The sequence below is a fragment of the Candoia aspera genome, chromosome 15, assembly GCF_035149785.1.
Source record: "Candoia aspera isolate rCanAsp1 chromosome 15, rCanAsp1.hap2, whole genome shotgun sequence".
Taxonomy (NCBI): Eukaryota; Metazoa; Chordata; class Lepidosauria; order Squamata; family Boidae; genus Candoia; species Candoia aspera.
The window spans coordinates 7,962,449-8,206,241 of record NC_086167.1 but is presented as its reverse complement, the minus strand read 5'-3'; the positions used below and the strand labels follow the sequence as shown (position 1 = coordinate 8,206,241).

The following is a 243,793-nucleotide window of genomic DNA, read 5'->3' as shown; positions in this document are numbered from 1 at the left end:
CTGACATTTGGTAATAATTTTATTGAAATTTTAAAAAAATAAACATTGTAAAAACGAATACAAACTAAACTAGAAGCAAAAAGAGTCCCCCTTTGGGGGAGATAGGTGGTGACAGAAATTTGAAATATAAATAAAAAGAAAAAAGAAAGCTCCGAAAGTGCAGAAAAAGGAGAAGAAAAATAAAAAAGCAGAAAAGAAAAAAAAGTAGAACAGTAGGAAAAAAGTAGAAAAGAAAAATTAAGAAGTAGAAAAGATAAAAAGAAAAAAAGTAGAAAAACAGAAAAAAATAGAAAAGTAGAAAAAAGTAGAAAAGAAAAAGAAAGTAGAAAAGTAGAAAAAAGTAGAAAAGAAAAAAACTAGAAAAGAAGAAAACTAGAGAAGAAAAAGAAAAAAAACAGGAAAGAAAAAGAAAGAAGTAGCAAAGAAAAAAACAAAAGAAAAAAGTAGCAAAGAAAAAGGAAAAAGGAGAAAAGAAAAAGGCAAGAATAGAAGAAGGAAGAAGCAACAAAGACAATAATAAAGAGGAATGAATGAAATCCAAGCTTCGCGCACGGCCCCTCCGCAGCTGTCGGCAAAGGCGGCGCGGCCGCGGAAAGCCCGCGGAGGAGAAGCGGCGCCCGCCGCGCGGTCCGCTCCGACGAGGTCTCTGCCCCGCTGGCCCCTCCTTCTGCTCCGGCTGCCCCGCCCGCTCCTGCTCCGCAGCGCCCCCTCCGGCGGCTCGGGCGACCGCGCCTGCGCCAAGCTGTGGGGGCGTCCGCGCCGCTCCTCTCCTCCCCCCCGCCTTTGCGTCCAGCCGGGAGGACCGTCCCACGTGGGCCGGGCCGGGCCAATGGCGAGGCGCGCAGCTCCTGGCGGCCGCCATTGCTGTCAGAGCCCAGAGCCAGCCAGCCTCCGTGTATGTGTGTGTATGAGTGCGAGGCGGCGCTGAGGGGAGCCCGCAGGGAGAAGGAGCGGCGGCGGCGGCGGCGGCGGCGAGAGGTCGCGCTCGATCCGTAGCCGGGCGGCGAGGAAGGGAACGACGCCGCCGCCGCCTCCTCCTTCTCCGCCTCCGCCGCCAGCGGGAGAGAAGGAGGAGCGGCTGCCCGCCTGCCTCCGCCCGCCCTGAGGGGACCCACCCGGCGGCGGCGGCGGCGGCGGCTCCCCTGAAGTGCGCCGCTTGTCGTCGCCGCCCGCCTCGTTTCCCGCCCCCCATCATTTCCTTGGCCCGACGCGGGCGGGCGGAAGCGGCAGCCCCGCCCGCGCCGAGTGGCGGTAGCGCGGCCCCCTCGCCGCCGCCGCCGCCCTTTCTCTCCGGCTCGGCTCCCGGGGAGGCAGCGGGGGACCTCGCGGAGGGAGGCAGGCAGGCAGGCAGGGCGGGCGGGCGGCCCGGGCCTCCGCCTCCGCCGGGCCCGCCCCCCTCGGCGCCCGTGCGGCTCCCCCGCTCCGCCCGGCCAGACATGCCCCGCTCTGGAGGCCGGGCTCGCCGAGGAGGACCATGACTGCGGCGGCGAACGGGGCGAGCCTGGAGGACTGTCACTCCAACCTCTTCTCCCTGGTGAGTGGGGCGGGGGCGGGGGCGGGCCGGGGGCGCCTCCCGGGGCCGGGGGAGGCCGCCGCCGCCGCCTTCCGGCGGGCAGCAACTTTCTGGGGCTTTAAAGGCCGGGTCTTGGCACCCTCCCCCGGCGTCCGCTGGCCCCACCCCTCGCCCGCCGGCTGCGCCCCGCGGGGACTGGCGCGGCGGGCGGAGCTGTGCCTGCGCGCCCGGCCGGGCAGCCGCGCCGGGTCGCTGCGGGCTGGGCAGGGGTCGCCCCCGGGCGCCTCTGGCCGGCGGCGGGGGCGGGGAGGCCGGTCCTGCTGGGCGGGCGGGGGGCCAAGGAGGACGACCCCACCCCCTCCCGGGTGCCCCCGCTCTTGCTGGAGCCCGCGGAGCCCCGAGGTGGAGGTGGACAACTTTCCCCATCTCTTGCAGTGTTGGGGGGGCGCGTTAGGGGTGTGCCTTGGCCCCCCTAGGGAGACCCGGCCGTTGGGGGTCCCCGGTGTGCTGCTGGGGGAGGAAGAGGGTGTTTCAGGGGTCTCCGAAGAGGACCACGGGTGGAAGGGGAGGCTGGGAAAGGGAAGGGAGGTGGTGGGGTTGGGGTGGGCTGGGGGCAAGGCGGCACTGGGAGGCCGGCTTGCAGGAGGACCTCCCCGGGTTGGCGGGGCTGGCCCTGTGCTCTTGGGTGAGGATGGAGTCCCAAGCTTCAGGGGGCCCCCAACTCTTTCCCGAGGAGAAGACCGGAGGAGAAGAACAAAGGGATAGGGTAGAAGAGTGACAGGATCCCCCGGTGCAAGGGGCCCAAATCTGGGGAAGAAAAAAAAAAAACTTGCTCGTCTGCATACTGCCAAAGAGGCTTTCATGACTGGGATCCTTTCCTTATCTTGGCTTGATGGTCCTAGAGATTGCTGCTGGGGCTTTAAAGGCATGCCTTGCAAAGGAAAGGTCTCTCTGCCCCCCTCCCTTCTGTGTGTGTGTGTGTGGAGAGGTGGTAGATATAAGGTGTGTTAGTGGCTGGGCTGTAGCTTTCCAATTGTGCCTATTGGTTGAGTGTGGTGGGTGTTTTTCATACAGTATTTTTAAGAGGACTGGGAGAAGGTCATGATGTTTAAACTAGCTTGCCTGCTAATCTTTTGGCTGTGTCTGTAATGATTGATGGGCTGCAGTGGTTTGTGTGTAGATCATGCGCTCAATTGGGAAAGCACACTGAGCTACAAACAAAGCAGGAGAAATGGAGTGAATTTGGCCAAGATCAATACTTAACTTCAGTGTGGGTTAGGCTTTGTGTATTCGGTAGGAAAATCTGACAGAGGTGTAATGTATTTGAAGCTATATAGATGGTACTTTGCTCTAAAAATGGGGTGTGTTGAATTAAGTCCAACAGAGTTTAAGACACCTGCGTAAATTGGGTGTCTCAGGGATGAAATATGATTTATCTCTATAATCAGTGCCAATATGTCACTGTAAAAGCTTGATTCCAGGCACACCGTTCAGAAAGCCTTTCTACTAGGTTAAACAAGAGGCTGTTTTGTAATAAGTTGAGAATGATAGTTTAGTATCTGTCAACATATGTTGACTTGTTTGATGTTTAGAATATTAATATTTTATGTAAGAATGCTCAGTGAACCATGAAAGTGTTTTGACTTCAAGTGGCTCTGTCTTGAGGCACACTGATGTATAATTTGTATTTTAATTCCAATCTTGCAACATGACTATACAAAAGACTAACGTTAGGACTGCTGTAATACTCTCGGAATTGAGTTTAGCCTCTTGCTAAAGAAAGAACCATACATCCCAGTCAATAAGTCAGTTTGAATTACTCAGAAGTAAATCCATTATGTTCAGTGGGCTGTACTCCTAAGCGAGGCTGAATAGAATTGCAACTTAACCTCTCTTTTTGTTTTGTTCCACCCATATTACATAAATCAATCTCTGTTCCTTAACCTTGGTGATTTTTTAAATTTATTGCACAGATATTGAGCATATGGAAACAAAGAACAATCGTGCTGCAGTTGCTACTTCCCAGTGCATTAGTTGTTTTTATACAACTAAGCATATGGTTTCTGCCACCATAGGGAAAACACACTAATGGACTCTTCACTGCAGCAGAAAACATCAAAACTTGTATATCTTCTAATATTAATTGTATGACATCAGTGTGCAAGTGACTGCTTTCATAGTAGGAATTAATTGTTTGTAATAATTCATTTCAAGATGTCACTAAAGCATTGACAAATATGAACCTCTTAATTAAAAACAAATATAGTGGAAATATATGATACGTGGTACTAACTTTTCCCCCCACAAAAATGACACCAGCAAACTTAGTTTTAAGCTAAACTGTTAAAAAAAGTTAAAAGGTGCTCTAGACAGTGTAGTAACAAGCACTCTGTCGCTAAACAAAATTGGAAATATTACAGGTTTGAGACAGGAAACGTACTTTTTGCTTGAAAAGCCTTTACATAGATGAGATGGGGATTCTCTTTTGGGCTTGGCGGTGGGTCCTCCAATCAGGCTCTGTTGAAATATGAGAGTTAAACAGTGACGTTAATAGGTAAAAAAATCCTGTGTTTTGTCGTTTTGTCAAGACAATGAATATTTTGAATATTTTTGTTTCTAAGAAAGTGAACAGAATCCCCTAAGCAATAATTGCACCTTATTCTTGTTGTTATGTTTGGAATGTGGTGATCTGTGCATAGAGAATGGGTTTGCACAAAAGATACAGGGTTGTGGAAACCCTTCCACTTAAGGATGTGTTGGGATTTTCAAAATACTTATGTGATCAGCATGCTTTTACCTTTATTTCTATATTTCAGGATTCATGTCATGATCAGTAGGGATTCATTGGATGAAGCGAACCCTCATTTTCCCATTGCCTCAGCTGATTGCTGTTGCTGTTTTTATTTTGAAAACACTAGTCTTTTGGGATAATGTTGTGGTGTGGTTGTATAGCAAATAGAGTACAGATAGGTTTATGTTTTATTCTTGCTAATTGAATAATGGGGAGCAAAACCAACCATGTCTTGTGACAGCTGAATAGGCTGACACATTTATTGTGGCATACTTTGATGAAATGTATGGTAGTATGTTTATATTATGCCATGGCTGAGAGAGTAGTAACTATTAGATCAAATAGAAGTAAAACATAGAAGTTGTAGAGAGTGTTACTTACCATAGACAGGGTACAGTCTCACACTGATAAGCTGAGTAATATGTTACTGGAGCACACATTAATGCCTTTGTTATGTTCTGTATAGCATCATCTGCTTCTGTTTTCTTGTCCAGGAACATCTGCAGTCCTAATTACTAGGCAACTTATAGTTCAATGATGGATGATTTTTAACTGTTCTAATTCCATGCATTCTTATAACCATGCTTGCTGTATTTGGGAGGGAGAAACTGTTCTATTACCTTGAATTTCAGCTTTATAACTGTTGCATGATTTTAAGCAGAAATCACTCAGTGTTAAAGCTTGACCATTTACCTTGGGCTGTAACTATGGAACTCAGTGCTGCAGTTTTCACCTTTACATGCCAGATGAGAAAGGCCTGTCATTCATTCTGATATGCTTGAGATGTAATGGAACTGAAGATGTTTATTAAATAAAAGACATTTTACACTTCTGTAAAATGTTTTGGTTTGGTGCTTTAGCTGCAGTACCGATTTTTTTTAATAGTGCCTGACATTTGTGCTCTGGAGTTCTGTCCAAATGTTTTAGATGTTTTTACATTTATATAAATTATATCCCTTCTGTGTTTCTTATTAATGTAGTGTATTGGTTTTGCTGTTTTTAATCTTTTAAGCAGTTTTGCCATCTGTCTGCAGACTCCGAGATGGATTAGAAATGATTTCTTCCTAATGAAATAATTAGAAAAATAAAAAGAAAACCTTCATCTAGGCATTAACCTTGATATTTAGGCTGTTTCTTCTGTTATCTTGAGCTTATATGCTTCAGTTGCTAATGCCAGGCCAAAGAAATATGAATGTACAGGCAAAATGCAGTAAAGAAAGAAGCTTTACTGCCCAAACTTTGGAAGAGGTAGAGTGAATTGGGGAGGTATATAGTGAAGGGTGATAGAAAGCTTTGCAGGTCAGGCCTCCCTAAAAATAAGGGAAGGTTACATTCTCTCCTCTTCCTTCGTTTTTCTAATTTTTGATCCCTTCCTTAATTCCAAACATGGCTCCTGTCAGAAATTAGTTGCAGGCCAAGTTCAGAGATGTGAATAATTGACAGGGTCTTTAACATAAATGCTGTTTTTTTAACCACTGCCAGTTCCTGAGTAGACAGAACTGAAATTAGATGGTGCATCGGTCTGATTTAATGAAACGGCTTCTTACATAGCAACTCCTGCTGAAAGAATTAGGCTTTGCCTTTGGTAATACTGAAATCTATCCAGGGTTTGTCCACCCTCACCCCACCCCCCCAAGCTGCTGAGAAGGAGGAGGAGAACACTTACGCCCTTCTCCCCGTGACTGATTGGGACAGAAGCATATGATTGCTTCGAGTCTTCAGTTGGATGATGAGGTGAAATGCCAATTTGTAAGTCATCTCCCCTATTGAACTTGAAATGCATGTGGACTGTTTAACTAAGTTTACATTTAGCATGGTTGTTGACTTATGAGAAGAAATACCATACAAAAGTCTTGCATGAATAACTTGATTATGCCAGTGCAAGCTTAAAACATGCAGTAGGATTTCTTAGCTTGGTTGGCAAGACTATTTCATATGAGCCTCCTTCTATGAAATTGTAGTTGTGTTTCAGGTCATTCCTTTTTTAAGAGTAGAACTGGCTATCTAGTAGCTGTCAGTGGTGAATTCTCTTGTAGATTTGCCCAGGGGGATGTGGAGATCACAGCAGATATTTTTCTCTGTGGCATAAAATCTTGGACCGACAGGTAAGGAGGTATTCCAAAATGGTCCTCTTCTGGAGGGGAATTGAATTGGGGTTGATTCTCAATTGCTAGATCACTTCCTATGTATCTGTTAATTTAAATCTAATATACTTTGTGCTACTATGATCTTGGTGTTAGCCAGTAGTTTTATGGAAACTGTTTCTGAGTGATTTTCAATAAAACAGACATTGTATAGAATCTTAGTTGAAGGAGGCCATATGAGCCATCAAATCTAGTGACTGCTTATTGCTGGAATCCAAATGAAAAGGTCCAGGACTGATGGCTATCCAGCTTTGCTTGAACAGATCCATTGAAGGGGAGCTCCACTGGTAATTAGTACCACTGTCAAAAGGCAGTCCTGATTAGGAAATTCTCCTCAGGTTTCAGCTAGAATCTGCCTTCCTGTGACTTAAAGGCATTGCTCTGAATTCTGACGTCCATCCAGGTATTTCAGAAGTGGTCATCTTAAAGTCTAAGGATAACCAGTTTCTTCAGTTTTACTAAGATTTGGTTTCCAATCTCCTGATCATCTTGACTGTCCTTGCAGTTTTTTCAGTGCCATTGATTTTTTTTTTTTAAGCCTGGTGATCACAACTGAACACAGTACTTGAGATGAGGTCTTATTCACCAGTTGACAATATAGTGGAACAAGTACTTCCCGTAATTCGGAAACAGTATTTCTGAGGATAGAGCCTAAAACCTTTTTTTTTCTTTTAGCAGCTATGACAGGCTGCTGACTCATATTCAACTACAGTTCCAAGATCCCTTTCACATATTCTATTACTAAGCTAAATATTTCATTTATTTTCCTAACTGAATATCATGGATTTTCTTTATTTAATTTCATTCTGTTATTTTCAGCCTACTTCTCTGATTTGTCAAGATCATCTTCTAGAGTACTAGCTGTTCCACTCAGTTTTTTTGTCATCTAGGACTCTAATAAGCATTTCCTTTTCATAAACTCTTCATCTTAATGAAAACGTTGAATATCAGGCTGAGGCTCAAACCCTGTGCACTGTCCCTCTCTCCAATTTGATGAAGAACCATAGGTGAACCCTTTTTGAGCATGATTTTCAAGCCAGCTGTGAACCACCTAACAAAAATACCCACCAACCCATGATCTAAAAATTTACTAATGCTTTGCTGAAATGAGTTATATTAAATGCACAGCATTCCCCGAGTCTACTAAGAAAATTTCTCTATCAGAAATGAAATTAGCTTACTCTGACATGATGTTTTATTGGGAAATCCACCTTGACTTCTGTTAATCAGTGCATTGTTTTCAAGATGGTTTTTCTCCTCTTGAAAGATAGGTAAATTTGGCCTCCTCCAGTCACTTTCTTAGAATGTTACTCATTATTGGTCATGACTCATTTCCTGTAGATACTAACGCTTACTGTTCTGTTTCATTCTAACTTCATTCAGAAGTCAAGGAGCATTAATTCATGCTTTTAAAACTTGAAGTAGGCAAAGAAAAACAAACTTCTTATCTGCATCTCTCACCTTGTCTTGTTCTTCTGTCGCTTCTGACAGTATTAAATTCTTTCGCACACATGAATAAGAAATTCTGAGCTAGCGGGGTTGTAAGCCCGTGATACTATCAGCAAGAGCAAGCATGTTTCTAGTGTCAAATGTGTGTGGTTCCTGCATTCTTGATCTGTGCTGACCTTTGAAAACATACTTTCTTACAACATTAGTAAGCTGAATAAACAAGAACAGTCATTCTCTAAAACGAATGGCTTTGGACAAATGTTTCAATTTCCAGATTTTTTTTTTTTAAAGAACGCATGATGGAAGAGAGGAGGTTCACTGGGTGTTCATTTTTATGACTTCCTTGGACCGAAGTGCTGTTTTTCAGGGATTTCATAACTGGTGTCTGAAACCACCTCTGGATAGATTTGCTAGTTTTTAACACTTTTCTGTTTTTATAGCAGCAGACAAATGCCATTGCCTCTCTTTTGCTTGAACGTATTCTATGTTATGGATTAACTTGAGAGATATAGAACACTACGGATCTTTGGTGTTTTTCACAGTAATGTCTGTGTTACAAAAGGAGACCAAATGGTGGTGGAAGGTGCTTGCTTTAAAATATTGGCTCTACTGTATTCTTCTTGTACATATGCATCTCAGTAAGCAATTGTATAGGCTTGATTTTTGTCAGGTTCCTCTTCATTTCTCTATCAGTCACAAAGCTCACTTTTTAAAAGTACCCCAAGGTGGAAATAAATGTTTATTGGTATTGCCGTGGGTGCATTGGAGGTGTTTGCTCACCGATAAAATTTAGAAATCGAGTAATTATTTCCCCGGAAAGCTCTCTTTGAACAAAACTTTGGGGTTGGATTCACACACTGCACTGATAGTTGTAATGTGGTTTCATAACTAAGTGTTTTCACTTAGCGCTTGGTATGAATCCTGGGTTGTGATTTTTATAAGCAAGAAGTTTAGCAGGGTATAAGAATTGGGTTAGCAGGATATAAGAATTCAGCCCTTAAATAAGTATATTTGCTACAAGATACTGTATATACTGTAATGCCCATGTGGAGGAAAATTTCAAAATGAAAAGTCTGGACATACTGCTTTGCTCTAGTGACCAAAACAGCCTTTCTCAACCTTTTGATCCTGGAGGAATCCTTGAAATATTTTTCAGGCCTCGGGGAACCCCTGCCCATTCAGGCTCAAATTGTCATGAGCACTGATGGTGAGCAGGAGGGGGCCCCTATCCAGGGGGGAAAATGCATGCGTAGTAGTGAGGAGTTGAGCAGCCATTCAAAGAGAGACAGAACAGACCCGCCTTGACTTTTGGGGTTTATCTGTCTGGGTTTTCCCACGCTTCGTCAGTTTGTTAGGATTTTCTGTCTAACGTAGCAGTAATAAAACACTACAGACCTATTCCTCATCTCAGCGTGATTCCTGGCTGTTAGGACACAAACATAGGCCAGAAGTTACAAAATTATTATATTTGTTTTATGTGTAGGCCTGTCTAAATGCATTCACAGTGTTTGTAAACTAAAAATCAAGAATGAAACTTAACTCAACTGTGAAGTTGCCCGAATTTGAAATAATTTTTTATCTTCCAGGGAACCCCTAGTGACATCTCACGGAACCCTAGGGTGCCATGGAACCCTGGTGGAGAAACCCTGGCCCCAAAAATCCTTGTTTGTTTGACCAGCCCTTTGTTTGCAGAATGTGTGAACTCTTCTGCTAAGTCTGTTTCTTTGGAATTGAAACCACAGTCTTCATTAATGTGTCTAAACAAAGGGAGACCACAATCTTAACCACTTAAAATGAGGAAGTGGTTCCTACTGCATGCAGTAGGACTTAAATCTTGAGCAAACACAAACAGAATTTTCCATTACAATATTGACGATTCAAATACTGTTTTTAAGCACATTGTAGTACTGATAGTACTACCTCTAAAAAAAATGAGCGCTTGCTTATTTTTCTTCCTTTCCTTCAGCTCAGCCATGATGTCACTCAGTGGGTTTTCTGCTTAGGCAGCATTGTCCCTCAGGAAAGAGTGTACACATTTCATTTTAGGATCAGAACTATAAATTGGGGGGGGGGTGTCTCAGGGGGCTTAAAAAATCTTATTTGCTGATAGCACATCTGATAGATTTCTCATTTTAGTGCAATTCCCCTAGGATGCAGCTCTTCAACGGCCGTGGTCCCTTTTTCTTCGTTCTTTTAAACCCAAGCTTCTTGATGTCCTTCACCTATTCTCCCTTTGTGGTGGCAGCAGCATTGTAGAGAATTTGTTGAGAAGAAGGCATTGACTAGAAAACAAAGTAGCATGTAAAATGTATTTTTTGTGTGTGTGTTAACCTCATTTAATATGGCAGATATTCTTAAATGATACACCAGTTTGGATTTGTTCTTGGCTGAAAACAGGGTTCTAGTAAGATGCTAGACAACTTTGGAGCTCGGTCATTAACTCTACTCTTTCAAAATCAGTTTCTCAGTACCGTTGTGCTGTAGTGTTCGTGGGGTTTTCAAAGCAAGTAGCTGGATTCTGGCTGCTTGAACAAATACTGTTTACTTAAAGGCTTTATTGGAAATATATGTATAATTCCAGGCACCTTTCCTCTGGCTTGGCGTCTTCCTGATACTTGGATGTAAAATCTCCCAGCTGGTATGGTCAGCGTATCTGGAGGGCGCCGATTTAGTAAGGCAACTAATAGATTTTATAGATTTAATATCAAAGTACGTAACAGCCCAGTACTCACCTGGTGCTTCATGGAAAATTCTCTAGCAGCAGCGCCTGTTAGGGTGGTTTATTTTCCCATTTTGTGATTTAACAGCACAGCTAAACTCTTTCCTTGTTTACATTTTTGTCCTTTGTGTATTAGGTTGCGTCCTAATGAGTATCATTTGTGTTTTATTTAGGTCTGTATTTTTATGTAAGTTTGTACTATTTCTTGATGACTGCATCTGTACAGTTCTCTTGGCAATGTTATGGAAGCGTTTGCCGTTGTCTTTTTCTGGGTGATTTTTGAGTTCCCCGTTTATCCAGCTGCCCTAGAATACTCATCCAAGTGCAAACCAGAGGTGATTCAGCTTAGCAACCAAGATCAGCCCTTGGTCATCTGCATGCTGCCACTTGCATGATAAATCCATTGCTGGCATTCAAGAGAAATGTTGGGAACCAATACAAGTAGTCCTCATTTAGTCACCACAATTGGGACCAGCAACTTGGTTGTTAAGTGAAGCAGTTGCTAAGTGAAACAGCGACTGTGTTTACAATCTTACTTCTGCTTTCCTTTGCTTTACAGACCTGCAAAGGTTGTAAATATGAGGATTGGTTGCAAAGTTACTTTTTCATCACCATCGTAACTGCGAATGGTCACTGGATGAGGCAGTCACTAAAACGAGAACTCTCCGTGGTGTTATTTTTTTCTTATGTTGTAATATAACCAGCTGCCTTGCTCTTTGCAAATATCAAAGAATTGCAGGAAAGTGGTGATGTAGAATTCTCGGGAGACCTCAGCCACTTGCGGCCCTTCCCTGTGCAAGCCAGGGTGCAGAAGTGGGAGGAAACCTTATATGAAAAGCTGCTTTGATGACAGAGTTAATTGTGCATTAGGCTTGCTAATTTCATGCCAAACTTGAAAATCTAGGCATAATTTGAAATGGTTGTACATTTTCTGCTGAAATTGTTCAGTGTTTTTTTTGACTGAGATAGCTTTTGATTGTATAGGAAGGGTAGACAATGTACCCACCCTTTGATGCTGATCCTCCTGCCCTGAATTTTGGATTCTTTTAATGAGTTGTTTTTAAGGAACTGGACATCTTGCAGAACAAAGTGGAAACATATAGCACCTCTTTGTTTAGAAGAATGTCCCTGAGATTGAAATGAAAATAACAGGGAGCAATAAATATCTGGTTTGTAGTAGTGTACAGAACATTCAGCAATCTGGGTTTGTACCATGAAGGCATGAAGGACCCGCAGTTGCCCAGAGGTTCAGCTTGGCTGTCTCAAGGCCCCTTGGAGGTTTTCAATGCAGGTGTTTCTATACACAGGAGACAAGTTTGGGAGGGCAGATGCTCAGTGGACTTCAGGGCCGCAAAGCAGCTGTGCCTGTGTTGCCCTGCAGATCAAGAATAGTCATAAGTGAAGTGTCTTGTCAAAACCTCAGTGATTGGCCTGGCCCTTGACAGCCATTTTGTGAATAAGCAGTCCTCCCCGGCAGCCATTTTGTGAGAGCACTCACAATATGCTTTCTGATTTCCAAATATGACCACTGGCTTAAAATGGTTGCCCTTATTACAAAAAAAAATATTTTAGGGTAGTCTGTATAGCAAATGTTTGGAAAGCTGTGAGCACAGCCAACATAGCTGTGATCAACAAATTGACTAACGTTTTAAGTAAGCTAATACTTTATAACATATGGTGACCATTTATGTTATAGCACAGAACAGATTCATCCACATGTTTAAACAGCAGGCTCTTTATATTGGGACACCTGGGAAGTTGGAAAAGATTGGTTTGTTATGATGAGCGCTGCAATTCTTACTAGGTTTTTAGTTGAAAGGAAAATAAATAATTTTCCTTAGGCCTGACTCTTTTGGAGATATCAGTTGCATCCTCAGTCTCTAGCTATGGTAGTATTTACATCAAGGTCTGTCTGTCTTAAAATGTTTCCAGACAGGAAGAAAGAAATTACAATCAAGCCATAACATTTTTAATATCACATGCTGTCTTTGCATCCCAAATAGGAGTTCTGTGTCCCCTTCAGATTCTAGATGTATGGAATTTCAGTAGGTCCAACTGGACCTATAGGACTGATTGGTCTTCATTACATGGCTCTGGGTTGCTTTTCATGATCAGGACTTATTGCATGCATGTTAGTTTACCAGGATGATGGGAGAAGGAAAGATTGGCTTTCTGAGGACCTTCTTATTCAGAGCTCCACATAAGTATAAAAGGCAATCTGAGGATTGCTTTGATTTGGAGCTTGATTCAAGTGTTGAACACTGAAACGGTCTCTTCTAGTTTATAATGATTTTAAATACATTCCCCAACATAGTGTTCTTCAGATGTTTTAGATTACAAGCTCCATAAACCCCAGCTAGCAAAACTAATGTTCAAATATTGAAAGAATGTTGGTCTGGAGGCCACAGAGCTGTCAAGATAGAACTGACTAGAATTAGACTTCAAGAATTCATGGAAAAAGACTTTTGGAAAAGAACACCTTAATTAGGAGACTTGCTTTTTTCTGGATGATTTATTTTTATTGGGTCTATTTGTCATTTAATTCAAGAAATGGCTTATTCTAGGTTGGGCTCATTTAATGATATGCCACAACCCAGGAATTCTTTTTTTTAAGATGAGTTTTTATTAGGTTTACCTCTTGATATAAAGAAATCATACTTATTTATGATTTCAGTTCTTTAAATCTGCATATGAATAAAACAGTTCTGAAGAAGAAATTCATTCTTCTGTAATTTTAAACAATACATTTTTTTCACTGCAGCAAACGTTTTAGAAAAGGCATTTCTTCCTGTTGAAGAAGACTCTCTCTTAAACTGGTGCCTCCTGTGAATGGTTAAATCGGTTGCTTGATTAATTCGGAGAACACTTTTAATCAATTAAAATGCTTTAAATCAATTCATCTAACTAATGAATGGGGCTGATCTGGCTGATGTAGGTTCCCCATTTAAGTTGAAATGGATGGGAAGAACAGCTTTTTTAGCCTTTGTGGGGCTAGCACGTGTTACAAAAGGAAGTATTTGTACATATGTTTCGTTTTGTTTTCAGTGACATCTTCAGATCCACTCAGAAGGATCAAATAGCAAGGTCAGATTCTGGATGACCTTTGTGGTGAACCATTTTCTTCTGCTATGAATTCTGTTTCCCAGTTTCCCTCAAGTGGAGCTTGACTCCTCTAGATTTCTTGGAAACAATGCGAAGTATTTTGCCATTCCCACTTATGGATTTGTTGTTGTTGTTGTTGTTTTTTCTTAAATTCCCAGTCTGGTCTGTGGTCCTGAGATATCCTGGTTGTTTCCCATCCAATAACAACCTAATTTCAAACTGGCTTAGCGTTTATGTGATCAGGCAAGGCTGGTTAGATATTGCCACTTTTGGGGACTTCCACTCTGATGCTGCAATAATATTTTACATACTTTGAAAACAGGTAATATTTTCATTTGGCCAAGTAACTTGATCATGAGTGTATTAACACTGAACACATTGACAGGTTTTGTGTCCCGTTTCTAGTATTGAAGAGATATTTTTCCCCACTGCAAAGGGCAGGAGAGAAAAACTCCTTTTCACACTTGTATTTTGCCTTGGAATCATTGGTAATTTCAGGGATTTTTGTCTCCTGACACTCTCAATTGCTCATTCTTGTCTAGCTTTCTCCTTTCTCATACCTGTAGAATTTGTCCTAGTGACCCAGATGGTCATAAGTCTGAAAACTTCTCTGTCTCTGTTTATTCATGCTGGGGGAAAAAAAAATACTGGTTGTAGGAGGACAACTGTGGTTTTGTGGCAAATGCATCTAGGGATTCCTGGGCAAGACCATGATTTGTAGTGTGTGCAACCGTTGGGCTTTGTGAACACGTATTTTAGTTACTTACCGCTGACAGCCCATGTCAGGGAACACTTTCTAAGATCCTTAGAAAGATTGAATTCAGAGATGCTCAGTAGAAGATGGTTTGGCTTTACATACAAGGTTCTCAAGCACTGTTGTAACCTGGATCCGTGAAACTTGCATACGTTATTCAAATCAGAAGAAAGCAATTGGCAAACTACTATTTACCTTATATACTTGCGGATAAGCTGGGAATTTTAGGGGCCAGAATACAGCCCCAAAATTGGGTTCAGCTTATCTACAGATGGGCTTATCCACAAGTTTATTCAGTAATACCTTTTAAAAGTACCCATATATCATGTATATACTTGCGGATAAGCAGGCCCTTGAATTTTAACCAAAATACCATGAAAAACGCACCATCCGCAGATGAGCCAATTCTGAAAATAAAAACATACAAAGATTTTGAGAGTTGGCTTATCCACGGTTGGCAATTGAATGGGCTTATCTGCAAGCATGTACGGTAGTTGTTGCCAGTCGAACCTGCAATAATATATATTATATTATTTCAGCATTCATACTGTTTAACTTAAAAGTATTTCCTGATAAAAAGAGTATCTATTTGCTTTTTCCTCATGCTTTGTTTAATTCAGAATGTCTATTTATTTCTCCCCAGGAAATGCTTCTAAAGGTGCTTGTGCAAATATATATTGAAGTTCAGAGAGATCAAATTGTAAGGCTGTTTCAGAATTTGAACAGCTGAAGACTTCCTTACAGAATTCTCTGGGGGTTTTTTGGAGTTAATTTGAAAATGGCCTAATTGGTGAAAATTAAGTGGCTTCTGATGTTAGAATGGCAACTTCTTGGAATATAATAGCTTTTCCCAGTCAGATGGTGTTTTTCTTGCTCTATTTTACTGGAGGAATCAGTGTTTAGAACGTTATATTTAGTGGATTTTATGCCCTTTGATATACCATCTGTCTTGTGGACAAGTGCCAGTATTGCTGCTAAAAGATTAAGGCTGGGTGGATTATATATCTCTCTGCTGCTGTGATTATGGTATAGCTTGCAGTTAAGCACTGGCGGCTGTTTGGTCATGTTACAAATTACGATGACTGGTCTTTGCTAAGTTACAGAGAAAAATAAAAGTAAAGGCTGTACTTTAGTGGATCTGGTTGTAGCTTGCCTTTATTTTATTTTATTTATCAAATTTATCACCGCCCATCTCCCCCACAAGGAGGGACTCTGGGAATTTCACAATAGAAAAGACTTAACCATAATATAATATACAATAATATACAACAGTATCCCAGAGCCGTGAATATTTGTTTTAAAAAACAAGAACGTAAGAATTCGTTAACAATTGCAATCTTAGTTTTTTAGTTTTGAGTTACGAAACTTGCAGTCTTTCAGATCTAGTCAATAAGAAGTAAAAAAAAAAAAAAAGTAAGTCTAGAGCAGTGTTTCTCAACCTTGGCAGCTTGAAGATGTGTGGACTTCATCTTCAGTTCTGAGAGTTGAAGTCCACACAGCTTCAGGCTGCCGAGGTTGAGAAACCCTGCTGTAGAGGATTCTCCAGTCACAAATTGCATAGGAATGCATGTAATCTCACCCATAAGTCTACTTTGCATTTATGGTGCCAAAACCATATATCTATGCTGAGTTGGCAGCACTAGTTCCTAGTATTCTATGCAAATGAATATGAATTGATGAGACTATATCCAGATCTGTTTTCTGGTGCAGTGTTTCGCCTGTAGTTTCTTCAGTTTTATACAAGCATTTGTTCTAGCTAAGTAATAGGTATTTGTTTTGGTCAGTCTGTGGAGATAAAGAGGTCTTGTAGAATGTTTTGCAAAGTTTATTTCCAGGAGAGCTGATGCAATTGATAGATATCTTAAATTGCTATGTAACACATAAAGCATTTGGCAGGAGAGCTTGGAGCACATAATTTATAGATGACATGATAGAGACAGATGCTTGTTCCAGAAAGTCATCTAATTGTACATTTCTTAAAATGCATAATTAAAAACTGAAATGAGAGAGCGGATCTGCTCTTAATGTCTGTAGCTGCTGTCTTGCAGTAGATAGTTGATTCTACTGCATTTTGGTAGCATGTATTAATGTGTTTTCAGTTAAAAGGAGAAAAACCAAGATGGGTGGTCTCATCCATGCTGATAAAGGTTGCTTGGAAACAAAGACAGCTTTTTCCCACTAGATGCCTTTTTTTGCTTTTGTTGTAATCTTTTTGCCTGGTTTAGATTTGCTGAAATAGCTATTACAGGTTTTGATTTTCACTTGAGATAAGTAATTATTGGTTTCTACAGATTTCTGCAATTGAAACTATAGATCATTTTGTCCTGAACAATCGTCCTAAGGAAATTATTTCCACTGTATGTTGTATAAATGAAGCCAATGAATTCAACTTTGGGCATTCATGTGATAGCTCTGTTAAAAAGTAACTAGGAAATGAATTAATTGGTTGCTGCAGAGTGGTTGTAAAATGGTTGATTATTTTCATAGGAAGCTATTAAATGGATGGCAGAAAAATTTCCACTGCTATATTTGGGGAAAATGTTCCACTTTCTTATTAAAAAAAAAGAGTGGATTGTTTCTAAAGACATATAATTAGCTGTATAATAGTTGGATATCAGTATCAATTAGAGTGGGCTTTTATAATGTACATTTTGGGGCAACTACTGTCCCTAGGAATTTTTATATTATACCTTGAATGCATGTGTAGCCTCTATTTATTTGCCAGGAGAGAAGATTAAAAGCAAACATGCATAATTCAAGCATGCTAAATTAGACCCAGTTGTATTAAGCCATTGGAAAAAAAAATCTAATTCAAAGTTCTTTGGAAGACATGCATCACTTGGATGGGGAGCTCCAGTTTCTTGCTTGAGGATTTTTGACTTTCTTTTAAGGGTGATTTTTCTGTAGAGCCCTGTTTCAGTATGACTTGGAGAGACAGAGGCCAGTTTAGCAATCTTTTCCGTGGAAATAGTGAGAGGGATGTTTGTAATATGGCTATATTTGGATTTGAAGTTTCTGTTCAACGTAAGTATGATCTGAATGACATTAACCAGAATGCAGAGATTGGGAAAGTGGGGTGGGGTGAGGGCATAGCTTAAAAGCTATACTCACGGACTGAGATACAACCTTAGCCATCTAGATTTTGTCACATATTATATTTTTGTCTATTTATATTTATATATATTTATATTTATTGTTTTTATAAGGACATTGAATTTTAAATTTTGTTTTGTTGTAAACTGCCCAGAGTCCCTTCTTTGTGGGGGGAGATGGGCAGTGATAAAATTCGATAAATAAATAAATAAATAAAAATAAATAAATAAAAATAAGCAGTATATGTATATTACATCTTGATTTTCAGAGCAACTGGAGGAACGATATAGGATGCTATGAAACTACTCATGTCAAATAAATAGATATGTAATGTTTTGACAGAGTGAATGTAGGTACATTTCTATGAGATTTGGACTTCTGAGACTTTACAAAGACTAGATATTTGCCATGTATTTATTAGGTATCTTATAGGGCATAAGCTTTACCGGGCAGCTCAGAAAATAAGTAGAAATAGCCTAGCTTGGCTCAAGTAACATGTTAAATTCTGAAATCCAGCCTAATCAAATACAAGTGCTTTGTTTATGTAACATGCTTTGCCAAAATAAATAAACCATATAACGGTTTAATATGACGGTCTGCTATGCACATGCTGAACTACAAAGGGTCCCACTCTATTTTAGCTTAGTCTGATGTGTTGTGCAAGCACAGCCAATAAGGTGGCACATGATTAAAATTATTGTTAATCAGAAACTGGTGCCCTTATTTAAAGGGAGCAGTCAGGTTTGGATATTCCCCGTTGGACTGATTTGCAATGGATGCCGCAGTGACTTTTTAGATTCATGCTCACGTTTAGAAAACATTATTTATTATTGAGCTTTTTTTGTTTTTCTGCCAAGAATTATTGAAGATGCAGGGAAAGATTTTGAGATACTGTGCTCGGGACCTCAGAATGAAAACATAGTGGTGTCAAAACAGGAAATAGGAAGAGAGGTATTGGGGAAGAAATGCTTCATCTAGGGGAATGTTCAGCGCAAGCAATTTGTGATGATGGTGTTGCAGGCGTTGTGCTTCCTTTTGGCTGATCTCCCCAGTGAGCATTTGAGTGGCAAACCACATGAGGGTCCCTTTCTCTCTCCTTATAGAAGGATTGGTGTACATGGTCTCTGTTGGTCTAGGCCAGTGTTTCTAGGCTGGCAGGGAATTCTGGGAGTCGAAGTCCACCCAGCTTAAAGTTGACAGGGTTGAGAAACCCTGGCTTGGGCAGTGTTAATTCCAGTTGCCCCTGAGGCCAACAGTTTTACCAGGGGGGGTGAGGCAGGAAAAAAAAGCAGGTAAGCATTTGGAGAGTTGAGCTATGCACTATGAACGGAAGGATATAGCACTACGGTTTATAGGACTGGTAACAACCACATATTCTGAAGAGACCTAAATTTAGGGCACGTATTGATGGATACCCCAGCTTGATTGATCCACAGTTTGTGGGTAAGCTTGCCCACAGTGTGTTTCTGATAGCTTCTTCCCCACCCTTGCTTTAAATGCGTAGCCTGCTCCCTTATTGTCTCCAAAGCAATTGGTTAATAGTGTAGGTGATTGTTCATTACCCCGAAATGCGTTTTGCAGGGCTTTGAGAGGTAGTGATGTGTTTTTTGGAGGCCTTATTTTAATGTTATTCCTTATGTCCATTTTCTATTTTCACTTAAAAGGGCAGGAAACCTGTTAGGTATTCAGCATACTTGTATTTGTAGAACCGGCACACTTCAACTTAAGAATGGAAAGTAATCGCCTCTTTCGTTTCTTTTCACGTTGTTGGGTTGGCATTTGGTCTAATATTTTTTTGTGGTCTCTGCAGATTGGAAGAATGATCATTGGGGATTTTCTTTGACTTTTGGCTTCTCTGCTGTCTTAACTCTAGCCTTAAATCTGCCTCTGGTGGAAAGTATATGATTGAGGGTGGTCATAAATTAAGAGAATGGCTGCTTTCAGAATTGTGTTTGTGAGTGTGTGTGTGTGTGTGTAGACATGCACGTTGACTTTGCTTCATTAGAGAATAAAGGCAGTAGATGCACCATATAATTTCACCTGATAAATTACCTTTCGTTTTCATTTCGTTTGCTCATAGAGACTCTCATGAATTCCTGTCAATAAGCAAAATACAAGGCAAGAGCTCTAAATATTTATTGGCTTCTTAAAAGAGAGGACTGTTTCCCCCCCCCCCCAAATTTGCTAAATTAGTTTTGAGATGTGGATTGATTATTCAAGCAATTGATTAAGTAGGTTCCACTGGTTAAAATTTGTGATACTGCCCTTCTGTGATATGAACAGGCTATGCACTGTGTTTGTAGCAGCTGTTCATGGAGATTATTATAATTTAAGAAAGTGGCAGAGATCAATATGAAGTGAAGCATATTTTTTTATTTTTATTATTTATTTAATCAGCGCATTAGCTGCCTCAGCCCCTCAAGCAACTCTAGGTGATTCTTCATAAAGGAAAGTGCAGTAGTTGCCAGGAAAATATTTTTTTTTTCTTCTTCCTTTTTTTCTTTTTCCTTCCTGTTTTGAACGCTAAAGATGTTGACCGCCAGTTAAGGAGTCCATGTTGTATGCATATTTGGTTTGCAACAGTTAGTAACGCTTGGGGTTTTGACTTACACAGAATCTCAGTTTTCAGCACTAACAGGTTTAGATATACTGAATTAAACTGAATTTGCTTGGTATCCTGGCTTAGAAATACTATATTTTGAAGGCTTATTTTTTAACAGAAGTACAGTACTTCTCTACCTCCAGGGGTATATTAGGATTTAAAAAAAAACAGTATGAGAATATACTCACCTTAGTTTCTGCTTATTCATGGGGTGGTGTTTTACTCTCTCGTATGGCATAAATATTGATAATTCTCTTCCATCTTTTCCATGGGGCATGGAAGTATAGAGTTTAACATAGTTTGTTCTTTAAGTTCTTTATTTATTTATTTGGCTCATAGCCTCTTCATTTAAATAGGGCAGCTGACCATCAGGTGAACATATTAGGGGCACAGCCCTTTCCGAGTTAAACCATTTTCATTTGGAGGATGGTTTTTGCAGTTTGGAAGCTTAAGGTATTAGAATCAGGAAATAATCCTGCAAATCAGCTAGCAGTAAAACTGCGACTTCAATAACGTGGTGCTGTTTTGTTTCACACAGGCGGAACTGACAGGCATCAAGTGGCGTAGGTATAACTTTGAAGGTCACGGAGATTGTGGACCGATTATCTCAGCCCCTGCTCAAGATGACCCAATTCTCCTGAGTTTCATCCGATGTCTACAGGCCAACCTGTTGTGTGTCTGGCGCCGTGATGTCAAACCGAATTGTAAGGAGCTGTGGATATTCTGGTGGGGAGATGAACCAAATCTAATAGATGTAATTCACCATGAGCTACACAGTAAGTATTTTTTTTCCCTTCTCAACCTAGCTTCAGTGCTAATTCCGCCGTGAAAGCTTCTCTTCAAGGTAGCCTTCATTGCTTATATACACAGAGCTGTATAAAAAGGACATGTATTCTACTCTTTGAATGATGCCCCAGACCAGAAAAAAAAAAATCAAATTGTATGTGAGAATTTTTGTGGTCGGAACGTGAGTCCCTTTGAGTAAAATCCAAATGTGTACATTGAACTAAAGTAGATCAGCGAAGATTATAAAGGCTTGGTGACCCATATAATCCTCCACGTAGGCACTTAATTGCCAATTATAAATCTTTTTTGTTTTTGGAATTATGGGAGCAAAATGTGGATACATTTGTACCTTGGCACGAGTGTCCAAATCCCCAGTCTGTCGCAACGGGCCAAAGGTTTGTCCTCCTTTTGGTGTTTGTGCACCCCCAAGTACTGTCTGAGTTTTGTGTTGAACCAGGCCAATATTTGTAACCTAGAGCTAATTGATGAAAGTAGAGTTAGTGGGAGGCCTTCATCTCCTTTTGTAATCTCCCAAAGCCGTTTTCCCCCAAGATAGTTCAGTGGCTGTGTCTTTGGAAATGTCGCTTAGTTTTATTACATTATCCTAAAATTACTGGAGACTTTATTTCATTCAGGTACTTCTTCAGCACGGGTGGATTGCTTATGTTACAATGGACACTAAAAAAAAAATGGTATTTGCAGTTTGGCAGCAAGCTGATACCGTGCTGGTGGCTGCCTGGCTGCTTAGGTGAGGAACATCTGGAAAACACATGTCACTGCTGGTTTAAAAAAAAAAAAAAGTTAGAGACACCATAGTAAGTTTTCTTACTTTCAGGAGACCTTGTATAAATAAGTCATCTTATGGACAGAAGTGCTTACTCTGCAGGAGCGCAGCCAACATGACAGTGTTCAATCACAGCTCATTGCCATTCACAAAATCTGTTACTACGGATCCTTCTGCTACCTTGAAAACTCATGAAATATTATTCCATCGCACAGATTCAACCCAGGGATGGAGAATATGTGTGCAAAGGGGCACAGAGGCACCACTGTGGCCCCTTTGCACCATTCCTGGCCCTCAATAAATCCAGACAGTAAGAAAGACAGATGTGGAGAGGTGGCATTGCATAAAGCAAAGCATCAGCCTTCAGCATTAGGTTTTGTTTTTGAATGTGTCTTCCGTTTTTCTGAAGGTAAAAGGCTAGCTACAGGTCAGTGCGTTTTTGGAGGTGTGTGTGTTGTTCAGATCAAACCTTAGCACTATAAATGTTTATTTATTTATTTTTCAAATTTTTACCACCGTCAATCTCCCCCAGGAAGAGGGACTCTGGGCGGTTTACAATAAAACTAACATTAAAACCACGAGCATACAAAAATACAAATACGAATTACCAAATATAAACAGAAGATAAAAATAAATATAAAATCCTAGTGGCGATAAGATCTAATTCAGTGAGGAGAGCTCTAAGGTGCCAGCCACCCCCAGGAAAAACTACTCCCCTTCCCACCCCAGGCGAGGCGGCAGAGCCAAGTCTTCAGGTTCTTCCAGAAGGCCAGGAGCGAAGGGGCCTGCTTCACCTCTGGGGGCAGAATGTTCCAGAGGGTGGGAGCCACTGCAGAGAAGGCCTACTTCCTGGACGCTGCCAAACGAAATTCTTTTACCAACGGGGACCGTAGCATGCCCTCTCTGCATGATCGGGTTGGATGGGTCGATGTCATGGGGAAGAGGCGGTCCCTCAGGTAACCTGGTCCCACACCATGTACGGCTTTAAAGGTGACCAATACCTTGAATTGGACCCAGAAGCAAACTGGCACCCAGTGCGGCTCGTGCAGCACTGGTGTTACGTGTGCCCTTCTAGGGGCACCAAAAACAGCCCACGCAGCTGCATTCTGGACCAGCTGAAGCTTCTGGATACTCTTCAAGGGTAACGCCACATAGAGCTCATTGCAATAGTTGATATGGGAGATGTTAATGTTAAATGTTAATCTTGTTCACCATTACCTTGTGTTATGAGCTGTCTTCCCATTGTACTAAGGAGCTCAGTTTGCTAGCTAAGGCTATAAGAGAGCCAGTTTGGTCTAGTGGTTAAGGTGCTGGCCTAGAAACCAGGAGTCTGTGAGTTCTAGTCCCTCCTTAGGCATGAAAGCTGGCTGGGTGACCTTGGGCCAGTCACTCTTTCTCAGCCCAACTCACCTCCCAGGGCTGCTGTTGTGGGGAAAATAGGAGGAGGAAGGAGTATTAGGAATGTTCCCCGCCTTGAGTTATTTATTAAAAAAAAATAAGGCGGGATAAAAATTAAATAAATAAATAAAATTGCATCCAAAACATTTCTGAAGGGGAGATCCAGTCTTGAAGTATGTTGGGCTTATACCAGATTTTGTAAGACACTAGGTGATGGAAGTTTGGGCCTGGATGGATGCACCCTTCTGTTAAGCTTCGCAGATTTTGATAGCTGGGTAACGGTTTCTGCCGTTTCTTCAAATAAGATACCAATGCCCCTGTTGGTTCTGTAGGTTTTTGAATGGTCTGTGGAGACACAAAACCTGTTTATGAACTCAAGCAAGGCTTCCATCGAACATCTTCACAGCACCTAGCTAAAGAAGGTTCTAAACCTTGCTCTGAACAGATGCAGAATTTCTGTCCTAGAAGCCAAACACAACAATGGAGGCTTTCTAGTTGTGTCACCCCAGTTAAAGAACTCTCTTTGCAGCTTTTCAAGAGTGCCCCCTTCTTTCAATATCAGATGAAAACTCTTATTATAAAAGTAATGCCGCATTTGTATAATCCTGGCTTATAGTGACCTTTTTTGTTTGGCTTTTTGAAATTATTGGTGATTATAGTTTTTGATTGCCTTTTGTAAAGCTGCTTTGTTTGCTGATGAGCAGGATAAAAATACATATTTGATAAAATAAATTAAAACAAGTGAGCAGTTTAATCTGCAATGTGAATGGCCTGGGTAGACCATCTGTGGCCTTCCAGATGTTGAAATACAGCTCTCCATCTCCCTCCTCACTGGAAATTCTGCTGACTGGATTATAGTTCATACATAATGAGTAACAAGTTCCTCTCTTCCCCCTTGGTGCTTGGTCCAACAGTGAAAAAGTAGTGACTCTCAAATCCTACTAAGGTTGGCATTGCATGCCGTCATGCACAATGCTTTTCACTGTGTATAGGTTGCAGTTATAGAAGCCAAACCCTTGTGTCTGTTTTTCTTGAACTCCTCTCTGTGACATTCCCATGTTGTCATCTTTTGGTCTTTATAAAATGAATGTCTTCATGAATACCAGATTGTTTTCTTGGCAAAGAACCTGGGAAATCTCTGAATAGGGATGATTTCCATGTGCCTCTTGGCCTATTTGATGCAGGTAGCAATGCATTCATTTATAATGAAAAGGATGGCTCTGAAGTGCTGCATCAAGAGTTCCACGGATGTTAATTTTTTATGAGGCACCTGTTTCGAGTGGCAGCACGGGCGTCATTCCTATTTACCCAGCTAAGCTTTTATAATATGTTTTTCTCTTTATGTGATGTAGCCTATTTATTTTTCAACTGCAGTTAGGGGCTTAAGAGTGAATACTTATTGGAAGGAAGGAAACCTTATTGGAAGGGAAATACAGCTTACTATTTTGCCTCCCTGCTATAAAGCGGTGTCTCTGGCTTCTGTGTGATGCATTAAGCAACCGCGTTGTGGTAACGTGCTGCTCGCTGACATTAATTGTAAATTGGAAAGCACGCAATACCTGGGAGCTGAATTTGTCATTTTGTGTCTGTATGAATATTTCTGCATGACATTTATTGGAATGTAATGCATTTTGAAGAAATAATTACAACACTTGTTGGTAGAAATGTATATAAGGTAACAAGCACTGCCCTGCTAAAGATGACTTCTGAGAAAAAGAAGTTTACAGAAAGAGATTTAATACTGGGAAGATTTGTTTTTTTGAAAGGGAGGGGAAGTAGGCGTCAGTAGAAAGAAAGTTGACTTCTTATTAAGCTTTCTGGTATAAATATCGAACACACTCACAGTCCAGTTCTTCGTTCTTTGCTTTTGAACCAAAGATACAAGGAAAGCCCTCTAGTCTAGGAGATATCAAACTAAAGGCAACTTTCCTGGGGAAGACCAACTTTGCTCAGTGCAGGGTCCTTTCATGTGGCAGTCCTTGAAAATCTCTCCCCCCAAGTGGCTTGTGTCCAGATCTTTGCATGATAGAAGAACGGTAGGTTGACCCAAACAAATACTGATTCTGTGTAGATTTTTCAGGTTATATTTACTTTTCCCAATTGTTCAGTGCATTTTAATTTAAATTTTTGATTGTGGGGGGCAGTTTACTTAAAAGTACTTCAGATGGTTTGAACGTTTATAATCAAGCACATACCAAGTTTATGTTAGAAGTTCTTTTTATTGGACCGTTTTTGTATGTATTAAACTATGACCGCACCATTGTAGCATATGCTTCCATTTACTGTTAAAATTTTATGGGGAAAATGAAGATTCTTATGGTTACCATTATTAATTAATAATCCATTTTATATTGCTTCTGGTGCTGTTATATATACATCTCAGGAACAGGAGGTACTTAATGACTTGGAATGCTATTGAAAATAAGGGTATAAATCCCTAAGAAAACAAATCACATTGTATTGTACTATCAGTGTGTATTGAACGTGGTGGAGTACAAGAAGGAGGACCTTGCTCCAAGGAGTTTACAACCTAAAATTTGATACAGGGTGTAGTAGAGGGAGTTTAGGGTGAGTCTAGAGGCAGAGGCAAACAACAGAAGAATATACAGTTGTTGTTGTTTCTTTTTACATCTGATTTTACTTACTTGCAAACTGTTTTATGAAGAGAATGAATGCTGCTGAGCATAATCCCTTTTACTACTCATGTGGCTAAATATAAGCTAGGCACGCATATAACATAGTTTTATGTAGCTATCGTACAATTAAATTAGCAAACTTTCACTAGCTGCTTGCTTGTACCTTCAGTCATCTATCTAGATAGTTAACATCTGTATCTTTCCTTGACACAAAAAGCAATATAAAGCTGTCTTTAGATTATTATAATATATTTAGATTATTATAATAGAACTCTAGCTTATGAGTGCTAATAGGGAGCTCTGTATTTATAGGTTGAAGCAGGCTTGCTTTCAGCTCTGGTTGTTACTGTGTGAAAACATAAATATTGATTACTGGTTACGTTGGGTGTGTTGAGTTCATATCTGTATTGTGAAAATATATTCTGAAGTGTTTTCCATTATCGCCAGATTTCTGTGAGTGGGTTTATTTTCACTGAGAAGGAACATGGCTCTCTAGATATATGAACCTTTGATAATGACTTCACAGGCTGAAAATTTCAGAGTATTTATGTTGTGATCGGTTCAGTTTTATTGTTGATATCCCAAAATGTTGTTCATGCACTAACAATACTTCTGCATATCAATTATATTTTGGTCTCCTTATACTCTGACATCTGGCTGACATCTTAGAAGCAGAATAAGCTACTATTTGGCAAAAACTAAAGCCTTTGTGTAGTGTGTGGGGCACTTCCTGGATATCTTATTTCTTTGCCATCTGTAGCAGAGTTCCTGTATATTCTGTGTATTTATATTTAACTTCCTTCCTTCCTCAGGAAATGAGAACATAGAATTCAGAAAGATTTTTTTTTAAACGTTTGGGCACTTTTTGCAGCTGATCAAGAGACACTTAATATTTAAAATGCACCATAGGGTGATTTAATTTAATTTCATTTTTTTTTTTAAATGGTAAATTTAGACAATATGTTGATGTATTTGGGCAGTTGTGAGACAGGAAATGGAATTATCTAGTCTTTTGGGGGCCCGTTTCAAACCATACTTCTGTAACTGTCACTTCTGTTGATCAAAATAGATTAGCCTTAATCAAGGCAATTTAAATCAGAAAGAACAAGTGCTGATTTACATAAAGTGCCCTAACTTCCTAACTGATATCTTTCCTGATCAGGCATGCCTTCTTGCATGGTTGTTATAACAATTAAATATGAATTTATGAAGGCACTTTATTGCATACATTTTCCTTGTGACATTTTCATTGGTCACAGCCAAATGGCAGTGTTACCTAACTCTGCATTTGGATTTGTACTGCCAGATCATTTTATTATTCTTACAGAGGGCTGCACTCCAGGACCTTAGGCAAGGCTTTGTCCACTCCTGCTCCATGCAATCTTTTAAAACTGGAAATGGCGGGATTGAACTTGAGAGCTTTGAACTGCGCCAAAAGTCTTGCTGGCAAGGAAGCAGGCCTGGAGTATAATTTCAAACCTCTGGGGTGTGCAACTCACAAGTCTTTTGCTTGACAGATTATTCCCTTAGGAGAATAACTGTGGAACTGAAGATTTCTGCTGGCCACTGATCATAGGCTCAAGAAGCTAAGCAAATTCCCTGACTTCCCTTCATCTTTCCAGACCCTGGTTATTATCTTGTGCCTTTGCATCCTGAATGGCTGGTTCTTCCCCTTTCCATCAGGTTCAGTATTGAAAATAAGGGTGTAAATCCCTTAGAAAATAAATCACATTGCGATTCGTGGAGTTATAAAATGCGCTTTTGGTTTTTTTTAATCCTATATTGAGGCTTGAAGAAAAGAACCTGTAGGGAATGCTCCTTTGTGCTGTTTTCTTCTGCATTTCTTTGGTGACTCTACTGTAGAGGACCAGGGAAGTGTGCTGAAGGGGTAGAATGCATTGTCATGTTTTTTCCCATGCAGGGAAAAGTGCTGATGTATTTCATTGAGAAAACAAAAATTGTAAAAAGAAAACAAAGTGTACATTCTATGGTAATTACTTAAATGATACTTGTATTTTTGAGATGAGGGTTTTTTGGGGGGGTAGTTTCTAATTATATACTTCAGAGAACAACAAACCTTTGTCAGATTCAGCAACAAATAAACATGAATTATGGGGAATTGTTTCAATATCGTAGCTTCAATCTTGAGATCTAAATGCTTGAAAGGAATTGAGAGAACTATTAAATGTGGTTGGAATTAGTTGGAGGGTTGAGACTCAGCTGAAGTCCAACTTCTGAAAGTAAATAAAATCAATGCTTTACCACAGGCAAGTTACTGAACCATGTAATTAGTTTTTTTTCCATGAAAATAAGACATTATACCAAGGGAGCAGCAGAGCAGTATTTATTCTAGTTATGTGAAAATTAAACAATCATTAAAAGAGTGTTTTTTTAAATTGCCTGAGGGGGAACTCTAATCAGGAGGTTGTCCCTCCCCCTGCTTTTTTTTTTTTCTTTTTGCTATTTATTGTGGAGATTAGAGCAATATCTTCTATAGGTAGATGTGTTTTGATTTTTTTCTGGTAAAATGAAGTTGCATGACTGTAAAAGAAATCTGTGTTAGCTTCTGTTACGGGATTCATTGTTAATGTCTGTCTGGTGAACAGGGATTTTATACAAATTTGCAAAGGATAGCCATGTGCAGACAAAGAATGTTACAAGACCTTAAATTTATTAGCCTTGTAAGGTGACACAAGGCACGTTGTTTATCCTTTTTAAAAGCACATCTAGCTAATCTTACAAATAGATGAGCTGTTAACTTGGAATGTGCACTTTCCTGTTACAACCAATAATTATTACTCTTGGACAGATTTGTCCAAGAGTCAAGTCTCCAGGAAACAACTTGTCATAAGTCTCGAATGTGGTGTTATGCATGGTCTTTTCCACACTGTGCAACTGTGAAATGTTAATGTTTTTGTCCCTGAGCAGTGGTAATATTATTTCTGTCTTGGGAATTTTGCCATAGATTCTTATTTCTTTGGGCATCAGAGATCAGAGCATAACTCTTTTTTACACGAATGATAATCAGTCCAGTTTTGATATGTATTCTCTTTTTGTTTGTTTTTAATTTGTCTGTATGCCACCCAGAACTGCTGTGAGTTGGGCGGCCGTACAAGTTGAATGAATGAATGAATGAATGAATGAATGAATGAATGAATGAAGGCTTGCGCAGTGCAGGATGGGTTACATTGACCTGCTGTCTGTGTAATTCGGATCATGACATTGAAAAGCAGTCTGCAATCATGCAGAATGCAAAGACTTTTCCAGAGGGAAAGCTTTTGAAATTTTAAAATGGGCCAATTAAAAAGCAGTCCAGACCAGTTTAGGGAGCTATTTCAAGCAAAATTTTAGTATGCGCGGTAGAATCACGGGTAAATTTGTTCTTGAAATGAGGCAATCTGTTTCTGTGATCACACCCTGTGACAATTTTTAGGAGAAATATTTGTTTGTAGAAGGCTGTCATGTTGTATGACAGCCTTTTAATTCCATGAAATATTTCTCCAGGCTACTTCCCAATTTACTATTTCAGATTGGAAAGCTTTACATACTGTTTGTCTGCTTTTGAAGAAATTATTGCTTTTGAAGAATTAACCTAATTATGCTTGTATATATGTGAAGGGGGGGGGGATATTTTTGCTGAGTAAGCAAAGGTAAACCCTCTTCTGAAACTATTGATTTGATGGGGCACTCCTATAACACAGACTTGTAAACTTGGAAAGTTGTTTTACCCAACTTTTTTTGATGGACTATATGGACTATCCAGAATAGGTAACATATGCATATATTCATGATAGATGCATTTTGAAATGCATTTTGTGCCAGAATAAACTTCATTAAGAAACGAAAAAGAGAAGGAGGTAGTCAAGTATGAAGGTAGTCAAGTATGGAGTTTATATAACTGAACCATAAAGGAATATGTTTGACTTGGCTTAGTGATTTAAATGAATCCAGGTACTGTGGTTTGTAAACCTTGACGTAACAGTTTAGCACTCTAAACAAACTCAGCCACTTGTGGCTTATTTAATAAAGTATTACTAAACCAGCCGTATGTTGAATTCAGCCACAGAGAGGCCAGGTTATGCTGGCCATGTATTGTCCTTCCACTTTCTCTCTAAGCTTACAGATAGTGCAGCTTGACTTTGACCTTGACTCTTACACAACTATATGCCAAACAAATAGTTTTCAGTTCAAGATACTGATCTGCCACAGAACGTTTCTTTATTTGTATGGTTTACTTCTTGTTTTTGTTGGCAGATTGCTAGGAAACCATTTGGCCCAGGAGAGATCAGAAAAGTCACACACCAGGCATTTCTATAAAAATAATTTTATTTACAGAAAACAAACATATTTACAGGCTCTCAGTGAGAGCTGCTTAACTCTCTACATGCCTACACAGAAGGGAAACTGAAACTAAAACAAGTTCAGGCAAGTTCTTCTCCCCACGTGCAAAAATTAACATCCGAAAAGAGGACAATTAAATTCACCCTCTTCACTGGCCAAAATGATTAGTTACCATAGTAACCTTAATCTGTAGTAGAAAACATATTAACAGTTTTTTCATTTTTTCCGTATGTTTGCATTAAAAACATGTATGTTTTTATCTGTATCAACAGGCTAAGAGGTATATTATTACTTTCTGTATAAGGCATTTCTTTAGTAGCATGTTTTCAGTTAAATTTGCTTTGTTTTATTGTCTGTTCATTTAACTTATTTGTGTATCCACTCATTATTAAGAAACTTGTTGGATTTCAAAGTGTAACTTGAGAGTGAACATGGAAACCAATGCCACTTAATAAAACCCAAGATTCTTAATATAATTGAAGTGTATTAGGTTAGTTCATGATTACATAATTTCCCATGCTGAGCTCTTCCTAATCTGTTTTCATGTGAGTAATTAATTGCAAAGCAATCTTCTTTTTACGAAGTAATTGAGGGAGGGGTATCTGTATCCCCCAAAGTCCAGTAAATTGAACAGCATATCATCATAGCATATTTCACGTTACTTCTGTCACTACACAAATGATGTAAATTACAGTGAATTTGGTCAGCTGCATGCTAAGTCCTTTGTTTCAAATTCTGGAAGACCAAGGTTTCACTCTGTCTCCACAGTACCTTAGAGCAAACCACTCTAGCTTGCTTTAAAAACTGCACAGAGCAGAAAATTTGTACGGTTTAACCACATAAACCAACATGACTTGGCTTTTCAGTTGTAATTCTTTTATGTGTAGAATGCAAATACATTTTAATGTTTTCCCAAAATCACTGTATATATTAAATAAACTGTTAGAGAAAATGGAAGACGTGTTTTAGCTTTGTAAAAAGGTGATCAAAGATTTCTCCTGGGAATATATGGGTAGAGAATTAGAACTTTTTAAGGGTTGAGTTTATAATAGAAGATCATTCATATACATATACACACTGTGTCTGTGTGTGTGTATGCATGTATATGTATCTGTGTGCCATGTTAATATAAATATGCCAAAGAACTATGTAAAGTATTACAAGAGGTCTTGCAATATTTTAGGTCTTGACACCTAATGACGTCTTTTTCTTGGAAGGACCAGAGTCCCAAGTACTGTATTCTGAAAACTTTCTGCAGTTTTCGTTGTGATTTGTTGTTGGACCTATGGGGAATGCTGCTTGGCAGTCACAAGGCAAGAATTTCCACAGAACTAGCTGTATGGGCTGTTCAGAATTACCAGAGAGTTTTGATGTGTTGCATATTTAGAAAACCCCCCCCCCCACAGATTTACTACTGAACTTAAAAAATTATGTTAGGAATTTAGTATCAGTTTCATTTGTAATTAAATATGATTCTTTTAAATACATTGTTTTTGCATTATGTAAGAAAAACTGTTATTTCATTTAATCACTATATATACCATCTCCTGTGTCATACACATTGTGTAATTAAAATAAAAATAGCATCAGTCATAGTAATAGAAACATATCAACATGATTTAATGCTTTTAAATATCTAAAGGGGAAATCACCAAAAATTGCCCATTGTAGGTCTCAGTTAAATACCACAGACATTAGGAAAGGGAGATGGGTCTTCAATAGATACCCAAAACAACAGAATGTTGATGCTTTCTCTGTGCAAGACGGGAGCACATTCCATACAATATGCATAGGTCTCCCTCTACCAGGTAACATTTTGTGATTTATATGCTGTTAGCAAGACTTCCTCATATACTTTTGCCATCAAGACTAACTTAGTGGCCCTTAGCTGCTAATAATTTTAAAGGTGTTTTTGGAATAGCCAGAAAAGATTGGAGATCTTGTCGGCATTCTGACATACGACTGGATTATATAGCTGGGCTGGTGGAAGTTGTCTAGGATATATACTGGAAGAAATAAAGATTAGTCCTGGGGACACTTCAGAATCCACGCTACAGCAGCTCAAGATGTCAAGGACTGTCGTCACGGACACGGACTTTTCTGGTTTATTATGGGTAGTCCTGGAGTTATGACCATTCGTTCAGCGACCGTTCAGAGTTTTGGGGGCACTGAACGAATGGTAGTTATGCACAGTCCCTGAAGTTATGGCCATTGTGGCACACACACCCCCCCCGGTCACAAGATCAAAATTTGGGTGCTTGGCAGCTTGCCCGGACTTAGGATCACAGGGTTGCTTCAACTCCCCCCTGCCTGCCTATCTCTCCTCCCATCTCCGCCCCTGCCACCCTGCGCTCTCTGTCGCTGCCACCCCTGCTGGCCTTGCCACCCTATGCTTGCTGGCCTGGCTGCCCCCAGCTGACCTTCGCCATTGTCGTCTTGCTGCTGCTGACAAGGTGTGCCCTGCCTGGCCCTTCGCAAGGCAGCTGCCGGCCGCATGAGGCCTTCTTCCCAAGGCCGTGCTTGGCCCGTGTCCAAATTGTGCACGTGATTTGGACAAGAGGCGGGCGTGGCCTTGGAAAGAAGGCCTGGTAAAGCGAGATGGGGGCAGAGTTGGTGGGGGGAGATAGGCAGGTGGGGGGAATTGAAGAGGAGGCAGTCCCTTGCCTTGCCAAGGCTCAGGTCAGGGAGGGACCAAGCTGGGAGTGGCTTGGATTGGGGTGGGTCCTTGGCTAATAACTGGTGGGATTCTGTTAACAATGGCAACCAGGACTGCCGGGATTGCTGTTGCTAATTGGTGTGGTCACGTGACATCACGCTTTATGACCGCATCTCTTAGCAATGGAAATTCTGATTGCAATTGCCATTGTAATTTGAGGACTACCCTTAGTGGCTCAGCATATTTGATTGGTGTTACTGCTCACTGCTCCCTCTTCTGGATTTCTCATCCCGAGAAAGACGGGCCAATGCCAATAATATCTTGTTACCCTTATGCAAAGATGAGTACTACTTTTTGCACATTGTTCTGGGAGCTTTTCCTAAAAAATGGACGTGCAAGCATTTTACTAAAACTGTATTGAAATGGGTAGTAGGTGGGACATTTTCTCTTTATTTATGGACTTGTCCTCTGAAATCCATATTTGCATAAGTGTTCGTAGTTTCTGTGATTCATTGTGATGGAAATGGCCACTTCAGACACTGGTTCCGTTCCATTGTTCAGTGCAGGAATCCTAATTAAAACGTTATCAGTAAATGGCTGTCCAGTGCCCAGCCTTCTCTTGACCGCAGAGAGTGAAGGGGAGGGCTTCCCGTCCCTTAGCAGCTGCTCCACGGTGGTAGGACTACTTTTATAATTGTGAAATTCTTCTTAACATGAACTTGTAATTAGCCTTTCTCTAACATAATTGCCATCTTTTTACCTTCTGCTCCCTGAGATGATAGGGAACAGGTCTTGATGTTCTTCTTGTCAGTGACACCTGCTCAGGTTCAGCCAGACCATCAGCAGATTCTTTCAGTCTCCTAGGATGCCATCATTCTCTCCCTAGAGCTTTGAATGTATTCAAACTTAATAGGTACTCCCTGACTATATTTCTGTTACGTGTAAGAAATGGTGCTCTTTCAACCAGCTTTTCAGAAAGTCCCAGCGGAATGCATATCCTGTTCTCGAGGAAGACTAAACAGAATTGGAGTTGAGTAGTTCTGCTTATCTGTTAGTATGGGATTGTATTTATTTATTTATTTTCTATCCCGCCTTTATTATTATTATAAATAACTCAAGGCTGCGAACATACCAAATTCTCCTTCCTCCTCCTGTTTTCCCCATAACAACCACCCTGTGAGGTGAGCTGGGCTGAGAGAGAGGGACTTGCCCAAGGTCACCCAGCCGGCTTTCCTGCCTAAAGCGGGACTAGAACTCACAGCCTTCTGGTTTCTAGCTCGTTGTCTTTAAGCACTAGACCAAACTGACTCGGCTGTATTATCTGTTCTGAGAGACAGTTTGATGTAGTGGTTAAGGCACCAGGCCAGAAATCGGGAGACTAAAAGTTCTAGTCCTGCCTTAGGCATGAAGCCAGCTGGGTGACCTTGGGCCAGTCACTTTCTCTCAGCCCTGGGAAGGAGGCAATGGCAAATCACTTCTGAAAAACCTTGCCAAGAAAACGGCAGGGACTTGTCCAGGCAGTCTCCAAAAACTGGACACGATTGAATGGATTAAAAAAAAAATCTGTCTAGGATTGGATTGCATGGCTAGGCAGTCTGTTCTAGTATTGGATCTAGTATGGCTAGGCAGAAGCCGAACTTCAACTTTCAGGGATCCCAGGTTATTTTTCAGGCTGAGTTGATCAAGGCTGGTGTTTTCACCTCTCTCGTTCCCCTCCTCACCTCAGCAACTCCCCATCTGGCATATTTTACCTGCTCATCCACCCCAAGCTTCCTGGGGTTTCCCGTCCTGTCTCTCCTCAACCGACACCATCAATACCTCAAATCTGTGCATCTCACTGGCGTACCCCCCCCCACCTGCCCCTTCCCAGCGCCTTCTCTTCTCATAGCTGCCGCTGAGCTTTTTCCCACTTCTGCCTGGAACAACTGTTCTGATGTGTATCTGGACCAAAAGGGCCTGTTTTGGTTCTGTATCTAGACCCGATACAAACGCTTAAGTGTAGGCACAAGCCACCCCGAAACAGCTTTTTCATGCATGGGACAGTTTGTACACAAACCATTTTGTGGCGGGGTCCAGGAGGCGGGCCTTCTCTGCAGTGGCGCCCGCCCTGTGGAACATTCTACCCCCCGAAGTGAGGCAGGCCCCTTCCGACCTTCTGGAGGGGCTTGAAGACCTGGTTTTGCCGCCTCGCCTGGGATGGGAAGGGCAATAGCTCTTCCTGGGGGTGGCTGGTGATGTAGAGTTCTCCCTACCAAATGGAAATCTTCCCACTTGGATTCTATATTTATATTTTTATTATTTTAATATTGGTGATTTTATGATGTTAGGTTTTAAGGTGAATTTTATTGTAAACAGCCCAGAGTCCCCCTTTTAGGGGGAGATGGGCGGTGATAGAAATGTGAATAATAAATAAATAAATTTTGCATATCCTTATACAGTTATCCTTTTGACATTTTCTCTGAACAGTTGGTAACTGCTTCTTTCCCCCCTAATCTACACGAGCGTGTTTGAAGAAGACTTTTTTGTTCTTGGCATCCTTTGCTAATTTCAGGTCAGTCTGAGTTTTAGCTATCCCAGTCCTCTGTCTAAAATTTGAGAGAACTGTATCTTCTTTCGTAATCTTTCCCTTTTTCTTTCTCGTCTGTGTGTGTTTTTAATCAGATTTTCTCTACTTTGACCCTTTACATCCTCTTCCCCCTTCCCCCTCTTCTTTGGAATGTTTATTTTGTAATTGTACTTTTAGCTTATCCTTTTCCAAATACATTCCCTGTCTTGGGCTGTTATTCCCACAGAGTCCTGCTGTGGAATCCTACTTATCATTGCTCTGTGTTTATTAAAATCCACTATTTGGGGGCCCAAGGTGTACATTGAAGTATGTTCAGCTTTAGATCATGGTCACTTCCTCCTAAGTTCCAACTACTTTCACTTCCAATTGTTTCTTTTTAGTTAGGATCAAGTTAAATTAAGAATAGCTGATTTCACTGGGGCTTCTTCCAGCCTTTAAAGGAGGACATTGTTAGTAAGATCAGGAATTTCCTGCAAGGGTCATGTTTGGCAGAATTTGTTTCTCAATAAATACTGAGGTAGTTAATGTAATTTTAAAAACTCTGCCAAATCTGCTAAAATAAACAAATCTCAAACTCTTACGGAAATAGCTACAGAGGGGTTTGGACACCCACCTAAAGATAGTTCATTCCACTTCTTCACCCTGTCATAGAAAAGGGCTTCTTTTTCCTGTCTAATTTTTTATTTTTATTTTTGTTTTTGCTTGTTTTTGTTTTTCAGTGTTTGCTTTTTTGGAACATGAAACAAGGTTTTATCATGTTGCAAATGGCACCTTAACTGCATGTTTCAGGCTGTAAAATATTTATTATGCCAAAATTAGCAACTTAGACAAAGCTAAGACAAATACTCAGAGGCTGCTAAAACAATAGTTGGATATGCTTTCATCTTTTTAAAAGACAACTAGGAATTTTATCCCAGCTGAACATTCCAAGCTGTTTTTAAAGGCATCCCCGTGTATGTAAGGTAGGAGTGGGGAACTTGCAGCTCAAGATGTTGCTGAACATCATGATCCATCTGTCCTGAGCAGCATTGCCAGTGACAATAAATTCTGGGAATTGTAGTTAGATCAGGAAGGCCACAAGTTTCTCAACCCTGAAGGTTTTTAAGTAAACTTCAGTCTAACTTGTTAAGCTGAAGATTCTTTTCCCCTCCATCCATTACTCTCTCTTGGAAGTCCTACTAATGTCACCTCTAACTTCTTGTATAACTTGTTAATGCTCATCCACTTCATGATAGCCTCTGAAGACTGGTTTAGAACAAATCATCAGTTGCCAGGGTAATGAAATGAACAGCGCCAAGTACCTTCGGCATATTGAGGATGCTCAACTGTAAACTTCAAGATAATTCTGCTTAGTGATTTTATCTGAAATTAAACTACTTCCATTACTACGCAGAGCCTGACGGAACTCCACAAACTAGTTCTGTGGTGCTAAGCTAGCAATCCTTATAGTCTTATGATACGATTTTTTTTTAATCTGAACTTGTTCCCAAGTCTGTGAGTCAAGTTACAGTGAAGGAGAAATGTTCTAGAACCACAAAGATTTCTGATCTCTTGCAAAATCATCACCACCACCACCACCATCGAGAAAAGTTGCCAAAGTTGGGATAACCCATTTCTCCTATCATGGAACCATTGTCTTGAGTAGTGTCAGCACACTTGTTATAAACAGTGTCTTCTACTTCTAACAAGTCTTTTCCTCTACCACATACAGTACTAGTTGACTTTTAAACAATTATATTCCCCAAACTGCTAAAGGAGGGAATGTCAGCCCTTCACGGTAGACCAGATTAGGGAAACAGTGCCAGAATCTTGCAAGTCTGAATGCACCTTCTCCTCTCTCACTTTATCTTCCTCTGCTGGAGATGTTTACTCATTATTACATTCTTGGACTGGGTGCCGGCCCCTTTTATCTGTTTCCTTGGTAGCAGTTCTTCCATCTGTCCTTCAAGGCCATTCCTGCTGCCCTCTCCAGGGGGATATTCTGAATGTAAAGACCACTAGTCCCATATTTTTTTCACTAATTGCAGCTACTGGATTCAGGCATCACATCCAGCTATTATTTAAATGGGCCATGGTGATGCATAAACCTCACTTTCAGAGTTGGCATTCTATTTAAAAACCAAATGTTGTTCATTTATTTGTATGTGTGTTTCTTTATTTGTATCTTTCCTCCAGAATTTCAAGCTGATATACCTAGAGCCACCTCCTTCTGTTTCTCCCCCTAGCAACATCTCTGTCAAGTAGGGCGGGCTGAGAGAGAGTGACTGGTCCCACATCACCCAGTATGTTTCTGTGGCTGAGAGTGGATTTCAAGTAGTTACTCCACGCCTAGTCCAACATCTTAACTGCTGTACCACACTTGTTGAACTATAGTTAAGCAAACTGTGGCTTAGTGAAACGTGCGGACATTTTTTCTTCAAGCTGAAGTGCCTCTTGACGCACGGAGTTATATGAGGATCAGTTGGTTACAGGAGTTAAAGATTTGACAGAAAGACAGATTTTTCTTGGTAGAACTGCTAGCAACTACAACGAAAATTAAGAGCTAACGGTAACTTTTACTTGCTCACCCTTCTTTGAATGACTGATTTCTTTGAAAAGTTCTTAGGGTAAGAAACTCTAAATTCCCCCCTTCGCCCCCCTTGAAAGGATGCTCTGAGCTTTTGAAGCTGCAATTCTGTATGCTCTTGCTTGGGAATTTAAGCTGTTAATACTTTGTGGGATGAACTTACAGTGAGAGTCTGGCTGTTAGTTATTAAAAGCAAATATCTTGGAAAGGAGACAATTGCTTACCGGGCAGAAATTTCTTATTAAAAACAATTGTTGCTTAGGTGGATATTATTAGTCAAAGGTCCCTTTTCAAAAAGACAGTGTGGGCAATTTTCCTGAGCTGTACACATGAAACAGAGCAAAATCAGGGCTGGGAGAAAGTGAGTTTTGCTTTAGGCACAAAACCAGCTGGGCGACTTTGGGCCAGTCCATCTCTCTCAGCCCCAGGAAGAAGGCAAGGGCAAATCCCTTAAAAAAAAAGTTGCCAAGAAAACTGTAGGGAATTGTTCGGGGGACAAGATTGATTTGAAGGTTAACAACAGCAGCACTTAAATAAGCCCCAACAATACCTCCCATGTGGTATTGTGGGGCGTATTTAAAAATGCCAAATGCTTAATAGGGCAATACCAGATGAAGCAATAAGGTGGAACAAGAAACCGGCTTGGCACTTTTTGCTTGGCATTGTGTTCAAGGTGGACTCTGGCTTGGGGGTGGGCCAGACTGCAGACAAAGGGGATAATTTGCCATCTCCTTTCCTGTCACCTTTAATCCAGGCTTTTGGCACACTTGGGGCCTTTGAATTGCTGCACATTTAATGAAGCTTTAATGCAAATATTTCAGCTGCTGCATCAACAGTTCTGGAAAAGTGATGAGAACAGAGATAACCCAGTTGTCTTGTAAAATGCGTTAAAATCTAGAGCCATATTGCAAACAAGTGCCATTGCCCTGAACTAACTGGGGACTGCTAATTTTGGAAACAAGCTTCACTGCATTGAGCGAGGCTCACACCCAAAATACATGTTTGTCGAGCTGCAATTAGAACTAGTGATTTGGGTCCTGTCTGCTTCTCTTCAACCCCATGGAAAAAGTAATGGTCATTGAGAAGCATAGGGAATTTGAAACACAGGGAGATCTGTTGCCAAAGGTGCCCTCCAGTTGTATACTTCAGGAGAGGGGCTAGGGTAGTAGTAGTATAACTTTATTGATTAGTCAATTGACCATATCAAAAGAGAGGGGCTACAGCTGCAACCAGAGTATTTCTCTGTGTTTGATGGCTGTTCTTTAAACTTTATTATTTTTTTAATCCATTCAGTTGTGAGGAGGGAAGCGGGAATTTCCAGTTATCAAATCCCAATTTAGTTAGTGGTTACCTATCCCACTTTTTAAAAATATGTTCAGTCATGTCTGATTCTCGGAGACTGCTTGGACAAGTCCCTGCAGTTTTCTTGGCAAGGTTTTTCAGAAATGGTTTGCTATTGCCTCCTTCCTAGGGCTGAGAGAGAGTGACTGGCCCAAGGTCACCCAGCTGGCTTTGTGCCCAAAGCGGGACTAGAACTCCTGGTCTCCTGGTTTCTAGCCTGGTACCTTAACCACAACACCAAACTGGCTCTCTAAATTTTGGTTAGAAAGTGATTTTTCTAATGTTTTCTTTTATACCTTCTGTTGCTAGTTGTTCTGATGAACCTTTCAGTTTTTATCAATTCTTTAAGGTTGTTTCATTTTCTTAAGTAGAACATGACCAAAACCTGAAGATCTTTTTTTAAAATTAAAATTTCAAACGTCTAGCTCTTTATAATCCCTCAGAATGGAGGGTTAATTTCCCCCTAGTGTTCAAGAGCTTCTGAAATGTGAAATGCCACATGGTACAATCTGCAAAAAACAGTCCTTTTAGATAAGATGAGTAGAGCACCTTTTTATTCTCTAAATGGATTTAACCTTTAAAAAACTGCCTTAGATGTATGTGTAGAAAAGAGAGACACAGTAGAATAGAAATATACTGAACTATAAATATGAGTATCTACACAAATCTGTTAAAATACCAAACAGCTTCTCCTCACATGAAGCAATGATATGTAGACATTTGGGTTGGCTCCATGTAACTCTGATTAACTGTGTCTTTGGAATGGTCTGTAATTTATGTGTATCCCTGTCTATTTTACTTGTGAGTTTAAATCTTAAATTCCTATACTGAAATTTTACTTGGCAACATTAGATAGAGCTGTTATTTTTAGACTTGTAGCTGCAGATTGGTAGATTCTTTTTTATACAGCTCAGTTTTGGCAGCGTGTGTGTGTCTACACAATGCAATAAGTCGGCTTATACAACAGCTCAACTACTGAAAGGAGTGTGCATTTGGATGTATAAAGATGTATCACAGGTAATATCTAATTAGCTGAGGAGTGATTATAATGGCCTGAAATCAGTGTTTGCGTATGTATCAGTGCAGTAAATGCCCACTGATTTGGCACAGTTTACATCTTCTTACATGTGTTACCAGGATGCAAACCTGATCAGAAACTGCATTCGCAGTGTAACAAGGAGCAGATGATGATTATCCTCCTGCGTGATTCATATCTGTGACATCTCATACGATCTCTCTCATATCTCATATCTTGGGGTATGGGATGTATTTGGTAATAAACAAGAGTAGTACAACCCCCTACACTTAGTCATTTTGTAAGTTTCCATTTTCTTAAAAATGTACACGATGAAAGAATTCTTGGGCTGTTCAATTCCCCCTTAATAACAATTCAGTGTTTTCTTTAAAGCAATGAAAAAGAGCAAAGTTGCCTTCCTGTTCCTATACCACTCTTTTACAGAGGTAACCTTTCTCATGTGGTGTATGTACATACATACATACATACATACATACATGCACTTCTTCTTTTTTTGCTTAATTATTTATTTTGACTCCAACGCTGCCTGACTCCAGACAGACTCTGGGTGCCCCCCCCCTCTGAAATACAAATGCAGTAAAATAAATATAATAAATAAAATGGCAAATCCAGACCACTAACATCAAAATTTATGGACATATGACAAACACATTTGACACGGAGTTCCACCCAACCCACCTCAAGGCATGGGAGAACCACCAGATCTTTAAAGCTTTCTCGAATGCCATTAGAGCCATCTGGATCTTAGGGAGGACCTCATTCCAGAGGGCAGAGGCTACAACAGGGTAGCTGTGCTTCCTGGGTCCTTAAAGATGACACTGATTGAGGGGACTTGGAGTATGCCCTTATACTGGATCATAGATAGCAAGGAGCTCAGTTTATTCTTGCTGCTTTTACAAAGTCCAGGGTTTTTTTTTTTAATGTATTCCCTGATTCATTACAAAACAAAATGCAAAATGTGCATACATGCAGAAAGGAAAATATCCAATATTTAAAATTAAAATAGAAAAATAAACGAAGGTACAATTATATGCAATATCATGGAGTGATGCCAAATGCATATTATGCTTCTCTTTGCTACAAAAAAGAGAAATTTTAGCAATTATAATACATACAGTTTTGTTGATGGCCACAAAGAGAAGGGTCAGATGCCACTTCTGTTAACCCTGTTTCTGCATGCCACAGTTGAATTCAGGGCTGTTCTACCCCTCCTGCTTACCCTTCCCACTAACTGAGTTAGGGTGTTCATCTGGCACTTTTGGAATATCATGAGCCATTTCCTGTTCTGGAAAGTATCCTTTTGGAAATGGATGACCCACAGTTAGCTTTGGGGGGAAAACTAGAACGTCCAGGAACAGGTTGGAAAGATAGCAACTAAGCTGTGAAAGTGGAATTCATAGCCCTTGTAAGTGTTGCTGGACTGATTGAACATTCTTGCCTGAAGCTCAGTATAGCAGCTGGATTCAGTATGATTGGCTCGCCATCTAGACATTTTATAGTTGTAACTCTTGAGGACTCACATACATAGTGGGCATCTGTCTAGACATAACTAAGATGTACCAGATCATTCCCTGGCGTTTTGAAGTTGATGTAGATGTTGAAAATGGAATGTTTTGTCAGTGTAGTTTCTAGATCTCGTTGGGTTTGGCAGCGCTATGGAACTGAAGCATAACCCTCTTCAAAGGGTATTCGTATCCGATTGTTGAGTGTGGATATGTGATTCTTGCGTGTTCTTCATGTGTGTTCTGTATGTGACTTAGATTCAGTATTCCTCAGGCCTACCTCTTCCTCTTCAGTGGAGCCCTGTGATTATGTGAATCAAGCCTGGTTTTTGCTGGAGTCGGCAGTTATAAACAGAGAGGCACTTTTTATAATTTCCCACAGCGCTGACATTTTTTTCTTGAAAAGTTGTGGGTTTTTAATTTGACTGGAATCTGGTTGAATTTTTCATTCATACTTGGGTTCCTATTAATATAGTTTATAGTAGCTATCTAAGGTATTTCTCACACTCTTTGTTTCTTTACAAAAGCAAATACTGTACGTAGTTGAATGTGTCAATTTTCATCTAGTAAAGAAAGGACAAACATCCCCGCCGTTTTAAATTGTCTTACATTGGTGGCCTCCTAGGTTCAGGTGAGCCTCCATTTTAAGCCACTCTTGTCTCAGAGTTAGAATAACAAATTGGATATGAAATGACATCTAGAAGAAGAGGGCTAAAGACATTTCAGCTTCATTCTGAAATTTGGTGGTTCTGTGGTAAGAGGTGCTTCACACATGATGAGTGCGGTGATTTTCCAACTCTTGTGTTGTGGTAGCAACTGTGTTCATGCTACATAGCAAGCCAGGCTTATGTTTACCTACACATGTGCTCAGGAGCTCTTCTCCATGTGCAGTGCTATCATTTCTTTTGATGTTGCCATCTCATCTGGAGCATAATGGTTCTTCTGCCTTGATCAAGATTAATGGCAGTGAGTAGTTGATGAATCCTCTTTACTTCTTTGCCCACTCACAGCCACTTCTTGGCAACAGTTTTCAGATGTTGAGATGGCTCAGCTCGCACTTGCTCGGCACCTTACTTAAAACGTCCCATGTACTTTTCAGCACAGTGAACTCTGTGGAGCCATAACGGCTGACATTCTCTCTCTTGTTTTTCCATGGGGCCGGGTCTAACTAGGTATGTATAAATAAATAGTTTTGAACAGGGACCACATGACTAAGAGCTGCAGCAGTAGAAGGCAGTAGCTTTTTTTGTGGCTTCATAATATGCTTGACAATTTGTGTAAAAGGGCTTTTAAATTGGAAGAAATGGTGTCTCTCAGATTATTGCAGGCATGAGAAACTCAATAGAATCTAGTGAATGGGTGAGAAATGTGACCCTTTGGTTGGTGCTGGGTTGCCCTGCAGAGGTTCCATTATAGATAGAACAGGCTCTCTTCTTGCTGTGTTCAAGAGGCATTTCACTGATTTCTGTCAAGAAGAAAAGCTTTCCTAAAGGAATGCTCTTAAAGCCTTGTAGATTATTAAGATCTGTTAAAGCCAGTTGTGGTTTTTCTGTGGAATTGGCAAAGGGACCTTACCAGTTCACTTGGCTTTGAATTAAATGGCACAGCCAGGGCAGTAACAGATACCGGATTTTATCTGGCCCATCACAATTTCTATACTCCTAGTAGATGTTTCCCCCCTTTCGGTGCTGTACTCTGATATACGTGCAGGTATTTCCTGATATTTCAAAAGTGGCAAATGTTGAGGGAGACAGAGATCTCCATATTTTTGTAGTATAGGGATCTCTTTGAGTGACTTCTTAGTTTGTTAATTAAAAGACCATGTAGATATATCGTTTAAATGTCTTTATACTTCTAAATAAATATTCATTTATATATATATATATATATAAATCAGTATTCCCAAATTGACTCAGTTAATCAGATTTACATGGAGCCAACCCAAATGTCTACATATCATTGCTTCATTTGAGGAGAAGCTGTTTGGTGTTTTAACAGATTTGTGTAGATACTCATATTTATAGTTCAGTATATTTCTATTCTACTGTGTCTCTCTCTTCTACAGATACAGCTTTACTTTTGGAAGTTTTGGCTAGAGATAGAATATTTAGAGACAGCAGTGAACAGCTTATAATGTTGAATATTTATCTAGAAGAAAAGTCTGGGTAGAGCTCAGAGTTCCATGTTATAAGAGCAAAGGCTGGTTGGTGTCCCTTGTCAGAAGCCTCCTATTACGTAGATCTTGTCCTGTCTCAGACCACACACCCACAAACACGCAGAGAGGTGGTTGCAAACTTCACTGAAGTGTGTGTTTGTGAAGCAAATAAACAAGCGGCAAGGAAATGTGAGGGGAGATGCACACGCGCGCACACAGTAGAGAAATCGAGTCCCCAAAAGTCCAGCAAGCTTGCCTTCAGAGAGTTCCAAATCCAAAGCAGCCGGCCCAAGAGTGGTCAAGCAAAGTCCAAGTGTCCCAACGCTGTAGAAGGGTCGTCAGCTGGTCCAGTTTAGAGTCAAAGTCACGAGGTTTCAAGTCGGGAGTCAAGGCACACAGAGTTTGGGTTGTTGCCAATGGAGAGCTTTGAGTTGGTTGCTCTTCTTAAATAGAAGCAACCCTGGTGTTGCTCATTTGGAAGGGTGAGCTTCCTTTCTTGCCAGGAGCCTTGCAGAGCGCCTCTCCTCTCCTCTCCACATCGCAAGCCCTTGCACTGGGAGGGGGTGGCAGCTCAGACTCCTCATCTTCAGAGTTGTGTTGTGTTTCCTGGTTTGTCCAGCAACTCTAGAGCTGTCTGCTTGTTGACAGTCTCCTTGTCAGAGTCCAAGCTGGCCATGACAGACCTGTACAAACAACTGGCAGTGATTGTGAATTAGTGTCAGACCCAACTGACTCAAAGTGTTTGTAGTAGTGTGACACTATGACTGCTGCTTTAGAGTCTTAATGAAAAGTACACTATCTTTTGAAACAAGTGTGCCACTGTAGATCCTAATCCTGTTTTCAGAATGAATTTAGTGTACAGCTCAATCTTTTAAAATTTCTGTAGAGATGAAGAACAGAAATTCCTTCCTCTCTTTCAAAACTAGCTGTATAATTAGTTTTGCATTGCTGTACAGTGATGATATTTGGCAAACAAAAGGTAAAACTTAAGTCAGTACTGGCCAGCTGCCATTAAAATGACTGTAAGGTGTTTATTGTGTAATATTGTAAGTATTAGAACAATAATAATGCAGTTTGTCTTCTAAGATATTGGTCTTAAGTTAGTGGATCAGACCTAGTGTATATACAAGTGGATTTTGTATAATGGACTGGGTCCCGTATCTAAAGATGTTTCAAATGAGATATTCCAGAAGACACCCATGTTCCCTTTTAGAAACTTTTCAGAGTATAAGCCACTAAGCAGGGTCTCTCTTCTTTGTGGCTGTAGATTTGGATGTTTTCCATACCACTCTAAGTAGTCTATTTCTACCATGTTTTGATCTTTTTCCTTCCATCTTACAGAAGTTTAGTCATCTGCTTAACATGTAGGAGGGAATGCACAAGATCTATACCCTCTAGAAAACATTTAAGCCAAAGCACTGCTCTTAACTGGTTTATTAGGTTTTTTTTTAATTAAGTCTCATGCTTTTCCTTCAAGAATTTCAAAGCAATGTATCCAGACAGCATTATGGTTGAGTGGCCATTTGAATTTGGTTTTGCCAAGTCTTAGTCTGACATCCTAGCTGTTGGATGAAACAGGGTTCATTTGTGTGCAGATACTAAGGAAGCCATTGATATAAGAGTCTTGTTGCATTTGTGGAATATTTGGCAATATTTACCTGTGCTTAGGTAAAGGTAAAGGTTTCCCTTGACATTGAGTCCAGTCGTGTCCAACTCTAGGGGGCGGTGCTCATCTCCGTTTCAAAGCTGAACAGCCGGCGTTTGTCTGTAGACACTTCCTCCGTGGTCATGTGGCCGGCATGACTAAACGGAACGCCGTTACCTGCCCGCTGAAGCGGTGCCTATTAGTCTTCTCACATTGGCATGTTTTTGAACTGTTAGATTGGCAGGAGCTGGGACTAGCAACAGGAGCTCACCCCGCCAACCGGATTCGAACCGCCGACCTTCCGATCGGCAAGCTCAGCAGCTCAGCGGTTTAACCCGCAGCGCCACCGCGTCCCCCTTCTTACCTGTGCTTAGGTAATGATTATTAATTGATTATATAGATGAAATAGAATCCCAGCCTTGTGAATGTGGGAATATTAATACGAAGTGCCACCATGGTTAGGTCAGACTACCAGTTCCCAGCTCAATTTAACAGTTTAACATAGATTATGCTACACCAACCTTTCTCAACCTTTTGACCCTGGAGGAACCCTTGAAATGTTTTTCAGGCCTGGGGGAGCCCCTGCACATTCAGGCTCAAAGAGAGGCCAGAAGTTACAAAAGTATTCTATTTGTTTCATGGGTAGGCCTGTCTAGATGCATGAACAGTGTTCGTAAACCAAAAATAAAGACTGAAACTTACCTCTTTCATGTGAAGTTGCCTGAATTTGAAATAATTTTTTAAATAAATTGTCATCTCCCAGGGAACCACTAGTGACCTCTTGTGGAATCCTGGGGTGCCACGGAACCCTGGTTGAGAAACCCCGTGCTACACGGAATATCTCATTCTGTTCTGTAAAATTTACATTGATGATCTGTTTCCAGTATTCACCTATAAAAACTCGAATACGTTGGGGTATTTGAACTATCAGCTGAAGCCTTATAGTTGCTAATGTTGTAGCTCTACCAAAGGCTCTACCTTAAGAACTGCTAAGATGTTACAGCATTCTCATTCTCATTTATTTTCAAGGATTCCCTCTTCCACTCCACACCAAGAACAAAGTTTATGTAACTCCATCATCGTTAACAAAAAATAGTTTGGAATTCCTTCATTTCAAAATGCATTTCCATTTAGAAATCTACTAATATAGATAGATAAGGGACGCGGTGGCGCTGCGGGTTAAACCGCTGAGCTGTCGATCGGAAGGTCGGCGGTTCGAAACCGCGCGGCGGGGTGAGCTCCCGTTGCTCGTCCCAGCTTCTGCACACCAAGCAGTTCGAAAACATGCAAATGTGAGTAGATTAATTGGTACCGCTTCGGCGGGAAGGTAACGGCGTTCCGTGAGTCATGCTGGCCACATGACCCGGAAGTGTCCTATGGACAACGCCGGCTCCAAGGCTTTGAAACGGAGATGAGCACCGCCCCCTAGAGTTGGACACGACTGGACTTTACGTCAAGGGAAACCTTTACCTTTACTAATATAGATAGATACTTTATTGATTTAGTCTTTTGACCATATCAAGAGTAAGAGAAAAAAGAAAATAAAAAACCATTATAAAAATACAAGTAAATGCAGACAAAACTGTAGACGTTTCTCGGCCTTTTGACTAAGATCAAGTATGGTACTAATATATAAAATAAAATACTAAAGATATAATACTGAATGTATAAAGAACTTTAGGAATATCTTAAATGAGTAATCAGGAGAATGTAGAGGAGAAGCGTCTTATGTGAATTTTTCATCTCTTATAGCAGCTTTACAGCTGTATTGGACTGTAACATTAGTTGAGATTTCAAGAATAACTCATAAGGAAGATTTACTGAGTGCACATTTAAGAAGAAGCGATTCAAGATCTGTAAGGCTTTTTCCTTGCTTTTACAAATGTTTTGAGTCTGAATGGCTGTGGGGAATATCAGGAATATATTTATACTTTCATCACAAGTTGAAATTGATATCTAAATACTTATAAGGTGTATATATAGAACAACATATTTTATTTGGTTGAGAAACCATGGCTCATACATGACTGCAAATCAGAGGATGATTTCTAAAAATGTTATGTTTACATCCGAGCAAAGTGTAAACTTTTCTTTTCCACTGCAATGGATTTCAGGCAAGGCATTATTCTAATGCTCCCTTTCCTTTTCATATTCATAAAACTGAAGTAGCTTCAGAACAATTATTTTCAGGTTGAGAACTGCTGCTCTAGAAAAAGGTTTCTCAACCAGGGTTCCGTGGCACCCCAGGGTTCCACGAGAGGTCACTAGAGGTTCCCTGGGGGATCACGATTTATTTAAAAAACTATTTCAAATTCAGTCAACTTCACATTAAAGAGGTAAATTTCCTTCTTTATTCTTAGTTCATGTCTATAGACAGGCCTACCCATGAAACAAATAGAATAATTTTGTAACTTCTGGCCTCTATTTGAGCCTGAATGGGCAGGGGTTCCCTGAGGCCTGAAGAATATTTCAAGGGTTCCTCTAGGGTCAAAAAGTTGAGAAAGGCTGCTCTAGAATACTTTTGAAGGGTATCTGGGTACCATTCAGAGATGTCTGGAGGTTCGTGTGCTTCTGGAGTCTCAGACTATGTGTTTCTGTGCTAAAGAATCCTAAACAGAAATTAGTTTTGTTCACAGATAGCAAGCCTTCTATTTAAAAACAAAACAAAAACACATTTTTGAGGCTAAGGAAATTGTATTGAATAAAACCTTGGCTCTTTATATGTAACAGTGATAATCCATTGACCTCAAGGGACTAATTTAGCATGCTTACCTTTTTCTAGAATTGTGTCCGCTGGTTTCAGTGGACTTTATCCCACAGTTGTTGCAGCAACTGGATAGGATTTTCTTCCTTGTTTCCTTTTTTTTAAAGCCTCGGGACAATTAACTCTTTTTTCCTTTAGATAGCTAGAAGTTGAAGCGAAAGGTCAAGTCTATTTCTCTGCATTCTGTAACCCCAAAACAGTTTAAAACAAGACACTGTGCAAAATTAAAACATTAATAATTAAATCAGCAAGCTTGATATTTCAATGTGATTTTTATAGCAGGTGAAAGAAAGAAGGGTTTGGTGACTAGTGGCAAGATGTCCCTAGTTAAACTGGTAGAATATTTACTAAATAAGAGTGTGTTTGCTGAGTGTTAACATGTTGCGGAAGTATGCCATCAGCATGAATGAAAAAAAAAAAGATAAAATATTGCTTAAAGACAACATTTAAATTATTTTACAATGCCTATGTAAGTCTTGCTGTTTGCTGCTGTTTTCATATTAGATAATCTTAATATAATCTTGAGTGCCATGCCTGCTTTGCATGGAGGAGGTCCCCATTTCATTTCTGATATGTCCAGGTAGGGCATTACCGGGAAATGCAGATATTGCTGAGCTGCATGGACTCATGGACTGAATCAGTAACTTCCTGTATTCCTGTTTATAAGCCTAACTTAGCATAACTTTCTACAGTGATAGAATATTGGTTTAGCTACTGTTCTTTTTTGTGGGAAATAATACTCATTTTGGATTTGTTTTCAGCATTCCGCTCTTCAAATAAAAAGCAGTTATGCTTTCATCGGGAATAATGATTTGTCAGATGAGTCCCTCCCTTCCCTTTCAGCTTGTAACACATTATAAACCAGCTTCAGAAGATGTGGAGCTCTCTAGAGCTTTAGATGTAGGAAGAGGCTGGAGATTGGGGCTTTCCTGTAAATGAAAGGCTGTATCAAGGATCTTCAGATGTGAGCTCCAGAACTGCTTTTCGAAGATACTACAGTGGTCTCCTACATAAATAACTTTAAAGAAAGTAAATCCTTAGCAAATATGCCTACTAGCTACTACACATCTGATATTGGCACAAGGAAAGGATGGGATTTTAGAGGATTGTACTCTATTTAGGCCTAGATATAAAACTACATCTCTTCTTGGACTCACAGATCCTGCTTGGAGAGCAGATGGAACCTTTTTTCCAGAAAGGCTGTTACACAGCTCCATCTTGTTTGCCGGTTGAGGCCACTTCTGGAAAAGTAGGCTCACTAACACCTCACTAATACCTTTGTCACCTCATGGCTAGAGTACTGCAATTTGATCTATATGAAGATCAAATTTGAAGAGCATCTGGTATCTTCAGCTGGTCCAGAAGTCAGTATCTTGAGTAATAATGGGGTCCACTTGGTTTGCCCATGTGGCACCCATACTTCAGGAGCTGCATTGGTTGCCATTAGGCTTTGAGGTGCAATCCAAGGTACTGATTGTTACCCTTCATGTCCTTTAGGCTTAGCATCTGGATATCTGTGAGTCTGCCTTCTCTAGATAGTATCTTCCTGTCTGGTAAGAGCTAGGATGGAGAGCTGGCTTTGGACCCTGACTCTGAGGAAATGTTGACAGTAGGGACCCTGAGGGTGAGGCCTTCTCCTGCTCAGTCTCTTTCCTCCCAAAGTGGATACCCTCTGAGTTAAGGGTACACCTCTGAGTTAAGGATATCCACTTCCTTGTTAATACTTAGAAGGGCCATATATCCATTAAAACTTAGCTCTTCTGAAGGACTGGGGGGAATAGCAAGAATAGTTGAACGGCTCCTGAAATTGTAGCACCAAGGAACATTGGGGAATTAGGATGTCAGTAATGATAGTTTTGTTTTGTTTTTATCTTAATTGGTTTTGCTGAATGTCAGCTCTAGTTGTGTTTTAATCCAGTTACTGGATTGTAGAATGTACATCACTCAGAGTTGTGTTGATTAGAGTGGCATATAAATCCTATAATATGTACATAAGTGCTTAAATAAGTTTTAAAAAGACCTTGGTTGGTAGCAAAAGTAGAAATTAACCTTTCTGAGTAAAAACCTGTGCTGTCTAAACTGGATTGATGCCCTGTTTTGAAATTTCTCACCAATCAAAATATTTTTAAACCCATAGAAGATTTACATCTAGAGAGTTAAAATTCTCTGAACACTTGCAACAAAAGTGTATTCTTCTTCTAAGCATGTGCCATTAAGTAAAGATATGTACAATAGGGCACAGGAAGGGAAAGATTTAAACAATCTGGAACAATATGACAGCTCAGAGAATCTGGGGGAAAAATGTGTGTGTGTGTTTGTGTTTACACACACAGATAAGCCCTGCAAATCTTTTATCTATGTTTGATGTGAAAATACCTTTTACTAAGGGTGGGAAACTTCTGAGTGGCACATTATACACCTAATTGTAATATGATGTAGGAAGATGGTCAGGAAGAAGGAAATGCAAATTAAGCCACAATTCTGCATGATTGCCTTGATAAAACCAGTTGGGTTTGCAAGCATGGGAGGTCCTCTTGTTTCCAAGATGAATCCAGGTGGCTCCAGAGGTGTAATCCCTAGATGAAAGCTGTTACAAGGCCTGGACTATTCCCTTTTGGCTTTGTCCTGCCACATTGCTTTGGGTTTGTCTGCGTACAAACAAGAGGTTCGGCATGACTGACGATTGATGATGGTGAACTGCCTATTATCTCTTTGACAGTGACCTTAAGTTCACTGTTGTTAATTAAAAAAAAAAAAAAGCCACAACCTTGGCTTCCTTCCCCACGTTCTTCAATGTCTGTCTGCATATTTCTTATTTTCATTCATTCATTCATTCATTCATTCATTCATTCATTCATTCATTCATTCTCTTCTCTATCCTTCTACTCTTGTGAGAAGTCAAGGTAGCATAGAAAAATTGGAACCAAGTGGGCAGTGATATACATGGAGTTCATTTGACTTGGAAGTTACTGCATTGACATTTCAGCATGAACAACTGGGGTCTGAATAAATGGCTGGGTTGTACAAAGCAGTTCTGGCCTTGAAGTTGGTGGAAATATAATAGTCATATCTTTATATAAAACAGAGGCTCAGTTGACCCAAGACATTAATCCTCAGGAGGTTTGTTTGGTTTGGTCTTAGTATATTATATGACACCAACCATTGTGATTTTGTAAACTGTGCAATATGACTTCATGTGTTATGTGGACTTCATGTGTCTATTGGTTTATCCAGTAAATCAGGATTAAACAAGCCATAGCTTAATGTGTTTTATTGTGGTAGATTATATTTGATTTATTTATTTATGCTCATGGATGAGAATTTCATACATCAAAAAACAAAGCTTATATTCACCAAGTCCCCCGGAAATAGTAGTGACGGCTTTGAAAGCATGGCCTCTGCCCCCCCCCCCCCAAGAAGGTTGCCAATCCTTACCTCATAGCATGGGAATAGTCTGTTTTATTAATTAATTGGTTGTCTAAACAAAATCCTCTGAAACCAGCTCTCTTCTAAATAAAAAGTAAGGTAGGTTTTATATTTTGCCAAATGTGTATTGTGGATATCCTGAGTTGCATTAATTATTTCTGCTAGTAAGTAACATGGACCAGTAGCTTAAAAGCTTCTGCATTCAACACAGTGGCTTGGCAGACAGTTTCATTTATTCAAAGAAGTTGTATACAACCAAACAAAATGTAATGCTTGGAAGTGAAAGATGCTTCCAAGTTTTAGTTGAAATATTTAGTCTGCAATTATTGAATTACATGCTTCAGTTGCTCTTGCTTTTCACATTCAGTGTATTAGTAAAATCTGCCTCATGTATTCTCTTCTGAAGAAAAGGCTAAATGTTGTCACACTGTATTTCAGTGGCAGTTAAATACATATACACTTTGGTTACCAGTAGTATGCAAAGGAGGAATGTGCTTGCAAGATGTGGCAAGAAGGAAGAACACTAGATGTGTAACGTGGGGTCTTTAGATCCTCCAGCTGCTAAGACCTAGAGATCTGTTATAGGATCCAGCAATCAGGGGACAGCAATGGTGAGAGTGGTATATGGCTTTCTGAAAAGGCATAGAAGAGGCCCACATGAAACTAAAGTGTTAACTATGGCTAGTACAAGCAGTGATTTGTTTGGTGTCTGAGTAGAATTGAAATTAAAGCATGCAGTAGTATGTATGTAGGTGAAGGTTTCCCTTGACGTGAAGTCCAGTCATGTCCGACTCTAGGGGGCGGTGCTCATCTCTGTTTCAAAGCCGAAGAGCCGGCGTTTGTCCGTAGACACTTTCTCCGTGGTCATGTGGCTGGCATGACTAAACAGAACGCCGTTACCTGCCTGCTGAAGCGGTACCTATTAATCTACTCACATTTGCATGTTTTCGAACTGCTAGGTTGGCAGGAGCTGGGACTAGCAACGGGAGCTCACCCCGTCACGCGGATTCGAACCGCCGACCTTCCAGTCGGCAAGCTCAGCAGCTCAGCAGTTTCACCCGCAGCACCACCGCGTCCCCTAGTATGTGTGTAGAATGCCCTTAAAGTGAAGCTATACATTAAGTGAAGAACCAGCAATTCCTGGATGTTCTGTTGGTTATATTCACCCCTGTAGTTAAATTGGATGGTAAGTATTGGATTTGTGGGCAAGATTTGGTATGTTTGTTCTGTAGACCAAAGAACCTCACAAAAGATTTCAGGGATTCCCCATCACACGTGATCAGTAAAAATGTAGGTATGCCTGTGTAATGTAACCAATTTGACTGTAAGCAATGGGAAGCTGTGGCCCCAGGCAAGTACAGAAAGATGAGATGCTCATTGACTGTTATCTGAGGCTAATGCGTTATGACAAGGGTTCTATGGTCATCCGGAACACAAATTTTAGCTTAGGGCAACACCAAGACTGTGGGGAAGGCAATGTCGATTCTGATTTCAATTAAATCCCTGTAAAGATTTTTACAGATAAAATGATCTGCTGGACTATTAAAGCCTTTGTTCCTAGGCACTTAGGATATTGTCTTCACAGCAAGGAAAAGGTACAACAAAGCAGGATGAACTAACATTGTTTTGCACCCAGTTAAAAAAAGAATAGTTATATCCCGATTGGTTTTAGCAGTATTATAAGAAATGACAAATTGTGGGGGGGGGGGGAAGGGGTCCATTTACGGCAGTTCTTGGTGTAAAACTTAAGGTCGTTCTGTACACGGAGGTGACTCAAAGTTAGTATTTTAGAATCATTTTAGAATTTAGAGATGTCAAAATTTGATATAAAGAAGCCATTGGAAAAGCACAGGTTTTTCAGCTATTTGGAAGCAGAAATGGGTTGGGGGGATTTGATGCTACAGCATGAGAACGTTTCAGCAAGGTCAGGCACTGAATTTTATATACATCCTCCTCACATATTGCATGCATATTTTACAATAGGCATCCACATTAGTTCAGTATGATATATGTTGTAGCATGCTGCATTTCCAAGACTGTGTTGCAACCATTGCTCCCACCTGAAGATTTTCTTAGATGATGAAAATGTGCAGAAAATGGCTGTTTGGTAAAGCATCTATGTCCCGCCCCCCCAAAATTCAAGGTTTTGAATATGTAATGCTGTAGTGTAATTCTGCACAATAAAGCCCCTACAAAGCATCATATTCACATTAATAGTCCATGGAGCCTGCTTGAATAATTGCTAAAAAATGCGTATAGCAGTAGAGGGTGTTATTCTCTAAACTGGAGCACAACTCATTGCTGATGTACCCCTTTTGAACATGCCCAGATAGTTCTGCCAGCATAACCCAAGCATGAATACTGCCAACAGTCTTGCACTTTGCATTTCCCAGCTGGCATTTATCTTTCCGCAATCCAGAGACTCTCTGTGTGCAGCTGGTACACACATTAGTGTGTTATATCCAGCTTTTTGGCTTTCCAGGATATACTTTAAGTTCATTGTTTATATTATGCTCACTTCTCTTGGGCAATTTGTAGTATACTTGGCATGACAAGAAGTCCTTGACTGGTTATTTTTTTCAGCTATCTCTCTGTTGGTAGTCTGCGGTTAATAAGGGCTAGGAAGATTCCTGTGAATAATTACAAATTTATTTCATTTTTGGGACTGAATTTTGCCTGTGGATTGTCCTTTTTAGGCAAGCCTGTTATGGGAATAGGAACTCACGGTATACCAGAGTCAGTAGTCCTTCGTAGTGTATGTTTGTTTTAATTCTTATACAAATATCTAAGAAAACTGGGAGTGTAACAAGTTGTCTTAGGATAATGGTAACATTAAATCAAACTTTGAACTGTTAAGTTTGTACTGCATAGAGAAATTTAGAACCTGGCTCTGAAAGTTAATATGGAACGGCACAAGCTGGCAGCATCACATTGATTTATGTCAACATTATTGTGCTTTTATGGTGCCATCTAGTTTCCCTGGGTGTAGAATCTGAAATGGTTTAGGAAGGACGTTGTCTGTGACCTGACTGTGCAGATTTTTAAAAATTTTAATGTAATTGTTGGAATTGCTCAGAATGATCTTGCCAGTTGCGTAGGACAGAAGATATCAGACAGAGAATCTGTGCAGAATAATAACACCAGGACATCTGTGTTTTTGTATGATCACTTCAGAGTTGGCTGATCTCCAATTTCTGTCATTCTTATTGTTGGTATGATCTGATGTATTCTTTTGTGACTAAAAGTATTTGCAGGAAAGGGGAAGGAAAATGTGTGGGGCAGTGGGGATTGAAGCAGCAGCAATTAACAGGCATTTTCTTAAAAAGCGTTATGAACAAATTTGTAGAAAAGACTTCTGCCTCACCCCCTTAACTCTCTGATCAGTTTATTGCTCAAACTTTATTTAATCTCCTGTGTTAGATGGCTGACCTAAGATCTTGAGACTCCCTTTTTTGTTCTGAAGTACAGTAAAAAATAAATAAATAAATTGGGATTATCTTCTCCAGAGGGAATCTGCCTATCCCATTTGAACCATCTGAAGAATCCACTCGATTCCTCCTCTTTGACAGATCGAGCTGTGGGGAATGCGGGAACAGACCTTCCCTAACAGCTTCTCTATCTCTGTGGAACGGTGTTTTTCAACCTAGGCAACTTTAAGACGTGTGGACTTCAACTCCCAGAATTCCCTAGCCAGCAAGGCTGGCTGGGGAATTCTGGGAGTTGAAGTCCACACGTCTTAAAGTTGCCTAGGTTGAAAAAAACAGCTGTGGAATATGCAGTCCCCTGAAATCTATATAGTCCCCACATTCCTATCTTTTGCAGACTGGGTTCTGTAAAGAGAGTATTTGAAGAGTAAGAGCTATGGCATGGATTATTTTTAATCCTGATAAGTGCTTTTATCCCTTTTTCACTATTACTGTATTTCAGTTGTAATTAATATTGCTATTTTACAAGTTTTCATTTGAACGTTAGCCACTTGGAGTCTCTGAAGTTAGGCAGGATATAAATGCTAAATATGGAATGCACTACAGGTAATCCTCGCTTAACAACCACAATTGAGGCCAGAATTTTGGTTTCTAAACAAAGCAGTCATTAAACGAATCTGACCTTAATTTTACAACCTTTTTTGCAGCAGTTGTTAAGTGAATCACCACAGGCATTAAGTGAACCATGTGGTTGTTAAGTGAATCACATGGTTCCCCATTGATTTTGCTTGCCAGAAGCCAGCCAGGAAGGTAAAAAATGGCGATCATGTGACCATGGGATGGTGCACAGTCATAAATGTGAACTGGTTGCCAAGCACCTGAATCGTGATCACATGACCATGGAGAAGCTGCAATGGTCATAATGTGAGAACTGGTTGTAGTTCAGTTTTTTCAGCACCGTCATAAGTCTGAACTGTCACTAAACGAGTGGTTGTTAATGAAGACAACCTGTATTTATAGGCCTTTTTTTCCCCAGTTGGAGATTGTGGGCAATTAGATGTATCTAGGATCTGAACACATTGTCCTGCCCTACAAAGGGGAAATGAAAAGCCACCTCGTTCATCCTTGTATATTTATAACTTATTTCAGCCCTGCTCTCCAAACGCAGTGTATCTGTTGAGTTTCTGATTCAGGTCTGGTTGCCATGGAAAATGTGAGAATTATGCCTGAGGTGCATGTAGTGTTTCCTTTTTCATTTTATTGTTCACTCTTGCAGTGTGTGCATCAGTATTTTCAACTTTCAGCTAGTCTTATTCGCATTCATTATATTTTATTTTTTTAATTCCTTATTTTGCAAATCTTTGCATATTGTAAAAGATGAATTCAGATAAGCCAATGTGAAGGTAGGATGGAAGTCTTATCAGCTGAAGCAATGCAAAGATGAGAATGTAAGAAAGGTCATGGCTTAGGATTGAACATAGGTTTTGCATGCAGAAAATTATACATTTGCACCTTGACATTTTCAAACAAGCTTCGAAATCCTGGAATGCCATTAGTAGTCATTTTGGGTACAGTGTTTAGCTAGAAAGGCTAATTGTATGAGTCAGTAAAATGTATTATTATTATTATTATTATTATTATTATTCTGTTGTGCTTTGGATCCAAAGCTGAAAAGATCCCTCAGAGCGGGCATTGGTGCCTTCTTAAAGGAGCTGTGCCTGTTCCTGGGATCACACAAACACTGTGGCAAGACCTTTGCTATGGCAAGTCATGGCAAGGCCTTTGTAGCAATTTGACCTGCAATAGATAGTCATGAATGGTAGCGCTGTGGGTCAGCCTGCTGGGGCATCTTATGCAATGTGCCCAGTTTCCAAGAACTCGGTAATCTTCGCCCATGTACTTGTAAACATATGTTCACACCCATGAGGGCTATGGAACCTCAGCTTTCACTCCCCAGACTGGATGTGAATCTTGACTGTCAACTGGATGTTATATCTCTAATGAGATAGTGGTTCACTGGTGGTCACAACCATCTGGAGTATGACTGCAGAAAGTGACTGTTGTGGTGCTCCTTGGAGATGAAAGCTGCAGCTGCTTATCTTAGAGTCACACTCCACCACAAAATATGTTGTGCTCCGGTTGGTTGAAGAGGCCCATGAATTTGAGGTGTGGACAAAGAAATTATTCCCATTATTCTGATTTCTGAAGGGTTAAAAATGTACAGAAGGTATAAATAGAACAGCAGAGAGTTTTCTTATGTAACTGAGGAGGTTTTATTATTTTGAGCAATAAAAATAGATCACATTCCAGCAAAAAATGGAAAAGGAAGCCTTAGAGTACCAAATAGGGGAGTCCTTTCTGAACCCTCCTGTATCCTCAGGCTGCGTAACGTTATACAGTGGGATGAAGGATGGAGCTGCTAAATTGCTTGCCCCGATTACAAACTGTTGTCTGTGGCTTGGATGACCAATTTTTGCTGAACTTGGCCATCCTGTTTTGAAATACCAATTTATACATTGTAAGAGAACCTCTGAAACATCCTATTTTGGATTATTAGTGTGTGCAAATCTTCTGGGGTGACTTGTTTTTAACAAATCCTAAAGCTCAGTTTGGTAAGCTCCCTCTGCTGGCTGTGTGTATCATTTAGCGACAGATACAGTACTTTTTGACCTAGCTGGTTCAGCACTTTTTTTTTTTCCTTACTCTGCAGGTGTGGCTACATACTGGGAGGTTTTAGTTACTCTGGTTTATATCTCTCTGACTGCGGGGCTAAGAAACAAACTATCCAACATATAGTGACAGAGTGCCAAAATAGAGCCTATAATGGAGATTTCGCCGATTTCCTGGCTGTGACAAATGAAGCAAAAAATTATATTTGTAATCTAGACATATGTCTATAATTTTATACTCTATATTTTACATCTTGTATTTTATTTCCTGTGTTTTTATCTTATTGAACTGTGATGCGAATGTGCCATATGATAAATAAATAAATAAATAAATAAGCATCTCTCTGACCTATCCTTATTAGCAAGAGATAGGGCAGCACAAAACTATCCAAAATAAAATAGAACAATAAGTGAATAACATTCATGTTCAGAACTGGGTACACTTAGACTTAATACGTGTCTTTATCTGGCTCCTTTAACATTAAAGGTTAGCAGGGACTTTGTTTCAAGTTTGCCTGGCCAAACATCCGTGACGAGGGATCAAGAACACTCTTCATCCCCTTGGTACTATACCTTTAAAAAAATTATGCCTGGAAATATTCCTAGAGGACAGGTTGAGCCATACAACTTCCTCTGAGGCTTCATTTGTAGTTTGGCAGTTTTCTGTTTATCTCTTTTTTCATAGCTTTTGTACAGTCATAACTATTGGATCTCCACTCCGTAGAAAGTGGACTTTGGCACCTCTAGGCTGTATTTCTGGTAGCAAGTTCCGGATCCTCTGCCTAAATCCTGAAATGGTTCCCAACTCTTCATTCCAAGAACTGTGCTTAATTTTGCTTTTCAGACCTGATGACAGCCGAAAGCAGTGTACGTTGCCGGGTTTCTGTTTTGCTGGGAAGAGCTTTTCAGAATAAAATTAGATGTTACGTCATACAATGGGTCCAGCTAGATGACAGTGTCAAGACAACTTTGGCTGAGCTCTGAGAATTAATTTGGATTGATCTTGATTAGCACTCAGAGGGAGATTACCAAGAAGTCCCAGGGGTCTGGGTTAATCTGGGAAGTCGAAAGCACATCCCAGAAGGCAGCAGTGGGAAATTGCGTTTATGATGTTACTAAGACGTGTCACCAAGAGTGAGCTCCACTTGAATGAAACTTCTATCTAACGGTACAGAGAAGATGGTTTGCCCCCTACCTTCAGTGTAGCTGCCCAGATACACCCCATAACACAGAAGGGTAGGAGATCTCAGATAATTTGAACTCTTACTTTATCTGAGATCTCTTATTGTTCAACTGCATTTATTGTTACACTGCCTAATTTAATGCTGCAATTACCAGTCAGCTGATTGCCTTTGTGAGAAGTCCTCCTCCAAATCTGCTACATCTAGATATAATATCTATCTAGAATATAATATAATATAATATAATATCCAGATGGTCTTTTTTACTTTCTTCAACACTTGTAGTAGCCTATCCCATGCATCCACCAGACATATGGCTGTCTGCAGTGTGAATGCTCTTGTGGCTTCATACGTAAAAGATCCATTTCAGGCAAAACATCTCTGCCTGGTGACTTCAAGGTAATTATTTCTTACTGCAAGCCAGAATTTGTATGTTTTGTTTTTCTCTGACAAGAGCAGTGTCTTTTAAATAAAACATTTGTCTTTTAGTTTAGTAGGCAGAAGAGAACATGTTTATCAGGTGCTTTAATGTAATTGTCCATCCATCCATCCATCCATCCCAGTTTGGTGTAGTGGTTAAGGCACCGGGCTAGAAACCAGGAGACGGTGAGTTCTAGTCCTGCCTTAGGCAGCAAGCCAGCTGGATGACTTTAGGCCAGTTGCTCGCTCTCAGCCCTAGGAAGGAGGCAATGGCAAACCACTTCCGAAATCTTGCCAAGAAAACTGCAGGGACTTGTCCAGGCAGTCCCCAGGAATCAAGACTGACTTGAAGGCATCAAAAAAAGGATCCAGATTGGTGTAGTGGTTTAAGGCACTGGGCTAGAAACTGGGAGACAGTGAGTTCTAGTCCTGCCTTAGGCACCAAGCCAGCCGGGTGACCTTGGGCCAGTCACTTTCTCTCAGCCCCAGGAAGGAGGCAATGGTGGCAAACCACTTCTGAAAACCTTGCCAAGAAAACTGCAGGGACTTCTCCAGGCAGTCTCCGAGAGTCAGACACGATTGAACGGATTTATATGTGGAATTCAAACCCTTCTGCTGGGTTACATTCCCCAGTGCGGTCATATTTTGGAGAAGCAACTATCTTGGTGATTTTGCTGTTAAAGTGTTTCGGTAGAGCACGGCCATCGTTGCTTTGTGTGGAGCGTGAATGTCTTGAGTTAGAATCAGTTGTGGAGCATGTTGAGTGCCCCCCATAGCCTGGAAGAGGGATCAAAACATAAAAATGAAAAACTTAGATAAGAAAACAAGTGCTAGCAGCTTCTGTTTCTGTCTAATAATATTCTGCATATTGACCCTTGAGAAGTAGGCATGCCTTAGTCCCAGTGAAAGTAGCTGAGTCTTGTTTAAAACTGTCCTTTTAAATGGCATGTTTTCAGTTTTATGTTCATACAGCCCTGTTTTTCAGTATTTGGAAGTGTTGAAAAAACACAAAGGAGTTGGCGATAACATGGCAATACAATCCTGAAAGCAAGTGAAAAGACCAAATGAAAGAGACATTGTTTCTCATAGACATATGAAGAGCATTTCAAAGGAAACCCAATAAGAGCTGAGCATGAAACATATCGCGATCGATCAGCAAAATGAGACGGCAGAGCTGTTTTATTTAAAGTAGAAACCAGGTGGAAAACTAATGAGGTAGTTGAAAGTCCTCTACAGATTATCGTAAGCTTCATTTAAGACTTGTTAAAAGCCAGTTTATTGGATTTTGTTTGTTTTGGGGGAATTTTGTGCCTGTGGGGCAATTACCAGTTTAATGCGTAAATGTGCTACAAACACACACATATCCACAATAAAAAAAGGCTCAGCTGCAGTAGCTTTCCAGTATAGTAGAAGTATCTTCCCTGAATCAAAGGTGACCATAGTTTCCTCTTTGGGTGTGATTTTTTAATTATGTAATGGGAAGGCCTTAGTTTTAGCACACTATTGAAAAACAGTAAATAGTAGCTCTGCTGTTACTACTCTAATGAATTGTTTTTCAATGTTCTCTCCCTCATGCTACAGAGTGCCCTTTAGTCAGGGCTAAATATGCTGGAAAATGCTTTTCATGGTGATGGTTGCAAGTACAGAGATGTGGGATGAGTGTTTCCTTTGAAGGGAAATGCTAATGAGGAAGCTGCCTTTCAGCAAGTACAACTGCTGATGACTTTTTTCTCTTTTGCCATTGCTGGAATCAGCTGTACTCACATTGACATAAAGCCCTCTTCTCAGGGACATAGGGTGCCACACATCCAGTTGAAAACTCTTTTCTTTCATTATAGCATTGTTTAAAACCAACCAAGCTTGTGTCATAGCTACGAAAGAAACACTGGTTTGCCGAGAAGTATTTACCACTTGGAGAAAATAAAAATTGGTGCCTTTCGACATAGGCTTAAAACTGAAGAAGAGCGTGAGCTGAGGGGCTGCAAACCACACAGCTGGAATTCTTTTTAAGTCACTGCGGCATCATAAGGAATTGAATTGAATAGAATATCTTTATTACAGTCTTTGACCAGCCTTTACAATAAAAGAAAATAGTTTAATCCAGCAATGCATTGTCGGGAAAAAGGAAAACAATAAAACAGTGAAACAATGGATCTAATTAAAAGTTTTGCAGAATTGTATAACTTGATAAAAATATTTGGCCACCTGGTGTGTGAGTGTGAAGTCAGCATCCCTTAAAAGGAAATAAATGTAAAATCTATCAGTATGACCCTCAAATTGGGGAGATCTGAGCACGTCTTGGGGCCTCACGAAAAGGACACCATATGAGGACATGGGCGTCACAAGGAGCATTTGTAATAGTCTCAGAGCAAATGGAGTAATGTGATCCTGATGGCCTGATGGCAAAGGTATTTCCACATCATTTGAATAGGACATGATGACACACTTCCTTAGCTAAAAGCAGCATAAGGCATTTGAGCAGTACACAGGGCCTCACTGTGCATGCTGTAGTAGCAAGTCCATTTAGTCAGAATGAGCTTCAAACACACAATTCGCAGGGTATCAGGGGTAATGCAACAATAATGGATCAATAGCCTTGCATTTGATTAGACAGTTTATGGCCTTAATGCAGAATTTCAGAATCAATGCCGCTTCGTATGTCAGTTTCTGGGACACAGTGATACTTTTGCATTTGTCACTTAAATGGACAAATCCAGCCAGAGATAAAATGTTGTTAGTTCCAGTCTGTGGTAATTGAATTTTTGATACATTTATTTTATGTAGACGTTTACCAATGAATCGGATTTTTAAATTGATTTTTTTAATGCCGAAGAAAGGGCATCATAGGGAAAAAAAACCAGCTTCATTAAAAAAAAATGTACAAAAAACCTCCATCTGTAGTTGTTTACTTCCTTATCTTATGTGCCACACTTTAGTCTAGAAGGCTTTTCAGCACAACAGAGGAAGAAATTGATTTTCAGTCATTTTAAATGACCAAACAACTAATCGTGCCCCATAACGTATGTTCCCCGGCCTTTTTGCAGCAGCCAATAGCATCACAATAGCAAGTCAGTGAGCAGGACAATAACTTTTAATTAATTCAGGTATCTGAACTATAGAAGCGGTAGGTAGGACTAGCTCTGGACTCTTTCCTTTGTGGGTACAGATATTTGTTTAAAGGTCAACTACACATCAGGTAGGAAATGCAGTGGCACTGGAGGACGGTGGTATTAATCTTGTGCCGGTGCTATTTTTATAATACAAATCCCACCTTTTCAAATCAGCTGTTAGCCATACTGAGGGATATGAAATCTCATTGGGCATTTTAGTTTTTTTGTTTTGTTTTTTTGCACGAGATATCTTCAGTGTTAAGACTGAACAGCATAACAGGTTAAAAGCAAGCAGACTTGAAAGGGGGGATTTTTAAATTAGTGTTGCAGTAACTGGTATTAATATTTTTAACCAGCCACGTCTGTCGTTGTGATCTCTGCGTGACTTCTTTCTGTACAGTTCAGAGACTGGATTATCAAAAATGAGCAGAAGCTGAGAGGGTAGCACAGCTGCCACCCTTTAAAAAAAAAATAAAATAAAGCTGCTGATCTGTCAGCCAAAGAATTTTTGCACTGGCCTGTTGATGAGCTTTTCTGTGTTTGGAGGTGTATGGTTTTTGGACGAAGCCAAGTGTGTTAGCTCAAGTAAAAGTGGGCATGTATATCCATGCGCATGGGTACATTCATGTGCAGAGGATAGTTATGACAGGATTTTGAAAGCTTTTGGTTACAGTGAAGGTGAAGAGTCAAGTCCCGGTTCCCAACGTATTTAGATTGCTTGCCATCCCTCCCGATACGTCTGATGAATCCAATTTTATGCATATAGGATTTTGATTGAGAGTGAATCCAGAATTATCCAGAGTACATGGCAGAGGTGGGCTTGGCATTGCAACATTTATTTATGCTGCTCTTTCAATGATCTTTCAGTTTTTGTACAATTGATAGCAACTGTGTGAATATCTTTAATCATAGCCCATATTACTGAAGACGGGTATGTTGAGAAGATAGATGGAACAGATACAACCATGAGTAATTAAGCGTTTTAGTCATTCTGATCTCAGGATTTAGGCAACAGAAATGAAAATTTCTTAACTCACTCTGCCTGAAGCTGTTGTCGTTGCCCAACAACCCAAGAAAAGCTGGAAAGATATTATACTAACACTTTTGCTGCTTTTCTCCTTTACAGTGGTAGAAGAGGGACTTTGGGAGAATGGGCTTTCATACGAGTGCAGAACGCTGCTTTTCAAGGCGATCCACAACCTGTTGGAAAGGTGAGTATTGTTAAGGCTCTGTTAATGCTGCTGTGGATTTCCAGTTGTAACAGTAATCTGACTTTGGCAGACAGTTCCCTTCAGGGAGAGGCGTAAAAGAGTACTCTTCAGTGAGACATGGAAAGGCAACGTGCAAGAGCATAATTTTCTTCCGATCTTTGTACAGATGAGAAAAGATGTCTGTCTCTCTTTGCTAAGACCTTAAAAAGGGGAGGAAATTTTGTAGTTCATATGAAGGGTGATGACCACTGGGGCCCAGAAGATAAGGTTTGTGAAGCTGCAATTAAGGAAGTTTACTGAAGCCACAGCATTCAACACAACAGCAAACTTTTCGTACACTTTTGCTCTATCTTTGTCCCCCCCAGCTTAAACACTAAGAAAATGGGAAGGCAGTTGAGGGAGAGACCTGGACACGATTTATTTAATTAATTTAATTCCTATAGCCGCCCATCTCAACATTGGGCGACTATAGATATAGATGGTCTTGGCAATAACAGCTGGTCATTTTGTCCAAAAGAAGCACGACACAGATGTTTGTCTAAGGCAGAGGTTTTCACTCCTTTTCATCTCACAGCACACATCTCATAGGCGGGACTTCCGAGTTGCAAAGCTGGACTCAGGAGGAGAAATGGAGGCAGTCCGCCGCTGGTGATGTCACAGGAGGCGGGGTTCTCGCTGATGCAACACACCTGTGGACCTTTTGCAGCCCACTGGTTGAAAACCATTGGTCTAAGACAGCCTGTCTCAACCTTTTGACCCCAGAGGAACCCTTGAAATATTTTTCAGGCCTCGGGGAACCCTTGCACATTCAGGCTCAAAGATAGGCCAGACATCAGAAAATTATTATATTCGTTTCATGGGTTGGCCTGTATAGATGCATTAACAGTGTTCCTAAACTATTTTTAAACTATTTATATATTTATAAATAGTTTAAAATATTTAAACTATTTTAAATAAAGAGTGAAACTTACCTCTTTAATGTGAAATTGCCTTAATTTGAAATAATCTTTTAAATAAATCGTGATCCCCCAGGGAACCCCTAGTGACCTCTCGCAGAATCCTAAGGTGCCACGGAACCCTGGTTGAGAAACCCTGGTCTAAGGAGTTGATATTAAAGCTAGCAGACTCCTTTTAACTCAGTTGAAACTTGCTTCAGTTCCAAAGTATTAATTTTTTTTAAAATACCTTTTTCTATAACATTAAATACCTAGAAATTCAATTCTACCCATGAACTCTTAAGTTTATGCTGATGACAAATTTCGCAGTGAATAACCAATGTGATTGAAAAATAGATAATATTTATTTTGGTCACTGACCAGATAAAACAGAATGTAACATAAGATGATGATATGCCTCATTATTTATCCCAGAAAAAATATATTATCCATTCAAGTAAACTTCAATAAATCTGTGGCATTTCTATGGGTCTCTGACAAGTTCATTGTTTCTTTTCTTCCTGTTTAAATATGGTCCTGCATTTTAGGTTTAGCTGGTGAGCCCTTTTTAATCACAAAAATCTACGGTCTCAAACTTCACAATTATTTTACTTGCCCCCAACCCTCGACATCTTTAGTAATCACCTGGATTTTAAGAGGGATGCGTCTTAATGTAGTTTGTTCACTTGGAGGGCATTCCTACCTGATTTAGCACTATACTACTTATATTTGGATATTCTCAAAAGAACATACGAGAAGAAGTGGTATAAAAGGACCAGGGTGAATATTTTAGGATTTATTGCTTCTGCCCTTTTAGTTGGTTATTTTGTTCTTCTACCCATTACTTTTATTTCTGTCCTACTAACAAAAGGTATCTGATGGGAGTCAGTTTAATCAGTTTTCCCTGCTTAAAAATAAGCCCATTAAGAACTTTCTCTTCAAATTCCGGTAGCCAAGAAAATGCTACAGTATTATTATGGGTCTGGAAATCCAGTAGAATTAGCAATCTGGAATTCCTCTTGAAGTTCTTCAAAGCTAAGGCTTGATTCCTCATGTTATTTTGATTAAACTTTTCCATTGTTTGAGACAAACATTCATTTCTGGCCAGGGCCCATAGTTTTGATTGCTTGCTTAATGAACCATTTTCTGCTTTGGCTATTATCTCAAAACTTGCTAAAGTTTTCTGGCTGGTATTTTTAAACAAACTATAGATTTCATAAGGCATTAGTAGAATATACCCCAAGTTACTAATTTTAAAGATGCGCTTCCTTCTGTTTTCTGTCTAACCAAAATATTTGAAAGCTAAGAAATGCCTCATCTTTATCGGCACATAATTTTCCTAGTATGACACACTCTGAAATTTTCAACATACTATTTCTATTTCTGTATTTAAATTAGTTTTATGCCTTATAGATAAGAACTCTTTGCAGTTGGCCTGTTTGAGTAGTAGTTTCAGTTATGAAATGAGAGTTTTCATATTAGTGAAATGGACTGGGATTTTTTTTTTTAAAAAAATAAAAATCCTGAATTACAAATAGGAAACTTGAGTTAAATTAGTATTTCCTCATCACAGTTTTGGTAATAGGTTTAAACTGTTGTTTAATCAGTCTGTTCTTTTGACTCCCAACTGCCTTCACATTGACTGGTTCTAGTAATAATAATCCAGTATTTTGCTGAAACCAAATTGAACAGCAAGGTTGTTAGTCTGTTCATTAACTAGGAACTCTTACTGTTCAGAGCTGCTGCTCTGTTGCCAGGTGTGAAAACATAATACTGATTTTAAACATCTTTACTACTGTTTTTGACTAGATGAAATCAAATAGTAAGTAGTAGTCTTTATTGCAGTCATTAACCAGCACAAGGCAAATAGTAAGTGAACAAGGCTACCTGTTGAGCCTGGTAGTTAACCTTGGGATTCCTGATCTCAGTTCGATCTTTTGATTAGAGCGTAATCACTATCGTGCACTGGAATTAAAAAACAAATAATTGCCAGTTGTTGCTGCATTTGTGTTGCAATACAAGGGATGCTGTAAACCTAGGTTACTATGGATTTAGGGACCATCCAGTGGATAAATATAGAAACATCTTAGTTTGAGTAACTCTCAAGATGCACAAACGGCTCTTTTTGAATTGCTGAACTACTTCTCAAAATAAAAATAGTATTTTAGCACTTGTTGAAGCTCCATTTCCCCACCCCAGAAATCAATCAAGTCGCTATTTCATGGCTGTTGAACATGATTAGATCTGATTGTGCTGCGTAGCTTGGGTGGAGAGTATAATAATTTTTTCTGCAGGTTCTCGAGTCTGTTGATCTTTCTCATTTATGCTAAGTGGTTCCATTTTGACTACATAGAAACAGACAATTGGATAATGGGTTAACTGTTAATATGCATATAATGACACATTGTTGAGACTGATTTATGTTAACTCTGGTGATAATGGTTAGTGAACGGGTCTCGTTTATTGAAGTTTTACATAATGTTGTTAAGTTATAATTAATTAAAATTAAAACATTATATTGGTTAAAAATAAGTTTAGTACCAGTATAAATATCAAACCAGTTGCTCAAAATATATCTTTTTAGTCAACGAGTTGCTTCTTTAAAAATACCATGGTTTGAAAATATTTCACTAGTCAATTATTATTTTTTTTGAGACTGGATACATGCTTAAACATTAATCCAGTAAAAGGTAACATGATAATTATTTATTTTTCAATTAGGATTTATAGCCAACTATGTCTCAGCTTTGATGCAATGAGAATTAGTGTGTTGATAAGTGATAGAGGGGACAAATTTTTAAAATAGAGACATGGACAGACAATGATGTGAGACAAATAAGAGACCAAGACTAATATCATAAGGGCAGAAAGGCAGAGCTGGATGTGAAGAGGTGAAGCTGATGCAGTGAAGATGATGCCATTATTTTCTATAGTTAAATTACTATTTTTATTTTTCCTTTCTTTAGGTGCCTAATGGACAAAAACTTTGTAAGGATTGGGAAATGGTTCATCCGGCCATATGAAAAAGATGAAAAGCCTATTAACAAAAGGTAAGGATCCGTAGTGTTTAAAAATACATTGCCAATGCGGAGAGGCATGCTGCTGATGCTTAAACTATGCCATTCTCCATTTATAGTTCACTTCCCCCACCATGTGCATGTAATACATCCTGACACTTAATAACTCATCTGTTGAGATTGCGATAGTGAGCTCAGCCTTTGCATTAACTCTCTTCCCCCCCTCCCCCCCACTTGCAGCAGTTGAGTAGACTTGGAATTGGACGACAACCAGGGTTTGTTGGCAATTCCCACTGAAGCATGTGATGTTTCCATAAGCCCATAACAAGATCTTTTAAAGATTGTGGGTAAGAGAGATTGCCTGCCCGCCTCTTCCCAAGGGTATGGATTAAGCCCATGGAAGAAGTAACTGCACTACTGTGCAAATTATTGTGGTGGCATAAAAATGGTATCAGCCTTGTACTGGTAAACTGTGAAGCGGTTATATTTAAATGAGAGCTGATTTGTGGTTTTCTGTGGAATGGGTTAATTTTTACTGGTGAGAGCAGCTTTAACCAAGTAAACTAATCAAATTTATCTGCCCTTGTAGAAAATATTAGCATATTTATTGGCACCCGCCTTGCTAGCCAAGATCAGAATTTGGATTCATGTCTAGGGCCAAGGCCAACTCAGGACCAAGTTGACCCAATAGTTTATTTCTGTTTTGCTTGGAAATCAGTTGCAGATCAATTGAGATATTAGTTTTCCATGTCCCACTTCTGCCAGCTTAGGTAGGCTCACTCACAATGCTGTGTCTGGTCCTCCCCCATCCCATGACATCTTGAAGCCAGAACTGGAGAAAATGGAGTCAATTTTATAAAGTAGTGGAAAATATTGTGGTTTCTTTTAAAATGTTTTAAAGCTTATAAGAAAGCCAGGGACATTTTTAGAAAATCATTGATTGCCACAACTGATTATAATAGATTTATAGAACACTTTTGTGTAAAGCGATATCTGTCCAAAGCTATTTTTAGGCGCCGAAGTACATTTTGACAGAGGTAAAGTGATCTCTAAGTACAATTTATTTCTGTTGATCTAGTTTCTTCCTGTTGTAATTCCTATCATGCCACCTCAGAAACAGACTCATCCTTGCTAAATAATAAAGCCAATCAGTACAGAAAGCCAGCATGGTGGGATGTTAATTGGCTCTTTCATTGTGAACTATGAGTGATGTAGGCTTATAGTATTATCATGAACCAAGACCAGAAGTCTTATTCAAAACATGCTTGCTTCAAAACCAAAAATCAATCAAAAACAGCAAAATTGTTCAGTTTTCTGGCAGAGGATTGTGCTGTTTGAGATCCCAGCTGTGAGAAGAAGCTTCAGTATGTTTTGCTTTCAGAGATTTGTTTGTGTTTGTAACGTATTCATGGGTGGCTGTTGAGACGGTTGCGTCTTCATTGCCCTCCTAGCCCAGCTATAAATTGAGCTCAAGACAACATACGGATGATGGTTGTCAGGAGGCATGGTTGTGAAGCCTAAACATTCAAAAGAACCAAGTGTAACACCTCATTAAATAACATTCATATGTGTTTTAACATTTCTTGATTTTATGGATTTGATCAAAATACATAGGCTGAAAACAAGATGCTTAATGATTTATATGCAATCATCATATTAACTCAAGCCTCTTCAGGGTGGGTTTTTTTTTTTGGCCTGTCTCATGCAGAGCCATTGTAGGTATCTTGAGATGGATTTTTCTGTTTCCCCGAACATGTGAAGTGTTTGAACACTGGTGATTATAATGGGAGGTCTGGTTTCAAGCTGCCTGATCCAACTAGGCAAGTTCTAGGAATGTTTAAGCTGTTTTCCTCATTAGACTCTTGAAGCTGACAGAGTATGTAAAGGATAGCCAAAGTACCCCTGATGTGCTGTTAATTAGATTTGTCAGGAATCTCCGTTGTTTAGCCTGCCACATAGTGTTGTCACTTACTATATCTATAATTAATTGTCTTAAGGGCATCAGTAAATACCAGAGGCTTCTTTTTAGTTTCTGAATGGCTATTCTAATATAGTTGGCCCCCTGCTTGACAACCTGAATCATACATCTGGAAAAATAACTTTGTTTTCAGGATAAGCTTTACTTTAAAAAAACAAATAAAAATAACAGTTAAATCATTTGAGCTTCCTTCTAGCACAGTTCTCAGAAAAGGAGAAATAAAGAAAAAGAAAAGGATGCTAATCCTTTAGTTTTCTTTGTTATTATTAGAATTGGAGAAATCATCTTGCCACTTCTTAATCCTTCGGGGATAGAAAGTCAGTTTTTAAAAAATTAAGTAATATGTTCAGTTAAATGCTTCTTGGCATAGTTAAATTCAGATGCTGCTTTGCATAGTTAAATGCAGATGAATTTTCCACGGTGTTTGCTGCCTTAAATCAAAATTAGATTTGTAAATGTGTGAGCATCGTGCTTGGTCCTTGCCTTTCCTTCCTTACAATAATTCTAAATGTGCTACGTAACACTGAACAATAATTAGCCGATGTACAACCTTTATAACGGGTTGCTTCTAAACAGCTTTTATATACTCTTCCAGACATGCAACAGGTAAACCATACTTTAAAGCCTCTCTGTTTACTAGTCAGTTTTCTAAGCACAGATTCATTCGTTTACATTTCCGCTTCACAGTGTGGTGAAGGATGGATAGTAGCTTTCGTTATGCCTTGCCGATTGAAATGTCTCTCTCTAAACCATAGTTAGCAAAAGTCACAAATGGAAAAGTAGTTTTTCACTTCGGGGCAAACATACGTTATCTCAGTATGAATGGCTGAGAGGTCTTCACTGAAGAAGGGATGGGGATTAGAATGGAGAAGGGCTTTTGAAATATGAAAGCAGAGTACCGTTACATTCATGTTAGCATGCCACAGCTGGATTGCTCATTTTCTGTCTAGCCACATTGTCCTTGCTGTAATGAGGGGCGCCTCAATAACAGAATGCACTGGTTTCATGTACACTGTCCCAAGTTCAGTCCTAGGACTAGAAGAGACCCTAAATTCAATCCTTGGGGTGTTGTTGCTATTCACATAAGCACAGCTGAAATGGACTCATGGTCTCAGTTTACAATACGGATGCCAGAGTTTGAATTCTTGTTAGCAGCTATTTGTCCAGATGGCATTTAAGGCTGATCTTAGGCCTAGTTCTCCACGACTACCCAAGCCCTATGCCAGAAGTTCAGTATGTTAAAGGTAAAGGTAAAGGTTTCCCTCGACGTAAAGTCCAGTCGAGTCCGACTCTAGGGGGCGCTGCTCATCTCCGTTTCAAAGCCTTGGAGCCGGCGTTGTCATAGACACTTCCGGGTCATGTGGCCAGCATGACAACACGGAACGCCTTTACCTTCCCGCCAAAGCGGTACCTATTGATCTACTCACATTTGTATGTTTTCGAACTGCTAGGTGAGCAGGAGCTGGGACTAGCCACGGGAGCTCACCCCGCCGCGCGGTTTCGAACCGCCGACCTTCCGATCGGCAGCTCAGCGGTTTAACCCGCAGCGCCACCGCGTCCCTATTATGTATGTTAAAGAGTATGTTCAGTATGTTAAAGAGGGAAAAAAATGCAACATAGTCATTCATGTTTCCATAAACTAGCTTCTGGCCTACAGCGTTCAGTGCAGTGGTCTGCTATACTGAGCAACCAGGTCGCTGGCTTAGAGGAGCATCTGAACATATAGTAAAACTCAACTGTGTCCTGATTAACATTAAATCATGTAAGTTGTGGAAAGTGCAGATTTTTGCAAGTTAATTGCCTGATGTGAAGGAAGCATTTCTGAAGATAAGGTGAATTACAGGGTCATTTGAGTGTTTTTACTGCTCTGGCTGCTTTGATTTACACTTTCTAGAGAATAACACCACATCATGCAGAAGCGGTTGGTGCTTAGTATTAAATATTAATTGCTATGAGTTTCAGAGAGAGGGAACTTGGAATGAGCACTGTGTGTCTTATAAGCTGAAGTTAAATAAGATTGATGCTACTACAAAGAAATGTACTTTATACAAGCTAAATCAAACCAAGCTTTCTTTTCTCTTCTGTCAAAGAATCAGGAGCAGAGACTAAGTTCAACCTATCTTAATGACTCAACCCATTCAGATAAAACATTGTAAAATAAATACTTCAGTTCAGCTGATAAATGCTTGCAAACAAATAATGATTGAGCTGCTGTCCTTTATCCACATACTGGAAAGGAAATTTAATGGTAATGTGAGAGTTAAATAAATAGTAAAGTTGGGTTATATTCACTGCCATGGTTATTTTTCTTTTCCATCACTCTACCCATAAACATCCTGCATCAATCCCAAATTGTTTTGGTTGCTTCACATCCCATTGTGTCCCACTGTTGAGATAAATAAGCCAATGATTTTGTGTTAGCTGAGATATTTGAACCCTCTTTCAAGGTCACAAGAACCAATGCAATACAAAGGCATCTCTAAAGCACGGATGGCATGGCCAAATGGGAGAAATGATTGTAGATGGTAGTTCTTCCTAAATTGATGAAAGTCACCCCTGGCCATTTCAAAACAAAAATACCTTCATCTGGCACTAAGATTCCAAGACCAGACCAGTTACATTCAAGAATTTTTGAAGGAGCTTGTGGTAGTCATTGTGGAGTACCTTTCTGAGATCTTTGAGAAATTATGGAAGACAAGTATAATAATAATACCAGAGAACTGGAGAAGAGCAAGTGTTGTTCACATTTTTAAGGAAGAGGACATGGCTATCCACAGGTTAGTCAGCTTCATAATGATACTGGATAAAACTCTGGAACAGATGATTAAGCAGCCGGTTTGTGCACATTTAGAAATGAGAAGAATGCATTGCTTTGAAAGCCAACATGGGTTTATCAAAAATAAGTCAAACAAAAATTGATGTCCTTTTTTTTATTTGAGTGATCAACTTGGTTGACCATAGGAATTTAATGGAGATAGTCTACACTGACTTCAGCAAAACATTCAACGAAGTCTCTCATGAAATTCTAGTAGAGCAGTTGGTAATAATTGGCTGGACTATGCTATCATTAGATGGAAACAGAGCTGATTAAAAAATTGGACTCAGCAAATATGAAGCCATGACAAGGTGAGAGGAAGTATTGAGCAGTGTACTGCAGGACTCCATTCTAACACCTAAGTAAACAACTCATTTAATTCTTTTTGATAATGCGTTTGTCTTGATTTGGCTACTGTTGTTCTGTTTTCCGAACAAAGTTATCTAGATCTACCCAACAATAGGACTACATCATTGCACCCCACCTCCTCTGCCACAGAATAATAAATTCCTTATGTAAGACATTGTTTTAAGAGACTGTTTTAACTTGTGTCTTATAATCTATTTGCAATATACAATGACCTAAGCTAGGAGCCTATCATTCATTCATTCATTCATTCATTCATTCATTCATTCATTCATTCATTCATTCATTCATTCAGTTTGTCCCCGCCCATCTCCTCCCATCGGGGGACTCTGGGCGGTTTACAATAATCGATTCAAACAACAACCGTACACTAAAATAAAATATACAAGTATAAAATTATTCTAATGAATATAAATATGAACATAAATATTATGTTGGGACAAGTGTAGACCTTGTACAAAACAAAATGGCAGGCTTTGTTCTGTGGTTCCAGACAGAACCAGATATGGTTCTAGGAATTACAGGATACAGTCATAGATGCCTAGTAATAACGTTGTGATAGAAAATAATTCACAGAACATGAATAGCCTTTCGAGATGTGAATTATGTCTACATATTAGAAAATCTGAAAGAAAACAAACTGCATTAGTTCTTTCCAACGTAATAGTTTATGAGCTTGCCATATAGGATAGCAAACAGACTGCATATGTTTCCAGTGGTCATGACTACAATAGTCACTGGATGGGGTCTGACTAAGCTTATATTGGCAAAGTCCTCAGTGAAGTGCACGAACTGGGGAAGCATACAGGTAAAGTGGACAGTGTTGTTCTGAAAAGTGTTTGTTGTAAATACGATCCTCTTCCTGAAATGGCCAGTCAGCTTTAAACAGAATAATGGCTTGTTAGTCCATTCTTCAGATGTGTGTCTGTATTGACTAATATACTTTCTTCTATACCAAGCATGAAGCTACGAGAAACTGCTTTCTTTCCCTTGGCAAATGTTTCCTCTCCCTGAAAGCCTCCGAGAAAGATGACTGGGAAGACAGTGAAATCGCTTTGCTTAGTGCTTTCGATAAAGCTTTCAAAAATACCTGCTTAGATGTTTTAGATATAGAATTGTGGAGTGGATCTTTGTTCAAAGGGTATGTATAATACGACTGCTACTTTTCTGGGAAGGAAGACCCAGTGGCAAATTGACTTACTTTTAAATTATGCTAGCATGTAGCTTTGTGAACTTTGCACCCATGGGGATATTATCAGGATTTGATGCCAGTTTCCAAAAGCATTTAAATGATCCGCTCTTTAATATTTTATTTAAAAAAGCCATACATCTTTATATTTCATTGTGAATCCCTAATATAGATGGAAGAATGAACTCTGAAAGCGATCCATAAAAATATGTACAGGAATAAATGTGTGCGTGTGTGTATGTGTGTATGTATATGTGTATGTATGTATGTGTGTGTGTGTGTGTGTATATAAAAATGTATAAAATTTGTCTGTATTTTATTCGACTTGGCCACCACCTGATGCCAGTCGACTCTGGGTGGCTCACACCATAAAAACACACACCGCAATATGCAGTCCAGATAGAATAAACAATGAACAAGATGGTGAAGCTGGCCAACAGCAACACCCATACCCCTTACAAGGGACTGCCGCCAGCCCAATCCTGAAACCTGAGGGAAGAACCAGGTCTTTAAGGCCCTCTGGAATGCCATGCAGGTGGGAGGCACCTGACCCTCAGGGGAACCTCATTCTAGAAGACCCCTGTTGCAACAGAGGAGGCACATTTTAGTCTAATGTAGCCCAATACAATTTCCAAAACATGTTTAGGAGATCAGAAGTATGATTAAGGTAGGCAAGTGCTCTTTTCTTATACAAATACATAATCTTTTTTTCTCTTGTTTCCATGCTTCATATAGGGATGAGACAAACCAGATTCTCTTAAACAATATTAAGATTAATATATTGATATTATTCATTAATATTCATTAATCATGTTAATGTTAATAATGTTAATGTTATGACTGTAGGGTGGTAGTAGGAGAGGATCCTCTCAAAACGTAGTCTATTGATTCCTCCCTCCCCATGCCTTTTGTAACCATTTAGAAACATTTTTGTACCATTTGCTGCCCCTGATAATCTTCACGATTTCTTGTATAGCGGTGCCAAGCTGTTGGGGTTTGTGTGCCTTCTGTGACGATGTCAAGTTATGCTTTATCTCTTTTTGATTGTTTGGTAGGATGGAAACAGGATATAAATTATGAGGATGGCAAAAATAGTGATTTATAATAAACTTGGTAGTTGCTCTGAATTTGATGGCATTACTAATGAAGCACATTTACTGTCAGGGTGATGCTAACTCTGCAGTTAATCCTAGTTTATGGAGGATTACCCAATAAGCATTTCATAGCCTATTTTCAATTGATCCATTATCGAATGAATGAATGTTTTAGAATATTCTACCAAAAAGAGTGAAATGTTTCAATTATTATGGCTTTTTCCTTCTCCTTTTCTTCCTCCCACTCTTACCGAATGGGTTCCTCCTTTGAAATTACCCCAGATTTACATATGTACCTAATGTTAGTAATAACTGTGGTTGCTTTTAAACTGAACGTCGTATTGTCACCAAGCACTTGGTGGCACTTTCTAGGTAGTCAATTCTCGTATTGTTGCTGTCCAGACTGGTTTCTGTACAATCCTCTACTTTAAACAGAAAGAACAGACAATACAAGTAATGTTGTCTCTTTCAAAGTGTTGCTGAGTTGCATCTTATGCTGGAATTCAGCATTAATATCAGAGATGGAGGAGGGGATATGAGCATTCACTCCCGTTCTGTGCCTTACTTGTCACCTCTGTAAGCAAATAAACAAAGGAAATCTGGTCTAGCCACTAGAAGCAAGAAACCTGAACTAATGTCACAATAGAAACAAGAAAGCTGAAGATGTAGTTGTCTCCCTTACTATCTCAAAATACGTAGTGAAGACTTCATAATTACATCTCCCCACCCCAAGAAACCAGAGGCTATCCAAACACTTAAACTGAAGTTGATCTTGTTCCTAGCCAAACTTAGTTTGGCACATTTGACAAACACCCATAAACTTTTTATTGTAAACACCCTTTTTACTGTAAGCCGCCCAGAGTCCCCCCGTTGGGGAGAGATGGGCAGTGAATAAATTTGTTAGATAGATAGATAGATAGATAGATAGATAGATAGATAGATAGATAGAATTTCCCCATCCTTTCTCAAAACGCACTATTCTGCAAAGCTGCTGACCCAATTCATTTGTTCCCTAAGCTTAGTCTATAAGTAACCTTAAGCATGTATGACTGAAACAGTTGGTTCCCTGTTTATACATATGGTAGTGTCCCTGTGAATATGGTAGTGTCCCTTGAATTTTAGAGTGAAAAATTCCTTCTGGGTCAACGATTTTGTTTTGTGAGATTTCTATTCTGGGTGCGCAAGTTGGTGTATGTAGCATTTCTTCCTCCCACTTTCCCCCCACAATAATAAGACTATGAAATAGGATGGGCTGAGAACCCAAGTGATCTAGTGAGTGTTTGTGGTGTAGGGTAAACTTAAATCCAGCATCTGAATCACTGCACCATAATTAGCTCTCATAATTGTAGTAATATTGTGAAACCCAGATTTAATGGACCTTCATTTAGCAGACTTTGGATGCGACAAAATCAGGGTTTGGATTCCACCCCCACCCCCAATACTAGACATGCCTATTGTATCTGAAGTGTTCTGGATAAGGCACTTAAAATAAAAACAAATGCAAACCCAGCCCTCCAAGATTTAAATTTACATTGATTTACAACATTTGCATAATGACATGAGCCAATGATGCAGTTTCATATTTAACAGATGTTTGGAAAAACTGGATGTCCTTTCTCACTCAGTGATTGATTACGTTGCAGATTTGCTGTACTGTAGTAGTAATCATCATCAACCGCAACAAAAGATGATTCAGGGAGTGGGTGAAGGTACCTCAGTCTTTTTGTAGTCTGCTAATAGCAACCTTTGCAGGAAGAAATATCTGACATGAGAATAATTGTTTACTTTGTGTCCCAAGTATGGTTTGGCTGCCCATCCCTGTTAAGATTAATTGCACTGCATTGTAACATTCTTTTTTTTGGTAAACTTCAGTGTTTGCATAATTCAGAGTTGAGACATAACTATTTTAAATAAATACACTTTAACCCCTGACATCCTTAGTAGCAACACTTTCATTCACTTTTCCTTAGCAGTTTCTAAGACCCAACAGTAGTTGAAAAAAGGTGTCATGTTCTTTAGTTTCCTCTTCAAATACAAATACAAATGCTTCAGATAATATATGTGGAGCTGTGTGAACTTTCCTACTGTATCTCAAGAGTTTATACTGAGAGAATGTCTTTCCCAAGGTTTAAGTAGCCATTAAACTCCTCAATTTAAGTATCTCTAAATTTCTTTATAACCTAAAAAGCCCAGTGCCAGTGTGCATGTGTGTTCATTTATAAGCACATATTGTTAAAGCCATATTCTCTTGGTAAATATTTGTATACTACTATAAGCGTAGTGATTTTTTTCCTGCTCAGTTACACAGTTCTGTAATAGAATTAGAAAAGATTAACTGGTAAGGCTTGATGAAGAAGTAAATAAACCTATTCGTCAATAACAGTATAACTTAGTGGGATTTAAATGTTGGCTTTTGCAAATGGTATGGCATATTGTAAATGGTATTGGAATAGACAGCCTTGTCCTTGCATTATCTTTTGATATAAAAATTCAGAGGACTGAAAGAAACGTTGGCATATTCCTGATGCATCTTTTCAAAGAAGAATTAAACTGTGATGGAGAGGGTATTGGAAAGTAGATATGGCATTATACACACACACAAACACACAGACACACAGACACAGACACAGACACAGACACACACACACACACACACACACACAATGTCTATCCTCCTGCCCTTGAATTGAACTTCTTGATCTTAACAGCTGTCTGCTAGTGCTGCAAATGCAGCTGTGGCCTTTGGTGCAGGACACCGGCACTAGAAGTGATCTTCTGAGACACCAGCTTTATTTATGTAAGGTGGAGAAATCAGTCTGTGTCTGCCCCTGTGGTTCTTGTATATGTTTGGACATCAATCCAGTTTGCCCAATTTCCATATGAATTTGCGGTTTGAAAAAATGCCAAAATCTTGTATTCAAATGAATGCCTTAAAATTGTTTGGATCCCTTGTTACAGCTGGAAGGAGTATTGAAATTAGATATAAAGAACTGGCTTTCCTGTCAGGTTTTAAGGCCAGGATGTTTGCAGAGCCCCATACAGGCGAAGCCGGGATTGAGGATGCTGTGTGAGATGCCTCGCTTTTTGTATTTTAAAGTTATGGTGGCTATTTTTAATTGTATTTTTGTTGGTTTCATTGATCTGTATCAGCCTTTCTCAGCCTTTTGACCCTGGAGGAACCCTTGAAATATTTTTCAGGCCTCAGGGAACCTCTGTACATTCAAGTTCAAATACAGGCCAGAAGTTACAAAATTATTATATTTGTTTGATGGGTAGGCCTGTATAGATGCATGAACAGTGTTCTTAAACTTAAAATCAAGAATGAAACTTACCTCTTTAATGTGAAGTTGCCCGAATTTGAAATAATTTTTAAAATAAATTGTGATCTCCCAGGGAACCCCTAATGGCCTCTTGCGGAACCTTAGGGTGCCACGGAACCCTAAGTACAAACCCTGGTCTGTATTGTTAGCCACCCAGGGTTATTTGGTTAAGATGAGCGGCTGTATGCATTTCCATAATAAAGACGTGAAGTAAAAAATCCAGTCTTTGCATTAATCCAGGAAGTTCAGTATAAATAAATTCCTATTGGAATTCCCAAAATTAAACTCTCAAGCACTCCAATTTTCATACTTTTTTTTTAAATAAAAGAATTAACTCTCATTATTTGGAGTTATTTGTTATTTGCCTCTTAATTTTAGATAATTGAGACCTCCAGAAATAAGATTGGCTGACTGATCTGTAAACAGAAGTACTGCTAACTGAGACAGCAGACATTTTCCTGAATATTTTTTTCAAGTGAACAAGCAAACTGCTTGAAGCCTCATCAGTGCGTACGATTCTAAAGGAGTGTCTATGCCGACCGTGTGGGGAGGGGGATGTGTTTTTGGATTATGGTGACCTGGATGCCTGCCCATTCTTTGCTGTACCTACTAATGAAACAACTGCCTGGAGATGATGATGATGATGATGATGATGATGACGATGACAACAACAACAACAACAACAATGATTCTTCTAGTTCTTGGAACAAAATCTTTGAGAGAAACAAACAGTAAATAGCTGCTTGGGGCTGTTCCAACTGAAATTATAGTCTGAAATGTGAACACAAATCTAAACGAAGGCATTAATTAAATATCGGTATGTATCTGGACTAGCAGCTACTGGGTGGGTTTTTCCAAGTGTAGCAGAATGGAATGTGAGAACTGATTCATTTGTCATTCAGCCCCTATGTGATCTGCTGACACTCTCTGTATTATTTTTCCCTCCTCCCCACTCCCCCACTTCATACCAGCCTCTGCATAAATGGCATTAAAAGGGGAAATGCATGGTTTTATTGCCTTCTAGGCTTGAGGAGAAATCCCGAGACGGTTTTGCACTAAGATATTCTCCAGCTATTTTAGGAAACACCAAGGCTGAACCAGTTGGTCCTAGTGACCTGTGGGGAAATATACTTGGCGAACCGTGGGCTTTTTTTTGCAGAAGCCTGGCACTCTAAAGGATGTCCAGCGATGAGATGTGATGTGCAGCTGTCCAAAAGAAGGCATCTTCACGTTTTAAAAGCTTTGTTCCTCTTTGGCAGCATCTCATGTGCCAGGAAGTCTCTCCCAAGCACCTGCAGCTAAAGCTTTATAAAAGAGATAAGATTTTTGAAAAGGGGAGCTCCCTCTTTTATAAAGGTCTGATGTCACAACCTCTTGTCTTTGCCACTTACCAAAATGAGGTACATTTATTGTAGCTACGCATCTCTTTGCCTTTCTTTTCTGCCTCCTCCCATCACCTCTTTTCATCTCTCTCTTTCTTCTCTTCCATTTTTGGATCCCTCCTCTCCCTGCTTGAAAGAACAGAAGCAGCTAAACTGGAAATAAGGTTTGGACATTGAATTCAACCTGGATGCTGCCACAAAAATAATTTGCCCTGACAGTCTTGCTTCAGACTGAACATTTTGGGGCCCGAGAGGTAGTGGGATGTCTTTTTCCTCCCCTCCCTTAGGTCCCTTATGTCATTCTGCAGGTTCAGCCAATTTTGCCATTTAAAGGTGTTACATAGCGTAAGTCTGTAATTCGGTGTAAATCCCATTGTCCAAGTACCTGCCCGAAGTACTGTAGCTGTATTGACCTTGGCTGCAAACCTGGCCAAAACAGCTGTTTTATCCTTTTGTTATCTTACTGCTTTAATCCTATTCCATTCTGCTATCAAAATGCTCTACACATGGGCAAAACCTACCATCTGCTCCTTCCAATTATATACCATAGAGTTCTTGCTGCCTTTCCCAGTCCAACCATATCTGGATGTGATTGTGGGAAGACGGGGCCAAAATGCAGCAGGGGCTAGTTATGCATTTCCTTTGTTATCTGTTACTTTTTTGCCACACTCCCTGAACAGCTGGTATACTTCTGAACATATCTGAAAAAGCCTTTTTGTTCTTTTTGGCATCTGTGTTTTATTCTTTCTACCTCCTGTATGTGTTGTTTTGGTTTTCAAATTTTCACTAGGCTTTCTGTACAAATGCACTGGTTTGGTTCGGGGTATCCCTCCCCCCCCCTTTTTTTTTTTAAAATTATTGGAATTATTTCTGGTTGTGGTTCTAGGCCCATGCCTCCCATCCTTTTCCCACTAGCTTCTTCATTGAATCTTGGGATGAGTTTATTAAAATTTAATGAATAATTTAAAATAATTGTGTTGAATTTTAACTGGGTTTTTATTGTAAACCGCCCAGAGTCCCTCCTTTGGGGGGGAGTTGGGCTGTGATACAAATTTAATAAATAAATACATAGATAAATAAAATTTACATGTTTGAATTCCAGGATATGCATTTGAAGATATCCACCTTTAGTTTTCCTTAATATCAAGAGTTCCAGCATGAAAGGATCACTCCCACTTTCCCTGAAAGTTTTTAAAGAAGTGTCAACACAGTTTCCTTTTCCAGTCTCCTTCCATTTTAACTAGCTGTTTTTTATTGTAAAAATAGCTTGTTGATTATTACAGTCTTTTCAATGTCTCCAGGGCACTCTATAGGAAATTCTATAACATTTATTTTGTTTTATATAGATGCCCATCTCACAATTGTGACATTTTTCATATATTCTACATGCATAGCCATCAAGCTATTCCCTTTTGAGATAAAGCAATGAGCCTCGTGTGGCGCAGAGTGGCAGGCGGCAGCATTGCAACCGAAACTCTCCCCGCGACCCGAGTTCGATCCCAGCGGAAGCCGGATTCTCGGGTGGCTGGCTCAGGTCGACTCAGCCTTCCATCCTTCCGAGGTTGGCAAAATGAGCACCCAGCTTGCTGGGGAAGGTGACAACTGGGAAGGCAATGGCAAACCACCCCGCTCTAGAGTCTGCCAAGAAAATGTCGCGAAAGCGGCGTCCCCCCAAAGGGTCAGACGTGACTCGGTGCTTGCACAGGGGACCTTTCACCTTTCACAGTCTTATGCAAGGTGCAGAAAGGAAAAAAAGATTTTCTTAGCCAAAGGAATTAAAGGCAACAGATACCAAAAAGAAATATAGCTAAATCTAGTTAATGGCCACAGTATATGTCTATACATTCTGTCCTTTCAGACCATCTTTGCTTCTCCTTCATCTGCAGACCAATTCATTCCTTGTCTTTACTCCTCCTTTATTCCTTCTGATTGTAGTCTAAACTTAATAGTTTGAAGATGGATTTGGAGGTATTTAGTTTGTAGATCTCAGGATGCACTCTTCAAGTGCTGTATTTTCATTGTGTATTTGAACAGAAATTATAATGGAATGAAGATGAATATTTGAAAGAAGGCTGTGTTTGGTTGTGTTCAGCATGTGAATACATGCCTTGGATTTCAGGGCTGTCTGTAGGTCTCAGTGCAAATGTATGAAGCCATAATAATAGGTGCACATTTTCCCAAAGTTACATCTCTTACATGTTTGAGCGAGTATTGTTGTTGGAAGCAAAGACTATTCTGTTGAGAGAACTTCCTTTGGTATTACCCTTACACACACAACTGAACAATTTCCAGGATGGCTTCTAGTCCAACAAAGTTCACATTAGGATAGCAGAACAACTTCTGACATTCTGTGGCTTGTTCTGTGTGGCAAAAGGAAATATTTGTATGTTTTAGCTTTTGCAGATGTGTGCAAACAAAAATATTCTGTGCAGCTTTATTCTTACTAGTTAAACATTATTAAGTAGTTGCAGGTTTGGCAATAACACAACAATAAATTCTGCAGTGCTTTCAGTTTGAGAATGGTATTATGTTTCTTAGCGCCTCCAAAATGTGAAAAATATATCCATGCATCCATTGGATTTGCGAAGTTGTATTCTAAATGGGAAGCAAAAAAATTTTGGATGCTTTTAGGTACCTGGTGAAGACTTCTGGAGAGAGTGCAAGCTTGCACACTCTTTTAAGTCATTTGGGTTGTCCTAATAGGATCAGTCAGAATAACCTAGCTGTGGATTTTGGACTGAGGCAGATAAATACATGAACAAGATGACTGATTTTCCATCCCAAATAATTTTATCATAATGCGTAGGACTTCAACTTCACTATAAAACATTTCTTTGTTTTGTTGGGTCTGAATATATGTAACGGGCTTCATTCCTGGAAAAAGGGCAGAGAATAGGATTCTTTGAGATAGGTCCCGTCTTGTCTTCTCCTTGAAAAGCAGTCCTTCCACCCCAAAATCATAACTGAAAGACAGACAGGAAACACGTCTGACTTGTTATTTCTTCACCTGTCCCAAACTGGTGCAGTTCACAGGCATTTAGCATGCCCTGGGGCCAAATAAAAAGAGAGATCTATGGAGAAAAGCAGTTTCCCATCCTCTAACCACACCCTTCCGACCTTCCCTCCCACCACCCACCTGGTAATTTGGGCTTGGGACCCTGGTCAATTTCCCCTGTACAGCAAAGAATAGTCTACAATTTCATTTCCAAAAGGATGCATCCCTGGCTTCTTGGCTGCTGCCTATTTCTAAACTGGGGATCCCGTTCCTTAGAATTTCTGTTCTTCACATTCGAACCCCAACTCATGTGGCAGATCCTATGACATTCTGAGAGCTGAAACGCTCCGAAATGAAAATCCTTGAATGCATCAAGCATTTACACTTTTCTCGAAGGCCTTCCGTTGGTCTATTGAAGACGTCTTGCCCTTCCCTTGTGCGCCACGCACTGGGTAATGAAAAAGCTACACTTCTTTATTTGGGAAGAAGTGCCAGCACTTCAGACACAGCCTGTAAATTGTTTATAGTTGGAGACTGCAGCATCTCAGCTGTTGGTTCCTCGAGAGAGCGATACCCAAGACAAAAGGAGCCTTTGCTTTTGTTCTGGTGCACCATAAATGCCACAGTAACTTAAACATTTGACTTTTTAAACGTCAAGTTGAGCATAAGACTCTCAGTCCCACCCCCCCCCACTTGAATATAGAACTGCTGTGATTGTAGCACTCTTCATTTTCAGCCAGCAATTATTCATAGTGTGACATTGAGACATTAGCTGTTGCCATGGTAACCAGCTGTAAGTAGCAAGGATACAGGCATGATGTCAGAAGAAGAGCATTGCCTGAAACCCACTACATGTTCAGGTGTGTGTGTGTGTGTGTGTGCGTGTGCGTGTACGTGCATGCGCGCACGCGTTGTTTTAAAATAAATTATTTTAAAGCATTATTGAATGGGCATTCTTCTTGTTTATTTGCCATACCTCTTCCTGGGCTGCAGAGAGTCTATGATTCCAGGAAGCTTTCCTTACTGCTTGCTGTTTTTCAGATGTTAGTACAATTAGGGTTTTAATCATTCTGGGTTGTATTGTTTTAATTAATTAAGCAGAGAGAGCTAGATTTGAGTTTAGGTCATGGTACATCTTGGAGGGACCCGTTGGTTGCTTATGTTAAACTGATGGTCATCTTGAGATTCCCCTCTCATTAGCTTTGCATTGTCCTTCACTTCAAGGGCATGGAGATCTCAGTTTTATGCAATGAAAAGTATGTTTAGACTGCATATTCTTGCTCATGTGGGTGCCTTGGAATCTCCATTGATCAGTTAACATTGGAAAAATACTTTACACTGTTGAGTGGGCAAACCCAACAAGAACAACAAAACAATTTATAATTTGACAAGCAGTATATACCATAAATATGTGTAGAACAAGAATGGGAAGTTAAAACAATATTCCAGTCAAAGAGAATTTTTGTAGCTCAGGGTTGAACTCTGGATTCTTGGTGGCCTCTGAGCTTGGTGGTTTCCTTGCAGACGTTTCGCTACCCAACTAGGTAACATCAGTGCGGGTGAGTGTGGGGTTTGCTACCTGTTTATATATAGGGCGGGGCAAGCTACTATATATAAACAGGCAGCAAACCCCACACTCACCCACACCGATGATGTTACCTAGTTGGGTAGTGAACTGTCTGCAAGCAAACAACCAAGCTCAGAGAGCACCAAGGACTCCATAAAACAATATTATTCAATTTTCTTTGTGGTTTGGTTTCTGGTATTCCTTGTTTATGTGAAATACTAAGTTTGGTAAATAATCCTGTTAATGTACCAAAAGCTTGATTATCAGTTTGGCTTCCTGAACCATATATGGTTCACATGATATAGATGTGAATATTTGCATGATAGGATTGATTTGGCTGAGCTACGTTAAAGCAAGATGGAACATAAAGGAAAAGGAAATAGAATGAGAGCTAAGGAACTGTTTTTCACAGATTATAATACAATTATGAAAGAAAATTTGGAAGGAAAAAGAAAGAATTAAAGAATTCTAGGTTCCTTCTGGCATGTACTCTGCCCTGATGCTGCCAAATTCTTCATTTCAAGGTACTTTGATATTGCTGCTGACAATTTATTGTTAGATTGATTTCTGCAGAAGTTCACAATAGTTATATGAGGATCTCCCTTCATTTTATCCTCACAATAGTAGGAGATAATTTGGGCTGAGGGTTTGTGACTTATCAAAGCCAATGATGAGTTTCCTTGTCCTAGCCTAACACTGCAGTGGCTTGCTAAATTGGGTCGATATCAGTATTGCATCTGTTGCAAATGAATCTGTTCTGCCCAATTTCCCCATAAATCATTAAAAAACAAAGCAGAAAGTTGTACAGGTTTCTGAGATAATCTTTGTGTATGTATTTTATTAACTCAGCATAACTAAATACTTCCAATGTAGTTTTTTTAATGTAACTTCCCCTTATGTATTTTTAAATCACAGCCTTGCTCAATGTACACTCGTTCTTTATTTACTGAGGCCAACAGTGGACTCATTATTATTATTATTATATCTATACCCCATCAGAGTCTGCATTGATGGACCATGGCATTTTGCAACTGGGAAAAAAAATCTCTGCAACGTATGATCTATGATTTGGCTCTTTGAACATCCCACAGTTGCGTCCTAGCCTTAATTTAACTGAATTCTATTTTTTAAAACTGGGTGGGAGTAATGCTTTTACAAATTATCACATCAAAATCACATACTTGTCAGAGTCATTAAAATAATATTAAAATAAAATTGTTTACTGTTCACACTTAGTAAAGGTAAAGGTTTCCCTTGACGTAAAGTCCAGTCGAATCCGACTCTAGGGGGCGGTGCTCATCTCCGTTTCTAAGCCTTGGAGCCGGCGTTGTCATAGACACTTCCGGGTCATGTGGCCAGCGTGACGACTCGGAACGCCGTTACCTTCCCGCCGAAGCGGTACCTATTGATCTACTCACATTTGCATGTTTTCGAACTGCTAGGTGAGCAGGAGCTGGGATTAACAACGGGAGCTCACCCCGCCGCGCGGTTTCGAACCGCCGACCTTCCGATCGGCAGCTCAGCGGTTTAACCCGCAGCATCTGTATAAAACATAATATTTCACATAGGGTTGACTCCATCAGTGGAATCCTAGGAGTAGGAAGAGAGTTGGGACCAGTGAAAACCTTTCCCTAGTAATAACTACCTATAGCTTTGGTTGCCTTATTTTTCCTTAGATAAATTGGTATGAGCATCAACAGGAAAACAGTCTTACTGAAATGCTGCTCTTACCCGTGCCCATTTAATTACCTCACAGTGCACTTGGGATTTGAGTGAACTACCACTCTGGAGCAATACAGTAAAATGAACTCAAGCCAGTTTAGTAGAATTAAAGAGATGGGTTCCTCAGCAATTTGCTGGTTGATTTTGTTGCTATTGTTGCCTAGCAGAACAAGTAAATGAAAGGAGAGATGAAGTGGGAGACTAGATAAACCTTTCAGTGGGCATGAGTCTTCTGCAGATGCCCAAAGAATCTAACCAATGAAGTTGAGCCTGCCTCTAGAATTTGATAAAGGACCTTCAACTCATTCTTGCAGTGCTCATGTCATCTGTCACTTTAACTCAGAAGGACCAGGGTCTATCTCCTAAATGCATTGACACAAAATATACTAAAGATGACTATGTGCATGTATCGGGCAATTCTCCTCAAACTATCTTCTGTGGACAGAAAAGAGGCTGTAGCCCCCCCCCCCCCCCGAAATAGTGATTGACTAAACTTCTTAGTGCATTACTAAAATGGTACAGTGTTGTGTCAACCAATCAACTCTTTTGAAGACTATGTACACTGGATAACACGGTATTTAGTGGTTTCCTGGAAATTAGGTATGTTCACTGCCTTGAGTTATTTATAAAAATAATAAAGGTGGGATAGTAAGTAAGTAAGTAAATAATTATAAAATAAATAAACTGAACTGTTCCTTGCAGTAGATGATCCAAGCCAAGAAATGGTCTGGGGTCATATGATACAGCCAAATTGATGGAGCTAAGCAAGTTTGACTCTGGTTAGTGCTTGGATGAGAGACGAACTTGGAGCTTTGTATTTCCTCTTGAATTCTGTGGTGGAAAAAAGATGGGTTCTATACATAATAATGTAGAGTTTTGCAGTGGCAGTTTTTGAGTAATTTTCAGTTTCTGTAATAATTTGGAGACGTGCTATAAGTGATGTACATTTTCTCAGACATGTGACATTTCATATGTTTTATGACTGTATGCTGTTGGTATATTTTGTGAATCTGGATACAGTATAGGCATTCTTGTCCAGGAGCTCCACTGCATACTTTTAGATGATAAACACATAAGAATATCCTTGTTCACTAATTTCTGGAGTAGCTTTGCAACAATTTTTGAGAAAATTGCATGATGCCTTGGAGGGTCCAGAGATAGAGAAGTTGTTCCATTATGTTTATAATGTCTTGCTGCCAGGAAGGTTCAAATGATGTCATGAGACAGACATGCAACGAGATGCCCTGGGGACTTGAGGGGACCTTAAGGTTATTGCGATCCTTTGTAACTCCATTGACAATCTAAATTTCCACATCTTACTGTTTTTCTAGATAGCGTGGTTAGAAAAGTGATCAGTGGTGCATATAATTTTTTGCCCCTCTTCTGTCAACCAGTATTAGCAGACTGGGGTCATAATGCATGTAGATCTGTCTGATTAGGAATATGGCTGCATCGCACTAATTAATCCACTGCCAGCTTTTGGGGTTTAATCACAAGTGGACATAATACTTCAGTCACTTAAAGTGGCTTATGACTCCCACCAGCAAACCGAGGGACAACGATGTTGTCTGCCACAGCAGATAAAAGCACAGCATTGACCTCAAAACTATTTTATTTCTGTCTGTTGCTGAGATTTCACTGCAATGCTAACGTTCAGTATTTTCTTTCTAATAAACTGTTTTTGCTGGCGGTGATCCTGAATCAGCAGTGCCCTCTACTTTATTCCAAATCACTGAATGTTCTGTTAAAGGCTGGTCCTCTTTGAGATTTGCATGAAAATTTCAGGCACCTGGAAAATAGCAGGATTCAGTCCTTATTGCTGTTGGCATGTCTGACTGCAGATGATGATAAAGGAGTGAATAATGCAAATATGCTTTTATATTAGGTTTTGCTTTAACGGTACTGCCTAAATCATTCCTTTTTTACAAGATTTGATGACAATGAACTGCTTCTGATTTTCTGAATTCTGCGTGAGTAAACCTTCACGTGTGCTTTCCCTGAAAATACAAGCACTTCATCTTAAATTTCTGCAGGAGTGCTGTGTTATTTTCTAATAACAAATAGAAAGATCATCAGACAGCTGGCTGCTTCAAGAGATGTTGTCAGGATTGTCCTTGCCACTTATAATGTGCACAATATACAATTAAGCTTCAAAAAAATTTCTGAGTATAGGTTTTTGCCTTCGCTGTCTTCTGCTAGTTAAATTTCTTCCCTTCATCCCATGAGCGTAATTGGGATCTATTGTACCTTAGTATTGTGTGTGACCAGCTGGGCTGGAAAGCAAACAAACATTGAACCCTTAAGAGTATTTTTTTCTTTTTAAAAAAATCTCGTTTTAATGGCAAAAACACGATTACTAGATGCTCTAGTTTTGATCATTGGCCTAGAATGTTATTTGGTTCTTAATTGGATTTTTGAAAAAATCAAATCATATTTTGAAGAACACCTGCTGATATCAACATAACCTTTGGGTTTCTCCACAGAGACATTGTGCTCCCTCTTCTCCATAATATTTAACTGTAGCGTCATGGGAAAGGCTGATAAGGTTGACTCCACTCTTGTGGTTTCAATTCACATGCGTGCTATCTACTTGATGGAATCGCAATATATTATAGTATCTTCCTTCTTGCTGAAACATGTGGAAGAGACATTTCTCCCTGCTGGAGACAAAACTACTCAGTCAATAGAGCCTTGGTTGGATCTATCATAAGCAGTTACTATGTTAACCTCCTCCTTCCCAGAACATTTTTCCTCAAGAAAAGAGCCATTTCTTTCCTCGTTGGGGGACGAGAAAAAGGAGCAGCACTGTGGCAAGATTAGAATATTACAACTCTAATCTATAGTCTGTAAATGAGACTAATGCATGAATAAAAAAAAGTTTGTTTTAGTTGAAACATGTCTGATATGAGATTATCCTGGTCTCTTAAATATATGGTTGGCCGTTAGGATCCTTTCTAATCCTGAAATTAAAAAAGACAAACGGCATGCACTTCCTTTGGAAACTTAAAACGTATTAGCTGTTTAAAAAAAAAAAGACGACGACTAAAACAGCACTTTGGGAAATCACTGTTAATTGGAGGTGTTAATGTACTTGTTGATGGATGATCACAGAGATGAATTAGTTACGTTGGTGATGTGCACAAGTGACAAAGTACTGTAGCTTCTAGCACACCTATGGAATACCATCACTTTAATTCCATGCTTCCCTTTTAGTATTGGATTGCACTGATTATTCTTACGTGCTGAATGAAATTGACTGTACCATGTCTGCTATGCTTGCTCTGAAGAATGACTGTCAAGCTCATTTCATAGAGGATATATTGGCTTGAAGAAAAAATTGGGGTTGGAATCTAAGCGATTAGATTAGTTTTGAACCAGTTTGTCTCTCAGTTGTTTTGAGTATAAATTAAAAAAAAAAAAATGGAATTCAGCACAACTTCCCCAGATAATTCCAGATTATGCTGAGTATGTATGCGTGGCAGTTTTAAATATCTTAAAGTCTTGCATAGGGGTACCTCTCCGTGGTGACAGTTAAGATGTCCAACCAAGCAATAACTACCATAAACAGGGTTTTGCAAACAGCCATTAAAGTGTGGCTTGTCATGTCATTTCAGAGTTTTGCTTGTTTAATAATCATTTGCTGAACCGTGTGTCTGATTGATTTGCTATAAAGTTAGTTGCTGCATTTGGACATAATGCCAGACCACAATTAATTCTGTTCCCTTTCCTCCATTGCTGTCGGAGGGGAGGGGCAATTCAGAGGCGTTTACTTCTCTCTGTGTGATTTTTAAATCATTATTATTATATATTGCAGATAAATCTTATCTCTGTAGATGTGAAGAGCTAGAAAGGGGGGAGGGGAATCTTTCCCTACCACACTTTTTTCCTTGAGTCTCCCCCCAGCCCCCCCAAAAAAGCCTGGCTAAGAATCAGGAATGTGGAAATGTGGAAATCATGAAGGGTCATTTTATCATGCCTTGTAAAAAAGCCAGAAAATTTTGGATTCAAATACATACAATAATACAAAGAACTTTGAAGACTAATAACTGCTGTAAAGAAGATCGAAAGATATTTCTTTATATTTTGTCTTTTCTTTTTCTCTTTCTTTTTCTTCTTTTCTTCTTTTCTCATCACTTTTCTTTTACTTTCCTTTATTTTCTTTTTCCTTTAAATGTTTTTATTTTGTAAAGAAAAAAAATTCTTTAATAAAAATTAATTTTAAAAAAAGGAGTGTTGAAATGCAACTGGAGGCCATGATATTAGGGAAAGCGATTTATGGATTCTTAAATGTTTGGAATGAGCTATCTAGGATGCAAAGTTGTGATTATTACTGCTAACTAAGGGTGGGGAAACGATTGCAAATTCCTGGAAGTAGGCATGATATAAGGTGCCTTATTTCCCCCCCCCCAACATTGTGGACAACCTTTTTATTGCCTTTCTGATGATGATGATGATGATGATGATGATGGTGATGAAAGCCTGCAGGGAACAGAGGAACTACACATTTTTACTTGTTATTTATTTGAATGCTGTTCAGCTGAATTAACTGTTCTGACCTGTTAACAAAAAGAAACTTGTTAGCACAGTACAAACTATTTTTCCATCGGCTTTTGATATTAAAAAGAGGGTCTACTAACACAGTAAATAAAATGGAGCTGTCTAGAGATCACATGGAAATTGGAATAAAAAAGTGGCACATAATATTGAAGCTTTGGACTGCTAAGTAATCTGTCTGTCTACTCCCACAATTAAATAAGTAAAATAAGGAGTAAGGAAACTAACCTTGATAGAAATATGCAGGACCTGTTATCTAGGCAGAAAGGGCTGAAGCATTTTTAAGGTCCAGAACTACCAGATAACACCTAGAAGCGGATCAGAAGACACCTTCCTAACTGAACTGTAGGGAGCAGGAGAAAGCACAATACAATCAGACTTGCAAGATCCTGTTATAGCCAACCTCAGTAAAAGTATTTTTAGCCTTCCTATGGAGTTGATTTCCAGATCTGGTCTACCTAGTGGAGCTGACAGCTGTTTTGGTTCTTATCTGTTTGTTTTGCTAGCAGTTTAAGCCAATATTTTGTCAGCTCATGAAATCATGATGAATTGAAAATAGGCATTAACTTCTTCCACTTTTCTTTTTCTCAAAAAACCCTAACCTTTAAGGTTTCAAAAACTCATTTGAATGGAAAGGGGGTGGGCATTGGCTCAGAATGCTGCCAACCGTTCCATTCCATTCTAAGACCCCTCTTTTCTCCCTCCTGGTCATACAATACAGAACAGAGCAGAAGCAGTAGGCCCTGTGCTTCCCAGTGCATATTTACACCTGCATCTTGAAGGGAAAACAGAAGCACACATACTGTACACACAAAGCTGGGTAACACACTTTGTGATCCAGAAGAAAATGCAGATGGCTGCTTTGAGCATGAATGGTAAAGGGGTCAGAAAGAATCCCCAAAGCCATGCTTTCCATGCTGACCCTTCTTGGATTTTAAATCCAGATTGACCCAGTCAGGTTCTAGTTAATTGAGTCTGGCATGAGAAGAGACTGGCTCTCCCTTCACCCCATTTGTGCTGTTACTTTACCCTTCTTAGGCTCATGAGGACTGAGGAAAAGAGCCCAAGTTGTGAAGATACTTTCTCTCAGAGTTGCCTCGATATCTGACGACAGACCTCTCTGTAATGTAGATTGCTAGCTGATCTTTTCCTTTTTGCTTGTGAATGGAAACTGTACGAGTTAGAGATAAGATCAGCCAGAAGAGAATATCAAGAGACAAGCAGATTACTTCTGGCATGGTAGTTTTGGCAAGAGCACATACCAAGTGTCAAGATAATGCATTTATAACATTATCTAAACACTTTCACAATGCAAAGGAGTGTTTGGATAACACAGGATTTTATCTGAACACTCTGGATGTTACTGAACAAATGGGCTAATTAATATTCTTAGAGGAATATCTTGGGGGTTTTTTTTTTTTTTTTGGAACTTACCACTTCGGAATTTGTCAGATAGCAAGCAATTACCTCGTTCGGATAGATTTAACGTGGGTCATACCCTGGTCAGAAACGGTTGCATCAGTGTTGCTGATTGAGGGAGATGGGATTTTTTTTTCTGAACGGAGGCAGGGAAGCAGAGCAAAAAGGCACATACTTCTGTCCAGATGGTTCTAGGTTCAGCCCCCCCCCCCAAAAAAAACCAACAGCATCATCACCAACAGCAAAAATTTCCAAGTCTCTGGAGAACTTAGGCATCTAAAGTAGCATTTGACTTTGCAGGTACTCAATTCTATTTTGCTAAGGGATCTGCTTATGGTTGGAATACCATTTGCAAGTATTCTAGCCTGCGCTGTCCTCCCGTTTTCCATTGGCTCAGATGCATTGGAAGTGGGTCTGGGAACAAAGTGATCCATTCCAGACCCTATAGAAACTTGGTTTAAGAAATCCTTTTTTTAAAATAAGAACTTTATTAGAGTTCCAGAATCTGTTAAAATACAAAGTACAGAAAAGTTTGAATAAAGACCTATAAAAGGAAAAACTGAAAAGTGCAAGAATAGCAGGAAAAAATAAGGAGAAAGTGATCTTTTCCAACACAGATATAAATGCTTATTGTATAACTTGATCTCTTACTCTTAACTAAACCTAAAGTCACATTATTTCTATAGAAAAATAACAATTTAATCGTCAAAACCCAAAACCAAAACTTCATGGTTTTTTTTCCCCCCCCAGTTACAAGCAACTAGTCCAAAAGTGGTTTCCAAGTAGAAACAAATCCAGTCCCGGCATTTTCTCTTATTGCTGCTGTCAGTTTTGCCATCTGCGCCAACTCCATTAATTTCACCATCCATTTTTCCATTGTGGGAATTTGTGCATCTTTCCATCTTTGTGCATACAAAAGTCTTGCTGCTGTTATCAGATACAGGAACAAAGTCCCACATTTTCTTTCAAGTTGTCGGTCCATCAAGCCCAAAAGAAACAATTCTGGTTTCAGAAACTCAGTTTAAGAAATCCCGAATGATTAAACCTGAACATTTTTAGTCAGTTAATTAGATTTCCAGAAATCTACACAGGCATTGAATTGTAGGTAAAGGGTAAAGGTTTCCCTTGACATTGAGTCCAGTCATGTCTGACTCTAGGGGGCGGTGCTCATCTCCGTTTCAAAGCCGAAGAGCTGGCGTTTGTCCGTAGACACTTCCTCCGTGGTCATGTGTTACCTGCCCGCCGAAGCAGTACCTATTCATCGATTCACATTTGCATGTTTTCGAACTGCTAGGTTGGCAGGAGCTGGGACTAGCCACAGGAGCTCACCCCGTCACGCGGATTCGAATAACGCCCCCCCCAAATGCCCTCATTAACTGGCTTCGCCACTGTTACCAAGCAAGATTGTTATAATGTGTACTGCTTCATTAAATTCTTGAGAAATTTCTTTTATAAGAATAGGTGTTCTGAGTTAAAATGGCAGTAAGAGGAATATGGAAGAGGAATATGCATCGAATGTTGAGGAAAGCATCTTAGTGTTGTTAGTAGGACTTTGTGTCACTTTCGTGCTTCGGAAAACGGTGCTTCAGCACACATGGGGGGGACCACAAACTTAGCACCTCTCTGGATAACTTCTTGAGTTAGCCATGCCTTTTTCTTGGGTTGCATGGATGCTGTCTGACACTCCCATTCAAGCTCAGGAAAAGATCCAGCCTCAAGAATTGCAGGGAGGTGTTGCGTTACCCCCACGTGCATTCAAAAGCCCTTTTTTTGGAATCAGATCTGAGGCATGGCATTATTTTAGGACATAGCCAGTGCAGTCTGGTAGCTTGACTGAAATAAAACTGTGTGTTATTTAAGGAGAGCGTTTCCAAACTAAATTTAAAACTACGTATCTAAATGTTACAATTTTTTCAGTGATACAAACATATGGCTTCAGCTAATAAATGAAACCCGATTAGACGTTAAGGGTGGTGTGCCTGTAGGCGTTTTACGCTACAGTAATGGAAAGAAATGCAGTTATGATGAAATCCCACACAAAGAAACATTTGTTGTTCGCATGAGATTAAATTTTAAAGTACATTTGAGAAATTTACGAACACGGCTGAGGAACTAGGCGTATGTAAAAGCAGTGCTGTTTATGCAGTTGAAAAAAGCAGGTGTTTGCTGTTAAATTGGTGACAATCCCAGGGCTCCTAATGAGTACTGAAGTTTCAATGCTAGCATAGAGAGGCTGGTGTCGGAAGAGAGGAACATTTATAGAACTAAATGGAGATATCAGTGAAGGGTAAAAGAATCTGAAAAAAGCACCCAGAGTCCCCCATTGAGGGAGAGGGGCTGTAATATAAATCCAGTCAATCAGGAAGGAAGGAAGAGAAAGAAAGAAAGAAAGAAAGAAAGAAAGAAAGAAAGAAAGAAAGAAAGAAAGAAAGAAAGAATCTGCTCCCTCAACAAGACGCTTTACTCAATGCAGAGATTCGGATGACCCAGTAGCCACCAACTGTGCTTTGAGATGCCCCTATGTTCAGGACCTCTTTCCTTTGAGCGGTTGGTGATAGGCCACCATCTGTGGTTTGTTCCAATGTTGCTGGGTAATCTGAACATAGCACTGTGTCATCTGGGAACCCTTGGCTTGTTTAAGTTGTCCTTCTGGCTTGCTTCAGCCAGAAGAAGCTCTTGTCCTGCAGACACAGCAATTTCAAAAGAAAGAACTGCCTTGTGTTCTATAGCCACATTGTTTAGGGAGGGGAATGCTCTGTGGTGCTTTGATAGTTGGTAGCTAAATTGCTCATACTGAACAAAGTCATTATGAGTGCACTGAATGATTGAAATAATCCAGTGGCTTTTTCTTTAGTTTAAAATATAAAGTAGGAAGTGCCTTTTCAAGTGGCTAGTAATTGTTGGCCAGAGGTAGGGGACCTTTGTTGGGACACTCTGATCTGGAATGTAATGGAGATAGCTACCAACTTGGAATTCTTGATCATTCTTGAGAATGAACAATTGGTCACTGTTTTAGATTCTATTAAGCAGAAGATGAATTTCAGTGACATCTGATTAAGTTAATTATTTTCAGAAACCCCTTCATGTATATCTCTTTATGTTGATCAAAGCCAACTCTCATGGGTTATTGGTGTATTCAGGCGGCTATGCAAAGTGGCTGTATTCACACACTTGGCTGATTATTCAAAATTAAGAGCTATTTAATCCTCCAAATAGAAACATTTTACATGGAAATCATGGACATGAAGTGTCCTCATGTGTGTTTCCCATCTAGTTTTCTAGACTGCTCTGTACCAGTGAAAAAAAGTGTTGAGGGGAGGGGACATTTCACAAATTTAATCTTTTGAAGGCATCTAGCTTTACCTTGAATTGTTTTAGTAAGAACATTTTCATAACTAATGTTAATGAAACTGGTAACTTACTCTTTTATAAATGCATGCCTTTGAGGACAAGAGTAGAATAGGAACGGAATAGTTGATCAGGTAGCTGAAATTATTTTTCCTGAAGCTGAGATGTTTAAAAAAGCTTTTTAAATAGGACTTTTATTGTCATTCTGCTTCGAATGTGGGTCAGCGTATAGCAGAGAGGTTTCCTCGTCCTTGATTATTCCGTCTCTTCCAAATTTAAGGTAGCATAACTCTACAGTAATAGGATTTTTACAAATATAAATGGCTGTGGAAAGTGCATTCCTAACTATATGGGTTTGTACCATCTTTCCAAGCGAAGCTTTTTTAGGGCTTTCAAATAAACATAGGAAATTACTTCATTCCAAATCCGTTCAGCTAACTCATAATTGTCTGTGCTGACTGCTATCTAAGTAAACAGCTGAGTTCTTTACAAGCTCTGCTTTCTGAGATCTTTTCTGTAGAGATGCTAGAAGCCAGGATAACTCATAAGGGTTTCAGAATTATTAAACATTATAGGCATCTTATGGAAATTCTGATACAGAACACACACACTCAAACATTACCTACTCAGCCAAATTTTTTAATAACCGCTTGGTTACTTATAAAGAAAGGTTGAGGAATAATTTGCTTGTTCATCACAGAGCTGTTATTAGTCTGTACGTGATAGCAAATAAAGTGTTAGAGCAAGGCTCTGTGTTTGTGCAATGTCTTTCATCAAGACCGCTTAATGGTATATGTCCCTCTGTGCTCTATTTGTTATATTATTTCGGAGAGTGAGTTGTTGAAGAGAGATGATACTTAAAATCTGTGTCTATACTTTAATGCAAAATTTAAAAATACAACCCCCCCCCAAAAGGATGTGATTGTGAAGTATGTTTCCCTTTGAAACTGACAAAATAAAAAGGTGCAGAGGGAATCCCTTTATCTTTGATCTAGAACTCCTTCTTATTGTTGATTGCATGCATGATGGAACTGAAGTCCAGCACATATGCAGGCATACCAGATTAAGCAGGTGTGATCAAGGAGATTGTATCTTGAAAACTTCATGGAAAATAGTGAACCTATTGTTAGATGGATTACTTAATCATGAACACTGAAAATACTGGATATAATGCAATACAAACAAAGCTTTTGTAGACACACCATCCTTTACAGTCTGAGGAATGAAACTAGGACATCCCTAATAAACATTTGTTTCCCTTTCTTGTCCAAACGAAAATATTGGTTAATAACATGGGGATAAGCCATGATACAAGCCAACTTCAGCTGGGGTTTCATGTAGTTATTCTGAAACTTGCAATTCTAATTCTACTTTCCAGGTTTGAACAAAATAGGAAATGCCTTGCTGTACTTTTATTACCTGATGCAAGAATATGCAACCATTTTGGGACTAAGGGCAGCACTTGAACTTTGAATGTGGAAGCCACACTTAAAAAAAAGGCAAAAAATAAATGTGATTTAATTTAAATACTTCTAATATTTTAATTTTGTTTCCCTTCTCCCACATTGACATTTTCAGTTAATTGACAGCTTTGAAAGGGGCTAATTTGGAGGGCTGCATTCAGGCCTGAGGCTAGAAGTTAAATTTCTGCTTTATGTGTGCACACACAAATGCATCCCAGTAAGGAAGCTCACGTGAGCGCTTTTACAGAATTACAATATCTGTTTTGGGCCACAGGAGAGTTGGCTAATAAAAAGGGCTATGTGTGTGTTCTAGTTAAGTAGTATCTCTGCTTTCTTGCAAATTTTTTGAGTTGCATGCATTTCTGGAGAATAACTCTGTTCATGCTGCAAAGGCGGGAATGGACTGGCTACAGGAATGCATAGAAGGTTCTTGCGTATCTGTTTATACAGTTGTCTGAATGTGGGCAATGGAAAGGGAGCCCCTAGAGGAAGACCAGGGAAGCTTTATTGCGCATATTTGAATGACTTATAAAAGGTGTTCTACCTCTGGCGCAGCACATGTTGAAATCATCTGAATTTAACTAAAAATGCTCCCTTGCTAGATCTAAGGTTGCTTTGTATAAAACATATCTGCTATAATGCCTCTTATGTTCTGTTAACGTTCTCAATAATGTCTTTTATGTTCTCAATAATTCAATAATTATTCAGTCCTGCATAATTACTAAATAATAATAATAATAATAATAATATATTGCCTTCTTGGGTGTATGTGAATGTAGCTTGGAACTTGCAAACATTCCCAGAGGGTGTCTGTCATACGTCTATTTAAAGTAATTAACTTATCTTTCAACCTAGAAAGTCACCAGGTGGCTTACAACAGCTGTTAAAATATAATTAAGCACAAAACAGTTATTTAATAATACAATATAAAAGGAACATGGAAACCACTGAAATGGAATTGGAAGAAAGTAGAGTTGAAGATATGCAAGCTATTTCAAATGAAGATTTTTATTGCACTTAAGGGAGATCAAGCCTTTTTAGGAAGAAAATTCCAGAAATACTGGATGTGGCTTTGTGTATTCTGTGCTCCTTGATTATAAACGTACGTGCTTCCTACATTTTAGATGGTCTGTGGGTGTTATAATATCCAGTTATGACACCTCCCCACCCCTCCAGTGGGTTCATAAATCACTTCCCTGTTTGCTTTTAGTTTCATGCTATAACACTTGGAAAAAATCCTCACACCCCGAGCCGTCCTGTGTCTCCATAATACAAGTTCCTTCCTTCTTTCTTCCCCTGTGAGATCCAAGTGGATAAACAACTGGCTTGCACATCTGTTTTTCGCTACATTTTGTAAGTTCCACAGCTGCTTTCCATTACAATCCACATTTTGCATGGAGGTGATTGCCATGGTGTCAGTAAACAGATAGTGGACATGTGCCATTAAGCTGTGTATTTGCAGACATAAGCACTCTCCCCCAACCCCATGTTTAGTTGTATGCCCCAGGACATAGTATGTTCAGCTGTCACTGTAATCAATGTTTGGAATGTCTTAGTCTACTGCCATTAAGTGTGAACGACACATAGTTCATTGTAGGACATCTGTTCTGCCACCATAGGCTGTACATGGAATTCATTCTGTTGGGAAAAAACAAGCTGGTGATATCTTCAGATCTCCAATTTGTAGTGGCATGTTTTCCTGAAGGTTGGAAACTTCACCCAGGCATCACGTATGAATAGAAAGCAGCCTGATTTTCACCCTCCAAATGGCAGGAAGGTTCAGCTTCCTATACAGATGTACCGTACATTCCGTCTTAATTCCCTTACATACACATTTCCACATAATGAGTGAGAAATCTGGACTTAAAATACAGAGTATCCGGTTTTGGTTTGCATTTTGCAGAAGTACATAAAACTACAAAGGTCACTTCACATTATCCCTGATTTGGTGACTGTGATGTCTTGCACCTTAAAAACCCAGGATTTGTCACCCAGCAACAAGTTTGGGTTTTAAAATGGGCTGATAGCCTTGGCTTCGGTGGGTATAATAAACAAACGCAAGCTACTTCTGTGTAATTTGTTCTCATTTGCCCAAGTAGAGGATAATATAAGAGCTGGTTATTCATTTATTAATATAGTTTAATAAGTCAAGTATCTAGTGTTTTCCTTTGTATTTTATTTATTGACTCTGTCACCCTCTAAGTAGCAGTAATCAAAAGCCAAATTAGAAGTACTGTAGCAATTACACAGGAGTAGATCTGTGGGTTGGGGTCAGAGGCAGCTGTTTTCATCCCAACTGTATTCACATTGGTGAATTATGGGGCCAGGTTCTCCAGACAGTTGTATATAGTCTACAGTAAGGTTGGAGGTTAAAATTGTTCTTTTGGAGTCTTTTAAAGATACCTGATGGCTGAGAATTCTTGAGCAGTTCTTCTCCTCTGCCTTGCTAGGTCACTCCGAAGAAGCTCTACTTCCTTTATGGGGTGGGCTGATGAGATAGCTGCTCAGGTTTGAAGGGCGGTACGCTAAATTATCCCATTGGTTTGCGTCCTTTCCTTTCAAGTGCACTTGTAAATTGGCTCGGGAAAGGCATTGCTGTTAGCGCTGGCTTGGTGCCAGAGAGAACTGGGAGATTCACTTCAAGACCCTTGTGATTCTAGAACAGAGTTTCTCAACCTTAGCATGCTGACTGGGGAATTCTGGGAGTTGAAGTCCACAAGTCTTAAAGTTGCCAAGATTGAGAAATCCTGTTCTGGAGAAATCGGCTGAGCCCTTATTCCTGGGAAACTCCAGCCAGAAGCAGCCCCACTTTCTTCTGAGAAGGGTCCTTCTTCCCTTTAGCTAAAAAGTAAAGTGGAGGAGCCATCTGAGTGTCTTTAGGGGCAGTGAGCATAGGATACCTCTTCATTGCTTCTGTGTAAATCAAAGGAGGGCACTTCCTGGGGAATGGCTGAGAGAGGCTAGGAGTTTTGTGGCACAGCTCCCAAAAGGTAGGTGCCTGTGTAAAAGACCCGGGGTAGCAGTTCCTCCAATCAAGTGGCTTTCTGCAGGATCCTAAACTGGTTTCAGGAAAGTTAGGAAAAAAATACTGGAACTAGATTTTTCATCTTTGGTGACTGCTCTTGCTTAGAAAAATTAGTCTTGTCTGAGAAGCCGTTCTTTTCCATCTCCCCCTAACTTTTGCCAGTTGAACCCCCTTCACTTGAAGAGAATTGCATGCCATGTGACTGCTTCAGGGTACGAGCATTGCATGTACCTTGTTAGCCTGGTCTGTAGCACAGTGGGGTGGGGATGCGGCGATCATAATTCATGCTGTCAGCTCTGCTCCCCCAGGATTACACATGCAGCCCAGCTTCTGTGCTACAACGGGGTGGAATGGCGTTCTCAAAGCAACTTAGCCCTAAAATATTGGAAGAGGAATACAAAATGCCCATTCTCTTAGGTTACATTTTTGAGGAAGAACTCTCATTCTCTGGTTGAGCTGACCCCTGTCTGATTTCCACAAAACAGAAGTGAAAGGGCTTTGCCAGAGTGTTAGAAATGCCCTTATCCTAATTATGGCAAGATAAAGATGTTGCTTAAGGGACGCGGTGGCGCTGCGGGTTAAACTGCTGAGCTGTCGATCGGAAGGTCGGCGGTTCGAAACCGCGCGGCGGGGTGAGCTCCCGTTGCTCGTCCCAGCTCCTGCTCACCAAGCAGTTCGAAAACATGCAAATGTGAGTAGATTAATTGGTACCGCTTCGGCGGGAAGGTAACGGCGTTCCGTGTTGTCATGCTGGCCACATGACCCGGAAGTGTCCTATGGACAACGCCGGCTCCAAGGCTTTGAAACGGAGATGAGCACCGCCCCCTAGAGTCGGACACGACTGGACTTTACGTCAAGGGAAACCTTTACCTTTACCTAAAGATGTTGCTTACCATATTTTGCTGCTTCCTCAACTGTTCATGAGAAAGGGCTTAGATGGCTTGATTGTGGTAAGGGTGAAAACATGTTTCTGTTCTTTCTTGTGGTTCAGCGTGAGTTTTAGTTTAGTGCAGCAGATTCATTAGATGTGTGAATTGAAGTGTTTTCTGAATGTATGATGGCTTAATCAGCCTTCAGACTTTCTCCCCACCCCTCCCTCCCAGCTTGTCTGTTTTTATAATCCTCTTGTATTGCAAGGAGGACTTGATGGTTCTTCTACTACTTACACCAAAGGTGAGAATGGGCTTACACCACTTTCCAAGCACCATGTGTTGTAAATTCTGTTCAAGTGAGACCCATAGGATCTGGAGGACCCCATTCTCTGATGCGCTGATCTTGGGATCTAATGAGCTACTAACTTTTTTTTCCCTCCCTTCCTACAGTGAGCATTTGTCCTGCGCCTTCACATTCTTCCTCCATGGGGAAAGTAATGTGTGTACGAGTGTGGAGATTGCTCAGCACCAGCCAATCTACCTTATCAGTGAGGAGCACCTTCATATGGCCCAGTCCTCTCCTATGCCTTTTCAAGGTAGGGTGTATATTCTATGTATGGCATATGTTTCTCAATGTGATGTGACCTGGAACAAAACTTTTATTAAATCTTCGGAGACATTTTTTTCTTGCCAATAGCCTTGGCAGTGATGGCAACTACAGGTAGTCCTCGCTTAACAACCATTCATTTAGTGATGGTTTGGACTTACGACGGTGCTGAAAAAAACGACTTACGACAGGCCCTCACACCTGCAACTATTGCAGCATTCCCGCAGTCACATGGTTGCAATTTGGGGGCTTGGCAACTGGTTCACATTTACGACTGTCACAGCATCACGTGATCACCATTTTCGACCTGCCCTGCCAGCTTCTGGCAAACAAAAACAGTGGGGAACCGTTTGATTCACTTAACGACCACGTGGTTTGTGTAACACCCATGGTGATTTGCTTAACAATTGCCACAAAAGGTTGTAAAATTGGGTCGGATTTGCTTAATGACTGCTTCACTTAGCAACTGAAATGCCAGTCCTAATTGTGGTTGTTAAGTGAGGACTACCTGTACTTGCATTAACTCTAAACTCTCTTCTGGTGGCCTCTCCTTCTGTTTTCCCTTGGGATGAATTCCATCCAGAATTTAATACCTTGACTCAAAACTGCCCAAGATGTACAAGGCTGTCCATTCTCTGCCACTCCAAAGGGTTTGTGTCCTCTACCTCAACCACTGCTTTTCTGCATTGGAGAAAAGGGGCTTGATGGCTGCAGTCTTTTGAGAGAAGACACCACCATTTAGACCTTCATCTATAAAGCAGAAAAGATTTCTCTCTTTCTTCTGTGCGTGTGTTGTTTTGTCTTAATTTCATGGCTCATTTTATTCCCATCCCCACCCTTCAGGAAAGCAGTTAGCTTTAAAACAATTTTTCATACCAGTTTCTAATAAAAAATTTAACCTATTTTGGAATGGAGTGCACAGTTAATAGCTATAGATTAGCAGTTTTAGTCCGAACCCTGATAAACTTTATCATCAAAGACAGGATCCAACTTAAATACACCTTAAAACTGTTGATTCACCAAATCAGTGAGTTGGGCCTAAGGCTATTTATTAAGAATCCAAACATGGTTGAGCTTGTGCTGGCATTGGATTTGAAGCATTGCTAAACGCAAGTAGAAAATAGCTTTGTATAGAAAGTTCTAAAGTAAAAGGGCGCATTGGGGATTTAGCTTTGGAGTCACACCAGCTTTGTAATCTATTCCTGGCGATGGTGAGACTTATTTTGTCCTCCCTTCATTTTCTTTTCTTTTTTATGCTTTAAGCAGCTCTGCTTTATTGATTGCTTTTTTCCTGAGAATGTAGCAATGTGGCTCTTCCTCGGTTTAGGAAACCTTGATCTTATTAGCCTGGGTGTGTTTGTGCGCTTTTAAAAAAAACCATTGCAGGGGATTGAAGATTAAGATGCCCCACATTCAGAGCGTCTTCTTGGGACCTTAGCTTGCTGACAGCGCAGAGTCTCAGCTTTTAAAATCACAGTCATCTTTTTGCAGCTTGGCTCAGTGGGTCTTAAGTGCAGTTGTTCCTTCCTTGACATCTAACTTTTCTTGCCCTTTCACATTTATTCTGAATATACATTTGCTTCCTTTCCCACCTTTATATCTCCATTTCGAGTTTTAATATTGCTGCAAGGCAGATGGATTTAAATCAAGGCTATATAAATGGATACTTTTTAGGACCAATGATAAAAATAATTTAAAAAAAAGATGGGGAGAGAGGAGGTTAAACCATTTCCCTTGGTAATTAATGTATTTCCTGAAGAGCTATGCGATTTAATTGGTTGCTGTAACAATTAACCAATATTGGCTTGTAACTAAATAAAGCCCTTATGCTACCTTGGAGCATAATCCATAACGTTTGATCATGCTGTTTTATCCTTTTACATTAAATAATTAGATCTGCTTAGAGACAGATGAGGATACACATTCTGAAATAATGGATTCCTGTTTGACTGCTCACTTGCAAGACATAGTAAAGTTCATTCACTTGAAAAATATGGGCATAGTCCAGCAGAAAGGGATATTGTTTTATGCTTACCTGAGAACTAGCGTGCTTGAGTCCTTGACTGATCAGAGAGACCCAGGTTCCAGTCCAGCTTCAGCCGTGGAGATTCACTAGGTGATTTTGGGCCAGTTGCCCCCTCTCTCTCAGCCCAACTAACCTCACAGGGTTATTGTGGGGAGAAATTGAAGGGGGGAATGCCAGATATGCTGCCTGAAGCACCTCTTTGCCAGAAGCAGGAATCTGATAATTAAAGAGTTTTTTTTAATGAAACGGAAACACAGTTCTCTTTGCACAGGAATACCTGATGTGATCTATTTTTAGAACATATGATCAAAATAAATAGTGTGTCATCATTTTAATTCTCTTCCACTCAAGGAGCAGATATTTTCCTATCATGTATCCTTCTTCTTCTTCTTTTTTAAAGAAAAACCTCAATAGGTGGGCAGTAAAATTAAATATAAGTATATTTATTTCATCTTGAATCATCTTTTCCTAAGAGATGCTTATTTGACTTTTAACTTACTGTATTATTTCTTTCTTTTCATTTTTGTATATATCTAAGGGATGCTTATCCCCCCTGCTTTTTTTTGTTGTTGTTGTTGTAGTATATAGTTGCCAGTTTATTAATAAAACTGCTGTTTACAGAATAGCCAAAATCTTTAGTGTCGTGGTAGCTACTGGTGTGCCTGGTGCTGTTCAAAGTAGGATTTTTTAAAGTTATTGACAAAAAGAGAATCATAATCCAAAAGAGCAGTCACATATTATGCTTATAAAGTATATGTCAAACTCCTTCAGATGCTTCTGAAAGAACTGAATAAGTTTCTAAGAAGGAAATGAACGAACTAGAAAAGAAATGGTTTTTAGAAGAGGGTTGAAGAAACATTGAGGCATTTGTGATGTTACCTGAAAGAGAATATGCTGCTCTAAAGCAGTGTTTCTCAGCCTTGGCCACTGGAAGCCTTGGCCACTTGGGCTTGGACATGGCTGGCTGGAAATTCTGGGAGTTGAAGTCCACACCTCTTCCAGTGGCCAAGGTTGAGAAACCCTGCTCTAAAGGGTGTGAATTCTGGGAACAATGAGAGATAGTCAAGGACGGCCAATTAAGGATGGACAGAGCAAGCAACTAATTAATTTGCATGCAATTTGCTTAAAAATTAAGCTGCTGAGCTCCAAGGATAGATTGCCTGACATACTCTGTAATCTCCTTACTCCAAAATGATCCTCAGATTTCAAATCCTCAAACGCAAACCAGCTGGAAAAGCATCCAGTGGGCTGAAATAGTGACCCAAGATGGAACGAGGGAGTAAAAAAAATGTGTGTTGTTTCTTATGTGCTATCACATGTGCTCTCTTTTTAAACTTGGAGTCTTACACTGCACGCAGCGCTTTAAAGTCTGGAGAGAACATTCTTTGGCCTGACTGGAAAGATTTAGGAGCCAATTTTAAATGAAACTACAACAATATTATACATTTTGGCTAGAATAAAAAGCTGAAATAATTGGAAATTCCTCTCTTCTATGCAAATATGGAATCTCTGAAGAAGGTCCTTATCAGACCAAGGTTTGGATAATACTCCAATGCAGTTTCCTTTCCTTGAGGCTACAGCTGGATGAATGTAATGGGACTGACTTCTGAGTAAAAAATACTTACGATTGTGCCCCATGGTTTCCCATAGAAGAAGGTTGGAATGATTTTTGGGAGCTCTTGCGGATTATAGGTGCTGACCACTCCTTTTTTTTTTTTTTTAAATCAGTGTTGATCAGTCCATATGGCTTAAGTGGTACTTTAACGGGCCAAGGTTACAAGATGTCGGACCCAGCAACCAGGAAGTTAATTGAAGAATGGCAGTATTTTTATCCGATGGTGCTGAAGAAAAAGGAGAGTGTGAAAGAGGAAGAAGAACTGGGATACGATGACGATTTTCCAGTGGCAGTAGAAGTCATAGTTGGTGAGAATCGGTATTTTTCTTGAAAAGTGTCTTCCATTTGCTCAGCTCCAGTTAAAATGAACCAACATAAAAATAAGACAGAGTCCTGAAGTAGCACATGCTTTACTGTGGTTCTTCTAGTATTTTGATACATTTTTTTGTTTAAGCCGGTGTTTCTCAACCGTGGCAACTTTAAGACGTGTGGACTTCAGCTAGCCCACGCGTCTTAAAGTTGCCACGGTTGAGAAACACCGGTTGAAAATTTGGGACATTTTGTTTTGTGACATAGAACCATTTCAGACTACTTCTTTGGGCTTTCATTTCATTATAAAAGCAACCCTTCCTTCCTTCCTCCCTCTCTCCCTCCCTCCCCTCTTTCAATCTCTCTCTTTCTCTCTCTGATTAACTGATGTGCCATCCACACACACACACACACGTAATTGCAGATGCAATTAGCATGTCAAGTAGAAAGGATGTTGCTGTATCACAAATACAATATTAAAAAAAAGAAAAAAAAAACCCCAAATACCTATCTTGCTTCTGTCCTTCCTTCCTTCCTCTCTGCCTTAACAGGTGGCGTCCGAATGGTGTACCCTTCCGCCTTTGTTCTTATCTCTCAAAATGACATTCCCGTGTCTCAGAGCACTTCCACACCAGGAAGCCACGGCAGTGTGGCACAACAAGCAACCGGAAACTTGAAAGACACCAGCAGTTGTGGAATGTTACTCACCCCACCCACTTCTCCGGAGCAGACCATCATAGGTGAGCGAAAAGCTTGGTGTTTTCTCAGGAAGGGTGTTATCTGAACCGCCTGCTTTTGCTCCTGCGGTCACCTAGTCCATTCAGCTGTGGATATTGGGGTAGCTTCCTTATATCTATGCTTATAAACCAAACATCACCTTGGTTTACTTCGGGCAAAGGCTCACCATACCAGATTTTGGGATTTTCTTCTTTGTTCAGCTAGCAATTAAATTCTAGGCCTGCCAATATTCAGATGCATAATATAGTTCTGGCATTAGTTATCCTCTAGGTAGACATAATTGGTGAACATACTATTAATCATAGCAGTTGTTGCTTTTCTTCCACGCAACAGACTTGCACAAATTAGAAAGACCTGGAGGAAACTGAAAAATAAGTCACAGTGCTGACATTTAAGAACGACGAAAACAGGGGGGGAATAAACGTACATTAGGAACTATTTCCCAGTGTGGATATTGAACAGTTTCCCAGGAATAATAATAATAATAATAATAATAATAAGCAACTAATATTTTTTTTCTTAATTGGTGGAATGCCTAGCTGGCTCCCATTATTTGTGCTTTTCTGTGAAAAGCTTTTGCTCTTTGATAAATTTCTTTCAGTCCTTTAGTGAAATAGGAACAAAATGGAAGGAAATTTGTATAGTTACATAGTCTCCAGCTTGGTGCACTGTCGAGTTTTTAGCACAAAACTTACATCAGTGAGAAATTTCTGTTGCAATATATTTTTATAACATTCCTCCCTGGTATGGCATGTTCCAGTTGGCCTGGGCAACCATTTCCAGCCTCCTGGAATATTGTCCTAAGACTGTCCATTCCTGAAGGGTACTCAAGCCTTGAAAATTACTGAGTGACTGAGGGATTCTTACAATCCTAAATTCACCTTGAAGCAGCTTTCTCCAGAAAGATTTCCTGTAGAAGAAAATAGTTTCATTTAGGATCTCCGGTGGTATTTACAATATGTAATTATGGCAATCTGAATAAATATTTTATCAGATGTGACGGGCAGCTTAAATGCTTATGATCAGTAACTTAGGTTTGAAAGAATGTAAAAGTAAATAGGAAGGAACTGGTAATGGACAGGAACTTAACACTTAATCTGGGCAATTTTGTTGCCTTCTCCTGAGGTTTATGCACTGGTGGCTTAGCTACAGTGGCCAAAATAAATGTCTGCCCCATACATATGTGGCTGGATCTAATGTGAAGGTGTACTTTCAAATATTTTCTACTGCCTGAAAATTCATGCATTTGATGGCTCTTTTGAGGCACTGACACTGGGTGTACCTACTGTTCTTCCTTCTTTTCTCATCTCCCCAGTTACCTTCATTTTTTTTTTCATTTTATCTAGTTTATTTAGTTTATTTTATCTAGTTTATTCCTGCCCTGGGCAGGGGGTTGGACTAGAAGACCTCCAAGGTCCCTTCCAACCCTATGATTCTGATTCTATATGCCTCTGGCACTATCTGTGTAGACAGTGTCACATTTTTCTGTATCCAGTGGTTTGCAAATTTTAATGTTGCATTTTATGTAAGTTTGGGATGTGGATAATTAGGACACCTATCCCAACAGCAGTTAAAGCTTTACACGTCAGAACTGTTAACTCTCTGATATGTGAACAGAGAGAGCTTTTGTTAATTTCTAAAATATATTCCATTGGATTCTAGCTCTGTAGCTTTTGATCACTGCCTTATTTGCTTCAAGAAGTAATAGGCTGCTTTTAGCGATCCAGATTAAAACATTTGAACCGATGGTCTTAATTGGCAGAAGCAAAACAGGCTCGGTCCTCTAAATATAGAAGGATTCAAAATAGGATATATTAACCACTTTGAAGATCAGGAAATCAATGCTAGTGGGACCTGTTTCTTGAATCATGTACAAGACAGGCATTTGTAAAATTGACACCCAGGAATTTGAAGCATTTCCCTCCCACATCAAACATTGCATCATTGTTGAAAGCAAGTCAAGTGCGCATTCTTTGTCAGCATATTGGCTGTTACTTGCAGATCAGAAGTGTGCCTGGATCCTGCCTCTGTTGGAGAAATTCAGAGTGCTGACTGTCATACAGTCAAAAGAGCAAGAATAGAGTGTCATTACCACCATTTGAAGCCCCAGAAATAATGGCAAGAAAAACTGGCTCAGCGTGTGTTGTGATCTCAGCAGCAGACACCATTCTCAATGAATTGCTCTCCCCCAGATAGCTGTGTTTTGGCTGTTCCAGTGTTTTATTCATAAGGTTTTCTCTGGCCATGCCAGACATAAGAACAAGGAGTTCTGTAAACATGTTTGACCTTGTTGAGGATTTGTACAATTACCCCCTTTCCCAGCCCAAGCACAGGATTTCTGATATGTGGCTAAGACGCTCAGCGAACACAAAGCTCCCTCTGCTGTCTGGCTTGACGGTTCAAGTTGATGGTTCCTTTGCCCTTGGGATTGCTTTCAGACCAGAAAGCAGAGATCTGCTGCTGCTGCTGCTGCCGCTGCCAAGTGGAAGCCAAACCTCCCGCCTCTGGCGGACAAAACGGGTGGCAGACAAGGAGTGGGGGGGGGGCATGGCATCTCCCCGACCTTTTCTGCTGTTCCCTCTTAAAGCTATATTAATTTGTGAAAGAGCATTATTTATGTATTTGTATTTATTTATCATTGGATTGATAACATTGATATAACTCTGCTGTGAAATGATCGATGCAACATTGATCGTTTGAACATTGCCATGCGTAGAGGTTTTTGATTTGTTTAGCTGTCCTTCCTGGCAGTAAATGTGAATCGACACATTTGCTCTGTTCTGACATGCTGAGGTTGTCTGCACCAGATCCCAGGCTTGGTTTGTGTCTAAAACCAAATTGTGAATATATCCAAACTTTGGATCTGGGTGTTTCCTCATGCCTTATTTGATTTCCTGTTTGGCTAACTGAAAAACAGTGAAATAACTTTTTCAGAATCTGGCTGGCTAGCATCCTAGGGCTTGGGTAAATCATAATTTGCTCAGGTGGAAGAGCAACCCATGCTCTGCCTTCAAAGATGAAGGGCAGACACAATTGAATTAAAGACCAGCATGTCTGTACTGAGTATATAGGACTAAACAGTGGTTTCATATTAGATCTTGATCCCTGTTATATGATAATCATAGAAGGTCTGAAGTGCAGCCTGGATCAAAAGCCAGCCTTGGCAGCAATCGAGTCCTCCTCCTCGTATGTGAATTCAGGAGCAGTCTGACAAGCTACACATGCAACAATTAAATAATTTAGCAATAAAAAGTAGCTAATCCTATATGTAGAGAAATACTGCTGTGTTTGTGCGAAAGAAAAACATGCATATTTATTCTAAAAAGATGACTTATTTTCAACAACAAATGAACAATGTGTGTGTGTGTGTGTGAGAGAGAGAGAGAGATGTCAGCAATCCTTTAACAAATCTAGTTTCTTGAAAATATCTGCTATTTCTTGCAGGTGAAAGTGGAGGCATTCCAAGCATAATCAATCATCCAGCAGCACCAGAGGGAATGGTCACTATGCAGAGTCCAAAAAAATCAGGGAAGATTCCTCCAAAATTCCAGAACTGTATGGTCCACAGAGTTTGGAAGGAGTGTATCCTCAACAGGACACAGTCCAAGTAGGCAAATTGTGTTTTCCTGGATTCTTTTGCTAGAGGCTTCCACAACCGTCCCACTTTAATAGCCTGTCACTCTATGGACATGCATGCGTGTGAATAAATTGATGAATACTTCCCGTGTCAAAACTGAATGAATAGTTTGGAGAATTGTGTTGAAGAATTGCTGGTCCTAATCATTATGAGTTCATTGTGATCCCTACAGAAGCCCATCTGGAAGGAGAGTTAGAGATATATTTATGCACTGTTGTCTTAACCTGAGTTGCAACATCTTGAGTCACTTAAAAGGAATTCTGAGTCATAATATAGAATTTAAAAAAGGCAATTGTTACTCGTCTTCTCAGACCACTGGTCAAGTTTGCTCAGCTTATATGGGTAGTAGTTCTCTCAGAAGTTCAAGCAAGAGTCTTTCATGCCATAGTCGAAAGATGGCAGAGATGGAATCTGTGACCTTGCACATGCTTTTGTGCAAGTCAGAATATTGCCTGCTTTTAATTTATTTGAATGTCATCATTTATTAATGCTAAGTAACTTCCTGTTGTGAAGTTTCCAGCATCCTTCTGGCCTAGATAACGATCTGATCAATTCTCTTGATCTTGTGGGAGCTTCCAGGGAGGGAAGTTATTCTCCAAGATAGGCAAAACCTATGTTACCTAAGGAACTCTGTTCCATAGGTGATCTACAAGTGTGGGTGTATCGTGGCAAGCCTGTGAACTCCTTTACTGAAGCATGTTCAGAACCCCTTGGATATAAATTAGTTGAAGAACTTTTTGTCGAAATGCATTGCATAAATCTTTAAATACGTGCATTTCTGCCTGACACTCAGAATCTTGGACACAGCTTTGTGTCACCCACATGGTGGTTCCTCTTTTATCATAGCCAGGTTTTGGAATTCATTGTCCTAAGAGTTCCATATGGTTCTTCCCTGTGGCATTCACATATCCTTTGTAATTTTGCTAAATCTTGCTCTGCTGTTCATCGGTGATTTGTGTCTTGGTTATATATCAGCCACACAGACACGCACACAAATACATACATATATATGAAGTATGTTCGTTGATATTGCTAGTGGTAACTCTGAATATAGGAGTGGAAAGTATGAGCCGTAAATCTCACTTAGTAATAATATACAGGTATGCGAAAAAGCTCGGTAGCTTCTGCATATAAAAATAAACTGGGTGCCAACTGTACTACAGAGTGCAGGAAGCAAAATTCTCTTCTAGCCAGGCTCATAAAAAATACATTTTGCAAAAGTGTTGCATCCCATTCAGATAATATCTGATTTTTCTGAAATTTTCAAAGCTGATTATAAATAGCTTTACTTAGGCTGGGAAGCAATGGTCATTCATTCATTCATTCATTCATTCATTCATTCATTCATTCATTCATTCATTCATTCATTCATTCCCACCTACCTCTTGAGCCTGTACACTCATGAATTAAGGCTTCCTAGCATGCTGAAATAGTTACCTATGTTTAATTCCTACCAGAAGGAATCCAGTTCCTGCTACCAATGTGGAGGAAGATGCCCCTATCAACTGTGTTTCTTGGGATTTTGTTGATTCAGCCCAAAGAGTCCCCTGCTCTTGTTCCAGGTCAGTATAAGAGAGAATAATCTCAAGACCATTCACATGGGGAAAAAAATAGGATTATGCACGTGAGGAGATGAACCCCATAAACAGCATATTGTGTGGGTAGTTTGAACAGTTTTGCTTAGTTCCTAGGTAAAAGAAGGTGCTGGTGCTGGTGCTCCACAAAGTTTCATGTGCAACAGTGCCACTTTTTCCAAGTGTGAGGCCGTCTAGGACATTTGAACTAAAACTCCTGACTATAAGCTGCTAGGAGTTCAAAGGGTTCTGCACCAAAGTATCAGCAGGGTATCCTGTTGGGCAGAGAAGGCTGCTATGGAAGGTCTGCATCCATGTGGATCTGATCCGATCAGTCAGTCGATATATTGACCTTATTCCAATACTGACATCAATTGATTGTGATCCTGTTCCCTGTAGCAATACTGTAACCCTCCAGCCTTGGTGAAGCTTAATGGAAACTGATCCAATTTGTGAGTTGGTTTGCTCTCTAAAGACTGGCACATAACGGTAATTGATGTGTGACAAAGACCTGCTCCTCTTTTGGAGAACATGCTGTGGAGGCTGAATAGGTTCCCCTCACCCCAGTTTTTGAGTCTTCTGATACCATTTTGCTGAAACTCACTGATGGACTGTCTCATTTGGATGCTTAAGGAAGAAAGGGCAGAAATGGTTTGATAGGCTTAATACATTGACTCCCCCATCTGCTTAATATTACTTCATCAACCTGCCCATTGTTCCTGCTATAGTGGTTTAAGCACTTTTTATCTCACCTCTGCCCTGCAACCTGATCAGACTTCAAATCACTAGATAGATAAATAAGGGCAGCTTCTGGTAGGATGATTAACCTAGAGCTTTAGTAGTAGAAGAGAACAGAAATAACATCAATTTAAAAGAAAATATTGGAGCCTGCATTTTAGCCACAATGAGCTTTTCACACATGCTTTCAAATGTTTTGGCCAAGATCTTGGCCTGCTCGTGTTAGCAGTCCATAAAAGAGGCCTAATGTGCCAGATCATAACAATGTCAAGAATTAGTAGATGAGAGCCATTTGTACCCAGTTCCTAACTGGAAACTATATTGTTCCACCTTTGTTCACCTGGATGCATCCTTGAATCTCCTCGGGTGAGGATCTGTGTACATGCCTGGTTCAATGACAGCAAGTAGATAGGTTGATGTCACCACCCCTCACCCAACCTCATTCTTCCCATTTGTAGAATTATGCACAGGATGCTCCACACAGGACTTGTATCTTTCAGGAAGATCAGGTAGTCATCTCAGCATAGTTTATGTGAAAGTCATGGCTGATTCACAGTGGATAAATCATGAAGCTGGACACAACCTCATGGGAACAACCTGCTACAGCTGCAAGGCCACTTCTAAATGAGACAAGCTTCTAAACCAGACAGATGTCTCAGCATCCGAACGAACCTTTCCCCTGTATTTATTCTTCACGGCCTGCTTGGTAAATTCTCCCTGATCTTCTTTTTCAGGCACAAACTCCTCAAGCAACGCTGTGCTGTCGGTTCAAGTCGTCCACCCACGATATCCCAGCCAGGGTTTGGTGTGGGACCCTCCTCCACCCCCACCTTACCACCTCCTGCCTCTAAGCACAAAACCACAGAGAGGCAGGAGAAATCAGAGAAAGCTCAGAAGAGGTCACTGCTGCCATTTCATCATCGTCCCTCTGTCACCGAAGAGCTGTGTATGGAGCAGGACCCTTCAGGACAGAAGTTGGCCTTGGCAGGGATGGAGCCCTCTTTGGAAACTGCTAGCAGCAGGAAGTATGAGAAGCACCTTTCCCTGCCTCCCCGACAGCCAAGCAAGCAAACTAATTCGAATCCTATGGATTCTCCCCATTCCCCCATATCTCCCCTGCCTCCAACACTCAGTCCCCAGCCAAGGGGACAGGAAGCCGACAGTTTGGACCCACCATCTGATCCTGTGAATCCAGCCCTCTACAGCAGTGGATTAGAACTTCAGCCAATGGCCAGCACGGAGGATAGGACAGTCCTTGTGGGCCAGAGGTTGCCTCTGATGGCTGAAGTCAGTGAGACAGCTTTGTATTGTGGAGTTGTACACAACCAGGAGTCATCCAACAAATGGCAGGGATATTCTCTTCCTCTACGCAGCGATCTAGAATTCAGGCCTCCGGAACTCCAGTGTGAGATATATGATGTCAAGATGGACGTTGCATCTGAAAACAGTGCACTGAAAAGGTAAGCACAAGACTCCAGGTCTTGCATTGTTTGCTGCCAAGGTTGCCAACGTTGGGGGTTGTTCCAGGGGGGTGTGGGGTATTCACAGGTCCTCACACTTGAAACTCATGAAAATGCAGAATGTGGGCAGTATATATTTGTCTAAAAGCTAGGACCCCAGAACAATTACTTGAGCATTTCTGTATGTGGGACTTCCTCCATATGTGCAGTTTGGGATTAGGACTTCCCCTGTGAGTAAATGAGGGGACAGGGACAGAGCAAGACTGATTGTAGTTCTTTGGTGCATCTGTGCACATGTGCATGCACACACACACATGCATGTGATAGATTTCATTCCCAAGTGTGCATTAATACCTCTTTCTTAAGCTTTCACAAGCTTTTAAGCAGCACCCTAGCCACACTGTTTAAGAGCTACAAACACTGATGGAGTTGTGTACATTTTAAATGCAAGTAAAATCTTACAAGGTCTGTTTCTGCGTGACTGGCCTTTCTCAACCCTAACTTTTGACCCTGGAGGAGCCCTTGAAATATTTTTTTAGGCCTGGGGGAACCCCTGCACATGCAGGCTCAAAGATAGGCCAGAAGTCACAAAATCATTATCTTCATTTCAAGGGTAGGCCCGTATTTGTCCTAACAGCCAGGAAACACGCTGAGACAAGGAACGGGTCTGTAATGTTTATTGCTAGTACATAACAGGAATCCTAACAAACTGAAGAAGCGTGGGAAAACCCAGACATATAAACCCCAAAGGTTAAGGCGGTCCCGATCTGTGTCTCTTTGAATGGCTGCCCAATTCCTCAGTGCTACGCATGCGCTTGACAGTCTGGATGGGAGCCCCCTGCTCGCCATCCTTACTCATGACATCATTACAGGCATAACCGGGTTCTTAAACTGAAAATAAAGAATGACACTTCCCTCTTTAATGTGAAGTTGTCTGAATTTGAATTAATTTTTAAAATAACTCGTGACCTCCTAGGGAACCCCTAGGGACCTCTTGCGGACCCCGAGGGTGCCACGGAACCCTGGTTGAGAAACCCTGCGCATGACTGTTACAAGTATACATACCTAAAGGCTTCTTTTAAATTGTGACCCATGTTCACGCCTGCATGTGAAACAGGATGGATGCGAGAGCGGGTTCTCACACAGAGACACAACAGCACAATGGCGGATTTGATGGCTGACAAAATAAAAGGCACATAAAAAGCAGTTCTACCAAAAAGCAGGGGCTGGGCAGCTTGTTCCATAGGGCAGACAGGAGAAGGAGAATGTGATGGAATGTGTCTCTGAGGAGGGAGGGGGTGCAATGGAGGTCGCCGGAGAGGGAGGAGCGGGTGCATTCCAGGGGGAGAAACGATCTTACAGTTTGGAGGACCTTGGGCAGCTGGCCAAGAAGCTGAGACAGGGCCCGCCTTAGATTGCCTGGAGTGTTTCTCCCTAGCACCTTTTGGCTTTTACTCAGTTTGGCAAGATTCTAGGTATGGCAGAAACAGTAAAGACTAGAGCTTAATTCCTTGCTCAGCGTTGTTTCTGCGCCTCAACCCTGACAAAGGAGGTGCAAAAGGGTTGGAATATTGATTATATAAATAGGGCTTACTCTTCTAACCCTGCAGTTGCTAGAATTCTTTCCTTATGGCTTCCTTACTTTTCTTTGGTAATGAAACTGCTTAACAGAAATTCTTGAATTCTGGTGAGCTTCTCTGACCGGTTCTAGTTCTGCCAGCCAGGTCAAGCCCATCAGAGCATTTGATTATTTTAAAATACGTTTATTTATATAAATGTAGAAGGCCACCCGACTCCCAAATGACTCTGGGTGGCTTACAGATTTAAAAGCGAGGAAACTGTTGAAAAGAAAAGAACACGTGTGCCTGGACAAAACACACACTGCATTACAAAAAATCCACCAGAGGCTGAATGACCGACATAGGCTTGGGAGTGCAGCTATGTCTTCAGTGACTTGCAGAATTCCTGTAGGAGTGGAGCTGTGCAAATCTCATCATTATCCTTTATGCTTTGGAAGCGGGAGTATTCAACAATGGGAAGCATGATTTTCAAGCCATCATACAACAGTGTAAATAGTAGATGGCCATGTGGAGGTACAGTACTCCATTGGTGCTGGTTATGTGGAGCGTTGCTCATGCTCCTGTGGCGTCCATCATAGATGAGAACAGTTGTTCAAGGAGGACATGTGGTACGATCTCTATGATCACAGAAAGATCTTTACCCTAGGAACGTATGTTGAGAGGATCTATTAGAATATGTAAAGATACCAGTGAATATTCGAAGTCAGGAAAACTGGAAAAGTGTTTTGTCTCTCAGACTGGAGTAAGTAAGAGACTCCTGCTGGCTTTCAAACCATGTCATGATTTCCTCTGCATTTCTTCAGGAATACCTAATAGTGATAAGGCAGGCTGACACAAGAATGTATCATGCATTTCCCCATTCATTTTTCTTTTTGTGGAGAGTTAGAACATGCTAAATATCACGTCACATCATTATATTATTACAGTTTACTGGGGAAGAAAAAACGAAAAGCTGCAGGGCAGATTTTATACAGCACATTATCCATAATAATAACCAGCTAAGGCCTAAAATATTGATGTTAGGCTTCAAGAATACTACAAATTAGAGCTAGCGACGTGTATCCTCAAATTGTGTCAGAATAACAGCGCAGTCTCCTGCAGTTGTTCAGATACTTCTGCTAAATGGTGTTCTAAAACTTCTGTGTAAGGGAAGGGACTCCTCTTGAGTGTCACACAGAGGAAACCCTGTAGATGTTAGGCCAAAAGAAAAGCCATAAACCTGGGATTAAAGATGATTATGGGGATTCTCAAGAAAAGCTTACTGCTTTAAATCGATGTCCCTGAGGATATGAGGCTGAAACGAATAATATATTAGCAGCTGTAGAAGGTAAATTCTGTGAATCCTCTTGTCCTGTTATTGTTGAGTAGGTTTTCATAAGCTTAGGGAGGTGATCGTTTGACTTAGTAGCTGAAGAAGAGTGGTGGTGAAGTGAGATGTGTGCGTTGTTCAGAAGAGAGAGAGGGTTGGTGAGACAGGGCTATCCAATTCCACAGCAGGAAAGTAGGACTAGCTTAGTAGCTCAGAGTTTAGACTATGAATAGAAAGTAAAACCAAGGACATGGTTGTAGGACGTGGTGAGGGACCTCTGGGCCCGACGGTTTGCCTGCATGAGTTTTGAAGCCACAAAGGAGAAGAATTTGAACACTTAGGTATGGTCACAGCCACCAAAGATGTGGCTTGCAGGCCACAGTAGCTTCACCCAAAAGGTGAATGATGGGCGTTTGGGTATGAACATGTGTTTCCCCTTAGCCACTGGCAAGTAACTTGTGTGATGCCTGAGGTTGAAAAACGTTGTCCACCCATTCATAGAAGGAGAAGGATGTTTAACAGTCACCGAAATTAGATAAATATTTTGTTTTCATTCTCTATCCAACCAGAAGGGGGGTTCTGTCAGCTGTGTTAGTGCCAGAAAAGTTTATAAAATTCTAGGCAGTGCTGACTGATTTTTTAAAACATATCTTGTATGTTTCTCTTTCTTTTTTTCATCTAGGCTCTTAGCACAACCTCATAAAAGATTTAAAATCCTGGAGGAAACCCTACCTGTTCCAGCCATGAATTATCTTGACCCCTTACCTCTGATTCCTCAGTCTGGCGAATGCTTGGGAGATGCCACTGATCCATATACATTTCAGGATGGGGACATCAAATACAGCTTCACAGGCTCTAAAAAATGCAAACTTGGGACTGATAGAGAACCTCTGAAGAAGATTAAGGTACCAGTCAAAGTAGAGACATAAATCTTTGTAGAGCAGTTTATTGCTTTGTATATTCCCTCTACTTGGTTTTATTTTTGGTCAGACTCCATAGCCGAGTTCACACAACATGCTGAACATGGTTATAGAATTAACCGATTTTCTGGGCACACACATTAAGCCTGATATTTTAAGCTTAAAACATTGGGCGAATGCAACTACTGGGTCTTTAGATAACTTCGTTAAGTATGTAAATGTGTCTTAAAGGAATTTTTGGCTAGTATCCTACGCAGACTTTCTTGAAGAATGAGGTCTTTCCTATAGTATTTAGCTATAGAAATTAGAACTGCAGTATTTAGCACAGAAATGCTCTCAAACCAGCCTTATTCTCCAGCAACCCAAAAGAAAAGCCGTGCACTTGGTAAGCTTAAACTCTGGACTTAATGATTTTTTAGATCTTTTTGGTTTAAGTTTTTTTTGAGTCAAGTGCCATACTTGGGCTTTGAGTAATATGCTAGAGATGACATCATCATCATCATTTTATGGCCGCCCACTCCAACAGACTCTGTAAAAAGTTGGTAGAGCCAGGACAAAGTAGTGGGTGAGACAAGGAAAAAAGTTTGTAATATCACTTTGGGAACATTTTCTAGAGAATTTGGGAGTGTTCCATCAAATACGTGAAGTTTCACTTCCTTTGTCCCTTTGAAGATGGAAAACTCAGGGATTTCTTCTTCCTTTTTCTCAGGGATTTTTGGAGGTGAGTGGAGTTCGTTCTGAAAGATCAGCCTTAATTGCATTACAACCAGGAACCTGCATTAAAATACTGTAACGTTAAGCGAAATGTGGGACACACATGATACGGACATATGGATTTGGTAGTTTATTTATATTGGCTATGCAGTAAATTACCACTTCTGAGTTACTTTTCCATGCAGTAGAACTTGAGCTTTCCCACTTGTAAAACAACTTTGATTTTTGAGCAAGCTGCTTCCTTAGAATCTTTATTGTGCCTTGATGTCAAGCTTGAAGTCATCATCTATAGCACAAATTGGATACTGGGAAAACCACATGCTTGCTCTGTGCATATCATATATACGGGTGGCAGTAGCTATGTGATAACAAGAATTTAAACAAGAGCTTTTCCTTCCACTTTTCTTCTGGATTTTCACAGTATTTGCCTCAATAATCGTTGGTTAAATTCTTTGTGATTGCAGCCAGAAGATGGAACTGCCACTAAAGAGCTATCTTCAGGAGGCCATTCTACCACCATGCCGGATGGGAAAGATGCAATGTCCATCTTCAGTTCTGCACCTAAGACAGGTACACAGCAGATGAATTGTCATCAGGAACCATGAGTAATTAATACTTTTACAATAAGCAAACAATAGAAAGGATGGGATGGTGATAACGTCCAGTTTTTGAGTATCTTTCCCTGTGGGTTACTTTTTGCTGAGTCTCCAATTAGGTATTTTTGAGGATAAATTTTGGAACACGGAAAATGACTGTTGTGCTTTCTCACTTCTTGATGTTTTTCTTTTTCTTTTCCCAGATACTCGGCAAGATAATTCTGCTAGCCGAGCTGGTTCAGGTAGCCTAACCCAAGTAACCGACTTAGCTCCTTCTCTCCACGATTTGGATAATCTCTTTGATAATTCAGATGAAGATGAGCCTGGTGTAAGTTTGTGATGAACTGATCTTGATCTTTGGGACAGAAGTGTCCTTTTGGCCTTAGAATGAGGTTGCAGAGTATGAAGTTAGTTCTGTTTCCAATAATGAAACCAGAATTCTGATTTTTTTGAGTTGATATGGTGGGTTTTCCTTTGACAAAATCATTGCATAGGTATTCAGTGCAGCTAGTCTTCACTTAACAACCAGAACTGGGACCAGCAACTCCATTGCTAAGTGTTGTTCAGTAAAACAGCAGGTGACCATGACTGACTTACAATGTGGTCATTAAGCGAATCACCTGCGGTTGTTAAGCACGTCGTCATGTGACCACAACTTGTGACTTCCTGCTGGCTTCCCCATTGACTTTACTTGTCAGAAGCTGGCTGGGAAGGTCACAGACGGCGATCACTGTTGTAAACGCACACTGGTTGCCAAGTGCCCGAATCACAATCACATGACCATGGGGACACTATGACGGTTGTAAGTTTGAGGACCGGGCATAAATCTACTTTTTTAGCACCATCGTAAGTTTGAATGGTCACTGGATGAGGCAGTCATTAACCAAGGACTACCTATAATACAAAATGTGTTTCCAGTATTTGTTTTTGTCTGAAAAAGTAATTTTCATTCTTCGATCCAAAACAAAATCCAGGGTCATTCGCTTTAGGAAACCTAGTGTGATGGATAAAGCATTGGACTGGGTTGACTTTGGGCCAGTTGCCATCTTTTAGCCCAACCTACCTCAGAGGGTGACATTTTGCAGGGGTGGGGCGGGGGTGGGGAAACCAGAGAAAGGAATGCTGCATGTATTATTTTGAGCTCCTCAAGGAAAGGCAAGCGATAATCAAAATAATAAATAAGTGAATGAATATATAAATGAGAAAGATGAGTTGCAGCCTACAATTATTTGCTTTTAATATATACTTATGCTTTAATTGCATACCTAGGCTGTCTCCCCGCCCCTCCGATCATCAAAAATGCCACCGGTGGGAACTGAAGAGCGGCATCTAGGCAAGGATGGGAGGACAGCAGTTCCTTATCCTCCGAGTAAGTAATTCCAACATCGTTCCAGATAAAGTACGCGAGATAGCACCCCTCCTCCTTTCCCAGACTGACACCAAACCAAACCAGTTTTCCCCCTTTTGTTCGCCATCGATCGTGAAATGTTCCCTTATAAAAAGACATTGATATGTTTATTTGAAGAGCTAATATTGATTGAGATCTGGGGTGATCCAATTTTGCTTAAATGGATATTACAGTCTGTGGGCATCAGCACAATAAAACCAAGCCGCTTTATTTCAGTAATTGATCAGCTCATGTATTTACATATTCATGATAATGTGAGTTAATACAAAATAACCTCAGATCTAAGAGCTGTGAAGCAAAGTTATCTCACGCACAATTAAAAGAAATTAGAGAGGCTGCTTTATACCAATCAAGAGACAAAATGATTTTTTGAAATCCTACAATACGGCCATCATAGAAGAGCAGCATCTTTTCAGTACCAGTATCCACAAAAGCCATTTGCTTGCTAGCTGATTGGGACAGCATTATTACCGCAGATAATAGTGCCCAAGACAGAGGGAAATGCAATTGTTTTAATTTGAGATGTATTCATTTAAAACCTGTCACTTTAAAAGTAGAGGGGTGAAATTTATTGTGTGCAATAGGAGCCAGTGCTTTCTAACTGAGACTGTATTCGGTATCTTCATTAAATCTATCAAGACGGAGGGATTAAACTCACCAATTTTCAATCTGCTGCTCTTTAGCCTTCCGTTAAGAGTTGAAGGAAAGCTGAAAGACATGTGCATGAGGCTTTTAACATCCCCCTTCCCTGAGAAAGAGGGAGAATGTATGTAAGCGAAACTGTGGTACTCCTTTTTCATACTGATAGAAACCACAAGAATCTACAGCATCCTTTGAGACCAGCAGATGTATTTCCTCCTTTTAATCCTCACAGACATCATAAACCTTAGAAATATTTTATATGTATTTAAAACAGCATTTTACACAGTATCAACAGATGTCACTGCAAATTACAGGAACCTGGGCTTTGGAAAGAGAGGCAGAAACTCTGGCCGCACCGAGCTGAACTCTCATTTGATTGCAAATCATTCTTGAATGTTATCACATTAACTCTAGCTGGTAATGAGAACAAATTGAGGGGAAAAACCACGGTGTCACCAGGATGAGTCAGAAAGTTTTATGGACCCATAAAAGCAGTGCTGATTTACTCAAATGCAAAAGTATGAAATATACAGAGATTGGATTTTGACAGTTTTAGGAGATCTATCGTTTCTTAAAATATGCAAGGTTTCCTCAAGCATGAGACACATGAAAATGAATGATGACACCAGTCAGTTCTGAGGGGTTATTTAATTAAACCTTTTTTTTCCCTTCTTCCTCTTCCTTCTCGTTTTAATAACACTGCATTGCAGAAACATGTCCCTCCAAAGAACCCCCAAAGACAAACAGAGCAGCGTGGAGCCAGCTGGAAAGAGTTAGAGTGAAGTGGTCTTCTCCTTTTTGCATTTTGTTTTATTCCCGGTGCATTTGTTTGCAGGCGAGAAAGGTCGAGAGGCGAGGCAGGAAAACAGCTCTCTTCCTTTGCACAGAGTCTGTAATCTTTTTTGCAGTTTCTCTTTCTCAGGGAAATGAAGGAAAGAAGGAAATGGCAGCAAGTCTCCCCAAGTGCCAGCTGTGCAGCGATGTTTCCACATTCTTAGCATGTCATAGGCACCACCTCTCTCAGAAAGGTCCAGTGTTGACCTCATGGCTATTGATTCTGAGGCTCTGTCGGAGTTGGCAGCCTCCTTGTTACTTTGCTTAGCTACCTTGCTTGCATTCAGAAATCCATTCACATTGTGCTTTCCTTTGGGCAAATTTGCTCCCCCACCCTGGCTGTGGTCCCCAGTGTCAGCATCTTTAGGTTGTAGGGTGTCTTCGCCAGCTATGTTGTCTGGTTAATTGAGCCTCGTGGGCCTGATCTGGTGGAGGGCCACAGGTGATGTCACTGGAAGACTGGTGATTATCCGAAGCAGCAGACGCATCTGTTCCATCCATTTTTGAAGGGTGACATAAAGGCAGAAAACCTCTGAGAGGCAAACTGTTCCGATTCCCTCTTAGATCCCATCCTCCAATCTTCAAAATGATGATAGAATCAACAGTGTGGTTTGGGGCTTTTTGCAGGATGCGGTGGGAGAGGTCCAAGAGATGAAACAGGAGTCCTTCACTTATGAAGAGAACAGTTGTGCTGCAAAAAAGTTGGCTGTTTTGATGACATGTTCTTGGGGTATTGGGGCACTGTGGACGAGATGCTGAGATTTGCCTGTCCGAAATCAGTGCGCGACCTCACCATCCAGTCTAGCATTTCGGAAGTGACGACAGTGCCCTACGACATGGCTCAATAGAAGGAGGCTCTCGAAAGAAAATTCTGCCTGTATGCTTCCTATACATGAATCAGGACTAGAAGGCTGGGTAATGAAGGAAGATAATCTCTCAGCAAATTAGGGAAAGTGCAAAAGCGTAAACATCTTAAAGAAGGGAAGAAATGGAATCTTGATCTGTTCCTTCCCTTTATTTTTAATCTTGCTACGACCCCTGATTGGAACAAATATCAAATGGTCTAATTAGAAGCTGTTTTGGAAAAGGCAACATGACAGCTGACAGGTGAATCGGTCTTCCCAGGTTTTGGCTGAGAGATGCACTTAAAACATTTCTTGGCTCCTCCCACTTAAGAACACGTACCTTCCTGGGAAAATACAAGGTTTAACATCAAGTTTTGTTTTTTTTTTTTACTCTTAACTTTATTTTCCATGGCTGTAGTGTAAAGATAATGGATTGCAGTATGGTTCCTTCTGATACTTGCTGGTTCTCTTGGGAATTACTAAAGGCTACATTTTTAATTATTAAACTCCATTATCATAGAGGTAACAACAGCTTTTCTCTTTAATTGGTAATAGGAGGCTAATAGGGAATTTCACACTTTGCTTATTTAGTTTGAGGCAGTTTTGAGAAAGAAATCTCAGTTGGGCAACTTTTAAGGGGTGGAGCAAAGTTGTCTTCTAAGTCTCGGGTATAGTTTGCCAGGCATTGTTATTTTGCTACTTCCTTGAAGTAGCAAAGTGATTCCCGAAATTATTGGCTTCTGTGCAGTTGCTATATTTGGCAAACCTTGCATTACATATCCTTTTCAGTTTTGGAATTGTGCTTTCAGTCTTCGATCAAGCCATTCCTTGTTTGAAGCTGCACACTAAGCAGAATCCTGCTCACTGTGAGGGCGAACACTTAAAAAGTCTCATGGCATCATTTGGATGACACCACATCTTCTTTCATCTTCCACAGAAGGAACAGCTGCGCCTTCCCCTTAATAGCGAATAGGGAGATGTAGTTTCCTGGAGAATTTTCTAGGCAAATGAGCATGATTTGAATTAGCCTATTCGTTTCATTGTCCACAATCTGCACAAGTATATGGGCTACATTATTTGACATGGAAAAAAAATTAAGTGTAGCCTATTTTATGAAGTTTGAACATTACATTCAAAGAGACTAGAAACTCTGATATATGGAAAAATTATTGGAATGCTGGGAAGAATGTCAGGCAACAGGTAATAAAAGAATATGCCACTGCAATTCTTTGGAACCACTTGAAAAGCAAATGACAGATGCCTCTGAAATTGCCAAATTTGTTTGAAAGGGATTTTTACCCTGTGGAAAACATTGACCCCTTGAAAATTTTCCAGCCACTTATTGTTGATAGTGGACTCAGGGTGGAATTTAAACAGAGCTACTGAGAAACGAGAGAAATTCTGTGTGTAAATAGAAACTCCCTATTTCTCCCATTTGCAGAATTAAGTCAAAATAAAAAATATAGGGGTATATACAAAAGTCTAACACTTCTCTCCAGGAGCAAACTGAATTAGGAATGCTTATCTGTGGATGCAGTGCTTAATTTCATGATGATGGTGGTGGTTTTGCCAAAAGTTAAAACTTTTTTTTTTCTTCAAAATTGACCAGGCATTTTGAACAATTGCATTTTAAGCTGGCTTTGTCATCAAAGTCCTCACATTTACCATGTTAATATTGTTTGTTTTTGGTTAGGTTTTGATTTCCATTGCTCCGAAATCCATTTCTGGCTACAGATACCATTTAAGAATTCTTGCAATAAACGTATTTAGACAAGAAAAGGAATCGATTATGCTGTATTGAATATATGTGTTATATAAATTTCTCCCAAGTTTTTGCAATTACGCACCATAATTGATAGTGGAAAAGCATTCACAGATGCTCCTAACTCAGGTCAACTCAACAGCCTATGTTTCCTTTACATTATTTAAATTTTAAGAAAAAAATATTAAAGTATTGTTAACATATGGACGTATAGAGAGGCATGCAGTGAATTTTGCTCAGCAAATCTGCTTTCATGATGTTTTGCCCTTTGCTTTGTGTCTGTGTGGCTTTATAATCTTTTAATGCTAAGCTGTCTTGTCCAGCTGTTGCAGATCTGCAGAGGATGTTCCCAACACCACCCTCCTTGGAACAGCACCCTGCTTTTTCACCTGTCATGAGCTACAAAGATGGCATCAGCTCGGAGACTGTAACTGCGCTGGGGATGATGGAAAGCCCAGTGGTCAACATGGTTGCGACTCAACTCACAGAGTTTAAAATGGAGGTGGAAGATGGATTGGGCAGTCCAAAGCCAGAAGAAGTCAAGGTAATAGACTAAAGCTAATAATATTGAAGAATTAAGACAGAGGTTTGGTGGTGCAAGCTGAGATGGTTGTTCTAACCTTCCTCAACTTGCCGAGCCACCCACAAATAACATTATGTCTTAGTGCAATATGCAGACCCTGCCATAGTGTGACAAAGCTGATATATTCAGGATATGCTGTAGATAAATACATCTGGTTTTATGTACGTTGTGAATTCTTTAGTCGTTAAAATGGAAAAAAAAATACATACCTCAGTTTAGTTAATACAAATAACAGCCTCACTTACAATATCTGCAGTTACACAGTGATGAATGTTTAGTCTAGCTGCTGTATTAAATGTAGGTTAGTCCCATAATGATCTGCTTTGCTGCAGACATAACAAGGACAGGTCTTAGTGTCTTTAAGGGAGGAGACAATCTCTTTACATACAATCGATTCCTTTTCCACTGAGTGTATTTTTAGGTACAATGCAATCAACTGACAAGGAAGAACCTGGGCATTGTACCAGTATGGGAAGAAACCACCCTCCTTTTATGCTCTCTTGATTTCTCCAGCCGTTTGTTTTAGCCGTAGCCTCTGTTTTCAACAATAGTGTCACTTTCTCACATCTTTGGCTGTTGCCCAGGTTGAAGAGAAAATGTCTTCTGTCCCCTTTCCCTTTCCTTGAACTATACAATAATTATATGCACAAATGATACACATTTGCTCATGCCATCTGAAAATTCTTAACTGCTGTTGTTAAAAAGGGAGGAACAGAGGGAGATCTATTCATAAGATGAGGTCATTTACTTGTGTTTTATTATGCTTCATTAAAAAAAAAGGGAACTGGATATGGATTGGTTTTTTTAACTGCTGTCTTCTGTCTATCATCTGTTTGTCTGTCTGTCATCTATCATCCATCCATCCATGACAAACCTTGTCACTCCTTGATTTTGCAGGATTTTTCCTTTGTGCACAAAGTGTCCACCTTTCAGCCCTTTATGGGGTCTTCCATGTTCGCCCCTTTGAAGATGCTACCAAGCCAGTGCCTGCTACCACTGAAAATTCCAGAGGCCTGTGTCTATCGGCCTTCTTGGGCTATTCCTCCCAAAATTGAGCAACTTCCTTTACCGACTGCAGCTGCTTTCATCAGAGATGGTTACAAGTAAGTACAGCAGGGAAATGGTATTTTTAAACTGGGCCTCGAATCTCATTCTTGGTTGTTTCTCAAGCTAGTATTTTCCTTCTCATCTGCAAACTTTACTTTGCTGTAATGAGGTGGAGATGAGGTTATTTCACAAGGTGCAGTGAACAATAAATGCTAACATAGTCCGACATCTCTCTTGCAGTGTGAGTGTTCATGTTAAACTCCTGTTGATGTAGGGGCAGCCATATGGAGATCAATTTCTGTTTCTCTCTTGCCCAAAGGAGGGACATGAACGATTTATGTCCTGTAATCATCAGGCCCTGAAAATCCCACCTCTTCCTCACACCCCTCAAGTTTGCTACTTGCAATTACATCAGTGGGATGCAGTCATTTTTGGATGGGACTTAACTGTTAGAACACCTGTGCTGCCTACCTGTCCTCTAAATGACAAATTCCAGCTTCCCCAATGCAGCCTTTCCATTGTGGCCATGGAGTTAATGCAAGAAGTCCTCGCTTAACGACTATTCGTTTAGCTATGGTTCAGACGTACAGTGGTGCTGAAAAAAACAACTTACGACTGGTCCCCACACTTACGACCATTGCAGCATACAGCTGATCTCACAAGCTTTCTGGAACAGGTGGCTCCACAGATACTTGTTGTGAATGCTTGGTTCCCTCTTGCCCTCAACTATTGGCCAGGAATGAGGGAAGCTGTCCTATCCACTGCCTTCTCCCTCCTCTTTTCTTCTTTTTTTAAATAATACCATAGTTATATTTTTTTATAATTTCCTAGTTCCCATGAGATAGTTAACAGTGAGCAGTTAATACTAGCATTGGATAATTATTCTTTGTATTTCTCCTTTTTTTAGAGGGTTTACTTCAACATTGGTAAAGGGTTTTTTCCAACCTCTTACTACATTTTCTGACATTTTAAACATTTTCTGACATAATATCTGGCCAATTCGAAGTAATTTGCAATGCCAGTAAAACCTGTCTGTTCCAACAAGCCTTTGGGGTCTGATGGATGGAGTCAATCCCTCCCACTGGCAACCGTTTGTTTCGAAAAGTATTATTCCTGGTGCTTATTATTATTATTATTATGAACATTGTATTCTGTTTTACTCTTTATCGCTAAATGACATATGCAAGTCACTCAGAATCGGTTGCGATGGGAGTCACACATAAGCCAGGCGATGTAAAGAAATAAATTTGAAATTAGAATGAATTGGAACACAGACACAGACCCTAGCTCCTCATCTTGGGGAGCGGGTGGAGAAGCAAGAATTAAAGCTATTAAATGTCTGGAACTTTTTTACAGCACCATCTGCATAGGGCTCTTTTGCAGCCATGAATTAATTTTCAAGAAGAAGTTGCTTGTGTCTTTGAATCAGCTCTTTACATCAATCACATCCCACCTTCACAAGGTCCCTGGTGATCTCAGAGGAACAGAGGGGGAAAAAAAACCTATGACACACTTGACTGTGTCTAGGCAGCAATTTAATTCTTGTTTTTTTTTTTTAAATAATAACAATTTCCTAAAGTCTGAGCTGATTATTAATTGCTGGTATTTATTGGGATAAAAATCTTCTATTTCCTATGTAATCCAATTAAAGCAAAGTCTATTACTGCAAGCTTCTGCCAAGCAGGAGATTGCTAATCAAGGTTTCTAGGTCATCTTTTGTTGCTTCCCTAAGGTACTCACTGTGTTTTGGTTTTACCTTTCCAAATCTGTACCCTGCTTTTTGTTCCTTTCTCCCTTCCCTTTGACCAGCCCTCCGTTCTGTTAGAAATAACATGAAAATGATTCCAGAGAATCGAGGTTCATAGCGTTTCCTTCTCAAGTTGCTGGCAGAAGGGAAGTTCAAAATAAATATTTAAATTTCCAATACAGAAAGACTAAATTTGCAGGTTTCTGCTCTTTCCTCGAAGGAGCAATTGCCATAAGGAGCACATTTTAGCAATATAAGGAATTATTGTTCTTTTATTTATTCGATTTGTGTGGCCACCCATCTCATCTAAGTGAGACTGGGCAGCTCACAAGAGGTTAAGATAATTCAGTAAAAACAAATTAAAAACCAATATACAAACATAGAAAAACTACCCATAATCATTTTGGAGCTTCACATGGTAAAGAATTGCATTTCACCCTTCCCAGTGCTTTCTTTCTGAAAAATCGAAGGGCATGTTTTGATGGGGGATAATGGATGATTCTGAATTCCTTGATGGTAGGTGTTGACCCCTCTCAGCAGTTCTGGCCTAATCAGACCAGCCAGAACAAAGGATGCTTGGCCAATAAACAAGTCATAAAAACAAATCTAAGGTTACTAGCAGCATTCCTATAGGTATTAATCAGGTTAAAGTATACGAATTGGATTGTTCCCATATTGTGCCAATGCTGGAAGCAGTGGATTGACTGCTTCCATGTTGCCAAGCCGTTGTCAGTTCGGAAATAAGTACTTCAATAAATCTTGTTAGAAATATAGGTAGAAATATCGATTTTCTTTCTGTGCTTGTAGCAATATACCCAGTGTTGGGAGCCTGGCAGATCAAGACTACCTTCAAATGAACACTCCACAGATGAGCACTCCTGTGACGCTAAATAGCACTGCCCCTGCCAGCAACAGTGGCGCGGGCGTGTTGCCTTCCCCGGCCACCCCTCGCTTCTCCGTCCCAACCCCACGCACACCCAGGACTCCGCGGACTCCGAGAGGCGGGGGCACAGCCAGCGGGCAAGGATCTGTGAAATACGACAGCACAGACCAGGGGTCGCCAGCTTCCACGCCCTCGACCACCCGGCCCCTCAACTCCGTGGAGCCGGCCACTGTCCTACCGATTCTGGAAGCCCACAGCCTGTACGTCATGCTCATCCTCTCCGACTCCGTGCTGAATATTTTTAAAGATAGCAACTTTGACAGCTGCTGCATTTGCGCTTGCAACATGAATATCAAGGGTGCGGACGTTGGGCTATATATTCCAGATTCATCTAAAGAGGACCAATATCGATGCACTTGTGGATTCAGTGCAATTATGAATCGCAAGCTAGGGTACAACTCGGGCCTGTTCATCGAGGATGAGTTAGATATTTTTGGCAGGACTTCAGACATTGGCCAAGTTGCCGAAAGGAGGTTGATGATGAGTCAGACCACCTTAATTCCTCAGCTAGGAGAAGGCTCCAAAAGGGTTCAGGAGCCCCCAGTGAGTCTTCTCCTCCTCCTCCAAAATCAGCACACCCAACCTTTCACCTCACTGAGCTGCTTGGACTACATGTCTGTCACAAGCCGGCCAATGCTCTCCTACACAAACTGGAGTTACGACAGGGTTCAGGCTGAAAGCCATGATTCCTGGAATGAGTGCTTTAATGCTCTGGAGCAAGGCCGACAGTATGTGGATAACCCTACAGGTGGGAAAGTGGATGAAGCTCTGGTCCGAAGTGCTACGGTTCACTCTTGGCCTCACAGCAATGGTAAGAAGGTTTATCTGTTTCTTTTCCTTCTGCAAAATGTTTTTACATGTCTGGATGTCAAATAAGGAGTAGCTGGTTTAAACAAGTGTCTTGATGGTGTGGTCTGGGTCTATTAAAATGTGCAGAAAGGGACTAGAACAACGCATCTCTCCTCCTTCATACTTACCTTCTTCATAAACTTGCTTTGGGAACCCTACAAGGTTCTGATGTGGCTTTCAAAGTTCTTCTGGACTTGCTGGTCTCAGTCCTGTTGCATACTTCTGTCTTAAAATTTTGTAGTTCGTTCATAGTTGGTTGGATAAGAGCATCAGGGTTTCCTGGGGATGTGGTATAGAGAACCATCTTAAAGGAAACCTGGGTTACAGTTCAGATTTGGACGTTACGGCATCTTCTGAAGTGGTGGCTGTATGCCTCATGAATTTACCACCAGCCATTTGTTGCATTAACCCATTACGTTTTACGTGCTTATCTAAACAGTACCTTATATATACCATGAATGAATGAAATCATAAATAAATAACATATATATGAAAAGTTCTAGCATAGTTCTCAAACTGTGGCTTCTTGAAAAGCAGAACTGAGACTGTTAAAATATAATACAAATGAAGAGAGAGAGTGAAAGAGAAAAAACACACATACAAAAATGGTCTGCTGGGACATCTACCAATTTTCAAGCAGTCCATTAAAAATAGTTTAATAACTGCCTCTCTGGGAAATTGTATGTCCAACAGAATACTTTGTGTACACTTAAATTTAGAAAAAAGTAGAGTCATGGAGTTCCAAAGGGCTATTTAGGCCATTGTATTGAACTCCCTGCTCAATGCAGGAATCCAGATTAAATCAAAACATGATTACTGAAATCAGATCATAGGCTGGTGTGCTGAGCAACCAAAAAAAAATAAAAAATAGGAACCAAGCTATTAGGATGCAGAAATAGAGCAGGGTATTTATTTATTTATTTATTAAATTTATACACATCCATCTTACTATAAAAGTGACTCTGGGTGGTTTACAAATAAAAGTGATAAAAACCATTATAAAAACACAAAAATACAAAAAATAGAAGAAAATAAAAGAGAGAAACTAAAAGGCGGAGGGAGCATCCTCAAGCCACCAACCACCCCCAGGGCTGCCAACCACTCTTGGATCCCCAAGCTAGCTGGCGGAGCCAGGTCTTGATGCTGTTCCTGAAGGCCTGAAGCATGGGGGCCAACCTCACCTCAGGGGGCAAGGTGTTCCACAAGGCGGGGGCCATGACAGAAAAGGCTCTCCTCCTCGACCCCGCCAGTCAGAATTCTTTAGCCAATGGGGCCCATAACGTGCCCTTCCTGCCAGACCAGGTGGGACAGGTCAGTGTGATTGGGATGAGATGGTTGCTCAGGCAACCTGGGCTCATGCCATGTAGGCCTTCAGAGGTCATAACCAATGTGTTTTCTTGGCATACTGAATCTTTAGGATTTATGAAATACCTTGGCTGTTCTGAAACCACTACTGTACTAGTACATATGTTATATATTCACAGTTCATGACATGGTGTTTTTTGTGTGTGTGTGTGTGTGTTTTTCCCCAGTCCTAGACATCAGCATGCTTTCCTCCCAAGACGTGGTGCGCATGCTTCTCTCTCTCCAGCCCTTCCTACAGGATGCCATTCAGAAGAAGCGCACTGGCAGGACCTGGGAGAATATCCAGCATGTTCAAGGACCCCTCACCTGGCAGCAGTTCCATAAAATGGCAGGACGGGGAACCTATGGTATAGTTGGTTAAAGAAAAGGGGTTTATAACTATAACCAAGTTTCCCTTGCGCAGCTTAAGAGAGCAGATGCGGGTCTGAATGGGTGTGGGTTGTGAGCTGCAGTTACAGGTAGAGTCCACTTCATGCCGACGATGATCCTACAATCACACTTTATGACCCGTTTACTTGAAATGTGGTTTGGCTTGCTGGCGAGGAAGCACTGCATTTTTAGCCACCTGATTATCATGGCTTGAGTGCTTGAAAAAGGGTGAAAGGTCCTCTGTGCAAGCACCGAGTCATGTCTGACCCTTTGGGGGGACGCCTTAGAATTCAGCAATCCCATTTTGATCCGAAAAAGCAACAGAGAATTTTTCTCTAAACGTATTTGGCTGGGATCAAGAATTCAGCAAGTTAGTTGGGCTAAGAGAAGCATCAAATGTAATTATGAGAGAGTTAGATTAACAAAGAACGGTTAGCATGATTGTTCCCAATGGATTTATAATATTCTCTTTCTGTTATGTTAAAAATTACCATTTGGCAGTGATCTTTGGAGGGGTCCTGGAGACTGGACCTGAGTTTGTATAGGGGCCACAGGCAGCCCTGGGCCCTCAGGCTGTGCATTGATACTTTCAGTTGGAGATCCATTGACATGGAAGATGTCTGAATTCTCACCAAATCAAATTCTTTATTTACATTCAGAGATCAGCAAAGATCAGCAATAGATGCAACCAACGGGTAAAAGAAAGGGGAAGAGAAAGGATTGTCAAGTTATGCCTGATGTTGGTTGTTGCCTTGTTTTAACAGCTGCAACAATAAAGTTGGCTACTGTGTAGGTGGTTTTGTGGTTTGAGTCTGAGAGTAAAAGGTGGGTGTAAAAATAATCTCTCCTCCCAAAGGAACTTAATAAACTTCTCCCCATAGTTGTATGGAGTGCAGAATGACTGGAAAGGCTTGAAGACTGTGTTAAATCCTGGTGTCCTTCAAATGCTAGGGCTCCCAGTTCCCATAAGCCTCTGCCTTCGTGGCCAGTGGTAATGTACAGTTACTGTAGTCTGAAACATCTGGAGAGTTGACATAGGCCTATCCCTTCCTTTGGGGACAATCAACCTTTGTGTTTTCACAGCTGTTCATGTCCCAAGTAGTGAATGTCCCTTTCATGCTTTAGGTTCCGAAGAGTCACCGGAGCCTCTTCCAATACCCACTTTGTTGGTTGGCTACGATAAGGACTTCCTGACAATCTCCCCGTTCTCCCTGCCATTCTGGGAGAGGCTGCTCTTAGATCCCTACGGGGGTCATCGGGATGTTGCCTATATTGTGGTGTGTCCAGAAAACGAGGCCTTGCTTGACGGAGCCAAAACTTTCTTCAGGGATTTAAGCGCCGTATATGAGGTGGGTGACCGTTTCCTTGAGAGCGTTGTTCAGGTACAGAAAATTAGAGAGCTTTTCCTCCCTTACAAAACGCACAGGGATGATCTATAAGTATTCCATGTCTTTTATTTAGAAGCACTTCCTTGAGACTTTATAAGAAAAGGCACACGGCTGCTTTGTTTTTGTTTTATTTTCATTTGCATCCAACGTAATACGGAATTCCTGTGCAAGTAGTCCTTGGGTTACATCCTTTCGTCCAGGAACCGTTCAAAGTAATGATGGTGCTGAACAAATGGTACTTACGACAGGTCCTCGTAGTTCTGGCCATGGCAGCGTCCCTGTGGCCACGTGATTGTGATCCAGGTGCTCAGTGCCCATCTTGCAGTTATAACATCACAGCAAGCCATGGTCACATGATCATGGTTTTCAGCATTCCCTGTTGGCTTCCCACAAGCAAAGTCAATGGGGAAGCCAGCAGGAAGTTGGAAGTTGTGGTCATGTGAGATCCTCGCTTAATGTCCCCCCGTGGTCCTTGTTTAACAAATGGCAACCAGGACTGCCAGAATTGCCATCATAACCTGAGGACCACCTGTATAGCTAATCCAGGATGGGAGGAGTAAAGGAATACATTCTTTAAAACAACAAGCTCTCATATAAAAAATATGAGTGAATAGATTTGAGAGTGGAGGCCAAAACGCTATTAACCTGTTAACTGGGGCATTCCACTTGAGCAAATTTTCAACACATACAGGTCTGTGAAAAGCTCCACATGGATTTTATTATTTATACCAATTTGGTTACTTTCCATTCTCAGAGATGTCTATCCAAGACAACAGTTTAGCTGTCCACTGGAATGCAGTAATGCTTAAGCACTACCCCAGATGGGTAACACAGATTTGGTTGATATTTCTGCTGTTGCAAAAAGTTTGAATAGAGAGGGAAAGCTTTGCTGTTACACGCTTGCTAATTTAGTGTGGCATCCAGTGTGCATTTAGCATGCCTTGTCCCACTGAATCTTAAGGCAGGTTAAAGTATTGGCACTTAAACCTCACTGAAATAACAGGAAATGTATTTCCCAATCGAAGCAAATATTTGTAGCTCAGGGTTGAACTGTGGAGTCCTTGGTGCTCTCTGAGCCTTGTTGTTTTCTTGCAGACGTTTCATTGCCAGACTAGGCAACATCTTCAGTGCAACATCTTGACTAGGGCAACATCTTCAGTGCGCACTGAAGATGTTGCCTAGTCTGGCAATGAAACGTCTGCAAGAAAACAACAAGGCTCAGAGAGCACCAAGGACTCCACAATGTATTTCCCACTTTGTTTCTGCAGGTAAGCAATGTATTGCCTTTAATTGAAACAGAATAAAAGATAGGTTATGTTTTTATTCTGGCTGTGGTATGCAAAGATGGTTAACTGTTCTGTAGTATGTAACTCACACCTCTGAAATCATTGTTTCCTCATTGTGCTGTTAGATGTGTCGGCTTGGTCAACATAAACCAATCTGTAAAGTGTGGCATGATGGGATCATGCGAGTGGGAAAGACGGTGGCCCAGAAGCTGGCAGATGAGCTTGTGAGCGACTGGTTTAACCCACCCTGGGGCAATGAAGATTGTGACAATCATTCCAGGCTCAAACTTTATGCGCAAGTTTGTCGTCACCACCTAGGTAAGAAAGGGAAGCAGGAGGATTCATTCACTTGTTCGTTCGTTCATTCTGCTTATGTACTGCCAAAGCATTACCGGCGTGGCACTTAACTGACAAAAACATCCCTCACGGTTAAAATGCCTGTGATCAGCATAAAGAAATTAGAACAACCGCTAATTAGTTCAAGTTACAACGAGAGAAGCATGAACTATCATAATAGTGATAACGAAAGACAGAATCGTAACAAAACCCAAATACAATAATAACCGTTAAATCGGTCCAAGTCATTCATAGTACAGTAAATCCAAACTATTAGCCAGATGCTCTTTGGAAAAGTTGCATCTTCGGCAGCCTCTGGAAGGTTAGAAGGGACAAAGCAAGTCTTAATTCTAGAAGGAGGGTATTCCTGAGCAGCAGCTGAGGAACAGCACCTCCTGGCCACCATTTCTCTTAATTCGCAAACGTGGGGAGGCACTTCTTTTTTAAGAGGGCACCTGCCTGCCTGTGACACTTGTTTGCATTCTCCTTATGGATTTCCCTTTCACCAAAGTTGTGCAGGAAACATAGACGTAGTATTTTGATAGGCTTGTGACAACCCTTTTGAAGAATAGAGAGGTGGTTCTGATGGGCTGGGCCAGAGAGCTGTCTAGCCTAGTACCCCCTTTCCATCAATGGACAGTCAGAAGCTCCTGGGAAGCTTATGAGCAGCCGCAGAAACGACACCTACCCATGAAACGAATATAATAAATTTTGTAACTTGTGGCCTATATTTGAGCCTGGATGTGCAGGGGTTCCCCAGGCCTGGAAAATATTTCAAGGGTTCCTCCAGGGTCAGAAGGTTGAGAAAGGCTGGACTGTCTAGTGTATTTTGGCTTTGGTGTGGGACTTCTTTACATCATTTTGAAATCTTTGCTTCTGTTTGTCCTTTCAGCACCTTACTTAGCTACTTTGCAACTCGATAGCAGCCTGCTGCTGCCACCAAAACACCAAACTGCACCTCCACCATCATCAAACCTGGAGCAAACCGTATCTGGGAATGCAGGATCAGTTTCCTCCAACTCGGCCTGTCTTGGATCTGCAGCTCCCCCAGCTGGCACTTCTTTCACCTCCACAACTAATGGGACCACTGGTCTCCCGGTGGGCACCAGTACAGCCCCAGGGTCCGCAGTGCCCCAGCTGTCAGCCTCCTCCTCCACATCCAGTATTAGTCAGACAAGCACTACCTCCTCTTCAGGGTTCAGTGGAGGCCTACCTCAAGGTCAAAACCCAACTTCTGGGGCAATTCCCACAGAGAGACCCCAAGGAAGCACAGTCCCGGGAGGAGATGCAGAGGCAGGGCAGGTCTCATCGCAGCAATCACAGGAAGGGCAGGAAAAGTAAGTCCACCTTTCTCAGTTGGGGCGCTCTCTTAGCTTTACTTTTGTTATCTCACTCTCCTCCTACTTGACGAACGTCATACACATTGGGACTTCTTTGCCTGAGTTTCTGGTTCGGGAACTCTGGGAGTTGTGCTCCCAACCTTCTAGGCAGTGCTGCTCAACCTTGGCAATTTTAAGATATGTAGACTTCCAACTTCCAGAATCTATTTATTTATTTAATTTTGTCACCGCCCATCTCCCCCCAAAGGGGGACTCTGGGCAGTTTACAACATGGCTGGCTGGGGAATTCTGGGAGTTGAACTTCACATATCTCAAAATTGCTGAGGTTGAGAAACCTTCTAGAGGATGCCTTGGTAAGACAAGATAGTCTGAGTTTCGGAGAACTTACCTCTCGCTTGTTTCAATGTCTCCTCCTTGGTCGTTCCATATGGGAGGTCTGCAAAGGTACATCATGCCCCCATAAGTGTGAGGAAGGAGAACCACACAGCACATACTGCTTTTTTGTTTCTTCTGCCAGGCTTTACATAGAGACTTCACTCTGAATCACACTTTGCTTCCCAGGAGAACATCCCACTTCTAAGTATCTTTCCTCTTCTCAGCATTATCCCAATGGGAGAAACAGTGGCCAGGTTTTTCCTCTCTGCACTGAGGACTAGTGTTAAATTAGAGATGTATTGTAATCCTTCTGGCCACTGAATCGATGGACTTGTGATTTTATGGGCTTTGACATAACATTCATTGTTATAGAGGCTACATACCGTTCTGGTAGATTCCATATATTCCTTCCTGGAATACTTCTGTGCTCTGGGGCCTGGATAGCTCCTATAGCCAATGCAGTGAATGTAGTCATCTAAAGTGTAATGGTCCATGAGATTAGTTTCTGGTAGAGGGTTTGAACCCCATAGAAACAGAGCTGGCTGCATATGTCTGATGAGTCCCAATAAGGAAGAAATCAGCCATGTATCGCTTCCTGTTGGTCCTGTGATTGTTATAGCAAAAGTTGGTTCCTGGCACTGGTCACTGACTGTAATAAAGTTTGTTCTGTTCAAACTTGATTGCTGGATAATTCTGTTATGCAGAGAGACAGGCTTCTTAATTTCAGCAAGCATGCTTAAACTTCGTGCTGGGTAATAGCCTGTGCCCTACTTCAATCCATTCTTTAGGTTCGGGGACATGCCAAGGTAATCCTTAATACTAAGATGATACGTTCTTAATTATTTTTTTAAAACTGCAGGTCAGTTGTCTTCAGGCCGGCTCTCTCTCTGCTGTGGTCAGCCTGTCTACTTGAAGTATGCAGTATTTGGATCCAAAATGGACAAACACACTTTGGATCTGGCACAGGGACTCTCCCTGTACTTCTTAACAGCTGCTTAAAGGAGACACATTTTTTCCCAGACTCACCTGGTAAACTGTGAAGGCCCAGGGAGGTAGGCATTTGAGTTATGGAAGGAGCAGCAGGGGGTGATCTATGGTTTCACCCTCTTGGCATCTCCGTAACACCTCCTGAGCTCACACACATACTTCCCGAACCTGTGTGGGTGCTGTGTGAGCCCAGAAAAAGATGTATCCCTTTTAAGGAGACGCCAGCAGGTATACCAAGGGTGCCTACATTGGATCTTCAGGACCTTTTTGGATTCAAATCTTGCGTACTCGTACTATCAAGCACATGGGTTGTAACCTAATAGGGAAAATGCAGTGCATACTTAAACTTTCTTTTTCTAGCTCTGCAGAGAGGGAGAGGATAGGAATCCCCACAGAACCTGAGTCTGCAGACAGCCATGCCTACCCACCAGCTGTTGTCATCTATATGGTGGACCCCTTCACCTATACCGCAGAAGAGGAATCTTCTTCTGCCAGTTTCTGGCTTTTGAGCTTGATGCGCTGTTACACCGAAATGTTGGACAACCTCCCTGAAAACATGAGGAGTTCTTTCATTCTTCAGGTGAGTTTTCCTCAAAAGAGGCAGAAGGCTTTTAAATGAGCTGGAAGAAGAATGTGTGCTTGCTGCTGCTGAAGATCAGCCTGAGTCTTACGTGTTGAGTCAAGGAGTTGATCGTGTTGAGTCAAGGTCCAGGAGCAGTTTTGCCAGTTCTTCTGTATCTTACGGTCACCTCCCGATAGCTTGATTTCCAAGCCGATGGCATATTGCTCATAGAAATCAAGGTGGTAATGCAACAAACTTGCCACAGTGATTCCTGTCCTCCTCCCTCCCTACCTGGACCACCCCAATGCTCTCTATGTGGTATCTGCTTGGTACTGAAGCAAAGGGCCCATTTGTTAACCAGAACATTGCAGCGACAGCCAACCACACCCATGTTTCTGGCCCTGCACTGGTTCCCAGGTGCAGTTAAAGTGCTAATTTTGACCTGTAAAGCCCAATATACAGTAGATTGGCAATCACATACCTGCAGGATTGCCTTCTCTAATTCCAATCAACACAGCCATCCTGGGAGAAGCTGCATGTTGTACCCCTCTTCCATGATGTTTTAAAATCTTGTCTGGATCTTCTATTTTTTTTTTCTACCATGGACGTCATAATGTTATTTGCCATGGATGTTTTTATCCAGAGAACACTGCTAACCACAGAGGGTCCTGTGGTAGTCAGTGGTACTATAAGCCAAATGAATGAGCGAGTGAATGGATAAGATGCATTTATAAAGCACATTTTCTTCTTCAAGATTCGTCCTGAAAGCACAGCTTGCACACATTATTTTTTCAGCAGTGCGTTCCTTACACATCTTTATTGTGCCTTGGGAACAAAAATCACATTTCTGTAATATGGGACAAGAAATGTGCCATGCTGCTCATATAATTATGTCTTATAATAATCAACCATCACTGTTCAGAGGAAGATACTTTGCTAATTCTGTTTCCTGTGTGAATGTGGCTGTGTCTGATGAGATTAATACCTTTCTGCTTTCTGTGATGAGACAAGGAGAAAAGGGTCTCAGAAAAAGATGGTTGATTTAAATACGTGATTGGTTTACTATATCCAAGAGGTTTTAAGTTGCTGGTTGCAGTCGGTTTAAGGCTTATTCTTTGTGAAATGCAGAAAAGACTTTGAAGCAGAATTCTCAAAAGCAATTGGGAAAGTAAATTCAAGTCTGGGATATAATATTTTAGATAATAGGTATGTACCTGGAGTATAATACTTCAGAAGATAGTCAGAGCTTCTCCCTGCTGGAAGCTGGTAAAAATATTCCATATTGAAAATGAATATGACAGAAGATATCTGTGCTAAGATTTTCTCTTTGATGTCTCTTTTATCTATGTGGAGACATTTATGTTATTTTGGATTTCTGCAGAAAGGAGAAAGCCACCCTTTACAATTGGAAATGAAACAATACAGATACACACATTTCCTATCACATCTGTTGTTTATGAGAACCAGACTTAACTGTCACTTCTCTGAAAGGGACTTGCATTTTGGAGGTTGTCATAAAGGCAGCGGAGTTAGAAAAGCATCAGGCACGCTGAAGAAAATTGCTTCCAAATGACGAACAGGACTCCTTCCTTGATACCAGATTATCTCTGGATCATTGTAATGATTGCATCTCAAACAGGATTGAGTGAGTTTTCCCTAGACTGCTGCAAAATGTATGCTGTATTGCAGAAGAACAGTTTAAGAGCTGTGATACATGCCAAATGGCTATCTATAGCATTTCCTTTCCCGAGGTGATCTTATTTATTCTTACTGCCCTGAGTAGTTTCTTCATTCGGTATCTGGCCTTTTTACCTTTCTGCATTTCTGGTGGATTGTAGTCTGCAGTGTGTTCCATTTGTTGATCTTTAAGGTGTCATAAACACTCTGCTTTACTGCTGCAACTGAGTGATATAGCAAGGCCTCAGTATTTTGGACATAGGTAAAGGTAAAGGTTTCCCTTGACATTAAGTCCAGTCGGGTCCGACTCTAGAGGGTGGTGCTCATCTCCGTTTCAAAGCCGAAGAGCCGGTGTTTGTCCGTAGACACTTCCTCCGTGGTCATGTGGCCGGCATGACTAAACGGAACACCATTACCTGCCCGCCAAAGCTGTGCCTATTAATCTATTCACATTTGCATGTTTTCGAACTGCTAGGTTGGCAGGAGCTGGGACTAGCAACAGGAGCTCACCCCGCCACGCAGATTCGAACCGCCGACCTTCCGATCGGCAAGCTCAGCAGCTCAGCGGTTTAACCCGCAGCGCCACCGCGTCCCCTATTTTGGACATAGACGTCAGAAAATAGAAGTGTAGCTTATTTTTCAAATCCTGGCTCTGCTGTTTTTCCAGATTGTGCCTTGCCAATACATGCTGCAGACCATGAAGGACGAGCAGATCTTTTATATTCAGCACTTGAAATCTCTGGCATTTTCAGTCTACTGCCAGTGCAGGCGACCGCTACCCACACAGATTCACATTAAGTCTCTGACTGGTTTTGGACCAGCTGCCAGCATTGAGATGACTCTCAAGAACTCAGAGGTGAGTGGTGTAACCCAGCGCAGCCTCTATGTGCCCCCTCCCTCTACAGAAGAAGTAGCAGCGCTGCTCCGTATGGGAATCTGGGTGGTCCCAACCCTGTCAGCCTTTCACAAGGCTCCGAAGACCTGTAAAGTTAGGTGAGCTCTACTGGTGATGTGGTTTTTATGATTTGGGGTTTACTGTTTCAATCTTGAGCATCATGGGTTATATGCTGCCATTGTTGTTTTAATCTGTATAGCTGCCTAGAGTCACTATTGTGAAATGGGCAGCTGTATAAATTGATTGATTGATTGATTGATTGACTGATTGACTGATTGATTGAATCAACCAACCAACCAACCAACCAACCAGGTATGAAATCACAATCTTGGACTTAAGTTATCACAAAGCCCAAGACATAGCAAGTGACCTGCATAGCAGTAACTGGAAACATGGAGCAAGTCAAGCCAGTGGTAATCCCCAAGATTACCAAATGTCTTTTCATGTGCAAAACAAGTTAGCTCTGCTATTAGATTTGTGGAGGTCGAGAGGATGCATTGTTCACCCTTCCAGTTGTAGATCCTTGGGCTGTTGAGGGTTTTTTCGTTCTGTCTCTGTCTCTCTCTAGTCTTTCCAGATTCACCCTAGATTCTTTAGATCATTCTGGCTCAAACCTGAGCACTGTCCAACATCTGAGATCCAGTTTAGCTTCAAAAAGCTTGATGGTGGCAGGTACACGTTTATCGCCTTTAGAATGGAAAAGGTCCAGAATTGACTTGGCACTATTGTTAGCTCTGGAAGTAATGGTCTGATTTGTCCTCTCCAGCTTCCAGATACTTAAAAAATTACACCCAGGTTTACAATTATAATTACAAAAGCTGGAACACACCCAATTTCATTATTCTCAGTTTGCCATTGCTGTTTATGGCGGCTCAGTCGTCCTGGGAAGACCGTGCTTTTGGCTTTGGAGTGGTTGTTTGTAAGCCCTTTTCCTTCTTCACGATATTCCACTAAAGACCTTACACTTCTCTGAAAGTCCACCCAAATAAGCAAAACAATTGCTGCATCGTCGGCATACATCTGCTGCCCCTAAGATCAGGAGAGCGACATTCCTTTTTCATTAGAACAGTACATACTACCACTGAGTGGTATAAATATTGAACTTTGATTGTAAGCCGCCCAGAGTCCCCTTTTTGGGGGAGATGGGCAGTGATGGAAATTTGAGATATAATTAAAACAAACAAACAAACAAACAAGAGAGCTAGAAGATGACTCCATTTCACACCTTATCAGATTGCAATGTCTACAGACCGGCGGCCAGCGTGATCGCATCTAACTTGGGTGACAGTATTTTCATTCAGCATCTTTCTTAACTAGTGGAGCTGAAGGACAGCTTCCACCAGAATCTGTCCCTTGGCATAGAATGGAAGGCCAATTTTGAATCATAAAGGTCACCTATAAAGAAGGCTGCTGCCCTCGTGTGTCTGTCTGTGTGTGTGTTCCTGTTTGAAATTGTAAGGCAGGGCACTGAAAAATAAGTTTGAAATTGTACGGCAGGGCACTGTTCCATTGTGGATCTACCCTTCCTGCATCCTGCTTGCTTGAAGGCTATGAATTTCTCCTGATTCAGCCAGTCCAATAGCTTATTGCAGAGGAATCAGGCACATTTATTTATTTAATTCATTTCTATAGCCGCCCATCTCAGCAGGTGACTCTGGGCGGCTTTCAATCGTAAAAACCGTAGAACAGTTAAAACAATTAAAAATACAAATTAAATATATATGGTCGCCAAGTAAACAGCGCATAGATGTTAATATAGCCAAGAAACGGGACCCTTGACACTCTCAGGGCCCCAGGCCCAGGCACGTAACCAGGTCTTCGCGGCCTTACGGAGGGCCAACAGGATCGGGGACATCCTGATCTCGGAGGGGAGAATATTCCAGAGGGCAGGAGCTACGGCTGAAAAGACATGTCTTCTAGTCCCTGCCAACCGACATTCTTTGGCTGACAGGATCCGTAGCATGCCCCATCTACCAGGTCGAATTGGACGGGTAGAGACAACTGGGAGAAAGCGGTCCCTCAGGTAACCTGGTCCCAGGCCATGAAGGGCTTTAACATATTGTTACAACTTCAGTTCTCACCTCTGTTTGAATCATTGGACCATTACCGCATTCGGGGCCCCAGGCCCAGGCACGTAACCAGGTCTTCACGGCCTTACGGAAGGCCAACAGGATCGGGGACATCCTGATCTCGGAGGGGAGAATATTCCAGAGGGCAGGCGCTACGGCAGAGAAGGCTTGTCTCCTAGTCCTGCCAGCTGATGTTCCTTGACTGATGGGACCCGTGGCGTGCCCAGCCTGCCGGACCAATACAGCTTAGTAGGCACAATTAGCAGGCTAACTGGGCGGTACTATGAAAGTTTGTGCTGCTGTTCTTCTTAGGGGTGGGCAAGGTTGTAGAGCGGTTCCAGTCATCAGGCCTTTGAAGTATATTGTTAATGTGAGTAAAAGGGAGGCCAAATCAGGGGCTCGCCAGTCAGCATTTCCCTTTACCGGCTCAGGTGGCATTAGGCTCCACTGCCGGAGGCCTTCCCAGCAGTGACGTAATTTGTCAAATGTGGCCACGTTGATAGACCCCAATTTTATTTTAAAGCATTATTTTAAGAGCTTTTTCGAGCTGCGGTTCGCTTTTCGGATAACGTATGCCTTAGAATAAAAATCGGTTAGTCCTAAAAAGTGCTACCAGGCTGTTACTGATAGACCCAGGATACCAATTTTTCCATAGCAAATATTGTGGGTTAACCCATAATTTAACGTCTGATTAAAATATTTTATGTTGTGGTAATGGCATTTGTCTTCAGTATTGGTGAAATACTTTATTACTCTTATTAAGAAAACCCAGCTGCAATGTAGTGAATTCACTGGTGTTAATTTATGAATCCTGACTCATAGGCACACAACCCTTTGTGAGATATTTCTGTATTTTTTTTTTCTTTAATAAGAAAAGCAAGAATGCATAATGTGCCGGAGTTTCACCCTTTTTACCTTCCGTTCTTCCAGGGTTTGGATCCCATTTCATCCAAACCCAAAAAACTGGATTATGGTCTGGCCCCCATCTTGAGTTTGCAAGATAGGAGCAGCAATGGATTATAGGCTTGTTAAGGCTTAAATCCTCACGTCCTTGTTCAGGTGCAGTAAGAAACTGGTTTAACAAACCCTAGAAGAAGAGGAATTTTTAAAAGTGGAGGAAGAACATGGGCACAACGTTCATTCTGGGTCCAATGAAGAACGTGACTTGGGCTTGAGGTGCTTATACTAAATGTGTAGATCTCACAACGTTAGCAAGCTCGGTGCTGGAGGTTGAGCGAGTGGCACATCCCAAACCGGAATCAGCCCAAAGCTTTATGGATTGACTTCACTTTTTCAACTTGGGACAACCTGTCACTTCCTTCATTTGTATCTCTCTCTTTGCAATATCTTCTCGTAGCGGCCGAGTCCCATTCAGCTGTACTCCCCTCCATTCATCCTGGCACCTATCAAAGACAAGCAGACAGAGCTTGGGGAGACCTTTGGCGAAGCCAGCCAGAAGTACAATGTGCTGTTTGTTGGGTATTGTCTCTCTCATGATCAGCGTTGGCTTCTGGCCTCCTGCACTGACCTGCACGGTGACTTGTTGGAAACCTGCATCGTCAACATCGATTTGCCAAACAGGTAGGCTTAAGAAAGCAAGCCAACAAACCAGCTGCAAACTCTAGGCTCCTCCATCAACTCTGTAGCAGATGGTATGTTTTGCATTCAATTATTTTGGTGGGGTAGGGAGAATGAGCTACTGGCATTTAAATTTAAGAGCCCTCAGTAGGTTTGGGGACAGGGTTATTTCTTTTCCTCAGTTGCAAAGAGTTGAAAGAAACCGTGTGGGGCATTATAAATTGCTGGTCTTCCTTGACTTTAAGGAAGTTCAGTATGCTCACCTTGGTGTTTCATTAAGGTTCTCTTGAATTGTCTATGTGAGAAGAAATAAACCTGCAGATTTGTGTAGCTGGTTTTTATATCCCGCTATAAAAAAATGGGGGACGCGCCTTCAAAATCCCATTGAGATCTCAAAGAGAGCTGCTCTGGCCAGGTTCAGGCTTTGCTCTATACTTAAAAAAAAAAAAAGACCATTGTGTTACAGCACAGAGATGCTTCACACATTACTTACAATGGGCCCGTGGGGTCAGTCGGAATTATTATTCCGGTATTGCAGATGGGGGAGTTTAGAATAGTGGTAGAGGACCTGCGGCCTCCCTAATAACTGCTGAACGAAACATCCGCCATTCTTACTGGGTTAAAACTGTTAATTGAAAAATCACTGCGTATCTTACAGTCCAGGGGTTAAGTTCTGACACAGGGCAAAAGTCTCAGGGGAAGTGCAAGTATGCATTCTGCTCTCTTTTCCCTCCAGACCACGGAGGTGCAAAGTCTCATCACGTAAAATTGGCCTGCAGAAGCTATGGGAATGGTGTGTTGGGATCATCCAGATGACGTCACTTCCCTGGAGAGTTGTGATTGGGCGCCTTGGGCGGCTTGGCCACGGGGAGCTGAAAGGTATCTGGGCTTCAAGGCCTTTCCCAGTTTGCTAAGTCTGACACTAGGAGCTTGCGGCACTGTCAGAACTGATTGTTGATCGGTTATTTTGAATCCCAACAGCCCTTCCCCTCCACATGTTCACCTACTTAGACACATGTGGAAAGCATAAGGTATGGTTTCCTTCAAACATGGGTGTGCCATAACCCACTTTCCCCTACTTCCATTGGTTAGATAGCAGGTTGACCCATCACTATCCAGCTGCTTTTGGGCTTCCAGTAAGAATCTCCCCTTTCCCTCTTTAGCTGCAGGATCTCTACAAACGTGCCTGGTTTGCCTTCGTGGGACTCTCACTGACCTGGAACTGCCAATCTAGACTATCCTTTTAAAGCACGTTAGCGAAATAATAGAAACTGTCTTGCTCTGGAGCCAGGCTGTCTAAAAAGCAATGTTGCAATGTCATCCTGGTAATTAGAATGGAAAACCCTGCAAGGTTTGGGAGATTAGGCAGTTTCATCCTTCTACCTTCACTAATCCCTCAGAAGCAGGGAGCTGAGTTGGCTCATTTCTTTTATACGGGGTGGATGCAGTGTTTTTATATTTGAGTCTTCTTGGGCTGAAGGTTTAGAAATTAAGGTGGCTCCACACATTTCGAAGGCCTGCAGGGAATGAGAGGAAGGGCATAAATTAGAGATGTGCATAACGCTTTGGATCCAGACAGCCCCGCTTTGGTCACTTTCAGGGTGTTTCAGGGGTGAAAAAGTGCTTCAAGGCACAAAGTAGGACATAAGAATGGGTTGCTAAAATAACCGCTAAATACTCCTCTTGCTATGAAGAAAATAATTAAGGGGAAAGGCTGTTGGGTAAGTTTGAGGGTAAATGTACTCTGGCATTTCTCCCCATGTGAGCAGCGTGTTTAACAGCATGTACAAAGGAAGCATCTTATTGGCGGGTGACCCAGGAGAGTCAAATTAGAGAAAAGAGAGGAAGATGTAGAGAATAGATGCAAAGCAGAGCTGGTCAGGAAAGGTACATGAAGAGAAGCAATGGAGAAACAAGGGCTTAAACATCTGAGGACGACGGACTTGAAAACGATGCTGAAGGAAACAAGACGTGATCGCAGAACTGTACAGGGAAGGAATACGTAGTAACACAGAACACTGTCAGTCCTGGCCCTCCAGGATGTTCTTTTCCCACAAGCAGAGGGCTAACGTATTGTTCTGCTTTGGCTTCTGGTTGGGCAAAGCTTCTTTAGACGGCAGCTGCATTTCCTTCCTCTCTGTTTTCCAGACTGGAGCATCCTGCTCGGAGAGTGCTCCCTGCAGACAATCAGTAAGCAGTTGAAGGAGGTGTGTCGGATGTGTGGCATCTCCTCTGCAGATTCTCCCTCCATCCTCAGCGCCTGCCTGGTTGCCATGGAGCCACAGGGGTCATTTGTGGTGATGCCAGGTAATTATGCCCAGCTCTCTGACAATGGGCTTAGTGGGATTTAGCTGTGCCAACATCTTCCCGTTGCTGTCTCCCCACCCACGCCCCCAGTTATTTGGCTTTGCTTGACAAGGGGCACGTCCATCTAGCTAGGCGTCTGTCCAAGTAACCATGCCATTTGCTCAACGCTCTGAAAAAATAGAATGTGGGAGAGTGATAGGGAGGAGAGTATAAAAGCTTGCTCCTCATCCAGGCTTTGGAAAACAGGGACCGTCAGAGGCAGGCGAAGTTCACACATAACCGGCTTTGCTCAGGCATTTCCCTGAGTGTACAGAGAACTTCAAACTCTAGCTAGCTTCAACGTGAGTAGAGCCGTCTGCATGATCCAAACCTCTAATAAAACAGGGTCAGTTTCACAGAGATGTTTCCTTGTGTTCAAATAAGCGCATGGAGAGCTCTGCTTTGGTAGATTCTCTGGGTGAGCGCATGGATGTTAAGAAGGAAATGGAGTGAGACCAGTGTGCGCGTCCCACGTTCCGCCTGTTTTAAAACCTTCCGTGCTTGCGGACAAACGCCTGGAGAGGAATCTGCCTCTGCCTGGCCTGATCAGTTGCCTTGTATACCAACTGGACACTTTCCCCCAATATTTCTATTAGAAGTTTTAAGAGACTTAAACCCATCGTAGTTTCTCTTAAACCCATCAGAGTTTCCAGTTACAGTGACACCAGCCCACTCCAACTCTTAGTTTTGAAAATCAGTGTTGGAAAGCATTGTAATTAGAGTGGGCTCATGAAGTAGAATTGGGGACTCTAGTTGGTCTGAATCAGGAACCTAAGGAAAGAATCGGAGCATAGGAGAATCATTGAGGTCACCTTCTTGTCCACGGCAAGGCTGCTCTTGGTCATCTTAATTTCCCCTGCTCACCTCCTTGTACAAGTAGTCCTCTCTTAAAGACCACAATTGGGACTGGAATTTTGGTTGCTAAGCGAAGCAGTCCTTAAGCGAATCTGACCTGATTTTATTACCTTTTTTACAGCAGTCATTAAGCAAATCACCATGGGCGTTAAGCAAAGCACATGGACGCTTAGCAAATTATGTAGTTCCCCGTTGATTTTGCTTGCCAGAAGCTGGCCGGGAAAGTCGAAAATGGCGATCATGGGACACTGCAATGGTCATAAATGCAAACTGGTTGCCAAGTGCTGAAACTGTGATCATGTGACCGTGAGGGGAGGTGTGCCACGACAGTCATAAGCGTGAGGACCACTTGCAAGTAGCTTTTCCAGCACCGTCATAAGTCTGAACTGTCACTAAATGAATGGTTGTTAAGCAAGGACTACCTGTAGATGGTGTCTGAGTCAGTCTGCAGCCTGATAAGCCTGCTGTTCCTTTTCTCTTGCAAGATGCTGTCACCATGGGTTCCGTGTTTGGCCGCAGCACTGCCCTTAATCTGCAATCTTCTCAACTGAATACTCCACAGGATGCCTCTTGTACGCACATCCTGGTTTTTCCAACTTCTGCAACCATCCAGGTCGCTCCCGCAAATTATCCCAATGAAGATGGATTCAGCCCCAATAATGGTAAGTCAGTTGTTGCTGGGAAGGAGGCGGGCTTCCCCTTTGGCGCGCGATCAGAAAGTTTCAGCTGTAAGTCACGGGTGACCGCCGCCCACCCCCTGATTGCCTTAAACAATAAAGTCCCTTGAATGAAGAGCTTTACCGCAGAAGCTTCTTGTCGCTCCGTGAGAAACGGGCCTCCAGAAATGCTGAACTGTCCCTTTGTGATCAGCTGACCCCTTTGCTAATCTGTTCCTGGGTTTCTGGTTGAATGGGCGCTGCCTTGCTATCTTCTCGGCAGGCTTGAGAAACGGAATGGTACAAATGGTCCTTATAGAGGAGTCGAAACCTTTTTCTCTCCCTGAAATGAAATACATCAGGAAAGCAGTTCATGTTTCTTATTCTTTTTTTTCCTGTGGTTAGCATAAACCACAGATTGCTTAAATTGAGCCTGATTAGCAAGTTCCTGCAGAGCTTAGATTCCTGGCAGGGCAGCTGGCAGAGCAGGCAGGGGTGATGCAGAGCCGGCAAAAAACCCCAAGTCACCATGAAGGATTCACAGTGGAATCACAAAGCCTTCTGCAAAACACCTATGCTCCCCTGCGCATAGGGGATTTGTTATAACTACATTTAGCTTTACATACACCTGGAGAAGGTGCTGATGCTAGGGAGGGTGGGAGGCAAAAGGAAGAGGGGCCGACCAAGGGCAAGATGGATGGATGATATTCTAGAGGTGACGGACTCGTCCCTGGGGGAGCTGGGGGTGTTGACGACCGACAGGAAGCTCTGGCGTGGGCTGGTCCATGAAGTCACGAAGAGTCGGAAGCGACTAAACGAATAAACAACAAAGCTTTACATAAATTGCAGGGAATTTTACTATATATGTACTACCTTACACAATATTACTTGGTAGTATATTGCATTGGTGGATTATATTAAATTACACATGCCTTTGTATATCGTCCAATCACGATGACTCTAGGCAGCTTATACCATTACGTATATTAACACAGAAAGAAATTTTCCCTTGATTATAAACCGTAATCTCATGCCTAAAATCTGTAACCAAATTAAAATCCTACCCAAACCAAAAAAGATAGCCCATCACCACCATATATTATATTAGAGTATTGGATTATACTATATAATTGTGTAGGAGGAATTTGATATTTGGTTTACTGGGAAACAAGTTATAATATGACAGTGTCCTTTCCCCTTCCCTTCCCTTCCCTTCCCTTCCCTTCCCTCTCTTTGATCTATTGCTGGAATTCAGTGGGCCTCACAAAAGGCACTTTCCCTTAATCCATACATGCTGCTGTCCCTTCTTGGCCTCCGAATCCCCATCTAAACTTTAGGCTGACAAATATTTAACCTGTATTAACTTGGGCCTTTAGGGCTTTGCGTGCTAATTGGCTTGTGTTTTCCAAAAGGGTGTTAGATTTAATTTTCGCAACTCATTTTTCTGTGTTTAATTATTAAAAAAAAAAAAACAGTTTCTAAAGTGATTTGTTTTCTTGCTTCTGCCTTGGAGGTGATGCCAAGTGTAGCAGTTGTTAAGATTTGTAAAGCATGAGCAGATAGGGTTCCAGCTGAATAAACCTGGCGAAATCTCTGGGCGGCGGATGCCTTTGGAAGGGGATAAGAAAAGGAGGACTTTAGAAATAGCCATGAAAAAAGTAGTAAAAAATGCTGGTCTGTGACCATAATAAAGTTTTGATTCGATGCCGTCTGAAAAGTTCCTGTGTCTGCTGCAAACTGACATTGAATGTGATTTGGGCTGCAGTTGTTTGTTTGCGAAAGAACTGACACAAGCTTCCATGGTTTTTGAGTTCTCTCCTCTCCCCTAAAGGCCCTTTGGAAATGGGAGAACTCTTTATAGGCCTGCAGGCCAAAAATATTCAAGAATATTTTGGAGCGGTAGCAAGGAGCTGCATGAAATGCCGACTGTGGTGTCCGGTTCTGGTTGCGTGGTGCTTTCAGGGTTGTGCTATTCCAGTTGAGGGAGAAATAGCAGCTGCAAATGGGCTTTTTGGTTTCAAAACTCTCTTTTTAAGGGAGAGTAAAGCAGAAAGCCAGTTAAAAACCAGTAAAGTGAGAGCCAGTTTGGTGTAGTGGCTGAGGCACCAGACTAAAAACCGGGAGACTGGGAGTTCTAGTCCCGCCTTAGGAATGAAGCCAGCTGGGTGGCCCTGGGCCAGTCCCTCTCTCTCGGCCCTAGGAAGGAGGCAATGGCAAACCTCTTCTGAAATCTTGTCAAGAAAATTGCAGGGGCTTGTCCAGCAGCCTCCGAGAATCGGATGCAATTGAATGGATTAAAAAAAAAAAGGAGAAAGCATTAAGTCGTTCGGCACAGACCTGCTTTGCATCAAAGCCCATATTATGGAGTTTATGAGCTTTCTCTGTTGCACTTAATCAGATGAAGAAGCATAAGAAGCAATTCCTCCTATGTGTGGGAGATGGGTGGTGATAAAAATTTGATAGATAAATAGATAAAGTTTCCGGAAGTATCTTTTGGATAGGCGTAAGCTGCGACAGGTTATATGTACCACGGGTGATTTTCTCACACCTCCATCTCCATCAAAAAGTACACATTGCAATGGTAGTGAATATGTGGCCTTGGCCACCACTTGAAATGCCAAAAGGCACCAACTTGGCCTCTCCCCCGTCCCTGGCATCACAGTAAGTTTAAAAGATACCTAACATTGGTATCAAGTTGACCATCGTTGTTTCTGGTGGTAAAAAAAATTGTGCTCTTCCACTGGGGGGGAGTGGGGGGCCTGAGGTTTGTCTGGAGCTTGTCTAGGAAAAGACCTTGACTTTTGTGAGGTCTTCATTCCATATTCTTGCTAACAAAACTGTGTAGGAGGACAGAAATGTCAGTTATGCAGAATGAAGGCAACGCTTTGTGGCGTCTTCAAGCCAGATAAACATACCTGGATTGGCTGCGCCAAATGGTTAGGAATGAAGCCGAAGAGATATTTTGGTTTAAGCAATTCGAACCAGCACAGCTGGGCTCTGCTGGTTCTTACAGGGTTTCTCATCGTACTCAACTGGCTTTCAGTTTGTAACACTATGGAGCCTCTCCATGTAAAACTGTTCTCTTTGTTCATTTAGAAAATTCCTGTTATCTGAAATAACCACTGCTATATGTTACCTGGCTTGGAAATTGGATTCCGTTCAAAAGGAGCCCTAAATCGCAATTCCAGGGTATTTGGACACAGAGAGGTTTGGGTATAGATGTTACAACTTTGTAACACTTCGTAATATTCACCTGGGAGTAAATTAGTGATTGGCAAATGTCATCTTAGATGCTGACTTGCACCTTAGGTTCTAATTCAATTTCTAGGGATGCTTTTGAGCCCAGTCTCAGCCGCAGTCTGCACCTACTGTTTAGCACAGGGTTTCTTAACCTTGGCAGCTTTAAGCTGGATAGACTTCAACATGCTGGCTGGAGAATTGTGGGAGTTGAAGTCCACCCATCTTAAAGTTGCCAAGGTTGAGAAACACTGGTTTAGCAGAAGAAGAAACAGATCTATCTAGAACCTGGTTTTCAGAAATTTTCCTTGGATAAAATAACAATAGGTATGGATATTATGTTGTAGTTAAAGGCACCAGGCTAGAAACCAGTATGCTGTGAGTTCTAGTCCTAATTTAGGGACGAACCCAGCTGGTGACTTCGGGCCAGTCCCTCTCTTTCAGCCCTAGGATGAAGATAATGGCAAGCCACCTCTGAAAATGTTGCCAAGAAAATTGCAGGGACTTGTCCAGGTGGTCACCAAGAGTTAAGCCTGACTTAGCCACACAGACACCACAGCCAAGCTAATAATACTGATCTCTTCTTTTGCTCTTCTTTCCTCTTTGAGATGACATGTTTGACCTCCCATTCCCGGATGACATGGACAATGACATTGGCATCCTGATGACTGGGAACCTTCACTCATCCCCAAATTCTTCCCCCGTCCCTTCTCCTGGTTCTCCTGGAATCGGAGTAGGACCATCCTTTCAGCACAGCCGGGTAAGTGCTCGTCAATTCCATGCCACTCTGGCAGATAATGCTCACAAATCTTCACTATTTCCAGCTCCTGAAAAACCGCTGTTTTTCCCCCCCTTTTTTGGGGGGGCCATCTTTTGACTCAGTGATGGTGGTGGAGGTTGTAATCTCAGCCATGTAGAAGATACTTGATTGAGAAAAGCCACTTTACAAGAACTGGGGTTCCTTTGGAGGAAAAAAAATAGTTTCGACGTCATGCGCAGTGTTTCTTCTCCCCTTGTTTCCCTCACCCGCATAACCTGCAATGTAAATTGAGAAGGAAAGGGTTTGTCGATGTAAAAATCTTAGCATAATGTCAAAAGATGAGATTGAGTCCCTGTCTGGGGTTCTTATGTTTGACCGTTACAGGTAGTCCTCACTTAACAACCATTCATTTAGTGAAGGTTCGGACTTAAAATGGTGCTAAAAAAAATGGCTTACTATCGGTCCTCACACTTACGACAGTTGCAGTGTCCCTACAGTCACGTGATCACAGTTGGGGCACTTGGCAACCTGTGACGCATTTATGACCGTCACAGCATCCTGTGGTCACGTGATCACCATTTTTAACCTCCCTGGCTGGCTTCTGGCAAGCAAAGTCAATGGGGGACAGTGTGACTCGCTTAACAACCACGTTGTTTGCTTAAAGCCAGTGGTGATTCGCTTAATGACCACCACAAAAAAGGTGGTAAAATTGGGTCGGATTTGCTTAATGACTGCTTTGCTTAGCAACAAAAATTCTGGTCCCAATTGTGGTCATTAAGCGAGGACTACTTATACTCTGCCTAGAAAATGTGTGGGCAGTACATGTTAAACATGGTAGCACCAAGCATTGTCAAGACTCTCCTTCAAGAATAATGTTTTGCTCCTCCTGAAAGCATGGAGGATGACCGTAAGGTTAATGGGGAAATTGCAATAATGCTTGATAATTCATGCATATGTGAATTTCCCAGCCTTACCACCGTAAACATTTATTTATTTACTCAGATTTCTGTGCCACTCTGAAATGAGAAGCTTATAATCGGCATGCCATAATAAGGTTAAAATCATGCAAACCAAAAGGAACAGTAAATACCCACAGTATAGTCTCCCCGCGGCATCCAAAAAGTTGCCCATGCTTTTACAGGCCGTGTGGTGTGCTATCTTTTCACCCAGTGCCCTCTGGAACAGGCAGGTCTTCAAGGCACTTTGAAAACTTAGCAGGGTTGGGCAATCCTTATATTCAGGTTATCCCAAAGGATATGCTTATTTCTCAAGGTAAACTGCTGTTTTTAAAGCAAAACCTTGTAACGAATGGATGTCTTCTAATGACAATAAAGTGGGGGAAATAAATCACTTTACCCAAATACGGCTTGTCACAGCTAGTTTCTTAAACGTGGGTGATGTACGGATTTTCCTTTGGGGTAGCAAATATGAACCTTCTACAGCCCTGGTTATTACTGCAGATAAAACCAGATCTCTGGGTTCTTAGGGGGACAGAAAAATCTGGAGGGCCGAGTTTCCGATCTCTAGCATTTATATTAATCCAAGTACGGAAGGTCAGAGATGAGTGTCCACACGTTACGTTTTCTTTTCCCTGTTGAAATGTAGCTTTGTTGGCCTGCCTGTCTGTGACCGCCTACCAGCTTCCTGTTCCACGCACAGCCGCTGAAATCTTTCGAGTCAATAGATCATTGGTTATTCCTATTTAGTCCTGACCATCCTTGAGGATCGTTCTCGACCTGGCGTGGTTATTCTGCACAGCTGTAGTTTTCTGTTGCAATGAGATGAGTAATCAGGGAGTTGGTAACTCGAGGAGGCCTCTCCTAGGCAAATGCCTTTGGAGCCACCAGTTTAACCATTAACACGAGGCTGGTAATTGAGGTGTAATTTTTGTTCTTACAAAAGTAGCAGCGTGTGATCTTTTCCCCCGGGGTCAAGGCACGGCATCCCTTCATCCGTGAATTTTATAATTGATTGCTCCTATTTGCAAGCAAGTGTTGCTTCTCTGGCATGCTGTTGTATTTTTAAGCAGGCAGGCTGCCTTTGATGCTCTGCAAGCTGTCAAATGGGTCACTGCTGATTTCACGAAAAAAGCAAATCGGCTCGAGCAGAGTCCTCGTAGTTTTCCAAAGTGTTTAAACTGCTGGAGCTGTCGCTCAACTCTTGCGTGGATATTTTTTGAGACTGTGGGTACCATGATGTTGTAGGAAAGGTGAATCCTGACTTGTCCCACGTACTAAATAACTATGGTTTTAAGTTCACTCTTGGGGACAATTCCTTTTTCAGTATAACAATTACTTGTGTGGCACCTTTGCTTATTACAGCAAAAACAGGATTGTTCGTCATTGAGCCCCATACACTTCTTTCCTTGGCTGCTTTATGCTTTGTTTTTAATAATGGGGACCTTTCTTATTCGGACTTTTTAAAAAAAAAAGGGAGCTGTAACTGGAAAAATGTAGGGTAGAGGATTTTTTTTTCTTAGTTGTTTATATGAGGCACTTCTTCATTAGGAATCTGATCCCCTTGTTTAGCCACAAAAGAACACGTGGCTGGGTGGCTCCATGGGTTCAATCAAAGCTTGTGTTTCTCAGCCTTGGTGACTTTTAGATATGTGGACTTCAACTCCCAGAATTTTGCTGGGGAATTCTGGGAGTTAAAGTCCACGTATCGTAATGTTGCTAAGGTTGAGGAACACTGGTCTAAGCTTTTCTCTAGGCTGGCATTCTTCTCCAAGTGGAACCTGAAATGGGGAAACGCACAGGCAGGGTGTGACCACGGTCTCACAGTTGTTTGCAGCAGCTGTCCTGCAGGATAATTATGCCTGTGATACTGGAAGCAGTACCTAGCCACCAGGACAAGATCTGTGATACGAATTCACACTTCCCTCATAGGCAAATGAAAGGTTAGCTGTTGACTTGTTGTCTTCCCCAATGTTGTCCTGCGGGCTTCAGATAAAAGCAACAACAGTGCAGTAGGAAAGAGAGCAGAGTGACTTGCACAGCCGGTGTAACTGGTAAGGTGGTGTTTGGCCTCAGCTGTTGGTTGGCTGGATATAAGAAGCATTTGTATCATTGAACAGAGTTCGGGCTGACTGCCTTTAGATGCCGGGAGCAGTTGCCTGCCCTCGGCTATTAGACTCAACGGCCAAGAGGAGAATTTTCCACATCGTACATGGTGTCCCAAGTTGGGTGAGAATACGGTAATGAGGGACACCTTCCTCCCATTGATACCTACACGCTGCAGGCACTGGCCTGCACTGACCTCCTCACCTTGATTTTTCAGAGCCAAGGTGAGCGCCTCCTTTCCCGGGAAGCCCCCGAAGAGCTGAAGCAGCAGCCCCTCGCCCTGGGATACTTCGTTTCTACTGCCAAAACTGAGAACCTTCCTCAGTGGTTCTGGTCCTCCTGTCCACAGGCTCAGAACCAGTGTCCCCTCTTTCTAAAGGTTGGTTTTGCTGTTGCCCAGCGGGTGGCCGCATGGGGAGTCGCCCCAGTTTGGGTCACAGAAGGATGCTATTCGCTTACTCACACGATCCTGTCTTCTGCCTCCCAATAGGCATCACTGCATCATCACATCTCCGTAGCACAGACAGATGAACTCCTTCCTGCCCGGAATTCCCAGAGGGTTCCCCATCCCTTGGATTCCAAAACCACATCAGATGTCCTAAGGTAATTGATCTTCTGTACCTGTTTTGGTTGAAAGGCAAGGGTTGGTCTTTGACCAGCCTTCTGCTCTGGAACATCTGCATTCATTGGGAGTTTTATTGGCAGTTTTGGAGGGTGTATGCAAAATATAAAGGAAGGTCCTTGGGGCTTGTTTTCGTGTGTGTGTGTGTGTGTGTGATCATGATCCACTAAGCCAAGGATTCCCTTTTTTGAAAAGTTAGGATGTCTTCAAGGTTTTGTTGTTGTTGTACAATCAGATGTCTCAGTCTTGAAATTTTAAGGTGGGACGGGGTTTGGGCCAAATGGCTGGGTATTTGTCCTCCACCCATGTTTTCCTGCTGCTTCTTCCATCTTGATTCTTACCCTGACAAACAGCGTTTGAAGGAGGAAAAGATTGAATAGCTGGACTTTCTGATTAGCAGTCTTAGTTAGCTCAGTGTATTTTCAGAGAGAACAGCCTTGCTTGGTAGGATGCCACTTTATCTCCGAAAGGCTGCATGGAAAGCAGACCTCCGTTGCTGGACGTTGAGATCAGAGAAGGTCCCTCCAGGGCCTTTCTTCCAACCTGCCTTTCTTTTCTCTCTCGGTGTAGGTTTGTCCTGGAACAGTACAATGCATTGTCGTGGCTCACCTGTAATCCTGCCACCCAGGATCGTGGTTCTTGCCTCCCTGTCCACTTTGTGGTGCTCACCCAGCTCTACAATGCCATCATGAACATCCTTTAATAGCAGAGACAGGACGAGCCAACCTTCCCTTTCCACTTGAACAACATGCCACGGCCTGTTCAGGCCCAGCCTGGAGGGGCCTGAGCCGGGCTCCGTTTCCTCAAGGAGCAGGAGAATTGTCTTCAGTGTTTGGAGCCTACCAAATGGAGCCCGCCAGCATCTCTGAGAGGCGTTTCAGGCAGTGGACGTATTACAACTTTAAGGCAGTGTTAATTTGCTGGCTGAACGTTACAGAACAACGGACCACGGTGAAGACGACACGTCTCTCATTTCATTTTTCTTTCTTTCTCCTTTCTTTTCCGCGCATGGATCTCTGCCTAAGAAGAGCAACATGTTGTCGTGACCAGTCTGGGTGGCCCAAAGCTTCTTCTGTTCCTTGAAAACCATCGTATAAACTTGGCTGTGACGAAGAACCGATTCTGCTAGTTGAAAAATCATGGGATTTTTGGTGTACCTGGAACTCCGGTCAGAGTGGATTGGGACGAATGAATGTGTTTGTCACCCGTCCATGTAGATACGAATGGTCTGGAGATACGCTGAAGTTTGTTCAGTTTATTGTTTTATTTTAATTTATTTATAGGGGCTACTAAATTATAGAGGACCAGGTACAGCACGTGATCCGACTCCATCCCACCGAGAAGTGGGGTTATTTTTTGGTATACCTCTTGCTTTTTAGCCTAGAAAGGGGGGTGGGGTGGGGTGGAGCAGGGAACAGTTCAAACGAGCCAATGAGGAAGAACTCAAGAGTCAGCTTTTTTTATTGTTTTGGTGGACCCATTGAGTTAAGGAGGCCTGCAGAGAGATTTTTAAGTAAATTAGATAAACAACATGCAATGCAAACTAGCTGAGACCAGTGGAAAACTATGGAACCCATGAAAACAGCCTTCCCCCATCTGACAGCATCCAGATGTTTTGGGAACCAGCATCTCATTACCAGGAGCCATTAGCAGCATGATTGTTTGGTACATAGGCTGGGGATCATGGGAGGTGTAGTTAGCGTAGCTGGAAGGGACCAAATTGGAAAAGGCTGCTTCAGAGAGGAACCCCCCAAAAAGGGGGAAAAAAACCCAAATTGAAAGCAAAAGGGAGTTGAAGGAGGAGTTTGATCAATGTGGAAATTTTTCCTGCATGCCATTCGCATATCCACATTCAGGTACACTCAATTTTGAAACGATTATGTGTGTATTCCCCCACCCCACGGCACCCACCAGTCTTCGTAAGAAATATTTTAGAGAAATTTTTAAAAGCTACTTCGTTACGTTGATATTGAAAACGAAAACCACTGGTGGGGAAAAAAAATAGCCTGACTTAGTTAAAATGTTGTGTCAGGGTTTTGTTTTTGTTTTTAAAAGAAAAGCTTAAAGCCATTAAATTGTTTGAATGACTCCTGGGATTGGAGAAGTCTAAGGGGCATTCCCATTTCTAGTGGATACAGGCCTGGGCTGCTTCTAAGGAAAAAAGGGTCAGGGACTTGGTCATTATATACGGCCACCCTTGGAGAATCCTTTAACAGTTTTGAAGTTCTTCCGAAAGTCTGTCTTCTTCTGGTTAAAAAAAAATGAAAATTTCTATGAATTTAAATATTTTTCTTGAAATGACAATGTAATGTTTAAATCAGATTTATTATTATTGTTATTATTATTATTATTATTAATATTAAAAAAGTAATCCCATGCATGGTGGGAAAGGATTGGTCAGAAGAAGACCCTGTAAATGGATTGCTCTTATTCTCTGCTCCAGGCCACCCACCTGGAGGAGTTTTGCAATGTACAGGGGGAAAACCAGATGTATCAAAACCATTTGTATCTAATGTATACAGTGTAAAATTGATTTTAAAAATATTGCATTACTATTTTTTCTTAATCAGAAAGGAAAATTCTCAAGGCCTTTTGAAGAGCATTAAAAGATGAAGATTGTAAACTTGTATACAAAAAAAAAATCTTGGTGAGGAAAACTATGTAAAGTTATCTTTTAACACTTTGGGGTTATTTGTTCCCAAGATTCACCTGAATTTTGGATTATAGTTGGGTTGGCTTCTTTTTAACGGGCTGTTTTTTTATTAAGGGATTACTTCTCCCCCCAGAGATCCAATTCTAATGCAAAAATTAAAATAATACCCTCAGTCCACAAATATGGGGAAGGGGTAATAAGGAGTAGTTTTCATCTGATGTTGTTTTTATTTAATTTTTTTAAGTTAAGAGAAACTGGTAACATATTTATACATTTTTGTGCAAAATAAATGAATGGCAATAGATTTTAAAAAGAAAAAAAAATCTTATGTACTTCAGTGTGAAAATCTGTATATTTCCCTTTAAATATGCATTATTTTACTTGTGGGTTTTTTACTGAATTAATCTGAAATGTACAAGCCCTGGATTTCCTACAGAGTGAAGAAGTTATTTTATTTTTTTTAATTTCTAATGTTAGAAACCATGCCGAAATCAGAACGAGTACCGTTTGAGCAAAAAGGGGGCGGGGGTGGGCGCACGGGTTGTCTAGCATGCTTGTATGTATATTTCCGGACCTTTTTTTAATGTAAAGGCTGTACATTTCTTGGGAGAGTTTGATTTTTTTTTTTCCTTGAGCATTTTGCAGTGAGCCTCTTTTATATATAGCCAATTTGAAACAAACAGAACAAAACAAAACAAAACAAAAAAAAGAACTATGTGAAGTTCATTTTAAATCTTACAGTATATCGCTGGTACAATACACTAAAAAAAAAAGACTTTGATAAAAAGAAGAACCAATAATAATAAAAACCTCCATTTTAAATGTCATTCATATATACCTTGTGGATGAGAGCTATATACTTTTACACACTTTTTTAGATGAATAAATTATTGAATTACTGAAACTTGTGTGGATTTGCAGCTTAGTTGATTTTAGTGATTTTACCAGCTGCTCAGGAGCCTGTCTTGTGCAAATATACAACTGTGCTGAACAGCAAGACACGTGCAACTGATGTCTGTTTCTCAGCAATGGCCAAGTGATGCTGAAGGCACCTAATGTGTTCTCGACTCATTTGGGACCAATTCTCTGCCAGCTTCTTTCAAAACTCAGTCTCAGTTAATGTAGCATCATCAGCAGCTGCTTTATTGCTGTGTTGGTGATGGAGAGAAAACAGCTTTTGTTCTTGGTGCTTGGGACACAAGGATATATTCTAGACTTTGTGACTTACACTCAGTTTGGATTTCCCAATAGTGGGCTGGATGGCATCGACCCCTGTTCCAGGAAAGGTTCGCCCTTCTATTCCGTCGTATCAAAAAATTCCTCACGGGCATCGTGTTAACGAATGCCCTTCCAACACGTGTAGGTCCTCATCTTGGAATTCACAGAGAGTTCTAAGGGCCTTGTGAATCCTCCTGTCTGAGCCATTGTGTCAAGTGATCTTCAGGAAAAACCTGTGGTTACGCCATTTTCGGGCAAGGCATTGGAACTTGCTACCTGAATTGGCTAGGAAGGAATCGTAAAACCATGCAGACATGGGAGTTACACTGATGCAGGAAAGAGACCAATGTTGAAAGTGGATTCAAAGGCAAAACGTTTTGAAGCTCTAACAAATGCAGAGCAATTCTCAGACCTTTCCCATTTGCTGCCAAAGTGCTGTGTTCCACAAGAGTGGATTCTCCTCTTTTTGTCACCTGAAAAAGATGGGGGTAAAGAAGCCCTCAAAATACACTTTTCTTGCACCAAAGACATGATTTTGCATGTTCTCTCTTCACTGGCTGCAGCAGGAAGCTCAAGAGCAGCTCTTTTCAAGTGGATTTGCAAAGCCTTTCCCTTATGACGAGGCTAAAGCTGTCATGTCGCACCGTGCAAGAAAGGCAGCAATGTCTGTTGAAATAATACTAATTACTTCTTAGCTGAAATCTTTTGGGCCAGAGAAGATGTTACTAAAATGGTTTCTGAGAGAATGGTACGGTGCTTCAGATTAGATTCCATGAAGGTGCTTTGGAGTGAAAAAAACATCTCTCTGCAACTCTTCAAAGCAGCTGCATCTTCTTTTGGGCTCAGAGCAAGCTGCAGCCAAAGGATCCCGGGAAACAGCTTCTTTGAAGAATTGCAGACTGGTGCTACAGTCATACTCCTATACATGCTATAGCCCTCCCTCCAGATTATTTCCAAAGCAACCCCCACTCCTAGGTTCTGACTTGATGAAGGTGTGCCAACAGTCCATCCTGCAAGAATTTAGTTCAAAAGTTCCTTTCATCCACAGATGCAAAGGTACCTTATCCATCCTGTATAAGAGCTCTGCCTTGCACCACACAATCAGCCACACTGTGGTCTTCTGGCTGTGTGAATCCTGCCCCTGGAGCTTAAGAATTCTGGTTTTACGATTTTCAATGTGTTGTGCAAACGCAGCCAATTATTTAATAAAACATGGCTTATTAAATAAACTGAAACAAATGGAGTGCTTTCTATTCACTGCTGGAATTCTGGTCTCTGATTTGTGGCCCAGTGTGTATTTACTTAACACTCTTGTATATCCTGCTTATTAAAAAGGCCAGAGCAGTTTACAGCGAAATAAGTTTTTAATACCCAAATACCAAAATGATTCAGTTTGAAACAATGCTAAGGTGCTTTGAAGGTGATGAACAGAAATCACAGCATATGAAAGACAGGGTTGACTTTGTCTCCTCCCTGTTTGCTCTTCCAGGGCTCCAAACTGAATTCCAAATTACTTTTATTGTCTGTATAAGTTGGGGAGGGGGGAGGAAACGGCGACAAGAAAGGAAATCCGAAATGGGGAGACAGAAGGAGATGTTTAACTTTTTATTACCTTCCAATAAAAAAATCCTCTTGCTAGCAGCTTTTTCTATTAAAACGCTGCCCAACTGCAGCCGTTTGTATCATGTTGTTTAGCGCCAAATGCATTGTAAAATACGTTCCACCTCTTCCGGAGTACTGAATATATCCATTTTAGAAATCTAATACAAAGCCACGCAGCCTCCTATTACTGCGGCAAGCCTACAATTTGCACATATCTTCATTACTTGAGGCTGGCGATCCAGATGCAGAGGCTAGATTGGAAATCTGTTAGTAAGCAATTGCTAGTAATACATTAACATGCTGCAAGCCGAAGATGACATCTTCTCCTACACTTACCTGAAAATAAGTTTTACTAAGGAGAGAGGATTTAACTTTCAGATAAGTAGGTGTAGGGTGGCCATGTTGAGGCTAATGTCTTTATTCATCATCCCTCTGGTCAAAAAAAGCACGTTTGAAATCAGTCCTCAAAAAAGGAAAAAAAAATGGAAATGTTGCTGTTTTCAAAGAAAGGAGAATCTACCTCCCTACGTCTGATTTGCAGGAGAGTTTGACTGTGTCCTACCCTAATGCAAAGATGTTGCAGCTACCTATTTCTCAGTGTCTCAAATCTCATAGCTCCAGTAAATCGTTGCAAGCAGGCTGCTGGCTGATTCCTTTCAGCTCAACTAATTCCAGTGTGAATCAAACGCCATGATAAAATGTCCAGATAGACAAACTCACTTCCTGGAAAATAACTCTTTCAAAGAGGTCACAAGGCGTGGAGAAGAGGGAAAGGGATTTTTTTTCTCTTAGTCTACAGATCACTTACAGGTCACTGGATGTCTGCAGTTTTTCCTCCCCGAAAACCTTGAATTTTGATAACTGGTTGTTCAAATCTGCAAAATGTGACACTACCAATAAACCAAGCATAAACCTGAAGTTGATCTCATGCTTGCGTGGAAAATTGTGAGAATGTCCTTGAGAGACAGGAGGAGGAGGAGGAGGAGGAGGCGGCAATGGATAAGAGGCGGCTGAGCCTACAGCAAGAATGGGGGCATGGCAAGCATCTCAGAAGGGATCCTCCCTAGTTTCTTGGACTGTAAAGGCAGGGGGAGGGCGGGGGAGAAGAGATGTACTTTCAGACTTGCAAGATTGATGTCAGCCCTTCAAGGTAGTCCAGACAAGAAGCACCGACCATGAGCATTAACTCTACTTTTACTATGAGATTATAGTAAAGAAGAGCCAATTTGGTGTAATGGTTAATCAGTCTAGAAACAGAGACTGTGAGTTCCAGCCCTGCCTTATGCATAAAACCAGCTAGGTGACCTGGGGCCAGTCCCTCTCTCTCAGCCCTAGGAAGGAGGCAATGGCAAACCAGTTCCAAAATCTTGCCAAGAAAACTGGAGGGACTTGTCCAGGCAGTCTCTGAGAATTGGACACAATTGAGTGGATTAAGAAAATTAAACAATAATAGAATTTTGCAAGTCCTCCTCCTCCTGTCTTTCAAGGACATTCTCACAGACCATTATAGAAACCAAGCATAGGACTACTGCTTCTCCTGTGATGGGGGCTCACCCCCTGTCAAGGTACAACTCTAATCAAGGGTGTCACTTTTGTTCCACGAGCAGGGATGCATACTTAGAAGGGAGTTGGCCAACAATGGATGCCGTCTTGAAGACCAGGGTTCTCCCAACACTTTCTGCACAAACCCATCCAAATCTAACCCAGACATGAAATCGTGAAATCATCACGATTTCAAGATGATCAGTTTGCCCTTCTCATCCTACTTGCCAAAGCAAAGGAGAAGGAGGTTCAGGAGCTCCTGGAAGCTTGCTGAGAATTGTTTGCAGCTGAAGTTACCACTGGCACTTCCCACCACCAGCCCACTCCCCATGGCCCTTTTATTACATAAACCTTCTTGCCAGGAGTGAATCTGAATACCCCTCTCTTTTGAGGGAGATGGGTGGTGACGACATTTGAAATATAAATAAATAAAATGGAATGAATAAAAGGATGCAACTCCCAGATGACAACATCCAAAAAACAAGGGGGAGAGGATGTTTTCGTCCAGGACTCTTAGTAACTTCTAGTTGGCTGCCTGTTGTAAAACTGAAAAAGTGCTACGGTAGAGGCAGCAGGAATCAGCCTTCCATGACAAATCAGCCCGCCCTTTGACAAGAAGGTAAGTTTTGCCTTCTCCTCCTCTTCCTTCTTCAGAAGGACGCGCCAAGCTTTGTCATTGCATCCTGCAAAGGTCAGTCCCACTGCCAGATGCAGGCCTGGCTAGTTAATACACCCATCGGGTAATCAGTTACGATTTGTAATCCCATTAGCGCCTGGGGAAAGGCACCGAGAGGGTAGAAGGGGCCAAAGGAAATTGAGGAATGACTGCTGGTAGGAGTGAAATTTCCTCCAGGGTCATGGGCTGAGCTAAGAGGCAGTCGTGTGGGGTGATGCTAGGTGCAGTGGCTGGTTAATCATAATTCATGAACAGTGAGTGTTTCATGCTGGAGGTACACCGTCGTGCACCCAAGAAAGTCGTCTTGGAGCATCTGTAAGAACTCACTTATGTTGGTGTAGGTTTGTGTGGCTCCATGGATTTTGGTTCTTGAAAGGGTGTATTAAACATACCCCCTGCTGTGGTCAAAAGTAACCACAAGGCATTGGACTTGACTTAAGGGAGACTGTCTCTTAGTGACATTCAACACAACGGGACTTAAGACGTGTTGGCTTGTAGACCCCATGCAATAGAAACCGTGGTCTCTTTATGGGAATGGTGTTGGCTGTCCTACGAATTCCAGTTCAGTTTTTTCATAATGAAGTCTAGTCTACTTGAGAAATGGAAAGACCAAGACAATCTTGAGATTGCTGAGCTCCTAAACCAGTGTTTCTCAACCTTGGCAACTTTTAAGGTAGGAGGACTTCAACTCCCAGAATTCCCCAGCCAGCACAGCACAGCACAGCACAGCACAGCACAGCACAGCACAGCACAGCACAGCACAGCACAGCAGGCTGGGGAATTCTGGGAGATGAAGTCCACCTATCTTAAAGTTGCCAAAGTTGAAAAAAACTGCCTTAAATCATAAGAGATAATCAGCCTCTTCCTCTTTAAGGCAGCTGTCCAGCCTGGAGATTGCTGGACACCAGAATTTGCAGCAATAACCAGTCTCACCAAGGAAACTGGGGAGATGAAGTCAGTAGTGGGAGGGTCCCAGCTCACAGATAGCTGCTTTTTGGTGCCCCAGGACTGAGTTATTTGCATTGCAAAGAATATCACAGGTACCAGTCTGGAAATTGCATTTGGAAGGCATGGCATGCGCTGACACCCCCATATCAGTAGCAGTCTTACTTCTTGTAATGACTGTGTTACTCAATCTACCATTAAGTTGGATTCATACATGATTTTAGTAGAACTCTCTTTAATGGAAAGTAGCACACAGAACAGTGAAAAAGTTGAGAATGGAAGTTCCCACGTTTTCCCCAAGTTAAACGACCCATTGAATACAAGCCCCCTCCCTCTCTCAGGCATGCAGCCCCCCTCTTCGTGCCAGTCAGCTCAACTCCACACAGATGTCTCCAATGGCTTGGTAGCTTGACCTTGGATACCAGAGATAGTCCAAACAAGATGTTTTCACACTCCTGGCATGTTCCCCCTCCCAACTCTACTGACCAGCAAGTCCCAACACGTGTTAAGTCCATTCATGCATGCAAGTCCACTCAGATGTTACGGGAATGTTTGATCAGGGAGCATGACACTTATCCAAATACAGATCTTTCTATAAACAAACCAGCATCATCCATGCACCCATGAGGAATTAGTGGCAGCTTTAGCCTAATACCAGGTTTACAGAAGTCCCAAAGTGGGAGGCAAAGTGCCCCCCTCCTCCACAAATCTTCATGACTTATAGAGCTAGAAAGACAATCAAAAGAGTCCCTCTTTTGGGGGAGATGGGCGATAATTAAATTTGAATCATAAATAAATAAAACAAATAATAAAATTTATTGGGCCTCCGTAGAGGTTTTTTTTTTTTTTAGCAACCAGTCTTCCTTTTTTAAATCAACAAGATATTTATTATTCCTAAATTTAGGAGAGTACTCAGCCTAGCACATTTGAATGCACTTTCAACAGCTGCCCATGAGGAAGAGTTCAGGAAAATCCCATATTCTTTAAGACTGTCCTTGTGGCAAAGGGAAGTTTGAAAATACAGTCCATGCATTGTTGCACTGCCCATTTTATAAAAAGCCATGGCTACATTTTATATCCTGCCTATTAATTAAATTTCCGGGTCATTCGGATTTTTTAATGCACAGTTGCTGTTAGCTGACCAATATATGATTCGATTTCTTTGAATGTGGCAACCAATTATATTATTTAGCTATTGTTTATCATTTTTCTTCTTTTCTTTTTTTATGTTTCAGTTCCTAGCCTACAGACCTTTTCTCAGAAAAATGTATTTAAATGCATAAAATAAAATACACATAGAAGAAGACTTCACCAAATGGATTCTAGATTTCTAGACTTGTAAGATTAATAGCTTATATGGATATTTCGGTACAAAAGAACTTTTCAAATGCCATCTGTGTTGACCTTAATCAATTACACACTTTTGGAGCCTTCACACAACCAGATGTATTCTGGTTCAGCTTTTATAGGGTATAATAATTTCAGATAGTGAGATTTATTGACATTAACACACTTTTTGGGAGTCTAGAGGCCGTATATTACTTTGTTACCTGCCTTCGTTAATTGAATGAGAAGCTAAGTTCAGTTAGAGTGTAGTGAAAATAAAATTTTAATTTTCTTTTCCCACCTAAGTTCACAGGCTTCCTGAAATATATCCTTGGACCCTCAAGGGATCTGTGGTTAAGAACCCTTGTTCTAGGTCATATGCAGCTACACAATTAGACTTAGTTTGTTGCATTTCTGGACTCTCTCCATTAGATCCATCCCAATCCCACCCCAGCCCATTTGGCTGGGCTTGTGAATGTACCCAAGGCTGTTCTTGCCACTGGGACAGCTGGAAAGCTTCCAACATGCCAATATGTCCTAAGTGGTCAATTTACCAGCAGCTGCTTATCTGTAATGCCTTCTTTTATAGTGTTGCAGCCTGGCTTTAGGCCTCTCTACAAAATCCTTGCTTAATCCATCACTGAGCATTTGCTGCTTCTTGGACAATGGACCCCAGCCACTATGTCTAGTGGTACAGCCAGGAAAGTGGCTTTTAGCAACAGCAACAAAAGGAGAATTTGAGATAGAGAAAGCCATCGTTTTCTGCATGGGGTGAAGGAACGCAGCTTACTTAAGAAAAGTGATGAAGAACCTACAGTGTGCTCAGCTTGGTCCCAGCAGATAGGTTGAGAAGATGTCCTTTTGTCAGCCAGAGGAGTGAAGGCAAAGCAAATGAGAGAAGACCAACTTTGAGTGGGCTTCAAGAGAAGCACATTGGTTCACCTAAAACCCATATCAAATTCACCACTGGGTTCCCATGTGCTAAGCCATGGTTTCTTTTAACTACAGTTTGTTGAATAAGCCAGCATGTGTACTAGGTTAACCTATCCTTCTAAGCGATAAATCATGGTTGATAAACCACAAGGGCTGAGATGGTCCAACATGCTAAGTCAAACACAAAAAACTCATACGGTTGTTTAGGATGACGTGTGAATCGGGGTGTTTTATTAATTCATTTATTATTCTGTTTTTCTGCAGGAAATCAAGGCAATATGCGCTTGTTTTATCCAGGTTTTATCCTCACATAGCCCTGGAGGGTGAATTTGGGCTGAAAAAGACTGCCTCAAATTTATCTAGTAAGCTTCATGGTGGGCAGGGACGTTTCAGTCTGGATCTTCCCGGGTCTAGTTGAGCACCAATGTAATGTAATGTATTGTAATGCAATGTAGTGTATTTTAATGTAATGGAAATACAACAGTGGCACAAAATTGCAAGCTTTTCTCTGCTTGCAGGGAATGTGGTGGCACTTTTAGCAGAGGAATGCCATTATTCAGCCTTATGATTACAAATTCCATGGAAACTTCAAACATTTGTGAATGAAAAGAGCAACAGGCTAGACAGTTGCCTGCAAAAGGGGAGGAAAAATAGAGATTCCCAAGTGGAGGTCTTCTTCAGAATCTTTTTCCAGCCTTAGATGCAGCTTAGCAAATAAGTCATTTTGCTTAGAGGATTTCAGGGAGGTGACAGTATGTAAGGGCAGAACTGATGTGTTTTGAATCCAGCTCAATTATCTGAATTCTCACACCATAAGCTGCTCTGTTTTTCAAACCAGAGCATTCACCCATCAGACCTTGATGGATGTTCACTTAAGCATATCATGTGAATAGGAAAAGCAACTTGTAGTACTTTAAAAAATTTGTTTGCCTGCCTGTTTTCCTGCGACAAATTAACACAACTACCCTCTGGATGGTAAACTGTAATGAAATGGGCCTCAGTTTACCAAATTCCTAGCCACACCAGAGTATCTACTTCCACTGTGGTGGGCTTCCCCTTCCTGGATGTGTTCAGGTAGAGACTGGAAAGCTACTGGTTGGCAATGTTCAGCTGGAATTCCTGCCCTGAGCACAGCGTAGCAGTCTATGAGCTCCATGACCTCTTCTACTTCTAGGATAGTTTGACCTACAAACTTCTCTGGGGAGAAAGACAGTGTGTGGGGCTGGGAGGTTGCCTTCCCCGGTTGTCTTTTCCAGAAGACAGTAGTGAATCCTGGAAAGTGCCAAGTCTGTAAGCTGCTGTAACTTATAAGTAACCACACGAGAAATGGCTGAGGTCAGGTTGAGTGGAAAACTCTAATCCAGTGTTTTCCAAACTTGGCCACTTTAAGATGTATGGACTTCATCTCCCAGAATTCTGGCTGGGGAGTTCTGGAAGTCCACACATCTTAAAGTGGCCTTCACTTTAAGAAGACCACTGCTCTAATCTTATGAAGAGTCTGAGAGCTTTTCCTTCTGTCCAGCAGATGTCCCCACAGGCTAATGCTACAAAGAAGACTCAACCAAGGAGAAGAAGGATGCCAAGTCAATGAAGAGCAAGATGGACAGTCTGCCTATAAGCGTACAAAAGTCCTATTTTGGCAGTGGGTTTTAGTTGATTGGCTCCATTCCTCCAAGGAGGTTCACCCTTGACTATCACTGCCCCTTCACTTGCGCAGTCTTCCTCTCTCTGTATGGCAAGTGAAGGCTATTTTTATTTTATTTGCTTTGCTTGCATATTGGGGCAGAGCAGGCAAGCCAGAAGGAAGAATGGGGTAAGACCATTGCAGCGGGTGGGTCTGGCAGATCTTCAGCAATACAAGTACTTCTCCAGGACCTTTCTTTGAAAAATACCCAACCATGAAAGCAATAAACCGCCATCTGGACAGAACCTTCTGTTCAGCATCAGGCCCTGAGGCTTTAAGGTCTTTAGAGATTTTAAATTTGGGAGCTAATGCCATAATGAAATGCTCAAAGGAAAAGATAGCACCCAAAAGCTTTATTAATTGTATTTGCTTAAGCATTACAGGCACACATGCAGAGACGTGCACTCATATTCATTTGCTCCATTACGAAACTGATCAGGAAATGCACTGGGGTTGGGAAAGACAGGAGCACTCCCTAGCACAGTGTTTTGCAAACTTGGCAGCTTGAAGATCCATGGATTTCAACTTCCAGAATTCCCCAGCCAGCATGCTGAGAAGCACTGATCTAGGGCTTGTCGGTCAGTGTTTTCCAGCCAACTCGCTCAATTCTGGGAGTTGAAGTCCACACATCTTCAAGCTGCCGAAGTTGAGAAACACTGCCATAGACTATAGTTGTGTGCAAAAATTGGGGGTCTTCTAACAGAGAGTTGTACAGCCTGTCTTTTTATTCTTTGCCAGCTACATTCAGTTAGCGTTCTACCACCCATCACATGAACTGTTTTTTCATTGACTTTTAGGTTGCTGGTCAACCATGACTTGCTGCCTAGCAGTTAACTGCTAAATTTCTTATCTCTGGTTGCTGTCCTCCAGTTCTGGTTGGATTTCAGAGTTGACTTCTTCTTGTTTGTTCCTATAGGTCTCTGGGTTCAAATTTTGGTCATTCTGCTCCATCTATTCTCCAGACATTTTAGCTGTTATTAACAAGAGGCCAAATACAGTTGGATATTTGAAAACGTCACAACGTATCTAAGGTAGCCAGATTGGAGAACACTGACTTAAGCATCTCCACTCTTGCACTTGTTCAAAGCAGGTCAGGCAAGCTTATTGGAGCATTGAGAACATGACATTCTCACAGAGTGGTACCATGGAGGGTATGGACCATGTTTTTTTTTTGGTTTATTCGTTTAGTCACTTCCGACTCTTCGTGACTTCATGGACCAGCCCACGCCAGAGCTTCCTGTTGGTCGTCAACACCCCCAGCTCCCCCAGGGACGAGTCCGTCACCTCTAGAATATCATCCGTCCACCTTGCCCTTGGTCGGCCCCTCTTCCTTTTGCCTTCCACTCTCCCTAGCATCAGCATCTTCTCCAGGGTGTCCTGTCTTCTCATTATGTGGCCAAAGTACTTCAGTTTTGCCTTTAATATCATTCCCTCAAGTGAGCAGTCTGGCTTTATTGCCTGGAGTATGGACTGGTTTGATCTTCTTGCAGTCCAAGGCACTCTCAGAATTTTCCTCCACACCACAGTTCAAAAGCATCGATCTTCCTTCTCTCAGCCTTCCTTATAGTCCAGCTCTCGCAGCCATATGTTACTACAGGGAACACCATTGCTTTAACTATGCGGGCCTTTGTTGTCAGTGTGATGTCTCTGCTCTTAACTATTTTATCGAGATTTGTCATTGCTCTTCTCCCAAGGATTAAGCGTCTTCTGATTTCCTGACTGCAGTCAGCATCCGCAGTAATCTTCACACCTAGAAATACAAAGTCTTTCACTGCTTCTACATTTTCTCCCTCTATTTGCCAGTTATCAATCAAGCTGGTTGCCATAATCTTGGTTTTTTTGAGGTTTAGCTGCAAGCCAGCTTTGGCACTTTCTTCTTTCACCTTCATCATAAGGCTCCTCAGTTCCTCTTCACTTTCAGCCATCAAAGTGGTATCATCTGCATATCTGAGATTGTTAATGTTTCTTCCAGAGATTTTAACTCCAGCCTTGGATTCCTCAAGCCCAGCATGTCGCATGATGTGTTCTGTGTACAAGTTGAATAGGTAGGGTGAGAGTATACAGCCCTGCCATACTCCTTTCCCAATCTTAAACCAGTCCGTTGTTCCGTGGTCTGTTCTTACTGTTGCTACTTGGTCGTTATACAGATTCTTCAGGAGGCAGACAAGATGACTTGGTATCCTCATACCACTAAGAACTTGCCACAATTTGTTATGGTCCACACAGTCAAAGGCTTTAGAATAGTCAATAAAACAGAAACAGATGTTTTTCTGAAACTCCCTGGTTTTTTCCATTATCCAGCGGATATTGGCAATTTGGTCCCTAGTTCCTCTGCCTTTTCTAAAGCCAGCTTGTACATCTGGCAATTCTTGCTCCATGAATTGCTGAAGTCTACCTTGCAGGATCTTGAGCATTACCTTACTGGCATGTGGAATGAGTGCCACTGTTCGATAGTTTGAACATTCTTTAGTGTTTCCCTTTTTTGGTATGGGGATATAAGTTGATGTTTTCCAGTCTGATGGCCATTCTTGTGTTTTCCAAATTTGCTGGCATATAGCATGCATTACCTTGACAGCATCATCTTGCAAGATTTTGAACAGTTCAGCTGGGATGCTGTCGTCTCCTGCTGCCTTGTTATTAGCAATGCTTCTTAAGGCCCACTCAACCTCACTCTTCAGGATGTCTGGCTCTAGCTCACTGACCACACCGTCAAAGCTATCCTCGATATTGTTATCCTTCCTATACAGGTCTTGCCACCTTTTCTTGATCTCTTCTTCTTCTGTTAGGTCCTTGCCATCTTTGTTTTTGATCATACCCATTTTTGCCTGGAATTTACCTCCGATGGTTCTAATTTTCTGGAAGAGGTCTCTTGTCCTTCCTATTCTATTGTCTTCTTCCACTTCCACGCATTGCTTGTTTAAAAATAATTCCTTATCTCTTCTGGCTAACCTCTGGAATTTTGCATTTAATTGGGCATATCTCCCCCTATCACTGTTGCCTTTTGCTTTCCTTCTTTCTTGGGCTACTTCTAGTGTCTCAGCAGACAGCCACTTTGCCTTCTTGGTTTTCTCTTTCTTTGGGATGTATTTTGTTGCCACCTCCTGAACAATGTTGCGAACTTCTGTCCATAGTTCTTCCGAGACCCTATCTACTAAGTCCAGTCCCTTAAATCGATTCTTCACCTCCACTGCATATTCCTTAGGAATATTAGTGAGCTCATATCTAGCTGATCTGTGGGTCTTCCCTAATCTCTTTAGTCTGATCCTAAATTGTGCAAGAAGAAGTTCGTGATCTGAACTACAGTCAGCTCCAGGTCTTGTTTTTACCAACTGTATAAATGTCCGCCACCTTCGGCTGCAAAGGATGTAGTCAATCTGATTTCAGTGTTGTCCATCTGGTGAAGTCCATGTATAAAGCCGTCTCTTAGGTTGTTGGAAGAGAGTGTTTGTTATGCAGAGTGAGTTGTCTTGGCAAAATTCTATCAGCCTATGTCCTGCTTCATTTTGTTCTCCCAGGCCATACTTACCTGTAATTCGAGGTTTCATTTGACTGCCCACCTTAGCATTCCAGTCTCCTGTGATGAAAATAACATCTCTTTTAGGCATGTTGTCCAGTAGGTGCTGCAGATCCTCATAGAACTGCTCTACTTCAGCTTCTTCAGCATTTGTGGTTGGGGCATATATTTGGATCACTGTGATGTTAGATGGCTTGCCCTGAATTCAAATTGAGATCATTCTATCGTTTTTTGGATTGTATCCGAGCACTGCTTTAGCTACTTTACTATTAATTACGAAGGCTACTCCATTTCTTCTGTGGTCCTCTTGTCCACAGTAGTAGATCTGGTGGTCATTTGATGTGAAGTGGCCCATTCCAGTCCATTTCAGTTCACTGACGCCCAGAATGTCTATCTTTAATCTTGACATCTCACCAATAACCACATCCAATTTGCCCTGGTTCATAGATCTTACATTCCAGGTTCCAATGGTGTGTTGATCCTTAGAACATGGGATTCGCCGTTCACCACCAGCACCGTCGGCCGCTAGCCGTCCTTTCAGCTTTGAGCTAGCTGCGTCATCACGTCTGGGGCTAGTTGAACTCATCCTCTGTTCCTCCCCAGTAGCATTTGGACCATCTTCTGACCTGGGGGTCTCATCTTCCGATGGTATACCGACATATCTCTGGTTGTACTGATCCATTTAGTTTTCACGGCAAGAATACTGGGGTGGGTTGCCATTACCTTCCCCAGGGATCGCATTTAGTCTGACCTCTCTGTCATGACCTTCCCATCTTGGGTGGCCCTTCACGGTTTAGCTCATGGCATCATTGAGGTGCTCAAGCTTCAGCACCACGACAAGGTAATGATCCTTTGCTGAAGATGGACCATGACAAATGGCTAATTTTTTAAGAAACTGCTGAGGTTGTTACTCCTATCCCATTTAGCTGCCTACCCCAAATCAACCCTCACATTTCCACAAGGGTTGAATGGACAAATCATGCTAAACTAAAGTGTGATCTCTCTGGCTTTGTCTTAGTATGAATGGAGCCTTCTACTCTGACTGGCAAACCGTGGCTTATGTCGTTCACACTACAAAATGTGAAATTGGTAGTTTAGCCTGATGTGTGAACCCTTGGCATTTCCAGATGTACTGCAATTCCTAGCATGGGAATCAGCATGGCCAATAATGAAGGGTGGTGACAGCTGGGAGTTCAGGCATGTCTGATCAGCCGGAGTTTCTCCATCCAGGTGATACAACCAGCAGGACTACAGCAAAAGGGATGCTTTGGGGCACTGCATTTAACCAGTTCCGTAAAAAATCCAGTGGCAGTGCTTGCCCATAGGATAAACCCAGTGAGCTTTCATACTAGTTAGTTTTTTTTTTGAGGACTTGGCAAAAAAGGCCTGTTGGGTCAATGTAGGGTTTGATGTATGGTTTCATTCTCTAACCAGTTTAACACATAATGCAAGGACTAGCAATGATGGCCTGTGTTCCTTGACATGCTTTGTACACCTAATATTTATCATTTATCTTCCTTTACCTGCCTTTCTGACTCCTTCCTCAATTTCTGATGCTTTCTCTGAGTTGTATTCCTGTTTCTTAATATTCACCCACTTGCATCCATGCCTTGATTCAAATCCCATATCCCCATTCCCTTCTTATTTTTTTCTGGCATCTTGACTTCTGGACACACAACTCCTGGCAGGCATAATGGCTACTGCCTACCGGTTGTACAAGTTCAGAGAGCTACATTTTCAGGGGTCACCTTGTCCTTGATTGCTTATAGAGGGTTTTTGAAATTAGGCATGCCCTGATCTAGAGTATAAAAGTGGGGGAAAGTGTTTATTTGTTTATTTATTTATTATTCAAATTTAATTACTGCCCATCTCCCCCAAAAGAGGGACTCTGTGTTGTTGGCCAGTAGAGCTGACCACCCATCTCAGATTCAGCTCTAGTTTCTAGAAAGGAATTTCTTTCTTTCTATACCACTCAGCTCCTAAGACTCTGGGCAGTTATTGGATTAAATATATCCAATACACCATGTAAAAGAAATGAAAGATGGCCCCTTGAAGCCAAATGTTAGCCATCTGCAATGATCAGATGGGCTAAGGAAAGGAAGAACTGGTATAGAATCTTGTATGTAGAGAACATTCTTCAACCACCCTCCCCTCTCCCAATTATTACTTTTATTTTCTTTCTTTGTTCTAGCTTTGTAGTGTCTATATCAGCCCAACAAGGTAGACCAGGCTAAGAAACCGATGTCTTAGACGTCAGGTCTACTTTTATTGTAAAGCTACAGTAACAGAATCTTGAAAGTCTGAATGTGCTTCCCTATCACTTTATCTTCATGTGAACTAGGGAGGGGCTCGTCTGAGATGTTTTGTTACGTTACTTTCTTGGCCTGGGCTCAAGCCTCTCTTATCTGACCATTGTCTTAGTGGTGGCTCTTCCTCCTGTCCTTTGAGGCCATTCCCTCTTCCCTCTACAGCCTAGGACCTGCAGTATTCCCTACCAGCTGAGGTAGTACTTGGAATCAAAGCAATTCTGTAACCTGCAGATCCAGATTCGTCTTCCTATAAAAACCTGGCAGAGTATCTAAGTGTTTTCCCAGCGTTGCTTCCTCTGCAGGGCTACAGAAATAAGAAGAACCTGTTACAAGGATAGAAAGTTGATTTTGGCCCAGAAGAGGCCACGCACGGAACAGATGTAACGGAACCATTTGCCGTTAATGGCTTGCTACCTGAATAGAACAGGAACCAAGAAGTGGGTGATTCCCATAAGTTAGTGCTTTCTCCCAGTTTGTTAATATTCATTACTAATGTATTGATTTGGATATATACAAATCATACATTAAAGAGTGCCTTGTCAGGGCACTTAGGGGCCTTTTGCCTTGGATTGAAATTACAACACAGTCCTGCAAAAAATAGCAAACACTAATGCAGAAACAAATGCATTGCTTAGCAATTAAGGACCAGCTTCCAAGTTCACTGTCAGCGACCTGGAGAAGAAGTGGTGCCCTTGAATATACTCTCTTTTAAGAGACTCAGGGGTGAGAGGAGCACAGACCAACTCTCCTTGGGAAGCGTTCTGATCCACCTACCTGCTCACTCCTGGGTATCTTCTTTGTAGCACCAAAATTCTGGAAAAGACCCTTCTTGAAGTCCAGATGCTTGAACCTATTTGCGATCAGATCCTTTGGCCAAATGAAGTTCTTTTCTCAATGGATTTCATGGCAGAAATTGGACCAATAAGGGCACTAGCAAAATACCTACAAAATGTATCTTTCCCCAAGCTGAGGATAGCACTTTTCAAAGGCAGGCAAAACATCTTACCATACCCATCGCTGCAAGGCAGATACTCCAGAACCGAACGTACCTACCCATGTGATAACAAGGAGATCAAATCCATTTCACAAGTATGATTACTCTGTCAATTCTACAGGGATACGAAGCCTGCTTACATTCTGCCCCTAATTTGTAAATTCCCAGGAGGGCCAGACCATTTCTACGTGAACTATCTTCTAGAGACGATTCTAAACCCTTCACCATGTGTGCGGTAGCCCAATTCTGTGTTGCTGCAATGAAAATAAGGCACACAGGAATAACCACTTCTGTTTTATTCATCACTTCAGGTTTACTACCTGTTAGCGATCTTGTTTCAGGTGGTACGTATTTTTACTTCATAGATTGTAACATGTTAGATTTACACTTCCACAGGTAATTTACACACTGGCTCATAGTAGCATGAAAGCCAGTTTGGAGTAGTGGTTGAGGCACTAGAAACCAGGAGACCGTGAGTTCTAGTCCTGCCTTAGGCATGAAAGCATGAAGGCTGGGTGACCTTCCCTCTCTCTCAGCCCAAGAGCCAATCAGGCATGGTAGGAGAGTTCTAGTCCCGCCTTAGGCATGAAAGCCGGCTGGGTGACCTTGGGCCAGTCCCTCTCTCTCAGCCCAAGAGCCAATCAGGCGTGGTAGGAGAGTTCTAGTCCCACCTTAGGCACGAAGCCAGCTGGGTGACCTTGGGCCAGTCATTCTCTCTCAGCCCTGGGAAGGAGGCAATGGCGAACCACTTCTGAAAAACCTTGCCAAGAAAACTGCAGGGACTTGTCCAGGCAGTCTCCAAGAATCAGACATGATTGAATGGATTAAAGAAAAAATAGTAGCATGTGTTACATTTTTATTATGAAGACTCATTGCTATGCTAGTATTTTATTTCACCCATTTCATTTTACTTTTGTGCTGTGTATTTTCAAATTTTGCTGATCACTGTCTAAATAAACATTATTTCGTTTCATTTCTCAGTGGATCTGAGATTGTTTTAAGAAAGCCTATGTGGCAGGCCAGAGAAGCTACCACGTGACAGTTGTTGAGACTTCAGCCACACCTGCTTAAACATCTGGGCTGTATACAAAATGCCTTTTCACCATTTCCAGCTTATGAGGTGGAAACCTTCTTAGAAGGTTCTTAGAAGTGAGAGAAATGGTCAGTGGCTTCTTCCTGGAATGACCAAAAATATCGTTTGTGTGGCAACTAGGGCAGAAGCTCTTTAAAATTCTTCACAGTATCCCTCAAATAACTCAAATAACTTTCTCTTGTTTGAGAGGGCTGCAGAGAAATTCAGATAGTCCTCGTTTAGCAGCCACAATTGGGACCCACATCTCAGTCGTTAAGCAAAGTGATTACTAAGTGGAACATCATGGCTTTATGATGTGACTTCAGCTTTTGTTTGCTTTACAGATCTGCGAAGGTCATAAATGCAAGGATTGGTTGCAAAGTCACTTTTTCATGACTGCTGTACCTGCAAATGGTTGCTAAACAAGGCAGTTGCTAAATGAGGACTACCCGTACTGAAAAATCTCACAGGAACAAAATTCAGAAGAAACCTGAAAGAAATCTGGATTCAGAAATCTGAAATCTCTTGGTCCTAAGAGCAGTTTATAATGCAATGCTATGCTCATGGACATCCCTGGGGGCAAGTGATATCATGTGCACTCTGACAACACCATGCAAATAATGTAACTTGCATGATGACATTGTGACACACAATGCTGTTGTGGCTTCTTCCAGACACCTACAATTCTGCGTATTTAACCAGAAGCAAGGCATGGTGGATGAGAAAGTAGTCACCTAAGCAAACAAGGTTTCAGCTGAGCGTGTTGCACAAACATCAACTTTATAATTGGTTTATTGTATAGTGTGCTGTAAGAACCCAGCACTATGGAACGGAGTAGATTGTGATTAAGCTAACTGCAGGTAAGACCACGGTGTCTGCCTGATATGGTCAAAGAAGTCAAGATGATGGCCATGATGGTGTGATTGAAGCTCTGCCTGGTTTTTATGTGTGACGCGCATAAAAAACTAGCAGAACTTCAGTTGCCCCATTGTGACCACTGTCTTGCCTTTTTTGACCACCCCGTGGGGACTCTCCTGTGTAAGCCTGTCATACGAATGTAGACAACCTGATTAAGGGAGTTTGCTTCCAGCTAAGCATGAGTAGAATTGCACGGTCAATTAATTAATTGCATGGCCCTTAACTGACTTACTAGTCTCAGGATCAAACTGTTGTTCTGGAAGGGGAAAATATCCTTAATATTGTTGCCCTTTTGAAACATTAAGAAGGCAAGGCCTTAGAACAAGGGCTGTTTTTTAATTTTCCAGGACTGGATGCCAGCTTCCTGGGGATGAAATCAGATGCCCTTCCTTTCCTCTGGCCAGTCTTCCACCATGTATCCCTTGGCAAAGCCATCAAGCTTGCCAGGAGCTTGGCTGTGCGGTTGATGTGGTCCACATGCCCCCCTGCCTTGTCTCTCCACCCGCCTGCAGTGCTTTCTAAGTGATTAACTCCCAATTAGTCCCTGGCTCTTGTTACAAGGCATCTTTCTGCTCACTTCATCTTCCTGGAATTAAATCTCCCACCTGAGCTGATAAGGTTTAAACTTGTTTAATCTCCTGGTTTAAGCGGTGGTGGTTTTTAATATTTTTAAAAGTGGTCGGGTCAGAAAAAGAGGAGGATTTAGGCAGATTTTTGAATAAGTAACTAAAGCCTTTCTCACTATGCATGGGGCACCAGACCATTTCCATCAAGGCGGCTTTCACACGGGTTAACGTAAGGGAGTCTGGCTTTCAGATCCTGAATGAAAGCAAAGCCGGGGAGCAGACAAGGTTTTAGGTAAAGAAAGACACTGAATAATGTATCTCCTCTAAATTTAGGGTGGAACATATTGGGAAATGGAGGGATGTAACACGACACTTTTTAGATGCAAATTGTCAAGCAGAAGGACCAAAATCCATCCTTGGGTTGATGCCATCTTGTAGTTCTGGGATGGACAGAAAATGCTCCACAGACATTGGTCTCAGCCTCTTGTGTTGTGCTCATGTTGAGAGCCTCTGTCCAACACAACAGCATCTTCTCTATTTGCAACTCCATTTTTTTCCAAAGTGGAACTCAGTGGAATGGGTTCCCATGCTGCCTTCACAACCAAGGAGGGCTAGCGCAAAACTTGGCTGCTATTCAGTTCACTTTTGAAGAAGTTGAGATACGAATGCCACAATCACTTGCTCATTCAGTAGCTGGAAAAATGCTACTATTTGAACACACAATTAGAGAGCCAAACTGGTGTCGTGGTTAAGGCACCAGGCCAGAAACCAGGAGACTGTGAGTTCTAGTCCCATCTTGGGCACAAAGCCAGCTGGGTGACCTTGGGCCAGTCCCTCTCTCTCAGCCCTAGGAAGGAGGCAATGGCAAACCACTTCTGAAAAATCTTGCCAAGAAGACTGCAGGGACTTGTCCAGGCAGTCTCCAAGAATCGATTGAATGGATATACTGTGTGTGTCTGTATGTGAAAGTCCTTGAGTCAAGATCGATTCCTGATGATTACTTAGGCATGTACCACAAGTCCATGGAGTTTTCTTAGTAACTGTATGGGAGTGACTGGCCACTGGTGGAGGGCAGTTGCACAATCCCAGGAAAAGATGCAGATGGACTAAGGCATTCAAGACAGGTGCTACATTTGTGCCCCCTGGTGTCAGCCCTTTGAGGTAGTCTAGACCAGGAAGCCAAAGTTATGAATGCTAAACCTACTTTTACTACAAGGTAACAAAATCTTGCAAGTCTAAATGTGCTTCTCCCCTCCCTGCCTTTACATTCAAGAGAACTAGGGAGTGTCAAGTCTGAGACGCTTTCTCAAATTATATTCCCACTTTGGACTCAGATTTCTCTTATCCAACTGTTGTCTTGGTTGTGGCTCTTCTTCCCGCTCCTCAAGGTTATTCTCACAGCCCATTACACCTGATCCTCCAAAGCACCTCCTTGGAACTGAATCCAAAGCTTGCTATAACCTATGAAACAGTCCTGCTTCACTTCAGCAAAAGGCCCCGCTCTCCAATTTCAAGCAACTTCTGGGTATGTGCAACAGAAGGTCTACAAGAACAAAGAACCAGAGGTGACCGGTTCCCGATGGTCCTTGTGTGAAAGCTGAACAGAACTTCTTTTCCATCTAGAAGAGTCCTGGATGCAAGAGGTACATGCCTCCTAGTCAAGAGGCCCTTGGCTGTAACTTTCCAGCAGTCCCAGGTGCAGAGTAAAGAGACACAATATTTTCTTAGAGAGTGCAATCTGCCAAGGAGATGGAACAAGAAAAAAATTAATTTCTTCTTCCTATTTTCCCCATTAAAGAAGAGGCCTTGAAGGAACATGATTACAATCCATAGGGGTTGTAGCAACCTCATTTTGACTAGCTCCCCATCCTTGCTGTTGGTGGATGCGTTGCCATGGAGACTTCCAAAGTGCTGCTCCTCAGCAGTTTTACAAGTTACAAGTTCAGGACAATAAGGAAGAAGAGGAAAGGTAATCGATTCCCGCTCCCGCCTCTTGAGTTCCTTCTCTGCCTTAGCAGAAAGAGACCTTAGTATGCTGTTTTCTGCATATTGCACTGTAAGGAAAGTGATCCATTTATGCCAGGGAAAAACCATTTTCAACAGTAGTGTTTTAGGAAATCTTCTAGCCATTTTGGTCTATTAATTAGTCAAACTGAAATTGCTTAAGCTTTTTTTTTTTTTGTAGTAGGCTGAAGAGTGCTCCTCCTTTTTTAAAAGGAAAAAAAAACACATGCACAAGCAAAGTATTTGTAAAGACTGAAAACATCAGAATCAGAATCAATCAGAATCAGAATCAGGAATCAGAATCAGAATCAATCCGAATCCGAATCCGAATCCGAATCCAAATCAATCAGAATCAGAATCAGAATCAGAATCAGAATCAGAATCAGAATCAGAATCAGAATGTCTTACTGCTATGATTAAACAAGAATTTCTTAATTCGGAATCAAATTATGGTCCAGTTCAGTGTTAGACTTGGATTTATTAATTTTTGCTCAATAATAAAATCAAGAACAGGTCAACATTCTTTGACAGATTTCACAAAGAGCGGAGCAATTTAGGATGAAACAGTAGTCAAATGCTGACTGTGTATGACAAAACCTCTGGAATCTAATGCTCAGCCTTTCTAGGTAGGTCTCACTTAATATATGTCGATATATCAGAATTACAGCTGCAGTTAAGTACAGTTAATAGACTGTTGTTCTTAAATCTTTTTTTTTAATGTATGTTGGTGGCATTTGGGATATTAATCCTATGTCATTGGTTGGCAGTAAGTTATCAATCACTTTGTTAGCCTTTTCTACATAACTAGGCAAAGTGGCAAGAAAACAGAAGCCACCGAGACCCTGGAATATTGATGTTGTTGTTGTTATTATTATTATTATTATATAATTTAGTTGTTGGGCTGCGGCTGGGGGGAATAGTCTGTGTTTACATGGTTTTAAATTGCAAATTCATTTTTTGTACATCAAATACGTTCCACAAATTTTCACCACAGTTACTCCTGGCAAACATCATTATAATGCAGACCAAAATGTTCTGTAGTCCTGAAGAACCTAGTAAGACGTGATGAGTAATATTTAAGCAAGCCCTTAAGCCATGATGAACCTAAGTCCTATAGATTTCAAAGGCTCAGCTTTAAGAATGATACTCATCCTGCTTAACTAGGGCTTTGTTTAATTATTGTTTATTGAGGGAACCACTGCTATGCAACAGAGGAAGCCATCAACCAAGATTTCCAAACCACAGCAAACACCCTAAGCAAGACCAGATCAACCACAAGTTGGCTTAAGCAGATCGTGAATCCAGACTATGCCAGGAACTAATCTAGATTCTTGGCTGATCTACTCTGATGTAAAGCATGCTTAGGCAGGGGGATGGGGTGAACCACAGCACTCACTTGACATCTAAATAGTTCATTATAACAATTAACTGTTATAATGATATATATTTTTTCTTTTTTTCTTCTTCTGTTGCTTTTTTTCACTTTTCAAAGCACTTTTTACCCGTTGTTGGTTTTTCTTTGAGAATGTATGTGTTTGCATCATAATTATTTTTGTGTGTTGCTCTTTTTTCCTTTTCTGCTATTATTATTAAAAAAAAAATAAAGAGAAATCCAAATGGTTAATAGAGGACAGCAAACAGTTACAGTGTTTTGCACCTCTATTGCCATCTTTGGATTGTCTGGAATTTTGCCACTGAGATACGGGACCTCTCTTGAACTATTTCACATGGCTGGTGGCCAATGGCAGGTTTTGTATACTCAAGGCCTGAAGTCCAACCTTGACCATTCCTGGTCCAGAAAGAAATTCTGAATCGCAAAGCTTAAGAAACTAGCTACCCATCACGTTCAATGCAAATTTAAATCCAGGAAGTGCAGGTAGATATGGTTCTGCACCTTTTAAAAATGTTCTTGGCCTGTTTTCAAGACAAACGGTGTTGAAAAGATAAATATCTCTTTTCAGAGCCAGGAGACAAGAGAATGGGGGAAGATGTTTCAAAGACTCACCCTGGAAAGTGTGTGTTTGATACAGGGAATATTTTTCTGAAAAAGGCTTTAGGGGAGTTTTTAATCAGAATGATCTGGATCCATTTATGCCCTTTCCCCAAAAATAAACAAAATATGCTGAGGGCTTTGCCCAAACCTTGGGATACCCAGTTCATTTTTGCCTTTATTCATTTCCTCCCTTTCTTTCAAGCCCATTCATGATTTTTCTCCACCTCTTCTTGGTCTTGTAAGTTTCAGGATTGAACTGCGGGGTGATTTGCGACATCTTCTAGAGCTAGAGTGAACTTCTGGGAAAGTGGGGGTGGCGGGGGGAACTCTCCTTTGCTGGAAATAGTTAAGCAAAGACTAGAAGGATTAAGAATAATAAAGGTTGCTCTCTGCAAAGACTCCATCTGTCTTTCTCTTCAAATTGTGCAAAGAATTCTGACCTTTTGGGTGTCAGGACCCCTCGGTACATGTGGATACTAGTTTGGCGAAGTTGGAATGGAAATTTGGGAGATGGGTGGAACGGACAGAAAGTAGCCTAGCTGGCGTAAATCTTGTAAACTCTATACCTGTAGAATAGTTATAGTAGTTTACTGAGAGGGTTGCATGGATATACAAGGCCTGGCCTAGCAAAGAGGCTAAAAGACTGAGTTGTGAAACAGGAAGTATCTAATCCAGGGTTGCTCCACCAGAGTTCCGTGGCACCCTCGGGTTCCGCGAGAGGTCACTAGGGCTTCCCTGGGAGATCACGATTCATTTAAAAACATATTTCAAATTCGGGCAACTTCCCTTTAAAGAGGGAAGTTTCATTCTTTATTTTTAGTTTAAGAACACTGTTCATGCCTATAGACAGGGCTACCCATGAAGTGAATATAGTAATTTTGTAATTTCTGGCCTATATTTGCGCCTGAAAGTGCAGGGGTTCCCCAAGGCCTGAGAAAATATTTCAAGGGTTCCTCTGGGGTCAAAAAGGTTTTTTTTTTTTGAATAACTTTATTGATTAGTCAAATGACCATATCAGAAAGTTGGGCATCAGCCACTATCAATTTAATTTTTAAAAAAAATATTTTCTATTCTACCTTTATTATTTTTACAAATAACTCAAGGCGGCAGACATACCTAATACACCTTCCTCCTCCTCTTTTCCCCACAACAACCACCCTGTGAGGTGGGTTGGGCTGAGAGAGAGGGACTGGCCCAAGGTCACCCAGCCGGCTTTCATGCCTGAGGTGGGACTAGAACTCACAGTCTCCTGGTTTCTAGCCTGGTGCCTTAACCACTAGACCAAACTGGCTATAAGATATAAAATATAAAACATGATACCATAAAACAGCTAAAATACAGTAAAATTAGATAAAATATACTATGGTGAGATAAAATACAGTAAAATACAGTAGGGTAAAATAGAGATAATACTGTAAGATAAAAATGCAAGATATAATAAAATGAATAATAAAATACAGAAACAATGTGAGTTTAAGTGAATTCATCACCTTTACATGCCACCCCAATGTGTTCTATGAATTGCGTTCTCAGTTGGACAGCCCTAACTATAAACTTAACAGTTCTATTGACCACATATGTATTTGTGCCCTGGAGGAAGTAACATAGTTTTTTGTTACGGTCCCAGTATGTGGTTCTGTCAGTTAATGTCTGAAGGTACTGAGCCCTTGCTGGGGCATATAGTTATCAAAAAGTTGATAAACCCTGATCTAATTCATGCAGTGTCCTCACTGGGTGGACCCTAATAATTTTGTCATAAGCTGTAGCAGCACCAGCCCTCTCAATGCTCCTTTGACTTCCAGGTTGGATCTCAACTACCATCTGACCCAACGTATCCACTTCCCATGCTGGTTGGGGATGATAGGAGTTGCGACCCAATACTATCAGCCCAGAGAGCTCTGCTTTAGAGAGTTATCATGAGCAACCCCCAGAGTCACGTTTTGCGAGACGGGCAGCTATATAAATATGATGAATCAAATCAAATAAATAAACAAGCACAACTAAGTGGCCCATTTGAAAGCACCATACAAAAGTCAGTAGGGAGGAGGACACCCCAGGCAAAGCTCATTCAACAGGTAGGCCAAGGACCTTTGACTGGAAACCACAACCTCTTCCACACCTCTCTTTCACCTTTGCCTTCTTCACCTTTTCTGCCCCATGAGGCAGTAGGTTTCCCCCAAACTGCTATCAAAGGAAATGAACTTTTATGAGAAAGATGATTAATAGGCCAGCCTCACCCACTACAGGAAGAAAATATATAGGTGGTGAAGAGGGCAGCCTGGCTTGAAATGTGTCTTGACATGAAAAAAAACACGAGCTGTCATTTGATGAGGATGGAAAGATAATCACCCATAATGTCCCAGATGTACACATTCTCTCTCTCTCTCTCTCTCTCTCTCTCTCTCACACACACACACACACACACACATACACGCATGCACACACACTCTTCACTTGTAACTGTATCACCAGAAACTCTGCATTTACATGCCTTACCTTAGAGGTAGGAGAGGTTGAAAGACCGCCTGAGCATCTTTAAAAGGAAGACAGAGTATATTTCTCTAAGAGAGATGGTTGCCAAAATACTGCTTAACACACCGTTGCCATAAATTTTTCAGGATCAGCCTTTCAGCTTGTAAAATATCTACCCAACTTAAGTATATCTATATAGTTTGAGAGGCACAAGAATGTATCGGCCATGAAGAAAGCAGATAAATAATAATGGAGATATTTTTAGAAGCTCGGCTCCATTCACCGATCAAGGTGAGCGGAAATGCTTGGCTCATCTTCAGCTTCCTGTGCTATGTCGACCAAGTCACTGCGGGTTTGTAAGCTGGTAAAATAAATAAATGTGGTTAATTTTGCTTTCCTATGGGTGTGCCCTGTCTTTTCTCAACAGCCCTACGATGTCAGGTTGAATAATAAATCCAACACCAACTTTGCAAAAAAGTATCCGGGGAAGGGGAAAAAAAGTCTAAAATGTCATCTCCTTACCTTGTAAACACAATAAGGGCAAACAAACCATTTACAGTCCAAAACGAAAGGAAGGTGGGCTATTTTACGGAAGATCATTGAAGGAAGGGGTAGAGGGATAAGGCAATTCACATGCCATAATTAAGTAAAATAAGAAATGAAATCTGCTTCTTCCGAAATAGAGGAAAGTGCTTCCTTCTCTTAATAGTAGAGGCAGATGTTGAAGCAGATGTGTTCCAAGTACATAGCACAATTTGTGCATTAAGTTTCTATCAAAAACAAGGTTTTGCTTAATTCCTCTGGACATGCTTGGCTCCAATACATAGACATTATTTTTTGTGGAGTCCTTGGTGCTCTCTGAGCTTGATGGTTTGCTTTCAGACATGTTGCCTAGTTGGGCAACAAAACATCTGCAAGCCAACCACCAAGCTCAGAGAGCACCAAGGACTCCACAGTTCAACCCTGAGCTACAGATATTCCCTTCTATTGGAACATTATTTTTTACTTGATTGTTTTTACAGGCTCTGTTCCCACACTTCCCTCTTTCATAGAATCAAAGGTTGGAAAGATCTAAGAGGTCATCATATCCAATCCCTTACACTCTACAGGATTCACTACATCATTCCCAATAAGTGACTGTCCAGCCTTTGTTTGAAAATCTTCAGTGAGGTGGGATAAAAGCCCTCCATGTGGTAAGCTGTTCCACTGATGGACAGCTCTTATGGTCAAGAAGTTCCCCTTATATCTTATCTACATGAGGATGGGGATATCTACATCCTTGAAGTTTCATCCCATTAGTTCTAGTTTTACCCTCTGTCTATTGGTTTGATGGATGTTGAACTGGAAAAGAGCGATGGGAAACTAATATTGTGTATGGCAACAGCAGCACAATCATTGTACGCACAAAGATGGAAGAATGATGAAATACCCACAGTGGAAGATTGGATCATAAAACTGTCAGAACTTGCAGAAAAGGTGAAGCTGACCAGTCTGATCAGGAAGAAAATGATAGACATTTTTGAAAGAGTGGAAATTTTATATGGACTTTTTATTGAAGGAAGAAAAGACTGAATTGATGATTTATGGGTTTGGGGATTATTAAAGGGTTAAAGAGGAAGGAAAAAATTAAGATGGCAATTACTCAATGGGAAGAAGGATGGAATTCTCTTCTCTTCTCTTCTCTTCTCTTCTCTTCTCTTCTCTTCTCTTCTCTTCTCTTCCCTTCCCTTCCCTTCCCTTCCCTTCCCTTCCCTTCCCTTCCCTTCCCCTCCCCTCCCCTCCCCTCTCTTCCTTTCCCTTCCTTTTTCTTATTGTTTCTCTAACTTTTTATACTTTTATTGTACTGAAAAATTCTAATAAAAATATTTTGAAAAAATGGTTTTACCCTCTGGAGCAAGTGAAAATAAGTCCAAACCCTCTACAGTGTGACAGCCCTTCAGATATTTGAAGACCCACATCATGTCCTCTCTTTCCCTTGTCCCTAGGAGGAACATGGGTCAAGGTGAGGAAAAGAACTGGATTACTTTTTGTGGGTATCATTTTATACTGTGTTTTTCCTTTCTTTCAGCAAAAGAACGGTGTCTGATGAATTCAGTCACCAGCTATCCTCTTTAGGCCTTTTTAGCTTTTCCCAAAGGTGCACTGGTAAAAAAATAAAAACCTAGAAAACATCGAAGGAAAGCCAAGATCTTTGATGGAGCAATTCCAAGTTCTGAGTTAAGCATCAAAGCATCACCGATGGTTCAGAGGTGATAGAACATTCCCTGCAGGCACAGCTTCTGTGTCAGTAAGACTGTAAACACCAGGCTCATAAAACAATATTTGAAGAAGGCAAGGGATAAGGATGTGGAGCAGAGGAGGAAGGGAGCGAAAGAAAAAAGACTCTTATTAGCAGCAAAATATGACTTTCTGATTGCAATCTCTTGACAAGGAACAGCACTATTTGGCCAGTAAATCATCTTCAGTCTATGGGACGACCTGCTCAGATAAAAGAGATGCTTTGACAGACATCAAGAAAGATATCCAGGTCAGCTTGTCAGGAAAACCCTCCATTCCACCCAAAACATACATACGAGGCTGCTCAAGCAGACTGTTCCCCAGCAGGCTGAGACTCGTTTTCCCTGGTGTAGCTAAAGCATGCAGTGGGGACTTTTGGCAAAAGTCATTACACAGCCATGATAATGAAGAAGCCAGAGGGCTGGCTGGGCTGCTTCCTTGTAAGAGAAAGAAGAAGGAATATATTTTCCTAATGGGGCTGTTCTGACACATTGTGAAGGCAATGCGACTATCACTGGTGGCTTCAGGAGGAGGCAAAGTGGGCAGCTTTTCAGGGCCTGGCCCTTGAGGCCCACTCACTCCAATTCAGGCATAGTTCCAGACAATAAAAACGGGTCATCTGTATGACGATTGGTTGAGGTCTTCATTGTGAAAATATTCAGATGAGTTTAACTTGTGGTTGTTGGCTCTCATTTATGAATTGTGACAACTTTCAGGACAACCTCATAGCTTGAGGAATCTGAGAGTGGTATCAGAGGTGTCAGCTTGAGAGGATGATGAATGCCACTTTGAGGAAATGGGTGGTTGCTCTGCCCAATGAATGTTTCATCTCTGATATCCTGGATATACTGTAGCTAGCAAATCAGAAATGATCTAGCAGCTAAAGCCAATTTCCTAACAATCCTTGATGGAATGATAATTTCCCAGCAGTTTTGCACTGTATAAACAGGAGAGGCATTTGGGTGTTTTTGGAAACAACAGCTGAATTCCCCTTATTTTGGCCTGTCAGTAGGGAATCAACTTATGGGATACCTGGGAAACACTATATTAAACCTAAATAAGAAGCTGTGAATTTGTAAGTCACAATTAAAGGTTTACGTAGAGTGCAAAGCCTGAGAGTATTCACACCAAGGCACAGGGAATGTTATTTCACAGAATTTCAGAATCCAGCCATGATAAATCCAGCCATTCTGTATAGAACTCTCTAGTGAATGGGGAAAGTTGATTGATGACTTGATTAAGTTTTGCCTCTGCAGCCCAAGAGTAAGAAAGCCAACCACAGTGAAAACTGAAGTCAATACATGGCTCTTAAGGCAAAGGTGTCTGCTATAAGCCATGATGATGCCATAACGAACATGATCTCCTCATACCAAGCATGTGGATCATGCAAAAGGTGCCAGTTGTATCATGATGTTGTTCTTTTTAATAAATAGTTTTTATTAAGAATTTGAATGAGAGTAGTAAAAAGTAATACAAACTAAACTTAAAGAAAGAGAAAAGAATGAAAAAAAAAAGAAAAAGTGCAGGGAAAAAGAAAAAAAGAATAAAGAAAAAAAAAGAAATATATAAAGAAGTGACCTCCAACATTCATCACATAAGTGTAAACAAATTTATTAATTCTTCTACCCCTATAAGGTCACAATCATATAACTCTCCAACCCATCCCTTATCTATAAGCAAATCCATAAAACCTCAACTTTTCAGTCCTGGTGGCAGCAAAAAGTCCATAAGGGGTTGCCAGAACTTTGCAAAAAAAATGTCTTATGTTTACCTTGATCAAATAAGCCAACTTTATTGTCCTTCCTTTCACTTCTAACAGTCTTAATCTTTAACACAAAGATTCATAGGATTTGATTTCTTCTTTATCCCATCGCACAGATTTTCTGAAGGCTTTCACAAGCTTCTTTTGTAAATCCAATAAGAAAATATTTTCCACATCATTCTCTTGGTTTATCATCTGTATTTACCTTTTAATTTTTAAAACTTCAGCCGGGTTCTTTTATATATCCAGCAAAACATCCTTTCCCAAATCATTATCTTGGCCTGTCATTTGTACTTCCACTTTTGGTACTTTCTCTGTCTTGTCAGATAAAATTTATTCCACATTTGTCTTCCTTCATTAATGTATTTTGGACATAGTCTATCCATAGAAGCACACTTCATTACTGACTGTGTTAATATTGTGGTTACTAATTTCTGGCTCCATTCTTCAAAAATCTCCTTTAATATTTCTGATGTTATAATGTTTTGTGTCATTTTGTACGTCCCAGTATTAACTGGCATCAAGAACAAGCTTGTATTTTTCTTCTTCTGCTTAGAATCATTAGTCCCCTCTAGTGTCCCATTTCTAAAATCATAAAGTAACTTATCTTTGTTATGACTTACAATAGCTAGGATAGCCAAAATGAGTTGTTTCTCATGAGAAGCTCTTTATTTTTCATAGTTAATTCCAAAATCTATTCCAAAGTCAATATTCCAAATTTATCTGGACCCTTAATCCATTTATAACTTTCTTAGTTCATAATTTAACTTTTTGCTGTTCATTTCAAATTCTTTAAGTTCTTAAGCTCATAATTAATTTTTCTTTTGTTCAGAGTTGAAGATAAACTCACCGGGTGAAGACGTTTCAAACCTGTTATTCTGAAGGTCTCTAATAGCTTTAAGATGGTTAGTAGGCAATTTGTGAAAGAGATTAGAAAATGAGGTTTGCAAACTTAGTGTCCTTTAAAAGTCTTTGCCGTGGTGGCGAGCAAGATGGCTAATCCCATCATCTCCAGGTGCTCAAACCTGCAGAAAACCACTGTCCTGCGGTCTCCTTGTGAGGAGCAGCTGTCTGGAGCACATGTGGATGATCTCCTGTCCTTTCCTTATCTGGAGTGTTTTCAAGGAACTGGTCTACTCACCAGTTCTTTGGTCTTTGCTGAGGTTGTCTTCAGTTCACCCTATCTCCCCTGGAAGTCCAGTTGTATCATGATGTCGTGATGCAGATTTCTGCCATTCGCATGATAAGGTCACAATACATGTAATGCCACTTATTGAATCATAGCATGTTTCATTCATTCATTCATTCATTCACTCACTCATTCAATGTTTCATTCAATCATGAATGCCATGTCATGTTTGACAAATGCCATGTCATGTTTATGGATTGCTGCCTTATGCTACATTAAACCACCTTCCTGTCCATTTGACCAGGCACTATAACTGGAACTGTAGCCACAGAATTGGCATGCTATGTTTAACCATGTGTTTGATCATGGTTTATGGAACACAGCACACTCAGCCATAAGAAAATGGTTTAGAAATGGTAAGTACCGCTGTGACCGACTGTAATGTGCAAATCTGGTCAGTCTTGCTACCTGACATCCTTCTAGCAAGAGATGCTAATCATTAAATCTCAGATCCTATGTGTCCAAAAGAAGAATTCTTTTCACTAAATTACTGCCCAACTCAGTGAATAATTGACCAGAACTTTATTTATGAATGCATTTGTTGAAATCAGAGACAGTTGTAGATGGGATGAGTCATTCGATACCTGAAACTTTAAGCATTTTCACCTATTAAAGGAAATATTTTCTTCTCTCTGTTACTGAGAATCCTATCCTACTTGGTACAATATCCATTCAGGAAATTAATAAGCATTTCATTCAACCCCAGGAAAATGGAGGGCCTGCTATTAGCTCCTCATAAAAAGTAACCCAGGAGTGGGCCTCAGATGGCCTGAAATAGAAAGACCATAAAAGTCCAGGAAATATTAATGCTTTAAAATTAATGGTTCCTGCTAGTCAAATCAGCAATGTCACGGCGCTGAAGACTGTCACGGAGATCATGAAACATGTACAGGTAAGACGTAGAAGTATAGAAGCAAATGCATTTATGATATTCTGAAAAAAGGGGGAAAAATGAAGGGGAATTCCTCCCCTATGTATTCTGCTAATAAATCAGCAGCTGTAGACATCTGTGGACTTTCCCTAAGAGGAAGAACCTCGCTATGCTCTTTGGAGGTGTTTGTATCTCAGGCACTTAATGCCTGATAGACATTAGCAACCTCTTTCAGATCAGGTTCTCAGTGCTTATGACATGCAATAAAGTGGAAGGAATGAAGGAATCCATGGCCACCAGTTGGTCTGCACCGCACGGGCTTGTTGTAAAGGCTGAAAAGAACGTGGAAAACATGGACTTCCTCCATGTGCAGAAATAGCCCTTGTATACGTGTGCAAGTTTGCAACTGCAGGAATATTTGCATTCCTTAAAACCAGCCGGAGCTAAACTTGATCATGCTTAGATCAAGGATGACACAATCTGTATCCTACTCAGTAATATATTGCTTAGTTCACAGACTCTGCTGAGCTGTATGTTGGTTAACCATGGTTTGACCATACATTGTGTCTATTGTAGTTACTGTTCATAAAGCCCGGGGTCTCAGAATGCCCACAGCTGAAACCAAATATATTACATTATGTTTGCTTTTGTGCAATCTGTAAAGTCAGTCTTGAATTAATGATTGTTACTGTGGAATTCATTGTCAAAATATATGGTGATGGCTCTGAAGAAAGAGTAGGTAAATTCAGGGAGGATAGGGCTATTGAGGGCTGTTAGTCCTGAAAATGGATGACTGTGTTTGCTAAGCTTTGTTAATTTAAACTTGGCTTGATTTTTTTCTGCTCTGATGTGTTGCCCAAACACATTGTAATAACCAAAGGAAGTATGTTGTGTGCACTCAGCCTAGGGATCAACCCAACCAGATGGATGAACAGAGTTTAGAGGATGAGCCTATTGCAGCCCTTAGTCTGTCTTGCTATGCTCATCAAGCTAAGTTTTAATGTGGTTTCCATCTCATAGGACTTTTCAGGTTGGGCACCTCAGGAGATCACCGGCAGACAGATATGCAACCGGAAATAACATCGTGAGCCATTGCCTCCTCTGCTACCTCCCCCGTCAAATGAACTTAAAAGCATCACCCAGTGAACCCGGAAAGAGATTCTCAAATTCTTTGAGATTCAGGTAGAAAACAATGACGCCGCTTGCCCAGAAGGAGAAGAAAGCGTGGGACATTGGAAGGCTGATTTCCGCAGAACCTCGAGGTCAACATCCCCACCCCCTGGGCATTGCAAATAAGATCATTTTGCCCCTTGCTTCAGGGAGCTTCCCCTCTAACCACACAGCAGTCCTTTTCAGCCACCTGTCTGCCCGAGAGGGAGGCAGTCAATAAAGCCACCAATTCTTTCTATTCAGAATCATCCAGCTAGGAAGGCCTTTAATGGAATGACCTTCCTCTTCTCCCATTCTCTTTCTCTCTCTTCATACTTGCCTATAAAGCACCAAGTAAGTGGCCATTAGAATAATAACAATAATTATGGTATTTTAAAGCATTAACCCTGGGACCCCAACGATCAAGGTCAAAACACTTCAGATAAACAGATCTTGGCAGTGAGAGTCTGCAGCAGACTGATGTCTGTTCACTTTGAAAACCAAACAAAAACCAAACAGAGTCCAGAGCCACCTGTCAGTCCTCCAGACAGTGACTTTTGGTCCTGAGGATGCCAGTTAGAGGCAAAATTTCCCGCCCCCCCCCCCGTCCCCACCCACCATCCCTTCTTTGAAACGGTGCTACCATCTCAAGGCTGGATCCCACAGTCTGAGATCCTTAATATTCCCTTCCCCAAACGTTGCCCCACGGCCATAAGAGCGAGGCAGCAAATGTTCCCCAACAAAACTGCATTTCTTTGATACCTCTGAAATTTTATCTTCTGCCTCTTCTTTCCTTTTTAAAAAAAACGCTCTTTCCATTTCTTTCAGTTGTTATTTTTTATGATGCATGTAGCAACTTCATGTGTATATATGTGTATCTGTACATACCCTGGTCAAAGACCTCAATAAAGCTGACCTACCTACATGCTCCTTTCTGCCAGTCACTCATTCTAAACCTACCTTAAAGTTTGCTTTGTTGTTTTGGTGAGCAAAAATTGGAGGAAGCGGAGAGAAAAGTTAGCTAAAGTTTATTAAGGTTGTAGCCCTGCTTGGGAGGAAGTGATGGAATCTGCATTATGATGTCACAATGCACACATTTATGTATTGGTGTCTGGAGTTGGAACGTTAGTTCCAGCCAGCCTGGCAGTTCATCACCCAGGTCAAAGGCTACGCTTATCCATTTCTGCTAGACAAGCTGTGTGTGATGGTATGTGGGAAAGACCTCAGGAGACCAGGCGAAGAGATGCTGCCAAAGGGACAGTCAGATAAGAGACTGCATAGCCCACAGCTGGATAGCGGGTGGGGCAAGAGGCTCAGAAGGGACCCTCCCTAGTTTCTCGGGCTGTAAAGGAGATGGGGGGGAGAGATATACTTTCAGACTTGCAAGATTCTGTCAATGTAGTTTTACAATAAAGTAGTATTAGCTTATCTGGTTGTGTTTCCTGTCTGGCCTACCTGGTAAGGCTGACAATTCCATGGCAGATCACTGCTGCATCAAATGTCCAGGGAGAAGCTTTTTGAGCATGCTTGTGGTGCGGGAGTCAGCATGGAAAAGAGTTCAAACTACTTACAACTCTGGTCCACGGCAGAAATCTGTAAACGTTTAAGGAATGGAGGAGATGTGTTTATTATTCAGTGGGGAGATGAGCCTGAAGCGGAGGGTGATGTAATGGTATGTGGGAAAGACCTGGGGAGACGGGGCAAAGAGATGCTGCCAAGGGAACCGTCAGATAAGAGACAGGTTAGACCACCACTGGATAGTGGGAGAGGCAAGAGGCTCAGGAGGGACCCTTCCTAGTTTCTCAGGCTGTAAAGGAACTGGGGGGAGGATTGTACTTCCAGACTTGCAAGATTCTGTCAATGTAGCTTTACAATGAAGTAGAATTAGCTCATCTGGTTGTATCTTGCTTGCCCCATGAGGCCATCACTTCCAGATGAGATTGGGTAGGATGCCAAAGGAGATGAATTTCCCCAAGGCTCTGGAAGAGGGTGAGCGGGACGAACAGTTAGAATTACTCCTGAAGGGCTGAAAATGACTTGAGGATGCCATCTTAGCTATAAATGTAGTCAGGCCTGGCCTGTTGTTCTGCGTGTGTTGTAACCAAGGGAAGCATTTATTTTTATACTTTCTCCAATACACCTGAGTGGTAAATGTCTCAGAATTTCTCCAGGGGAAGGAGAAATTCTCTAATGATTTCTCAAGGGCAGGATGGCTCCATCACTTATCGTACTTGGTGGGTCACAGTAGGCATCTCTCCTACCCATGGACCCGGCCAATGCCTGAGGATACCAGGCTCTGGTGCTAAGCCACTATTTACTTCCCTTCTGGAAATGCTTTCTTGCAACATGAGAATGAGCGACTCTGGATTATCTTTCCACTTTGTTGCTTTCTAAAGTCTCCGGTGGTGATTCCTGGAAGGGCATCTGTTGTTTTTTCCCCTCAGCTGGTGAGGCAGAGGCAAAATGGGCCTCTCCCTGATCTTCTGTGACCTGCCTTGTTATGAATTTTATTGGGCTGTCTTCTGGGTAGCATCAAAGGCAAGACAGGACCACGTTTTGTCCAACTCCAGCTTTATAATTACCCAGTAACGTTCTGTCTGTGAAAGAAACCATCTTCCTGTTTCTTCCTTGTAAAGCCTAATTGACATAGCCAGTTGATAAGGTGATTCAGCAATGTGTGTGTCCACACACACACACACACACGGAAGCAGAGAGGCTGTTAGCCCTACACTTTCTTTTTTCAAAAAAGCACCCAGAATAATTCTGTTTCTGAATGAGTGAATTATTTTAATTCTTCTGCATTTTCCCCTGCTACAGTCCTTACTCAACTGGAGGAAATTTAGTTGGATGTGGTTGGATAATAGATCAAGGAAAAGAAAAAGTCTCCAGCAATTTCTCAAAGACAGGCTTTTCCTTAGAAGTGACAATAGTACCGCAGCTAGTCCTTGGTTAACAATGGTAATTGGGACCAGCAACTCTGTCGCTAAGTGATGTGGTCGTAAAGCAGAAAATCATGTGACCACATCGACTTATGAAAGCAGTTCCAGCAGGTCTAGTTGCAGTTGTTCAGTGAATCCCGTGCAGTCATTAAGTGAGACGTCGCGTGACCATGACCTCCTGCTGGCTTCCCCATTGACTTTGCTTGTGGGAAGCTGGCAGGAAAGGTTGCAAATGGTGATCATGTGACTGTCAGATCCTGTGACTGTTGTAATTGGGTGCCAGTCACCAAGTGCCTGGATTGCAATTGTGACTATGGGGATGCTGCGACAGTCACAACTTCGAGGACTGGTTGTAAGTCACCTCGTTCAGCGCTGTGGTGACTTTGAATGGTTGCTGAATGAGGGGTTGTTAAATGAGGACTACCTGTACTCTTGGAAAAAAGAAATATTGGGAGGGGTTCTTTCCTAAGGTCTTCCAACAAGATGAATTAAAGGGGGAGGCAGTGTCAGCCTTCCCAGGTAGACCGGGCAGGAAACATGGCCAGATAAGCTAATTCTACTTTATTGTAAAGCTACATAAACAGAATCTCACAAGTCTGAAAGAACAAATCTCCCACATTCTCCTTTACAGCCTGAGAAACTAGGGAGGGTCCCTCCTGAGCCTCTTTCTCCTCCCACTATGCAGCTGTGGGCTAAGCTGCCTCTTATCTGACCGTTCCCTGGGCAGCGTCTCTTCGCCAGTCTCCCAAGGTCTTTCCCACATAGCATTACAGGAAGCTATTGGAGGGGGTATTGCATCTGAATGAAAGGCAGAATATTCAGACTAACTCATCCCCCCAAAAGGGCAAGAACCTCTCATAGTTCTTGATGAAATTCTCCTCTCCTTTGAAAGAAAACACAAAGGCAAACTTTCTTTCATCAAATAGAATGGATAAAAAAAGGGCTCCAAGTTATCTAGGTTAGCTGCACTCTTCTTTAAAAAAAAGATACACAGTTGCTTTTTGACAAGCAAAAAGATCACCAAATTCCATTAATCCAAAGAATATAGTAATGTTTATTTAGGGCTGGCCCTGAAATGCAATTTGGTCTTGCACTATGTTTTTCTTCCTTTTATAATGCATTTAATCTTCATTCCATGTGTATTTCAAGGCTGGAGTTGTTTGCTCACTCACGTGATAGGCAACCACAGTGAACCTAGTGGCATTGATTTGTGACTAAATTTTAAAATTGGGTTATAAAACCTCCCTCCCTCCCCCCCATTATTTGTTTTCCTTCCTTCCTTCCTTCCTTCCTTCCTTCCTTCCTTCCTTCCTTCCTTCCTTCCTTCTTTCCTTCTTTCCTTCCTCCTAACTTCCTAACTTCCTCCCTCCCTCCCTATTTGCCTGCCTGCCTTCCTTCCTTCCTTCCTTCCTTCCTTCCTTCCTTCCTTCCTTCCTTCCTTCCCTCCTAGCTTCCTAACTTCCTCCCTCCCTCCCTATTTGCCTGCCTGCCTGCCTGCCTTCCTTCCTTCCTTCCTTCCTTCCTTCCTTCCTTCCTTCCTTCCTTCCTTCTTTCCTTCCTCCTAACTTCCTAACTTCCTCCCTCCCTCCCTATTTGCCTTCCTTCCTTCCTTCCTTCCTTCCTTCCTTCCTTCCTTCCTTCCTTCCTTCCTTCCCTCCTAGCTTCCTAACTTCCTCCCTTCCTTCCTTCCTTCCTTCCTTCCTTCCTTCCTCTGCAAAGGAGAACTAACAATTCTGAAACTTCTTGTAACCAATCCTTCCCTTCCCCCTCCCCTTCCCCTTCCCCTTCCCCTTCCCCTTCCCCTTCCCCTTCCCCTTCCCCTTCCCCTTCCCCTTCCCCTTCCCCTCCCCCTCCCTTCCCTTTTCTTCCCCCAACACATCAATAAAGAAAAATGAAAAGTTCTGAAACTCGCCGTAACCAATGCTCTGCCCTGCATTCTGCTCCTCCTCCCTGCCATTTCTCCCCCTCCCCAACACCCCCAGGGCATTCACTCTGGTGGTCACAATCACCATTTTATTAGTTGTGATATACTGTGGCTAATTCCCTTAATCTGGACCTTGCTTTTCTATAAAGCCAGACCTCACGTATTGAATTTCTCGGATCAAAGCGCCATTGGTGTGGGGCACAGCCACTACCACTAAACAGGGGAACTTGGGAAAGCTTGTAAAAAAGAAAGACAAGCAGCTAAAGGTGCACACACTTGCCGGATGGCACAATCAATTGGGAGAACAATCGTGTGAAATATGACTTGCTCCTGAAATGTGCTGGTCTACCAATTTACTGCAGTGTATTAATCTGCTCTCCTTAATGCATTGACCTTTCACCCTGAACAATTTGGTAGATGGTGTTGAATGGCCAGAAGCTAATACAATAGATATGCAGGAGGAAAAAAAACAACAACAACTGTTCCCTTGCAAGAAACGAAGAGAACAGCACAAGGATCAGCTACATAACACTGCAACTCAAATCCACAGTGGGTGATGACCTTTTTGCTGTGCATCTTTGCAGGAAAACCCTGTTGCAATATGAATTTGGGGTTAAGCGACAAATTCCCCAATTAATCATGACCTGACAGCATATCAGTTCCATCAACAGGGATCATTGCCTTCATTTACACCACACTTCTAATGTGCCAGAGTTCACCATACGTTGATCTTCAGAACATTTGGTAAACCTGATGAATATAGGGAATAGGCAACTCATAACCAACTTGTAGCTTTTAACACATTACAAGGGGGAAAGAATGAAATGTAAGGAATATAGTCATGTAACCGGGCGGATGGATGGATGGATGGATGGATGGATGATGAGCCATCAATTGGTGCTGACTCTTAGTATCTACATAGATTTTTTCCAGGACAATCTGTCTCAACCTAGTCTTTCAGGTCTTCCAGTGGTGTACCCATTGCGTTTGTCACAGAGTCCATCCACCTTTCTCTGGTTATCCTATTCTCCCTTCCCTTCCCTTCCCTTCCCTCCCCTCCCCTCCCCTTCATCTTTGCCTATTTTATGAAGTGTCTATCCCTGCTCCCAGTTCAATGAAAGGGGACGTTGCTTAGCTAATTATACAGTTATGTGAAACATGATGATCTGAAACCCCCTCTTGGTTCAAAACTATGCTCAGATCCATGGAGGAAAGACCCAGGGCCGCAACTAGGGGGGGGGGGGCAACCAGGGCATGTGTCTCAGGCGCTGCACTGGTGAGGCGCCAAAATGGGTGCGGAATCCATGTTTGCCCCGGGTGACACAGACCCTAGTTGTGGCCCTGGAAAGACCTCCAGGTTACTCGGAAATTGTGAGATTCAGACCTACCCTTATTAGCACTCAGTACATTTTGTTTCAAAGATTTAGTTCAGCGTTAGACCTCTCTAACAATCAAAATCTCAAGTTCTATCCATAGTGTCTCCAAAAAAGGGTGGAAAGATTTTCTGGAAAAGTGTTGCTAGTTAGTGTTGACAATATTGTATTATCTTGTTCAGTGGGCTGACTTGGTATAAGACATTTTGCGTTGTTCTTTGTTTATGTATGGGTCTTAAAGGAATTTGCATTATTTATTCCAGTATTATGAGCTTTGTAGTAACTGTGGGAAAAATGCATTCAACCTCGGTGATGCTTTCCCAGTATTACATTTCTGAGAATGTGTAAACTCCAGCCTGGCTCTGAAGGTTATTACATATTTTATACTTTTCTTATTTCAGCATAAAACAAGAGTTACATGTATTCATTTATATGCAAATGTATAATTCCCCTTTTCAAAGGTTTTTAGAAATCAAGACAATTCTTCTCTTTAGCTCCGCGCTGCAAAGATAATGGTTACATCCTCAAAAAGCACTTCAGACAAGGTTGTTCTGGATCTCAGAAGGTTGTACTTATTCCAAATAATTATTCGGTTTATTAGAAACGGAATAATTAACTATCCTTTTTTATAGTAATTTTATTAGAAATTACATTTAAAATATAAAAAGTAATACAAACTAAAAAAAAGAAAAAAAGAAAAAAAATTAAAGTGCAGAAAAGAAAAAAAATAGAAAGAAAAATAGGAGAGAGAAAAAAATAAGAATATAGTGAAGAAAAAGAAAAGAAATATATAAAGAAATGACTTCCCCTTCATCACAACAAGTATAAACAATTTTAGTAACTTATCACCTCCTCTTAAAATACAGCAAATGATCTCTTCTTCCCATATCCCATCTCTTATCTATAAAGATGGGGAGGTGTGATTTAATCCAATTTGTATTACAAATTAGGCTGGGCCAGTATGGGCTTTGCTGTTTGACAAAAGTTTTCTTCTCCAATGAAAGAGGCTTCTGTTGCTCCAACACACACAGACACACAGACACACCCCTTTTCTCCAGGGTGCTTGAGAACCTCTTTCAAATTTCTTTTCATAGCATTCTGGAGCTGATGTGATGATCGGAGGTGGCTAAAGGACCTGCAGCTGCTGCTGGTGTTTTCTGAGACTTGTCTTTTCATCACCGCTATTTTTTTGGCTGCCAATTCTTCCCAATTTGGAAAAAGAAAAAAAATATATAAAACAAAGACAGTGGAGGAGTTTGTTCTTGGTGTCTTTCCTTGGAATTGAATTTAAATGTGAGAAAGTAGGGAGGATGCGGATCATTAGGTGGGAATAGGGGAAGCCAAGGAGGCTGCGGAGCTTTTATTTATTTGTTTATTTGATTTGATTCGTCCCCGCCCATCTCCTCCCATCAGGGGACTGTTCTGTGTCCAGGTGTCCAAGCAGTGATCAGGTGCTCAGGCCATTGGTTCTTTTTAGACCCAGAGATAATAAGCACACCAGTGAATAAAGAAACTTTAAACTTGATTATAAACTTAAACAAACAGAGTTAAACAGAAACACAGTTCACAAAGAAATACGGTTTAGGCACATTAAACAAAAGTATAAAAAACATAGCATACAGAAAGAAATCATACATACCAAAGCAAAGGTGATGCCTTTATTTCCTTTTATGTTGCCAGGAACCTCCTGACCAAGGCCACAGGGATCCCCAAAAGGATTCCTTTTGTTCTGCAGCACCCCAGCACTTAAGAGTCTGCACAGAAGCTCCCAAAATTCCAACCAATATCAGGAGTTTTTATCAAAGTCTGGCCCTCCAACCTTGTGACCATGTTGCATGGTTGCAGGCTAAGAGACCTGACCTTGACTTGCCATTTCTCAGGCCAAAAACACCTGTCTACAAGAACCTAGGAAGTCTTGCAGATTTACAAAAAACAATGGGGGGGGGAAGTATCTCTTCCCCCTCCACACTTTTGGAGGGCTGTTGGAGGAGTGGGCTTATTCTTACAAAAACAATCTTGTGGTTTTATCTCCCCTCTCCTCATGCCCAGCAGGAACAAAAACAAGCCAATTAAACATCAACATAACTCAGAATAAACCCTGATCTTCTTTATGTGAGGGAGAAAATCAACATATGTCAACTAACTCCTTGAAATAACAATGGTCTTCTGCATATTTCCACTACAGGGACTCTGGGTGGTTTACAATAATTAATTAAAACAACAACCATACAATAAATAAAATATACAAATATAAAATTAGTCTAATAAATAGATACAAATAAAAGTAAAAAAGTAAAACTATTTCTGTTGTAAAACTAGTTTTGAGCCTCCTATCCTTGAAATCCAGCTTGCATCAGTTTCCAGTCTAATATCATTGAAAGACGCCCATTTTTTGAGGCTGCACAACCATCAACTGATGGTTGAACCATCAGTTATGTCCATTAGTTGGGTTTGTGTGCCATTTTAAGCCACAGAACCAACCAAAAGGTCTTGCCAAACTAGCCAAGATTAAAATTAATCACGCTTAGCGTGTCATGTGAACATAGCCACTGAAGATGGAGCTGGAGGTGACACATTCGTCATGGAAAGGGGGCTGCTGTTGGGATGGTCATCCTTAGGCCTCCAAACACCTTCAGGCTGGACCTGTTAGAACATCGTTTTCTGTCTCTGTCTATGTGGGTTACTGACCTATTAGCCTGTTGCCTGACATCAGCTGCTTGGTATGCTAGTAACATAACACTCTCATGACATTTGATGCCCGGGGCCTGCTTAGGCTGTTTTATTACCCTTCTCCCACTCTCTCTGGTTTATATCAGATTGTGTTTTCTATAGGCAATAAAGTGGAGAGGATGGTGGGGAAGATTTATGGCCTGCTAAATTCAGTTTCCCCAGCCTTGGTGTCCATCATCTTGTGCTGGCTTAGCTGCTGGTGCTGGAGGTGTGGACAGCAAGTTTGCAATGAGGTCTTTTAGCAATGTAGGATGTGGGATATGCCAGGAATGTGATTCACCTCTGTTTCTGTAGCTGGGAAGCTGGATGTCAGGCCATGGGGTGAGAAGAAGCAGCAAAGAGTAAAGCTGTTGAGATATGAGAAGGAAGAGGGAGATGCATTGTTCTCCAGGTCTTTGGAAAAAGAGGTAGAAAAGCACACTGGAGACTCTAACCCAAACTTGGGCCTTCAAAGATTCGTTCATTTCAATCTGCATTGGATTAATTGCAATTTGCAGTGCTAGCTTTAACTCAGGTTTATTGGCCACAGCTCTTCTAAAGGCGCAGGGACTGGAATCATTTGTCATTATCGTTCTTTCCATTTATAACCAACCTTTCAGCCCATAAAGTGCTCAGATATAGCATTTGATTTTGCATGTTTAATTAAACCATAATTTCCTCTGTAAGAGGGTTTTGTTTTGTTTTTTGAACCCTGAAAGGCAGGCTATAAATCTGTTAACCATTAAACACTTTCAGAGGTAAGAGCAGGAGGTGGCTAAGCCAGTTTGAACTGATGCAGAAATCAACAAATAACCTTATGGCAATTAAATGATTAAGACACGTTCAGTCTCATAAGCTTTCATGGATGACACAGAAATGTGAAGAATGATCCTCAGTTGGCATGTATATATAAATATAGCACTCAGCTATGCAAGGGAGAAAACCCTGAAATCTGGGGGCCACCAAATGCAACAACAAACCATGAAACAAACAAATGCAGAATCTATAACAAATATGCTAAAAATGACTGATTATGCGCCATCAAATCGTTGTAGACTCCTAGCAACCACATACAATAGATAGATTTTCTTCAGGAGGATCTGTCCCCAACCTGGTCCTTCAGCTCTTCCAAAGGTGCACCCATTACCACTGTAACCAAGTCCATCCACCTTGCTGCTGGTCCTCCTCTTCTTTCCTTTCCTTCCAGGGAGAGGAAAGGAGAAGAATGGGACATCCCCACTTGTCCTCCTTGGAGATGATGTTTCTTTTGCAAATCGAAAAGCTCTCAAGAAAGATGAAGATGGGCAAAATCAAGAAGCAACAAACGGGAGATTTGAAGAAGGTCAACTGCCTGCAAAGGGAACGCAGCTGAAGGATGTGAAGAAAACAGAGTTTTACCAACCCACACAAGGCAATTTGCAGGATGCAGCTGGGCACCAGCTCCGTTGAAAGGTTTTCTGAGTCCTGGCTTGCAAAGAAAAGCGAAAACAAATGGGACGCTCAGTTGTTGGTGCTCTGTTCTTTCCACCACCCCCTGAAACCTTTGACCCTTAGCTCTCAGGCAGGGATGTCCTGCACATTCTAGGAAGAACACAGTACAGAATCTAAGATCAAGGTTGTTCTTTTTAAGAATTATCTTAAGCTCAGATGGTCTTGTATCCCCAGCAGGATGAAATGAAGTATTCCAATATTCACGGGAGAAGCTTAAAAGGTAAAAAAAAAAAAAGCAAGGGCTGTTTGCAGAAATTTATGCTGGTGCAGGAGAATTAACTTCCCCCGTAGTTGACAACTGGGATAAGAGTTAAATCTTGGAGGTTAGCACTGCAGAAATGTCAACCGCTTCGCAGCCACTGGAGGCAAGGCACACACCGCCCATGCTCCAGTGTTTGTGACTTAAGGGAGGTTGCCATACTCTGGCGTGCAGTGGATCTAGACCACGGGGTCTCTCTGGCAACTGTTTATACAATTGTTTACATTTAGTGAAGCTCCCTGATTATGTTCCTGTCCCCTTACACTAATGTGCATCTATTTCAGCCAACTGAGGATCACCTTCCATACAGTAGAAAAGTTGCAACTATAACAGAGAAGAAGAGGCAGCAAAAGATTCCTTCTCCTTCTCCTTCTCCTTCTCCTTCTCCTTCTCCTTCTCCTTCTCCTTCTCCTTCTCCTTCTCCTTCTCCTTCTCCTTTCCTCCCTGCCTCCTCTTCCTCTCTTCCTCTTCCTCTTCCTCTTCCTTCCCTCCTCATTCCTTCCTTCCCCTTCTCTCCTCCTCCTCCTCTTCCTCCTCCTCCTTCTCTTTTCATCCTGCCTGCCTCCTTCTCATCCTTTCCTCTCTGCCTCCTCCTCTTCCTCCTGCTGCTGCTGCTGCTGACTGGCTTGTCCTCATATGGACTTCTTGTGTAAGTGAGAAGCAACTTTCCCATTGATTAGATGCAGGATGAGGATGCTGGCAATTGTAACCTGATACATTTGGAGGACCTCATGTTGGGAAAGGACGGCAAGAAAAGTCTAAGGGACCCAGTTTAATTTGTCATGGAGTTTCAGACCATCTTGTAAGATTTGAAATAGGACAAAAGTTGGATGAGTTTCTGGGGGAAATATGAAGTTCTGTGCACAGCAGACACAAATTACAAATGTCTGTAAAATTGCAATAAATGGATCTCTAGCAGCCTAAGCTTGAGTTGTATCAATCAACTTCTTTCTACTTTCACCTACAGGAAATCTTCTCATACTCGTAGGGAACCCTGAGTGTAACCTCATCCATTGACCATGCTAGAACCTCTGGTCATTCAGCAGCAGCTGTTGGGCACAAATTCCCTGTAACTAATTTATACAATAAGGAGCATCAAGGGGTAGAATATTTTGGAAGAGTAGACCATTTCCATAAGGGATGCGGTGGCACTGTGGGTTAAACCGCTGAGCTGCTGAGCTTGCCGATCGGAAGGTCAGCGGTTCGAATCCGTGTGACGGAGTGAGCTCCCATTGCTAGTCCCAGCTCCTGTCAACCTAGCGGTTCGAAAACATGCCAATGTGAGTAGATTAATAGGCACCGCTTCGGCGGGCAGGTAACGGCGTTCCGTTCAGTCATGCCGGCCACGTGACCATGGAAGTGTCTACAGACAAATGCCGGCTCTTCGGCTTTGAAATGGAGATGAGCACCGCCCCCTAGAGTCAGACACAACTGGACTTAATGCCAAGGGAAACCTTTACCTTTACCTAGACCATTTCCAACTGTGTATCTTTGAGTGTGTTTCCTCCAAAGCATTTCTTTGCATGTAGAAGAAATAACCCAACATAAAAGTGGAAGATTTAGTTGCCTCTTTACTCCCAACCCCAAACCCTTTTGCATTTTCTTTTCCTCAAAAACACCACCTCATTGAGCCATGCAATCCACCGTACAACCAGGAGAGAGTTCTCCGTCAGATTCTGCCAATAATCTGTGTGCTCTGCTTTCGTGCAGTTGATTTCATGATTGCTTTGCAGCCTACCTGATATATTTCACGGTGACCTCATCCGAAGCAGTTTGGATGGAATAATGAAAATTAAAACTCAATCCTTCCCCTTCTTCCCCCTATACCTGCCTATTAACCTGAGTGATTTAGGGCATTCTTGGACCTTATATCAAATCAAGTGTATTTCAGGAGCTCTACACTCCAGGACATATGGAAGAGGTTATTTGTTTTTTGAAGAGACATTGAGCAGCCGTGATGTCATATGAGACAGTGGAAAATGGTATCACCATGTTTGACCAGGGTACCAAATCACAGCTTGTTTTTTCCCATAATGACACTTCTTGATTTATAGAGTGCCAGGACATAATCACTGCAAATAATACTTTTTTAAAAAAAGAACGTCTATATGGGGGAAAAAAAACAACCTTCTGTCCCATGTTGCTTTTCTTTCCTCTTTTTAAAGCTTTGCCTCATGTTACGCCAGAATGCATCCCTGGTGAATGTGTTTCAGTTCAATTTGAGGCAAATTATAATTCTGTTCTGCTAACCTGTCCACTTCCCACATCATTCTTTGGACTCTGCAATGAGCAGATGGTTTTCCAGACTAGATTTTGAGTGAAGAAAAGCCTAGCAGATTAAAATATAATTGCATAGATCTCCTGCCTCAAGGCCATGCAAAGGTACTTCCTTGAGCTAAAAAAAACCCATCAAGGCAACAAATCTATTTCTTTAATCTGGGTCTATCCGAAAGAAATGGGGAAGGGAGAATCTGGTGGTCCAAGGACAAGATAAATTGGATGGGTCAGGAATGGTTGAGAACCATATATGTTATCTTTAAATTTTGGGAAGAGAGATATATGCAATAATCTTTGTATGCAATAAAGAAATGAAATGGAGTCAGCCGATCCTGCTTCTGTAGCTGTGGATTCAATTCCAGGAGAAATGAACATCCGTTGGGTTCACACAGAGCAACGGACCATGGTGTGGCTTTGAATGATAGAATGCAAGGTTTGGAAGGGATCTTGAAGATCATCTGTCCATCCTCTTTCCCAGTACAGGAATCCACTATACAACTTGGAATACTGTGTGAGCCAAGCCGCTGTGGTTTCTATATTAGGTTTGAAGGCTTAGCGCGTTACAGAAAACCAGCCAATTGTGTGTTGCTCAACCATTCTTGAGTGAAGAAACCTTGGCTTAACTCACCTTTGGGTGGCTGAGGTCCAGGTTTAACATTCTGGAGGGGGACTAATGGTTGCAAAGGGGGTGGGGTCAATCTACTATGTGACATGTTAAGGTTTCTTTTTTATTACTTTTTAACATAATTTTTATTGATAATTTTTTTTAACAAGATAAAAACATTACAAATGTTAGAAAAGAAACAAAGAAAATATGAAATAATAGTGAATAAGAAAGAAAATGGAAAAAGAAATAGAAAAGAAGAAGAAAGGGAAAAAATGTGTAGTATCTGTTCTTATCAGTTTAAACAAACAAGTTAATTTTGCCATCTCTGCTGGTTCTATCATCTTCACCAACCATTCCTCCACTGTGGGTATTTCAGAGTCTTTTCATTTTTGCGCATATAGTAGTTTCACAGCAGTAATGATATATAAGAATAATCTTCCATGGCTCTTTTCTAATTGACTGTCCATTAATCCCAGCAAAAAAATGTTCTGGTTTCAGTTGAGATGTTACGTTATCCTGCACTTGCAAGAAAGCTAAGCAATACTGAGAGCGGATATGTATTGTAATTCAAAAGATTTTTAAGAGGAATGTACAATTGACACGGGAAACTTTTCTTTTAGGTCTGATGGTCAAACAACTTAAAACAAAATTTGGGACTTTGTTTTTATATACAGTAACAGTGGCAAGGCTTTGGTATGCATAAAGTGGGAGGACTCACGAATTCCTACAGTGGAAGAATGGATGGCAAAATTGATGGAATTGGCAGAGATGGCAAAACTGACTACATTGATTAAAGAAAGTAACTGGTCTAGCTTTGTTTCTCCTTGGAAACCACTTTTGGATTTTTTGCTTATAACTGAAAAAAATGAAGTTTTGATTTTGGGATTTGATGGTTGGGCTGGCTGAGTTTATAGAAATAATGTTTACCATAGTTAAAATGAGAGTTAGAGGGCAATGCATTTTTTTATTAGTATCTGTGCTGGAGAAGGTCAGAAATCACTCCTTTCGCTGTGTTTCTTTCTATTTCTTTCTGCACTTTTTTAGTTTATCCTTCTTTCAGTTAGTCTCTCTTTAACCTTTTTCTACCTTTTCGCATTGTACCTTTATGCTGAAACTTGAATCAAGTTGGTTTGTTGTTTTTTTAAAAAAAGATGTTAAGGTGTCCATCCCAGTTTTCAGATGTTCAGAATGAATGGAAACAACACCATATCTGAGCCAAAATCTTAGCACTTTGAGGGCACAGAAGGAGCTTAGGGCAAAGCGTAAAACCAGCCTTAGTCTTGCTCTACCACTACAATTAATGAAGTGAAAATCCAGGTGTCTAACACCCTCGTTGTGCTAGCACAACACGGCCAAAAATGGGAGCTGTGCACTGTTTCTTAAGACACAGCTGTTTCCTCCTCTGGCAGTCTTTGAAAGAAAAACACTTGTTTGTCTTTCCAGATACCAAGTTCCAGACATGTCATCAGAAAGGTTCCATTCAATCTGCATCCCACACAAGGCTCTTCTCTGAAAAGATTAAGGAGTGTGCTGGATTGGCTTTCCCCAACATGGAGCCCTTTAGGTAAGGTAGAACTGCCAATCAATGTCACTGTGAAATTCAGCAGCATAACACTAATGATGATGCTGATGAGCTTTCTTTTAGTTTGTTATTACACCCATTCCATATTTCCTTCAGGGGCTCCCAGGGACATCAAGAGGGAGGTTCCCCAGTCTTCTCAAAACCATAACTTTATTATTTATTTATGCTCCAGCCAGAACTGATTTTGAATGGCATACAATTCCCATCTCTGTAAACTTGGATTAAAACAAAAGCCAAGTACATAATCCGTATGACTCCGCTCAGTCACCAGTACGAACCTGCATAACATCAGGCATCTTGCAGCCAGATGACCAACCCACCCACCCCTTTCTTCTCCTCCTGTCCTGATTACCCAAATAGTTCACCTGAAGTAATTCAATTTCTACCAAGAATGCTTTAATTGGCCTTCTAGATTGCTGGCATTTCAGCGAGCTAATAGCAAAATGGCAAAATTCATTTTCTTTGACTGAACCAAGCCATTTATTATGGCCTATTCTCCATCAGTCCTTCAAATGAGGTTGCCTCAGTCCTACTTTGTTTCTTTATTATGGATTATAAATTTCATTTTCCCTTTCCCCTCCCTGCTTCTCTCTTTAATATGACCTTCAATATGGAATTTTATTTCAAGCTCTGGCCCGCATCGTCTCATTAATGGCTTTTTATGAAATGCATGTTTTAGAAATGTTTGACATTTTCTCAGCTGCATTGAATAAGGGACTGACTTCATGATATAATGTTTTCACAATGTTGGCAATTGGATGCATGAAGGAGGTTCAAAAAGCGCTTAAATTCAAGAACCTGCAAATACGCTGAATTATGGCCCTTTCTGCCTTTGCGGTTTGGATCTAAAGCTACGCTGAAACCAAGCTTACCATTTCCTCCTCTTTTTTCCTTTCCCTGAAAAAAAAAACCTTCTGCTTTTCTACCTTATTTTCTAAGGGGATTGAAGATGCCTTTTGCATTTGTTTTGGTGGTGTCTCTGAACTCAACTTCTTCCTGGAGGGGGCAGATGTGGCGGGTTCCACAGGACTGAATGTTTCTGTTGAAATAGTAAAGCCGTCTTGCCCTGTGAGCCCTGCCCCTGTCAAAACAACCTGAGAAGTCTCAACATGTCTAGAAATGCGGCAAAGCATGTATCAATACTGTGCAATGGTCTTTCCATCATCTGCCCCTGGGTCATCTCTGGCCACCTCCCAGCAGAGGCGTTACTCCAGCATTGTCTCTGTCCACCACCTTTTCATTGCTCGTATGATACACTCTTCTGTCAGCCCTGCCAGGTAGACTAGACAGGAAACACGACAAGATGAACTAATTCTACTTTACTGAAAGGCTACATTAAGAGAATCTTGCAAGTCTGAAAGTACAGCTCTCCTGCCCTCCCTATTTACTGCCTGAGTAGTTAGGGCGGGTCCTTCCTAAGTTTCTTCCTTTGACCGTTACTCTGTTGTGGGCTCCTTTCTCCTTTATCTGATCGTTCCCTAGGCAGCATCTCTTCTCCCCGTCTTCCAAGGTCACCCTCGCATTCCATCCCATCTTTTCCTTATATTTACCCTGGAGATGAATGGATGTGAAGGGAATCCAGGGAAGGAAAAGGCAGATCTGACTGGGAAAAGGAAGCCTTGACTCCAGGATGAAGCTTGGAGGAACCAGCATTAAAGGCGGATTCTATCCAATTTAGTGGAGAGTGAATTTGAGGGTTGACTGAAGCCTGCCTTATGCATACTCCCCAAGAAAAGTGTAAAATAAGGGGATACAAGTTGGACTTCCTTTACTCAGTGTAAGAGAGGGCATTTTGTCTGTTTTTAAACAGCGTTTGGGATTATTACTGAGTACGGTAGTCTCCAGCCTTACTTGGGGATGAACTTGAGAACTCACTGCGAAACAAATATTCTTCCCCTGAGCTTCAGAAGAAGAGCTGAATCTTGTAGATTAGATCTCCCTGATTCTTTGCTTTCTCCTTCCCATTATTACCCCAGATCCATTGCCCAATGGGGGCAACAAAGCCACTTTGTTTCACTTGCAGCTCTTCTGGAGAGACCTAAGTCTTATAAAGATGATCCAACTCATTTTGTTGGGGAAGTTTCATGAACTCTGCCAAATTTCCTGCTACTAATGGATAGGACAAAGAAATGGCTTTAGATTTTCATATGGGTCATGTTAAATGAAAGGGTTGTCTTCTTTCCAATGTAAAAAAACCCCAAGATCATTAGAGCAGGTCTGGAAAAGCTTATCCAATTTTCAGGCTACAGGTCTTGATCTCCCAGAAAGAAAGAAAAACAGGGAAGGATCAGAATCTAAGACTGAAATATAAACAATTCACTTGCAGTCCCCTAAATGTCACAGTGTAAAGTTGTTTAGGTCTTGTTTATTAGCCAACCTTTAATCTTGCATTTCCAGGGCTAAAAAAAAGGGAAAATGCAAGATAAAAAGATGATAAAGAAACAATCCCAATTCCAAAGTGTCAGGGCAACTCATTAATGATCTACAAAACACCATCTGCCCTCAAAAAATAACCTCTAAAAATGCTGTCTATTAAAACCCAATAAAACAGCTAAAATTCCAGGAACACTCTTTATTCCTGGAGGATAGGAGCCCAGAATCTTGAAAGCCCATCAGAATTTCTCTACCTCACCTTATACCAAAGGAAATGAAGATGGTGTCATTTTGAGTTTCTTTCTTATGATTTCCTCTTTTTCGGGACTGAGTGAACATTTCAGCCACCTTTAATGCTTCACCCATTCCTTCTCCCTACCCATGGTCAGACTGACGTTCCTTCTGCTGAAAGTGTCTACTCTAAGGGAGATTTCAAAGGGGAGGCCAGATGTGCCATGGAAGGAAGCACCAGTAGCTGTAAGCATTTCCCGCCACTTCCAAAAATAAAACCAGTTTGGAAACACTACCAAGAGAAATTGCAAAAAAAACAAACAAACCCCGAACATGAGTGTCAGCAGAGGTAGCCACTGGCTGCAGAGTGGCAGGCCCAACTTGGCGATGGAAACCCCGCCCCATTTTGCACACACTGCAATGTGTGTGTGAAACACTAGTAAAAAAGGAGCAGGGCTTTGATCACGCTCGCCTTTTTGCAGCCAGCCACTGTGTGTAATGGTCTGTGGGGATGTCCTTGGGAGACAGGAGGAAGAACTGCAGACTAGACAGTGGTCAGATATGAGGCAGCTGGGCCCCTAGAAGGAATGGAAATGTGGCAAACATCTCAGAAGGGATCCTCCCTAGTTTCTTGGGCTATAAAAGGTGGTGGTGGGGGTGATGTACTTCCAGACTTGCAAGATTCTGTTACTGTACCCTTACAATGAAGATAGAGCTAGTACTTCTGGGTGTGTTTCTTGCCTGGACTACTTCGCAAGGCTGACATCTAGGGAGGGTCTCTTACATTTGCCACATTCCCATTCCTTTTGCGGGCTCAGCTACCTCTTATCTGACCATTGTCTCATCTGTGATTCTTCCCTCTGTCTCCCACAATCATTCCCACATACCATTACCCTGTGGCTGCAGACACTGCTGTGCCCAAGTGTCTTGAGAAAAAGATAGAAATGCAGAACCAGTGGATGGAGCCAGTTCAGATCTGGAAGACCAGCTTCCCTTCTAGGACCTGGATGTTGAAATGTCAGTGCAGGTTAATGAGAACTGGTCGAGGTCACTGTTAGGCTTCAATAGCCTGTTTTCCAAACCTGCATTTAAGCATGAATCTTGTTCTAGATCTCACCAGGCAAATGAAGAGAAACCTCAGGGCTTCCAATGCACACAGGGCAACCAACAGATCTTGTCTGATCATTTTTGATTATTGTCACTTCCAGGCTGAAATGTTTGATCTGTAGGTGGGCTGTATCATGCCAGATTGCTGGTGGAAGGCAAAACCCCTCTGATTCAGTGATCCCCAGATGCGTGTCCCCAAATGTCAGTGCAGTGTAAGTCCTGTCACACCCCATCTTTATCCTGTTGGTGCAGTACAGTTGTCATCCAATCAAATGTGGCTGCAGGAACACTTCCTGCAAGGAGAAATCTAGCAGATAAAAGAGAACTTTTCTTCCCTGACAACTAGCTCTTCACATGCAGGGATTTTGGTGTGTGTGTGTGTGTGTGTGTGTGTTGCTTGTTTTTATTCATTGACTTCTACCACATTTCTGCAGACTAGACCCAGCGCCCACAATATGTAGGAACATTTTCTTGTTGTTTTATCATTACTTAAAGGAAGTTGATGAACTGCTTTCACAACTTTTAAAGGAAAAAGCTGGTGTGGACAACCATTTTAGGCTGAGGGTTTTTGAAAGCATTTTTGAAAGCATTAGGGTCTTTGAAAGCATGCCAGGGAGGTCAAACCATCCAAGATGGCAGCTTGGTCTCATGGCTGTGGCCACCATCTTGACTTTCTAGATCCCTCCCTGGCTGATGCCCCTGCATTTCACCACATTGTTGCCAGAAAAAGTTATTTCTCAGTATTAGCTACCCGATTCTTTTAACGGGAGGTAAACAGGGATTCAGTCTGGACTCCTCTGTCTCTGGTCCTGAGTCAATAAACTTTGGGCCGTCTCCTCAAAACCCCACCATGGATTATTTGGTTTCTAAAAACAAAATAAACCCCCCACACCCCATGCCATTAAGAGGCCCCCATCTTTATTCTCTCCATTTCCCCCTTTCCTGAAGTCTGTTTTCAATTTGGTTTTATTGGCTAGTGAAAGGACTCATTTACTAGCCCGCTAGAGTGGTGATGAAAGAATGCAAGTAAAATTATGTCCAGCTCTTCATTCCTTCCATGTCTTTCTCTTTTGGCATTTGAGCCGGGTGTTGAGGAGATCTTCTTTGCCATAAGCTCTTCCTGAAAAGACTTCAGCACATCCTCAAGATTTCTTTGAGGGGAAAGTTTGCTCTCTCTGCCTCCCCTCCTGCCCCCCTTCGAACTTCCTCTATTACTTTTCCACAGTAAAAGACCTAACCCGTTTAAAGAGGTGAAGAAGACGCTTGATGGAAACACAACTGAAAGATGAAAGATGGAAAAACCTCTTTGCCGAAATACAAAAGAAGAGAGTTTTAGCCCCATTTCACATACAAAGGACTCTGTCAACAGGAGCAGGCTTAAAACTCTTTTTTAGGCAAGAAGAGGACGGCCGAGCTGAAATCCCAAACCCAATCAGGCTCTCTGGCCAATCTTTGCTAATGAGTGCTTTTGAAAACCCATGTAAAACATGCCCATGCTAATTTAATGCTCGGCTAAAGTCTCCTTCTCCCCTGTTCTCCCCTTGCAAGAATTTTAAGTTTGACAGAGAATGCATCTAAGATAAAGTGAAGAGAATTTTGAAGCTTTTTCTTTGGGTATTTGGAGGGGGGCAGGGTGCCATGGCTGGTTTTGACTGCATCTCATCCCATCATCTTCCTTGTGTTGCTTCATCTTAGATGATGTTCCTTGGGTTTGATCGGAAACAAGAGAGACCTGCTGGAGAGAAGACAACATGATAAAACCAAGGATTTTCCATGAATAGTTATCTGGAGAATCCATATCCATATCCAATTCAAGGTATTGGTTATTACCTTTGAAGCCCTACAGTATGTGGCATGGGTCCAGGTTACCTGAGGGACCGTCTCACCACCATTGCATTGACCCATCCCACCTGGTCAGGCAGAGAAGGCATGTTACGGACCCTGTCCATGAAACAATGACAATTGGCAGGGCCCAGGAAGAGATTCAAGTTTTAAGGGCTTGTTTAAATAGGGCCAGGATGGGGCTGTACAAATCTTGAGGTAGAGGGAAATGGTGTTCCAGGAGGTAGATGCCATGACAGACATGGACCTACAGGTTATTGACTGCAGCATAGAGAGGGCTTCAATTGGTTGTCATCACTGACTGGAAGGAAGGAAGGAAGGAAGGAAGGAAGGAAGGAAGGGAGGGAGGGAGGGAGGGAGGGAGGGAAGGAAGGAAGGAAGGAAGGAAGGAAGGGAGGGAGGGAGGGAGGGAGGGAGGGAGGGAGGGAGGGAAGGAAGGAAGGAAGGAAGGAAGGGAGGGAGGGAGGGAGGGAGGGAGGGAAGGAAGGAAGGAAGGAAGGAAGGGAGGGAGGGAGGGAGGGAGGGAGGGAGGGAGGGAGGGAAGGAAGGATGGAAGGAAGGAAGGAAGGAAGGAAGGAAGGAAGGAAGGATTTTCTGTTTCCCATAGAGAAACTGGAATCAGTCATCTGTCTAATTTTGGCATTTTATGCATTTTTGGATACGATCCTTGAACTGAGAGATATTCTAAGGGACATTACTGAAGTTAATTGCCAGCTTTTGCTCTGACAGATTTGGTTTTGATGGATGATGATGATGATGATGATTTTTACATCGCTAAGAAAATAATAATCCAATTTGTTGCTGTTATTTTAGAATACAAAAAGGTTGAATTCAAGGGAAGCTTGGTCATTTCAGACCCTTATATATAAACCTTCTTAATCATGTTTGTTTGACAGTTGAATTCACTGTGTCCTATGAATTTTATCTATCATGTATGCTAGAACTGCAGACTAAGAAAATATTCCAGAGTGATTTCTGGAAATGCAAGCATGTGATATGACATGTGTCATATTTTAATCTAATCATTTTAATCTGTCATCTAATCAACAATTAGAAAGAAATAGAAGAATCTTTTAGATGTGTTTGTAACATTTTATCATTTCCTGGAGAAGTACAAATGAAAAGAACAATACATTTACCAGAAGGAAGATAGATGGGTGATAAATTGTCAAGGAAATGGGATTTGTTTGATAGCTAACCAAACTGTGCTTTGCTAAAAAAAAAATAAGAAGAATACTCTTTCAGTGTTAGCAAATAAAATGGGATTATGGAACGTTGGAAAAGTAGTAAAAATACTTTACACCCATTCATATTTGAAATAAATAGGAATTAAGTATAAATTGGAAACAAATATAATAATCTGCTCCAGCATTTTTTTCCCATGAGTTGTACTGAATGAAGAACTAAGGACTTGCTTTCAAGTGCAGAAACTCTGAAAAACATACTTCCCCCTATTCTCTCGGTTTCATTCTCCTTTCCAAGGACATTAGAAAATGTCAAACAGAATCAAAACGTGAAATAGATTATAGAAAGAAAAAAGTCTCCTCCAGGGGGCGCTGTTAAACCACAAACTTCTACGGTGGAAAAACTTGATGGGGCGGGGGGGAGATTAATTCGTCCTTAAACAAGAAAAAAGGCAAAAATTAAAGAAAAGAAAAACCAATTTTCAGTCTTTCTCCACTTTGCTTTTCAGATGTTCCAAAATTGCACTCTAGAGAAGAAAATTTAAAAAAAGAAACAAAACCAGAACTTTTTAAAAAAATCCACCTTTTTGTATTTACTACCGAGACAGTTGACTAAAAATCTCTCTCTCTCTCTCTCTCTCTGTGTATCCCTTTCTGCAAACTTTTCACTGTTTTTTTAGTAAACTGCTTAAAAATGACCTAGAATGGTTTGATCCCCCTCCATTTTTTTTTTAAACTGCTTACTTTATTTTTATTTGTTCTTTTAAAAAATACCTTCAACTGTATTGTCAAAACAGATAAAAAATTGTGCTGGGAAATATGGTGCTAGAAGTAGTTTTTGAACAGAAATTTTACAGCAAAGAAGGAGTTTTAAATGCCAAAAGGCTTAAAAATGTTCAAGTTTATGCAACTGGCTTGAGAAGCATGCGAGAAAGTCCAGGTGGGAATCTAAAAGTTAGGCAGTTGGACAAAACTCCACTTTTTATCAAGAGAAGAGATTTTTTTCCCCTTCTTGGTATAGTTGAGAATATCGCTGATGATTTTTAAATCCCTGATTTGCTTTCAGTCTAGGATATCTGTAGAAAACCATCTCCTTCCATACCTGCTTAATTCCGTGGTAGGACCTTGTTTCAAATGCTATTAGTTCAGAAATGGGAAATAATTTTCTCTGTTTTGTACAACTTTCCTTAATATTTTTTTGGAGGGGCTATCCTGGATTAAAACTAAATGTGATATTTTAGGACCGATTTTTGTTCCATTTCTTTCTTTTATTACGGAACTTGAAGTATTTCCCCAGATTTTGATCCAGACACCGAAAATATATGGTCTTCTTTCACATCAACAGATTGCTAATGCAGAGATATTTTGCAGCAGACTGCTTTAATTCCAGTCCCATTTAGATTTTTAATCTCCTTTCCTTCTCCTGTGCAACATCTCCCCCCACCTTCTCCTTTTGCTAGCGTCAGATTTTTGTCCTGGCTCCTGATTTACGAGTACATTTTGGGAGGAATTTTGCACAAAATAGCTAGGTTTGAAAAGGAAAAAAATTAATCATCCTCATCCAAACTATGGGAAAAATGTATTCTTCAAAAAAAGGAGCCAGACATGTTTGAAGAATCTGAACTGGTGATAGAATTTTTTTTTTAAGTAAAATAATAGCACGCAATGTTTTTCGGCTGTTGTTGCTACTGCTGAGTGCATTTTAGAATGCAGAAAAATTGGGTTATGGACGCCATTAAGTCAGACCTGACTTAAATCAGCAGTTATTAAACCATCTACAGTACATGGTTCTGGGTTCTGAATCTGATTTTTGGTTGGTGTTTCTCAAACAGCCCGTAGCATAAAGCAAATTGCTCTTGAAAAGTGCATTAAAAAAGAAAAGAAAGAGGAATTGGATCTGACCCAAAATCGACATAGCTCAGAATTTTGTTTCCCGCACTGGCCACCCAAATCTGTCTCTGAAAATCATAACCACCTCCTAAAGACCAGATGGCATCAGCTTTCTTTGAAACTTGGCCTCTTGTTGGGGTTGGGGATATTATTGCCTGAAGAAACATAAAAAAGAGAAGAAAATCAAACTCATGGTGATGGCAAGAATTCTAATTGTCCCTAAAGTAGCTTTTTGGATCTTAACTGCAATATGTACTTAGAGTCTATAATTGCAATTCTACACTTACTTACTTAAGAGTAGGGGTATGTTGACAATATAACTCTGTCTCAGCACCACCCCTATTAGTCTGCTATTCCATTCTATTTTCCCACTGAATCACTTTAAAAAAAACTGTCCCAAAATCCATAGTTTCTATTGTCTGTCCGGCTGTCTATCTGTCTATCCTTTATTCCTCCCTTCCTCCCTCTCCCATCCATCCATCCATCCATCTCCCTTTATTTGTCTATCTCTCCAGTCCTCTATATCCAGACTGATCTCTCTCTCTCCTTTATCTGTCTATTTATCTCTCCATTCCTCCATCTCCAAATTGATCTATTTATTCTCTCTCTTTTTTAAAAGAACTTTATTGATGATTCTCTCTCTCTCTCTCTACCATCTCTATATCTATCTATTGTCTCTCTCTCTCTCTCTCTCTCCTCTGTCTGTCTGTCTGTCTGTCTGTCTGTCTGTCTGTCTGTCGGTCTGTCTGTCTGTCTGTCTGTCTGTCTATCTATCTATCTATCTATCTATCTATCTATCTATCTATCTATCTATCTATCTATCTCTTTATTATTTCTAGGCCACCCAACTCCAAAAGATTCTGGGCGGCCTTCACAAAGTTCACAATAATATTGCTTCCGTTGGTTTTTTTAACGCGCATTTCTCCGCTGAACTCAGACAACGTGATGTATGTACGCAGTGGAGAAGCAACTACCCTGCGTGAGAATTCTCTTTTTCCTCCACTGCAATGCTCCATAAACTATTGTGTAGCTAAAGGCAGTCCTCGTGGCACTTTCCCGGAATCTAGATGGACTGGGTTCGCAGCTATCCCAAATAAACAGTGTCTTCTGTGAACTTTGTTCATCAAAGAAATGCCTGCCATTTATGTCATGTGTAGGCAAATCAAGTTATTTTAAATGTTTTTGCCACGGACTGCTGTTACAGCAAAAGGAAGAATCATGGCATTAAAGAAAAAGAGACATTTATTTCTAAATGTTCTCTCTCACTTTTGCTTTTAAAATGCTCCGTGCAAAGCATCAGTTAAACTACCTAGGTTTCATGTGCATTGAATTAAGTGTTTATCGGACATCTCCAAAATGACTGGATGAGAAACATGTTTTATTTGCAGCAACCGCTTTGAATATTTCTTGTTAAAAACAATTGCATCAATAAAAAGGCAAACTAATATAAAACAGTCCAGGGCAAGCTTTGGTGTCTTTTTATATATCTGTTATTGTATCTCCCAGACTGCAGGAAAAGACCATTCATTAAATTAAGAGCAAAAATGGTAAAACTGGGGCTTTCATTGAAGAAAGCTGGTTCTTTTCCCCCCTGATCTAAACTATTAGCAGGAGGAAGGATTGACTTACAAAGGGAAATAAACAAAAGTATTTTTTCTAAAAATCCGAGAAACAGAATATAGCAAGGAGAAATGTTAGTCAAGAAAGAAGAAAATGGGAAAGGATTTCCCCTAATTCAGCTCTTTCTTTCAACAAAGATAGGCAGAAATCTGGTGTGACCCAAAGTTCTAATGGGTTCATTCACATTTTCCAGGTTAGTTGTAGATATTAGACTCAGAGTAGAATCTGGGCTTGTGGCATGCAAAATGAGAGTGGGGAGATAAGAAAGAAAGCAAGAAAGAAGGAAGGAAAGAAAGAAAGAAAGAAAGAAGAGAGAAAGAGAGGGAGTGAGAAAGAGAGAGAAAGAAAGAAAAAGACAGAGAAAAAGAATGAAAAAAAGAAAGAAAAGGAAAGAGAGAGAGAGGAAGAAAGAAGAGAGAAAGAAGTGAGAAAGAAAGGGATAGAGAAAGAGAGAGAAAGAAAGAAAAAGAGAGAGAAAGAGAGAAAAAAAGAATGAAAGAAATAAAGAGAGAGAGAAAGAATGAAAGAGAGAGAGAGAAAGAAAGAAAGAAAGAAAGAAAAGGAGAGAAAGAGAGAGAGAGAGAGAAAGAGAAATAAGAGAGAGAGAGAGAGAAAGAAAGAAAAAGAGAGAAAGAGTGATAGAGAAAGAAAAAAGAAAGATCCTGACAGTTCATTTTCACATTTGGGTTAGCAAATTCTCCTGCTTCTGCTGCTGTTTGAATGAAAAGATATTTAGACAGTCTTTTAGTGGGTCCCGCGTGATAGAGTCTTCCTGTGCAGGAGTCGTTTCATGCATCTATTGGCAAGCAAGGCTACCCTTTTCTTTCTTTCTTTCTTTTTTTTTGGTAGAGCAAAATCCTCCGACATCTTCCCAGACATCAAGTCTGGTGGATTTCAAACAACATTCACTTTGCACATTTTGCTTGTCCTTTGAAATCGTGCCTGACTCCTTGTAAATCTTCACAACAGAAATCCATGATGAAAGACAGACAGAAAGTGGCATGCTTTGTCAGAAGAATCACTTACAAAATACAAGGTTAAAAGGTAAAGCAACAATCTTAAAGATCCCGGCATGGAGCAATGAGAATCTTTCTTGTTCTCTGCCCCCCCCCCCTCTCTACATAGCCGATCATGTCTTGAACTTAAAACATTTCATTAAAAGGCCAAACAAAGACCCTATTTTCTTTGGGGGGGGGGGAAGGACAATTATGCAAAAAGGAACTCATAAAAGGGAGGGGGTAGAAAACAAAGAATCTGCAACCCAAGATCCAGCCCAAAATGCAGGGCAGTGAAAAGGCTGTCCTGATGCTGAGCAGCAATTTCCAGGACTTGAGGTTTGAAAGACCTTACTATGCACAGAAGCTTGATTTTCAGAAAGTCCCTGGGAAGTGGGGGTGGGGGGGAAGTAAGTGAAGTAGTACACCTTAGACATGAGTCATGGAGTTAGTTACCTTTGAAAATTCTTGAACACGCACATGTCAGGGAGCTGAATGTTGCTGGCGCTGAGCCCCTGGAAAAGAATATATTTTTTTTTAATGACATTTCCTTGACCGCCTGAAACCAACTGGATTCTAGGCAGCTTATAGAATGTTCTGAATAAAAGCAGAATACGAAATCCAAATAGAATGAATGGAAATGGCAACTGGAGATCAAAGGCTAAAATGATACAATTTTCAAAAATAGTGCCGCTGGGTATGACTAACCCCCTAATGGTCCTCTGTAAGACTGGGTTTCACCAGCTTCCAGAAACCCATAAAGTTGGAGGCCGTTTGTGCTTAAGGGGAAACTGTTCCATAAAGTGGAGTTGCTATGCACAAAGTCTGCTGCTCGGCCCTGTCAGCCTTCCCAGGTAGACCAGACAGGAAACACGACCAGGTGAGCTAATTCTAATTTTATTGGAGAATAATATTCAGTATTATAAGTTACATTAACAGAACCTTGCAAGTCTGAAAGTACAATTCTCTGCCCCCCATCTCCTTTACAGCTGAAGAAACTAGGGACGGTCCCTTCTGAGCCTCTTTCCCCACCCATTATGCAGCTGTGGGCTCTGCTTTCTCTTATCTGACCATTCCCTAGGCCACATCTCTTCGCCCAGTTTCTCAGGGTCTTCCTCACATACCATTACAGCCCCTCTACCACCATCCGTCCTAGTAGGTGGGGACTTCTAGCAGGCGCTCCCTTGTTGTCCAGGTAGGATGCTCAGAAAGCCCTCATTTTAGGATGGTCCCTAAGATACCCAGGCCCCAAGCTGTCTATGAGATATATTTTCTTCATGGAAAACACAAGCAAGAGATTGTGCATCCTGCCACACTCCTCAAAGGAATACACCGATTCACTATGGCCCACCTTTCTGAGAGGTTGCTACAGATTTACACTAGCGCAGTGGTGTAAATATAGTAAAGCTGGATAGGGAGCCACTCTGTGCCTGCAGTTCTCTTTGTCCCTCTCTTCTGCCCATCGTTAATTGTTGCGGATTCTGGGAGGGCTCGGTCCCTTAGCTCTCCTGCTATTGGCATTCCCGTCAGAGAGGTTGGGACATCAATTGTTGAGCTTCAGCCTCTGCAGGGATGAGTAAGAGGAGGCAGAAGTATCTGCAGAAGTGCTTAAGGGGGTCAAAAGATGAAAGCAGCATTGCATGGGGCTGTCAGCCCTCTGAGGCAGGCCAGGTCAAGAAACTGACACAGCAAGAATCCTAGGAAAGCTCTTTATTGTAGGAAAGTGGAATAACGGAATCTTGAAACCCTTCCTCACCCTCCTCTGCTTCTTCTTAAGTGAAGGTGGGGCTGTTCTGAGTCTTTTTCTCACGCTTTTTACATTCCCAGGGCTTAGCAACCATTTCCTCTCCCCCTCCTGTTTCTCATGGCCAGGATTAATTCCTCAACATGGCCTGGCACAAATTCTGCTCCCTTTCTATAGGCATCGTTCCTTTCACCATTTGGATGGAAACTCTGGTTCCTGGGCACGGGGGGAGGGTCGTCTGGGGGTAAAAGAATAAAGCATCCATTCATCTCTCCTCCCAAATTCCAAGGCAAACAAGTGGTCTGCTTTTGGGGGAGACAAAAATCAGCAGCAACATAAGAGGAAGCCAACGGGGTGCCAATGCAAACTCGTGTGGCATTTTACAAAGCAGTGACATGCCCGTTCATAATCATAAAATGAAATGGCTTCAGTTGCAGTCCCATACACATGGACCTGGAAATAAGGCCCAGTGAAAATAATAGGATTTATTTCTGGGGAAAAATTACTAGCACTGCCTGCTAATGGGCAGCCTCTTCCTGTGATCACTAAGGGAAATTAATATTTATACCACCTATAGCATAAACCTGGCTTTGCTATTTAAAGTTTAAAAGCCTTTATTTTCAGCTAGAAAGCTGTGCTTTTATAAATCAATAATGTTTTCACTGAACCTAATATACTGATTGTTATTTTTTAATTGAAGTATTTCTAAAAGAGGAGCATAACATCTTAATATATAAAATAATTGTTCTTTCATGGCTCTTAATGAATTGAGAGTATTTTTTCACTTTTTTCCCTCTTTGGCAGAGTTTGCAGAACATGCTAAGCCTGCATGTGCTTAGATCAACCTTGTTGGTGGCTTTACAGAAACCATGGCTTAATGTATAGTTCAAATAATGCATGTGTGCAGGCTATTAATTTCAACCCATCTAAAATTCATTTTAGTAGTTGTGTTCACACAACACACTAATCCTCTGTTTTAACTGTGGTTTGTTGAATTGATCACCATCATGAAGAGTGATTTACATACTATAAGCAATGGGTTCATGCATGAAACGAAGGAAGCCACCTTAAGGCTTAGGTTCATGTATGAAGCACGCCAATATTTCTGCAGTCATTTGGTGACTCAGATACTCATGAACTTAGTTTGGTCCATTAAAAATTAAATAAAAATTAATGGGATTTTCCATTTTTGTATACTGGCTGCTCTTCTTGTACAAGTGCCATGCAATATCTCATAAATTAAATGGTAGCAACCACAATTGACTTGACTTCATAAATGAGCCACCACAGACAGCAATGGTAATTAAAGACAAAGGCAGATGGAAAGAAGCAGAGATGCTCAAACGAAAATTAGAGCAATTAAAGATTTATGAAGCCAAGTTGAAATTACCGAATACATTATAAAAGGAAAACAGTTTAATAACAAAAATGAATTGCCTGGTGAAAAAAACAAACATCTTGCTCTCTTTGAACCTGGGATGGGATTTCCCTTCCTAGTTCACTTGGGCTAGTCTAGAAATAATTTAAGAGAGTTCAGCATTCTGGGGAGAAGATTTGAGCTAACCCAAGTTCTGGAAAAATATAATTTCCTTCCTTCCCTCCTTCCTTCCTTCCTTCCTTCCTTCCTTCCTTCCTTCCTTCCTTCCTTCCTTCCTTCCTTCCTTCTTTCATCTTTCTTTCTATCTCTTTCTATCTCTTTCTGTCATCTATCTATCTATCTCCATCCATCCATCCATCCATCCGTCTGTCTGTCTGTCTGTTGGTCTATCTTGCATATAAAAATGTTAGAAGTACATTGTACATCAAGGAACCATTTTTATTCTACCCTACTTCTTCTGTTTTTAAGTTTTAGATCTGCTTTTCCCCACAAATAGATGAACACAGCTGACCCTAATTTGCAAAGTGCATATGAAGTCCAATAATTAAGCATGGAAGAAACAATAAAGAAATCTGCGGTTGGCTAGGCTAACTTAATGGGTTGGAAGCTTATTAGCTGCAACTGTAAACCAGCCAATTATACTATAGCCTAATGTGTTGTACAGACCCAGTATCTTTGGTTGGTTATTTATTTATTTATTTAATTTAATTTATATAGCTGCCCATCTCACATATGTAACTCTCTGGGCAGCACACACAATTAAAATAACAAACAAAATCAGAACAATTAAAAAGAAAACCATTAAAATACAATTAAAACCATTAAACAAAACAAAACATGGGAGAGTGCATTCCAAAATGTACAAACAATGTAACCATTTTGCAGGCTCCATTCCCCAGGCATGATGACAAAACCAGGCTTTAAGGGCCTTCTGGAAGGTCAATAAAGTTGGGGCCAATTTCACCTCAGATGGAATGATGTTCCAAAGGGTGGCCAGAAAAGGCTCTCCTCTGGGGCCCTGCCACATGAAGCTCCTTAGCAGAAGGGACCTGCAACATGCCTCTCCTGCTGGACCTGACGGAACAGGTAGATGTAAACTGGGAGAGGTGGTCCCTCAAATAATGGTTAAAGGTAAAGACTCCCTTCTTCTGGAAGGGACTTTCAGGTCATAGACTTCCATCTGTAGGAACTCTAGATCTTCTGAAGAAGTATCCTCAGGAGACCAGGACAAGCATTGCAATTTAGTTATTGTTCAAATTTCTATCACTGCCCATCTCCCCCAAAAAGGGAGATGGCCCTCCAACATTCCAACATTCTGGAAAATCTTGCTTCTTTTTTGAGATGGCCCTCCTGAAGTTCTCCTCAATGAAGAACTTGGAGAAATTAAGCAGCATCCCAACTCTTAACCCCCATCTGGATGTTTACCAGCTGCTGTTCCTCAGTGTTAGAATGGAGTCTAGGCTACTGCCTGTTTCTTGAGCTGAGGTGTGCATGGCCCAAGCCTGAACAGCACTATTTGGAATGCTGGTCCAAAATTGATCTCCTTCCTTGCAGAGTTTTGGAGAGAAAGGAGGAGGAGGGGAGGGAGGGAGGGAGGACTGCACAGCCAAGTCTTTTCTCAGGCTAAGCCTAATCACGTCATGGTATCATTGCCATTTGCAAAAGGAGCAGCAGCTGACTTTCCTTGCATTGCACATGATAGCAGATGATCACACCCCCACAAAAAAAATCTGATATCAGTGGTATTGCTTAGTTCAAACAGCCCCATTTCCAGCTGTCATCCTGGAACACTACAGAAGACAATATATACACAGGGCATCAAAACTTATTCCTCCTATGCTTTATGGCAGGTCAGGAAACTCTACGAGACAGATTCATCAGCCTTAAGTTGCCTTCTCTTGCAGAGCCCATCTGGCTACACTTACTTCTCAAGCACCATGGGGTGGAAGGAATTCATCTCCTGATAATCAGGATATTGTTTAAGGTTTTTGTTTTGTTTTGGCCTGCTTTCTGTATAAATCAAACGTGAGTTATTGGTACCCCCAGCTGTTTTTCATCCCATAGAGCCTCCTGAGATAGCACCCCTCTTCCCTACCACAATTCACAATTCACCAGCTCAATTTTTCACTCCCCCAACACAGAACAATAAAACAGGTGTGTTAAATCTCTGCTTGGCGTAATATACCTAGTTTAGTATCTCCAGAAATGACATTCAGAAGTGAGAGAGAGAGAGAAAAAAAAGAGACAGCAAGAAACCAAAATAAATACTGGCCCTCTTCCCTGAATGATGTCACTGTGTTGCTGCCATGTTCTCAGTGGTCCTCAGTGGACCTCAGTAGCCCTGAGAAGTCGTCCCTCCACATGAAAACAAAACAAAACAAAATCCTGCACAATGTTCTGCCCTATTTTCTTGCTGCACAAGTAAGGGCAGAATTCGTTCTTCATTTTACATTTCCTAAACTTTGAAGATGCATGATTTAAAAAAAAAAAAAGTGGAAGAACTCAGTGGAATACTTGAATCTGCATTTGGCTATTGCTTGCTATTTTAAAGGTCAGAGAATATTCCATTTGGAGGAGCACAAGGAGAGATGGCAGTTACTATTTACAAATGAGCCAAGAATGGTGCATTCCATGTAATCCAAAATGGTATTAATTGGATTAACCTTGAAAGCAGCTGAAATCTGTCTCCCTCCACTATGGAAGGGATGCATCTACTGAGACTTATATTGTCTACCCATCAAGCATCATGCTGGTGTACAGTCAACGCCACTGGGTTATGTGAGAGAAAGTAAACATTTCAAGACTTAGATGAGCTAAAAGTACTAACTACAGGTTGCATCTCTGCATGAATTACCACTTTGGTTCTGCATCCTGGTTTGTGTATTCCACTACTGCAATTCTGTGTGGGATGCAACAGGAATGGCAAATCAATCCTCTTAAAGGCAGAGGAGTAAGAAAAAGAAGCATTTTTTGGCAGTAGAATGCAAGACTTCAGCTCTACCTTTTTTGAATATAGAAAATATAACTAAAGGATCAGACTTCTTACCCATTGGTGGGCACCTCAGTGGGTTTTCATGAAATGATATGGGCAGAAAAAATTGTTTTAAAAAGTCTTAAAAATTAAACATGGCCAACATCTCACAAGATCACCAAACATTTCAGGCATTTTTAATTTTGGAGATCAGTGGTCACTATCTAGTCATCTCAAGGAAATTATGGTTATCACAATATCAACCTCTGTGATTACTGCAAGTTCTTTTCCTGACCTAAAATTTAAACACAGATGCAGATTAAGTCCAGAGCAGAATGGCGTCCTCTGAAGTTGGTGGTAAGAACCCAAAAGTTAGGCCACCTCCTCAGAGGTGCCTTTCCCTAAGCCTGAGAAACCAAGAAGTTCTCACAATCCTGTATTAGCCCAATGGGGCTACTCAGAAGACCCCAGAGAAAATAAGTTGGCATCTGCAGGCCAGGGAGATGGCTTTGTAAGGTTCTAAGCCCTCCAAGAAAAGGATGGCACTGCAAGAGTGGGATGGGGGGGGGGTTGAACTAGAGGCAGATATTTATAGTTGCCCTTTAGCCCTTCTTGGAGAAAGTGGATCATTGTAGAGCTGTCCATGGTCCTGCAACCATTCACTGATGTTCTTTGTAGAACCAGCTATGGTTAGGAAACAACATTGTGCAAGCCTGATTTGGTGCACGCTATAAGAACTTACATAGAGAAACTCTGCATTAATTACCAGTAGGTTTCCAGGTACATCTCAAAGTGCTGGTTTTGACCAAAAAAGCTCTATATGGCTTGGCATCTGGGTATCTCCAAGATAATCTACTTCAAGTAGCTCCTTCCTGGACACCTTGAATGTCCAAGGCAGGATGCTGAGGGTCCCTTCTCGGTGAGAAATGTGGGAAACAGCAAGGAATGTTCTTTTGTGGTAGCACCTACCTTTGGACTACCACTGGAAATACAGGTGACAGTATCACCGCTGACTTCAGGCTCTCCAGAGGGACTTGGTCTTACATTCTTAATATTATTTTGATGTTGTTGCAGGCATCAATGTCCTCAGATCCTTGTATTGTGTTTATTACCCTCCACTGGACCTGTTCCAATCTCTAAATATACTTTTGGAAACATGGTGCCCAGAACTGTATACCATCTTCCAGATGTGGTCACAGAAATGCAGAGTAGACTGGAATAAAATCTTCACGTCTTCAACACAATGCTACTTCTGATGGAGCTCAGAATTCATCCTTCTAACATCTGTCTCAAATGGATGGCTTACATTCAGTTTGTTGTTAATGACCACATCCAAATCTTTCTCCAGTCCAGAGCCATTAACCCTCCATTTTATATGCATGCCCTTACATTTTTCCTCCTTGAATGCAATACCTTATAGTTCTCCCTGTTGAGGACCCTCAAGCTTATGATCAGCTAACTTGATAATGGAGTTGTCCACTGTAGCCCAGTGCTGCTGATGATAGTTGCTTTCCTCAACTTGGTGCCCTCTGGATCTGCTGATGTTGAAACTCCCATAAAACCTGATTCTAACACACAACATGCTAAACCCTAAATCTGGATTGACAAAACACAATTATTGTGGTTAGATAGTAACTTGCTACGCCTCCCCATACAGAACCATATTATGTCTTAATCTGATCCTTTGGCTCACACAATATGCTAATACGTTTCTTTGAGTTCCCACAACATGCTAGATCACAAACAACCTATTTTGACCAGGACTAGCAGATTATGTGAAGCAGTGGCACCAGCTTGAGAAAGACTGCACTCCTTAACTGGCAGTGTTTTTGGCACAGCGAGTCTAAAACAAAGATGTCAGCCATTGGTTTTTATTGCCCATAATACCATGGAACTTCCAGAGCATTTCATTGGTGTGGCAACTTTCAGCCCATTACTCCTTCACCATGTCTGTTAATTAGAGTGGGCTAAACTAAGTGTCCTTTTAGTAGGGTAGGGAACTAAAGAAAGAAAACAAGATAGTGGAGGAGTAAAACAGTGAGATAAAGAAGGCTAAATACAAGGAAATAGAAGTTTCCTATGGCAGCATTTTGCAAGTGATCTTCCAGAGACCTCTCCATCTACCATGAGAATTTAGTTTGTTTGTTTACTTATTTGTCCAATTTGTCCCCGCCCATCTCCTCCCTAGTTTAATCTTATTAGCAGAAATCCTGCCTTTCGTCAAACAGTGGCAGACTTGTGACCTTAACTGAAAATGACAGTCATTCAACACCTTTGATGGGTGTAGATGATCACGAGTAGCCTTAATTTTTGGTCTCTGTCTTCTCAGAAACTGGGCCACTTGGCCGAACAGTTTATTTGCACAGACAACATGGCCACTAGAAACCATGACTCAGTTGATTCTGAAACTCTCTTGTTTCTAAATGGGCAGAGTTAGGAATTATGATACAATTATCCTGAAAGGAGAGAAAACCATAAAGGATGCCCTCAAGAAGCAATGTAGAACAGGGTGTCCTCTTCTTAAAGGTAAAGGTTTCCCTTGACGTAAAGTCCAGTCGAATCCGACTCTAGGGGGCGGTGCTCATCTCCGTTTCTAAGCCTTGGAGCCGGCGTTGTCATAGACACTTCCGGGTCATGTGGCCAGCATGACGACTCGGAACGCCGTTACCTTCCCGCTGAAGCGGTACCTATTGATCTACTCACATTTGCATGTTTTCGAACTGCTAGGTGAGCAGGAGCTCTTGCTTCTGGTTTATTCAGTGCAATGTATTGGGAAAGAAATATCATACAGGAGCAGGAAATAACAAACATTTCCAAATGGGGGTGAAGGCTGAGGGCTGCTTTGGTCTTTACATTGCTGAAACAGTCTAGGTTAGTCATCTTTGGCTTTTATCATATGAGGACACACCTATCTGAAGACCTTCATAGCTTTCAGCCAACGGTTCCTATTTATGTGAAGGTCCTGCCCTTCCTCTGAGGTACTCAAAAGGGAAATACTTGGTTCTCATTTTCACTCTGTTGGGACACTTTGAAATCAATCCAGTAGAGAGATTGTGGCTGGTTTCACACATCAAACTCTACCTTTCTGGCAGTGCTTTTTGCTGGTTGAAGATTGCATTTGGTCTTTGAGTGGGGTGCTAGACTCCCCTCTCCAAAATATGAGTGGGACCGGGCCATGTAAGAATTTTGATTGAGTTAATTTACTCATGGCCAAAATTAAATTGAAGACAGCTTGGCTACTTTCAAAGCAGTTAATAGAGCCCCCTTTCTTAATGGGGGTGATGCCATCTTTGGAAAGGAGTATATCAATTCCCTGCTAAATCCTAGGGGGTAACTTACAGATTTGGGAATTCAAGTTTTTGACTCCTGAAGTATGCCATAATGGGTTTTGCTTGGTTTTGGTTTAATATGCTGTGTAAATCATAATTTATAGCTTATCGGGGTACATGACCCAGCCAAATGTGGTTTATTCAAGCAACTATAGTTTAAAAACATGGATTAATGTGCTGTGCATGCCAAATCAGGGCCTCTGAGACCTGATGATATATGATGCTTTATCTTGATAGATTAGAAAATTCCCAGTTTAAAGTATGGAATCCCTGATAGGTTAGGCCAAATTCGTGCTGGGCTGCAACAGAAAATCTAAATGCAAAACAGCACAGGACATCGTGCAGATGAGAAGCAAAAGCTGGCTAGAGGCTGAAGACCCCCTTTGGCAATGGATTTCCTGGTTGAGTCTCCACTGATGTCAGTATCCCCCTTGCACAACTTGCTTGACAGTAGCTAAAGCAATCAAACCCTAAGCAGGGTTGGCCTGTAAGGGACTATCATGTTCATTTCCCACAGTGCACTGGAAAAACTCAACAGTTGTGTTCCCCCAGGTCTCCAACATGGGGAAACCAGGACAGACATTATTGGTAGGCTATGAAAAAACACATGGGCCCCAGAACCTGCTAGAGGCATTCCACATCCATGCTAGGCCAGCTCAGAGACAGATACTTCTGTCAAGTGGGAAGACCCTTCATACATCTGACAAAGCTCTACCTTCTGGAAGTTTGTGCCAGAAAAAATCTGTTAGCCTTGAAGATGCTACAGGGAGCTGTTTTATATAGTCTGCAAAGTTTGCAGTCAGAGGAAAAAACGTACCTTGGATCCTGGGAAGTTAATTATGTTCTTTGTATTTGTTTTATTGCCTTTCTCTCTCAGATAGAGAGGGAAAGCCCTATGGCCGTGCTGACTCCCAGCGTCAATGGGCATGTCCCGGGCAAGCTGTCGGGTGGAGCATTATTCACAGCATTATTTATTGCTGTGAATCTGGGGTAACTGCTTGAATCAGAAATGGTGGTGACTCTGCCTGCATTAGGCCTTCAAAAACAATACTTCGCCTCACCCATGTGTCATGCATTCCAAGTGAATTTATTAGCAATTCTTGTTTTGACTGTTTTGCTCTTCCACAATTCTGGGTAACCTTTTTTTCCTCTGTAACCGTCAAGTTTCTAGAGAAAGGAGAGATGGGTGGGCCTCAGAAACGCCCAGGAGTGCAATGTACATCTAGTTTCTTTGAAGCTTGGAAACATAGGAGTGCAAAAGCGGATAGGCATGTGCCATTTCTAGCTTTCCTGCATTGTCCAGCCAGCATTTTGAAATCATGTGACTTTTTCTTCCCAGTCTCCTAGATTAACATGCATTTTATTTCTTTGGATTGTGGAATTCTTCCAATTCTGCAATTTTTGATCTGAACCATATATCAGTGGCCTCTCTCTGGCAAACAGTAGGGCTCGCTTCTGCGAAGAATCCTTCATAAGGAAACTTCGTTCAAATCAGCTACTTACTTTTATTTTGAACTGTTGTATGCTGCCTTTTGAAACCATGTTTCCCGGGATAGGGAAACTCTGCTCAAATGCCTTTTCTTCACTTTATCACATTATTGTCATATTCATTTGCATAGTGTTGATATCCAGGTTGACAACCTCAACCTTTATATTTTGTTGAGACCTTTGCTATGCTGTTCCACAGGGATCTAAGATCTTTTCACTGTCCATCTTTCCATCTTGTAGGACATCATCCAAGGGGGTGGGTGCAATTGAAGGGCTACCACCATGTCACTTCTTTGTACCTGACTGTTGTCAAGTAAATGTAAAATGTATCCTGCCATTTTACAGTATGTTTCCATTTTAATGCTATAGCTAGGACATCTTTGAAGTAGGTTAGTCATGGGATTTCCTCATTTCTGATTTGATCTTTGAGCAAAATCTTTAGCATTTCATTGCATGTTGGGTGACTCAAAGCTTTCCTGCATCAATGTTTTAAAAAAGAAATCAGACGTGTCCATGTAAGAAAGCCAGCCAACGGCTGTTGCTCCAATAACACCATGTCCAGAAATGGTCTATCTGTGATCTTTCTGGGGACAGGTGGAGAGATGACCCAGAGACACCTAGCTGGCTACTAGAAAGGATTTTGCATTACGCAATCAAGGGATTTGACCTTGATTGTCTTTAGTTTCTGTGTTTCTAACAGTAGCTTCCTTCCAACTCTCAAGTCAGCCCAATACTCAGTGAATGGACAGGCAGTCACTTTGCCTCATTTACCATCAAAGAGACTACTTTAAATCAACAGAAGGCTCCGCCGGGGGTTATTCTTAAGCAAAGGAGACTCAGAAGCTCGAGTGACATATGCTAAATGGCAATGGAATTAAAAAATGAAAGGGCCGTGCTACCCCACCCCACCCCAGTCAAGAGCTTATGTGGTTTTAAGGCAATCCCTCAACATCACATCAAGGTTTGCGTACGTGTGTGCCTGTATGTGGTTAAACATAAATTTGAAAGCTCCCCCTGATTAGCCAGTTGTATTTAACTACTCTTGTAATTGGGCTGTCATGTAAAAAACTAATTAAGGGCTCATTAGATTGGGGCCTTGTTCATGCAAATACAGCTCCCATTCCACTAGGTTGCTAACCAGGGCTCCATAGAATAATGACCTGGGGAGGGGGCTTTTCACAACTTTCCCCCTCCTTCCATATAATGCCAGTCATTTTCATTTAAGAAGGCCTTCTTTATCATCTCATGTTTCCTTTAAATGATAGAAATCATTTGAATTTCTATTAAATCTTATTTCTGTTCCATCTGTAACTTGCCAAACCTCCCCCTCTTCCTTTCCCCTTCCCCTTCCCCTTCCCCTTCCCCTTCCCTTTCTTCCCTCCCTCCCTCCCTCCTTCCTTCCCTCCCTGTCTCCTTCCTTCCCTGTCTCCTCCCTCCCTCCCTCCCTCCCTCCCTCCCTCCCTTCCTTCCTTCCACAACACTTTGTAAAAGATCTTTCATGCAGCTAATATTGGTTTTCCCAGAATGCCATAGTCCTTACATCCACTGCCAGCTTCCATCTTTCCCCAGAATGCCCAGCACAAATAGAAACAACAAACCTATTAAGGCACTTTGCTTCTACTGCACAGTTGTCCTGCAACAAAACTAAATTTTTAGTTTTTCTGTTTTATAGTTCAGTGACCTGCTCTGATAAATAGCGGTTGAATAAGTAATTTTAGAATCTAGATATAGCAGTGTTACTAATGTGACCTCTCTTTAGATGCAAACTGTATTACTTCAATTATTTCAAAATGTGACAGGCAAATGCTATTGTGTTGGTGACTACACAATACAATACAATACAAGACTAATTGTTGGTGACTTCAAAGAAGCTAAGCAGGGTCAGATGTGGTTACTACTTAGATGGGCTGCCATCAGGAATTCCTGGGGCTATAGACTACACTGGGAAGTTAGAAGAGGGGGAAAAAACAGTCCTAGAAGAAGACAATGGGAATGCATGTCCATCTGGCTGCCATGAAAATTAAATCAACATGTTAATGAGTTCACCAGGAGTTGAACTCAGTTCAAAGGAGACATTGCTAATTTCACAGACTGGGGTGGCTGGACTTCTGCTCTGAAGTCCAGCCCTGATAGCATAATTACTAGTCAAGTTCTGGAGATCCATCTCATCAAGACAAGGAATGACCCAGGCTTCCCCATCTTGATGATGATGGATTATATGCTCTACCATGTCTCTGTCACTTCCATCCACCTTGATTGACTCCATTCTGGAAGCTAATTAATAGGGTTAATTTTAATAGGCTCGATATCCACCATTCTCCCTATTCTTCTCAAAAGGAAGGGTATTAAGACAAGTTAAATCACCATAAAACAAAAGATGTATTCAGTGGTGGCTCACCATTTCTGGAACACCCTTCCAGAGAGGTGATGTTATGTTTGGGACCAGTGGCAGATCTCTTTTTCTCCTCCCAAGCATTTAACAACAAACAGCAAACTCTTTTTATAGTATTGTTATTGTCCAATTGCTTCTTTTATAGCTGTGATTCTTTGCAGTAGAAATCAACATTAAAATGCCATTAGAGAATAAAACAGTGCTACAGATCACCAATAGTACTGTTGCTATTAGTTTTTATTACTACTTTTGAGTGGCCGGACTTCTCTTTGTTAACTAAAAGTAGAGTGAATCTGTAAATTGAAGAGAATGAGAGAGTCCTGTTCCAGCACAGCGTTTTTGCCTATTTCTACATAGATGATGGCAATCTGGGGCATGTCTGTTGCAGCCACTGTCATTGGTTTCCAGCCTGGTGACTTAGATCACCATCTCCTTCCAAAACCTACGTAATTGGAAAGAAGGTATGCACTCTTCACTTTGAGTGGTGTGGATGGAGTGTTGGTTTAAGCAACGAAGCTTCATTTCTTCCTCGCCCATCAGCACAGCTCCTCAAGAAAGCTTTTCTATAAAGTGCACGGGCCCATAAATAACCAGCAAACTTGAGAATAAATACAGCTGAAAGCTGACAAAGGCCAGTTGATGAATGATGTTTATTTAATTTCTCATGTGTGGTCCATTATGGAGCCAATCACGGGACTTACTCTTGGCTTTCATGTCTGGGATCTTCCTTTTCATAGATCAACAATGGCAGGTTCCTCCCAGCCTGTGTCTGTCAAACCGAGAAGGGCTGGGTTGAGGATCAGGTGCAAGGACTACATGTTTTCAGAGGGGTAGATTTTTTGTTCGTTTTGAGTGCCTCCAGCTTTTAGATGCTGCACAAATCAAAGACTCATGGTCAGGTCCTGACAGGTCCAGCAACGCCATTTATGGTGGTCAAGTGACATTGTTAGGAAGAGGGCCATGTTAGTCTACGGTGGCAAAAATTCAGAAGGAGTCTGCTAGCACCATTTTTGACTAACAAATTTTATCAAAACGCTTCAAATTGTGTGAACGGCAGCTCACACTCTGCACATTTAATGAAGTGACCTGCAGCTCATGCAAGCTGATGCCTTTTCATAAAATTTGCTAGTTGGAAAAGTGGCTAGCAGACTCCTGATATCAAGTAGATGTTTAAGCCCATAGGTTCCAAAAAACTTAGCCAAGCTGTTGGATTATGTTGTTGTTGTTATGCTGTCAGTATAACTATTGTTATTATTATGTACTAATAATGATTATGTGGTTACTATTGTTGTTGCTATTTATTTATTTATTTTTTAAAAGATTTTTTTAATCCCACCTTTATTATGTTTATAAATAATTCAAGGTGGAGACAATACCTAATGCTCCTTCCTCCTCCTATTTTCCTCACAAGAACATGGTGGGTTGGGCTGAGAGAGATGATGATTCTTTTGACTTTGGAGGAAATGGAGGTATTGGAAATGAGTGTACTGCAAAGATTGGATTGTGAGATACTTATTATTATTATTATTATTATTATTTAAATTTATTGGCCACCCAACTCCAATGGAATCTCCAGTGGAGGGGAATTGACCAAATCTGAACTGAATCTGAATCTTGACCAAATCTGAATTGACCGAATCTGAACTGAATCTGAATCTTGACCAAATCTGAATTGACCGAATCTGAACTGAATCTGAATCTTGACCAAATCTGAATTGACCGAATCTGAACTGAATCTGAATCTTGACCAAATCTGAATTGACCGAATCTGAACTGAATCTGAATCTTGACCAAATCTGAATTGACCGAATCTGAACTGAATCTGAATCTTGACCAAATCTGAATTGACCGAATCTGAACTGAACTGGCCTTCCAAATTATTTTGAACTGAAACATTAAATTGAATTGATTCCTACCAAATCAGACCAGATATTTGATGACATCTGCATCCAGGCTAAAAGTCCTTTTGCCTTGGAATTCAAATAAGATTGACTCAATTCTGTGATTTGATTTAGAAACCAGAATTGCATCTATTTGGAGATTTAAATCAGTGATTTGAACAGGATCTGACCTAGTTTACTAAAAACAGCTATAAAATCAGAAAGAGGGAGGAAGAACAGAATTTTCAGGTTTCATTGTAAAAGAAATCATTTCTAGATGTTGGCAACGTAACAAAGATTAGGTTTTTGTTTTACTCGTGGAGATATTAGAACTTCCTTTGTTTTACATATTGCTTACTTCTTAAATTCCTTTTTCACAGCTGCTGTATTTTCAGTTATATTGTTTATATCATTTGGTTTTGTAATTATACGAGATTTTGCTACTTCTGCTAAGACAAAAGGACATAATCCTATCATCTTGTTTTTCTTTCTTATTGTGGATATCAGATGATGCACCCCAAATCTTGAGATTATACTATACAGATGGAATTGCTCCTGGAGAATCTGAAGACATTTACTGGCCATTACTCCAAATTTTCAGTGTGTGGGCAAAGGGCAAGGGGTAATCTGTAAGAATATTGTGAGAGACCCCTAATTTGAGGGCCAAGCTTTGGGGCTCAGCCTCAGGTCCTGCTAATAGAGACATCTGTTGAATCTGGCAGTTTCATCAGAACGATGAAGCTGGTGTTGCAATCTTGCACTGCTCCTTATGTTACCTGCATACACATCACAATGCACATAGGAAGGGGTGGAATTTGTGCTGCCCCATCGCCCCCTTGTTCCCTCTTCATGGATGCCCATGTCTGATAACTATGGGACAAAGAAGCTTTACAAACTTTTGTTGAAGGACATGTCTTCTAATAGAGTAGAAGATCTGTAGCTCAGGGTTGAACTGTGGAGTTCTTGGGGCTCTCTGAGCTTGGTGGTTGGCTTGCAGACATCTCATTACCCCACTAGGTAACCCTATCAGTGCAGGGGAGGGTGGGGTTTGCTCCCTGTTTATATGCAGTAGCTTGCCCGGCCAATGTTGGACGGGGTGTGGTTTTCTTCTTGGTAGTTCCTTGATCAGGGTATTGTTTTCCGTTTGATTGTCTGTCTGCTTGATTGTTTGTCTCCTGGGCAGTTCCTTGAATCTGATGTTTCCATGAACTCATAAAAAACCAGTTCCAACAGAAAAGAATATTTGTAGCTCAGGCTTGACCTGTGGAGTCCTTGCTGCTCTCTGAGCTTGGTGGGTGGCTTGCAGATGCTTCATTACCTGACTAGGTAACATCATCAGAGCTAGTGAGTGTGAGGTTTGCTCCCAGTAGCTTGCCCTGCCTGTGTTGGTGGGGCATGGTTTCCTCCTTGGCAGTCCCTTGATTTGGGTATTGTTTTCCACTTGATTGTTTGTCTGCTTGATTGTTTGTCTCCTGGGCAGTTCCTTGAATCTGATGTTTCCATGAACTCATAAAAAACCAGTTCCAGCAGAAGAGAATCTCTGTAACTCAGGCTTGAACTGTGGAGTCCTTGGTGCTCTCTGAGGTTGGTGGTTGGCTTGCAGACGCTTCATTACCTGACTAGGTAACAACATCAGTGCTGGTGAGTGAGGGGTTTGCTGCCTGTTGACAGCAAACCCCATAATGACATGGTCTCATTATACTGTTTTGTCTCATTCCCAGCCCATCATAGAAGCAAATTATATTAATCCTTGGCACTTTCTAAGTTGCTAAGGAGTGTTTTTCCTCTTCTCCTGAATCAATCCTTGCAGAGGACATGATATGGCCATTTTTGCTAACCGTGAGCTTGCTTATCTCTTTCATTGGGACATTCTGAATGCCCACCCATTAAAAGCAGCAGCTTCCCCCCCCCCCTAAAGATGCTAGTTGTTCCTAAAGACATATTTCTAGGATCTCTCTCTCTCTCTCTCTCTCTCTCTCTCTCTCTCTCTCTCTCTCTCTCTGTATTTGTGTGTTTGAGATTACTTTTCAGACCTTCTTTCAATTTCTGGTCTTTGTGGCTTAGATTTGCTTTTTAACAGCCTTTCATCCATTTTTAGTGTATGCTCATGTAGGTGCATCTGGGTGCCTTCTTGAATATATTTGGAGGGAGAGGGGACAGGTAGGCAATAAAAGAAAAAAAAAAAGAACGGTTAAAAATGTAACAGTTGCCTAGATTGTTGGCACATGTTATATGCTGAAGGTTTAATGGCTTTAACAGTAAATTAAAAGATAATACACCACATTGTTTATGGCAGCTTAAAGGGAAGGATCATTAAAGGGGGGCAAATTGTGCAATAAATTATCCATTGGTTATACTTATTTGCCTTCATGTATTATTCTAGCCTCTGGGCGTTGGGGATATGTTCTCTTTTTTGACTATTTTTTTTTAAGCTTCAGGGAATCCTTTTGATTCTGATGGGCCTGTAAACTGGATTTTGTCAGACATGGAGGAGCCTTGGGGGATAATGAGAATGAACAGGCAAGGTTGACTGTTGCTGGTAGAGAACTTCACTTTTTGTGTGTGTACATGTGTGTCTATGTCTGTAGGGAGCTAGGGGACTGGCTGGTTGGTTGAGATGAGAAACCAGATGGTGCCTGTTCCATGCCCCATATCCAACTAGACCATTGTTTCTCAACCTTAGTTGCTGGTTGGGGAATTCTTGGAGCTGAAGTCCACACACCTTAAGGTTGCCAAGGTTGAGAAGCATTGAACTAGACCATCCATTGAATCTTTCTTCAATTCTAACATTGAAATTATTGCTAGCTGCTCTGGGGTCTGCAGCTTAGGAAGAGAAAGGGAGGCCAAAGGGTATTTAGAATGTCTTTATTTACAATATTTATACAGCTGTACAGCTCAACACAATGTGTCTCAGGGTGGCGTACAAAAATCATTAAAGCAGAACACAAAAGAAAGGAGTAACACAAAGTACTAAGACAATTCAGTTGCAATCATGGCCATCAAATGTTGGTTAGTTCACATGGTTCTCTCTTCAAGCACTTAGGTGCCACCTCTCTAAATATGCATCAAAGTCCTTTGCCTTATGGGAGAGCTTGCTCTGGTTCCTCATGGGGTATTGTCAACCTTGAGAGGTAGTCCAGACAAGAAGCACACTCAGAAGAACTAGCTCTATCTTTGCATTAACAGAATCTTGCAAGTCTGAAAGGACATCTCCCCCCTCTTGCTTTTACAGCCCAAGAAACTAGGGAGGGTCCCTTCTGAGATGTTTGCCACATTTTCATTCCTTCTGGGGCCTCAGCTGCCTCTTATCTGACTGGTTCCTAGTCTGAAGCTCTTCCTCTTGTCTCTCAAGGTCATTCCCACAAAGCACTACAGATATAGACTTCCCAACCAGAGACATTTGTAACCTGAGGTTCTCCTAGTTTGCTACATCAGCCTCCACCAGAAATTATGGGTGGAACAGCACTTCCATGAAAGAGAGAGGAAAGGCATTTGGATAGACAAATAAAAACACCATCAAATGGCCAGGTGGAAATGCAGCTCAACCCTGAACCTCAAAGCCAGGTCCCTGAGCCTCTCAGAGCCACATTATCTCTCCTAATACAGCCACAAGGTCATCACACCAGCATGGTGTCTTCCTCCAGCATAAATATTTATATAAGGCCGACCTCTGGCTGCTGCATTTTCCTTTTATTTGATTTCTGCTGCCTTTCGTGTCTGGCAGCTCATGCCGCCGTCTTCAGGCCTTCCGTCTGCCAGAGGAAATGGGGCGTGAGAGAGGAGTGGGAAGGGAGAAGAGGTTGTCATTTGGGCAAAACAAAAGCTTTATAGGGCAGTTGTGGGGAGGGAGGGGGGAAAGGCAGAAAAAAAATCGTTTCATAAAGCAGCATTGCAGGGGGAGTTGAACGCTGGTCAGAAGAAAAGCCACCGTCAAAAAAGGCCTTTGTTGACTCTGTGTGCAAGATAAAGTCCCTTCAAAGCTGACCTTGACTCTTGATAAATTTATGGAAGATCTCCATGTACTTTTCTTGGCCAGAGTATGAAGTTGTTTGCTATGTCTGCTTACTTACTCCTGAGATGTTTTAAGACTTGCCCGGTGAGTCTTGGAAGGGCCACGGGGGTGTCCAAAAATTCAAGAAGGTGGCTGTGCCTGCATGATCAAAGCCTTGCCCCTTTTTAAACAGGGGTGTGCATGCCACACTCACAAGAAAGACATGGAGCTTTGAATATGTGACCAGGGGCACCTTCTTGACCTTTTCTGCCCACCCCTCTCTGGATGCCCCTGGCCCACATAGAAAGTCTTGGTGTGTGATGGAATGTGAGGGTGGCCTTGGAGAACAGAGGGAAGGGAGGGAGGAGCCCGAAGCTGCCTAATGGACGGAGAAAGAAACTCAGGAAGTATCCGCCTTAACTTATCAGGCTGTAAAAAGAGACGGTGGGAGACTTGGACTTTCAGACTTGCGAGATTCTGTTAATGGAGCCTTAGAATAAAGTAGAAATAATTCATTTAGTTGTGTTTCCCGCCCGGTTTGCCTGGAAGGGCTGACATGATGAGAGGCACAGGGAGTAAATTCATGTCTGATCTCACTGTCCACAGACTTCCAGGAGTGTTGACGGGGGAATCAAACATATTGTCATGTTCACTGTTTCAGTGTAGTTCATACATCGTAACGTTTCCCATGCCATGGCGCCGACGCCCGTTTCTGTTTGGGAGGGAGCTGCTGTGAGACCTGGTACCAAGCTCTGTATGTGGAATCAGGAGAATGGAATGTGTCTGGGTTAGTTTCTCTGCTCAAGGACTTTTCCCACAGACCATCAGGAACTGTTAGGAGCACCTGGGATGGTGGACTTGGGAAGATTCTACGGGGGGAGGGATTCCATTTGCACCGAAGGTTTTTAGTTTGAATTTGCCGCGCTTTCACCATTCTCAGCTTTCTTTGCGATCCTGCATGCTGTTCTTCAATGAATCAGATATCTTTGAAACCCTGCTTATGAGTCTGATGTACATTAGAATAGGCAATCCTTACACATATCAAGAGGGCAGCCACAAGCACGCGACTGAAGCCCCAACTTTTTAATATATATTGCGAGGCATGTAAAAAAGGGCGGGCTTTTGATAATATGGCTGTGGCTGCCATCTTGATTTTTTTTTTAACTTCCTCTCTATGGGCTCCCTTTCAGCCTTCCTGGGACTTTCATTTCTCCAACTTTTTAAAGATTTTTCATCATTTCCACAGGCTTTGTGAAGGCACCCTGGTCTACTTTTAGCTTTCATGCTTCTTCAGAGATGGCTCTGTGTTTGCCTCACAGAAGTAATCCATCTTGGATGTTGGCTGAGCATAAATTACCATGGAGATAGTTTCCCTCTGTTTCCTTGGATCTTAAAACTCCGATTTATCATTCCTGGGATGTGTCCTCCTGCCGTGCTCACAGTCTTGATATTCTCAGCCCATTCATCTCTGCCACACGAATGGCTGAAATTTTCAAACACGCACCGCAATTTTGTTACGATGGCCTGTGAACCTTTTCCTGATGCCAGACCACTGCTATGCCAAATGGAGTAAGTGGCGCTCTTTAAATCACATTCTGGCTTCCCTCACTCCCACGTTCGAAAGAACAGTAGGCCACTATGGCCACAGGAGTTGATAAATGCATGAATATTGGCATCACTCTCTGGCAACAGGCTTAGTTATAAGTATATTTATAGGAGTAAGCAATTCAGCTTACTTTTTCCTTTTTCTAAGCTTAAATCCAGCTTACTTTATAAAATGCACAAAAACAAGTGTATCTTCCTTCCTCCCTTCCTCCCTTCCTCCCCTCCTCTTCCCTTCCCCTCCCCTTCCCTGCCTCCCTCCCCTCCCCTCCCTTTCCCTTCCCTTCCCTGCCTCCATGTCTCCCTGCCTCCATGTCTCCCTGCCTCCCTCCCCTCCCCTCCCTTTCCCTCCCCTCCCCTTCCCTGCCTCCCTGCCTCCCTCCCCTCCCCTCCCCTCCCCTCCCCTCCCCTCCCCTTCTCCCTTTCTTCCCTCCCTCCCTCATGCAAAGACAGTATAATTGAACCCAGGACATTCCAATGCAACCTCCTTGGTTGACTCATTACTGATTAAGTACATCCTGGAGAACAAATTTCTTTTCCATCAAGTTGATGGAAAGAAGACAGGAGGAAAACAAACAAATAAAAAGGACTATATTTTTGGTGCAGTCCTGATTCAATCAGAGCCTCGTGTGGCACAGAGGGGTAGGCGGCAGTATTGCAACCAAAACTCTCCCCATGACCCAAGTTCGATCTCAGCAGAAGCTGGATTCTCTCTCGGGTAGCCGGCTCAGGTCAACTCAGCCCTCCATCCTTCCAAGGTCAGTAAATGAGCACCCGGCTTGCTGGGGAAGGGGCCGACTGGGGAAGGCAGTGGCGAACCACCCCGCTCCATAGTCTGCCAAGAAAATGTCGCGAAAGTGGCGTCCCCCCAAAGGGTCAGACATGACTCCGTGCTGGCACAGGGGACCTCTCACCTGATTCAGTCGCTCTGTGAGAGATCGGGGGGAGGCCGGAAGAGAGAACATAGATATAAACAGTGAGGAGACAAAGGGTGAATATGGTGGCAGCCTATCTCATAAACAGCCACTTGACCCAGGTGGGGAGAAATTTGGCATTTCACAGTATTCAGACAGATCCCCAGGAATGAGCCTGGGAAGTTTCCTTTCCGAGATTCAGTATTTAACGTTCAAGAGCCCTTTCTGAAATCTGGGTAGGTCTTGCTTCTGTGCTTGAGCCCAGAGGTGTGGAGCTTGACGCGTGATTTCTCGCAAGGCCGCTAACCATATCCCGCATGCTTATGGAAATGTCCCCCTCCGAGCCATGCTGTTATGGTGGAGTTGGAAACAAACATTTGTTTTTCTGTATTGTCTGGTCTACGACGGCATGGTCTTCCTGGACTTGTCGGTTCGTGTCAATGTTTCCAGGCTGGGTCTGGGGGCCTGGGAGGACCCGTTGTGGCAGAAAGCTTTACCAACTGCTCCAGTGTTTCTGGCCAGCTTCGCAGTGTTGTCAGTTGCTTCCTGCTTCTCCCATAGCTTCTAGGTTTCTTGGCTGTGACATCTGTAGTGATGCGCTCCGACAGAGGGAATATGCACCACAGCAGCTGCAGCTCTGTGCTTGGGAGACATTGTGTTCTATTGACATCAGGCTGAGAAATGGCAATTAAGGGTACAGCTGATTCTCCTCCTGCTCCAGCATCAGGAATACTGGGGTAGGGATGGGAAGAGGTGTGGAAGAATGTGGAGAAGCGGCAGCAATAATCACAATGTCGTTTTAGGCGTTGTGAAAGATTGGAAGGTGGGATTAGCAATCGTTCCTTACTCAATAAGAATTATGAACCAGACGCCCCTGGGTCACTTGTTCAGCCAGGAATTTATGATCAGCTCAGTTATTATTGCTGTTTCTCTATGTTGTAGGTGAGGCAGTCCTCGCTTAATAACTATTTGTTTAGTGATGATTTGGACTTAAGACAGTGCTGAAGAAACCAATGGGCAACCATGTGACCATGATCTGGGCACTTGGCAACCGGTTCTCATTTATGACTCTGGCAGCATCCCATGGTCACACGATCACCATTTTCAACCTTCCCGGCCGGCTTCTGGTAAGCAAAATCAATGAGGAATCAATTTACTTAATGGCCATTTGGTTTGCTTAACACCCACAGTGATTCACTTAACGACCACCACAAAAAAGGTCATAAAATTGGGTCAGATTCACTTAATGACCCCTTTGCTTAGCAACCAAAATTCTGGTCCCACTTGCAGTCGTTAAGTGAGGACTACCTGTATATAACTCAGTGGCAGTAGGTACCTGTTCAGTCTATGATCTGCTACTGCAGGAAGGACTAAGAAAAGTTCTTGAAATCCAGGCAAGATGATGATGATGATGATAGAGCAATGGGACAACTCAGGAGGGAACATTTTCTATATCCTTAGCTACTTCTTGCTCACCCAGTACAACGCTGTCTCCCCCCTGCCCCACAACAATCTTATTATTGGGCACAGAGCTTTCCAGCAAGTGCTATTTTTAGAAAGAGAGAAGTCAGAAATACTAGAGGATCTATGGCAACTTCCCCAAGACCTTCTACTAGATCCTTATTTACCTCTTTAGATCTATAGCACTCTGTCCAGAATCGTGCTGGAAATCCAGAGCCAGGCTGAAGTCTGGGCTGGTGAGAGGTCAGAAGTGACTGCTAACCCGGTCAATTGGCCAAGGCCTATTTTCCAACCTAACTGTCTGGAAAAAGAAACCTGAAGAATTCTCACCTCTGCTGCACTTCCAGTCCCATTCTGTGCTCCAGCCATTAAAACTTGAAATACAGTCTAGGACATAAATTTTCACTATTAAATATACAAGGGCTCGCTGCAAAGGGTTAGCCTGGTGCCAGAGCTCGCTGCTTGCACTTATTAATAATTACTAAATTGGAGAAGACGCAGGCAGGGGAAGAGAAGTTTTCATTGCTTTGCCCACCAGCTGAAGTTTTATTTTTCTCATCTAGATTTTCTCCTGCTGAGCAGCAAAATGGGCATTCAGAGCTTAGCCACGTTGCCTGATGGACAACTAACCATGCAGCCAACTGGGGGAGAATTTTGATACTCTTTAGTCTCTGAAGGGCTGTTTTTCCTCTTGCTTTTTTTTTTAATGCTTCAGGGGTTTAGTGCCAAAAGCAATTGTGATTTACACTCTGTGCCTTTCCAGTAGCAAAATGGTTTTGATTAGAGGCACACATATCATGTTTATTAAGTTTTGCATGAGCAAATCCAAGGGGTCTGACTGGGGCTCCCTAAAAGGTTCCGAGATTTACACTTCCTTCTACAGGACTGGATTTTGTTTTAATCTCTTGGGGATTTATTGACTTTCAATTAGAATTCTGAAGTAGTGTTTGCTTGGTCCTTAATTCATACAAGGCCCTGCTTCAGTTTCATTAGGAAGGTCAAAAATTGGGGAAGTGCAATTGCGCTTTGATTAGGTGGTGGAAATCCAACCCTGTAGTAATTTTGAATCACATATACACCGAAGAGGGAAGACTTCAGGAGGTTCAAATCAACACACCACAAAGAGGGTTGTTGAATCGTAAACTGTTTTTGATTTGAACCTCACCTCCACATTACAAGAATTTAGCTCGGTTTTTTAAAATCACCAAATGGTTCAAACCCTGATGGAACTGGAGGGAAGACACGGATTTTCTGTGGCTTTAAAAAGATGAACCGGTGCAGTCGTATCATCAAATGTTTTTTTGGTAGATGGCTCATATTGCTCTGGTATATTATGGATGGCGCAGCATTTTCCTTCTAAAATCATTCTTGATTGGAAGGAAAGCAAGGGTTTCATTTGCATCCTGTTGCTGTTCAGAAATCAACGTGCCCAAAGCATTACTGGATTTAAACTCTTACTGAGATCTGTGGAATAAGGTCCCAGATCAAGCAACATTTGGCTTAGTCTCCTTTTTACAAAATCCATTCTGCCATGGCTTCTTGCGACTGTTGATGGGTCTCTCCTATTTTCTCCCTTCTGGATTTATGGAAGGAAACCTGAATTTAGAAGTATCTCTTTACCATGGATGGCACATCACATTCCAGCAGGAAATTAAGAGTTTATGGGTAATGCCAGGTCATGTGAACACAAATTAAATTTGGAATTAAATGTGGAAGAGAACACCCAGAAAAATAGACGATGACTGCCCAAATACTCTGAGATAGCAGATAGTTATCTGATCAATTCTGTACTGAAGACTGTGACCATCCATAGCTAATGGTAGCCAAGGTGAACCAAGTTGCGGTCCACAATTGTTTAATATCTCTGATTCTGTCTTCAGTGACAGATTCTTGGATTGTGATCAGAAAAAAGAATCCACCCTTGTCTAAAAGACTGTCCTTCTGCCCTAGTTGGCACAAGTCTGGTAGATCTTTGGAAATAGTCGTTCCCAATGGTGGATTCTCTCTCGTTCTCCTTCCCCCCAAATGGATTTCTCTTGTTAATAAGGAGCAGCCAGACTGTAATCAATAATTACAGTTACTTAAAGCAAATCTTATCTTTTGATTGAATGGAGCTTGATGGAGGGTTCCCTTTCTCTTTTCTGTTTTTCCATCTTCCTGCATATGAGTTACAGGTATTCCTCGACTTACGACCACAATTGGGACCGGAACCGCCATCTCTGAGGCGGTTGTTAAGTGAGTCACACCCAACTTTACAACCTTTTTTGCCAGGGCCTTTAAGCAAATCACTCCAGTCATTAAGTGAAACATGTGGTTGTTAAGGGAATCCGGCTTCCCCCATTGATTTTGCTTATTGGGGCTGGGAAGGTTGCAGATGGCAATCATGTGACCCCAGGATGTTGCAACCAGTTAATGCCGGTTGCTAAGCACCTGAATTTTGATCACATGACAGTTGTAAATGTGAGGACCAGTTGTAAGTCACTTTTCCCAGTGCTGGCCTAACTTTGAACGGTCGCTAAACAAACAATCATAAGTCGAGGACTACTTGTATATATGGTTGTTGAACTGCAGAAGTGGGAAGCAGTTTCAACATCTTAATCTGGTTCCCAGAGAGGGACCCATAACCCACCTTTGACTGGAAAACTCTAAGGAAGAGAGCAGGTATCCTGTTCCACTGAACGGCTATTTTTATAGTGTAATTCATGCTTGAGTTTACCTTGGGTCACCAGGGATAAAGATGGTGGGTCATAGTTTATATTAATGGTCTAATTCATAAACATTTTTTTTACAGAACCAACAAATGATTAACAGATGTTTTGCAACTGGAGTGCATATGTTGTAGATGGCCACTAGAACATCTGGAGAAGTTCTTTGAGATGACTTGTAAAACTTCATTACAAGGAATATGCTCGTTCAGTAACCATCGATTAACTGTTTATGAAAATATCAGCTAGCCATCTGTTGTTCTGCTTAGAAGGAAAACATACTCCAACACAGCTTGGGTTTGATCCAGTCAGAAAAACCATGTAATTTGGTCCTCTAGGGAACGATCTAACTTTATAAAGTAGTTGCATGCTTAAATATCAAGATGGTATATTGATGGGGGAAAGCTACTGAGTTCAAGAGGGGTTCTCTCCCAAATTTATTAGCTTTCTTTAAGCAACTCTTTTTTCTGTTCACATGGCAAATACAATAACATTTAATACTGTTAGACATCATAGCTTTATTTTATTAATAGCATTCTGCTTTAGATTTCTATCATGCCTTTCTACATAAACAGAAGACACAAACATAAAGGCAGATTAATAAAAATAAACTTACAAATTTAAAGCATATTTTAAAATACATAAAGAATTGGAGGAGTTACTTAGGCTGTTCAGGGCAGAAATCCAACTTAGTGCATCCCAGGGTATTAGCTGTCCAGATCCTGCTAAACATATCTGGTGTAGGGAAGGTCACAATTTCCCTTGGTAATTG

The 243,793-nt window shown here is 41.3% G+C and overlaps 1 protein-coding gene across 2 annotated transcripts; it reads left to right on the top strand.

Moving 5' to 3' along the window:
• Positions 1–902: 902 nt before the first annotated feature.
• On the top strand, positions 903–157,441 carry MED13L (mediator complex subunit 13L). Of its 2 annotated transcripts, none has more exons than XM_063315733.1 (31): positions 903–1,534; positions 20,706–20,943; positions 63,701–63,785; positions 67,687–67,770; positions 101,297–101,442; positions 105,208–105,402; positions 105,955–106,143; positions 109,586–109,748; positions 111,239–111,340; positions 112,825–113,550; positions 117,122–117,344; positions 118,538–118,643; positions 118,873–118,997; positions 119,939–120,038; positions 124,484–124,704; positions 125,641–125,846; positions 128,345–129,291; positions 130,862–131,041; positions 132,189–132,412; positions 133,863–134,055; positions 134,966–135,410; positions 137,136–137,355; positions 139,682–139,870; positions 143,336–143,559; positions 144,293–144,435; positions 145,705–145,863; positions 147,243–147,419; positions 151,259–151,410; positions 154,690–154,851; positions 154,963–155,075; positions 155,665–157,441. In XM_063315733.1, exons 1-31 carry the CDS (start codon positions 1,475–1,477, stop codon positions 155,795–155,797), a joined length of 6,630 nt encoding a protein of 2,209 aa, XP_063171803.1. In that variant the 5' UTR covers positions 903–1,474; the 3' UTR covers positions 155,798–157,441. The 2 variants fall into 2 exon arrangements, with proteins under 2 accessions (XP_063171803.1, XP_063171802.1); XM_063315732.1 differs by having other exon boundaries at positions 111,236–111,340.
• The last annotated feature ends 86,352 nt before the right edge of the window (positions 157,442–243,793 follow it).

What these genes read in the sequence shown, in the direction of transcription:
- MED13L (XM_063315732.1), top strand. Translation starts at nt 1,475, where the DNA reads ATGACTGCGGCGGCGAACGGGGCGAGCCTGGAGGACTGTCACTCCAAC. An exon ending in ACTCCAACCTCTTCTCCCTG is followed by an intron (nt 1,535 to 20,705) that starts GTGAGTGGGGCG and finishes TGTTTCACACAG; the next exon opens with GCGGAACTGACAGGCATCAA. An exon ending in GAAAACAGTGCACTGAAAAG is followed by an intron (nt 113,551 to 117,121) that starts GTAAGCACAAGA and finishes TTTTTCATCTAG; the next exon opens with GCTCTTAGCACAACCTCATA.